This window comes from Bos indicus, chromosome 18 (assembly GCF_029378745.1).
Source record: "Bos indicus isolate NIAB-ARS_2022 breed Sahiwal x Tharparkar chromosome 18, NIAB-ARS_B.indTharparkar_mat_pri_1.0, whole genome shotgun sequence".
Classification (NCBI taxonomy): Eukaryota; Metazoa; Chordata; class Mammalia; order Artiodactyla; family Bovidae; genus Bos; species Bos indicus.
In genome coordinates this window covers 5109962-5398319 of record NC_091777.1, presented here as the reverse complement: position 1 = coordinate 5398319, position 288358 = coordinate 5109962, and the positions used below count along the sequence as shown (strand labels likewise).

General features: G+C 43.9%; 1 protein-coding gene across 1 annotated transcript; it reads left to right on the top strand.

The window, feature by feature from the left end:
* The first annotated feature begins 87477 nt into the window (after positions 1-87477).
* On the top strand, positions 87478-234589 carry ADAMTS18 (ADAM metallopeptidase with thrombospondin type 1 motif 18). The gene is made up of 24 exons (XM_070771921.1): positions 87478-87707; positions 87940-88576; positions 88685-88775; positions 91683-91999; positions 157959-158241; positions 160804-160997; positions 161256-161339; positions 162855-163014; positions 163862-163967; positions 166147-166284; positions 168372-168525; positions 175948-176043; positions 179020-179168; positions 186408-186580; positions 189515-189645; positions 190488-190611; positions 192658-192902; positions 212007-212148; positions 214590-214716; positions 218341-218545; positions 220006-220191; positions 224521-224733; positions 229284-229431; positions 232596-234589. The coding sequence occupies exons 1-24, from the start codon at positions 87478-87480 to the stop codon at positions 232709-232711; spliced, it is 4449 nt and encodes a 1482-aa protein (XP_070628022.1). The 3' UTR covers positions 232712-234589.
* Positions 234590-288358: the final 53769 nt, after the last annotated feature.

Genomic DNA, 288358 nt, shown 5'->3' with positions numbered 1-288358 from the left:
CATCATCACCACCATCTTCCTCTTAGTCCTGCTTGTTTGGTTGCTTTTCATTCTGACATATGGTTGGAAAGCTGAGAATTTTTTATCCCCAACTCAGATTTGTATTACATGTGAAATGTTTTGAATCTTTATTTTTTGTTTTGCTTTAGAAGACTGGTTGGAGAAGGCAATGGCACCCCACTCCAGTACTCTTGCCTGGAAAATCCCATGGATTGAGGAGCCTGGTAGGCTGCAGTCCATGGGGTCGCTAAGAGTCAGACATGACTGAGCAACTTCACTTTCACTTTTCACTTTCATGCATTGGAGGAGGAAATGGCAACCCACTCCAGTGTTCTTGCCTGGAGAATCCCAGGGACGGTGGGGCCTGGTGGGCTGCCATCTATGGGGTCGCACAGAGTCAGACACAACTGAAGCGACTTAGCAGCAACAGCAGAAGGCTGGTTATAATTAATCCTGCTGTGTTTGCAACAATGGAAAAACTGATAGACTCTTTAGAAGCTGCAAAAACCCAAACACAATCTAAAGTATTTTCTCAAAATAATGTACTTGTGACAATAATGTGTTGTATTTAACTTTGAGCATCACCTTCAGGGGCATAATTTTAGCTAACTAAAAAAGTACAGAAGGGTTTAGAAAAATGGGTGTGATCCTACAATCATGTGACTAATTTATGAACAGTGTGTGCATGTAACACCAAATTTGCTCTGGTGCTTTTGGGGTTGCACCAGAACCAGATTCTGAGAAAGGATTTGAGTGTAAGCATTCCATGTGGGACAGGATAGTTGAGACAGGAAATGTGAAAGTGAAAGTCACTCACTCATGTCCAGCTCTTTGGGACCCCATGGACTATACAGTTCATGGAATTCTTCAGGCCAGCATACTGGAGTAGGTAGCCTTTCCCTTCTCCAGGGGCTCTTCCCAACCCAGGGATTGAACCCAGGTCTCCCACATTGCAGGTGGATTCTTTACCAGCTGAGCCACCAGGGAAGCCAAAGAATACTGGAGTGGGTAACCTATTCTTTCTCCAGCAGATCCTCCTGACCCAGGAATCGAACTGGGGTCTCCTGCATTGCAGGCACATTCTTTACCAGCTGAGCTATCAGGGAAGCTGAGACAGGAAATGGAAGACAGCTAATAATACAATCGCTGTCAAGAAGTCTCGTGACCACTGGGTCTTAATCTCAGCAGAAGCCCGTGTGGAACAAATACCTCCACGTAGCCCTCCTGAGATGCAAGCACCTGGAGCACCTATTCTCTGATTTCCTGAAGTCATCGGTTAGTAGATGCTCCTGAGGGTAGCAGAAGCCAGGTCTAATGTGGCCAGGGTCAGGGCGTAGAGCTGGAAACCAATTGCTCCAAGACCGAACATAAATTTAAATTTGAGTCAGAAGTGACCTGATCAGATTGTCTTATTGCAAATGGCTGATAGCTTTTGAAGACAGACTTTCAGGGAGCAGCCATGGTTAGTGAGAAAGACCAGGATTGAAAGCCAAATGGACTTGTTTCCAGCTTTCTCGTGACGGCCACATTGCTTGACTTCGTGGGGCTCTGGCTCCCTTCTGTCTTCTGAGGTCATGGCCAGTGTCATGCACAGGTACCATACCTGGTGTGGGGTGAGACACTTCATAGGCACTCGAGAAGTTGTCATTTATTTTTTATTTTCTTCCCAGTAAAGAAAGGGTTTTTTTGCCATCAAGCACATGAAATGATGCCCCATATGGCTAATTATTAGAGAAATGCAAATCAAAACTGCAGTGAGGTATCACCTCACACTGGCCATCATCAAAAAGCCTATAAATACTAAATGCTGAAAACTTGTTTCAAACTCCATGTTCTCCTTTAGTTTTCTCTCAACCAATTCTGAAAGCTGCTGCCGGTGCTGCTGCTAAGTCGCTTCAGTTGTGTCCAACTCTGTGCAACCCCATAGATGGCAGCCCACCAGGCTCCCCCATCCCTGGGATTCTCCAGGCAAGAACACTGGAGTGGGTTGCCATTTCTTTCTCCAATAATTCTGAAAGCAGATGGGGCCAAATAAAATTTCTTTTCTTCTTTTATTTATTAAACTGTAGTTGATTTGCAATATTATGTTAGTTTCAGGTATCACCTTCAGATTCCTTTCCATTTAGGTTATTACAAGACAGTGAATAGAGTTCCATGTGCTACACAGGAAACCCTTGTTTATTTCACAGAAATGATGTATTATCTATTAATCCCATACTCCTAATTTCTTTCTTCCCTCCTTCCTTCCCTTTTAGTAGCCATAAGCTTGTTTTTTATGTCTGTGAGTCTGTTTCTGTCTGGTGAATAAGTTGATTGTATTGTTTTTCAGATTCCACATGTAAGTGATGTCATAACATTTGTTTTTCTCTCTGTGACTTACTTCACTTAGTAGCATAATTTCTAGTTGCATCCATGCTGCTACCAGTGAATTATTTCATCCTTTTTATGGTTGAGTAGTATTCCATTGTATATACGCACTGCGTCTTTAGTCATTCATCTGTCGATGGACATTTAGGTTCTTTCTGTGTCTTGGCTCAGAGAAGGCAATGGCAACCCACTCCGGTGTTCTTGCCTGGAGAATCCCAGGGACGGGGGAGCCTGGTGGGCTGCCGTCTCTGGGGTTGCACAGAGTCAGACACGACTGGAGCAACTCGGCAGCAGCAGCAGCGTGTCCTGGCTGTTGTGAATGGTGCTGCTATGAACATAGGGGTGCATGTATCTTTTTGAATTCTAGTTTTGTCCCATTGTATGCCCAGCAGTGGGATTGCTGGTTCATATGGTAGCTCTAATTTTAGTCTTTTGAGGAGCCTCCATACCGTTCTCTATAGCAGCCACACCAACATACCAACAGTGTAGGATGGTTCCCTTTGCTCCTCACCCTTTCCAGCATTTATTATTTGAACAGTTTTTAATGATGACCATTCTGATTGGTGTGAGGTAGTACCTCATTGCACTTTTGGTTTGGGGCTTCCCTGGTGGCTCAGATGGTAAAGAATCTACCTGCAATGAGGGAGACCTGGGTTCAATCTCTGGGTTGGGAAGATCCTCTGGAGAAGGGAATGGCAATCCACTCCAGTAATCTTGCCTGGAGAATTCCATGGAGAGAAGAACCTGGCAGGCTACAATTTGCATAAAATTTAAAAATTAATTTCTAGTCCTTATTTTATTTTAATCTGAAATGCAACCCATCTGTGTGTAATGGGGAAAAAAATCAGGTAATATTAAAGAAAGCATTTATTTTTTGCTTCCATTATTTAGATAAACAACTTATAGCTTGATTAAAAAATATATCATCTTCTTAGTTAAGATGTAATTATGTCCCAAGATCTTCTAGTTTAAAAAAAAAGTTACATCTTTTTATACAGAAAGCTGAGAAGATACACGAGCACCTTTAGAACAATAATGACCAAAAGGTTTAACAAAATGTTTCTTTTTAAAAAATAATTTAATTGGAGGATAATTACTTTACAATATTGTGATGGTTTTTGCCTCAAAATTGCGACCTTTCTCCCACATTTTGAGATCTGGGACAGTCCGGTTTTGAAAAGAAGTATATAAGCTTGACAACAGAGCGGAAGCATATAAAAACTACAAACCTATTGAAGTTTTTTTCCCCCATCAGAATCACTTTTACAGATGAAGTTTCACAGACAAAATTTTGTATGAGGTCCAGACAGTGTCCAGCATGATTTTTAGGGCTAACAAGCAAAACTGCTTGTGCATGTTTGCGGTTTGTCCCACTCTGCTTGTGTATGTTTCGTCAGGTCTTCCAGTGATCTCCTCTGTGGCATCCCTGTTGTTTTCTTAGCTTCCACTTCCAGCAAACGAAATAGCCAAGTGTCTCAGCTGCTTTGTGGTGCTGCTGGTTTCATTCACAACCTATGCTCACCCAGCTGCCTTCCTCCTGAGTTAGAACCCTACCCCTCTGTTGGGCTGTAAATCACAGATGGACTTGTTAAATGAGCACAAAATGTAACACACGACACTTCTCTCCCCCAGCTACCAATTTGTCTTGCTCTTTATTAGAAGGTACTGTGATGGGAAATCCTCTAAGATGTTGCCGAGGTCTGGGGGAGTGAGTTGCAGGAGGCTAAAAGGTCTGGCTGCCAAAAAGGGGCGAGAAAAATAAGTGCAATTTTATGACTTTGCTCTGCTGAGATTTTAAAGTGGGAGGACTTTCTGAAACTCCTGCACGTTTCAGCAGGTAAGAATTCGGCTTCCAGTTATGACTAGGATCAAGAGATGCTTGGGGTCTTAGCAACCTTTTTGCCAAGGCATGGCTTTCTTTTTTTTTTTTAATTTATTGCAGTATATTTTATTTACAATGATGTGTTAGTTTCTGCTGTACAGTAAAACGACTCTGTTACACATATACATGTATCCAATCTTTTTTAGATTCTGTTCCCATACAGGCCAGAAGTGTAGAGTTCCCTGTGCTATGAATGGGTCCTGATTAGTTATCTATTTGTATATAGTAGTGTGTGTATGTCAATCCCAGTCTCGCAATTTATCCCTCTCCCCCCTTACCCCCTGGTAACCATAAGTTTATTTTCTATAACTCTGTTTCTGCTTTGTAGACATATTCATCTGTACTCTTTGTTAAGATCTCACATACAATTGATGTGATACTTGTCCTTCTCTGTCAGGCTGACTTCACCTGGTATGACAGTCTCTGGGTCCATCCATGTTACTGCAGATGGAGTTATTCTGTTCTTTTTTTTATGGCTGAGTAATTCCCTGATAGCTCAGCTGGTAAAGAATCTGCCTGCAATGCGGGAGACCTGGGTCTGATCCCTGGGTTGGGAAGATCCCCTGGAGAAGGGAAAGGCTACACACTCCAGTATTCTTGGGTTTCCCTGGTGGCTCAGCTGGTAAAGAATCCGCCTGCAATGCGGGAGACCTGGGTCTGATCCCTGGGTTGGAAAGATCCCCTGGAGAAGGGAAAGGCTACCCACTCCAGTATTCTGGCCTGGAGAATTCCATGCACTGTATAGCCCATGGGGTTGCAAAGAGTTGGACACGACTGAGTGACTCTCACTTTCACTTCAATATTCCATTGTCTATATGTACCACATCTTCTTTATGGCTTTATTAAATTGTGGGTTTCCAGGTTCTGCTTAAATATGATCAATGGTGAGAGTTCATTCTTTCTCCCAACCTCTTGAATGAGGATCATGCTCTCTTGTCGTAACTGTTGTAATAAAAAGCATAATAGCTGACATTTATTGAGAGTATTTTTAATGTGTCAGACCCATCCTAAACTTTCTGTTTGTATTATTTATACACTGGGAAAGGTACTAATGCTATTTCTAGTTTACAGACAAGGTAACTGAAGCTCAAAGATGTCAAGTTATTCACCCAATGTCACACAAGTTCAGATTTCTTAAACCTAGTCTCCAAACTGGTCGCACGTATGGCCCAAATTCCTACTCATTTTTCCAAGTGAAGCCAAATTTCTCCTTTTCATCCTCTCCCATCCCTTCTGTGTCTGTTTTCTGGGCCTATGCGGAACAAGCACATAAACCTCTTCTCTTATTTACCTTCACCCTAAACCTATTTACAGGACACATCTATGGACCAGCGGCTTTACATACATCATCTGCTGCTGCAGGGCTGCTAAGTTGCTTCAGTCGTGTCCGACTCTGTGTGACCCCATAGACGTTAGCCCACCAGGCTCCCCCGTCCCTGGGATTCTCCAGGCAAGAACACTGGAGTGGATTGCCATTTCCTTCTCCAATGCAGAAAAGTGAGAAGTGAAAGTGAAGTCGCTCAGTCGTGTCCTACTCTTTGCAACCCCATGGACTGCAGCCCACCAGGCTCCTCCACCCATGGGATTTTCCAGGCAAGAGTACTGGAGTGGGGTGCCATCACCTTCTCCGACATACGTCATCTAGTTTAACCAATATGGCTAACCTATGAGAAAGTTGCTAATACTTTCATATTTCAGAAAAATAACTTTCAGTACTTTGTGTAAGTTACATCTTACGTCTCTGAACAGAACTGTGGTCCCAGTTCTGTTCAGAGATGACCAACAAACCCTTGGACTCAAGCCTGAGTTAATCAAAGGGAAGGACTATCCTTGGTCCACGAGAAAAGATTCATTCCCATCTCTTCATTTGTTAAATATTGAATTTATTGTCTGGACAGCCTATGATAAAACCTTGGCTAATCGCCTCGGAGTTGATTAATTTTTCGTGTACTTTGGGTGTTATTCACTTGGCACTTAATATACAGAGATATGCTTTTGCCAAGAACATATGTGGAAGATTCAGGCAACACCTGATTCCTTTCTCAGCTATGGTTTGGCAGATCCTAATGTGTGAAATTGTTGTATTTCAAGGAATACACACTAGTTTTCTAGAGGTGTCTTCAATTCAGTTCAGTTCAGTTCAGTTGCTCAGTTGGGAGATAAAAAATGCAACACCGAAATCTGTTTTCCCCTGTCCCCTCTTCATGGGTCCTAGAAGTTCATTTTGGACTTTGCTGCTGAATTATATTCTGCCAGTCCCTCTCTCTAGCAATGAACTATCTGTGCAAGTTTCAGGTCAGCGTGCAGAGGTAATAAGTCATTTTTCCTACTGCTTTTCTTGGATTCCCCCAGCAGGCTAAGCGACAGGAATTTCCCCTGAATGCATAATTTACAGTCTTCTCACTGATGATGGATTTACAGTTTCGTGGTGAAAATGAAGCCCTCATCCCAGCTACCAACTGCTTGGCAATTACACTTTTGGAAAAAGACATGTATTTAAAATTACATTAAGCTTATTTTTCAACCTAGCTTTGAGTTTCACAAATTACAAACTGTTTATGCTTACAGTTAAAATATTGGATTAACAAATTGTTAATACTTTAAATATTTTGATAACTCCTTGATAATGGTAAAGAGAAATTGTTCAAACAGGAAGAATCTACTGCAGATTCTCTTTTCATAGAATTTCATGATTTAAAAAAATTCCCAAGAAATGCACTTTGGTCTTAAAGTTTAAAAATCCAGTATAGACATCATTTTAAATGATTTTTCCCCTTTAATATTTCCTGTCATTAATTGACATGTTTATTTTTCTGTGTTCATCTTGAGATCAGCCCATATGTTCTTTAGTGTATCACGGATATACACACCATGGATACTTTATCATTCAGCACTCAAACAATATTGAGTAAATGCATTCTTGGGGGGAAAAGTGAGCTGCAAAGTAGATTTCTGTATGTTGAAGTTCATTTTCTTATTTATTCTCAGCTTAGAGCAGGGACTCTCTCCTAGGAAAATACTAAGAGATCCTTCTCCCCTACCTACCACCCAGTCCTTGAAGACAGAGCAGCTCATAAGACTGGAAATAGCTCACCCTACACAGTGCAGAATTATCTTGTATCAATGGGGAAAATATTTTCCTTTCCTTTATTCCTTCCTTTCTCATATCATCCTAAGGACAGTTCATCTAAGCCAGAATTTCTCGGCCTCAACACTGTTGACATTTGGGACCAAACACTTCTTTGCTGCAGGGTACTGTTCTGTGTGTTGTAAGATATTCAGTAGCCTCCCTGACCTCTCCCCACTGAACGCCAGTACCAACATCCTCTCCAGCTATGACAACAATATATCCCCCCGACACTGCCAAAATCACCTTTGGTCAGGGGCTTCTCTGGTGTTTCAGATGGTAAAGAATCTGCCTGCAATTGGGGAGACCCGGGTTCAATCCCTGGGTTGGGAAGATTCCCCTGGAGAAGGGTTGGCAACCCACTCCGAGATTCTTGCCTGAAGAATTCCATGGACAGAGGAGCCTGGCGGGCTATAGCCCATGGGGTCGCAACAAGCTGGATGTGACTGAGCAACTAACAGTGACTGACTCACCTTTGGTCAAGAACCACTGGTTTAAGCTCCTGTTTCCTTCAGCATTTGGAGTTAGTAAGGGCAGCATTAAGAACCCTGTGGGTTGGTGGTAAGCTGAACTTGTGTGGTAAGGGTCTGTGTGTCATTGATTCCTCTTGGGCAGTGGTTGATGGAGAAGACAGTATGGTATAGTGGAAATAATACTGTCCTTGGAATAGGTACCCCCTTCTTTTCTTTTAAATTAATTTTTATTGGAGTATAGTTTCTTTACGATGTTATGTGTTTCTACTGCATAGCAAAATGAGCCAGCCATATGTATACATATATCTCTCCCCCCTTTCAGATTCCCTTCCCATTTAGATCACCACGGTGCGTTAAGTAGAGTTCTCTGGGCTATATGGGATGTTCTCAATAGTTGTATATTTTACACCTAGTGTCCCTATCTTTTAATTGCAAAGTCTCTAACAGTTTTCCTAACCTTTCTGAGACCAAGTTTCCTTTTCTGTAGCCTGGAGATAAGCATCTCTGCATTGATACGCCTGACTCAAAGTCCACTGTAAATATGAAATAAAATGATGCATGTGAAAGGCCTTGGCAGACCCTGAGGGGTTGCATAAGTGGGTCACTTCTCCAGCAATATACTGGCAGGTAGTTAACGCAAAGAAGATCATGACAACGCATTCATTAAGTCCAACACTGTCTCTTCTGTTCTGGCAAAGACATGTAGAAATTACTCACATGCCCAAATTACAGTTGTGCTGAGCTTCAGAACAAATGTGCACATATGAGTGCACATAATTTGCTGATCGTATAACTTGGACAACTATTTAGAAAACTGGGGAAGAATGGTAAAGCCTCAACTTGACCATTTCTAGCAATGCTTAAGAAATCGCATACAGGGCGTTTATATGTCCAGACGTACAGAAATCGGGCTTGTTCTACATCAGAATGAACCCTAGTGCACTGCGGAAAACAGCATGGACGTTCCTCAGAGAACTAAAATAGAGTTACCATATGCCCCAGCAATCCCACTCCTGGGCAAAGATCCAGATAAAAGTCTAATTTGAAAAGATATGTGCACCCCAATATTCACAGCAGCCAAGACACGGAAGCAACCTAAATGTCCATCAGCAGATGGATGAATAAAGAAAATATGGTACGTATATAGGGTGGAATATTACTCAGCCATAAAGAATGAAATAATGCCATTTGCAGTAACACAGATTTTACCATACTAAGTGAAGTAAGTCTGACAAAGACAAATATCGTATGACATCACTTATATGTGGAATCTATTTTTTAAAAAAGGGTACAAATAAACTTGTTTACAAGAGGCATACAAAACAAATTTGTGGTTTCCAAAGGGAAAAGAGGAGAGGGAAGGATAAGTTAGGAATATGGGATTAATAGATATACACCACTATATATAAAATAAGCAGTAAGGATTTACTGTATAGCACATGGAACAATATTCAGTATCTTGTAATAACCTGTAATGGTAAAGAATCTGAAAAATTATATATATGTATACACACACACACACACACACACATACCTGAGGCTCTTTGTTATACACCTGAAACTAACACAGCATTGTATAATTTTTTTAAAAAAGATGTCTTTGGACTTCCCTGGTGGTCCAGTGGTTAAGACTCTGTGCTTCCACTGTAGGAGGCCCGGGTTCCATCCCTGGTTGGGGAACTAAACTCCCCCATGCCATGAGGGATTTTTCGTTTTAAAGACTTTTTACTCCAAATGTAGTCTCTACTGCTGTCTTCCAAATTAACTGAAGGGAAAATGGCCTGGATTTTGCCATGTCCCACCTATTTAAAGCTGAGGGAGAGCTTCTCGAGAACGAATGGTTACCACTGTGCATTCACAGTTTAAAAAAATCTGGGTTCAAATCCTGTTTCTCTGTTATTACCAGGAGGATGTCAACATCAACAAGTCACAGAAACTGTATAGCCGTCAGTTTCCTCATTCATTACACAGAGATAATAATGCGTATTTGGGGGAGCTGTTGGGAGGATGAGAGAAGAAAAGAGCATTAAAAAGCAGATGACAAATACAATGATAGGTACTCCTCAGGCCCTGGACTGTTTCTATGAGCGCATGGTTCTGAACTTGACACAATTGTAAAGCCAAATATGAGCGAGCATTTTATTCTTAACCCCAAACTTTTTTCATGTGACTGAGAGAGCAGAGAACAGTCCATTCTGGTTATTCGTCACTATTAACTGCACTTGTGTGGAAAAATAATCACAACCCACCCGCCTCTTGACAATCCATGTCCCATGTTGTACCGAGGATGAGAAGGAGCCTCTGCGATGGGAGGGCTTTGGAAAATCTGGAGGAAGAGACTTCCGGGGGTGGTGGGCGGTGAGGGGAGGCTGGGCCCTGAGTCAAACACTCCCCAGGCATCAGGTGCGTCGGGAAGCATTTCTGTGTGTTGTTTCTTGTTTTTAAGACAAAAATGAGTCATTGGGTGGTCAGCTACATTCAGCTCTTCATCTTCTGGTGGTGGTTGCATTTTCTTTGTAGAGCTCTTTGATGCAGAAAATGTAGGAAGTGCAGGAAAAATTCAGTACCTATCCTCACCTATAGAGAAGGCAATGGCACCCCACTCCAGTACTCCTGCCTGGAAAATCCCAAGGACAGAGGAGCCTGGTAGGCTGCAGTCCATGGGGTCACGAAGAGTTGGACACGACTGAGTGACTTCACTTTCGCTTTTCACTTTCATGCATTGGAGAAGGAAATGGCAACCCACTCCAGTGTTCTTGCCTGGAGAATCCCAGGGACGGGGGAGCCTGGTGGGCTGCCGTCTATGGGGTCACACAGAGTCGAACACGACTGAAGCGACTTAGCAGCAGCAGCAGCAGCATCCTCACCTATCCCAATAGAGTCCTTTGAGGACAAATATTTTCTGTGTGTGTGTGTATGTGTATGTGTGCGCACGCACTCACATCTAGTTGGAATAACACACAGACCCGGGAGTCAGATGGCCTGGGTTCGACTTTGCATCTTATCAACTCCATGTCTTGTTTTAGTCACTTCGTCCTCCTCACCCTCTATTTCCTCTTCTTTCTAAAGCTCTACTAATAGAACCTACATTATAGCACTTTGGGTGAAGATTCAATGAATCAAATATGCACAGTATATGGCACAGAGCCCTTAATAAGTGTTTGTTGTTGTGATTAGTTCACATGGCTTTGTTGTTCATGTTCCTGAAATGTCCTCTTTCCTCCCAGAAACCTACCAAATTCCTATCATTCTTCCAAACTGAGCTTGACTCTCACCTCCTTAGAGACGTCATTTCTGTCCACACGCCCCTCTCCTTTGGCTCCCAGCGCACCCAGGGCTCATTGCTCTTTACGGAGCCTCTGTTGGATCACGGATTTGAGGGTATGAAGCTCTCTAAAAGGTGATTGGCACAGAGCAGGCAGTCCATCAATAAAAGCATGGAAGAGTAAGTATGGAGGACGGTCCCAGTGAGTTCTGTTCAGTTGATTTCATCAAATGGCAGGAAATGGGTTGAAGCTAAGGAGCGGGCAGTTCCTCCAACTAACTGTGGAAGAGTTTAAGAAGTTGGCTTGGAAAAGGCACCTAATTTTTTACGTTCATATACCTTTAAGAGAGCTAGCCAGCTAAACCCAGAGCAACAAGGATGCTAATTAACTCTGATTAGAGAATTTATTCTCAGTACTTTGTAGAGGAATAGATAATTGTAATGTTTGTAGTGAACAAATCACTTATTATCTCTTTGAGGCATTCCCACTTGGCTAAGCGCTCTTTGATCATGGAGACACATACACACAGGCGATCATGTATTAGTTTTACATATGAAAGCCTTGGGTTCCTTTAATCCTTACGGGACAGAAAGATTTATCAGTGGAAAACAGATCTGAACCCTCCTGACCTCACCTCGACACAGAAATCCTTAATTCGGGTATAACGACAGGCTGGAAAGAGCAAATGCTTTTAACTAACGTCAACACACTCTGGCACTCTTTGTAATTAATCAGGGCAGAAAATTTGCAGACAAGAGAGTAACATAGGCCTCTGCAAGTCATATTCCTGTCTAATCAGCAATAGCACACACTTTTTCTTCACTCCACTTGGCGTTTCAAAAGGACCATCATTTGAAAATGACAACTGCTATTGTTAGGAATCACTGGAAACTTGGTCAGCCTTTGAAGACCTAGTGTTTATTGTTGCAGGCAAGGAATGGAAATGCACTTTGGTTTCAATTAGTTATCCCAAATAATTCCCCCCTAGAAACCACTAAATCCAGGCCTCTTACTGTGACAAAGCCTGTCTCCATTAAATCTATGTATTATTTTATAACAAGAGAGTGTAAAAGCATGAAAAAATGATGGCTGGGAATATAAATAAAAAACACAAATGTAAGAGTGGGACTGCAAAAGTGAATGATTTTATTCACGTGCTCAAAGAGGCTGGCTCCACATTCCCAGCACGTGTGACTACAGTCCCCACCGTAGTGAGAAGCCATCAGGCTCTCGCCAGGATAGAGTTTGAATGCTTTTGCAGTCTTGTAATGAGTTGGTAAATCCATTAAAGATGACATCTTAAAGTTAGCATTTTTTTTAGTGAATCAGAACACTTGAGAATGGTTCTCAAATTTTTAGTTAAGTCATTCTTATTTTATTTTGGCCACACCACATGGCATGCAGAATATTAGTTCCCTGCCCAGGGATTGAACCTGTACCCTTTGTACTGGAGGCACAGAATTTTAACCACTAGACTGCCAGAGAAGTCCCAAGAGGTTATTTTTAAATAGCTTCCATTACCTTAGATCAGCAAAGACAGTGAGACTTGGTAGAAAGACTCACCATGAAGAAGCCCAGATGTTAGCTTTAAGGATGTTATTTATATTTATGCTTTAAAAGGGTCTCAGGCACTTAAAGAATCAGAGCAAAAAGCCCACTCTGTAGCTTTCTTTGGGGATCAAATGGTATTGTACTCATAAAGGGTCAGAACACAGTAGACACTTACTAAGTGATAGTGGCTGTTATGTTTTGTTATAACCATGAGCAGCTCACGTGTATTCTAGGTAAAGGGTAGTGTCTGTAAGAATAGATAAGAATGCATGGGCCAGAGATGTCAAGGAAGTGGGTTATGTGAACTCAAGTGTCTTCTCTAGCTTTTCTGTAGAAAGTGCTGAGGGTAAACCATTTAACAACAGGATGGCAACCCACTCCAGTGTTTTTGCCTGGAGAATCCCAGGGATGGTGGGGCCTGGTGGGCTGCCGTCTATGGGGTCGCACAGAGTCGGACACGACTGAAGCGGCTTAGCAGCAGCAGCAACAGAACATGAGCACCACTCAGAGCGGATGCCACTCACATCTCTGGGGGATGGGAAACAGGGGCCATCCATGCCAGGCTTTAACCCTTCGGTTTCTGGATCACCTGGAGATGTTGTTTGGGGCACCAGGGGGCATCTAGGGGCTCTAGAGAGAAGGCAAAAGCCATAGAGGAAATGACTCTTCATCAAACCACTTGGTTTCTATTATAGAAGCATTTCAATCCTTAAGTAACCAGTACAGACTTATCAATGCCTATTGGCTGTGAAGAAGGCTGAGCGCCGAAGAATTGATGCTTTTGAACAGTGGTGTTGGAGAAGACTCTTGAGAGTCCCTTGGACTGCAAGGAGATCCAACCGGTCCATTCTGAAGGAGATCAGCCCTGGGGTTTCTTTGGAAGGAATGATGCTAAAGCTGAAACTCCAGTACTTTGTCCTCCTCATGTGAAGAGTTGACTTATTGGAAGACTCTGATGCTGGCAGGGATTGGGGGCAGGAGGAGAAGGGGATGACAGAGGATGAGATGGCTGGATGGCATCACTGACTCAAAGGATGTGAGTTTGAGTGGACTCCGGGAGGTGGTGATGGACAGGGAGGCCTGGCATGCTGTGATTCATGAGGTCACAAACAGTTGGACACGACTGAGCAACTGAACTGAACTGAACTGAGTGGATTGGCTATCAGCCTTGTCTGTAGAGGAACTAATCATGAAAATACTGCCACCCAGGTGCCGTCAGAGTCCTGTCACATGTGCTGTGTTACACGGTATGAGCTTAAGTCCACGCAAGGCTAGTGTGGGGGTAGGGGCGACTTGTGAAGGGCAGGGACCAGACTCCCAACTTCTGCTTATAATGGGACAAGCCTGGGACTCAGACCTGACTCTGCTGTGTTTTGCTTAAGTCAGACGGCTACTAAGTTCTGATTCCCTTGTCTGCGTGGGGCCCTTTGGAATCCAGAAGCTCCTGTGGTTCCATCCTGTGGCAGCACCACCTTCACGATCACAGTTCATCGTGCCCAGGTGTGACCGGCATCAACCTGAGGACGTTGTGTGCTCAGTTGCTAAGCTGTGTCCAATTCTTTGAGACCCCGTGGGCTGTAGCCCACCAGACTCCTCTGTCCGTGAGATTTCTCAGGCAAGAATACTGGAATGGGTTTTCATTTTCTTCACCAGGGGATCTTCCCAACCCAGGGATCAAACCTGGGTCTCCTGCATTGCAGGCGGATTTTTACCACTGAGCCCCTTGGGAAGCCATGAAGGACGCTGCTACTGCTAAGTCTCTTCAGTTGTGTCCGACTCTGTGCAACCCCATAGACGGCAGCCCACCAGGCTCCCCCGTCCCTGGGATTCTCCAGGCAAGAACACTGGAGTGGGTTGCCATTTCCTTCTCCAATTCATGAAAGGGAAAAGTGAAAGTGAAGTCGCTCAGTCGTGTCTGACTCTGGGCAACCCCACGGACTGCAGCCCACCAGGCTCCTCCATCCATGGGATTTTCCAGGCAAGAGTACTGGAGTGGGGTGTCATTGCCTTCTCTGGAAGGATGCTGAACACAACCCAAATGCACAGCTTACAATTACACTTACTGATCCTGCCTCCTCTTCCAGTCACGTTTCTTGTCCACCTTAGGATCCTTCTCTTAACTCCCCTGGTTGGAGGTCTATGTGTGTGTACATGAAGGAAGGCAAGTACTATAGGGAAAGTATGCTTTTCTAGCCCCAAAATGTTAAGCAGTTTCTTTTCTTTCTTTCAGCACTTTGTTGCTTACTTCAAATTTACCTCTGGTGAGCAAGAAAAAAGGGAAGAGGATACTGAGCTGATAATCAAAATATTTTCTTTGGCTAGTGGGTTGAAAAGGGAAGACTAGGAGTGTAAAATGGTGCAACCACTTTTGAGAGCTGTTAATTGAAAAGTTAAACAGTCACATACAGTACAACCCAACAATGCTACTCCTAGATACTCACCCAAGAGAAATACAAGCATACCTTCATGCAAAGACTTGTGCATAATGGTTCATAGAAACTTTACTAGTAAACACCCCCCTCCAATGGAAATAATTCATCAAGAGATGAGTGGATCAACAAAATGTGGAATGTCTATGTAATGGAATACTACTCAGAAAGAAAAGAAGAGTAAAACAGAGACATGCTGCAACATGAATGAAGGTCAACAGCAGTATTTTAAGTGAAAGTCGGATAAGAATGGCTACCTGCAGTATAATTTCATTTATGTGAAGTGTCCAGAAAAGCTAAACTCCTACAGAGATCAGTGATTGCCAGAACCTGGGGTTAGGAAAGCTAACTGTGAATGGAGAAGGAGGGAAGAAGTCTAATCAGACTGCTTTTTATGGCCTGTAAGGGACAGCTCATAAAGTTGATCTAGAATATTTGCACAAACAGTATTCAATGCACAAAAAATTTAATAGTATATTTTGTTCAGGGACGCTGTGTACACGTTACCCAGAAAGGACCTGGAAAATTACAGGTTCTCAGCTTGTCTTCCCTTTCCTTCACGGTCCCACCAGCCTCCCACCCTCCTCCTCCTCGGTGTTCTTCCTCCCTCTTCCCTTCTCCATCCACCCATCCACCCCACGCTATTTTCTGCTTGACAATTCACCAGTGCTAATCTTTGCTAAGGTGTGAATGGCCAACAGGGTGTCAGTGTGTGGCGGCTCTCGAGGGTCTCTTAATGAGGAACTCTTGAGATGGTCTCTCTGTGGCCTTTGTGAGGGATTGGTCCCTGGGGATAGAATTTTTTTCTATGTCGTAGACTTTGAAAGAGGGCTGTTATTAATTAGCCCAATGTATTCTTGGCTGGGGAAATGTAACCATTTATTTAGTAGAAAAACAAACATAAATCTCCAGATAGGCACTCTGTATTAATCAGACAAGTGGAATTTCAGGCTTTATTTCCCATGCTGGCTCTTTGTTGCTATAGGAGGGAGGGTAGCGTTTGTGGAAAGAACATCACCTTTTAAGTCAAGCAGACCTCAGTTTGAGTCATAACACTGCTTGTTAGCTAAGTGACAGGGAGCTCTGAACTTTGCATTCTTACCACAACTTGACATTTGGAAACCAAGCCTGAGAGAGAGATGTGAGCTCGGCTCAAGAAGTTCACTGTGAAATAAAGAAAAGTTTCAGTCTCCTGGGTGAAACTACAAACTCGTGATTGTGGTGCTAACTAGTCCGGGGACATTCAACTATTCTAAAGGAATAGTATCTGAATCTGTTGGTATTTTTATTATATTTTTTAAAATTTTATTTATTTAATTTTGGCTGTGCTGGGTCTTCATTGCTGTGTGGGCTCTTCTTTCATTGCAGCAAGCAGGATCCATTCTCTAGTTGTGATGCACAGGCTTCTAGGGCACGTGGGCTTCAGTGGCTGCAGCTCCTGGGTCCTAGAGGACAGGCTCAGTAGCTGTGGCTCACGGGCTCAGTTGCTCCGCGGTGTGTGGGATCTTCCCAGATCAGGGATTGAACCCTTGTCTCCTACCTTGGCAGGTGGATTTTTTTTTTTTTTTTTTTTACCACTGGGCCACCAGGGACTCCCCTCCTATTATATTCTTCATTAAGGTAATATAGACACAACCAAAAGTGAATTATAGTTAGGTTAGGTAATTGTCTGATTAGTTGTGTTGGGCTGGAACTAAAGATCCAGAATGTATGTCAACACTTCTCAAAACTGACAGTCATGAAGCACTACTTCATTCTTTCAAAAGTGTCTTGATGTATACTATTCTGATAATCACAAAGGCCCACTGAGGAAGGGGTCTAACGATACCACTCATCTCTATTGTAAAGGAAGTAACAGGAGCCTCGGGATGTTAAGCAGTTATTCAAAGTTCGTAACTGGTTCATGGAGAAGGCTGGCCCAGTTTCCTCATCTTCACTGAGCACTTTGTCATTGAATAATGCTCTCTGTCCCGCCAACCATGGATTTCCAGTGTCATCCCTTGCTGTGGTCTTTGTGGTCATCAGCCAGGGCCCTTTGGGCTGTGTTGGACATTACAGGTCTGAGTCACATGTTACACACTAGGACATCTTTGCATTCAGATGCAGAAGCGTCTTTGTGGTGCTCACACACCAGATCTTCCTGGTTTAGTGAAAAGTACTTGGGGCTTGGCTATAGCAGACAGACTCAGGTCGACCTCCCTGTCCTCATGTTCTCTATCTGGATTGTTGCTGTTCGGTTGCTCAGTCGTGTCTGACTCTTTGCAACCCCATGGACTGCAGGCTTCCCTGTTCATCACCAACTCTTGGAGCTTACTCAAAGTCATGTCCATTGAGTCAGTGATGCCACCCAACCATCTCAGCCTCTGTCGTCCCCTTCTCCTCCTGCCTTCAATCTTTCCCAGCATCAGGGTCTTATCAAATGAGTCAACTTCTCTATTTGGATAATTTTATGCAAATTTCTTATCACCACCGAATCTCCCTTTCCTCATCGTTCAAACAAATTCCATTGAGAAATGAAATAACATATGCACAACTCCTGGCCTGGAACAATCGCCGACAAATGATGAGTCATCTTTTCTTTCTCCCTTCCTACGCATTCCTGGCCAGGCTTCATCCTACAAGAAAAGTAATCGCCAAGAGAGAGAGGAACAGGGTCAAGAGGGAACCTGCTTCTGCCTCCTCCTCGGGCGCTTTGAGAGATCTTTGCAGTTTATTACGGTTATTTTCTGCCAATGCTGATAATTTTGAGGAGTTTTTTAAGACGCAAGAATAGCTTTTAATTCTCAAAGGAGAGGCTGAGGGGAAAAATGAGACAGCTGGTTTGTTTTCAGTTCTCCATTGAAACAGCACCTCTGCTCCTTCTTGCTTTGTCTGCAGAAGGATTTTGCTCTTCTGTTCACGTAAAGATCAAAATTTAACCACTGATTTCTCTCCAGGGAAGACTTATCAGAATTTCTGGAGGGTCTGGGTTGGAAGCATTCCTTCTCTCGTGAGCTGGAAGGAGTTTGAGAGATTAGAAGGCACAGTCCTTTTATTTCACAGATAAAGAAACTGCACTTGGAGAAGGGGAAATGTCTTGTCCGAGTTCACCCGGGGAGAAACTCATGCAACCTTTTGGTTCCCTTGAAACTTGAAGAAAAATAATGAAGAATAAAAATCCCGGAGGTGATTCTTTGACATCATCTAATAAGGCTTTTTAATCACTTTATCAAAATGGAAACATATCCAGAGGAAACAAAGCTATTTAGAAGAAATTTAGAGTCAAGACTTTTACTTACTTCTAAGAGTGATTGCTAAGCACAGTTAATTTACTTTGCAAACCTTTTCTTTCTAGAGGAAGGCCCATGGACGCACTTCTAGGGAACTGTAAACCTCTGTAGAACTTTCTGTGTTTTTCCTGATGAGAGGGTCAGGTAGATTGTAGAGCTCCCAGACTCAGCCAAACATAACCTTCCTTCAAAGTCTGTTCTACAGGATAACAAAGGGGCAATTTCTTGAATATCTTTGGTTTTTAATTAGAGAAACTTCTGGACTTTTTTTTGTTAGACAAGCTTAAAATCAATTCACTGTGTGTGGTCATCAGTGGGAACTGGGAAATGTGCAGTGGAACCTCCAGTAACTCATCTCCTCTCCTGAAATTTGACTGGGCAGAAAAGAAGAATCTAGTAGAACCTTGCCCCTCACCTCGGACCAAGGGGACATCCCAGGACACTTGTCCATGCTGCTGCTGCTGCTGCTGCTGCTGCTGCTAAGTCGCTTCAGTCGTGTCCGACTCTGTGCGACCCCATAGATGGAAGCCCACCAGGCTCCCCTGTCCCTGGGATTCTCCAGGCAAGAACACTGGAGTGGGTTGCCATTTCCTTCTCCAATGCATGAAAGTGAAAAGTGAATGGGAAGTCACGCAGTTGTGTCCGACTCCTAGCGACCCCATGGACTACAGCCTACCAGGCTCCTCCATCCATGGGATTTTCCAGACAAGAGTACTGGAGTGGGGTGCCATGGCCTTCTCCGGCCTTGTCCATGGTCGTCAGCAACACATCACTTCTGGCTACATGGCATTACTTCCCCTTTTACTCAGCCTTTTCTTTTCTTCCTCCTTTAGGAAGTTTTCCAAGGGCATTTTTATATCACAAATGATTTATTTACATGGTGATTTAAAAATTCTACACTTAAACAATATGTGACTTTAGTGTGTATGTTTGTGTGTTTACCTTACAGACCACTCCGATGTTCTTTCTTATTCCTGTCTTCTCCCCTAGGGCAGTCTTTATCCAACTTGCCCTGTTCTTTTCAACACAAGTACCAATGCCACCTGATATACTTCGGGAATGATTAATCCATGGATATTTTGGATACTGGGGGCTTCCCTGGTGGCTTAGCAGTAAAGAACCCACCTGCCAAAGCAGGAGACAGGGGTTCAATTCCTGGATCAGGAAGATTCCCTAGAGAAGAAAATGGCAACCTAGGCCAGTATTCTTGCTTAGAAAATCCCACAGACAGAGGAGCTACAGTCCATGGGGTCACAAAGAGTCAGACACAACTGAGTAACAGAACAACGACAATAATTCTGGACACCTCATATTTTTATTGGTAGTGACTGGAGCTGTGAAACTTCAAGATGGACCAGATATGTTTTTCGGCTGCCGTAAGGATTACAAGTTCACTTCCTGTCCCCCACCATTCACCAAGCACCCGGTATGCTCTAGGTGCTGGGGATATGAGAGAAAAACAAACTCCACTAGCCTGCCTTCAGCCCAGCCACCGTGTTCTGTGTATGTATGTTACAGAACAGGTGACTTGGATAGTTTAGCTTTCTCAAGCCTGAAATGTAATTGGCCTTTCTTATTTGAAAGGTTTAAAGTGCGAGGAGCAGGGTGGCCTGTCGGCTGGTCATGATGAAAATCCCTTATAAGCTGGAGGTCCTGCTGAGGAGCCTTCCTCTTCAAGGAGCCTTGGCCTCTGAGTGTCTGCCAAGATTGGCAAGATCGGATCTCATAAATCTGTGCTGAGTCACCCTCCCAGCATCACCCTGGCCCCCCAAATTGGCAGGTCCGTGTTCCTTCCCTACCATCAGCTTGCCGGGAACACCGCCTCTGTCTGCTGAGCTAGGCGTCTGTTTTCATGCAGGCTTCTGGGAAAAGGCTGGTGGTGTGTGGCTTGTCGCAGGTCCTGGAGAAAGCCCAGCAACCTTGTTCATTTTTCTCCATTAGGTCTTTTGGCCAAAGGACCTGGTAACTGAGATCAACTTTACCAGGAGAGCATTTCCACTTGCCAAAGTGTGGAAGGTCAACTTCACAGCCGCTGCCTTCACAAAGGAATGGAGTCCTGTATAGCCCATTAAGCTACTGAAGAGAGATTGGAGGGGTTTGATGTGAGAAATAGGATGTAGGAGAGAGTTGGCAAGAAGCTCCTTGCCTCAGAAGTAGAGCTCTAAACATGCCAGCCAGGCACATCCCTTGGTTGTCTAGCCGCTGCCTGCCTCCCATCTCACCCCTAACTTCTCCTCTCCTTGTTCTCCAAACTTCCATTGTGAACTAGGGTTGTAGCTTGGTATCCCTGGGGGATTTGTTCCAGGAGTCGCTCCCCCTCCACCCATGGATACAAAAATCCACAGACACTTAGGTCCCTTGTGTGAATGGTATAGTATTTTCATATAACTTATACACATCCTCTTGTATACTACAAATCATCTTTCGATTACCTATAATACCTAATACATGCACATCTATATAAGTACTTATAACTACAAGGCAGACAGTTGCTGGCACATGGAAAATTCGAGTTTTGTTTTTTGGATTGTCCTGGAATTTTTCTTAAAATATTTTCTGATCCACAGTCGGTTGGACCCCTTGTGCAGAAGGCAGATTGAGGGCCGACTGTGCGCCCGTCTTGTTCTCTCAGTGCTAGGACTTTGCGCGTGTACAGCTTCATCTGCACTGTTGTCTTCTTCCTGTTTGGCTAACTCGTGATTCTCCTTGTATGTTTTCTGCAGACCTTCTTGAACCCTTCAGATGAGATAAATATGCTTTTTCTGTGCTCTTGTAACCCTTTGTTTTTCCCCTGATAGAAAATGTCTTCATCCCACTTAAGGCAATTGCTTATTTTTCCTTGTAAACTCAGCAGTTTTTAGTGCAGAATTCAATAAGTGCCTCTTGGGTATGTATGGAAGTAAGATAAGATACTGGAAGATATCTTGTGATATAGAGTCAGTATTTGAACCCTGTTTTCTTGCTGTGTGAGCTTGGGTATATTACTTCATGTCTCTAAAACTGCTTCCCTGTTTTTAAAATGGTGATGGCACCGCCATCCTTGTAGGACTATTGTCAAGATTAAAGGAAAACTTTAAGATGCAATGGATATGTTAATGGCATAGATTGCAGTGATGGTTTTCTTGGGTGTATACTTATCTCCAAACTCATCAAATTGAACAAAAAATTCAATACGTACAGCTTTTTGTATGTCAATCATACCTCAATAAAGAGGTTTTAAAATAGTAAAAGGAGATAGCGGACATAATATAATGGATAGATCCATTTGTATGGAATGGGCAGCAACAATTTTAAAGACTGTACCTCATCTTCTACAGGGATAAAGGAAACAAGATCCTCAAAGGTAGGTATTATAAAAGTTAATCAGAAGTCTTCAAAATAAGTAATTATTTTTATATTTACTGAGCATCTTCTGAAGACCATATACAATGTGCTTCGAATGCATTTGTTGCTGTTGTTTAGCCCCTAAGTTGTATATGACTCTTTGGGGACCCCACAGACTGTAGCCTGCCAGGCTCCCATGAAGACAAAGGGAGAAGACAGCCATCAACAAGCCAAGGACAGAGGCCTCAAGAAAAATCAACCCTGTTGACACCTTGCTCTCAGATTTCCGCCATCCAAACTGTATTAAGCCCCTCAGTCTGTGGTTGTTTGTTAGGGTAGCCCATGTTTTTTAGTTGCGTCTGACTCTTTTGCAGCCCCATGGTCTGTAGCCCACCAGGCTCCTCTGTCCATGGGATTCTCCAGGCAAGAACACTGGAGTGGGTTGCCATTTCCTCCTCCAGGGGATCTTCCCGACCCAGGGATCGAACCTGTGTCTCCTGCATTGGCAGGTGGGTTCTTTACCGCTGAGCTACCAGGGAAGCCCCTCATATGCATTATCTTGGCACAATCACTTTGCAAGTTAGGAATTAATATCTCCATCCTATACACGAGAAAGTGTCTCAAGGAGAGTATGCAACTTTCCCAAAGCTATGAAAGTTGTAGACTTAAGCATCTGGACCCGTGTCTGTCTAGTTTACTGTTTCACAATCCAGTGGTTTTCAGCAGCCCCTCCTAAGGGAGCTGTGGCAATACCGGCAGGCACTTTTCTTTATCACAGACTGGGGGAGGGGGCGCCGCTGGGGATGCGGCTAAACATCCTGCGATGCGTGTGACAGCCCTCCCCCACCCACAGAATTGTCCAGCCCCAAGCTCCAGAAACCCCGGTCTGGTTTCACTGCGTTAAAGCTTCCCTTCTTGGCCCCCAGAGATAAAATGACATTTCATTAGCGTGACTCGGACCGCGTGCGGTCATGTAAGAGGGCAGCACCATTTCAGAAAGTCCTCTGCACCAATAAACTCAAATGACTCTTGTGCCCTCTATGACGGGATGGAATGAAAACTGGCCATGTAGACATTTACACACTGAACAACCCGATGAGAACTTTGGCCTGTTTCTGGTTGTAAAGCTCCCCACCCAGGAATCTTGGATATAGGAGGGCTGTGGAGTATTGGAAGAAGAAGGAATCCGGACAGAGGTTAGCTCCACCCCCTGCTCTACTTTAGTGGCTGATCGTCCTTGGGAATTCTCACTGATCTCACAGCATCCCTTTTCTGTATCTGCAAAGTGGGGGTGTTGATGCCCGACCCCAAGAGTGGACATGCAGATGGTGTGGCATAGGCGACAGAAGGGTTACCCCAGAACATGGCAGGCATGTCGTAGGGGTTCCGTGTCCCCCCAGTGAACACCCGCCTGCTTCACCCCCACGCTTCTTCTTCGTCAGACACCTATCCTCTCGGCCACGTAAGCAGCAGGAAGGCCCGTCTTTGCAGCCTGGCCTCAGTCCTGACTCCAGCATGAGCTTGAGGAGGTGGTTATATCTCTTGGCCCAGCAAAAGGCCTTCTCACTGCCTAAGATTGTTGGCCTCACCACTTCTTTCCCTCCAAAAGGGTAAAAAAAAGGAGGGGTGGTTATGCAGACTGCATCCTCTCTGTGGGGAGGTTTGGATTACCCTAACATGGACTTCAGATAATTAAGGAGAAAAAATAAAGTTTCATTTGCCCTGGTGTTCTTCTCTGCTTGAACAAGTGTTCCTCATTAACTAAGTAAGCTTTTTTCACCCTGAATGGCAACTGACTCTTCATACTAGCCCAGAGTTCCTCATCTAAAGAAGTGTTTTAAGAATTGAAAGGGAATATGTTTCAAGAATAATGGTGAATTCACTGTTAGCAGAAGAAGACAGTCATCCGGGATGCAGGCATGGGCTCTGGCAGATGTGGGCACCAGCTATGTGATCCGAATGAGTTAGTGTCCTTTCTGAGAGCCATAACTCCTAATTCATAGAGGCCTTTTCAAGACTCAGTGAAGTGATGTTCCTAAGTCTCTCAGAAGTGTCTGCCATCCTTAAGCACTTGGTCAAGTACCTCACTGTATTATAGATATATGGCAGTCTAGATTTCCCTTTTGGCTCAGCTGGTAAAGTATCCGCCTACAAGGCAGGAGACCTGGGTTCGATCCCTGGGTTGGGAAGATCCCCTGGAGAAGGGAAAGGCTACCCACTCCAGTATTCTGGCCTGGAGAATTCCATGGACTGTATAGTCCATGGGGTTGCAAAGAGTCGGACAGTCGGACACGACTGAGCGACTTTCACTCACCCAGGGAATTGAAGGTGTTGCCTCAGTAACTGGGACCTGGTGGGAATGGCTTATTAGCATTCGAGCACTCGAGATGTCTCCCAGGTTGCATTGCCTGAGGATGCATGAGGTACCAGAACACGTTCTGATGTACCACATGGGAACATCTCGACTTCGCTTTGGTGCCAGGAGACAAGAAGGAAGATGTTCATCTAGCCTCCTCTATTCAGTGTTGCGGGGGCTGAGATGTTACCCTACTTGCCAGTTAGTCTGTCAAGGTTTCATGGATGTTGGCAGCAAACGTGGTATTCCTGGGTCAGTGACCGAGGACTTCACGACTCCCGGCGTAGCAAGCTGTCTGAGCTCTGTGTTTGTGTCCACTTCCCTCACCCTGGCACTCACAGGGCAGTGCGAGAGGGCCAGGTGACACGTGCCCCAGTTGTAGGGCTTGTCACAGAAGCTGACCTTTTCTGCTGGATAGTAAGCAAGCTGCCCCTTGCTGCCACGGGAGGTATTATCTGTGTCTTCTGAATCTGTCTGCTGGACATCCTTTAGGAGATGCTGCATAACAAAGGCAGTCAGTGCCCTTGCTCACAAGATGTAAGACTCGTGGAAAACTGTCTCCTAACGGACTGCCTGCTCCTGTTCTGTGTTCAGGTTATAAAGCACTATGAAAGTGAAAGTGAAGTTGCTCAGTCGTGTCTGACTCTCTGTGACCCCATGGACTGTAGCCTACCAGGCTCCTCCATCCATGGGATTTTCCAGGCAAGCGTACTGGAGTGGGCTGCCATTTCCTTCTTAAGGGGACCTTCTGGACCCATGGATCGAACCCAGGTCTTCCGCATTGTAGGCAGACGCTTTACAGTCTGAGCCACCAGGGAAGCCATAAAGCACTACAGACGTAGTTTAGAGACCACCAAACTACTCTGCTCTCCTCCCTTTCGCCCAGCCCCTGTCCTGCTTTTAATTCAGAGACAAGATTATGGTGGGAAGAACACAGTCCTTGGAACTTAGTGCAGCTGAGATTGCTGGTGTTCACACTTTGATCTGCCTGTGATTCATGCTGCAAACTCGGGCGAGGGGCTTATGTTTTCATATTTATTTATTTTATTTGTTTATTCAGCCGGGTCTTAGTTGAGGCACACAGGATCTTCAGTGGTGGCATGAGGACTCTCATTTCTGGCATGTGGGATCTGGTTCCCTGTCCAGGATCAAACCTGGACCCCCTGCATTTGGAGCACAGACCGCCAGGCAATTCCCAAGAGCAGGTGGCTTATTATCCCCGAGACTCAATGTTTTCATCCGTGAAATGGGGCTAAGAGTGCCTACCTCACAGGGTATAGATGTCTGGCATCTAATAGGTGCTGAGAGAATCCTGCCTGTATTTATCACCTGCCTTGGCGTGTGATTGCACTCTGGCCCTGGGTCAGTCAAAAGAGGACCAGACGTTTTCTCGTGTGGCCCGCGTCTCTTCAGAGAGCATCAGGGTAAAGGCTGGCCTGAGAATGAGTGACATGTAATATGTTGAGCAAAGTTGCACAAACAGAAGCTGGCTTTCCCCAAGCTTCCCTCTGGGCTCCTTAAGGAAGAAAGCTCACATGTCATCTTGGTGGGAGGCTTGTAGCTGGCCAACCTCTCCTCTTCCCGAAGTCAAGTAATTTCTTTGATTTTTATGTGGAGCGCTTATTCTCTGACCTGGGTATTCCTTTCTCTTTTGCACTGGGCCTCGATTAATCTCATGCAGAACACCCTCCGCACTCCCAGCCTGCTCCTCCTCGCTTACTTTCCCCGTGTCTGCGCCTCCCTGGGGCCTGCCCCTCAGATGGCTCCCACTTGCTGCCAGCTTTACTGAGTCCGCAACTTATCAGTCACTGTCAGTGCCTCCCCTGCCTTCCTTCCCAGAGATGCCTTGTCTTTCTTCGCTCCGGATGGGCCGAGGCCAGCCTTTGGAGGGCTGGGCAGAGCGGGAGGCGGAGAAATCGGACATTCTGCTCCATGCCTGGCTCTCAGAATGGAGATTGCTGAACTCTACTCCACTGGCCTGTTTCTGCTTTGCCGATCCCTATTGTCTTTGATTTCTCAGGCAGGGCAAGAAGATTGAATCTTTGGCTCCTTTGAAGGGTCCAGAGTCAGGAAGACTTAGAGGGCTGCTGTTGACCAGGGCTCTGGCCCTACCCTCACCTTGATGAGAAGTGGACCTGCTCCATGAGTTTAGCATCTGTTTCCTCAGGTTCCATGTTACCATTCTGGCTGGGACTGCACAAGGAGAAAAATGACACAGCTTCTCAGCCTGAAATCTCCTTTTTAATGTTTAGCTGGTCAGTCGTGTCAGATCCCTTTTTCTGATAACTTATGAGTATTGGTAGTGATGGAAAGGGAAAGTGTTAGTTTATTCAACAAAACTGATCTCCAGTTTATCTATCTCTCCATCTCTCAATTTATATATCTCAATACCTATTTATCTACCTGCCCATCCATTCATTCATCATCTCTATCTATCCATCCATCTACATTTTATATATTTATCTACCTATTTGTCTATCAATCTATTTATCTGTCTGTCTCTGTATTCAGTTCAGTTCAGTCACTTAGTCATATCTGACTCTTTGTGACCCCATGGACTGCAGCACGCCAGGCCTCCCTGTCCATCACCAACTCCTGGAGCTTGCTTAAATTCATGTCCATCAAGTTGGTTATATCATCCAATCATCTCATCCTCTGTCATCACCTTCTCCTGCCTTCAATCTTTCCCAGCATCAGGGTCTTTTCCAATGAATCAGTTCTTCACATCAGGTACCAAAGTACTGGCATTTCAGCTTCAGCATCAGTCCTTCCAATGAATACTCAGGACTGATTTCTTTTAGGATGGACTGTTTGGATCTCCTTGCAGTCCAAGGGACTCTCAAGAGTCTTCTCCAACACCACAGTTCAAAAGCATCAATTCTTTGGCACTCAATCTTCTTTATGGTCCAACTCTCACATCCATACATGACTACTGAAAAACCATAGCTTTGACTAGATGGACCTTTGTTGGCAAAGTAATGTCTCTGCTTTTTAATGTGCTGTCTAGGTTGGTCATAGCTTTTCTTCCAGGGAGCAAGCATCTTTTAATTTCATGACCGCAATCACCATCTGCAGTGATTTGGAGCCCAAGAAAAGAAAGTCTGTCACTGTTTCCATTGTTTCCCCTTCTGTTTGCCTTGAAGTGATGGGACCGGATGCCATGATCTTAGTTTTCTGAATGTTGAGTTTTAAGCCAACATTTTTACTCTCCTCTTTCACTTTCATCAAGAGGCTCTTTAGTTCTTCTTCACTTTCTGCCATAAGGGTAGTGTTATCTGCATATCTGAGGTTATTGATATTTCTCCCGGCAATCTTAATTCCAGCTTGTGCTTTATCCAGGCTAGCATTTCTCATGATGTACTCTGCATATAAATTAAATAAGCAGGGTGACAATATACAGCCTTGACATACTCCTTTCCCAATTTGGAACCAGTCCATTGTTCCATGTCCGGTTCTAACTGTTGCTTCTTGACCTGCATAAAGATTTCTCAGGAGGCAGGTCAGGTGGTCTGGTATTCCCATCTCTTTAAGAATTTTCCACAATTTGTTGTGATCCCCAGTCAAAGGTTTTGGCGTAGTCAATAAAGCAGAAGTAGATGTTTTTCTGGAACTCTTGCTTTTTCGATGATCCAATGGATGTTGGCAATTTGACCTCTGGTTCCTCTGCCTTTCCTAAATCCAGCTTGAACATCTGGAAGTTCTTGGTTTATGTACTCTTGAAGCCTGGCTTGGAGAATTTTGAGTATTACTTTGCTAGCATGTGAGATGAGTGCAATTGTGCAGTAGTTTGAACATTCTTTGGGGCTGAAATGAAAGCTGACCTTTTCCAGTCCTGTGGCCACTGCTGAGTTTTCCAAATTTGCTGGCATATTGAGTGCAGCACTTTCACAGCATCATCTTCCAGGATTTGAAGTAGCTCAGCTGGAATTCCATCACCTCCACTAACTTTGTTCGTAGTGATGCTTCCTAAGGCCCACTTGACTTCAGACTCTGGGGTTTCTGGCTCTAGGTGAGTGATCACACCATTGTGTTTATCTGGGTCATGGAAATCTTTTTTGTATAGTTCTTCTATGTATTCTTGCCACCTTTTATTAATCTCTTCTGCTTCTGTTAGGTCCATATCATTTCTGTCTTTTGTGTGCCTTTATCGTATCTCTGTATTGGACATTCTATTTCAGATGACCTAAATATTACCGATTGAAACAATGGCATTGAGGATGAATGTTTGTATAGTCTGTTCTTTTATTTCTTGTGAGGAGATGTGTATGGTTCAAAGTTTTATAGACATTCATTAATTTCCAGCTTCTAGAAATTCCTGGCATTCATGGCATTTGCTATTTTGCCAAACATGGAATTCTGTGGGTTTCAGATCAACATTAACAAATAGTCATTGGCCATTCAGGGTTTTGGTATTAAAATCTTAGGAGAGTTTTGGTATTAGAATCTTAGGCGTCTCATTCAGAACCTTCTATTAACTGGAAGCTTTTCTTTTCCACTTCAAGAAGGAAGGTTCATTTTTGCTTATGGAGAAAGGTACAAAGTAGTTCTGGGGTCAGGGTATTTCTCCATTCTTTTGTCAGTGAAAGCAAGAGATGGGGTGAAGGATCTGGCATCACCGCAGTTCTCGTGAGAAGAGGCAGAATTAAGACATGCTAGGGGTGGGTAGCAACAAGTAGGAGAAGCCACTGCAGAGCAGAATAGGAAAAGCAAAGGGAATGACAGCTGTTGTGAAGGGGCCGTGCCTTTATCAGAGCAGTACTAGGGAGGAGTGCTGGGTCACGGGGCAGGACAGGGCAGAAGGCTCACTTTCTGAGCAGAGTCACATCTCAAGTGCTGAACTAAAGCTGCCTGAAATCCTGGTTTCAGTGGTTCTGGAGCAGCGCAAGAACCCAGGTAGCTCAAGTGACCCGGTCACACAAAGAGAAGGGGTATGAGGTTTACAGGTGTGAGGCCGAGGATCTGCCCTTGGGCACTGTAAAATTAAGAATTGTTTACATGGGTTCATTGTTGTTTTTTGAACAATATCAAGACAGATTTTAAGCCATGAGTGTAGAAACAGAATAGGTTACTGGTGACTTATTGAAACACTTCATTTCTGGGAAACATCCATATGAGATGTCCAGGGGTGGTTTTTTTTTTTTTTTTTTTTTTTTTACGTTAGGCGTTTTATCTAATGCTGTACAATGGACAGTCACAGCAGTACTTGCTGAAGGAATGCATAACAGGACCAGACTATAGGAGAAGTTCCCAGTTATTGATTTGCTTTCATCTTCAGTCTAATAAAGCTTAGTTGTCTGGGTCATTTTCTAATAGTGGATGAGGTGAAATATACACTGAAATACATTGGAGATTCCAAGATGATTCATTGTACTGTAAGTTTGTACTTTTAACGATTACAGAGAAACTTGGCAAGAAAGCAATTCTTTAAAGCACACTGATAATGGATCGAAACACCACTGGCCTGAGTGTTTAGCTTAGGGAAGTGTTAGCTTCCCTAAACATAGGGAAGCCATCCTAATCAGACAGAGAAGTTCACACTCTGGGAACCCACCTTCCGATTGCAAGGATGCCGTTTTTCTCTTTGCTTCGCATGTTGGAATTGAAGTTCTTTTGAAGACAGATGTATCCAATTCAGACTGGGATTCAAAGACTCTAACACATGAAACACTCTGAAGAGTCAAGGGTGTTCAGGTTTCTAATTTCTGGGTGAATATGTTGGAACTTCTCACCAACTATAGGATGGCTGGGTACTGCAAACATTCCTGCTAAGATTCAGGCAGCCGGAAGTTCAGTTGGCATTTACATGAGCTGAAAAGAAAGGTCAAGGTGAATCGGGAATAGCTTGAGCACTGGGGAAGGGCTTCTCTGCCCTTTCGTGTGCTTTTCCCGAGTGTTCACTGAGCACTGCTGGAGGGCCCTGTTGCCCTGTGCCCACAGAAGAGGAAAACGCAGCTAAGCACCAAAGGCTACAGAAGCACAGTGTACGTAGCTGCTTAAGTTTCTAAGGATTCAGAGAAGGCTCTTAAAAGGAAGAGTTGTTTTGGACTGAATGCCTGTGTTCCCCCACCAAACATATGTTGAAGCCCTACCTCCACTCCCAGTGCGATGATATTCGATGATAGGGACTTTGGGAGGTAATTAGGCTTAGATGAGGTCATGAGGGTGGAGTCCTCATGATGATATTAGTGTCCTTCTAAGAAGAGGAAGTGGAAAAGGAAATGGCAACCCACTCCAGTATTCTTGCCTGGAAAATCCCATGGACACAGGAGCCTGGCAGGCTACAGTCCACGGGGTTGTAACGAGTCGGACAGGACTTAGCAGCAAAACAGCAGCAGCGAGAAGAGGAATAGACACCAGAATTCCCTCTCTCTGCCAGAGGAAGTACAGCAAGAATACTGCTGTCTGCAGGCCAGGAAAAGGAGCCCTACCGCGATCAAATCCATTGCCACCTTGAGCTTGGGCTTCCCAGCCTCCGGAACCACGAGGAATGAATGTCTGTTGATTAGGCCACCCAGTCTACGGTACTGTGCTGTAGGCCCTCAGCAGGCCAAAGCAGGCTTAGCTTTTGATTTCAGTCTTTTAAAGATGCAGACAAGTTTAACAAGCAAGAAGGAATATGTTTAACAGAGAGGAAAACACATGTAAGGGAGTGGGGACAAGCACAGCATGGACATCACATCTAACTCTTTATCCTCTTTGTGACTGGATGATATGGTGAGAAAAAGAAAAGAGGGGTGAAATGGTACCAATTGTGGAGAGTTTCTGTGCCGACCCGAGGAATATGACTTTGACTTACGGGTAGATTAGTGGATTTCATCCAACCATGTCACACCCTAGTTTACTCTTCTGCACCTACTCCTACCTTTCTCATAGTAATTGCGACAGGGTGAGCTGAGGACAGCTTATTCATCTGTCTCTTCCACTGAATAGAGAGCTCTTGAGATCACGGATTCTATTTTTCTTTTCCTTGGGGTGTGGTGGGGTTCCAGGCAAAGCCTAACATCTAGTCCTGTTGTTCTGCGTGCATGTTCAGTTGTGTTCGACTCTTTGCGACCCCGTGGACTGTAGCCCACCAGGCTCCTCTGTCCATGGAATTTTTCTAGGCAAATATACTGGAATGGGTTGCCATGCCTCCTCCAGGGGATCTTCCCGACCCAGGGATCGATCTCACATCTCTATGTCTCCTACATTGGCAGGCAGATTCTCTGATACTAGTGCTGCCTGGTAGGAGTTCAATAAATAAGTATCCAATAGATATTCATGTCAGGACTTGGAGGAGAGGTGACATCTTGACAGGGTCCTGGATAGAGCTGAGAGGAGAGCTTTGGAGGCAGTGAGACAAGCAGGCATGATGGCCATCAAGCTTGTAGACATAATGTGTTTGAAGACAGAGAAGGCTTACAGAAGGGGAGTGGCCTATGGGAAGGCTGGAGATACGGGGCTTGAATGCCTTATATGGAAATGCATTGATCTCAAATTCTTCCTTTGCTTCAAATGCGTTCCTACAGCAAATAGTGACTGTGGCAGGTGGCCTTGTAGATGGCCCCCTGGGGTCCCCAGTTCCTGGTACTCACATCCTTGGATGATATTCTTCCACTGAGTGTGGGCAGGACTAGTGACTTTATTCCAACCAACAGAATATGGCAGAGGAGGTGGTAGGTCTCTACCAAGGTGACGTTACAAGTAGATTGTGATTGCTTTCTCACACTCTCTGACCTGCTGCCTTGCTTTTGTGAAGCAGCCTGCTCTATTGTGAGTTGCCCTCATGTGAGGCCTTATGGCAAGGTCCTGAGGATGACCTCTTGCCTACAGCCAGATAGGAACTAAAGGCCATCAATCCACCGTCCTCCAGAACTAAATTCTGTCAACAACCACGTGAGCTTGAAAGCCAGTCCTTCTCCAGTTGAGCTTTCAGATGAGATCCCAGCCCTGGTTGGTTCCTTGACTGCAGGCTTATAGGACAGAAGGCCCAGCTATGCTGTGCCTGGATTCTTGATCTATACAAACTGTTGTTTTAAGTCACTAAGTCTGTAGTCATTTGTTATGTAGCAATAGATGACTTTCACACAGTGATGTTTCAAGGTCCACTGAGACAGAAGGGAGTTTATGGGATGAGATACAAGCTTCAGGGTGGCCTAGCCATTCATCAGCTGCTTCCAGGAGCTCTGGGCCTGGCAAATTTCTGGGTGTGACCCTGTTGTGATGTTAGCATAGACCTACTGCAGACAGCGCTGGCTTTGTGGAACTTGGGAAAGAAGCTTCTAGAATGAGTCAACCACTCCAAATCTTTGCTCCAACTCTCATGATCTCTAATAAGGATGTCTTGTGGGATCTTTTAGCATCACACTGGATTGGAAGCACCTGCTTACATTTAGCCAACATGACAAAAGAGCAACTGCTGTCAACCCAGCCTAGAGGGTTGAAGCAAGAACTTGGCAAGACCGGACAGAAGAAGTTTAAGAAAAATATCATAGAACTCATACAGAAACTCAGTTTTCCAATGACTCTTTTCTTGGGTCTGAAAGAGTCTGAACATAAATGCAAATAGCAGAGGTCTTTTCCTCTTTCTCTTCTGTTCTGTCTCTAAAGTTCAGTGGAAGGGATCACTCAGGACTCAGCTTACTGTATAGTATGACCTGAACTTGAAAGAAAATAAAAAACCTGGTGGATGCCAAGTATTTCTTCCTGATTCGCCCTTAATGCACTTCTGAACTTGCCTAAAAGGCTGAGTTTCTCTATCCAAATCATGTCTAGTTGATACCTTAACATTTTAGTTGGAGTTTATTTAGAGTCATAGAGTTTGCATTTCGCTCCAAGTGAAGTATTTGGCTCTGAAGCTGTGTTTGGGAGCACGTGCTGGGGAGCTTTTCCCCAAATAGCATATACGTAATTGCTTTGATCACTTTTATATATTAGGGTCCCAGGTAAGATAACATTTGAAAAATGCAAAAAGACTTATAGTGAGACAAGAATAATAATAAAATTTAAAATGCTCCCCAAACCACTGATTTTGAGCATCTGCAAAAGGTGCGGGTCCTTTATACCATGATGGAGTATACTTAACTTAATATTTAAAGTATACTTATTAATGTAATTTATTGAGTGCTTACTGTATACTGTTAGTAGCTCAGTTGCATCTGACTCTTTGCAACCCCATGGACTGTAGCCCACCAGGCTCCTCTGTCCATGGAATTCTCCAGGCCAGAATACTAGAGTGAGTAGTTATTCCCTTCTCCAGGGGATCTTTGAGACCCAAGGATCAAACCTGGATCTCCTGCACTACAGGTGGATTCTTTACCATGTGAGCAAGTGGCTTTTAGTAAAATCAATCATGTTTTCTGCTTCCATTTAATGTAAACAAAAGTTGATCATCAGCATTTATATACTTTACATATTGATAGCTTAGGTTAAATTCTAAGGGGTCTTACCCTGCCACCTATTATTGACGATTTTCTAACTCTTGACCAATATGTAAAATTAGTCTTGGTTTACCTAGGTCAAGGGAAACTGCTATTTAGTTGGCTCACTTCTTCCAACTCGGACTGCTTCCCAGTTGCCGTGGACAGCATTCATCCTTTGAAAAGCATGAATATCTGCTTTCCTATATGGAGATCATGACTATCATGGATTTTTGGGGTGGGAATCTACCACCCACGCTGTACTTTCTTTTACTTTCTATTCCTCCAAGGAATAATTGTGAATCAGAGAATAACTATATGGAAATCAGAGCTGAAACAGCCTATAAATCACACTTGTCATCGTTTCCCCAAACTCTAGTTGATTTATGATACACCCTAATGCTTCATTGATATGGCCACACCATTCTCATGATATGAAATCACATCCGAACACCATCGGGGACCACTTAAACACTATACAGAGGGAGAACTAAAAACAAAACCCAGTCAAAGTTGGAGAGCTCTGAGACAAGTATGGGATGCAAAAACACAGGAGTGGAAAATCTGGGGGAGGCTGGAAATAAATATGCACGTTGCAGAGAGCAAGGAGGGCAATCCTTTGGTCAACACTGGGTTATCTAAGCTAATGGAGAACGAAGGGGTTCACACCAGTGCTGAGATAATCGAATGCTCATCTCTAGGTACAAAGATGTCCCCCATGACTTCGTCCTGGGGCACTCTGCGTTAGCCCTTTCTAAGCCAGGGAACAGTCAAGATTAGCTCCCAATCAGCACTGGGTGAAGGCTTCCCTTTGGCGGCAAAGCTTGTTGGGAGAAAGCTAAGAGGAAGGAAGTGGGCTAGAGGAAGTGAAGCTGACCAATAGTCTTCCTCCACCCTTTTCTAAGCTAGGCCTGGAGAGCTGAGGACGAACTGGGAGAATTGCCCCATATCCATGTCCACCCAGATTAAAATTGCAGAGCTGGGATTCAGCTTCCAGCATCCATCAGCATTGCCCCAAGAACCCATTTCCTCTGATGAGTCAGTCTTGAGGCTTGCTCTCCAGTGGAATGTACTTCATTAAAATAAAATCTCCAAGTCTCATCTATTCCAGAAATCTGTCTGGGGTAATTTTCTAAAATACTGCAACAAAGAGAAACAGTCAATGATGAAGTCATGAAGGGAGCTAATGGGAAACCTAACTGTCCTCCTTTTGGGTTGCCATGAATTTTCCCTCTCTCCAGGGCACGTCCGGCACCCACCAAAACCCATCACAGCAGCTCAGGAGATGGGCAGAGGCACAGAGAGGGAGGCATCTGGGTGCACTTGGCTTTGCCAGGGCAGCCCCGTCTCTTCCAGCAGCCTGTCGTTTCCAATTGTGAATGATTTCACTGGTGATGGTTATTGGGAGATGACTCCACACTTGTGGGTCTTCTCCCTTCACAAATTCTGCCTCTTAATTTGTTTCATTTTGCCTGGTTACTTGTCATCACTTCAGAAGCTGAGCAGAATGTCTTGGTCAGATGAGTTCAAGTCCTAGCTCTGTCTCTTGGGAGCTATGATCACGTTAGCTAATAATTCCGAGTCTCAATTCTCTCACCTGTAAAATGGAGATCATAATAGCTAGTTTGTGCAATGGCACCCCACTCCAGTACTTTTGCCTAGAAAATCCCATGGACGGAGGAGCCTGGTGGGCTGTAGTCCATGGGGTCGCTAAGAGTCAGACAGGACTGAGCGACTTCACTTTCACTTTTCACTTTCATGCATTGGAGAAGGATATGGCAACCCACTCCAGGGTTCTTGCCTGGAGAATACCAGGGACAGGGGAGCCTGATGGGCTGCCGTCTATGGGGTTGCACAGAGTCGGACACGACTGAAGCAACTTAGCAGCAGCAGCAATGTACTTATGAGAATTCAGCAGATACAAACAATCTGGTGTGTGGCCCAACATTCAGTAGGTATGTAGTATGACTCTGTGTGTGTGCGTGCGCACGTGTGTGTGTGCATCAGTCAGGGTTCTCCCGAAAAACAGAACCAATGGGATGTGAGTATCTTCCTTCTGTCAACTGGAAAAAAATGCACAACGTGAGAGCTGAGAGTTAAGTTTTATTTGGGGCAAAATGAGGACTGCAGCCCGTGAGATGATAGCACCTCAGGTATTGCTGAAAACTGTCCCAAAGAGGCAGGGGGGAAAGGTCAGCATACATGTGATTTTGGTGAAGCGGGAATACATACAATCAAGCATATATTTTTCCAGACAGTTTCTACTAGTCTTGTGAGGCTTTGCTAGTCAAGAGGAACAGTTGTTACCGTAAAGGATTTCAGTGCTTTTCTAGATACAGGGAGATACAAGAATTGGGCTCATAAAATCAGCTCCTGAAAATATCTATCTGAAGACCTGTCCTGCCAGTTTTTTCCACATCCACAGAGTGCCTCGTTTCTGCTTTCCACCCTGAACTCCTTTCAGGGGTAGTTGAAGGTCAACAGCTGCAGTAGCACATGATTTAATCTTTAATCCTTGCAGAGGTAGATGGCCAGTGCCAATTTGTAGTTGACATTTCTTTCTTTCTTTCTTTTCCTTTCATCATCTATCCAATCTGTCACCTAATTACCTAATCTATCCTCTGTCAGTCTAAACTATCATCTATCTATCAAGGTATTTTTTAAAGGAGATGGCTTATACAATTGTGGAGGCTTGGTAAATGAAAAGCCTGCATGGTAAGCTGGCAGGCTGAAAACCCAGGAAGAGCTGCACTTTGGGTCCAAACACAGACCTTCTGGCAGAGTTCCTTCTTACTTGGGGGAAGACAGCCTTTGTTCTATGAAGGCCTTCAACTGATGGGCCTTCAACACCCAATCACATCGTGGAAAGTCATCTGCTTTAAAGTCCATCACTTTAAATTGTTAATTTCGCCCAATAAACACCTTTGCAAAAACATCCTGAATAACGTTTGATCAAATATCTGGGCACCATAGCACAGCCACATTAACAAACAAAGTTAACCATCACAATGCACATGTATTTAAAATTAGGACATGTAGGGCTCCTTAAATGCATCAAATCAGATACTTATAGGCAGCTATTAGACTTCCTAATAGCTTTAGAGTAGTCACTGACTTTGTGTGGGAAAAAAAAAAAAAAATTGTTTTCAGTAACTCTGGCTGGTCATTTGACCCCACATTTTGGATCTTTCAAAATTTATTCCACTCTGGTTGTCTGGCTTGTCCATGCCAACTCTTGAGTTAAGCAAAATCTCCTCTCTCCTGCTGACCTGAAGCAAATTTTTTTGGAGAAAAAACAGAAAAATGAAGCATGTCTAGGCAGAGATAGATGCTGAAGAGAAAGTAAACCCAGCCACTCTTTCCTCAAAGAGACATGTGATCGTTCTGTAACTGTAAACTCCTCATTTTGGCTTTGTTGGCATCAGGCCATGGCTTTGATGGAGAGACCAAGTAGCTTGCTGGTTCCTTGAGGTCTATGGGACTTCTCAGAGTGGATAGTGAGCTGTCCACTCTGTTACCACCCTGACCATGTGGAGTGTGTTTTCCTATCATGGTGGTCTTTAGACCCCCTTGAAATGAGCCTTTTACATATATAACAATTGGCTCAGTCAAAAAGATTCTCACACCTTCTGATAGAGTCGCAAACACAGCCAAGCCATTGTGTATTGTGGGTCTTAATCTCTATAACGTGCCTCTTGGCTTTTGAGACGTTCATCTTGGCTTCCTCGCTTGTCTGTCTCAGATTATGGTGTCTCTTGGTGTCACTAAATTATATGTCTTTGACCACACCCTTGAGCTGCTTCCATAAAGAGATATGTTGAAGGAAATGCTCTTCTTCCCTGGCCCTCCCCCTTCTTAGGGATTTTCAGGCTCTTCTTGATGCCAACAACCATCTTGGAAGATGCGACTGATGTGGAATGAGACAGGGCAAGTTCAACAGACAGGTCTTTCGATAGTTTTGGTTGCTGTAAGACATTATTCCAGATTGACCACATTTCCATATATTCCGCTGTGTGGGAGGTCTCCCACAGATCCCACATCCCAAATGTTCTTCTGGTGTAGCCAGCGTTCCTACCTTTTCAGCTATTTCCATCTCTTTTCAGCACACATGTGAACCAGGGAAGATTTTCTCTCTCATCTGCACACGGCCTCTCACATGTCTGGGCCATTTTCCTAAATTGCCTCTGTCTTTCCTACAAGGCTGCCTAACAAACTCTTACTCATCCCACAAAGTGTAACTCCTGCCAGGATGCCTTCCCTAGAAATCCAGCCACTGTCTTCTCTGTGTTTCCATAGAATCTACATATGCCTCTATTATAGTTCTTTGCAGATGAGTGTAATTACCAGGTTTGTGTTTCTCTCCCTTCTATACTATAAACTCTGCAAAGAGGCGATGGGGAGTCTTCATCTTTGAATCGCCATCATCTAGCACAGACAACAGCAAGATCTTTCACAAAAGTTTGTTGAATGGACAGATGTCTGGAAGGAAGGAGCTGTGATGATCTCAGCCAGTCAAAGTTCTAAGGCTGACTTTACCACCAACTTGCTGTGTGACACTGAGCAATTTGCTTGCTTTCTCTGGTTTTTCTCATATGTCAAAATGAAGGTGACTTTTAGTTGATAGGCAAGTTCTTTCCAGTTCAAATAATCTGTACTTCCAGCATGCTACTAAATTTCTATGAGTCAGGTAGCTTCCAAACAAAGATTCCTTACTTTCGTATGGGCTTAGCATCCTTCAACAAGCACCCAAGAAAATACCTGGCTCTTTCAATGATGTATGTTTATTGCCTGATTCACTGGGATGAGAAAAAGAAGTATTAAACTCTCAGAAATCCTTCTCCTTAGAATTCACATATCTTGTGAAGGCAGCTCAGCAGTATGGTCAGCACCATATATACCTTGGTGATGCCAACAGACACCAAAATCTGAGAAACACAAGTGGGAAAGCCAAAATGAGTGGATCAAAAGCCAAGAGGCAAGGCATGGAAAGCAAGTCTTGAGACTCATATACATCCACTATTGGAAAAGACCTAAGGTTGATGGCTTCACCCTGGAATGGACATCTTTCCCCCACGGACACTGTGTACCTACTTGGCTCCCCTCTGCAATGTTCAGCTCATTACACGCTGAGGCAGTCCATGCAGTTGTTGAAACACTGGAAAGGAATGATGGTCAAATTTTACTCCAGTTCTCCCAAAACTGGAGCCCACATTGTTGGAGAGAGAAAACAACTGTGATCTTAGATACTCATATGCTCCAGCAGTTACAAGCGTGTGTTCTGCAGCTAATTGCCATGAGCACTAATGCTGAGTGAGCCACATGCAAAGTGGGGGTGATTTGTAGTACAGATATGAGGTTTAAAAGAGATGATACATACAAAGTGCATAGGCAATGATTAGCATAAACCAATGACACTCACTGAAGACATACTACTTCTGTAGCACATCAACTGCCATCCAGAGGCTCTTCATGTTTCTTTTTTCAGCCGATTAAGACAAACACCAAAATATATAGCCATCAAATGCATAAAGACTGTGAAATGGGGGTTGCATTTGGAATCAGAGTAATTGGTTCCAAGTCTCAGCTCTCCCAGTGTCTGGGTTGCCCTTCATCAGTCATTCTGGGTATCAGTCTACCTGTAAATGTAATTTTCTTGAAAATTTTTTAAACAGATGAACACATGTCTATGATAATTTTTGAATAATAACTTCCATTGGTTGTTTTCCACGATCATAATGGGTGAAACTTTCTAGGCTGGAAAAGAAAACTCAGAGCTTCTAGTTATTGAACTGAACTTGTTACTGGGTCAGTGTTATCCATTTTGTAACAGGCTTGAACAGCTTGAACCTTGAACTTTCCATATAGAATAAGTTCTTTGAACAACATTAAATCTAAGCAGTAAGATGATTTAAAAATCATTCCAAGTGTGTGTGTGCATTTCCTCTGAGAAAATCTGGTCTACATGTTCCCATTTTCCATCCTCCCCACAATACTCATGTACCGCAAGCTAAAGTCACTGTCCTGAGAGTCAGTGCCAGCGAGGAAGATGGACCTAGAGCCTGTTATACAGAGTGAAGCACGTCAGGAAGAGAAGAACAAAGCTTGTGTATTGATGCATACATGTGGAATCTAAAAAAATGGTACTGAGGAACCAATCTGCAGGGCAGGAATAAGGGTACTGAAACAGAGGACAGACTTGTGCACACAGAGAGGGAAGGAGAGACTGGGAGGAATTGCGAGAGCAGCACTGAAACGTGTACCTAACCGTATGGGAAGCAGATAGCGAGGGAGAGGTTGCTGTATGATACAGGGAGCTCAACCCAGCCCCTGTGACAACCCAAAGGGGTGGGAGGGAGGTTCAAAAGTATACGTACAGGGGCTGCATGTATACTTACGGCTGATTCATGTTGTTGTATGGCATGACTCAGCCAACATTGTAGAGCAATTATCAGTTCAGTCACTCAGTCATGTCCGAATCTTTCTGACCCCTACAGCACACCAGGCTTCCATGTCCTTGACCAACTCCCGGAGCTTTCTCAAACTCATGTCCATCGAGTCAGTGATGCCATCCAACCATCTCATCCTCTCTCGTCCCCTTCTCCTCCTACCTTCAATCTTTCCCAGCATCAGGGTCTTTTCCAATGAGTCAGCTATTCACATGAGATGGCCAAAGTACTGGAGTTTCAGCTTCAGCATCAGTCCTTCCAATGAACACCCAGGACTGATCTACTTTAGGATGGACTGGTTGGATCTCCCTGCAGTCCAAGGGACTCTCAAGAGTCTTCTCCAACACCACAGTTCAAAAGCATCAGTTCTTTGGCCCTCAGTTTTCTTTATAGTCCAACTCTCACATCCATACATGACTACTGGAAAAACCATAGCCTTGACTAGACAGACCTTTGTTGGCAAAGTAATACCTCTTATCCTCCAATTAAAAAAAAAAATCACTGTCCTAGAAGCTCTGAATTTTCTTTTCCAGGCTAGAAAGGTTCACCCCATTATGCTCATGAAAAACAACCAATGGAAGTTGTTATTCAAAAATTATTGTGGACATGTGTTCCTCTGTTTAAAAAAATTACAAGAAAATTACATTGGTGGGAACAGTGGTGCAAAATTTCATAAGCTGTTTTTGTAGTATATTTACAAATAAGTGAAAGTCAACTAACAGTGGAATAAAAGCATGGTGGGTCACGATCGATACTCATTATCTTACAGAGCCTGTGCACGCAACGTATTATGGTGTATTCATATCATCCACCCCACAAAGAATTGAAAAATCATTAGCCCACAAAAATTCCACTTGTCCGTAATGTCTGCACTCATTTTTCCTTCTTCTCCACACATTCATCAATGGCTGCATCTTTTCCTTCTTATCAGGATCTACTTTACACCACTGCCCATCTCAGACTGGATTTAAAAAAAAAAAAAGGAGGCTTGCAAATACCTGAACAATAGGCTTTGTGAGCTGGATGGCTTCTTACCTCCAGTCCCCTGAGTCCTCATCTTTGCCCCGAATTTCCTTGGCTTCCACCGCCCCGCCCCCCAAAGGCAGCAAAAGGAAACAATAGCTGTCAGCCCCACCACGCTGTGTGTTTCTGAGATGCAGCTGAATAATCAATTACTGGGTGAGTGTATCTGAGTTTTCCCTGGCTGCCTTCCCCGTGCCTTCCAAACTTCAAAGTCTCCAGGAGCAGGTCTGCGGGGCCCTCCTCCCAGACCTTCTCACCATCCTGTCTGTCACTCATCCCAAACCTCTGAGGCAGCTTCTGCCGTCACCAGCCACAGCTTCGCTTCACCCATCCTTTCCACAAGGTGTCTGGAAAGAAAGACCATTGTTCCCCCGGAAAAGGGAGGAGCTGGAAAGGAGGTGCGGTGCAGACACCAGCATTTGGCAGTTCTCTGGCTCAGGGAGAGAACCAGAAGCTACGAAATAGATACTTGAAAACAAGTTTTCTTTTCATTTTGGTATGTTAAGTGGCTATAGTACAACAATGCAAATAGGTCCGAACTGTGGAGACCTGTGAGGAAGCAGAACCTTGAACGCCCTCCCACTTGCATGTGCCCAGAGCCGGACACAGTTAGGAAGGGCAGGGCGTCTGTGCTTCTGGTTGTTTGCGGAGTTTACTGTAAGAAAAGTCGAAGAATATCAAGTGACTGAACAGAGGCAGCTTGCCAGCTGTGAGAGCAAGCTGGGAAACCGCTTAAGGAATAGAAAAATTCTTGTCTGTGACGATGTCCAGTTTTTCTGAGTGTTGGTGTGGATATTTATGTCACTTTGGGGAAATTGATGGCACAGATCGAAGCCCTGATAGGAAGGTGGTTGGCGGGTGCATCAGACAGCAGGTTGTAACGGTTCAACTGAAAAACAAACACTGTTTATGTAACAGGTCGTGCACCCAGGCCAAAAGAGCCTTGTTAGGACAATGTTTGCTAAGATGTACATTTTAACAGTTTTTGCATTCTTCGCTAGTATTCTTGGGCTTCCCTTGGGGCTCAGCTGGTAAAGAATCCACCTTCAATGCGGGAGACCTGGGTTTGATCCCTGGGTTGGGAAGATCCCCTGGAGAAGGGAAAGGCTACCCACTCCAGTATTCTGGCCTGGAAAATTCCATGGACTGTATAGCCCATGGGGTCGCAAAGAGTCAGATATGGCTGAGCGACTTTCACTTTCAAGCTGAGGATTCAGACAGACCTGTGTTGAGCAAGTTGGGTTAATGATTCTCAAAATCAGCCAGTTCTAGAGAAAAGCCAGACTCAAGTGTTTTCATCTGTCAAATGGGAGCTATCCTTTTTCCCTTCACAGAGGTGTGGGGTGGAGACAAAATGAGATAATTACCAGCTGCCCAATCAGATCAGATCAGATCAGTCGCTCATTCGTGTCTGACTCTTTGCGACCCCATGAATCGCAGCACGCCAGGCCTCCCTGTCCATCACCAACTACCGGAGTTCACTCAGACTCACGTCCATTGAGTCAGTGATGCCATCCAGCCATCTCATCCTCTGTCGTCCCCTTCTCCTCCTGCCCCCATCCCTCCCAGCATCAGAGTATTTTCCAATGAGTCAACTCTTCGCATGAGGTGGCCAAAGTACTGGAGTTTCAGCTTTAGCATCATTGCTTCCAAAGAACACCCAGGGCTGATCTCCTTGAGAATGGACTGGTTGGATCTCCTTGCAGTCCAAGGGACTCTCAAGAATCTTCTCTAACACCACAGTTCAAAAGCATCAATTCTTCGGCGCTCAGCCTTCTTCACAGTCCAACTCTCACATCCATACATGACCACAGGAAAAACCACTGGAATGCAAAAGTAGGAAGTCAAGAAACACCTGGAGTAACAGGCAAATTTGGCCTTGGAATATGGAATGAAGCAGGGCAAATACTAATAGAGTTTTGCCAAGAAAATGCACTGGTCATAACAAACACCCTCTTCCAACAACAAAAGAGAAGACTCTATACATGGACATCACCAGATGGTCAACACCAAAATCAGATTGATTGTATTCTTTGCAGCCAAAGATAGAGACACTCTATACAGTCAGCAAAAACAAGACCAGGAGCTGACTGTGGCTCAGACCATGAACTCCTTATTGACAAATTCAGATGGAAATTGAAGAAAGTAGGGAAAACCACAAGACCATTCAGGTATGACCTAAATCAAATCCCTTATGATTATACAGTGGAAGTGAGAAATAGATTTAAGGGCCTAGATCTGATAGATAGAGTGCCTGATGAACTATGGAATGAGGTTCGTGACATTGTACAGGAGACAGGGATCAAGACCATCCCCATGGGAAAGAAATGCAAAAAAGCAAAATGGCTGTCTGGGGAGGCCTCACAAATAGCTGCCCAATCGTGGGATTTAAGCCAGTCCAGGTTCGATGCACGATACTGGATGCTTGGGGCTGGTGCACTGGGACGACCCAGTGGAATGGTATGGGGAGGGAGGAGGGAGGAGGGTTCAGGATGGGGAACACATGTATACCTGTGGTGGATTCATTTTGATATTTGGCAAAACTAATACAATTATGTAAAGTTAAAAAAAAATGTATTGGAGCACAGTTGCTTTACAGTGTTGTATTAGTTTCTACTGTGCCACGAAATGAACCAGCCGTCCGTGCACATGTATCCCCTCCTTTTGGGGCTTCCTTCCCATCCAGGTCACCACGGAGCACTAAACAGAGTGGCTGTGCAGTATCTTCTATTTATACCCAGTACCAACAGTATATGCGTGTCAGCCCTGATCTCCCAATTCCTCTTACCCACCCCTGCTGCCCTTGGTTATCCATACGTTTTTTCTCTACATCTGTATCTCTATTTCTGCTTTGTTCATAAGATCATCTACACCATTTCTCTAGATTCCACATATATGTGCTCACATATGACATTTGTTTTTCTCTTTCTGACTTACTTCACTCCATCTGACAGTCTCTAGGCCCATCGATGTCTCTGCAAATGAACCAACTTCATTCCTTTTTGTGGCTGAGTAATATTCTATTGTATATTCATGTGCCGCATCTTTATCCATGTCTCTGTTGATGGACATTCAGGTTGCGTCCACGTTCTGGCTATTGTAAACAGTGCTGCTATGAACATTGGGTGCGTGCATGTTTTTGAATTATGGTTTTCTCTGAGTATATGCCTAGTAGTGGGGTTGCTGGCTCATATGGCAGTGGGATTTTGTTTGTTTATTCAGGGCTTCTAGAAAAAGTGATAAAGTCCACTAGGTAACATTATGTGTTTGAAAAAATCTTTGGAAGGAATCTTTTTTTTTATTATTTGGCCTTTTTTTTGCCTCCTTATTTTTTAATTGAAGAATAATTGCTTTACAGAATGCTGTGGTTTTCTGTCATACATCATCAAGAATCAGCCACAGGCACACCCGTGTCCCCTCCCTGCTGAACCTCCCTCCCATCCCCTCCCCATCCCACCCTTCTAGATTGCCACAGAGCCCCTGTTTGAGTTCCCTGAGTCATACAGCAAATTCCCATTGGCTATCTATTTTACATATGGTATCCTTAGAAGGTATAATAACAGCAAAAAGATTATAAGTATAAACCAAGTACATAGTTACTGAGTTTCCACTAGATATATACAAGGTCCTGGGGACTAAGATTTCTTGCTATTTCATGCATCATAAAGCATAAGAAGCAAATTACTTGTTTCCTAGGTTGAAACAGTGGAGGGGAAAATAGAGGGTGACTACTAATGGGTGGGAGGTTTCTTTGAGGGTAGCAAAAAAAGTCTAAAATTAGGTGATGGTATGGGTTGCATAATCCTCCAAATATAATTAAATACACTGAAATGTACACTTTGAGTGGGTGCACAGGATGGTATGTGGAGTATATCTCAATAATGATATTCAAAAGTAATGTAGAGAAAGAGGATAAAGCTAAAAGAAACAAGAACAAAACAACCAACCAAAAACAAGCATTGGGCAGGAATATACCAAATTGGCTTGGTTCCTATCCCTATGGAGAATCACGCCTTAAGGAGCAGCCACACATTTGCTAACTGGCCACATAAGGAGGGGGCTGGATAGAGAATAAATGAGTGTAAATCAACTATGCTTCAATAGAATAAATTTTTTAAAAAGAAAAAATGGGAATAGGGCCATGATTCTACTGTAGCTACTGGAAATCACCCCACAATAAACACGTACCTCTCCTTTGAGCAGTGGTCCTCCCTGAGGCTAGAGGCTTACAGGCTTTGTCATCAGCCGATTTTGGCCCTGGGACTCAGTTCTGGCCAATGATGTGTGAACAGAGGTCATGTGGACATGTTTTCACGCCATGCCCCTTAGAGCAGGCTCTGCTTCCTTTTCTACTCTCCCTGTGGATGGGAAAACAGCTCCAACCTTGTGAACTTTGTAGATGGCAGAACACCAAGATGGCAGCATGACCTACTTACCAGTCTGGGAAGCCTCCTTGTCTTGTATTATTTCTGATGAGAAATCTGCTTACATCCTTATCTTAGTTTTTCTGTCCATACAGAGTTCATTTCCTCTGTGGCTGCTTTTAAGAGTTTCTGTTTATCTCTGATATAAGCACACTTTGTTTATGATTTTGATGAGTTTAAGCAAGTTTTGATTGAGATGTGCCCTTGTATAATTCTCATCTCTCTTGTGCTAGGGCAACACTGAGTTTCTCAGATCTGTGGAACATAGTTTTCATTAAGTTGGGATAAAAACACAAGTGGCCTTGATCGCTTCAAATATCTTCTTCTCCCACCTATCCTGTTAATTTTACAGAATACAGTCACATATCAAATAGGCTGCTTGAAATTGTCCTTCAGTTCATTGATAATCTTTTCTTTTTCTCTTTTTTTTCCCTCTGAGTTTTATTTTGAAGAGTTTGTATTGCTAGAGTTCCATGATCACTAATCTTTTCTCCTGTTACGTCTAATTTCAGATTACTGAAGTCAATCTCATCCAGGGTTTATTTCTTCTTATATACTATAGATTGCATCTCTACAAGTTCACTGCGGGTCATTTATCTATGTATATAAAATGTCTTTGTCAGTCAGAGTCATCATCGATTAAAACCTAACTTCTGAACATCTGGAATATAGTTATAACTGCTATAGTGTCTGTGTCTGCCAGTGTTAAACATCTGTGTTGGTTCTTGATCCATTTCAGCATATTGATTAGTCTCAGTTCCGGCCCTATTTTCTGGTTTCATCGTGGGCCTGGGAATGTTTGGAAGCTAGCCATTGTGAATTTCACCTTCTTCGGTGATGGATATTTTTGTCCTTCTCTTAAGTGTTTTTGAAAGTTTTATAGGATGCTGTGAAGTTACTTGGGAACAACTCGATCACTTTGGAACTTGGCGTGGATGGTTTCCTAGGCAGGTCTGGAGCAGTGCTCAGTCTAGAGCTAATTATTTCCCCCTATTAAAGCAAGATCTTCCTCTCCCCCACGCCCCATGAAATACAAGTTCTCACTGGGGAAAAGGTCATTATTCCTGGCTCCGTGTAAGTACCCGGCAATGTTCCCTTTAGTTCTTTCAGTGGTTCTTTGTCTTGTTCTTTGCCAGTTTCCTTACAGGCTTGTACTGAGTTCTACTCTACGGAACACACAGGAGTGACTGTCTCTTTGGGGGTTCTCTCTAAGTGCAGCTTCCCCCTCCAAAACTCTTCCCTGCAGATACTAGTCCTGGTGGTCTGCATGCTCCAGCTGCCTTGGTCTCCCTGGACTCTCAGCTCAGTGGTCAACTAAAGAGTTGAAGGTTTCTCCAGGGTTCCCCCTCATCAGAAGCAAACTGGGGCAATAATAGCATGAGCTTCATCTATCTCCCACTTCTCAGGCATCACTCTCTTTGGTCACTTGGTGTATAATGCCTTGAAAATAGTTTTTCCGTGTATTTTGTCTTTTTGTTTGTCAGTTTTGTTTTTTTTTTTTTCAGGTGGGTGGGTAAATCTTGTTCATCCATCTTGTCTGGAAGTAAAAGATATGCTTCCCAAGATCTTATTTAATCTTATCAATGAGCCTTTGAAAGCGCTAACCCCACCCCCATTTACAGAAGAATACGAGGTTCAGACAGGAAGCATAACCTGTGTTATACCGTTTGTAAGCAATACGGCCCAGATTTCATCCCATTTGTCTCTCGGAAAGAGTTGTTTATACAAGTCCATGTGCTGTGTATTCCCATCACTTAAAATGCTCTGGGGTGAAAGGAGAGGAATTGGGCTTGAAAATAGGCTCCAGGGTACTCTTTGGAACCCCAGAGGCCAGTTCCCTGCTCCTTTAGGACCTGGACATTAAGTCAGGAGGGACATTTGAACACATGGTCCAGACACAGGGACCATACCACTGACTGTCATCTCTTCCTTTCTCAGTGAAGTCTTCTAGCTCAGTGGGTCTCAAAGTTGCAAACAAACAAATGAACTCTTGACTGGAGACAATATGCAAAATCTTGAGTTACAAAGAAAAGATTGAGAAAATAAAGAAAAGACTGAAAATTAAAATACTTGATTCTGGCATGTGCTTTCAATAAGAACCACCAGCATTTAGAAATTAATTCTTCAACGTGGAGAATTTCATACTCTGAGTGAAATTATCCAATGAATAGCTCAGCAGGTAAAGAATCTGCCTGCAATGCAGGAGACACAAGAGACGCAGGTTCGATTCCTGAGTCAGAAAGATCTCCTGGGGGAACAAATGGCAACCCACTCCAGTATTTTTGCCCGGACAGTCCCATGGACAGAGAAGTCTGGTGGACTACAGCCCAAAGGGTCACAAAGAGGCAGACATGACTGAGCGACTAAGCACACTTGAGTATGAGTGAAAGTGTACGGTTAATTTTACTTTCAACACTCTCTTTTCTTCCTTGGATGTGCTCCCCTCCCTCACTGTGGGTCAGCTGAGACACGATCAGGCATATCCTTCAGACCCAGCTGAGCATGAGAACCGCCTTCCTCCAACTGTGGCAACTGGCTTTTAGTTCCATGCCCCAAGCTGAGACATTCCAAGTTCTTCCCTAGGACTTTGTTCATCTAGGGCTGGAAGAAAAGGGTTTTATCTTTGGGGATACAGAATTAGAAGACATGAATCTGAGTTATCTAGGAGCCATCTCTTAAACCATGCAAAAAAAACTTGTGTGCAGTAGAGAGGATCTGACGACACTCAAGAGAAGCACAGCCAAGGTTTTGAGTACAGCGGGGTTGGGGGCAAGACATCAGAAAATGTAGGTCCTCAGAGTTTAACCATTCATCAGCTCCAGGTCCCACAGTGCCTGCAGCCAGTACTTGGACCTCCCAGTTGCATGATCTGATAAATCCTATTCTTTTTAAATTGGTTTGTGCTGCTGCTGCTGCTAAGTCACTTCAATCGTGTCCGATTCTGTGCAACCCCATAAACGGCAGCCCACCAGGCTCCCCTATCCCTAGGATTCACTTATAACCAAGAGAGTCTTTGTGCATACAAAGGAGAATTTACTCCATTCAAAGACTGTGAATTAGTAGGGGAGCTGGGACGAGAATGCTGCTGTTTCAAATACACTAGGCAAGAGAGAGACTTTAGGACCTGTTTTTTTTTTTTTATGACAGGGTGAGCAAAGGCTGTCCCATGCAAACAAACTGATGGTTTTTATTGTTGTTGGCATGTGTATGTCAGAACCATAACAGCTTAGTACCAGCTCATACTAAGGGCATGGAAGATTCCTTGCACAACCTGTGGGGAAGATCTTGTTATAGTCTCCCTTTGAAGATGAAGAAGCAGAGGCTTGAAGAGGTGAAGGGCCTCAAGTCCAGAGCCGGTCGGTATCAGAGCCAGGATTCTCGAGTGAGGGCAGCCTGACTTCCCAGCCCTGCTCTTGGGAGCTGCACTGTCTTGCCCCTGAGCCTGTGTATCTGCAGCCTTCTGCTGGAGTACCAGGTGATGTCAGGAAGTGATCTCTGGCCCGTCGCCAACAGTCTAGTAGGAATTTTCTTTCCATATCAGGCACTTTCATCCAGATTGCCTCCTTGAAGAATGAAAGAGGAAGTCTCACATCAGAGCAGAAGAGGAGAGAGACACAGGATTGCTCCCCTCTTTTCGTAGCTCTTCAGCCAAATGATTCCTCATTTCATGTTGGCTACATGTAAGAGAGTGCTGGTCAAGATGGCTGAGAGCGAGCTCTGGTACCCAAGGGAATATTCATAACATACCCTTCCAGAAAGATGCATTAGCCCATCTCAGGTGTCATTCTGGCAGACTTTACATGCGATTCCTGCTGATCTAACGAATTGGAAACAAATCAATGTGCTTTTTCTTCAATGACACCAAAGCACTTATTTTTACAAAATCCTCAGTTGCCCTGATTACCGTCTGAGAAAAGAAAAGCCCAAAGGGAAAACACTGAGGTCAGTGCAATCTTTGCAGTGTTCCGTATCTGAATACATACACAGCATCCATGAGTCAATCATATACATGTCACTCTCAGTGGAACGATGCCTGTTTGGACAAGTGAGACTGGGAAGCAATTTTCCTTAGGGTCATTTCTCATCTGAAAAAAAAAAAAAATTGGAGTTGGGGGGAGGTGAAAACGTAAGTGGACTTTTAACAGTCAGTAGGACCAAATCTAATAAACAAAAGGACACAGACCCCTCCGGCATTTGTTGCGATGGCTTTGGCTTTTATCAGCAGTAGGGTTCAGAAAAGTCTTGCTGGGCCAGCTGAGGAGAACTCAGTAGGGGCTGCGTGTTTAGACGGGGTGGGGCTGGGAACAGTCACAGAAGGCCCACCCTGGGTCTGGGCTGTGGGAACAGTAAACACAGTGGAGACTCCCGTGTCCTAGGGAGGAAGAGCCCATCACCAGGCACTTGGGAAGAACGGAACTGCAGGGTCTCCTGTGGCTTTGGGTGCCCCTCCTCCCTGAGTGCATCATCACACGTCTTTCTCACACACCAGATGGTCTCTGCCTCGGAGCTGGCAAGCTGGGGCTCCTCCTCTCCCAGTTGGCCAGTACCTACAGGCTAGAGTTCGCAGGAAGAGAGTGCACTTGGAACTGAGCAGAGTGGCAGAGTGCCCCAAACCTGCTTGGGCAGCTTTACTGGGCCGATGGTGAACAGGGAGCCATGAGTCCTTGTGTTGGCTCCACTGCTGATTATGTGAATCTGGGCAAATTTGATGACCTCTCTGAGCCCCAGGAATCTTATCTGAAAAATGAGCAAGTACCTCCTGAAGAAAAACCTTTGAGATCCTCTAATTAAAACAAGCCATGATTCTAAAAAAAAAAAAAAAGAAAGAAAGAAAGAAAGGAACTGCCAAGAGACCATTGTTCTATTGTGTGTAGAATGTTCTGAAGATTCAAAATTCCCCACATTTGTTCTCTGCCCTCGGGTTGGAAGTACAGGAGCAAAAAGTAGATGAGAGGGAAACAAGAGAGTCCCTCAGGATATGTCTAGAAGACCCTGTGTACTAATATTTACTTACTATTTGTCTTTAAACCACTTCACTTTTTTTTCCACAATAGAAGTACTTACAAAGTAATACTTACATCATTTGCTATAATAAAATTTTAAACATTGTATTATTTTCATTGTATTTTTTTTCCACCCCCCACCATTACCTTCTGATGAGACCTTGTTGCCTGCCAAAGGCTCTAGCCTCAGGCTTGTTCTTTCTTTAATGCTTGCTAATCTCTCTTTTTAATGGAGAGGTATTAAACTCTACTAGTTCTGAGCCAAAACACTTCCCGTTGATGTAACCAGCAAGAGAGAAAAGGAGTCCCTCTTCAGCTCTGTGCAGCCCCTGAGATTTCACTGTTACTTTGTTCATGTACTTCTGAAAATCATCTGATTCTGAAAATCACTGCCAGTGCTGCCTAGTAAGCATTCTCCACATTAGGGAATGGAGACTGCAGGTTCCCCCGTGCCTAACCAGAAGTCCAGTTCAACAGTTTAAGCCTTGCTGGGTGAAATCAGTCCTGGCCATTAGAAGGATTTCCTTGCAAAGGGCAGGATGCCATCTTATCACCATTTGCTTTGGTTTTTATACAGGTCTTCCATAGAAATTAGTTTATCTCAGACAATTCTGGTCTTGTTCAATGCTTCCTGGAGCGTGACAGAAGAGAAGCCCCGGTCGCTAGGACCAAGCTTTGGACAAGCCATCCCTCTGAGCCATTTTGGAAACTCATCAAGCTTCTTGGGAACTGGCAGAGCTGATATTCCTACATACCTGCTGAAGTCAGGCCCTTCCTAGTCACACAAAACATACGTGAGAAAGTCCACAAATTGTCAAAATACTATACGCAGCAGTGAAACTTAGAGGCAGAGAGGTTTGATAGAAAAATCCCTGTTATTCTTTCTAAATAGTACGCTTTAATATCAGAGTGTTGGTGGGCCCTTGAGGAGGATGATACTGTGAAATGTTTTGTTGATAACGGCAGGAAATACTGCTGATGGGTAATGAACTTCAAGTGAACAGGAATGCAAGGATGTGGGTCTTCAGGACTGTGGCTGCTATCTTTTCAATTCTTTTTGGAATCTCTGGATCTTTCTTTTTTTCCCCTAGTCTAATCAACATTTTTAGAGTATTTTACCCAATAACAGAAAAATACACATTCTTTTCAAGTGTCTATGGAACATATATGAAAATAGACCAAACCACAGACCATGAAACAAACGTATTTCAATTCCTGTAGGTATGTTGCTTCTTTAAATTTAATTTTTATTTTATATTAGAGTTGAGTTGGGGCTTCCCAGGTGGCACATTGGTAAAGAATCTGCCTACCAATGCAGGAGATGCAAGAGACGCTGGTTGGATCCCTGGGTCAAGAAGATCCTCTGGAGTGGCAAGCCACTCCAGTGTTCTCACTTGGAAAATTCCATGGACAGAGCAGCTTGGCAGGTTACATCCATGGGGTCACAAAGGGTCGAACACGACTGAGTGACTGAGAATAGTCGATTCATAATGTTGTTAGTTTCAAGTGTACAAAGTGATTCAGTTATTCTAAACACATATCCATCCTTTTTCATATTCTTTCCCCACATAGGCTATTACAGATTATTGAGTAGAGTTCCCTGTGCTGTGCAGTGGGTCTTTGTTGATTATTTTATATAGATATAGATAGATAGATAGTGTGTGTGTGTGTGTGTGAGAGAGAGAGAGAGAGAGAGTCCCAAAGCCATAATATATCCCTGAATATATTCCCTGGAACCTCTGAATCTTAATTCTATGTTCAGCTTTTTGGGGAAGCACCACTGTTCTTCACAGTAGCCTCAGTATTTTATGATCCCATAAATGATGTATGCAGGTTCTAATTTCTCCATACCCTCACCAACACTTCCTATTTTCCATTTTTTGATTATAGCCATTCTGGTAGACATGAAGTCATTCATGTCTTTGTTTCTGATGTGCATTTCCCTAGTGACTCTGTTGAACTTCTCTCCATGTGCTTATTAGCCATGTATATATCTTCTTTTGAGAAACTTCTACTCAGGTATTTCACCAACTGTTTAATTAGGCTGTTAGTCTTCTTGCCTTTCCCTGATGGCTCAGCAGGTAAAGAATCTGCCTGGAATGCAGGAGACACAGGAGACATGGGTTCAATCCCTGAGTCGGGAAGGGATCCCCTGAAGAAGGAAATGGCAACCCACCCCAGTATTCTTGCCTGGGAAAGAATACTTGTCTCTCCCACAGACAGAGGCCTGACAGGCTGTAGTCCATAGGACTGCAGAGTTGGACATGACTGACTAAGCACGACCTGGCCAGTCTTCTTGTTGCTGAGTTTTAGAAATTCTTTATGGTGAGTGCTAAATTGCTTCAGTCATGTCTGACTCTTTGCAACCCTATAGACTATAGCCCTCCGGGCTCCTCTGTCCATGGGATTCTCCAGGCAAGAATTCTGGAATGGGTTGCCATGCCCTCCTCCAGGAATTTTTATATATTTTATATATTTATTTTAATATATTTAATATATTTAATCCCCATTTTTTAGATTGTCCTCTCCATTTCTTAACAATATCCTTTGGCACCCAGAAGTTCTTAATTCTGAGCAAGTCCTATTTATCTATTTGTGGGTGTTGCCCATGCTTTGAGAGTCTGTATTAGTTCGCTAGGGCTGCTGCAACAAAGCACCTCTGGCTTTTTGTTTTGCCATAATGAAAACACATTTGGTTTTCTCTGAGATCTCTCTCTTTGGCTTGCAGATGGCTGCCCACTTGCCCCCTCTTTACCTGGCTTTTCTCTGCACACGCACATCCTGATGTCTCTGTGTGCCCAAATTTCTTCTCTTGGAGAGATGCTGGTCATATTGAATGAGGGCCCACGTGTACAACCTCATTTAGCCTCTATTACCACTTTACAGATTCTGTCTCTAAACAGAGTCAGATTTTGAGGTATCGGAAGTTAGAGCATCAGTGTTTAATTTGAGGTAGACACAAGCCATCCCATGACAGAGCCGTCACTAAGAATCCATTGCCAAATCCCATTCGTTGAATTTTACTTTCAACAGACATTGCTTAGCTTATGGGAGATAATGTGCCAGATACTAGATACACAGAAAGGCTCCTGCCCACATGAAGTTTACTTATCTGTTAAAGGAAACAGGAAATAAATACAAGTAGACAGCAACAAGTTGTATGATGAAAATAAAATAAACATACATTTAAAAAAAATAAATGCCAGAATATAAGAGGATGGAGAGTGACTGGAGAAGAGAGAAGCTAGTTAAACTGAATGATCAGGTGTCAACCCTGAGGAGTTGATAATGCCTCTGGCACCTGCGTGGCAACCCACTCCAGTATTCTGGCCTGGAGAATCCCATGGATGGAGGAGCCTGGCGGGCTACAGTCCATGGGGTCGCAAAAGAGTTGGACGTGACTGAAGTGACTTAGTGCACATGCACACACACACACAAACACACACACACACACACACACACACACACCTGAATGATTAGACAGGACCCGTGATTGCAAGCCCTAGGAGAAAGTTAATTCTTACTCCCTTGAAAACCACACTCATATCCATGCCACTTGCCCATAGTAGCAGAAGCAAGATTTGTACTCACATCTCCCGACTTCCTTGTATTATGCATTTCAAGATTAATCACTCAAGTTTGAACGATTGAGTAGTTTATCACTAGAGGGAGAAAAGGTAAAGGGTAAAAAGGGATGCGATTTCTATTTATTTATGGATCAAATTTAAGGAATCTTTGGCAGCCATGAGGGGGTAATCAAATGACATATTAACTTGAACAGTATTTTGACAAGCTGCCGTGGAATGTAGGTTCCCAGAATGACTTAAAATCAATAAACAACATTCCTTGCTGGGGAAGGTGGCAGGCACGCTGATCAGCTATCCTGGAAAGGAAAGCAATGCATACATTCCACGCTCCAGACCGAGGGCTGGCCACAGTGGGATTTCTGGGTGGCCGAGGAGAAACAAGAAGATGCGAACGCGTGGTCCTTGGTGAACTCGCCTGACGATCACCAAAAGGACAAGTGGATCCTCTAGTCCCCAGTGCCCGACACAAAACATGGCCGCAGCTCAGGGTAGAAACCGCACTGCACTCCTGCAGGACTGCGAGAACCCCAGCCCAGTTCTCAGCATCCTTCTGAGACCAGACCACACTCTCCTCCTTGGGAAAGCACCACCCAAAGCAGATCTGTGCAACATGCTGCCTGCTCCCCCAGCTCAACTCCCAAGTCACTGCGCTTCCCAGCACAGTCTCAGCACACTGCTGTGTACAAAACAGACAAGCAGCAAGGACCTACTGCAGAGCACAGGGAACTCTGCTCAGTACTCTCTGATAACCTATATGGGAAAAAAATCTGAAAATGAATACATTTATGTATGTATATAACTGAGTCACATTTCTGTCCACCTGAAACTAACACAAAACTAGATCAAGTATAAGCCAACATCAAATTTAAAAAGATTTAAAAAAAAACAGCAAATAACAAAGAGTAGGAGTAGGTCCTTCGAGAGAGAGAGAGAGGGAGGGAGAGAGAGTTTATTTTTGATTCCCTAGCAATCCATCTTATTTGTACCATTTTCTAACTTGAGCAGGAGAGACAATGTCTCTTTGGGATTTTTGCTAAATCTTGATCACCATGAACTCCACCACCTTGCCTTCCTGCCCCATGCAGAGTGTTTTAATCCCAAACTCATTCCTCCAGCTTTTGCACATAGCATTTTGTATACTCAGGATATTTTCCCATATTCTGCCTCCTTTTTCTGTGGGTTTTTTTCCCCCCTTGTCCTCCGCAATTACATGTCTCCGAACATAAGGGCCATGTCTTACTCATCTTTGCCTCTACCACTGCATCTATCATGCTAGGAACAAACGCATTCTCCATAATTTGTCTTTGGTTTGTTGTTGTTTTTTTTTAGTGGAAGACAAATTCAGTGAATTTTAAAGCTGTTTCACAGTTTGCATTTAAAAAATTGAGAGCTGCCTTTATGGGTTTCTGCATAACTCTCATAAACCAACTGTCTGATAAATGTATAAAGTGGATACTGTAGAAAAAATGATGTAAGGTTGCCACATCAGAAAATCTAATTGCCCTATATCAAAATGAGAAGAACAAAGCTAAGTGAAACAATTTTTTTAAATTTACCCACTGGGGAAATTGATGTAAGAAATGTCTTCTGTCTAGCCATCTGCAAGCCACAAATCTAAGGCTTGATGGGACAAATATTATACAAAGAGAAGGGTCTCTATTAGAATTAAGCATTTGAAAAATGAACAGTATGTTTAATGCAAGAGTAGTTTTCAACAATATATTTGCATGAGCACTGTACGTTATTTTAAATATAAATAGTAATACATCAGGGCTTCCCAGCTAGTGCTAGTGGTAAGAAACCTGCCTGCCAATGCAGGAGACACAGGAGACATGGGTTTGATTGGGTTGCGAGGATTCCCTGGAGAAGGGCATGGCAACCCACTCCAGTAATTCTTGCCTGGAGAATTCCATGGACGGAGGAGCCTGGAGTGCTATGGTCAATAGAGTCGCAGAATCAGACATGATTGAAGCGACTTAGCATGCATGCATGCAGTAATACATCAGTACCTTAAGAGGAATGAAGATACTCATGAATTAGACCCAATTCTCTGTCTCAAGGGAATTAAAATCAAGGAAATAATTAATTCAAGTAGATATAAGGTAATTCTTAACTAGTACAGATAAGACTTTTTCATAGTCATACAAAAATTGAATTTAAACATTATAATTGCTAGTCTTTCAGTGTTTTAAGATCTGCATTATGATCCAGGTAGCTGATGTAGCCAACTTTGCTTAATTCTACCACTAGGGCATGAAACAGCACAAACAGGGATATATTCTGATACTAGTTTAAAAATGCAAAATGTAAAAGTGTATCAGTGATTACAAAATATGCTGGTCTGAAATGAAGCTTCATGGATCTGTCTTCTCACAGCAAAGAAAAGATCAAACATATTTTTGAAAAGTGGAAACTTTCCTTGATAGGGAAGAAGATAATGATCACATAGAGAAAAGCAGGTATCTTCCTTCAGGGCTTGTGAAAACAATGCTGAGATCTGAAAATTCATTAGTGTACTTTTCTACAACCTTTGAATTTTCGTAGAAACTAGGAAAGATGCCACTAGACTAGAAATATCCATGTGTTCTAAAGGGGAGACTATCTATTGAAGTCATGTCCCAAAAGTGAAGAAGTGGCTCAATCTTTTTAAAGGGAAGTAATCTCTAAAGAACCAGGTGCCTCCCTTTAGACCGATGAGTATTTACAAATATATGTTGATTCTATAGCAGCCTGTTTTTGTACCAAAATAACTCTACATACATATCGGTGGTTTTCCTATGAGGCTGGTGGCTCAGGGGACAAATGCATCTTGGTGTCAGAGAAGGACTTGATAAAGTTGCCCTGGTGGTTGTGTGTGCAGGATTATGACATGGGAACTAGATGGTGGGACCTCTGAATAGAATCACCGATGACTGAGGAGGTTGATTAACGACTGCTTGTCAGCTTGGTAGGAGGTCTGCAGCAGGGCGACGCGGGATCACTCCCTTGGCTCCGTCTTGTTTGTCATTTTTTTATCAGTTACTTGGGTCCAAAGTATGCTTATCACATTTTCAGCTGCCACAAAACAGGGAGGGATTGCTAATAGCACAGATGACAGCAGCAAGGCATGGTGAAATCAACAGGCGGGAACGCTGTTCAAAAACGGAATGCAGATTGGGAGAAAAGGGCATCTTGCTTTGGGGGCCATTCGTCAAATCAGTAAGTTTACCATGGGAGACATGAGAGTTTAAATTGAAAATGGTCAGGGATGTTTATGTTGTGGGGTCTGATGGTTCTACCTCTGCGTCAGCATCATCCCTGGAGTTGTGTGTACAGATGGGCGCCTCTCATTTCAAGGGGTTCATTAAAGAAACTAGAGAGAAATCAGAGGAAGGTGAAAGGGAGCAGGAAGCCAACAGCACTAGCTTGCTATTCTGTAATATGCTGGAAACTTAATATATTTTCTTCCCCCAAAGCCCTACAATGTGTGTTCTGTGTTCATCAATTTACAGATGAGGAGACTGAGGGTCAATTTAAGGAAGTTATTTAGAGATTAAAGAGTAGCAAAAGGCCAAACTGAGATTCGAATCTAGGGCTAATAAGTTGCCTAACCATAAACTATTTTCTGCCCCAGAGAAGCCATCCAAATTCATTGAGGACACAAGCATTGTCTACTTACATTTTAAGCCTCAGCATATGGAAGAGGAAACAGACTGAACGATGTGGGTTTCCAGTTATAAGAACTAAGGTATTTGATGCATTTTGTGGAGCCACTAATTCCTGCATAATTTTTTTAAATATTTATTTATTTGGCTGTGCTGAGTCATAGTCACAGCACGTGGGATGTTTTGCTTGTGACATGTGGGATCTAATTCCCTGATCAGGGATCGAACCGAGGACCCTGCGTTGGGAGCTCAGAGTCTTAGCCACTGGATCAGCAGGGAAGTCCCTAATTTCTGCTGTCTTTAAGGAAGTACGACCAAGAGTTATCCCACCATGCAAAGACCCATCCGCATAAAACTTGAATTTCCTTTCACTGGAGCTCTTGAAGCAAAGAATAGAAGGTCATCTGTCATGGATATGTGGAAAAGATTCCTGACTCTCTTTCTGAGCTCAAAGTCTTGCACCATCCTTTCCAGCACGAAAAATTCAATGAGTGAATAAGCCAAGCCCACAAGAAATGCAGCTATACTCAGAAAGGACCAATTTGCCAACTTCTCTGCTTTAGTACTTTTGAGCTCCTGCTGTTTAATCCCATGTAACATTCCAGATTGCTGGCATTTTATTTCCAGCCCTACAACTCGCTAGCCCTGTGACTACAGATCAAGTTACCTAACCTTTTCAGGATCATTTTCCCCACATGCAGTTGGGGAGGAGCATACTGCCTTCTTCAAACAGTTGTGCAACCATCAGGAGAGACATTTATTTTTAAAAATTGCTAAGCCACCACCCCCAGATCCTAGCAAAATCTCAGTCAATGTTAATGATAGATAGTAACAGCTTGGTGACCGTAGCTGTGATCAACAGAGCTTACGTTTTCTTGTTCTTTTCTCTCTCTTTTCTCTCTTTTATTTCATCCAGCGAGGATATCAAACTGCTCAGGGAGGCAGTTTGAGGCTCAGATGGGCCAGAGTATCCGAGATTCTGCCTTTCCTTACTCCACTGCACAGTTCATCTTAGAATCGAGCCAGCCTCCAGCCAGCAGAGGGTCAACAGTTCTGGACATGGATCCAGACATTTAATTCCACTGTGTTTCAGAACAGAAGTCAAGAACCAGCATCTCCCTCCACAGGCACCTTGTATCTTCTTGCTATCTTTGCTCTTGTGTCTTTTTGATCACTGACATGTATGTGTGAAGCATGTTCATCTTAACATGCTCAGCTGGTTTGGAAGTGTGTAACATACAGAGTGGGAGCCCCCGTCCTCCGTGTACTGACCCACCCCATTCCCCAATGCCCACCTCCACACACATGCACATCCCCAGTAGGAGAGTTTGGTTGAGAATGTGATGTGTTATCCATCCAAATTTTTTTCCCTGTTCAACCACAAGGTTCCCCATTTCCTATTTCATTTATATGTTCAACAGTCATAAAGCGTTGCCCCTTTACATATGATGACTATAAAGACCAGAGCAGGCTATTCTCCCAAAGACAGTTAGTAGCCATTAGGGTTGGAACTCTGCTCTAAATTGGCTGATTCGTATCCCAACAAAGGCAGCCTTAAGGTTGTTGAGACAAGACTTCTGGCTTATACCATAAAGAATCATCAAAAAGATTGTTAGCAAAATTGAATTCATTAGTATTTGCTTTGAAACTTTTACATTGAAGAGACAACTAATTTATAGAGCTCCGTAAAGAAGTGTATAGCCAAAGGCTAGATCATCCAAGAATGTGTCATAACTATTTTCTTTAAAATGTAAGACAAAGAATAACACAAAGTTTTTAAAGGGGTGATTTAGATATTTGGATATGCTATGTTTGGAATAAAATGTGATGTGATAGATCCTCAATTTCTAGTAGTTCAGTCTTTTCCTACCACCAACTCATGGGAGGGGTTCAAAACACTGCAATTCAGGGGAAGAAAATATTTGTCTTTCTCCATAACACCTCCTTTTTTGGGAGTTGTTTATTTAATAATCAGAATCAGACTTTTTTTTGCGGGCTTGGCAAGTGGCTACCAAATTTAGATCCATTCTGATTTGATTAATTGGACCACAGAGAAGACACTGGAGCAGAACTGACTAGAAGTTTCCTTTTTTTTGAAACTAAACATTTGGCTTTGCTGCATTTTTTTTGCCTGTATACATGAGACCACAGTGTTACATGTTCCTAAATCCACTGTTGAATTGAGAGCACTGTGGGGTTTATTTGTGATACCTTCTCTTCCTGATGGATAACTTGTTGAATTTTAAATTCCGAGCTCACAGCACATGAAATGTTGACTTAGGATGACATGTCTGTGATGACATGTCTGTGATGGGTCCTTGGTGTGGCTGGCGGGCCCTTCCATATGTCACGGGATGCCATGTGATCAGGTTATGCAGACCAGGGTTTCCCAGGCAACCGAGTCAAGCCCCATGGGGATTCCTTGGGAAGCTGAAAAAAGAAGTTGGAGATGAGGGGTCTGGAGCCACCCCGTCTCGAAGCCATTGTTTGCTTCCTTTTGTCTTTCTCCCCGAACCCGCTGTCATTCTACCTGAGTGTATCGTGGGGAATGCACCCCATCACTCATGCTCCAGAAGGTTCTCAGGGACACACAGAATTATTTCTTAATTGTACAGCTTTGTGCTTTAAACTAGTAAGATATTCACACTAGATAAAATCACTTTAAAGTGGATCATTGTAATTAGCTCATTTTTCTTAGTCTTTAACAATGATGATAACTAACACTTTATTTTCCTTCAAATTCACAAAAAGTTTCATATCTATCAGTATCTATCTGTGTAATCGTATGATCGTGCTTGACTTTTTTTTTTTCCAACAAGGATGAAGAATTATTATTTGTTGACTGGAGGGAGAGAGAGAGAGACCTACAAAACTGACTCCTGGTTCATGTTTAAAGAAAAAAGCTTAGTCTGGAGTCTGATAAGCCTTTTTCTGAACCCCGGCCTCATCATTCACTAGTCAAGTGGCCTTGAGTAGTTCTTTGACCTTTCTGTGCCTCAATTTCTTTCTCTGTACAGATTTTTCTTTTCAAGTGATGAGCTTGTGCACAGAACTTGGCATAATCCCTTCTGACATACGAATTGCAGAGCAATACTTCCTTAAGAGAATAGTTTCATAGAAGATAGTCTAATCTCTCTTTAAAAAAATACTTGCTATGTTGAAATCAAGCCTTGGTTGTTGTTTTTTTTTTCCTCCCAATTTCTTCAAAGAGGATTAGAGGCTCAAAATGAATGCCCAAGGTTACTGATCGGAATGAAAAACTCAAACACACCCTCCCCCCCCCAATTCTATTACTGTAAAGTGGATATAAGCAAAATAATCCTTTGAGAAAAGGGATGGATTGACTCCTGTTAATAATTCCAAAAATAATATTAAGAGTCTTCTGTACATTGCTCAGGGCAAGGGTCACTATGGTTGCTGCTCATTGCTATGTATTAAACATTATATCAGTAATTCTCGCTATAGAGTGCTTGATTTTTGGGCTGCTTTCCCCAACGTTTTACAGATAGAGGAACTAAGGCTTGAAAGGAAACAGTAGCTGGCTCAGACGGCAGAACCCGAGCTTTATCAGCGGTGCAATCTGCCCTACCTGCATCCTTCCCCCATGTCCCCCTCCTCTTCTTCCTTCTTCATGTCGTCATACAAACCTTTGGAGTCCCTGCAGGATGGGTCCCGAGACCTACTGTCTTCTCACTGCAGACTCCGCGGCTTCCCACCGGGACACACACGTGTGAGTCACTTCACATTTTGATATTTCCAGCCCCGATCTTTCCTCTGAGACTCTACTCCAGGCGTGTACCTGTCAGTCTCAAGGACAGCCCAGACTCAACACGCGAAAAACCCCCTTCTTTGTGTCTCACCTCTCAGCTCACCTTGTCTGAAACGCGATGCTCCTCAGGGTCGTCACCTCATTGAATGACATCCCCGTTCCTCTAGCTGTGAGGCCAGAAACAGAACTCTTCCCCCCACCACCCATATCACTGATGGATTTTTTTAAACTTTACTTTTTTAAATCAATTTTTATTGAAGTAGAGTTATTTATTTATTTATTTATTTTATTTATTTTTTTTTTTAGCGTGGACCGCGCGGGCCGGGCGACCTCCCCCTGCGCGCGCAGCCCGGGCCTCTGCCCGCCCCACCCACGCACAAGCCCGCAATGTTGTGTTAGTTTCTGCTATAGGGCAAAGGGAGCCAGCCCCCTCTGTGTTGGATTTCCTTCCCATTTAGGTCACCGCAGAGCACGGAGCAGTTCGCTGTGTTACACAGTGGGCGCTCATCAGGTATCTATTTTATACACAGTACTGTGTATGTGTCCGTTCCAGTCTCCCAATTCATCCCACCTCCCCTCTTACCCCTGGTGTCCATAGTTTGTTCTCTTCGTCTATTTGCTTTGCAAATATCATCTGTATCATTTTGCTAGGTTCCACATATGTGCATTAATATACGATACTTGGTTTTCTCTTTCTGACTTACTTCACTCTGTGTGGCAGTCTTTAGGTCCATCCACATCTCTACAAAGGACCCAATTTCATTCCTTTCTATGACTGAGTAATATTCTATTTTAAATCTCCACCACGTCTTCTTTATCCATTCGCTTGTGGATGGGCATTCAAGTTGCTTCCATGTCCTGGCTGTTGTGAACAGTGCTGCAGGCAACACCGGGCTGCATGTGTCTTTTGGAATTACAGTTTCCTCTGGCTATATGCCTGGTAGTGGGATTGCTGGGACTCTTTGTAAACACCTTTATCTCCCGTCCCCCTGGGATCGGCTCTTGCCAATGCCTTTCAGCTCCTTCCCTGTCTCTAAATCTCCACTGTCACCCCCTGGCCCTCATCTGGGGCCTTGACAACTGCACTGCCATCCTAAGTGGACCCCCACCCCCAGGCCCTCCCCACCCATCCTCCGCGTCTCGATCACTGTCGATCTTCTCACGTTGCCCCGCCCGTCTTCCAACTTTTCGGTGGATGCCATGGATCTCCTAATAAAGAACAGCTTCTCAGCACAGCTTCAAGCCTCTTCTGTGCATCCCGTGTTCTCATCCTCTGCGCTTTGACCTCTGCATGTCAGTTGCCCTGATATTCTGTCAGTGCCTTAAATGACCCTCCTTCATCCCAATGCCTTCATGCTGCTTCCTTTGCCCATAAAGCCACCTGCATTAGAAGTTTACCAACCTAATATCTGTGTTTCCTTTTTATTTCTAAGCAGAGCTCCCTCCTGAAGCTTTTCTTCATCTCCCATGCCGAATCAGGTGTGTCAGTTTTATTTATAGGAAATTAAGTAACTGGTTCTTATATACTCACTTGTGTATTTGATTGACATCCACTCTCTTGCTTAGAATATGAACATGTGAGAACAAGACTGTGCGTCTTGAATTACCGTGACATCTTCCCATGCCAAGTCCAGAGCCTAGAACATAGTAGTAGCTCAGTAAATATTTGAACCAGCATGCTGTGATGAAGCAATTCTTACAGATGAAACTGTCGGGTGTTTTAGTTATTGGTGAAAACACACTCACTGTTTCCAGAGCAGGGATGCTCACTCTTGAGCGATGATCAGGACCACCTGCAAATCTTGATAAAACAGAGTGCCGGGGCCTATCCCCAGAGTTTCGGATTCAGTAGGTCGGGTGTGTCCAAACTTTGCATTTCTTTCTTTTTTATTTTTAAGATTTGTTTTATTTATTTATTTTTGGCTGTGCTGGGCCTTCATTGCTGCACATGGGCTTTCTTTAGCTGCGGCAAGCGGGGCTACTCTTCATTGAAGAGTGTGGGCTTCTCATTGCGGTAACTTCTCTTGTTGTGGAGCATGGGCTCCACGGCTCCCGTCTCCAGTGCCTGTGGCACATGGCTCAGTAGTTGGGTCTCACGGGCTCTAGATCAGGGGCTTTGGTAGTTACAGTATGTGGACTCAGTAGCTGTGTCTCATGGGCTCTAGATCAGGGGCTTTGGTAGTTATAGCATGTGGACTCAGTAGCTGTGTCTCACGGGCTCTAGATCAGGGGCTTCAGTACTTACAGCATGTGGACTCAGTAGCTGTGGCCCATGGGCTTAGTTGTCCCACAGCATGTAGGATCTTCCTGGACCAGTGATGGAAGCCGTGTCCCCTGCACTGGGAGGCAGATTCTTACCCACTGTATCACCAGGGAAGCCCCAGAACTTGCATTTCTAATGCATTTCCTGGTGATTCTGCTGCTGCTGCTGGTGGTCTGGGGACCATGCTTTGAGGCCACTGTGCTACCCCATATACATTTTTGGAAGACAGTTTTCACACGCATGTAGTCCAAACATTTTTGAGCAAACCCCCTTTCTTCATTTACTGCTCTATGCAGCACAGCCTGGGATGCTCTGGGGGATGCACAGGTTTGCTGTTTCCTAGACCTGGGAGAAGCTTCCCCAGTTTTCAGCAGCTGTGCCTGGTGTTGCTCAGGCCTTCAGCATCCAGCAGGGATTTGCTTATTAGCAGGACTCCTCACTCTCAACAGGGACAAGTGTCTGCAACTGACAATAAAATGGAGAGGGAGGTTGGGAAGGCTTAGGTTTCAAACATCTTTCACTGAGGAATTAGTTTTAAAGAGACACACAACAATAAAGCATGCTCTGAGTCCAGACACCATCGTTCACAGCAAGCTTATACCCTCTGCCTCTGGCTCCCTGCCAGCCTGGAGCCAGGTGCCTCTCCTGGATCTGAGTCAAGCGCCCTGCGGCCACCTACAGAGCACTCAGGGAGGATCCTGAAAGCCCCTAACCTCCATCTGCCCCACTTGACCCCCGTTTCAGATCCCACCAAAGGACTCTCAGCAGGCTGGCCAGGGTCCAGCAGCTCAGACACACCCCTCCCATCGTACCTGATGCCCCAGGATGGTGGGCATGGCCCGCAGGAGAGGAGTGACGACAGGACCACCTCCTTTGCTAGGAGCTCATCTGAGAGAGGTGTTGTTTACACATGATTATGGTGTTTATAGCTTCTTATCCTGGGCCTCGTGGCTTCATAAAGAAACAGAAGGGCCAGACAATCGAAGTGGAGATACAGATTTTAACAGGAAACAAAACCGCAGACGAGGCCATTCAGGGGCGAGGTGGGTGGAGTGAGAGGGTGTGTGCACGGAGAGGGGCAGGTGTCACGTGTCCTGCAAGCAGGTGAGCTCACTGGTTCTAAGACGGGAAGGTAAACAGAGGCTCCAATTCAGTTCCCAGGACAGGCAGGTGGCACACTGCTTGCCCGAAGGGCGTGTGTTTGAGGACACGCATGTCTAGTTGAATCGAAAGAGCATTTGTGGGTGTTTTAGGGGGAGAGGGAGGCTGTGCTGGAGTGTCTCTTGTTGTGGAGCACAGCTTGAGAGCACGTGGGCTCAGTGGTTGTGGGACTCGAGCTTATCTAGCCGTAGCCCGGGGGCTCAGCTGCCCCACAGAGTGTGGGGTCTCCACTCCCCATCCAGGGCTTGAACCTGCATTCCCTGCATTTGAAAGCAGATTGTTAACCACAGGACCATTAGGGATGTCCCATGGGTGTTCCGTGAGACATTTATTAGACATCAGTGTGGTGGCCGTGGGAATACCTCTCACAAACATTGCACAGCAGGGAAGAGAACCAGCTAACCGAGGGCTCAGCTGCCATGCCCTGAACCCCTTGCTGCCTTCCTGCCAAGGCCACACTCCCGGTGGGCGGCCGTTAGCCAGCAGTCAGTGCATGACACTAAAGCAGGCTCATCCCTAGGAAGCACAGGACACACCTCTGACGGCTGGCTTTGGCCCAAGTCCTCTTCCAGGGTCTTTTGGAGACTTCCTTAGAAGCTTTCTTAGACTGCACAGTGGGCTTCCCAAGTGGCTCAGATGGTAAGGAGTCTGCCTGCAGTGTGGGAGGCCCAGGTTTGATCCCTGGGTTGGGAAGATCTCCTAGAGAAGGAAATGGCAACCCACTCCAGTACTCTTGCCTGGAAAATTCCATGGATGGAGGAGCCTGATGGGCTACAGTCCATGGGGTTGCAGAGTCAGACACGACTGAGCGACTTCGCTTTCCTTTCTTTAGACTGCACAGAGGTCTAAGCTGCTCCCCTCTCCCCCGCCCCCACCGCCGCATCCTTCCCTCTGTCCTTCCCTGGGTGTCAGACCCACATCAGGGGCTGAGGGGTTTTCCAGACTTCCTGGCTCCTCCCCGTTTCTTTTTACAAAATGACCGTTAATATATTTGCACACTTCCTCCTTCTCAGAGGATCCCGGTGAAAGGAGAGGGTGCAGAGAACTCTTCACGCGTGTGGAGAGGGATAAACACTTACTGGAAAGGGGTGGATTGAGATTCTGAGAAATAGAGATGCTTCTTTTGTCGGTTGGTCCACACTCTCCTCATCAATAGTGTCTGTCGGAATTCTTTGTCTTCTGCCGTCCACTAAGTCTCCCCTCCCCAACACACACACACACACACACACACACACGCTCATTCTCCTAAAAAGGATCTTCAGCAGAGGTTTATCATCCCTGGGGAATCATCTGGTATTCAGGATTTCCTGTGATCACAGTCCCTTTTTAGACGCCCTGTCTTCTCTCTTCCCTCAGGTCTAGCTCCTCTCAAACCACCCACCATAGCAAAAGTCATTCTAAAGATTCTAGCCTTGAAAACCTGCGATATTTGTGGAGTCACTAAATAAAAAAGGTAACATAAATAATCTTTACAACACCCCTATGAAGTATATACTGTGATTCCTAATTGCTTTTTCTCTGGTAGCGATTGTATGTGATTGTTAGGAATCCTAAAACCTGAGCCAGATACTGTGCTGCCTTAGGAAAATTATATGGCCTAACCTCTATGGTCTTCTACTCTGTCATTTGAGATGATGACATTACAGAGTTATCGTGGAGATTGTAGGAGATAAGACTAGATATGTGAAGAGTTAACATGGGACCCTATATCCTTTAACGTTCGCTGGGTGTTGACTATTATTACACAAATAATTATGGTAAGAAAACAGGCACGGGTTTTCTCACCCTCAGGACAAGGTGTGATACGTAGACAGCGCTTAGTAAATATTTGCTGGATGAATAAACTTTGAGATCAAGGTTTCTCAACTTGGGCACAATTGACATTTTGGACTGGATGAGTCTTTGTTGTGGAGGTTCTGTTCTGTGCACTGTGGGACGTTTAGCAACACCTTGGCCTCTGAACAATAAATGCCAGTAGCAACCCCTAGCCCAGTGATGACAACCCCTGATGTCTCTAGACATTGCCAAATGTCCCCTGGGTAGAGGGAATGTCCTCAGTTGAAAACCACCATTTAAGATAGAATTAGCATAGCCCCTAGATCTCAGAGGCTTGAACTCCAGTAGGTTAACAGTCCCATTTTCTTTTAGCTTTTGGTTTAATTTTCCGTGCCATGACACAGTGAAATGCTGTAACCCAGCATGACCCCCTGGGGCCTTCCTTGGGGAGCCCCCTCTCCCAGGTCCTCCACTTTAGCTCCTCTCTGAAGCACTGAGAAAATAGTATCTGATGTCGCCTTCCTAAGTTGTTTTATAGATGCTAAAACCACCACCAAGTTGAAGGTTTAGGTACTTGATAATCATGAACACCCAGATCACGATCTGAGACTGATCAGATCAGTAGCCCCCAAACCTACTGGCACCTAAAGATTAACCCCAGGGACACTACCCTGTTTTCTCACTATCAACCAATCAGAGAATTGTGCACAAGCTGATCAGATACCTTGGGATACCCCTCCCTCACCTGGCCTTTAAAAACACTTTTGCTGAAATCCATCAGAGAGTTCAGGGTTTTAGGGCACAGGCTACCCATCCTCCTTGTTTGTTGTTGTTCAGTCACTAAGTCATGTCCAGCTCTTTGTGACCCCGTGGACCACAGCACGCCAGGCCTCCCTGTCCATCACCACTCCTGGAGTTTACGCAAACTCATGTCCATCGAGTTGGTGATGCCATCCAACCATCTCATCCTCTGTCGTCCCCTTCTCCTGCTTTCAGTCTTTCCCAGCATTAGGGTCTTTTCCAATGAGTCAGTTCTTTGCATCAGGTGGCCAAAGTATTGGAGCTTCAGCATCAGCCCTTCCAATGAATATTCAGGATTGACTTCCTTTAGGATTGACTGGTTTGATCTCCTTACTGTCCAAGGGACTGTCAAGAGTCTTCTCCAGCACCACAGTTTGAAAGCATCAATTCTTTGGTGCTCAGTTTTCTTTATGGTCCAACTCTCCTTGCAATAAACTCTGCACTTTCCTTCGCCACAATCCAATATCAGTAGATTGGCTTCATTGTGTATGGGCAAGTGAACCCAAGTTTGGTTTGATAAAAATCTTGAGTGTTTAAAGATCAAAGAGCAGGGTCATCAGTCCATTGTGGAGGGTGGGGAATAGCGTAGAAGGCTTCCCATTGAGAAATCAGAGCTCAGGCTCCTGTCAATCATGGTCTCTTGGGTCAACCTTTATAAATGGACCCTTTCGGTCAGTCTGAACTAAAAATGAGAAGATCTGGCTTGGTTTCACTCCTAGCTCCATGGTTGAGAGAATGGATTCCAGCTTTTATATTTTAAAAGTTTACAACAACAATAATTTTTTAATCTTAAGCTCAAACCGATGATTAATCTTTCTTCCTTCTGAGTGAGACGGCACCCTTCAGAGCCCCGAGGAAATCCACCTCTTTCCAGCTTCTTTTTGAGCAGAGAAGGCGTCTGAATCCTCAGCACTTTGGTTATTCTGTTCTGCTGAAGAGTGAAGCAGGGAATGAAGGACCTTCTGTTTCTGCAGGATCCATTCATGAGTTATTGATCTGCTGGGATAGGCCAGGCCTGCGGTGGAGGCTGAATTATTTCAAACAAGAGACAGGAGAAAAGGAGAGGCCAGGAGAGAAGTCTTTGGATTTAGGGAGATCTCACATCACTGGGTGGGTGACCTGGTGACTTGTAAAAAAACAATATCTGCTTTAAATCAGCTTAGGCCTCCATGATGTAAACCCCTCTGATGCTGGCGACGGCTGAACCACGTTGTGGACATCCTGCATGCCACTGAATTGCACAATTTCAAGTGGCTGAAATGCAAATTATATGTTGTGTGGACTCACGATGCTTAATTTTATGTGTCAGCTTGACTGGGCTAAGGATGCCCTGATAAGCCATAAGACATTATTTCTGGGTGTGTCTGTGACGCTGTTTCCAGAAGAGATTATCATCTGCCTGGGTAGCCTGGGTTCAGAGATCAGCTCCCACCAATACGTGTAGGCATTGTTGAAGCCACCAAGGGCCTAAAAAGAAGAAAAAGTCCCCCAAGTGGGAGGAAGGGTAAATTCCTTCTCTGTGCTTGAGCTGGGACACGCACCTTCCCCTGCACTTGGACATCAGCGCTCCTGGTTCTCAGGCCTTCGCACCAGGACTGAGACCCTGCCCGCCTACCCACCCCCGGCAGGTTCCTAGGCCTTCAGGCTTGAACTGTAACTGTGGCAACAGCTTTCCCGAGCCTCCAGCTTGCAGATGGCAGATGGTGGGGCTTCTCAGCCTCTATAACTGGGTGAGCCAATCCCTCGTACTAACTCTCCTTCTGCGTTTCTATTTGTGTCCTATTGCTTCTGTTTCTCTGGAGAACCCTGACCAAGACAGCATTTTTCCACAATCAAAAATAAAAAGCATTTGGGTCTCCAAATTTCAATGACAACTGCTGCACACACAAATGCCTTTCTTGAGCAGTTTTGGGCAAACAAGAGGTGCTGGGTTCCCTGTCTGGATTGATTCAGGACAGGGGAGAGGACAGTGGATGAGGGGAGAGTGTGTGGAGAGTTCAGGAGGAGTCAGAAGAAATGTGGAGGTGTGGGGGGTGTGGAGAGTTCAGGAGGAGTCAGAAGAAACGTGTGGAGCAGATGTCTAGAAGTCTCTCCAGTTCTGGCAAGACCACTCGACTTCCAATAGCATTCGATACAGAGGGTTCACGGGTCACATCACTGTGGTCACATTCTAGGGGACAGGGTAAGTCTAAACATCTGGCTTAACATAATGATGGAGTTAAAAAGATTTCCTGGTGGTCCAGTGGTTAAGACTCTGCATTCCAATGCAGGGGGCTCAGGTTCAATCCCTGGTCAGGGAACTAAGATCCCGCATGCTAGGCAGTGCAGCCAAAAAAAAAAAAAAAACAAAGATTCACACAGACTATAATCTATGTGCTAGCTTAGAGTTTATCAACTGCTATTTATATTACCATCCTCACAGAGCTGTTGTAAGGGTCAAAGTTAAAGAGCTATAAAAATCTAATACCTACTAATTTTAATATCTGAGGTTACCTTTTCATACAGTTTCCTCTCTTTGCACCTGTTCAGGTTTCCTTGTCTTTACATTATACTGCATCCATTCAATAGATATTGTCTTCAGGTCTGTGTTTTTGTCCTCAATTTCCTCCATCCTCTAGCAGGCCTCAAAGTTTCGCTTCTCTCAACGGCTTTCCCCGTTCATTTGAGCATAGCTACACTATCTTGCCTCAGGCCCATGACTTGCCTGGGTGAGTATTCTGGCACCCAGAGATAATCCGGGTGAATTATGAGTGTGTCTTACAATGTGCTGCTGAAAGTTCAAGATGAATTTGAAATGCTGTCCATTCCCAGCTGCGATCTTGTCTGGCTAAGCATTCAGGGATGGGTCTATAGACATCTACTGCTAGACCCCAGGAATATAGTTCTTTCCTCCACTAAGTCCCCCTGGAACCTGAAACTCCTACTGGCATGATGGGGATGGGGGGATATTGTACCACTGGTCCAAGGCTTCCTTTCTAGTCACTCAGTCACGCCTGACTCTTTTCGACCCCGTGGACTGTAGGATGCCAGACTCCCCTGTTCATGGAATTCACCAGGCAAGAACGCTGGGGTGGGTTGCCATTTCCTTCTCTAGGATCTTCCCAATCCAGGGATAAACCCAGGTCTTCTGCATTGCAGGCAGATTCTTTACCGTTTGGGCCCTGGGGAAGCCCTCCATGCTTCATGCTACCCAGTAAAAGATGCTGAGATGGACCTTACATGTGTTTCTGGAAAACAGACCCACTTTCAAATTCTGCCACTGCCACTCGCCCAGATTTTGTCAGTGCTGGGGGGGGCGGTTGTCTGACTCTCTTGAGACCCCACGGACTGTAGCCCGCCAGGCTCCTCTGGCCATGGGATTTCCCAGGCACGAGTACTGGATTGGGTTGCCGTTTTACCAGTAGGGGATTACTTATTTCTTTGTGCATTAGACATTCTCACTTTCATCTTCTAGATTAGGATACTATGCTACAGAACACTCTGATGTTTCTGTTCTTGAAATGGTGCTGCCCTACTGTAAGCAGCCCATTAGTGAGAGTAACTTTGATTACCATTGTCGTCTCTGCTATTTCTTTATCAACCAAACTCGAGTCTCTGTATATCGCAGTGGAACTTTCTGAGACACGCGTCTGCCTTTGTTCTTCTGTTTTCCTAGTTGTACATTATTAACAACATATGATACCTTTCATATGTAAAATTAAAATTTTCATTGGGAAAAGAGATGGCCTCGTGAACATTGTGTTTTGTGGGTTGAATCACTAGGCTTGTGAGCGAGATTCAAAGTAGGATGAAGGCTATCTGTGGGACATGTGTTCAGTGGGTGCTTATCTTTTGCATGGTACTCACAAGCAAGGAGTAGACGCCAAACTCATGCTCTTCTGAGGAGATACTGCTTTTCATCTGCCAGTGGACGAGGCGGGAGGACGAAGGGAGAACCTGATGCATTTACGTTGTCTTCCCAGCTGTCTCACTAGCTCAGGAACTTTGGCCAGTGACCTCACCTATCGATGAACACGTTTCCTTCTATGTCAGAGGAGATTGGAATAACCCCTTGAAGTGTTGTTGGAGGATTAAATGAGGAACCCTTCAGAACATTCCCTGGCATAATGTTTGGCCCAGTGTAACTCAGGAATATGAGTCCCTGCCTCCCTTCCCCATTCTGGGCGTGATGGTGTCAGTATCCCCACCACTGCTACGATTATTACAGCTCAGCTGCCCCACAGCAAGAGAGCTTCCAAAGTTTTGCTAAGTGTGCTATGTCACACTCCTCTGATGGATTTTGTCCCAGCTATTGACAGTGATGGTCCAGAGCATTTTAATACCTGCAGCGTATGCCACATATAACAGTAGTTACACAAAGCCGTTCACTATATCGGATGCAATCTCAGCTACGCAAAATGGGCTTTCAGAAGGAAGATACTATGTTATTTGTAGTCATCTTTGAGGGGCGGGTGATAAATTACTTTCATTCTCTCATCATACTTTCTTTTCCAAGGTTTTCAAAAAGAGTTCGTATTGGTTTTGTCACTATTCAAAAAAAACACTTATTACTGTTCTTAAATTAAATCAAGATTTGCAAACATTCTAAGTCTGCTTGTCAGCTCTATGGTGTATGTGGCAATTTATCTCCTTTTTTTTTTTTTTTTAAGAGGGGGTTTGTTTTTGTTTTGTTTTTGTGTGCATTCCCTTTCTGTGCTTTTTAGACCAGAGAACTGTTTGCTAATGAGAGCAGTGTGTTCAAAGCTGTATGTCTGTGAGAGATCTTTCATTTACTGTACAGCTAACTCATTGGGCAAAGCAATATTTAGGCAATTCTGAAGAAGGTTTTTTTTTTTTTTTAAGGCATTAGGGAGCATGGGGGTGGGGTGGAGGAGGCTCAACTGTAATGATTTTCCTCTGTGTCATTTAGCAGTTTTCCAGGGCTTTTCATTACGGCCGCACTGGGCCATTTGAGGTGCCTGCTTTCTAATCAGCCCTGGCCGCCTTCCAGTCAGCCTTGGCGGAAACTCACTAGGCACAGGGTTTAATTGGGGCCACCCACCATGGAGGAGCTTCCCTGCTTTGTCCAGGGAGATGGAGGCTCTTAATGTGATGCACATAAAAACGTCTAGGACTGCAGGCCAGGCACCAGGGCTCTGATGTCCCGAGGCTGTTATTATGTCCCAGTTCAATGTCAGCTTTTCAAAGAGACTCCATCCAATCATGGGGGAGGCCTGACCTCTCCCAAAGAGAGCACTAGAAAATACTGGGCTGCAGACTGGACACAACCCCGATGTTTGGAACCTCCCTAGATAGATCCCAGGCGGCTTTAAACATTCAAAATCTCCCCCTCCCCATCCTTTTTACAATGATCCCTCTGGAATCTTGGATTCCTTCAATTAATTCCTCGCAAAAGCCAGCGGAGTTCCAATTGCTGGTTTTAAATGATCTGCGTCTTGAAACAGTGCCTGGCAGCCTTGTGGACACGCCAGCCTCAGGCGTGGTGGGGCCCAGTCACCACACAGCTTCTGGAAACAGCACGCCTGTGTAATGGGGTACAGGCGTCACGGAGCGCTCTCGGCAGGTGGGTGAGTGTGTCATCGGGCAGCAGGGCCTCAAGAAGCCCAGGTTATGCTGGCTTTGGGTGATGCAGGTGAACCAAGGGAGCCGCGACCTCTTTGTGGGCTTCAGATGGGAAATGTTTAATTTGGATGTGATTACGTCATCTGTCAGCCTTCTGTCGGCTCTGCTTCCCAGCATAACAGAGAAGGATCCTAGAAATAAAGAGTGGACCTGCTTTGGCCTCCTCCAACCACGAAGCAGGAAAAGACATGGAGTGAGACAGGGAGAAATGAATGATAATGAGGCTGCCACTTATCAAGTGCTTCATCCAGCCCCTCCCCTGATGACCACAGTGACCCCTTTTACTCCTTCCTCCATCCCTGGGAGACAGCGCTATTTTTAGTGCCATCATGTAGATGGGGAAACGGAGGCAGGGGACTACCTAAGTTCACCCAGTAGGTGTCAGTGTCATATCCATTTGATTCTTCTGAAAAGTTCATGTGCGTACAGCCACCTGAGGACCTTGATCTCACGCAGGTTATCAACTGGTTCAGGATGAGATTCAGGTCCGAAGCTGGGTCTGAGATGCTGCTGGTCTGGGAACTGCACTCTGAGTATGCAGGGAACAGACAACAGTCTTAACTGGCTGCATTTTAGATTCACCTGGAGCCATGGACCTTTAAAAATACTCCCAATGTACATTCAGACCCAGAATCTCTTGCAGGGGTCGGGGGGCAGGGGGCAGCCAGGGTGCACCCAGGTTGAGCACAGTTAAAAAGATCAGGGTGAGCCTCAAGGCCTTTAGACTTACTCAAACAGCAACAAAAACGTCAGGTCTGATTAGGAAGGGAGGGAGATAAAAGAAAGACCATTGTGTGTTGGAGGGTGAGGAAAGGAATAAAAATGAGGCCAAACTGGGGAGTAAAGGAGGGGGTGAAATCAGTCAAAACAGCTGGCACTGGTTGGCAGGCAGGTATGGCACCTATTGGGTAGTGGATTTTGTTCCTCGCAGGAGGCAGGGTTGATAATGTTCCCTGGTCCAGGCTGGCCCAGAAGGTGGGATAGAGAGTCTGCCTCAGCAGGCCAGGTTGTTTTCCTTCCAGGAAAGGAGATTTCAATCCAACAATGTTATTGTGAGTTTGGGGCTTTCCTGGTAGCTTGGACAGTACAGATTCCACCTGCAGTGCAGGAGACCCGGGTTAGATCCCTGGGTTGGAAAGATCCCCTGGAGAAGCAAATGGTACCTCACTCCAGTATTCTTGCCTGGAGATTTCCTTGGACAGAGGAGCCTGGTGGGCTATAGTCCACAGGGTAACAAAGAGTTGGACACGACTGGTTGACTAACACACACACACACACACACCATGAGTTTACCCTGTTCTTGGTACTGGAAACAAAGATTACAGGAGTGTCATCTCTGCTCTAAGCAGCAGAAGAGGCGGTGGGGGTCGGGGTGGGGTCACAGCCTCCATGCTTGTCTCACTGACCAATCAGAGGCTGAGGGAACACAGGGAGGTGGGTCTCACCCAGCCCAGCCCAGCCCAGCCCAGCAGGGGTGATCAGGGGAGTGTGTCCTGGATGAGACACCTCCTTCTCCAAGTCTCGGGGTGACACGCTGAGGGCCTGAGTTAAGGCAGTCATGATGAGGATGAAGGACTGACTGAGAGGCATTTCTAAAGCAGGTTTGGTGACCAGTATGTCCCCATTCCCATCTGAAAAACCCAACAAATTTGTGGATATAACAAAACAGAAGCAGAATCACAGATACAGAGAACAAGCTAGTGGTCTCCAGTGGGGAGGAGGGCGGTATAGGGGTTGGAGAGAGGGAGGCACTGGGTGTGAGACAGGCTACAAGGGTGGATTGTACAACGTGGAGAACAGAGCCAACATTTCGTCATAACTATAAATGAAAAGCGGAGAAGGCAATGGCACCCCACTCCAGTACTCTTGCCTGGAAAATCCGATGGATGGAGGGGCCTGGCGGGCTACAGTCCATGGGGTCGCTAAGAGTCAGACAAGACTGAGCGACTTCACTTTCATTTTTCACTTTCATGCATTGGAAAAGGAAATGGCAACCCACTCCAGTGTTCTTGCCTGGAAAATCCCAGGGATGGGGAGCCTGGTGGGCTGCCATCTATGGGGTCGCACAGAGTCGGACACGACTGAAGCAACTTAGCATAAATGAAAAGTGAGCTTCTAAAACTGTATTTAAAAAGTTTAAAAAGTTGATCAGTGGGAAAAAAAATCTCCCCCTCCTCGGTTTGCCTCCCACATCTGAGGGAGGCACCCAAACTCCCCAACTTGGGATTCTGGGCAGATGGTCTCACACGGAGAGTGACTGATGGTTTATGCCTGGCACATTGCTGAGTTTAGGTGCCTCTGATACATACACTTTAAAATGTCCAGTAAGTGGCTGAGAGCATATGTTTAGAGATAGGAATAGAGATTTGGGCTGGAAAATGAGATCTGGGAGCCACCAGCACATCAGGTGGGATTTGTACATCCAGGAATGGAGGCAGTTCTCTTGAGAGAAAAGACAAGGGGAGGAATGAAAGCCTGTGGACACCAACATTGAAGAGAAAGTAAAAAAGTGAAAGTCGCTCAGTCATGTCAGACTCTTTGTGACCCCATGGACTGTAGCCCACCAGGCTACTCTGTCCATGGGGATTCTCCAGGCAAGAATAGTAAAGTGGGTTGCCATGCCCTCCTCCAGATCTTCCCAACCCAGAGATTGAACCCAGTTCTCCCACATTGCAGGCGGATTCTTTACCAACTGAGCCACCAGGGAAACCCAAGAATACTGGAGTGGGTAGCCTATCCCTTCTCCAGGGGATCTTCCTGACCCAGGAATTGAACCGGGGTCTCCTGCATTGCAGGCGGATTCTTCACCAACTGAGCTGTCAACACTGAAGGGCATTAAAAAGGGCAGGGGGATTATTTGATGGAAATTAAGTAAGAAAGGGAAAAACAGGACAAGGTAACAACCTCGAAGCTGAGCAGGTGAGAGATTTTTTTGAGAAGGAGATGGTGATCGTGAATTTCAGATGCTACAACAGTTTAAAGAAGACACACTGCCAAGGGTTTGGGTTCTCTTTCTCTTTGAGTGAAAGGAACGGGCCCACACGTTTCATGTCCCTGTATTCTTAAACAGCTTTTGTCATCTCATGATTTTGAGACGACCCCTTGGAGGCTGGCCTTGGTGGGGACAGTTTCAGGAGACTGGAGGCAGAAGCAGTGAAGGGTGGATGACCAAGGATGTCATACGAGTACCTTCACCTGCAGGCTCCAGCCTTTTGACAGAGCACCTTGAGAGATGGGAACACATGGGAAGGATGCTGAGGAAATGGATGGGGGGATGATGAAATCAGTCATTGAGAAATTGAAATGCAGTATACAGCAGTGGAATGAACGAATGAATCAATTTCTGTTCCCAGTCACTTTCCCAAGCCGAGAGAAGAGAAGACCTAGGAAAAGATTGCAACCTAGCCTGGCAGTGTGGATGGTCATGTCCTGTCTGGGCTTGAGTTGAAATGAAATCCAGTAGGTTATAGACTTCTTAATCCTGTCCCCAAAGGATTCAATAGCCCAGAGGGGTACTCTTGCCCTAATTTGCATAGCTTCCAATTTTTGGCTGCTTTGAATGCTGGTGCAGAAGGGTATATATGCAGAGAAAGACAGATCATATAATATCGCTTACATGGTAGAATCTGAAAAGATGATACAAATGAATTTACAAAACCGAGACAGACGCACAGACTTTGAAAACAAACCTATGGATGCATTCTTTTTGAATGCACACCCAGGCACTGTGTCTGGGAGCTGCAGTCCTGAAATTGAATGGAAGATATTGGGATCCAGCCTGGAGTTTGGATGAAAGAATATTCAGATGGCATCCATCTCTGAGCCACAGTTCACAGCCTCAGAAAGTGGCATGTGAGTGAGTGAAAGTTACTCAGTTGTGTCCGACTCTTTGCAACCCCATGAACTATATAGCCCATGGATTTCTCCAGGCCAGAATACTGGAGTGGGTAGCCTTTCCTTTCTCCAGGGGATCTTCCCAACCCAGGGATCGAACCCAGGTTTCCCGCATTGCAGGTGGATTCTTTACCAGCTGAGCCACAAGGGAAGCCCAGGAAGTGAAGTGGCTACAGCAATAAAGTTCAGAGAAGTTAAAAAAAAAAGGGGGTGGGGGAGAACAGCTATCATTTATCAAGTGCAGGAGGTTTGGGGTTCTGTCTCAGGCATTTTATACATTTTATTTTGACCATGATGAAGAAAAAAACATGTAAAATAAGGATAGTTCACCTTTTGTGAGAGAAGAGCATGTAAAGACTTTGCATTCAAGGTCACGTAACAAAAATACAGGACGACTTTGAAACCCAATACAGACCAACGTAAAGGGGAAAGAAGTTGGAAAGTGTTTTCTTGGCTGAAATGGTGGTGGTTTAATTCAGATGACCATTATATCTACTACTGTGGGCAAGAATCCCTTAGAAGAAATGGAGTAGCCCTCATAGTCAACAAGAGTACAAAATGCAGTACTTGGATGCAATCTCAAAAATGACAGAATGATCTCTGTTTGTTTCCAAGGCAAACCATTCAATACCTCGGTAATTCAAGTCTATGCCCCGACCAGTAATACTGAAGAAGCTGAAGTTGAACAGTTTTATGAAGACCTACAAGACCTTCTAGAACTAATACCCCAAAAAGATGTCCTTTTCATTATAGGGGCCTGGAATACAAAAGTAGGAAGACAAGAGATACCTGGAGTAACAAGCAAATTTGGCCTTGGAGTACAAAATGAAGCAGGGCAAATTCTAACAGAGTTTTGCTAAGAGAATGCACAATTATAGCAAATACCCTCTTCCAACAGCACAAGAGAAGACTCTACACATGGACATCACCAGATGGTCAACACCGAAATCAGATTGATTATATTCTTTGCAGCCAAAGATGGAGAAACTCTATACAGTCAGCAAAAACAAGAGCAGTAGCTAACTGTGGCTCAGATCATGAACTCCTTATTGCCAAATTCAGACTTAAATTGAATAAAGTAGGGAAAACCACTAGACCATTCAGGTATGACCTAAATCAAATCCCTTACAATTATAGAGCATGCATGACAAATAGATTCAAGGGATTAGAACTGATAGAGTGCCTGATGAACTATGGATGGACGTTCGTGACATTGTACAGGAGGCAGTGATCAAGACCATACCCAAAAACCTAGATGTCCACCAGTAGACAAACAGATAAAAAAGTTGTGCTATATATACACAATGGAATATTACTCAGCTATTAAAAAGAAAGGATTTGAATCAGTTCTAATGAATGAGGTGGATGAAACTGGAGCCTAGAAAGAAAAACACCAATACAGTATATGAACACATATATATAGAATTTAGAAAGATGATAACAATGACCCTATATGTGAGACAGCAAAAGAGACACAGATGTATAGAACAGACTTTTGGACTCTGTGGGAGAAGGTGAGGGTGAAACGATTTGAGAGAATAGCATTGAAACATGTATTTCACATATGGATGTGAAATAGATTCCCAGTCCAGGTTCGATGCATGAAACAGGGCACTCAAAGCCGGTGATCTGAGAAAACCCAGGGGGATGGGATGTGGAGGGAGGTGGGGGAGGGGGGTTCAGGATGGGGGCACATGTACACCTATGGCTGATTCATGTCAATGTATGGCAAAACCACCACAATATTGTAAAGTAAATAGCCTCCGATTAAAATAATTAATTGAAAAAAAGACCATCCCCAAGAAAAAGAAATGCAAAAAGGCAAAATGAAAAGGCCTTAAAAATAGCTGAGAAAAGAAGAGAAGTGAAAAGCAAAGGAGAAAAGGAAAGATATACCCATTTGAATGCAGAGTTCCAAAGAATAGCGAGGAGAGATAAGGAAGCCTTCCTTAGTGATCAGTGCAAAGAAATAGAGGAAAACAATAGAATGGGAAAGACTAGAGAGCTCTTCAAGAAAATTAGAGATACCAAGGGAACATTTCATGCAAAGATGGGCTCAATAAAGGACAGAAGTGGTACTGACCTAACAGAAGCAGAAGATATTAAGAAGAGGTGGCAAGAATACACAGAAGAACTGTACGAAAAGATCTTCATGTCCCAGATAATCACGATGGTGTGATCACTCACCTAGAGCCAGACATCCTGGAATGGAACGTCAAGTGGGCCTTAGGAAGCATCACTACGAACAAAGCTAGTAAAGGTGATGGGAATTCCAGGTGAGCTATTTCAAATCCTAAAAGATGATGCTGTGAAAGTGCTGCACTCAATATGCCAGCAATTGGAAAACTCAGCAGTGGCCACAGGACTGGAAAAGGTCAGTTTTCATTCCAATCCCAAAGAGAGGTAATACCAAAGAATGTTCAAACTACTGCACAATTGCATTCATCTCACACGCTAGCAAAGTAATGCTCAAAATTCTCCAAACCAGGCTTCAACAGTATGTGAACGGAGAACTCCATATGTTCAAACTGGATTTGGAAAAGGCAGAGGAACCAGAGATCAAATTGCCACATCCATTGGATCATCAAAAAAGCAAGAGAGTTCCAGAAAAACATCTATTTCTGCTTTCTTGACTACACCAAAGACTTTGATTGTATGGATCACAACAAACTGTGGAAAACCCTTCAAGAGATGGGAATACCAGACCACCTGACCTGCCTCCTAAGAAATCTGTATGCAGGTCAAGAAGCAACATTTAGAATTGGACATGGAACAACAGATTGGTTCCAAATCGGGAAAGGAATACATCAAAGCTGTATATTGTCACTCTGCTTATTTCACTTATATGCAGAGTACATCATGAGAAACGCTGGGCTGGATGAAGCACAAGCTGGAATCAAGATTGCCGGGAGAAATATCAATAACCTCAGATATGCAGATGACACCACCCTTATGGCAGAAAGTGAAGAAGAGCTAAAGAGCCTCTTGATGAAAGTTAGAGAGGAGAGTGAAAAAGTTGGCTTAAAACTCAACATTGAGAAAACTAAGATCATGGCATCTGGTCCCATCACTTCATGGCAAATAGATGGAGAAACAATGGAAACAGTGACAGACTTTATTTTTTTGGGCTCCAAAATCACTGCAGTTGGTGACTGCAGCCATGAAATTAAAAGATGCTTGCTGCTTGGAAAGAAAGTTATGACCAACCTAGACTGCATATTAAAAAGCAGAGACATCACCTTGCCAACAAAGGTTAGTCTAGTGAAAGCTGTGGTTTCTCCAGTGGTCATGTATGGATGTGAGAGTTGGACCATAAAGAAAGCTGAGCACTGAAGAATTGATGCTTTTGAACTGTGGTGTTGGAGAAGACTCTTGAGAGTCCTTTGGACAGCAAGGAGATTCAAGTCCATCCTAAAGGAGATCAGTCCTGAATGTTCATTGGAAGGACTGATGCTGAAGCTGAAACTCCAATACTTTGACCACCTAATGAGAAGAACTGACTCATTAGAAAAGACCCTGATGATGGGAAAGATTGAAGGCGGGAGTAAACGAGTATGACAGAGGATGAGATGGTTGGATGGCATCACCGACTCAATGGACATGAGTTTGAGCAAGCTCTGGGAGTTGGTGATGGACAGGGTGGCCTGGCGTGCTGCAGGCCATGGGGTTGCACAGAGTCAGACACAACTGAGTGACTGAAGTGAACTGAACTCAGGGATGAAAGGAGCAGGTACAAGAATCCTGATCTTAAACTGGAGCATGTTTATTTTCCTCTTCTTACTTGATGGATTTCATTTTTACAGCTCAGGAGGATGGCTGTTGACAAACCCAGGCTTAATCACATATTGTGACAACCCCAGCTGGAAGATGGGTTCATTCTCCCACACTGTGGGGATCAACAGCAGTGATAGCAGGTCACATGAGTCCAGACTCTACCTTTTTGGCCAATGATTTTTTTGCCTAAAAGAAAGTGTTACAGTGTTCAGGCCTGTCTAAATCATGGATCAGGGGCTTCCCTGGTCGTTCGGTGGTAAAGAACCTGGCGGCCAGTGTGAGAGACACGAGTTCAATCCCAGGGTCAGGAAGATCTCCTGGAGAAGGAAATGGCAACCCACCCCAGTCTTCTTGCCTGGAAAATATCATGGACAGAGAAGCCTGACAGGTGATAGTCCCTGGAGTCGCAAAAGTGTCAGGCATGACTCAGCCACTGAACAACAAATCATGGATTAAACCAGAAGAAAAGAGATAGAGATGTTTAGAAAGCAAAGCACTGTCTCCAAAATTCAAAAATCAAATCAAACAGCAAATCCTTCTGGCTCATCACTCCGTCAAGGATCCAATCTCAAGCCCGTCCTTGATTCTCTCTGTTATTCTTTACTTCCTCCGTGAATAAGAAATGAGTCACAGGCATTCCAGAAGCTTTCAGTGCTGTCGGCTAGGCAGCGGCACTGGCATTCACATGGAGGTGTAAGTACAGTGGGCCGCAGCTACGGGCTTGTAATCTATTTAGTTACATCAGAAACACCCAGGTGTTAGTTCAACGACAGACGTCTGGGCCCCGTCCCAGACCCGCGTAATTGGAATATGCATGGCGATGCCCGGGAATGTCAGTTCTAACAGCTGCCCAGATGATTCTGATTAGCAGGGGTCGTTTCCCGTCTTGGCCGTCCCAGGCTTCGGGCAGATGGGCTGGTGTTAAAGACGTGAGTTCGGGAGTCACGGGGGCAGGTGTCTAAGCCTGCGTGTGATGAGATCTGATGGCGGACAGGAGCGAATACTTCATGTTGACCAAAGTCATTTCCCTTTCTCATGCAGCCTGAGCTTTTCCAGAGCTTTTGCAAAGTACATGTTCCACCCTTCGCTGCGCAGAGAGTGCAGAACTTGGCCTCGAGTTCGCCTGTGGGAACAGGGAGTCTAGTTGAAACGATGCCTCTTCAGCCTGGGGCAGACAAGCTACTTTTAATTGTAGGGCTTGGGAAAAGGCTGAAAATAGAGCTGGGGAGCAACTGGTGTAGGCAGAGCAAGGGAAGCTGAGATGAATAGAAGAACCCTCATCAGAGGGACAGGCATACATGGCAAAGAGAAGAAATCAGTGCCCATGTCCCAGGAAAGCGCCATGGAAGACTGAACATAATTCGAGCTGAGGGAGCAGTTGGTAATTTCTAAATTGTGCTTGTGGATAATCTCCTGTTGCCAACAAAAATCAGCCTATGCATGTCATTTGTTCGAATTTCACTTTTTATTTCGTGCAGTAAAGGAAACACATTACCTATCTGGATGTGTGTGTTAGCTGCTCAGTCATGTCCAGCTGTTTGCAACCCCATAGACCGTAGCTCACCAGATTCTTCTGTCCATGGATTTCTCAGGCAAGCATACTGGAGTGGGGATTCCCTTCTCCAGGGGATCTTCCCAACCCAGGGATTGAACCCAGGTGGATTCTTTACTGTCTGAGCCCCCAGGGAAGCCCATCTTTCTGGGCTTCTCCCCATCTCCCCGCTCTGAGGGCAGTGTGGTTAACTGTACCTTGTTTTCCGAGACACTGGCCAGAAGGATGCCCCCTTGCCTCTCAGGGCTCAAGGCTTGAAATCCACATCCACCTCTTTATTTTTCTTTTTGGCTACTGTGTTGAAATAAGTCAAGTCCTGTCCTCTGTTTCTCGTTTTTCCTGCTCTACGTTGGACACATGGCTTTGGACATCTTACTTTCTACAGGAAACTGTCAGAAATCTGTTCAGTAAAACCTGACAGGCCATTCAGGGCAGCTGTAAAACTCCGGAGGAGAGACAGCGTTCCTCCTTGAAGTCAGTTGATGGGGGCCGGGGTGCTGGAGACTAAATGTTTCTTTCTTTCTGTGGGGGAGACCCTTGCCTCCTCCTACAGCAGAGACCAAGGGAAAAGTGAATCAACAACAGGGATCACTGTTTATTTCTTGCTCTGGCCAGAAGGAGGTACTTGACTTGAAGCATATTATCTTGGGGAAAAAAGGTTAAACTGATGTCCGTGTAAAAAGATGAGAAATCAATGCCTAGAAGTGTGCTGTTGATTTTAAAGGATGGAAGGCGGGGGGGATATTCTTAGGTGTGCCTCTTCATGTCCACTTCCCTGCCATGTCTTTCCCTCCTTCTTACAAATATTTACTGAATGCCGGCTATGTGCATGGCTCTGGGCTTAGTTTGACAGAATACACCAAGACAGCAATTACTTTCTCTTTTCCCCACTGGTTTCTGCAACGTTTGTGACCCTGCCCCACACTCACATAGTGAAATCTAATACCCAACGTGAAGGCACTGGAAAGTGAGAACTTTGGGAGCTGACTGGGTCTTGAGGGCTGAGCCCCCATGAAAGGGATTAGTGCCCTTAGAAAACAGACTGCAGAGAGCTCCCTGGCCCCTGCAACCACATGAGGACACAGCAAAACAATGGCAGTCTATGAAGCAGGATCTCACCAGACAGCAAACAAACCTGCTGGAACCTTAATCTTGAACTCCCTAAACTCCAGAACTGTAAGCAATACATTCTGTTGTTTCTAAGCCACTGCGGCCGTGGTATTCTGTTACAACAGCTCAGATGGACTGAGATGGATTAGTATGAACTTTAGACACTCTTTATGGTCTCTTACAGTTTTAAAGTCAATTCAGATAAATCTGAATATTTCAGAAGCTGATTGTTGTTTTTCAATCACTCGGTGGTGTCCGACTCCTTGTGACCCCATGGACTACAACACACCAGGCTTCCCTGTCCTTCAGTAGCTCCCAGACCTTGCTTAAACTCATGTCCAATGATGCCAATGATGCCATCCAACCATCTCATCCTCTGTCGACCCTTCTCCTCCTGCCCTCAATCTTTCCCCGCATCAGGGTCTTTTTCAATGAGTCGGCTCTTCGCATCAGGTGGCCAAAGTATTGGAGCTTCAGCATCAGTCCTTCCAAGGAATATTCAGGGTTGATTTCCTTTAGGATGGCCTGGTTAGATCTCCTTGCAGCCCAAGGGACTCTCAAGAGTCTTCTCCAGCACCAGAGTTCAAAAGCATCAATTCTTTGACACTCAGCCTTCTTTATGGTCCAACTCTCACATCCACACATCACTACTGGAAAAACCATAGCTTTGACTAGATTGACCTTTGTTGGCAAAGTGATGTCTTTCCTTTTTAATACGCTGTCTAGGTTGGTCATAGCTTTTCTTCTAAGAAGCAAGTGTCTTTTAATTTCATAGCTGCAATCATTGTCTAAGTGATTTTGGAGCCCAAGAAAATAAAGTCACTCACTGTTTCCATTTTTTCCCATCTATTTGCCATGAAGTTATGGGACTGGATGCCAGGATCTTAGTTTTTAGAATATTGGGTTCTAAGCCAGCTTTTTCACTCTTCTCTTTCACCTTCATCAAGAGGTTCTTTAGTTCCCCTTCACTTTCTGCCATAAGGGTGGAGTCATCTGCATATCTGAGGTTATTGATATTTCTCCCAGCAATCTTGATTGCAGCTTGAGCTTCATCCAGCCCAGCATTTCCCATGATGTACTCTGCATAGAAGTTAAATGCTCCTTTGCTATTCAGAACCTAAAGGACCATGCGCTTCTGACTCTCTGTCACCATCTAGAGGCAATTTATACATATTGCAGGGCTAGTTCCTAGAACATGGAAAATCATCCCAGAAGTGGTGGCTTTGCAGTCTGTGTATTGGCCCTGCAGAAGAAAGTGGACCCGGTCTTCTGCAAACGCACAGACACTTTGTCGTAAGTGCGGGAGTGCTACTGGTATCCAGTGAGTAGAGGCCACAGGTGCTGCTCAGTGTCCTACAATGTGTGGGACAGCCCCCACCCCAGATTATCCAGGTTCTACGGGTGAGAAGCACAGGTAAAAAGTGTTCTCTGAGACTCAAGCCCTGACCATGGAAAAGAACTTATATTCTTGGCTGCAAAGAAGCAAGACCAAAGGGGGTGTGTATGACTTCGCACAAAGATGTCTCACTGGAGAAATGCTGATGAGGGACACAGTTTTATTGGGCCGAGTGTGGACAAGCCACATACCCCTCCAACTTTTAGAAGCACTGAAGTCACCTCTGTCAGAATCACATGCACCTGCTGGCTGCAAATACATATGTGGGCCCAAGGCCAAGTCTACCCAATCAGAATGTCCATGGCCGGTGCCCCAGGCATCTCCATTTCCAGCCAACATCAGGGGTGATTTCATGCGTGTTCCAGTTTGACATAGGATGGATGAAGTAACAGGAATACAGAGTATCATCTATTTTGTTTTAACTGTTATTTTTATTTTTTTAGTTGTGCTGCACAGGCTGTAGGATGTTCGTTTCCTGAGCAGGGATCAAAGATGCACTCCCTGCAGTGAAAGCACAGAGTTTTTTTTTTTAACTTTCTATTTTGTATTGGGGTATAGTTGATTAACAAACAACGTTGTGCTAGGTGAAGAGCAAAGGGACTCAGCCACACATGTATCCATTCTCCCCCAAATTCCCCTCTCATCCAGGATGTCACATAACACTGAGCACAGTTCCGTGTGCGATACAGGAGGACCTTGTTGGTTATCCATTTTAAATATAACATTGTATACATGTCCATCCCAAGCTCCCTAACTATCCCTTCCTCCCGTCCTTCGCCCAGCAACCATAAGCTCATTCTTGAAGTCTGTTTCTGTTTGGTAGGTAAGTTCATTTATGTCATTTCTTTTTAGATTCCACACATAAGGGATGTCATACACTATTTCTCCTTCTCGGTCTGACTTAACTGCGCTCAGTATAACACTCTCTGGGTCCACCCATTTTGCTGCAAATGGTATTATTTCCTTCTTTTAAATGGCTGAGTAATATTCCATAGTATATGTGTCACATCCTCTTTATCCATTCCTCTGTCCATGGACATTTAGATTGGGTAGCGTGGAGTCTTAATCACTGGAAACGAAAGAAAGTGAAAGTGTAGTCATTCAGTCATGTTCGACACTTTGCGAGTTCATGGACTGTAGCTTGCCAAGCTCCTCTGTCCATGGAATTCTCCAGGCAAGACTAATGGAGTGGGTTGCCATAACCACTGAACAGCCAGGGAATTCCCTAATCATATTTTTAAAGCTCACTTAGAAAGGGCTCAGGAAAAAACATTCACTTAATCCTTGGCATTGGCCACCCAATGCAGCCACACTTTGGCCACCTGATGTGAAGATCTGACTCACTGGAAAAGACCCCTGATGCTGGGAAAGATTGAAGGCAGGAGGAGAAGGGGACGGCAGAGGATGAGATGGTTGGGTGGCATCACTGACTCGATGGACATGAGTCTGAGCAAGCTCCAGGAGTTGGTGATGGACAGGGAAGCCTGGCGTCCTGCAGTCCATGGGGTCGCAAAGAGTTGGATACGACTGAGCCACTGGACTGAACTGAACTGAATCCTTGGGAGACCCTTTGGCTGTATTAATGTTTACTCCTGTTTTGCAGATTATCAAATGTAGGCCACAAGATCTTTAACAGATTGTTGTGAAACACAAGTGATTTGTTTAACCTGGATTTGTCTCACTGTGCTCAGTCATGTTTGATTCTTTGCAACCCCATGGACTGTATGCCGCCAGGCTCCTCTGTCCATGGGATTTCCCAGGCAAGAATACTGGAATGGGTTGCCATTTCCTCCTCTGGGAGATCTTTCCAACCCAGGCATCGAACCTGTGTCTCCTGCATTGGCAGGTGGATTTTTTTTTTTTTTTTTTTTTTAACCACTGAGCAAGTCAGTGGTGGGAAGGTGGGAAGGCGGGAAAGTGAGAAAGGTGGGAAACCCTTTCCAAAGTGTCCCCACCCCACCCCCTGCAGAAGGTGTATCACTTTCTCCGCTTTTCTAGCCCCAGGTTGATTTTTACTGACGCATTTCAGGACTCCGAAAACACACACACAGAGATACACACACACTGCTCTTAAATCTAAGTTTCCTCTGTGCATCACCCCGCCACCCCCAGGCCAACAAGATTCTATTGATCTGACAGTCTACTGTTCCTGCATCTGGCCTGTAAGCCTCCCATCAAGGCAGGTGCTATGTGCTAAGTTGCTGCCGTGCTGAGTCTTTGCAACGCCATGGACTGTAGGACACCAGTCTCCTCTGTCCGTGGGGCTTCTCCAGGCAAGAATACTGGAATGGGTTGCCATTTCTGCCTCCAGGGGTTCTTCCGGACCCCGGGATGGAACCCTGGTCTCTTATGTCTCCAGCATTGGCAGGCGAGTTCTTTACCACTAGCGCCACCTGGCAAGCCATGGCAGGTACATTTCCTACTTGGGGACCTTCTCTTAAGCTGACACGCAAGACAGCACTCGTCTCTTTCTTTATAAAACTGATCTTTGTTCTTACTTGAAATGTCAGCTCCACACAGACATCTTACAGTCACATACACAGTTTGAGCTCTCTTCCATCCCCTAACTACATTAGATTCTGCTAGTCTTTCTAATTGAGGGGCCCATTCTTTTCCTGTAGGGTCTCTGTGGTCATTTTTGTTCTCTGATGGTTGAGTTACCCTTTGAGGGTCTTTTCCATTAGCCTGTGAGGAGGATATATTTTGTTATCCCTGCCAACAGTGGGGATCAAAAGATCAGATAAGTGTGGTGAGTACGCGACAGGCACAGCGCAGACGGGCTTCACGTCCATGGTGAAGGCGGCGGCTCACTTCGTAGGCTGTGGGGTCCGGGGCCAGGTTGAGGAGCTGGAAACGCGGTCACTGGTAGAGGCGAGGCCACCGCCGGCCAGCCTGGGTTTTCACACGCTCTTGCTTGCAGCCCCCCAGGCCGCCGGAGATGTGCGAGTTACCGGGACTACTCGTTGGGTGAGCGAGGCCATTGTGCACCTAGCCTGGCAGTTCCTCGTCCCCATCAAGGGGTTAGTAAGTCTCACCTGTGCAAGGAGAGGGCCCGCGGGAAGCGAGTTGAAGCAGGGGAGAGTCCCTGGCCCTTTGGAGGCTCTGAGAACGCTCCGTACCTAGGCTGTCTAGCCAGGAGACTTGCAAAAGTAACGTCTGCACAGGCAGCCGGAGGAGTGGCGCCCCTCACCTGAACGGCCCCCTCCCCGCGCTCGGCTCTTCAGTTCTCGCGCTCCGGTGACGCTTTCCCAGCTTGGCCCAGGGCGCTCCCCTCCCTCCCTGGGCGGCCGGTCCCTCCTTCCCCTCCCTCCCCCACAACCTCTCCTCCCCCTGCGCCCCCTCCCTCGGAGCTGGAGCGGGGAATCCCACGCCCTCGCACCAGCCCGGGGGCTCGGACGAGCCCGGGAGCCGCTGGTCGCCAATCACCGTGCGGTGGAGAGGCGGGCGCTCGGCTCCGGCGCGCCGGGGGAGCCAGCTGGCGCTGCTGGACCCGGGAGCCTCAGACGCTCACCCCGACACAGAGCGACGCGCGGACCGCAGGGCGGGCGCGGACACAGTGCCCCAGCCGTCTGCGCTCCGAGGCGCGCGCCCGCCCCGGCCCCGGGGCGTCCCGGGAGGAGCAGGCGGCTCGGCGCTAGCCGGCATCGGCGGGCGGGCGGGCGCCGGGAGCCGGAGCTGGGGAGTCCCGAGGCGCCCGGCCCGCGATGTGAGCGGCGACGGCAGCTCCCACCTGGCGCCGCACCTGGAGCGCCGCGCTCCAGGGCGGCGGGGAGAATGCGCGCCGCCCGCAGCCGCCGCGCCCGCCCCTGACCATGGAGTGCGCCCTCCTGCTCGCGTGCGCCCTCCCCGCCGCCCGCTCGGGCCCGCCGTGGGGGCCGGCGGCGCGCGGGCGCGTGGCTAAGGCAGGTGCTGGGCGAGGGGCGCGCCGCCGGCTGGGGGGGCCCGGGACGCCGGCCCCGCCGCGCCCTCACGCGCCGGGTCACCTTTTCCTTTGCAGGCGCTCCAGCTGTGCTGCCTCTGCTGCGCGTCGGTCGCCGCAGCCTTAGCCAGTGACAGCCGCGGCGGGGAAGGCAGCGGATTAAACCACGGTTCGTATTCGCCCCCTCCCCGCCCCGAGAAGAGCTTTTCCAGGCACTTTGTCCCTTCTTTCCTTACAAAGAAAGACAAGGTAGAACAACTCCCCACCTCTCCCCCACGTGGCAGGTGTGCGCGTGTCCTGGATACACGGGTCCTATTTGGAGAGGGGGAATGTGGCCAGGACTTTGAATTTATCATGGGAATCAGGGCCTCAAGCTGCAAGTCGCGTTAAGGAGAAAACAGTCCTTTCCCCCTTTCCCTCGTTCACAGACGGGTGGTTTAAAAAAAAAAAAAAAAATCTGTGCTGCGGTGAGAAATTAGAAAGTGAATGGACATTGACCAGGTGGCTGCTATCAAAAGGCACTTTCTCCATTTCCTTCTTCTTTCGAGAAAGAACATGTCCCCTTCTTCCTCCATTTTCAGCACCCCCCCAACTCCCCTCTCCCCCACCTTCCCTCCCTCACCTCTCCACTCCTGTTCCTTTTATCCTTTTCCCATCTTCTTACTCCCTTTTCTCTTCTCTTGTGTCATTGATTCCCAAAGATCACCAGAGGAAAGCAGGTAGCTTCTCTGGGGGGCGAGGGGTGGGGGAGGGGGGTGCCTCTTCTGAGGTTTCCTGGCTGCAAACATCCAGAACACGCTTTACTTCTGTTATTTATTAACTTCTCCCTGGCACCTGGAAGGAAAATCCTTGTTTCCATTGTTCCCATCAGCTGCTGGGGAACAGCTAATTCCTGACCCAAGGTTTCTACAGCAAGACCTTGATGTCCAGCTGGGGTTCTATCACTTTTTCAGCCTTCCGCGGCCTTATCTCCTCCTCTCGGGCAATCAGGGATCCTTATGGGGAGGAGAGGATGGCAGAGTCATGGAAAAGGCCGTGCCACCCAGGAGTGGATGAGTGAGGGGACCCAGGAGAGCCAGGAATTTGCCCTTGAGAAATTCACCATTTGTCCAACCAGAAAAGCTGGCTGCAGTTTCTAAAACAACCCCTCATTGTTTCATCAGGGCCAAATGGCTTGAGATCCCCTCCATTCCAGTCTCCACCTGTAAGCACCTCATGTTAGGCAGCCCCTGGGCTGATTAATCAGATCACTCACTGCAGGGGCTCTGAGTGCCCCTCTTCCCATGACGCACTGAATATTACCATCAGCCCACTGGTTCACCCTCCCTTTGCAAACAAACCAGCAGCAGGTGTCTCTGCTGGTAGGGGGCTTTGCAGGCTAATCCGAGGAAGGCTGGCTGGATAAGGCTCCTGCGTGTTCTCCCAGCTAAGAGCAGGCAGAGCTTCAGGTGGCTTTGCACAAGGAGGTAAGAATCAACGTAGCGTAGAGACTGTCAGGAGCATGTGTGATTTTGACAATTAGGTTTTAGCCTGGGGGAGGGAGGAGGTGTTTTCTTGCTGTGTTTCATCAAAAAGCCTTGTACACGGAAAACACCATAGTAGAAGTTTTGAAGGGAAATGGTATGTGTGCTGCTCAACTTTTTAAGGTTAAGAGAAAAACATGTTTTTCAATTGCTTTTTAATACGCATGTCAATTAGATAGTATTTCCAGTTAAAGAAGTGAAGAAAAAATGGGAAGGATGGCAAGAACATTGTAAGAATGAGTTTCTCAAGCAGTTTGTGTCTCCGATGATTCGTATACAGAAGAACACCATTGAAAATTGCTGTATTGGGATTTTTTTTTTTTTAATTCAAATGTAGGACCAAATAGAATATCACTCATTGATCCCTGCTAGCTACAGGGCTTCTGTTCATTCTTTAGCTTTCTTTCTTTCTTTTTCAGTTGTTGACTATTTTGGGAAAAGGGAAATTCCTCTTGCTTTTCCTCCTCCAGTAACCAAGGACCCAAGTGACTCAAACATGCCTCTTAGTTATTTGGAATCTTTCTAAACACTATCCAAATTAGTTTCCCATTCTGTGCCTAGAAAGTGGAAACCCAGAGTGTTTTTTAATGCACGGAGGGCATATTCCAAGTCACTTTGCGGACGATACTTTTCAGTTTCAATGTCCTGTGATAGAAACAGTGTGCTAGCCTCATTTTTTTTCAAGCAGCAAATTGTTGTTTAACTTCTGCTCTCCGGGACAAGCAGCAATTAGTGCTGCTCTAGGGAGCAATGGGGAAGGTATTTTTAAACACGTCTTTCCAGGTGTCCCCTGATCTGACACGCCCCCACCAACATGTCTGAGCAGTTTTCAACATCAGACTGTAGAAGGAAGTCCTGACAATTCGGAGGCATTTTTATGTATCCACTTTATTTTATGCTTACAATTAAATGGAATTGTCCCAGGGAAAGCTTGCTGTAAAACATTCGGTGATGCGAGTGCTGGAGTTTTTATTATCATGTATAATTAATATTGGAAGCATAAAACGGCAGTTACTTGTTAATTACTTGAGATTCATCTCAAGTTACTCAGCGCCATGAGTTATATTTGAAATTTAAGCTCTGTCCATCTTCCTCCCCTCCCCCTCTCCCCCCCACACACAAATGCTCCCAATGTAGTTTAAACAGAGGTATCATCTTGGGGGGAAAGTTCCTTTCTTTGACTTTATGGCTCCATGGTTATAATATTGTCTCCTCCAAGTCGACTTTGATGTGTGAATGACTCCATGACGGATATATAAAAAGTCCATCTCTCTGCCTACCATGAACGTCGTGGTATTTTCCACGAATATTCTTGACGTTCAGCAAGACGGTGCTTGACTTTTAGTTTCTGGAGGAATGACTATGGCAGAGCTAACTGTCAAGATCACAAAATTCTCCCTGTCATGAGCTGCTCTGAGTGATATATCATCTAGGTGCATGGCAGTGGAGACAAATATCTTTCAGCTGTGCATTGCTCACTGCCAGCCTGTGGGAAAGGGGCCCCCGGGGCGTCCTGGGCTCGGGTGCTGACAGCCAAACCTTTCCCATTGCAGATTACGTCTTTGTCACGCCAGTAGAAGTGGACTCGGGCGGGTCATATATTTCCCACGACATTTTGCACAACGGCAGGAAAAAGCGGTCGGCGCAGAGTGCCAGCAGCTCCCTGCATTACCGATTTTCAGCATTTGGACAGGAACTACACTTAGAACTTAAGCCCTCGGCGATCTTGAGCAGTCACTTTATTGTCCAGGTACTTGGGAAAGATGGTGCCTCAGAGACTCGGGAACCCGCAGTGCCGAGATGTTTCTATCAGGGATTTATCAGAAACGACAGCTCGTCCTCCGTCGCTGTGTCTACGTGCGCCGGCTTGGTAAGCACCCCGACTCCCTCTCGCCTGCGTTTTGTGTAACTGGAATGAACAGATGTCTATAATACCGAGTGCTCTCGCAGCCAGCTCTACATATTCACACTGTCAGCTCTGATACATAGAATCTTTTCAGCTGAATTAATCTAAGCTGCTCCCAGATAAAGAAAATCTAATAGAACTTCAGTTACCATTTAAGAACGTTCTTTTGATGTTTATTGGTCTGGGCCTCTTCATTCTCCATGTTTGAGACAATCCCTGAGGAAATTAATTTGATGGATGCCATTCGCTTTGGAAAGTCTTGAGAGACCAGGCTTTATATAAATCTAGCAAGCTGCGTGCCTCTACAGTGCTCTGACACCGGGTAAACTGTTATTTAATGCAGGAGTACATTCACAGCCCTGAGAAGCCCAACCTTCCCTGTGGAAGAGAGGCCTCTTGTTTTCTTTCCACTAATCCGTTAGTGTTGTCCTGCAAGCGAGACATCCTTTTAGAATGTGATGTGGTGTGTTTGGGGGCTGGTGGGGTGAAGTGTGACATCCAGGAAGGCAGGGCATTTAAAAGCATTCGGGACAAGCTTTATTGCCTCCTGTGTGATCCTCTCTGTTGAGCTCGAGACCTGTAATATTAGTATAAATGATACTTGTCTCAGGATTCAGGCATCTGTGCATCAGTAAATGGCGATCTGGGTTGATGCCATCTTGTGTTACAGTTGGGAAGTGTCTATAAACTGACAGAACAGTTTGTGTGTGTGTGTGTGTGTGTGTGTGTTGAGACACACAGTGGTCTCGCTCTGGTGTGGCTAGAAGAAGGAAAATGGGAGGAACACTCAATTCAGCATGTAGTTAATAATATACATGATACACTCTGACCGAGCAAGAGGGCAGATCTTAGGCGCTGGTTATGACGACTTCCCTATTCTTGGCTAGCTGAAACTTTATTACGTTAACTTCCCCCCCGCCCCCCATGTTGTGGCTTGACACATAACTAAAATGGTTCATCGAATCAGAGTTACAATGTTTTGGTATGGTCTTTATAGAGTGAAGCAAAGATTTAACAGTTCTCAACTAAGCTGCATCTGTTTAAATGAACAATATGGCTTACTGGTGACTACATATTCTAACCTGGTTACACACACACAGGCAGCACCCACACCTGTGAATATATCTTGTGTTGGTTGGTTGGGTGATGATGAGTCTCCTGACCTTTTGGAAGCATCCTCCTCTCTTCTGTTTCAGTATCCTGACATCTTCAGAAGGTTAGGCCCTCCATCACAGTGGCTTACACCACCCCATTCCACATAACCCAGCGGTTAGGAGCAGTCTGTCCAAGGTCATTTTCACACTAGCCCTTACTAGAAGGGCCTTGAGCAAGCTATGCACCTCCCTTAGCGTCTTCATCTCTGCAGTGGGAATAGCAAGAGGGTTTACACTGCAGGGCTGTGGGGGTGACGTGACTTCCTACATGCAAAGAGCTACAGCAGTTCTAGGAAGGCACTTAGGCGCCTCACGTGGGATGAGCTCAGGATTCCACTCTCTATGAGTGATAGGAAGTCTGACCCTGATCATCTGATCCCATATGCATAGATGTTGGGTTGTTTCTCCTAAGAAGGAAATTCACTTTAGAAGAGGGAACAAAGAGCTACTTCATATGTAGAATGAGGCGGGCTACACGGTTTCATCTTCGGGATGGAAGTGAAAGGAGTCATCGGCAACCACGTCTGCCTGTGTATAAGGCCAATATACATTTTTTTTTTTCATGCCAGTCTGATTTTGTTTTTATGTTTTCAATTTTATTTTTATTTTATGTTGGACAATAGTTTGATTTACCAATGTGTCAGTTTCAGGTATATAGCAAGGTGATTGAGTTTACACACACACACACACACACACACACACACACACACACACTCTTTTTCAGATTTTTTCCCATATAGGTTATCACAGAATATTGAGTAGAGCAAAGTGACTGAGTTTACACACACACACACACACACACACACACACTCTTTTTCAGTTTTTTCCCATATAGGTTATCACAGAATATTGAGTAGAGTTGCCTATGCTATACAGTAGGTCCTTTTCGATTATCTGTTTTATGCATAGAAGTGCATGTATGTTAATCACAAACTCCTAATCTTTACCACTGCACTATCTGGGAACCGCATACGTTTTTCCTTTGCACACCAATCTGATTTCTGTTTGTTTTTACTTTGTAATTCAATTCTTATATGTTCAGTTCAGTCACTAAGTCGTCTCCAACTCTTTGTGACCCCATGGACTGCAGCACGCCAGGCTTCCCTGTCCATCATCAACTCCCTGAGCTTACTCAGACTCATGTTCATCGAGTCAGTGATGCCGTCCAACCATCTCATCCTCTGTTGTCCCCTTGGACTATAATTTGATTTACGGTGTTGTATTTCAGGTGTACAGAAAAGTGATTGAGTTATATGTATATGTATAATCCATTCTTTTTCAGATTTCTTCCCATATAGGTTATCACAGAATATTGAGTAGAGTTGCCCGTGTTATACAGTAGGTCCTTGTGATTATCTCTTTTATACATAGTAGTATATACATGTTAATCCCAAACTCCTAATTTACCCCCGCCCCCCTCCACACCTTTCCACTGTGGTAATCATAAATTTGTTTTCCAAGTCTGTGAGTCTTGGAAATAAGCCTGTATCATTTTAGATTCCACATATAAGTGATATCACGTGATATTTGCCCTTTTCCTTCCGACTTACTTCACTTAATATGATCATCTCCAGGTCCATCCATGTGGCTACAAGTGGTATTTCATTCTTTTTTTATAATGCCAATGTAAGTTGAAACCACGGAATTCACATTGTTTCTTTCAACAAACCAGCCACATATACTTAATTAACTTTATTTCTCTAGACCTCAGTTTCCTCTCCTGAACCATGTGAAATGATTTCTAAGACTACTGCCATCTCTAGGCATCTGAGTCTAATTATCAGTTGGTTTACCCCATCAGGGCCCACTAGGTATGGGGTGGGGAAGGTATCAAGCTTATCTCTCTTGCATCATACACCTCCCCATGTCCTGCCAAGAACTGCAAAATATAAACCCATACAGCCATTCTTAATCAAACAAAAAGAAAAATAAAACAGGGAAGAGGATTAAACCCCAAATGAAAAAGCTGAGACACTGCTCTGTATTAATTTTTGTAACTTCTATTGAAGTATAGTGTATATACAGAAAGATATATATAGATATATATATTTGCACATATATATATGCAAAAATCATGGTGTACAGCCTAATGAATTTTCACAAAGTTCACATCCCTGTAACCAACAGCCAGATCAAATAGGACATTACCAGTGCCTGGAAAGACCACTCCCCATCCCTCATCCCCTTCCAGTCACTGCCCGCCAGAAGTAACCACTAACCTAATTTATAACATAGCTTGATTTCATCCATTTAAAACAATTTTACTTGAGGGAGGGTCATACAATATTCCTCTGTATGAATGATCTATATTGTTTCTCACTGTTAATGGCTGTTGAAATTGTTTCCAGTTTGGTGCTGTTGTGAGAAGTACTACCAAACACTCTTGTCTCTGCCTTTTGGTAAACTTACAGACACATTCTGTTGGAAACATACCGAAGACTGAAGTTTCCGGGTCATAGGGTACAATATACATGTTCTCCTTTGCTAGAGTCTGCCAAACAGCTTTTCAGAGTGGTTGAACCAGCTGACGCTGCCATCAGCAGTGTGTGAGAGTTCCAGTTGCTTCAGATCCTTATCAACACTTGCTATGATCTCTCTTTTCCATTTTAGACACTCCCATTGATGGATGTGAAGCAGTACCACATTATGGGTTTTGTTTGAATTGTTCTGGTGGTTAATGAAGTCAAATCCTTTCTTATGCCTACTGGCCACTTCTATACCCTCTTTTATGCTCTATTAATAGATCATATATGGACAAGCAATAGTATATAAGTTTTCTCTGTTATCGGAAAGTAGAGTCTTCTATGAAGCCTTCTGTGAGCCAAAATGACAAAAGCAAAGAAGCAGTTCCCTCAGGACACGTCTTGGCAGTGAGTGCACAGAATAAACTGGCCTGGAGCACAGCGGCCCACAGTCGCGGTTCAGAGCTGCAGTAGCTTGATGCACAGGTGCTGAGTGCGGTTCCTGGAGGGGGCTTGGTGGTGCCCCTTCCCTGCTGGGGGTGAGTGCTGCCTCTGTAAGGGCTTACTGGAAAACCAACAGATGAACACTCATCGCCATTTTTGCTTTGGGGTTTTTGTTTGTTAACGTCTTTTGTAAAAGCAAAGTGGTGTAATGGTGGCGCTTTTCCCTTTGTGAATAGAAGCAAGAATTCTGAGCAAAAACACCTTTGCCAACTTATCTTGGATAGCATGGCTATACACCTCACACAGTGCTGATCTGCATATGAAACACTGTTGAGGGGCAATAGCACTGGGAGATGACTTGAGGCTCCAACTGAGGAATCACTTCACTAAGGGGACAGAGAGATGACTCTTCTTCCCCCTGAAATGTCTACATCAGAGTTTCACCGAGAGTGGGGCTGGACAACTGGCAACAGAATGACTTTCAAGGTCCTGGCAACTTCCTAGTCTGCATCAGTGTGTGTTAAAAAGTAAGAAGTCACCTTTAGAGAACAGAATACCGACAGGAAAGCTAGCCATTCTCTTGATGGCTAGGGAATCCTGGGAGAGGCTTAGAAAGGGTGGAAGGGTTAAAGTGTGTGTGTGTGTGTATGCGTGCACGCACACGTGTGCACACACTCGCTCAGTCCTGTCCAACTCTTGTGCGACCCCATGGACTGTAGCCCACGAGGCTCCTCTGTCCATGGAATTTTCCCGGCAAGAATATTGGAGTGGATTGCAATTTCCTCCTTCAGGGGATCTTCCCAACCCAAGGATTGAGCCTGCATTGGCAGGCGGATTCTTTACTACTGAGCCACCAGGGAAGCCCAAGGGTTTTAACACTGAAATATGTATGAATATATATGCATGTACACCTATTCCAGTTATGATTTCTCAAGCAGGGAATTTAATAATTTACAATTAAGTTCTGTTCAAAATATTCTCTTAAAATGTACCTACCCCCCATGATAGTGAGTGAAGTTGCTCAGTCGTGTCAGACTCTTTGAGACCCCATGGGCTGTAGCCTACGAGGTTCCTCCATCCATGGAATTTTCCAGGCAAGGCTACTGGAATGGGTTGCCATTTCCCCCCATGATAGATCTCATTTTATTCATAAGTTAAATAGGTGGTTTGTTGTTGTTGCTCAGTTGCTGTCATGTCCAACTCTTTGTGACCTCATGAACTGCAGCACACCAGATCTCCCTGTCATTCACTATCTCCCAGAGTTTGCTCAAACTCATGTCCATTGAGTCCATGATGCCATATAAACATCTCATCCTCTGTTGCCCCCTTCCCCTCCCACTGTCAATCTTTCCCAGCATCAGGGTCTTTTCCAATGAGTTGGCTCTTTGCATCAAGTGGCCAAAGTATTGGAGCTTCAGCATCAGTCCTTCCAATGAATATTCAGGGTTGATTTCCTTTAGGATTGACTGATCTAATCTCCTTGCGGTCCAAGGGACTCTCAAGAGTCTTTTCCAGCACCACAATTCGAAAGTATCAATTCTTATTTACTTGGAATAACCCATCAAACAGGAGTTGCAAACTTTTATTTGTGAATCCTGCCTACCATTATTTCTGGAGGTGGTGGTTTTTTAAATTTTGAATTTCAGCAGGATCTAACTCTCTCCAGCCCAGCACCACCCCCTACACCTGGTGGCCCTACAGCCTGTGAACATTATCTGAGTTTGCAAAACTGTGTCCCAGAATCTCAGGGTTGCAGATGAACTGGATCTTATCACTCTCTGCCATGCGCATACTTTACACTATACCCAGCTTCCCCTGAGTACCACTTAGATGAAATGCTTATCACATCCAGGAAGCCCATGCGTTGTCAGGAGACCCTTCATCTTAATGCTGAACTACATACAACCTATCCTCTTATGCCTTTCATCTGTATTTCTCAGTTTTGTTTTCTGGGATGGTAGGAGAAACCTGTGTCTTTCTTCCTGCATATGAGGAGATCTAAGATATGCATCTGCCCCCAAGAGTGGAACTTTCGTGCTCTTTTATCAGGAAGACAATAATTTTCAGAGTGTGATCAGCCACATTGGCTTCACTTGCATGTGTGTGTGCTCAGTCGTGTCTGACTCTTTGCAACCCTGTGAACTGTAGCCCACCAGGTTCTTCTGTCCATGGAATTTCTCAGGCAGGAATACTGGAGTGAGTTGCCGTTTCCTCCTCTAGGGGATCTTCCCGACCCAGGACTCAAACCCATGTCTTCTGCCTCTCTTGCACTGCAGGCAGATTCTTTACCATTAAGCCATCAGGGAAGCCCCAGCTTCACTTCAGGTATTGAAATTTTCAATGTCTTTATGTACAACAGAAGGTCAATGAGACTGGGCCCAGGAATATGTGTTTTTTAATTTTCCAAATGATTCTAGTACATACTAACATGAGAGAACCATTGGATTAGGACATTGAACATGTAGGCAAATTTTTTTTTTTTTTTTTACATTTGCTGTTGGTCTTATAGAGTGAGCCTGTTTCTGAAACTTAATGGAAATGTCATATTTGGAGAATTGACTGGAAAGATTATATCATTCAATATTGATGAAGTTCTGTTATGTCAGGCACTGTTTGGAGCACAGGGTGGAGAAAGCTGCAAGCAAAGGGAATGCTGTAGGAACTTCCCTGATGGTCCAGTGGTTAAGACTCTATACTTCCCCTGCAGGGGTCATGGGTTTGATCCCTGGTCAGAGAACTAAGATCCTGCATGCCATGGGGGGAAAAAAGGTGGATGCTGTATTCTGCTTCATAGCATTTCTTTCCAAGGGAGAAATGGAGTGGAGATGTGAGACCCAGAAATTACTATTTGATTTTGAATTAAGCTATTATTCAACAGAGCCCTGGAACAAATGGTTCATGGAGGATGGTTTTAGATTAGCATGTTAACAAGTCAGAAACGCCCTATGTTATAGGTTTTGCCTAACTCTGTTTAAAAGTTTCCCTAACTAATTTGATCATGGAACCTGTTTTTTAGGGAACCTCTCTTCATAGTCTAGTAGACTTCTCTGGTAACTCAGATGGTAAAGAATGTGCCCGTAATGCAGGAGACACTGGGTCAGGTAGATCCCCTGGAGAAGGGAATGGCAACCCACTCCAGTATTCTTGCCTGGAGAAGTCCATGGATGGAGGAGCCTGGCTGGTTACAGTCCATGGGGTCACAAAAAGTCGGGCAGGACTAAACAACTAACACTCAGAGGCAAGAAAATCACCAAAGCAATGATTCCCAAAAGAGATACTGTAATATTATGTATTGATGTCTGACTCTTAAGAGGTGTTGAGGCATCAAAGGGTGGTTTCATGGTCATATATTCCCATAAGGTTTGGGAAACTTTAAGCAAATGTCCTTGCTCTCATACATTTCTCACCTTTTAATGCTCACATGCATGGTGCAGCTCCAAGAGGTTGAATTTTGACGAACTTGATGACTTCCCTGCCCACCTCCCTTTTAAGCCACACTTCCATCAACAACTTGCCAGGGTTCCAGGCTTCACCATGGAAGAGTAATCATTAGGTCTAAGATGATTTTCCGGAGAAGAAAATGGCACCTCACTCCAGTACTCTTGCCTGGAAAATCCCATGGATGGAGGAGCCTGGTAGGCTGTAGTCCATGGTGTCACTAAGAGTTGGACACGACTGAGCGACTTCACTTTCACTTTTCACTTTCCTGCATTGGAGAAGGAAATGGCAACCCACTCCAGTGTTCTTGCCTGGAGAATCCCAGGGACGGGGGAGCCTGGTGGGCTGCTGTCTCTGGGGTCGCACAGAGTCGGACACGACTGAAGCGACTTAGCAGCAGCAAGATGATTTTCACTTTAATAGTACCTGATGAATCAAGTTACTATGCCCACCAGTTGGGAAAATGTACCTCTTGACTGAGGAGTCTGGAGACTCAGCTCCATTCACAACATGAAGATCCAGGGAAGAGGCATACAAAGATGCTCCCTGTGTTGCATCTCCACCCAGATCTATTCTTTACCTCTGATTAGTCACCTCCACAGCGGATCTGGCTGGCAAGAATGGTAGAGAGCTGTGCTGTTCCTCTGGCGTCTTCTATCCAGTCTTGGATTAGGCTCTAGCCTCAGCATCACATCAGGGGCTCGGAGTGGAGTGGGTACCACAAGGTCCCTCCAGCCTTTGTTGCGATTTCGTCACTTGGTTTTCGTTTCTTGTTGCTTTGTCCCCAGCCATTAAACCATAAGTGGCGTTTCTCCTCCATGGCTGGCTGCCCTCTTGTCCCCATTGTCTCCTTCCTGGTGGTGGTCTTTTTGGACTATGACTGAAGGGACCATTCTTTGGAGAGCCTGGGTCCCTGCAAGGAGCTTTGGAAGCAGTTGGATTTCAGTAGGGATGCTTTGATCTCGCTCTTTTTCAGAAGTGTTTTATGACTCAGAAAGTTCCGCCATTGAGTTGCTGTTGCTGGCTGGCCGGTAGTCTTTAGAAAGCTGATTTCCATTCATCAAAGGGCTGAAGTTAAATGACCTTAGTCCAGACAGGCAGAAAGAAAGCAGAGGCTCTTCTGCTTTGGGAGGCCTCGTTAACTAGCAGAGGTTTGCTGCCTGACACACACCCCCTTGCAACTTTTCAGTCACTTGAGAGCATCACGTGAATTTAAGGATTAGACTGGATTCTATTTACAAGTTTTTGAACATAGGCTGACCCAAGTCAGAGATGTTTTCTTAGATTTTGACTTGTTTCATCAATGGCGAAAAGATTTTTTTTTTTTTTTTGCCTCTTTTCTATAGGCCCTCTTCAGACATGGTTTGTGAAGATGATAATTTGCTCAGAACAACACATTTTGCAAAATGCCAGCCAGTCTCCTTTTTTTTAACTGCTAAGCTTCTTGCCAGAGAGCAGGATCCCCAGGCTGATATGAAGGGTGCTCTCATGGGAAGGCAAAATGCTGATCCTTCCTCCCTGTGTGCTCAGCCTGTTAAAGCATGGCTGCTGAGATCAGTCTCCCAAGCACCAGAATTGTGAATCTTGGGTGCTGCACCTCAGTTTTCTCATCTGTAAAGTGGGCAGTGGTGACTGTCTCTTTCTCTCTCAGGATTGTGGTGATCTATGATGAATTCCTTCCTCAGTTACTCTTCTGTTAGTTGTAGCTTGCTTTTTTAATTGAATTGTAGTTGGTATACAGCGGGGCTTCCCTGTGGCTCAGATGGTGAAGAATATGCCTGCAATGTGAGAAATCTGGGTTCAATCCCTGGATCGGGAAGATCCCCTGGAGAAGGGAGAGGCAACCGACTCCAGTATTCTGGGCTTGAGAATCCCATGGACAGAGGAGCCTGGTGGGCTACAGTCCATGGGGCTGCAAGAGAGTCAGACACGACTTAGAGACTAAACAACACAGGCTATCATAACAAACAACCACAGGACTGAGGGGCTTAATAAAGTTTGGACGGCGGAAATCTGAGATCAAGGTGTCAACAGGTTGATTTTTCTTGAGGCCTCTGTCCTTGGCTTGTTGATGGCTGTCTTCTCCCTTTGTCTTCATGGGAGCCTTGGCAGGCTACAGTCCGTGGGATCGTGAAGAGTCAGACATAACGGAGCGACTGACACACACTGGTGAACAGTATTATGAAGTTACAGGTGTATAAGACAGTGACTCACAATTTTAAAAGGCTCTAGGCGCCATCCCCTATGTCGTGCAATATGTCCTTGCAGCTACTTTAAACATAAACGCTTGTACCTCTCACACCCCTTCCCCATTATTACCCCCCACCACTGATAACCACTAGCTTGTTCCCTATGTCTGGGAGCCTGCTGCTTTTTTGATATTCACTAGTTTCTTGTATTTTTCAGATTCCCTGTGTGATATCATATAGTATTTGTCTGTCTTTGTCTTACTTCACTAAGCATAAAACCCTCTTAAGTTCATCCATGTTGCTACAAGGAGCAGACTTCGTTCTTTTTGGAAAGCATTCCGTTGTGTGTTTATATGTATGTATATACACACACGTACATACACACGCATCTTCTTTATCCAGTCATCTGCCGACGGACACTTAGGTTGCTTCCACGTCTTTGTAAATACTGCTGCTGTAAACACTGGGCTGCATGTATCTTTTTGCACTAGTGTGCTTGTTTCTCTCGGATATAGACCCAGGAGTAGAATTGCTGGGTCACATGGTAGTTCCTTGAAGATTCTTGACTTTGGTCTAGGAGAGGATCTAGGAAGGAAATGGTCATTGAAACTCCTGGCCCGAGGCCTTTTCAGGCTCCTGAGAACAGGAAATGAGCCCTTGGATGTTGGCAGTCATACCGGTGAGAATCCTGGGGATGTTATGGGGGAAGGTAGCCACCACTTGATCAGTGATGAAGACATAAAATCAGAAAATGAGAGGGAGATAAAGAATCAAAGAGGAAGGAGCTAAGAAATCAATAAAGATTGGGATCAAGGCACATATGATAAATCAGGGCAGTGGGGAATGGCTTTGAGCTCAGACCTTGAAATCCCAGTGCTGGCCTTTTCTATGTGACCCAGGTCAAACTGTTTACCCTCTCTGGGCTTGATTTTTCACTGGCGAAATGAGGATAATGGTAGTTCCTTCCTCAGGGGGTTATGGATGCTTAATCAAAAGAAAAAATGCTCTGTGTACAATGCTAGAAACAGTGGCAGGCACATAGTAATAACATGGGCAGTGGCGATAACATATCAAGCAGTAATTGGTATTATTAGCAGCAGAATTGGCTAGTGCCAGTCCTCCTGACCACCCACAGGTAAGGAAGTTTTAGCCTAGGTAATAAAAAGTTTATATTGATTGAGCACATATCGAATTTTTAAAAACTGGAGTCGTGGAGTAGAAGATTCAGCTAAGACACAGACCGAGACCTTTATGATATTTAACTATCAGTTGGCATATTGCTATTCAAAGTCTGAAGTAGCAGTTTACTTCATGTACTTCAGAAAGACCTGGGCACTTCAGGAGGAAAAAAAAAAAAAAAAAGCCCTATATATATTTATGCTCCACCTCTGAAAATTTAGTAGGTCCTGGGTGGAGCCTGGGTGTCCACTTAAATAAAGGCAAGAAAACTTCACAGATTGTTCCGGGGGCACCGGAGACTGTGAATCCTTATCCTAAAGGAGTCTGCAAAGAAGCTTGCCTGCAGGAAATGGAAGACTAGTGGGACATCCTCTGGGAATTGTTTTTGCTCTTGGAACGTGTCACACCTTCCAAGTGTGGTCATCAGGGCTCTGTCTAGCTTGAGCCTGTGTGTGTGCTCTCGAGGGGGCAGGCGCGGGTCGCTGGGGTGAATCCAGATGTACAGAGGGTTCTTGTTTCTGTATCATAAAACTCTTCAGTGGCAAGTACAAAAACTCCATCTTGAACTCAGTTAGGCATAAGAAAATGTGTATTTTTGGCTGTGGAGCAGTCTTTCTCATTCCTCCTCCTGTCTGTCTCTCTGTTTCTCTGCCTCCCTGTTTCTCCCCGCTCACCCCTTCCGCCCACCGCCGACCCGCTTCCTCCGCCCACCTCTTCCCCTCCCCACCTGTACTTCCACCAAGGCTGGACCCAAGCTACCGAATCCCATCATCACGGTCCTCTTTCTGTCAGCCTTTCAGCTCTTTCTCCTCCTGCTTGTTGCACCTCCACGTGCAGGACCCCCAAATTCCAGACATGATTCAGATGCTGCCCTGGGTGTCTGGTGTCACACGTGACTTGCAGTGACTCTGCGGTTGAACTGACATCATATGTGGGAACAAGCACGTGGAGCTCTGGGCTTTATTTGCTCTCTCACCTGTCTGTAAGCCTCAGAGGGCCCCACTCAAACCCTCTGTGTCCAAGCAAGACTAAATCAGCTTTTGGATTGTATATTGGCATGTGAATTAGTGGATAGAAGGCGGTCTGGGATGCACAGCAAGCCAAGGGCTTCACAGTTACCTGTCAGTTTGAAGCTCTTTTTGAAACCGGAGTTGATTCTTTCTGTTGTGTGTGGCCTTAAAACACACACACATTGTGTTAGTCCATACTTCTTCTGAACTTGTTTTTTTTTTTTTGATGAAGAAGGAGTACCTAAAAATAATGTGTGTCTTGAAGTTCCTTGTTATTCTTTTAATTCCTGTATATTTAATCACACCCTTATAATTAATATGTTTGTTTCTAGTTTGTTTGCTGTTGCTGAAAAAGTATGCATGTGTATGGGTCTTCTTAGCTGTATCCAATTCTATATTTTATGAGAGAGACAGAAAGACCCACCTTGTGAGAAGCTGGGATGCCAAACACAGGCGGGATATTAGCTATGGCCAGAGATGGACTTACTGATATTGACATTATCCACCCAGTACCACGCTCACCTTGGTTGTATAGCATGCAGGGTTACTGAGAACTCATTTCATTTTGTCTTCCGTGAGCCTAAGACAGTCACTTAGTAAACCAGTTCTCTCCAGCAGAGCATGCGTGCTGGTAAAACTGCATGGTTTCCCACCGTCAACAGTAAACAATTTAAGAGAAAATGGTACTGATTAATTCCTGAAGTCCAAGTATAAACAGGACTAATGTTAACAGTGCACATGAAGGCTCTCAGGACCCAAAATATTTGCCTGGACTTCCTACACATCTCTGTCCACAAACCCGGGAGCTCCTCCTCGATTAGATCAAGTCGTTCCCGTGGAAGTCGGTTCCCACGGTTTTCCTATCCAATTATAGGGCCGCGTTCATTCAAATACCATAATGCAAGTCTGGAGAGCGTGTTCTGTCTGGACTACATGCTCACCTCTCCTGAAGGGATGCCTTTGATGTATGGGAGGATTTCAAGTTCAGCTGAATTCTTTTGATTGCTTATTCATACCACTGAGCTTTGGAATATCTTATCTGCCCTTATTACCACCGCAAGTCAAGGGGGCATGCTTTCCAGTATAAATTATAAAGTGCACATCACTAATTTACTGGAAGTCAGCTATGCGCACACCCTTCTTTAGAACCAGCACTTGAAAGGGATTGAGATAAGCTCGTCAAAGGAGATTATCTCTGATGATTTACCGAGTTCTCCCACAGTGCCCTGCTGTTGCAGTGTCTGTGGGTTCATTCTGCGACTTCACAGTTCAACCCCCTTTCGTATTTTACTCTGTCACTTGCAGGAGGCGAATGAAGAGTTATCCCAGATGAATTTCTCCGTGGATGAATAAGGCACAGTTTTTATTTCCCCCTCGATTGTCGAGTTTAGGTCTATTTTAGGCAGCACAGAGATGCGGCCAAAAGAAAATATTGCTGAAATGCATTCTCACTCTTTAAATACGCTAATGTATTTCCCTAAGGCTTAGTCTTATCTTGGGGTTTTACAGTCATTGTTTTCCAGTAAAAGGCATTGAAGTAAGATGAATGCCAATCCCTTTAAAAGATCCTTTACTCCTGTGTGAAGCAAATGCTAATTTCTGTTTAATGGTATATATTTAACACTGTCTTTTGTGTTAAAATAATATCAAGATCAATGAGTCTCAGCATATAGAGCTTTAAAAAATACAAATGCCTAGATCCAAGGGAAAGCAGAATGGCTGCGAATGGGGGCCAGATACCTATGTTTTTAAAATACTCCCCAGTTTTTCAAAGACTCCCCAGTTGATTCTAATGTGCAGTCAAGTTTGAGGACCCCTGCTCTAGATAAATGTCCCCAGAGGCTTTAGAGATGCTATCACCTTAGAAATGCTTTGTGCAGTTGTTTAAGAAGGCAGGATGGTATGTTAAAATGCATGGGATTTGAGAAGTTTCTCTCTTTCACTTAAGAGTTAACGTGATCTTGGTGAAATTATCCTTTGTGAATACACTTTATTTTGAAATAGTTTCAGATTCACAAGCAGTTGCAGAGATAATAGAGAGTTCCCATGTATCCTTCCCCCAGCTTTGGGACATCATCAAATTATCGGAGAATCTAGTTTCTTTGTCTGTAAAGCAGAGATGAAAAAAACAACAGCTTCAAAGTGAAACTGTACACCTCAGGTTCAGACTGGAACCCAGGGGTTGGGACTTGAACCCACTGTCTTTTCATTGAGGTCACACACCTGGCCTTAGGACTTGATGAAGCTTGAGTTCTTTCTCTCATCGCAGAAGGAATTCAGTGAGAGACAAAGTGATAGGTAAGAAGTGGATTGATTTAGAGAGATACCTCATAGACAAAACGTAGACCATCTCAAAAGGCGTGAGCGACCCTGGGGACACACACTGCACAGACAGCGTGTGGGCCATCGCAGAAGGCGAGAGGCCCCGAGATACAGAGCGGTTAGTATTTATGAGTTGGGTAAGTTCATAGGCTAATAGTGGGAGGATTGTTCCAACTGTCTGGAGAAAGGGACAGAGATTTCCCTTAAGCAGTTGGACCAGCGCCCATTTTTTGGTCTTTTACGGTGGCCTGTGAGCCGTCATGGCGCCGGTGGGTGTGTTGTTTAGCTCGTGCTAGTATATTACAATGAGCCCATGATGAGGCTCAGGCTCCACTGGAAGTCGAATCTTCTGCCATCTTGGCCCTCGCTGGTTCTAATCGGGTTACGTTGTATCCTCAAGGGCTGTGTCATTCTTGTAGAGATTGTTCCCTGCCCCCTTTACTCCCGTTTGAAAAGGGTTACTGTAAGAATTAAATGAGATAATGATAAAGTGTAAAACCTGTGGGAGATAGAGTTCTAAGTGAGCTCCCGAGCTTCCCAGCCCCTGCTGTGTGCACACCCTCCAGTGATTTGCTCACTGGTGCTAATTTAGGTGCTGCTGGAAAGGGATTTTGCAGATGTAATGAAGACATCAAATCACTTGACCTTACAATGGGGATATTGTCCAGGTACGTGTGAGCTATCCTATGATCACACAGAGTCAGGAAAGTCAGAGAGCATCATAACTAGAGGGATTTGACATGTGAAAAATTCTCCATGGCTGGTTTTGGAGGCGGAGGGGACCATGTGGCGTCTAGCTGATGACCAGCCAGGAAATGAGACCTCAGTTGTACAAATAGAAGGGACTGAATGCTGCCAACCACCTGAATGAACTTGAAAGTGAACTTTTTCCCAGAGAAAGGAACACAGCCTGGCTCAGGCAGGAGCCCTAGCCTAGAACCCAGTCACACTGTGCCCAGACTTCTGACTTGCAGAACTGTGAGCTAATAAATTGGGATTATTTTTAACCTGCTAAATATGTGGTAATTTCTTCTAGAGCAGTAAAAAAAGAAAGAAAGAAAGAAAAACAAAGGCAGAAAATGTCTAGAGGGCTTCCTCTGCAGCTGGTGTGAACACGTGATGAGTCCCTTCCCATTGCAGAATCTGGATGTCTGAGATTATCCATCAGCTCCTCATGGAGCAGGTGGGATAGTGCGGTTGAGGAGAAGAAGCAAGCGTCCTTCGATATTCACTGTTCACAGTTGTGCAGTAATTGTGATATTTAGCCCAAGGCTTCTCGGCGCACCATTGAGGGTGTGGATGGACTTCTGGGGCTCACTGCAGGGGTGGGGAGGGGGCAGTCCGGGGCATTGTAGGGTTCTCAGAAGCATCCCAGGCCTCTACCCATGAGATGTCGGTAGTACCCCCCTGGCTGTGTCCAAAACTGTTTCCAGACATGGCCAGGTATTCCCTGGGGACAACCAGGAAGAATCAGTGATACAAAACTATCACAAACTAGCCTCTTTAACAGAATGCATTTGTGTAAGCCTAATTTTTTTCAGGGTATACTTGTTGATCTCAATGCCATAAAGAATAACGATGTTAGGTACTTCACCTACTTTGGAGAAATTTAGCTAGGGAGACCAAGATGAGTGTTATATGGGGGCTGGAGAGTGAATTGACTGGAAGCAGAAAAACTGTCTGGAAATACATTTAAAAATATGTATTTGTTTTGAATTTCACAGAATGCCAGCCTACCCTGCTGAAAATAGCTGGATCTCTGTTGGCACAAAGATATCTTTATAAGAAGATTGACTCTTGCATCCTTATGCAGGAGGGAACCTAACCATGGAGGATGTAGGTTAGAAATGTGGATTCTGTTTCTGAATTTGCATCTGAGCTTAGACAGAAGTTAAATATCGTGCGTATTCTCTTCATCTATAAGGTTGGGGACAGTGGGCAATTCTGGGGATGAAGTGGGAATATTCTCTGTGTTTTGTGATTGTGTGTTCAACCCGTATGCTGAGAAAGATTGAGGGCACAAGAAGGGGGCGACAGAGGATGAGACGGTTGGATGGCATTACTGACTCAGTGGACCGGAGTTTGAGCAAGCTCCAGGAGATAGTGAAGGACAGGGAAGCCTGGCATGCTGCAGTTCAAAGAGCCAGACGTAAGTTTGTGACTGAGCAATAACATTCAACCTAGGAACCTTGTAAAGATATATTAGATCTCTCTATCACCTGCATGAAATTGGGTGATTTATTATGCATTAATTTCTTAGTACTTGGAGAGGCAAGGTACTCAGGGAATTTTGGAGCTCTGTTTGTTTTTAATTAATTTATTTTAATTGGGGGATAATAGCTTTACAATGTTGTGGTGATTTTTGCCATGTTGCCATATATTGAAAGAGACACAGACGTAAAGAACAGACTTTTGGACTATGTGGGAGAAGGTGAGGGTGGGATGATTTGAGAGAATAGCATTGAAACATCTATATCACCATATGTAAAATAGGTGGCCAGTGCAAGTTTGATGCATGAAGCAGGGCAGGCAAAGCCAGTGCTCTGGAACTCTGTTTTAATTGGAATGCTAGGTGAGGACCCTAAGTTTCTCATACGCTTAGATTTACCGGCTTACCTGATCGTTGAATCTATTCCTGTCATCCCTTCTTTGAATAGACCCTTCATCCAAGAGTGAATAGTACAATGGTCTTATATAATTTGCAACATTCTTTAAATTACTCAGTCTCTTTATAAATATACCAGGTAAGCAAAGCCAAGGTCACTTCAGGGCCTATATTCTTAGCTCTCAATAATGAATTGCTAGTATTTCTTCTCTCTCTCTCTTCCTTCCTCTTTTCCACCCATCAACCCATCCTTCTGACCCAAAACATTTATTCCAAATAAATGTTTTGTGTGCCTAAGTCCTATCCTAGATTTTAGAAATACAAAAACGATAATGTGGATCTTTAATCCTAGGATATTCTGTTGTCCTTGTGGGGAGGATTGGTGGCAGGGATATATAGACATATAAGGACAGGGTAACAAAGTTAATGTAATTGCTAAGGTGTGTTTAAAGAACCATGAGAGTGCAAATAAGGTAAGACATTTTTCTTTAAAATTTGAGTATAGTTGCTTTACAATGCTGTGTTTCAGCTGTACAGCAAAGTGAATGAGCCACACATATGCATATATTTCCTCTTCCTTGGATTTCCTTCCCATTTAGACCAGCACAGAACACTGAGTAGAGTTCCCTGTGCCATACACTAGGTTCTCATTGGTTATCTGTTTTACACACAGTAGCATAGTGTATCTCTTGACTTCCTCCTTTTGCATTCCAGAATTTCATTGCTATAATGAAAAGGACATCTTTTTTGGATGTTTGCTCTAGAAGGTCTTGTAGGTCTTCTTAGGAAGTCAAGAAATACCCGGAGTAACAGGCAAATTTGGCTTTGGAGTACAAAATGAAGCAGGGCAAATTCTAACAGAGTTTTGCCAAGAGAAAGTGCTGGCCATAGCAAACACCCTCTTCCAACACCACAAGAGAAAACTCCACACATGGACATCACCAGATGGTCAACACCGAAATCAGATTGATTATATTCTTTGCAGCCAAAGATGGAGAAGCTCTATAGAGTCAGCAAAAACAAGACAGGGAGCTGACTGTGGCTCAGATCATGAACTTCTTATTGCCAAATTCAGACTGAAATTGAAGAAAGTAGGGAAAACCACTAGACCATTCAGGTATGACCTAAATCAAATCCCTTATGATTGTACAGTGGAAGTGAGAAATAGATTCAAGGGATTAGATCTGATAGACAGAATACCTGATGAACTATGGATGGAGGTTCCTGACATTGTACAGGAGCAGGGATCAAGACTATCCCCAAGAAAAAGAAATGAAAAAAGGCAAAATGGTTGTCTGAGGAGGCCTTACAAATAGCTGAGAAAAGAAGAGAAACGAAAAGCAAAGGAGAAAAGGAAAGATCTACCCATTTGAATCAGAGTTCCAAAGAATAGCAAGGAGAGATAAGAAACCTTCCTCAGTGATCAGTGCAAAGAAACAGAGGAAAACAATAGAATGGGAAAGACTAGAGATCTCTTCAAGAAAATTAGAGATACCAAGGGAAGAGTTCATGCAAAGATGGGCACAATAAAGGACAGAAGTGGTATGGACCTAATAGAAGCAGAAGATACTAAGAAGAGGTGGCAAGAATACCCAGAACTGTACAAAAAAGATCTTCATGACCCAGATAACCACATGATGTGATCACTCACGTAGAGCCAGACAACCCAGAATGCAAAGTGGGCCTTAGGAAGCATCACTACGAACAAAGCTAGTAGATGTGATGGAATTCCAGTTGAGCTATTTCAAATCCTGAAAGATGATGCTGTGAAAATGCTGCACTCAATATGCCAGCAAATTTGGAAAACTCAGCAGTGGCCACAGGACTGGAAAAAGTCAATTTTTATTCCAATCCCAAAGAAAAGCAACGCCAAAGAATGCTCAAACTACTCCACAATTGCCCTCATCTCACACGCTAGCAAAGTAATGCTCAAAATTCTCCAAGCCAGGCTTCAACAGTATGTGAACCATAAATTTCCAGACATTCAAACTAAATTTAGAAAAGGCAGAGGAACCAGAGATGAAATTGCCACATCCACTGGATCTTTGAAAAAGCAAGAGAGTTCCAGAAAAACATCTGCTTTCTTGACTACACCAAAGCCTTTGCCTGTGTGGATGACTACAAACTGTGGAAAATTCTGAAAGAGATGGGAATACCAGACCACCTGACCTGCCTCCTGAGAAATCTGTATGCAGGTCAAGAAGCAACAGTTAGAACTGGACATGGAACAACAGACTGGTTCCAAATTGGGAAAGGAGTACATCAAGGCTGTATATTGTCACCCTGCTTATTTAACTTCTATGCAGAGTACATCATGAGAAACGCTGTATTGGATGAAGCACAAGCTGGAATCAAGATTGCCGGGAGAAATATCAATAACTTTGGATATGCAGATGACACCACCCTTATGGCAGAAAGCAAAGAAAATGTAAAGAGCCTCTTGATGAAAGTTAGAGAGGAGAGTGAAAAAGTTGGCTTAAAACTCAACATTCAGAAAACTAAGATCATGGCATCCGGTCCCATCACTTCATGGCAAATACATGGGGAAACAGTGGTTGACTTTATTTTTCTGGGCTCCAAAATCACTGCAGATGGTGATTGCAGCCATGAAATTAAAAGACACTTGCTCCTTGGAAAAAAAGTTATGACCAACCTAGACAGCATATTAAAAAGCAGAGACATGACTTTGCCAACAAAGTCTGTCTAGTCAAAGCTATTTTTCCAGTAGTCATGTTATGGATGTGAGAGTTGGAATATAAAGGAAGTGAAGTGAAGCCGCTCAGTCATGTCCGACCCTTTGCGACCCCTTGGACTATAGCCTACCAGGCTCCTCAGTCCATGGGATTTTCCAGGCAAGAGTACTGGAGTGGGTTGCCATTTCCTTCTCCAGAGGATCTTCCCGACCCAGGGATCGAACCCCAGTCTCCCATGTTGTAGGCAGACGCTTTACCATCTGAGCCACAAGGGAAGCCCTGTGGCTAAGTGCCAAAGAATTGATGCTTTGAACTGTGGTGTTGGAGAAGACTCTTGAGAGTCCCTTGGACTGCAAGGAGATCCAACCAGTCCATCCCCAAGGAAATCAGTCCTGATATATTCATTGGAAGGACTGATGTTGAAGCTGAAATTCCAATACTTTGGCCACCTGATGTGAAGAATTGACTCATTTGAAAAGACCCTGATGCTGGGAAAGATTGGAGGGGATGACAGAGGATGAGATGGTTGGATGGCATCACCGACTCAATGGACATGAGTTGGAGTAAAGTCCAGGAGTTGGTGATGGGCAGGGAGGCCTGGTGTGCTGCAGTCCATGGGGTCACAAAGAGTCAGGTGTGACTGAGCAACTGAACTGAACAGAACTGATGGTAGTGTATATATGTCAGTGCCAATCTCCCAATTCATCTCACCCCTTTCCCTCTCCCCGTTGGTAACCATACATTTGTTTTTTATGTCTGTATCTCTGTTTCCACTAAATAAGATCAGTTAAGTTCAGTCACTCAGGTGCGTCTGACTCTTTGCGACCCCACGGACTGCAGCACACCAGGCTTCCCCGTCCATCACCAACTCCTGGAGCTTGTTCATACTCATATCCCTCAAGTCGGTGATGCCATCCAGCCATGTCATCCTCTGTCTTCCCCTTCTCCTCCTGCCCTCAGTCTTTCCCAGCATCAGGGTCTTTCCCAAACAAGATAATCTATACCATTTTTCTAGATTCCACATATGTGTTAATAGACCATATTTTTCTCTTCCTGACTTACTTCATTCTGTATGACAGTCCCTAGGTCCATTCTTGTCTACCAAATTTTGTTCTGTTGTATGGCTGGGTAATATTTCATTGTATATATGTACCACATCTTTTTTATCCATTCTTCTGTTGATGGACATTTAGGTTGCTTCCATTTCTGGCCATTGTAAATAGTGCTGCAGTGAACATTAAGTGCAGGGGGGGGGGGGTATCTTTTTGAATTATGGTTTTCCCCAGGTGTATTCGCAGGAGTGGGATGAGACTCATTTTTAGTGTGATGGGCAGGCTCTTTAACAGTCCATGGGGTCACAAAGAGTCGGACACGACTGAGAGACTTCCACACACACTAGTTTGTGAGGATATGTAAACAACAGTGATCTTATACAAATGTCCATGTAAGTGTCATTGCCCACAGGTCAATTCAGTACCCAATTCCAGCCACTTATCACCTTCGCTGTCACCACTGTGACCTGGGCCACTGTCATCTGAATTCCTGCAGCAGCTTCCATCTGCTGATGCTCTTTTAACGCCTATTCCTAGAAGCTGTTTTTCTCAAGTAGCCAGGTGATTTCACCTTCCTTTTCCCCACCAGCAAGTGGCTTTCCACGACCCATGGGGTGTAATCCAAGTGTCTTACCATGGTCTGCAAGGCCCTGTGTAGTCTGGCAACCTTGGGCTGAGGTCCAGTCTCTCCTCCCATCGTCTGTTCCCCAGCCCTTCTGATGTCCAGGCCCTTTCAGCATTCCCAGAGGCCCCCTCTCCTGTGCCTGCACTTTGTATGTTCTTCACCCAGACAGTCACCCAGTTGCTTTTACCACTTCCTGGCACATCGGTTCTCTGTGCAGAGGCCATTATTGCAGAAAGCTCCTCCCTGACACTCCATCACGCGACATCCCCTGACCTTGCTTTATTTTCATTCCTCCTCTTTATCACTACCTGACTGACTTGTTTATTACTGTGCATTTCTGCCTTCCCCTCTTAAATCTGGGTTCCATAAGCCTGTAGCTTCATCTCTGCTGCTGCACAGCTGTGTCTCCAGTGGCTAGAATAGTCTCTGGCTAATAGTAGACACTTGATGACCACTCATTACATGAATGTGTGTACTTAATATCCTGGTGATTTAGAAATACATACATCATTTCCATGTTTGACATACATCATGAATTAGATATTACGCATGTGTGCATTCATTGATAACACTCATAACTTATATATCTTTTTATCCTTTATATATCAGATTAGAGATACAGATAACAGCACTGGCCACCTGTACTTTTTTATCTGCCCAGCATCCCTTTCCCCAGTCTTTTGGTAAGAACACTGAAGTTTTCCCTGGGGATGAACCTTCCTTACCTGCACCTTGGAACTGGATGGAGGTGACTCTGTTTTCCAATCAGAACATCAGCTGTCCTTGACTGCAATGATTGGCTCAGGGGCATCTAACAGCATCAGAGCCAATAAAATTAATTCTGGGACACCTGGGGAAAGCGAAGAGGATGCCCTCTAACTCTGGAGTGGCAGCCGTCTTGACACCTAGAATAAGGTCATCACAGCCTTGACGTCCAGTTATGCCTGAAATGAAAGTATCTTGGCCTTTCCATGAGCCATAACTCCCCACCCCCTTTTTTTTCTTTTTTTCAGTTAATCTAATTTAACTTCTCACTTTGAACTGAAAGTCTTAACTACGATAGGGATGAACAAATTCTGGACACTTTCTATGAAGAGCTCATAGACTCCCGGAGAAAACAAGTGTAAGGCAACCAGGCATTCAGCGTGCAGTAGCTGACAGGCCAGGGCACTGGGCAGCTTGCCCTACACCCTTCGTGGTCAGCGTTCATTGTGTGCAATGCCCGATGCACAGAGTCTGATTGTCTCTAGAGCTGCCAGTATGTGTTCTTTACAGTGCGTGTTGGGTGCATCATCTAGCTTGTTGATTCACTACTTTATCTTCAGCTGTCTTGTTGCTACACACCTTTCCGTGTCTGCCAACCGTGACTGCACATGGCTTTCAAGCAGCCAGTACAAGTGAGCGCATTAAATGCCTGTCAGTGAGCAGTGGGAGGGAGACAGAGCCTCCACAGCTGGCTTAGAGGATGACTTCACACTGTGAAACCACTTCTCAGTGATTTGTTGGGACGATGACATGTGGGACGATGTTGTAAACCAGGACTGCTTATTGATGGATTATATGGTTCCACATTCATATGCCGTTCATTTGTGTCTTTGAAGATATTTATTTTGATGAATCTAATTTTAGTCTGCAGTGGATTTTTTATTTTGAGTTGATGACAGCAGAAGTGGGTTTTTCTCCCCCATGAAATCTTCTATTTCTTTCTTTTTTTGATGCGTGGAATTCCATCTCTGCTCTGGCACAGTGCTGTTTGGTAGAATATAATGCAAGTCAACATGTGTCATTTCAAATTTTCTAGTACTCATGTTAAAAAGAAAGCAAAAGAAATGGGTGAGATTTGTGTTGGTAGTCTATTTTATTTAATCCAGTATATCAAAAATGTTATTGCAAAATATAACCAATACCAAAATGATTAATGAGATACTTTATTTTTATTTTACACACAGGTCTTCAAAATCAAGTTTGCATTTTACAGTTACTGCATGTTCAGTTCAGACCGGCTACTTTACAAGTGCCGGTAACAGCTATTGTATTGAACAAGACAGGTCTATTCGTCTCCTATCTTGAAGCTTCCTCACAATGAAAGCAAACCAAAAGGATTCCTTTTTTATTGATTGGTTGGCTAAAATTCCATATTCCCCACTTTAGATCTACTGAATTAGAACCTCTGAGACTGGAATCCTTGACATCGACAGTTTCAAAATTCTCGTGCTCACCACATTTGCAGAATCAGTGAAATGGAAAAAAAAAAAAAGCCTGGGATAGGATTGTACAGCATGGTTGACTGTAGTTAATAATATATATCATGTCTTTGAATGTTGCTAACAGAGTAAATCTTTTTTTAAAAACAAATCATTTATTTGGCTGTGCCAGGTCTTAGTTGCAGCATGTAGGATCATTTGGTTACAGCTGCAGGATCTTTACTTGCAGTGTTTGTATCTTAGTTGCTGTACGTGGGATCTAGTTCCCTGACCAGGGATCAAACCCAGGCCCCATGCATTGGGAGCGCAGTGTCTTAGCCACCGGACCACCAGGGAAATCCCAGAGTAAATCTTAAAAGATGTCATCACAAGAGAGAAAACGTAGCTGCATGTGGCGATGGACATTAACCAGATGTATGGTGCTGAGCATTTTGCAATATATACATATATCACATCATTATGTTGTATACCTGAAACTAACATAATGTTATATGTCAGTTATATATGCTAGTTTAGAAAAACATTGCCTGGCTCACCAATTTGAGAAAAAAAATTCTGGTTTCCTAGAGAAAATACCTTTTTCAGACTTCCGAGTTGTGATCAATTAGTGGGTCATGAATCAATTTAATTATTATAACAAACACTAGTGAGAAAGGAAATATTACAGAGTAGCATAAAACTAGCATAAAGAGACAATACCAGACTACTGATATCTAGGAAGTATGGTTCATAAAATTTTGCAGTGTGGATATGTATGTGTGCATACACTGAGGCAGGTTATAAAATGCATGGGTTGTGTATGCTAATTTTTTAAACATGGCTTTTAGTCAAAATGGTTTAAAAAACACTGTTACGGAACATTCATATTTAATGGCTATGATATAGTGTGTCATTGTCCCTCAAGAAAGCAGTATTGTGGGTGCCACTTAGATCCAACCCAGACAGACACTGAATTGTGCTCTGGTAACATTCACAGAGGTGCTGCCCAGGTGGCACGGTGGTAAAAGTCTGCCTGGCAAGCTATAGACACAAGAGATGCCGGTTCGATCCCTGGGTCGGGGAGATCCCTGGAGAAGGAAATGGCAGCCCACTCTAGTATTCTTGCCTGGGAAATCCCATAAATAGAGGAACTTGGCGGGCTACAGTCCATGGGGTTCTAAGAGAGTCAGACACGACTGAGCACCACCACAGTAGCAGCAGCTATGGGGTCACTGGGTAAATGTCTTTTCTAGCACTGATATGATAGGTCTGAAAAATTAAGTACATCTCTGTACATTTATGCCAATTTTTTTTCTTTACTCCCATGATGCAAGCAAGATTTCCATTAAGCAGCTGAACAGAAATAGAGCACTTGTCTTCTCCTGTTAGCAAAAGCTTGCCTTTCATAGCCCAGCTTTTAGCTGAACTCAGATTCAAGACGAGGCTTGTTTGACCAAGCAAGACCCGTCGGAGTGCCTTGCCGTAAATGCCATAAACGTGTTGATTTAAGAGTTTCAGTGTATACTGTAGGTCATCAAGCCCCAAACAGAGCACAGTTTTTGATCTGAGGATTCAGGTCTATTGTAAATCTGTCAGCCTCGGCTGTTGAGTCAGCTACTGAGGGCAGAGTGTCTGTGGGGCTGTTTATCCTGTCATATCAGCTTAGGTGAACAGTTTTGTGTTACTCTCTGCAGAGTTAAGCCAGCCCCCCGTTAAATGCTCCTTTTGACTCTAATGTGGTTCTTATCTCTGCTTTCTGCTGTTGTCTGTGTCAGTAGCAACAGGGCTTCAGGCCATGTAGCTTTTTACTAAAATTTTGCCATTCTGTTTACAAGGTGATTCTGAAATCCTGCATGCCTCTTCTCTCCTTGAGAGAATGTTTCCATTTTTTGCTTTATGAAAAAAAAAAAAAAGAGAGAGGGGTGGGGGGAAATAGCATAAATTAGAAAGATTAGTAGGAATCATGAATCTGTAGTTTAGTTAAATTTTGCAAAGTGGACACTCATGTAGCTGTCAGCTATTAAATAAATGGAATTTAGAGGGTCACCAGCACCCCTGAAGCCTTTATCTGTCCCCTCTGTACCTAATTGCCTCACTCCTCAAACACTATCCTTATCATGATTTCTATCACAGAAGATTCCTTTTGCCTGATTTTGAACCTTGTTTAAACACACTCCATGGAATGTTCTTCGTTGACTAGCTTCCTTTTGTTCAGCAGTCTGTTGTGATTGCCATCCATCTGGTTGTACACAGCTGTCAATTATTCACTTGCTTTGTTCCAATATGTGATGCCATTATATTAATTGCCACACTTTATTGTTGATGGACATTTGGCTTGTTTCTGATTTGGGGCTATACAAGGAATGCTGCTGTCAGAATTCTTTTGTAGGTCTTATGGTTTAAACATGTAGTCATTTCTGCTGGACATCTAGAAAAATGGAATTTCTGGGTCATAATATAGAGCAGGTGCAAATTCAGCATCATTAGGAACTGTCCGTTTTTGCAGTGAGCCTACCGATTGACGTTATTCCCGCGAGCTGTATATGTGTCCCCTTGATCCTCATCTTTGCCAGCACTTGGCGTTTGTTTTTGTTTTCCTGTCTTTTTTCATTTGAACAAATCTGGAGTGTGTGGAGTATATGGTACTGCAATTTTGCATTTCCCTTAGACCTTTAGATATCCTTTTATCAAATATCTCCATTGGGGTTGGTTTTTTTCTTTTTGCCATTTTTCTATTGGTTTATCTGGAGATGGGATCTCTTGGATAAATGTATTTCCTCCACCTTTCTGGGTCATCTTTTCATCCCATTAATGGTTTCTTTTGACAAATAACATTCTTAATGTTAATGTCTCCCAATTGATCGTTCTTTGGCATGCTGTATTAGGTAGACCCCTTTCCTATACCCAAGATCATCAAGATGTTTTCCAATGTAAAATTCTAGAAGCTTTACTTACCTTCACACTTAGTCTCTACTCTACTTGGAATTTATTTTTGTGAATGGTATGGGGAGTGGGACAAGATACCTTTTCTTCCCAGTTGGAGATATCAGCAAGCGCTGTTCCTTTCAAAGATGAATCTTCTAAGTGTACTGTGTGGAAGGGGGACCTTTCTTATGAATCATGTGACAGAGTACGTGCTGTTCTGTTCCTTCTCTATTTTATTCTATTTTTAAAAGTCTGTTTCTAATACCACACTTCATTAGTTATCACAGCTCCCTAACTTGTCTTGATATCTATCGATAGTAATGTAAGTCCTACATCTTTATCCTTCAGGACCAGCTTGGACTGTCTGCACCTTGCTATGCATTTTAGGATCAGTTTGCCAATTCCCATTAGAATGCCACTGGGATATTTACTTGGATTTTGTTGAGTTTATAGGTTAATCTTGACAATGCTCTTTTTCAATGCATAAATATGGTGTATCTCCTTTGTTTAACTCTAAGTTCTTTCAGTAATGGTTTGTAATTTTCATTATAGAGGTTGTTAGATTATTTTTCTTGACTGATGTTTTCGATGCTGCCTAAAATGGAATATTTGCACTTATTTCATTTTCTAAACTTTTGCTGTTGATAAGTAGAAGTGAAATTGATTTTTGCCTACAGAGTTTTGTCTGGAAATCCTTCACGTCTCAATTTTAGAAATTTACTTATACTTTTTTTACTTCTTTATATGAAATCGTCTTTGACAGTTTCTCCCTATCTTTTTGAATTTATTATTATTGTTATTATTTTATTATTATTTTGCCTCTTGCAACATCAAGGACCTTATAAATGATGTAGAATATAAGTGGTTCAGTCCTGATCTTGAATATTTCTACTTTTTCATTAGCATAATGTTAACTGTCGGCGTCTTTGTCCATATACTTCAGTAGATTGATAATGTCCCTTTTATTTGTAGTTTGCTAATTTTATTTTTTAAAAATGTTAGCATCTGTTGAGATCATATGAATCTTTTTTTAATTAAGCATACTGGTTTCTTCAAGTATTATTTCAACCTTGCTTTCCTGAAATAAACTTATACTTGGCCATGATGTACTATCACTTTTGACCATTGTTGACTATGATCTCGAAGTATTTAATTTTCTTATGGATGTTTGTGAGCAAAATTAGTCTGTAACTTTTCTTATTACATCCTTGGGTAATGAAGTGAGGCTGTTTTCATAAAACGAATTGAAAAAAAACTTTGCTACTACCGTCCTTGGGTTTAATTTGCTATTTTTTTTGTAACGGGGAATCTTAGGTCATTGCTTTGTAACTTTTTCCTTTTCTAATCTATGCTTTTACAACTAATCTAATCTATGCTTTTACAACTAAACATTTAACATAAATATTACTTTATCTATACATCACAAATTTTAATATATTAAATCTTTATTGTCATTTATTAAAAATATTTTATAATCCCCTTTGGATATCATTTTTAACTCAAGGATAATTTAGAAATGAATTGATTACTTGCAGACATTTCAAGGTATTCGAGTCCTTTTTGCTTTTGATTGCTAGTTTAGTTTCACAGCGATTTTTAGAACATCCATCCACTTGTCCACTCTTTGAAATTTATTGAATCTTGCTTTATGGTCTAGGATGTGGTCACTTTTTGGGTTCAAGATAACTGATGCCTTTGTATTTGGAATGAATGTGAATTCACTTTTTATGTGTACACTTATGTGTTCACTTATTATGTGTACACCAATTCTGTCGAGTATATTAACCATGGCTTCCCTCATAGCTCAGTTGGTAAAGAATTACCTGCAATGCAGGAGACCCTGGTTCGATTCTTGGGTCAGGAAGATCTGCTGGAGAAGGGATAGGCTACCCACTCTAGTATTCTTGGGCTTCCCTTGTAGTTCAACTGGTAAAGAATCTGCCTGCAGTATGGGAGACCTGGGTTCTATCCCTGGGTTGGGAAGATCCCCTGCAGGAGGGGAAGGGTACCCACTCCAGTATTCTGGCCTGAGAACTCCGTGGGCTGTCTAGACCGTGGGGCTGCAAAGGGTCGGATGCGGCTGAGCGGCTGTCACTTTCACTTTCATAGTAACCTGCTGGTCAGATCGTTTCTGTCATTGCTGATTTTCCTGGTTACTTGACCTGTCAGCTTTTGATAGATGGATATTAAAGTCTCTCATTGTCGTTGTGAAGCTATCTGTTTTTTGTTAGTTTCACAAAATTTGCTTTATTTTGAATTTCTGGGATGGGCTAATACAGATGTAAATTTTTTATCTTTTCCTGATAAGCTGTTTTAAAATATGAAATGTCTCTTTTTATCTATAAGTAATGCTTCTTGCCTTAGTCTATTTTTGTTTAGTACAGCAGCAGTTTTATTTTGTTTGATGTTTTTGTGGTATAACTTTGTTCCATCCTTTCACTTTCTACATATTTTTGTCCTTAGTTTTGAGGTGAGGTCTTAATTTATTAATTAATTTTTAATTGAAGTATAATTGGATTACAATATTACATTGCCTTCAGGTATATGACATAGTGACTTGATATTTTTATACTTTACAAAATGACCACTATGATAAATCTAGTTACCATGAGTCACCATACTGTTATTTAATATATTCTCTATGCGGTATATTTCATTGCACATGACATTTATTTTATAACTAGAAATGTGTATCTTTTATTCTAAGATGAATCATTTATAAACATTACATAGTAAAGTTTTTAAAATTCATTCTGATATTTTGTTACTAGTTATTTGTTTTCAGATTGTCCCACTCTTTCTGCTTTGGTTTTTCTTCTTTCTCACCTTATTTTGGATTAATCATTATTTTTATCTCTACTGTTCTATTTTCCCTTTTTCAGCTTATTAGTTGTGAATTATTTTTAATTCTCATAGTATTATCCTAGAGATTTCAACATATATCTTTGATTTGTTAGAGCCTAACATAAATGAACACCTTTAGCGCTTCTGTTATGTTGTAGTAAACTTAGAATGCTTGAAATCCATCTGCCCTCTGCTAGGTTATTATTATTTTAATTTTATATGTACTTTATACCCAATAAGGTATTATCATTATTGCTTGCAACATTAATATTCATTTAGATTTACCCATGTGTACCCGTTTCACTTCGTTATTCATTCTCTCTTATTTCCATTCTTCCATCTGGGAATAAATATGTGTGTGTGTGTGCGCATTTGTGTTGTAAGTGTGTGTATTCATTCCTCTGTAGTATGCTTGAAGAAATTGCATTAATATTTATTTTAGTATACATCTGATGGTGACAAATAATTCTCTCAGTGTTGATTTGTCTGGAAATGTGTTTGATTTGTCTGGAAATGTGTTTGATTTTTGTTTGTTTCCGGTGGATTTAGAACTCTAGGGTGGCCAGTATTTTCCTTCAGCTCGTTAAAGATGTTAATCCATTACCTCCTGACTTCTATTGTTCCTATCAACTACTGTCTTTCTTACTGTTACTTTTTTTAAGGTACTATGTCTTACTGTCTTAATTTTAGCTGTTTAAAATATTTTTTACACCTTCCGTGTGCAGCAGTATTACTGTGATGTGCCTGGATACTTTTTTTTTGTTTAAACTCTTGGGACTTATAATGCATCTTGATATGTGGTTTGAAGTCATGTTCAGCTTTGAAAAGTTTCTGATCATTATCTTTTCACATGTTTCATCTGACTTATTGTCTCACCTCCTCTTCTGAGGCTTCAGTTGCATATATATTACATATATATTTTCATTAAAATATACCAATAACGTGTATATTAAACATTTTCCATTTGCCTGTTTTCCAAAATGTTAATCCTCCTTTCAGCTGTGTCTGAATCTTTTTAAAACAATTTTAAACTTTAAACTTTAAAACAAAGTCCTTAATTTGAATCATAACTTCTCAAATTTGATTTTTAAAATAAATTTTTGTTTTCCAGTGAAATTTTCTCACTTGATGCATATTTTTTTGAACATGTTATCTATAGTTCTTTAAAGTCTGTGGCTAAAAACACCAATATTTACCACACTTGTGGATCTCTTTCTAAGTTTCTGGGGTTTTCCCCCTCTTTGGTCCTGCCTCTTATGCCTTATGATTTTAAGTAAATAGTGAATGGTATACATGAGCAATGATGCTAGATGAACCTTTAACTTCATGAAACAGTTAGGTGAGGGTATACTAATTTAATCCAATGAACTGTTTTGAGGCTGAACTGCGGTCTTTTAGAGTCAGCTGTGCTTCCAGTTTTCCTCCATACCTAGGAGGCAAACCTCCAGGTGCTCCACTGAAGACTGGAATTTTCACTAGTCTTCATCTTCTTCGGTGATTAATCAGCTCAGCCTTCTTTTTATCTCCCCATGAAACTACCAAGACCTTGGTTTAGTTCCTCCAAACTTTCAGTTGTTAACTTTCCCTTTGGTTTCTCTAAATCATCACCATTTATGACGTAGCGAATCCCTGAAAGAGATCAGCATTTCAGACCATTGCACTCTCTCCTTTGTGCTCTTCTTCTCTATGGGATTTGGCTCTTCAGGTCTTAGATATGTTTATAAGCTCCAAACACACGTTTTAGTCCTCCTACTTTCTTGAAGCAGCAGAAAACCGGGCTATGGTTTTTGTCTCTTACCAGTTGCTTTTGTGTTTTTAGCCTATTCATTGAATGTTTTGAGGGGAAAATAATGTAGGATGCTGAGGTCATTTAACAGCCTTTTCCTTCCTCTGGACTCTTTGCCCTTATGATTCTGAGTATCTTTATAGTTCTGTAATATCTTCAAATAGATTTTAAGGGGAGGTAGCCAGTTTCCCCCTCAGTCATTCTCTCCCATGAGGAAGCTTCTGTAAGCCTCTTATTCTTCTCCATCAGAGGGCAGACAGACTGAAAACCACAGTCACAGAAAACTAACCAATCTGCTCACATGGACCAAAGCCTTGTCTAACTCAATGAAACTGATCCATGCCATGTAGGGCCACCCAAGACAGACGGGTCATGGTGCAGAGGTCTGACAAAATGTGGTCCACTGGAGAAGGGAATGGCAAACCGCTTCAGTATTCTTGCTTTGAGAACCCCATGAACAGTATGGAAAGGCAAAAAGATAGGACACAGAAAGATGAACTCCCCAGGTCGGTAGGTGCCTGCTATGCTACTGGAGATCAGTGGGGAAATAACTCCAGGAAGAATGTAGAGACAGAGCCAGCACAAAAACAACAACCAGTTGTGGATATGACAGGTGATGGAAGTAAAGTCCGATGCTGTAAAGAGCAATATTGCATAGGAACCTGGAACATTAGGCCCATGAATCAAGGCAAATTGGAAGTGGTCAAACAGGAGATGTCAAGAGTGAACACTGACATTTTAAGAATCAGTGAACTAAAGTGGACTGGAATGGGTGAATTTAACTAAGATGACCATTATATCTACTACTGTGGGCAAGAATCCCTTAGAAGAAATGAAGTAGCCATCGTGGTCAACAAAGAATCTGAAATGCAGTATTTGGATGCAATCTCAAAAACAACAAAATGATCTCTGTTCATTTTCAAGGGAATATCATGGTAATCCAAGTATATACCCTGACCAGTAATGCTGAAGAAGCTGAAGTTGAACAGTTCTATGAAGACCTAAAAGACCTTCTAGAACTAACACCCCCAAAAGATGTCGAACTAACACCCCCAAAAGATGTCCTTTTCATTATAGTGGACTGGAATGCAAAAGTAGAAAGTCAAGAAACGCCTGAAGTAACAGGCAAATTTGGCCTTGGAGTACAGAATGAAGCAGGGCAAAGTCTAATAGATTTTTGCGAAGAGAATGCACTGGTCATAGCAAACACCCTCTTCCAACAACACAATAAAAGACTACACATGGACATTACCAGATGGTCAACACTGAAATCAGATTGATTATATTCTTTGCAGCCAAAGATGGAGAAGCTCTATACAGTTGGCAAGAATAAGACTGGGAGCTGACTGTGGCTCAGATCGTGAACTTATTGCCAAATTCAGACATACATTGAAGAAGGTAGGGAAAACCACTAGACTATTCAGGTATGACCTAAATCAAATCCCTTACGATTGTACAGTGGAAGTGACAAAGAGATTCAAGGAATTATATCTGATAGACAGAGTGCCTGATGAACTATGGATGGAGGTTCATGACATTGTTCAGGAGACAGGGATCAAGACCATCCCAAAGAAAAAGAAGTGCAAAAAGGCAAAATGATTGTCTGAGGAGGCCTTACAAATAGCTGAGAAAAAAAGAGAAGTGAAAGGCAAAGGAGAAAAGGAAGGATATACCCATTTGAATGCAGAGTTCCAAAGAATTGCAAGGAGAGATAAGAAAGCCTTCCTCTGTGATCAGTGCAAAGAAATAGAGGGAAACAATAGAATGGGAAAGACAAGAGATCTCTTCAAGAAAATTAGAGATACCAAGGAAACATTTCATGCAAAGATGGGCACAATAACGGACAGAAGTGGTATGGACCTAACAGAAGCAAAGATATTAAGAAGAGGTGTCAAGAATACACAGAAAAACTGTACAAAAAAATTCTTCATGACCCAGATAACCACGATGGTGTGATCACTCACCTAGAGCCATACATCCTGGAATGAGAAGTCAAATGGGCCTTAGGAAGCATCACTACAAACAAAGCTGGTGGAGGTGATGGAATTCCAGTTGAGCTCTTTCAAATCCTAAAAGATGATGCTGTGAAAGTGCTTGCACTCAACATGCTAGCAAATTTGGAAAACACGGGACTGGAAAAGGTCAGTTTTCATTCCAATCCCAAAGAAAGGCAATGCCAAGGAATGCTCAAACTACCACACAATTTCATTCATCTCATATGCTAGCAGAGTAATGCTCAAAATTCTGCAAGCCAGACTTCATGTTCAATAGTACATGAACCGTGAACTTCCAGATGTTCAAGCTGGATTTAGAAAAGGCAGAGGAACCAGAGATCAAATTGCCAACATCCATTGGATCATCAAAAAAGTGAAAGTTCCAGATAAACATCTACTTCTGCTTTATTGACTATGCCAAAGCCTTTGACTGTGTGGATCACAACAAACTGGAAAGTTCTGAAAGAGATGGGAATACCAGACCATCTGACTTGCCTCCTGAGAAATCTGTATGCAGGTCAAAAAGCAACAGTTAGAACTGGACATGGAACAACAGACTGGTTCTAAATCAGGAAATGAATACATCAAGGTTGTATATTGTCCCCCTGCTTATTTAACTTATATGCAGAGTACATTATGAGAAATTCTGGACTGGGTAAAGCACAAGCTGGAATCAAGATTGTTGGGAGAAGTATCAACAACCTCAGATATGCAGATGCCACCACACTTGTGGCAAAAAGCACAGAAGAACTAAAGAGCCTCTTGATGAAATTGAACAAGGAGAGTGAAAAAGTTGGCTTAAAGCTCAACATTTGGGAAACTAAGATCATGACATCTGGTCCCATCACTTAATGGCAAATAGATGGGAAAACAATGGAAACAATGGCAGACTTTATTTTCTTGGGCTCCAAAATTACTGCAGATGGTGACTGCAGCCATGAAATTAAGATGCATGCTCCTTGGAAGAAAAGTTATGACCAACCTGGACAGCATATTAAAAAGCAGAGACATCACCTTACCAACAAAGGTTGGTCTAGTTAAAGCTGTCGTTTTTTTCAGTGGTCATGTATGGATGTGAGAGTTGGACTATAAAGAAAGCTGAGTGCCGAAGAATTGATACTTTTGAACTGTGGTGTTGGAGAAGACTCTTGAGAGTCCCTTGGACTGCAAAGAGATCCAACCAGTCCATCCCAAAGGAAATCAGTCCTGGGTGTTCATTGGAAGGACTGATGCTAAAGCTGAAACCCCAATACTTTGGCCAGCTGATGTGAGGAACTGACTCATTTGAAAAGACCCTGATGCTGGGGAAGATTGAAGGTGGGAGGAGGAGGGTCAACAGAGAATGAGATGGTTGGATGACATCACTGACCCAATAGACATGAGTTTGAGTAAACTCCAGGAGTTGGTGATGGACAGGGAGGCCTGGAGTACTGCAGTCATGGGGTTGCAAAGAGTTGGACACAACTGAGCGACTGAACTGAAGACATCTTAAAATGCTTTTCTAGTTCTTAATGGAAAGGATGGTCTACTACAAGATTAACTCAATTTATGTCTTTATTACTTTTCTATTGAATTATTGAAGACACTGTAGAAAAGAAAGAGAAGTAGAATTTGGGTATGATGGGACTAGCCAACATAAATTTCTACCTAATACCTATTTTGTGGCTGGTTTTATGAGGAAATGAGAAACAAAGAAGCCACACAAGTACTGTAAAGAGGTATAATTATTTGGTATGTAATGCTGTTTTTTTTCCTAATGAAGAGTTATACTTAAGACAGTGGGACATTTCATTTCCTTATCCAAATTACTTCTATATATAGCTAGTAATTTAAAGAGTGTTTTTCTTGGTCCAAGTTTCTTACAGAAGAAGAACTGAAGCATTAGGCATTAGAAACTGAATGTTTGTGTCTCCCTGCATCCCAGGATCCATATGTTGGAGGTCTGTCCCTATAAACGATTATGTTTGGAGATAGGAAGTAATGAAAAGTGAATGAAGTCATAAAAGTGGGACCCTAATCTGATAGAAATGTTGCCTTTATAAGAGGAAGAGACATCAGAGCTCTTTCTCTACCATATGAGGACCAAGCAGAAAGTGGTTGTCTTCAAGCCAGTGGGAGAACTCTCACCAGGACCTGGACTGGCTGACATCTTGACTGGAAACTTCCAGCCTCCAAAATTGTGAAAAGATAAACTTCTGTTGTCGAAGCAACTCAGTTGGTTATTTTGTTATGGCAGCGTTAGTTGCCTAATGTAAGGACTTAACCACTTAAAGCCTCTCAACTATTGAGGCAGAGGAATAGCCATCCTAGGAATAATACTGGCTTCTTGTTAATAACACACTGGAAGAGTTCATTTCCTAAGCAGTATACGTCAATGTTAAATGAATTTGAAACCTGGTTATAGCCTGTCTGCTCATTGAGAGCACGGAAATAAATGAACCTGTTCTATTGATGATTGGAACTGGGGCTGCGTTGAATGATGGATTGGGCATTGCAAGATGTTCTCCCAAGTGGACTGGAGAGGTGCTCAAGATATTGAAAAGAATTCCATTATTTCAGTTTGATTTTCATTCAGGACTGAAAAATTTTGGATACGTTTTTCCAAGAGCTGCTTGTCTGGACATGAATTTCGGTCCACTTAGCTGTCAACACACCATTGGAATGCCCAGATTCTCTCTCCCAGTCTCAGCACGGGGGTGGCCAAATACTGCTTCAAGACAAAGTCTTATATTAAGTCTCTCTTTTGCATTCCCCATGTCTGGATTTCAACGTCCGTTTCAGTCAGATCTGCCCAAAATCAGCTGGAATTTTGTCCTCACGCATGGCTCAGGCAATTAACAGCTGTGTTTAAAACTGTTTTTCTGGAGGCTCTGGTGTTGTCTTTCATTAAGGTTTTGTTCAAACATCCTTTTCATCCCGAAATCTCTGATGCTCCTGTGCTGAGTTAAGGACTCAAGATTTGTGCTTTTAGGGCTTACCTTGGTCACCATGCTGCATGGCAATTACCTGTTTACTCCCTGATAGGTAACCCTTTGAGGAAAAAGGCCAGATTATAATCTTTGCATAGTATCAGTCACATTAGCTGCAAAGGATCACAGAATGAACTGGGTAAGAAATAAATAGAAAAGTAGGTGGACAGAATGACCTGAATTGAACTTTGAGGGTTTATAGCTTTTCATTACACAAACAGAACCAACAGGAAACTTCAGCATTCTTAACTGCCCCATCTACATGTATTTGAGAGTCAAAGCATGATTACTATTGTTTCCCAAATTGATTTTTAAACAATCATTAGCCTTGGAGTTTACTGTACATTTTCTGTGGCTTTGTTTCTTCTCTTCTTATAATTATGTTGCTGTTACTGGTTCTGTTATTAACTTAGAAGCCCTGGATCCATTTGATAATATAGTCAGGTGAAATTGAGGTTTGCGCTCAAAATCTGTTTTCTCTCAAACCTGATATTTTGTGACCCTGATGTTAATGGAGGTAATGTTAACCTCCGAATTTCTCTTCTTGTCCCTCAGAAGCACTTCCTTCTCCCTGGTCACAGGCATCCATTGTCTTACGGAGCTTTATGATGGCTTTTGCAGTGATGCAGAACTCAATTCAAGCTCTTGATTCATTCCTGCCTAGCTCTTTGATCCACTACTTCCTCCTCTTTTTCCCCACAAGGAGGCACAGTCTTTTTAGAGGCCAAGACTTTCAAGGCACAAGAACCAACATCTGAAGAATTGGCTGCAAACCTAACTCGAGTTCTCCTGCAGTCCTCCTCTTTTCCAGGACATACTCTTAGGAAAGCCTTCTTTCCAAACTAGATTTGTTCAAGTCCCATTGTTTTATACCTTCACACCTCCATGTCTCTTCCTTCCAAGATTCTGATCTCCATTTGTAATTAGGAGATTCTTCTTTGTGTGATCCTTTGGTTATTGTTTCTCTGTTCTACTTGACCTCATGAACTGTGAGGCAGGACTCTGTCTGGTTTGCTCATATTACCTGGCATATACAAGTACCCACACATATATTTTGAATGAAACAATGGCTGTGTCCTGTAATAGAAAATAAACTGGCTGAGACATGAAGACCATTTAGACATTGTTCAGAGGACCTGCTTGGAACACAGGCAAAAGGCTGTGTTCCAGGCAGTGGTATCCAGATGCCCAGAAGCAAAAGAAATGTTGACTTCTAACACCTGTGGGTCCCCAAGACCTCCAATCTATTTCCTCATATGTCATACGCAGTGTGATGTAGTGGGTTTAAAGCACCGACTCTGACTTTAGACAATCTTAAGTTCAAATCTTGTCTCTGCATATTAACAGAATTGTGACATTGGAAGAATGGCTTAAATCTTCAATTCCTCACAGCCCACCTCCAAATATGGATAACATATTCCTTCCATCTAGATATTATGTGGGTTAAACGAACTGAGTCAAAGAAAGCATACTCAATAAGTGCTTGCATTATTATCCCCAATAATGTCAAATTTTAGCCCCGGGATAAAATCTCTCTAGACTTGTATCTTGGAGAAGGAAATGGCAAGCCACTCCAGTGTTCTTGCCTGGAGAATCCCATGGACGGAGAAGCCTGGTGGGCTGCAGTCCATGGGGTCACACAGAGTCAGACATGACTGAAGCGACTTAGCAGCAGCAGCAGACTTCTATCTACCATTCTACCTCTTAATGGTATCAACACCTCTTAATGATAAATTCCTCTACTTTTCCTCTCTTTAGCACTGTGATTTTGTCCAAATCGCTTAGCTTCTTTATGCATCATTTGTCTTAACTATAAAGCTGATGATTATTATTATCTATCTCATAGTCATATTGAATGTGAGATGGAGTTAATGCTTGTAGAGAGTTTTAAACAGTGCTTGGCACGTAAGAAGCTGTTAAGGTATTAGATTTCTTTGTTATAATTTATAGTAATTATGATAAAAAATAATTACTAATAATATATCACCATGTGACTCCTGCCCAATGATTGTTTCATGTGCTTTGATAGAGACTATGTTTTTATGATATCCTGGGACATTTCCCAGGAGGAAGCCAGCTGCAGAGGTAAAGAATTCAGGGCATTCATCCATGGCTGGAGCCCTTGGTCTTGAGCCAGGCATCTCTTGAAACTACAGAGAGTTGGGATGATTTTGTAAGAATATGAACTGGAAAGCTCAAACTCTGTTTTGGCGGAGCCAAGAGTGCTAATCCAGCCTTCATTTCTTTGTTTCATAAAAATGTATCTTCTATGCAGTCTTTAGTTTAATTATCCATGTTGCTCAAATGCAGTTCGTATATCAAGAAGATAAGAAGGCATGTAAGCACTCTCCCACTCAAGGTTGCTTTTTAACATTGTTTACATTCTGCTTAAATCTGAAACTTAAAATTTACGCTCAGAATTTAAAGCCCCATTAGGAACCTCAGCCAGCACTCAAAAGTGGGCTGTGTTCTCTGCTCCCCATGCTTGAGTGCTTCAAGCTACACCCAGGGGTTTGCAGGACCTAGAAGAGCCTCCTTTCTGCTAGAATATGTCTTTAGAAAGGGGTTCTCTGGACTGTCGGGGTAATGAACCCTGCTGGTCCCTGTGGCTGCCTCCAGGAAAAGGACCAGTGTGATCAGACGAGGAGGGGCAGGCTCCTTCCCGTGCAATAGCCTTCTCTTTGGATGGGAAGCAAGTGTTGGGTCATACTTTGTGCTGTAACAGGAAACCTAAGAAACTGAACATCTCATTAAATAACTGAAGTCCTTTTCTACCTGTTTTTTTCTGACTGTTCTAGAAGGAGACAGAACTTGTGAATTCTAGAGTCTGAGGGGAACAGTGTAACACAGTTATTAAGGGTCTGGAGTCAAACCAGGTACAAACTCCAGTTCCACTACGTGCTGGCAAATGACCTAAATGCCGTGGGTCTCAGTGTCCATGTCTCTAAAGCAGAGTTAATATTATCACCTGCTTTGAAGGACTGGTCAATCGATTCAAGTACAGCCCTGCCATTGGCAGCTGAAACATGGTAAACACAGTGGCTCCGACTGTCTTGCATCGTTGTGCCTTTGCTGTTGTTCATCCCCGAGTCATGTCCAGCTCCTCATGACCCCACGCACTGCAGCACGCCAGGCTTCCCTGTCCTTCACCAACTCCCAGAGTTTGCTCAAACTCATGTCCATTGAGTTGGTGATGCCATCCAACCATCTCAGCGTCTGTCAGCCCTTCTCCTCCTACCTTCAATCTTTCCCAGCTTTTGAGTCTTTTCTGGTGAGTAGGCTCTTGGCATCAGGTGGCTAAAGTGTTGGAGCTTCAGCGTCAGTCCTTCCAGTGAATATTCAGGGCTGAAGTGAAAGTGAAAGTCGCTCAGTCGTGTCCATCTCTTTGCGACCCCATGGACCATACAGTCCATGGAATTCTCCAGGTCAGAGTACTGGATTGGGTAGCCTTTCCCTTCTCCAGGGGATCTTCCCAACCCAAGGATCAAATCCAGGTCTCCCACATTCAGGTGGATTCTTTACCAACTGAGCCACGAGGGAAGCCCAAGAATACCGAAGTGGGTAGCCTATCCCTTTTCCAGCGGATCTTCCCAACCCAGGAACCAAACCGGGGTCCCCTGCATTGCAGGCACATTCTCCACCAACTGAGCAATCAGGGAAGCCCATCCAGGGTTAGTAGTTAAGTCATGGTTGAATGCTGCATGGTACCTATCGGCATGTATTCTGTACTGAGCATTGGTATCACCCGGGGGACTGTGCATGGTGTCTGGCAGCGTTAACTTACTTACGGCCCAGGATAACTCTGTTAAAAAAAAGCTGCAGTGTCAGCTTTCCCATTTGATAACTGAAGCAACCGAAGGTCAGAGAAATGAACTAACTTTCCAGGGTTGTAACACCTTATTTAGAGTGAGAAGAAACAACAGATCCCACTTAGTTTGTTTGTGTGTTTTTTTTTAGAGAAAACAAAAAGTTGAAAATTTTAGAACTCTTAACTCTCCTGCAGCTTCCAAGAGCGAGAAGCTTGACTGCCCTGATTCGAGTGAACAAAGGAGCATCTGGTTTGGGGTTCTGCTGGATTCATGTGCTAGAGAATGTCATCAGGACTTGGTCTCTCTCCATCTCCTGGGTCCACTTCCTTCCTTCCACGTTGCCTTCTTGCTTGGACCCCCCTCAGTCTGGCCAGAACAGTCCTGGTCTCACTTCCTACCAGTTTAATGATCTCTGACTAGAGACAGCCCCTTTCCCACAAGATCCAGCTCCACACCCCGGGCTGACTGTCCACAGCCAGGATCAAGATGGGTTCATCTCAGGACCCAGGTAAAGTGGCAGCTCCCAAAGAGAGTGGTGGGGCCACCTAGCACCCGAATCACATGGAATGGCAGGGTTTGGAAGGCATTTGCCCCCCAGGAGGTGTGGCTTCTGGCCCACATGGAGGGACACCAGGCAGGTCAGAGCACTGATGGCTGGTGCTCAGGTTCCTGTCACTGCTGTCTTTGCATCTGTACATGAATAAGCAATCATTCTGTGCACCCCTTGTCTCCCTGTGGCTGTCACTCTATGCCTGCTTTTTCTTTATCAAATCCAAACTTCTAGATACATATTTTCAATCATCCTTCTCTTCAGGCTTGAATTTCTACTCCTTAACTCACTTTCATCTGTTTTCAACCATGGGCAAAACTGTCCCCCAGGAGACATTTGACAGTATCTAGAGACATTTGGGGCTTTCCTGGTGGCTCAGATGGTACAGAATCTGCCTGCAGATGCAGGAGACCCCAGTTTGATCCCTGAGTCAGGAACCTTCTCTGGAGAAGGAAATGGCCACCCACTCCAATATTCTTGCCTGGAGGATTTCATGGACAGAGGAGCCTGGCAGGCTACACTCTGTGGGGCTGCAAAGTCAGACACAACTGAGCAACTAACACACACACCCAGACATTCTGGCTTGTCCCATCTGGGGAAGGGGTTACCATTAGTATCTAGTGGGCTGAGGCTAGGTGGGGCTCAGCATCTTAGAGCACAGCACAGTCCCCAGCAAGTTTCACCTGGTCCAAAATATCAATAAGGCAGAGGCTGAGAACCTAAGATCTAGGCCAGTGCCTTAAAACTGTTGCGACACTGCTGTATATTAAATAGATAAACAACAAGGATCTACTGTATAGCACAGGGAACTATGTGCAGTATCCTGTAATAAACACAAGATGGGAAAGAATATGAAAAGGAATATGTGTATAATGATACATATATAATACGTACACATATAAGTGATTTCACTTCGCTGTACTCAGCATTGTAAATGAACTAAAATTAAATTTTTATAAAAACACCCAGGCAAAACTGTAATTTGAAGATCCATGCAGCACAGTGTTCATTGCAGCACTGTTTACAGTAGCCAAGACACGGAAACAACCTAAATGTGCATCGACAGATGGATGGGTAAAGAAGGCGTGGTGTGTGTAGACAATGGAATACTACTCAGTCGTGGAAAAGAGTGACATAATGCCAGCGACAGCAACAAGGACGGAACTAAGATGATCTTACTAAGTGAAGTAGATCAGAAAGAGAAAGACAAATACCAGATGTATCACTTCTATGTGGAATATAAAATAATGATACACATCAACATATCTACAAGACAAAGACAGACAGACTGACAGAGAACAGACCTGTGGTTGCCAAGCGGGTGAGGGGCAGGGAAGGGAAGGAGTGCGGGTTTGGGATTAGCAGAGGCAAACTATTACATATGAATGGAGAAACAGCAAAGTCCTGCTATAGGGAACTACGTTCAATATCCTGCCACAAACCATAATGGGAAAGATATGAAAACGAACATATACGTGTGTGTGTGTGTGTGTGTGTATATATATATGATACTATATATTTATCTAAAACTAAATACTTATCATTTATATATATATAGCTGAGTCACCTTGCTGTACAGAAGAAATTGACACAACATTGCAAATCAACTATATTAAAGTAAAATTAAAAAAAAAAACTTATGACCAAAGTGATCACATCCTCCCTGTTGCTAAAGCCGGCCCATTCCCTCTCAGCCCTGAGATTATCCAGCCTTTCCAAAATGTTTGGCAGTTCTGACCATGACCATCTGGAAACCCTCTATTGAGTATGTGACTGTCGACTCAACGTGTGCCAATATACGTTGCTTTTTAAGGTACTTTATTCCAAATCTAATACTATTATTTCCACCAGTAAAGAAGGGAAAAAAGAGTTTTCAACTCCGCTTGAGACGTGGGAAACATGTTTTAGACATGGCGGTTTTTCCGACATGGTTCTAAGGCGCTGATCGGAGCTCGGGCTCTCAGCCTCTGCTTGAGCTTAGTCCAGGCGAGATGTTGCCGTGGGGGTGGGGCCGCTGCTGTGGGACGTTAAGCTGCATCCCTGGCCTCCTCCCACTGAATGCTAGTAACACCCCTCCCCTGGGTTCCCTGCTCTTCTTTCGACCCTTTCTCCCCAGTTTCCCACCCTTATCATTCTGTAGATCAGGTGTGCCCCGTGCAAATCCTGACTCAGGCAGGAGGCACAAATAAAGCTAGCTCGGTGCACCAGTGCACGGAGGAGTCACTCGGGAGACTGAGGCACAGGGGGCCCGGGTCTCAGTTAAAGAGGCAGCTCCTTGTCATCTCTAGCTTCTCAGGAAGGTGGCCCAGTGTTGCTAGCTTCCTTGGGTTTCCCAGACAACCCATGCATCTGGATAGTGTGAAATCTTTCTGTGTTTAGTATGGGCGACTTATTCTCTATCATCAGTATGTAACTTCCTCTGCCTTCAATATCAGAATTTCCTGGTTTGTTTTTTTTTTTTTTTTTTAAACTCTGTTGGGACTTCCCTGGCAGTCTGCTAGTTAGGACTCTGGGCTTCCTCTGCAGGGCACATGGGTTCGATCCCTGTTCGAGGAACTGAGATCCTACCGTGTGGCCAAATAAATAAATGAGCTCTGTTTTCTTCTCGTATTCTGTGCAGTCACAAACTTACCGAGTTTCTTGGACTCAGTTATCATCGATAAACTAATGACTCCAAATTCTTCAAGGCCTGTATGTCTCATGACGATGATTTCATTCAGCTTGTCAAACAAAAGGGGGCTCTTTGGAATAGAGATACTTATGCATTTCTGTGAATGTAATCTGCTGGGTGATGGTGTTGATGAAAATGATGACAGAGAAGAAGAGACCCTATGATACAGTAATATTCTAGCTACAGCATTTGGGAACTCGGACGTGTTTTTATAATTGTACTTAGGTAGGGTAAGTTGGAAAAATGAGGATCCTGTCATCCTTCATATATCTTTATATCTCTTTCTCTTTATCTATCTATATATTTATATTTCACTTATGCACTAATAGGTCTTCCCTGGGGACTCGGCAGTAAAGGATCCTCCTGCCAATGCAGGAGAATTGTGTTCAATCCCTGGGTCGGGAAGATCCCCTGGGGAAGGAAATGGCAACCTACTCCAGTATTCTTGCCTGGGAAATCCCATGGACGGAGGAGCCTGGTGGGCTACAGTCCACAGGGTCACAAAGAGTCGGACAGGACTTGGCAATGAAGCAGCAACAGTGTGTCAGAATAGATAAGTGCACAGAGTTCCTCCTTTCCACACAGATAAGTTTTCTTCTTTCACAAGCCCCCAACAGATTTGAAAATGGCTTTCTCTTCTTTTCTCTGCTGATGGAAATAATAGTATTAGATTTGGCATAATGTGAGCATTTTAAAAGCAGTGCAGATCGGCACAGGCTTAGCGAGCAAAGCCGGGGTGTCCTTTAATATGAACTCTCTGAACACAATAATGGTTTTGGAATTCACCTGGTCTTTGACTTTGGTTTACAAAATAAACCAGTCCCCGCTTCTGACACGCTTTCTCGGAATCCAGCTTTCCCCTTTGCACTGGAATTTAGAACTTGCACTTTGCAGGCTTTCTCTCGACCTGCTGCCTTACCTTCAACATTTGTTTTCCCATTAAGACTTTTCCCTTTGAAGAGTTCCTGCGGTTTTAGTCGAAAATGATTTTTCAACCCTGCGGTTCTGATAACAACTTCCTTCAAAAATTACACTAATAATGTGAAACTGGTCCATAATCCATATGGCGTCTGGAAATAGTTATTTTTAAATGACTTTATGCTGAAGTGTAGTCATATTTTTGTAGAAAGGCGGTGATCTGTTTTTAATTTGCAGCAGTTTGAAGCCATATTGATACGGGGTTTTTTTTCTGCTGATATTTCAAATTTCTCTTTATGGCAAACACAGTATGTCAATTAACCTCTTGGCTTCTCTTGCTGTCAAGTGGCAGGAGCTTTATTTACCCGATGTAATAAAGGATGTCTAGAGATTAAAAACTCATTGATTCCATGTAAAACTTGGACGGAGTGTGGTGGAAAGTTCTAGATTATTGTGGTTTAGTGCTCAAGCTTGGGGGTCCAATGGCTAGTGAAAGCCTGCCTTACTCTACCAGCTGGGTGGCCCTGGGCAAGTGGCTCAACTTTTTCTGAGGCTCGGCTTTCTCATCTACAAAATATTAATGGTATTCTTCCCACCCAAGAGTGCTATTAGGAGAAGTAAATGAGATTAAGCAGCTTGGCACCCTGCCTAGGGCATTGTGATAAGTGCTTCATCCATATAAAAAGAACTTCTGCTGGCCTTGGTAGTTGTAGTAACAGTGGTAGGAATCATAATGCTGTCCATGACATTTCTCTAGAATGGTTCTAAAGATGCCTAAGGGCTTTCCCAGTGCTGATTTCTCCCCGCTGGAGCCTAAACTCTAGTGGGAGGAAATGGACCCTAAGTAAATGCACTGATAATCGAGCAGCAGGTCAAGTGTTAGGAAGGAAAGTAAAGGTGAGGGATGAGGTGGGGCAGGAAGTTCATTCATGGGGGTCAGGGAAGGTCTTGCTGACATTGAGGTGAGCAGGAAGGAAATGAGGGTGTACGCCAAGTTGGGAAGAGTGTTTTCGGCAGAATAAACAGGATTTACAAAGGCCCTAGACAGGAACATTATACTTTGTATATTTCAGGGTCAGCCATCAGGCCAGTATAGTGGCAGGTGGTCAGTTAGTGAAGGACAAGCATTAGGAAATGAAGTCAAAGAAGAATGGGTGAGTTCAGATCACGAAAATCATGAAATTAACATGACACCCCCACGGAGGCTGTGATGAGTACCCCGACCTTTGCTCTGAGCCGAACAGGAACCACCCAAGTGCTCGGAGTGGAAAATGTTTAAGTTTTGACCTTGATTGTCTCCTTTCTCCTTTCCAGTTATAACATTACCAGTTGTGCCTGGCGTTTGTTATGTGATCAGCAATTCGACTGAATGCTTCTCATTAGTTTTGTTTGATTTGCTGTTCCACAATGGGCTTCCCAGGTGCCGCTCGTGGTAAAGAGCCTGCCTGCCAGTGCAGGAGATGCAAGAGATGTGGGTTTGATCCCTGGGTCAGGAAGATTCCCTGGAGGATGGCATGCAACCCACTCCAGTATTCTTGCCTGGAGAATCCCATGGCAGGCTATGGTGCATAGGGTCACAAAAAGTCGGACACGACTGAAGTGACTTAGCGTGTGTGCACGCACTGTAGCGTGATTGAGTGTCCTTCATGTAGAAGGGACTGCTTTCCTGGTAGTAAAGTCTCCATGAACATAGGCAGTCAATGGAACTATTTTCTTAGTTAACAGCAGTGTGAATTTACATTTTTCAAAGTGAAGCCCCCTTTGTCCAGTTCCCCAAGCCACTTTCTCCAGCGATGTGGACTGATCTCTTCGTGAGGCTCTTTGGAAGCCCAAGAGGGTTGAGCTGTCAGCTGATCTGAAATGAAGTCCTGAATCCCTGTGGCTGTCCCTCTGCATGAGGAAAACAGTACCTTTACTTTCTGTTGAACTTGAAATCAAATACAGTTGTCGTCGTTTTTGTTACTGTTTTCAGATGCTGTAACTCGTGTTATTTCTAACCCCAGCAGGTTGTAGGTTGTCCATAAGCCTCTTTGCAGGTATTAAAAGGGATATTGACAGAATCTTCTTGCTGGATCCTGCTCTTCTCCCTTCCCTTGGCTGTTGGTACTTTATCAGGAACACCCAAAGAATGACTTGCTATTTGATGTTACAGGTCCCAGCTTGTTTGGGGCAAGCCTGTGCTAGTCTTCTCTGTGGGTTGGTGTCTAATCCTGCCACCATTCTCTTCCAAATGCACTTATGTGGTGGCATTTAATTTATGCAGGTAGGTAGATAGAGATTCTTGTCTTCAGAAGTAGCTTGACATCTTTTAGATTAAAAAGGAAAACAAAATATCAATGCGTGGGATTAAGGAAAATTTACTGGATAATGTTAATTTGAGGATGGTGGCGTGGTGTGTCCAACATCTTCCTGTGCTGTCCAAGACGGTAGCCGCTTCTGCGTGTGATCAGTGAGCACTTAGAGTGTGGCTGGTGGGACTGAGGAGCTGCGCTTATATTTCATGTTAATGAATTCAATTTAAGTAGCTCGGGCTTCCCTGGTGGGCCAGTGGTTAGGACTTCCCCTTCTAACACAGGGCATGCGGGTTCGATCCCTGGTTGGGGAGCTAGGATCCCACATGCCTTGAGGCCAAAAAACCAGAAACATAAAGCAGAAACAGTACTGTAACAAATTCAGTAAAGACTTTAAGGGTGGCCACCTTGTAAATAGCCACATGTGGCCCATGGTCCCCATATTGAACAGTATAGATTTGACAGGTTTTAGGGGTGGTCTGTAGGAAGTTAGCAGGGCTGAATGACTCTTAAAAACTCAAGACCAAAGGCTCCTTATACCGCTGATCTACCCAGTTGCCTGCAAAAGAGATACGAGTACTTTTCTTAACTACCCATTCCCAATTATTAAACCCTGGCAAGTCCACGTTCTTTTTTGTTCTTCTTGTTAACTTGTCTGTTCTATGCCATCTTTACCACCATGACTTCATTTCTGTTGCCATTTTCTCTTGCAGAACCCCAGACAGTACTCTCTGCTGGGTTTCTTTGTCTTCATTCCTATCTTCGTTCCATCCACCCTCCGCATCGGAGCCACATTAACTCCCCCCAGGATTAAGTCCCCGATTAATCTCCATTTTTTTTCCTCAGGATAAAGCTCACAGACCTTAGCTTTAATGAGCCGAATGACATTTTCCCTTTGAAAGCTGTAAAGTTCTGGCTTTTTCTGTGTCAGCTGAATGTAAGTTTTCTTGATCGTGTTATTTTTGTTTGGAATCACACGTGTGTATACACCAGCTTTTTCCTATTTGGGGACTTGACACAGTCTGCCCCTTTCCACTTCCAAAAGCATAGGCCTGCCGAAGCACAGGGCCGTTTTATGCATGACCTGTCAAATAGCTGCAGGCAAACGAATGTCTCTCTCCCCTCTCTCTCTCCACCTTTGCTCCCTCACCTGGATATCCACCCCACCCCCACCCCCACCTTGTTCATCTGGTCTCCGACAAGATTAAAGGCTGAGCTTAAGAAATCCCTTCTTAGAAGCCTCTCTTAAGAATCTGTTGGTGCCCCTCCAGTGGTTTCCAAGCTCCTTGGGGACAAAGCGGGTGAGGAGAAGGAGACTGTCTTGGGATGTCTTTTTAGCTGTTAGTCTCCCTGGTGAAGAGCACCCGAGTCAGAGGCCAGAACTGTTTCATTCCTTATCCCCAGGGCCTCGGTCAGCATCGCACCCATTGTAAAAACTCAGTATTTGTTGAATGACTTCATCTGACCGTCACATGCTGTCCTGTGGGGAGTTATCCAGACCCCACCCGGTGACCTCTCAACAAAAGTAGCACAGTAAAGCCCAGCTCCTCATACAGGCTATAATCTCATATACGTTTTGGGGAACGAGCTAATACAAAGTTTGGGATACGTTTGTTTTTATTTATCACCGAGTCACAGCCCTGGCTCCCCACCTAATGCCTGCTCAGCTGACTGCTGCCAGCTGCCTTAGTGGACGCCGCAGAAGCATCGTTTGGACGTTACTCATTCAGTCAACAAATACTTATAATCTGCCACGTGTCCAACGCTGCTCTTGGTTTATTGAAGCGTGGTTGCTGTACAGTATTCTATGTTATAGATATACAGTATAAAGGTTATATTTTGTTTAAGGTTATTATAAAATGTTGGCTATATTCCCTGTATTATACAATATATCCTTGTAGCTTATATTGTACTTCACAGTTTGTACCTCTAAATCCCTATATTTCCCCTCTCCTTTCTTCTCCTACCGAAAGTGAAAGTGCAAGTCGCTCAATTGTGTCCGACTCTTTGCAACCCCACGGACTATACAGTCCTTGGAATTCTCCAGGCCAGAATACTGGAGTGGGCAGCCATTCCCTTCAGGGGATCTTCCCAACCCAGGGATGGAACCCAGGTCCCCCACATTGCAGGCGGATTCTTTACTATCCGAGCCACTAGGGAAGCCCTCTCCCTATGGGTAAGCGCTAATTTGTTCTCGATATCTGTGAGTCTGCTCTTTTGTTACAGTCACGGGTTTGTTGAGTATCCGTGTGCACCACATTGTCTCAATCCATTCATCTGTTGGTGGACACCTAGCTTGCCTTTATACATCAGATACTCTCGGTGCTGGGAAGCCTAGGGAATGAAAACCAGCAAGAACATACAAGGCCCCTCGACTTTGCTACCCCCATGCTAGTGGGAAAGACAACCAACCAGCCACTGGGAAGCCCAGGACTTTGAGGCAGTGAAGCGGCATCTGAAATGAGCCAGCCAGCCCTCCCTGTGTCAGCCACTGTCCTAAATGGTTTCCCTATTTTGTCGTCTTTGATGCTCAGAGCGAGTCTGTGTCCTTCATTTGTCCGCGGGAAACTGAGACAAAGGAGCCTGGCGGGCTACAGTCCACAGGGTCACACAGAGTCAGACACAACTAAAGTGACTTAGCACGCACACGTGGTTGAATGACACTGTGTTCATTTCTGCCATGCAGTGAAGAGACTCAGTTAGGCATACATGTACATTGTTTTTCATGTTCTTTTCCACTGTGGTTTAATCACAGGATATTGAATATAGTTCCCTGTGCTATACAGTAGGATTGTATAGCATTGTTGTCCATTCTATACATAATAGTTTGCATCGGCTAACCTAGTTACCTGTTTTGATCAGGTGTCTGGAAGCCCGTACATACTTGGTTTATTGAAATACAGCTTATCTTAGTTCAAGGGTGGCCTGTGCCACCTGACAATTTGAATAACTTTGTAAACTGATCCTTGCCCCATGACAGACTAATCTGTGACTCCTGACAGTAGATGGAAGTGACCCAACCTTTGACAAGAAAACCCCTTCAGGTTTCCTGCCACTCTTGTGCTTGTAACTGGAAGAGAAGTTACATAATGGTTGGATGAGCCAAGGGGATCTGCAAGAGCGTGAGGAAAGCTTGGGAGTCACAGCACACACTCAGTTAATCCCCGGGCTATATTAATGAGCTAACGGCGTATGTGTTTGCCTTCCATTCTGTCTTGTTTATGTCTCTCTGAAGCTCAATCTGGATGGAGAGTATTCGTTTAATTGAAGGCAAACAGTCCTTTGCTATTTTTGCCCCAGGCTCCCTCCTCCATTCCCCAGCATGTGTTTAGAGTAGGAATTTGGATGCTATGGAAGGCAAGTTAGGTTCACAGAGCAGAAATGTTTACCCAGTTGCCGGCTTCTGTAGTTTGTTTCTGCATGAAGGCACCAAGTATTTGCAAACTCCCAGACCTCACGGGGTAAATAAACGAGGCTTCTATTCCAGTTTTCTAAGAAGGCTGTGTTTGCCTACCGGCCTCGTGTGAAGAGGGACCGTGCGTCGGTCTCTTCACGGATGTCTGTCACCATGCAGCGTGCTCTCCAGGCGTTTCCTAGGAGCACCCCACGTAATGCTGAAAAATACAATTCTGTGGTTCGCATTTTACAGATGAGGAGACTAAGACTAAGGTAAGTCATGCGAATGGTCCAAGGTCACAGATGAAATATCTGTAACCAGATAAGATTCAGAACTCTGTAACCAGCACAGACTCAGAATCCCAGATCTTTTTCTTTTCTCCTCGATATAGACTCTGTATTGGGTTTTCCTTGTGGCTCAGCTGGTAAAGAATCCGCCTGCAATGCAGGAGACCTGGGTTCCATCCCTGGGTTGGGAAGATCCCCTGGAGAAGGGAAAGGCTCCCCACTCCAGTATTCTGGCCTGGAGAATTCCATGGACTGTATAGACCATGGGGTCTCAAAGAGTCAGACACGACTGACCGACTTTTACTCACAGACTCTTTATAAGCAGGTGTTTTCCTTAATAGGCTTGTATGGGGAGTTAGCATTGTGCTAGGGGATTGGGCAGATATGAAAGAAGGAAAAAGAAGCGCCTTGGAAAACAAGGCACAACTCTTTACATAAGCTGCACGTCAAGTGTAAATTGAATTAGAGCAGAGGTCACAAAGCCGGATGCCCGCAGGAGCCAGACTGTTGGTATCATGAGAGACATGGGACAGTGGGGATGGTGGAGACTGTAATAAACTGGAAAAAGTGTTCTAGAAGATTGCTTTTCAAACTCTAGAAATTTAGACTCTAGAAGGGCCAAGTTGGGTACAGGTGTCTGCATCTTTAAGCTGAGTGTTCAGCCAGGTTGAAGATCAGATCTCAGGGCTGTGAATGGGCTCTGATATTAGGCAGCGCCATCAGTAAATGGGCTTCCCTTGTAGCTCAGTTGGTAAAGAATCTGCCTGCAGTGCAGGAGACCTGGGTTCACTTCCTGGGTCAGGAAGGTCCCCTGGAGAAGGAAATGGCAATCCACGCCAGTATTCTTGCCTGGAGAATCCCATGGACAGAGGAGCCTGGTGGGCTACTGTCCATGGGGTCACAAGAGTCGGACATGACTTAGTGACTCAACTATTACTACTATCAGTAAGCACGTTGATTGTCATGTGTGTGCCAGGCTCCCAAGCCAGCTTATGCGATCTTACGCAGAAATTGTTTTCAGCAAGACAGTAAGTTACCGCATGCCATTCATGTTGTTTAGTTGCTCAGTCATGTCTGACACTTTTGTGATCCTGTGGACAGTATCCTGCCGGGCTTCTCTGTCCATGGGATTTCCCAGGGAAGAGTACTGGAGTGGGTTGCCATTTCCTCCTCCAGGGGATCTTCCCGACTCAGGTTTCAAACACACATCTCCTTCATTGGCAGGCTCATCCTTTACTGCTGAGCCACCAGGGAAGCCCCCTGCATGTCATACCAACTGATCAAAAGAATAGACTTTCAGATGTGGAAGGGCCCTTAAGTCTCATCTCTTCGTGAAGGTGACGAGAAGCAGAACAACATGCTTCTCCTAAGTGGTGAGATTTGGGGTATTCCCTTTGTCCTCCCTTGATCTCATTTCCTTTCCCTGTAAATCCAGGGGGATGAAGTACATGATCGCTAACATCCCGTAATCCTGTGGTTATTTTCTTTGGTTTTACCTTAAGGTAGGGGGTGAGGAGGGAAAGGAGAAAATAAATAGTGGAGGAAAATTGGGACCAGGCGTTTCCAATATGGTGTCCATCCCTGGCTCTTACACCCCACCGCCAGGAGACCTTGGGAAGTCCTGTCAATCATCTGGCTCCTCTGTGCAGCTGTCCAATGGGATGCTGCCACGTGCAGACTTCATCACTGTCGCTAACAGCTGGTTACTGGCATGGCTTCCAGTTCCAGCTGTCTTTGTAACAAAAGGATGCTGTCAGAGGCAAGGAAAGGTGGGGCCGAGAGCTTGACAGTAATGATCACCACTACAGAAACAAGTAAAAATATGTGTCTTCCTGATGCTGTGCATCAATAGGCAGCAGCCTTGGGAATGGAGGAGCATCACTTATTCCAGAAATGATTGCTCTGCTGTCTTGCAATACAGTGGACATTATTTATACAGCTCCAGCTGAGTCATGAGACCCCTGTCAAGTGTTCCTTGTAGGAAAATCACTGTTTTACAGCAAACATGTATTAAGCACCAGCTACATAAATATACTGGGCTTCCCTCATAGCCCAGTTGGTAAAGAATCTGCCTGCCATGCAGGAGACCCAGGTTTGATTCCTGGGTCGGGATGATCCCCTGGGAAAGGAAATGGCAACCCACTCCAGTATTCTTGCCTGGAGAATCCCATGGACAGAGGAGCCTGGCAAGCTACAATCCATGGGGTTGCAAGAGTTGGCCATGACTTAGTGACTAAACCACCACCACCACCACATAAATGCATTACTCTACAAACTCAGAAACCAAATAAATTTGGATAGTAATAATTTAAGTAGCAAAAGATACCAATAATATATTTGTTATTTTCAAATAGTGAGGAATTAGATTTTTGATAGCCTGGGATACTAACCTTATATGAAAATATTCATCTTAATTCATCCTGAGAGTTTAGGTTTCAATACCGGAATACCTCTAGCTATAATATTTAGGCTCTTTAAAAAATGAAAAAGAAATCCAAAGCCAAAGATGGTTTATAACAAGAATTGACAAACTAGATAGATGTCAGCTAATGTAGGCTCATTATGTCATGTTCTTTTCTTGTCTAAATTTTTGGGATATTTCACAATAACGCCAGGCAGAATACAAAGGGTCAAGTCAGTTTATCCACTGTTACAGGAGGCCAAGAGTCCTGACATCTTGGGTCCAACCAGTTTTCTATTCCACAGATCAGTCCTAGAGCTTTTTCCTTCTGAATCTTCAACCATCCCTCACTGTCCAATACAAGAGTTGGAATATTATCCTCAGAGGTGGTGTCCCCAGACTTTCTATTCCCACAGAATTTTTTATGTTATCTCATTCATTGCAGAATGGTGAGGAGCCTACTTGAGAGGCAAGCCAGAAGGTAAATAAGGAAAAGGATACATCTAGTTAATTGGTGACATGTTTGTCTCCTGTTACAGCAGCATCCTGAAGTGCAGGCATCAGTGTCTTGCTTGGGTTTTTTTTTTTTTTTTTTTTGTCTCTCATAGTACCAAGCATGTTGCCTTGTTTCTAACTCATTACTTAATTCCACAATTCCATATTGTGTGTGTACTCAGTCTTGTCCCACTTTTTGCTGTCTCATGGACTGTAGCCCACCAGGCTCCTCTGTCAATGCAATTCTCCAGGCAAGAATAGAGGAGCAGGTTGCCATTTCCTCCTCCGGAGGATTTTCCTGACCGAGGAGTAGAAGCTGTGTCTTTTATGTCTCCTGCATTGGCAGGTTGGAGAAGGAAATGGCAACCCACTCCAGTGTTCTTGCCTGGAGAATCCCAGGGACGAGGGAGCCTGGTGGGCTGCCGTCTACGGGGTCCCACAGAGTCGGACACGACTGAAGCGACTTAGCAGCAGCAGCAGCAGCACTGGCAGGTGGGTTCTATACCACTAACACCACCATTGGCTTGTCCAAAAAGTTCATTCAGATTTTGGTAACATTGGACTGGAAAACCAGATGAACTTTTTGGCCAGTATTTACTGAGCACTGCTGGCTCAGATGGTAAAGAATCTGCCTGCAGTGTGGGAGACCAAGTTTGATCCCTGGGTCAGGAAGATCCGCTGAGGAAGGAAATGGCAACCCATTCCAGTATTCTTGCCTGGAGAATCCCACGGACAGAGGGGCCTGGTGGGCTACAGTTCATGGGGTCACAAAGAGTCAGACACGACTGAGTGACTAACACTTTCACTTTTACAATTGTGTGGTAAACACTGGTCACATGAAAATTAGCAAGAGAGACAAGACTTAGGCTTTAGGAAGCTAATAAGAATAACAGACAATAAACAGATACCCAAACAGCTACACGATAGACCATCAAGTAGGGATCAGAACTGTACAAAAAAATGAAACTAAATGAAGAATGACAAGGTCGGCTTTGTTTTTATAGAATAGTTTGAAGAGATCACCCTTAGGCAAAAAACACTAAATACAGTGAAGTAACTGAGAAGAGATCATTTGAAACAACCAGACAGCACTCACCACAGCCCTGGGAAGGGTTGGCTGTCTTGTTGATGGACTAGCATCGGAGCCATCGTACCTGCCGTTCAGTAGAAGAGGGTGGCCGATGAATAGACAGGCTACCGAGGGATGGCTTTAGAGTTCAGTTCAATTTAGTTGCTCACTCATGGACTGAGCTTCACAACCCCATAAACTGTAGCACTCCAGGCTTCCCTGTCCATCACCAACTCCCGGAGCTTACTCAAACTCATGTCCATTGAGTAGGTGATGCCATCCAACCATCTCATCCTTTGTCGTCCCCTTCTCCTCCCACCTTCAATCTTTCCCAGCATCAGAGTCTTTTCTAATGAGTCAGTTCTTCGCATCAGGTGGCCAAAGTATTGGAGTTTCAGCTTCAGCATCAGTCCTTCCAATGAATATTCAGGACTGATTTCCTTTAGGATGGACTGGTTGGATCTCCTTGCAGTCCAAGGGACTCTCAGACACCACAGTTGAAAAGCATTAATTCTTCAGTGCTCAGTTTTCTTTATGGTCCAACTCTCGCATCCATATGTGACTACTGGAAAAACCATAGCTTTGACTAGATGGACCTTTGTTGGCAAAGTAATGTCTCTGTTGTTTAATATTCTGTCTAGGTTGGTCATAACTTTTCTTCCAAGGAGCACACTCTTTTAATTTCATGTCTTCAGTCACCATCTGCAGTGATTTTGGAGCCCAAGAAAATAAAGTCTCTCACTGTTTCCATTGTTTCCCCATTTATTTGCCATGAAGTGATGGGACCAGATGCCATCATCTTAGTTTTCTGAATGTTGAGTTTTAAGCCAACTTTTTCACTCTCCTCTTTCACTTTTATCAAGAGGCTCTTTAGTTCTTCTTCGCTTTCTGCCGTAAGTGTGGTGTCTGAGGTTATTCATATTTCTCCCGGCAATCTTGAGTCCAGCTTGTGCTTCATCCAGCCCAGCATTGCTCATGATGTACTGTGCATATAAGTTAAATAAGCATGGTGACAATTTACAGCCTTCACGTACTCCTTTCCTGATTTGGAACCAGTCTGTTGTTCCATGTCCAGTTCTAACTGTTGCTTCTTGACCTGCATACAGATTTCTCAGGAGGCAAGTCAGGTGGTCTGGTATTCCCATCTCTTAAAGAATTTTCCACAGTTTTTTGTGATCCACACAGTCAAAGGCTTTGGCGTAGTCAGTAAAGCAGAAGTAGATGTTTTTCTGGAACTCTCGCTTTTTCGATGATCCAGTGGATGTTGGCAATTTCATCTCTGGTTCCTCTGCCTTTTCTAAATCCAGCTTCAACATCTGGAAGCTCTTGGTTCACATACTGTTGAAGCCTGGCTTGGAGAATTTTGAGCATTACCTTGCTAGTGTTTGAGATGAGTGCAATTGTTTGAACATTCTTTGGCATTGCCTTTCTTTGGGATTGGGATGAAAATGGACCTTTTCCAGTCCTGTGGCCACTGCTGAGTTTTCCAAATTTGTTGGCATCTTGAGTGCAGCACTTTCACAGCATCATCTTTTATTTGAAACAGCTTACCTGGAATTCCATCACCTCTACTAGCTTTGTTCATAAGACCCACTTGACCTCACATTCTAGGATGTCTGGCTCTACGTGAATGATCACACCATCGTGATTATCTGGGTCATGAAGATCTTTTTTGTACAGTTCTTCTGTGTATTCTTGCCACCTCTTCTTAATATCTTCTGCTTCTGTTAGGTCCATACCACTTCTGTCCTTTATTGTGCCCATCTTTGCATGAAATGTTCCCTTGGTATCTCTAATTTTCTTGAAGAGATCTCTAGTCTTTCCCATTCTATTGTTTTCCTCTATTTCTTTGCACTGATCACTGAGGAAGGCTTTCTTGTCTCTTCTTGCTATTCTTTGGAACTCTGCATTCAAATGGGTATATCTTTCCTTTCTTCTTTGCCTTTCACTTCTCTTCTTTTCTCAGCTATTTGTAAGGCCTCCTCAGACAGCCATTTTGCCTTTTTGCATTTCTTTTTCTTGGGGATGGTCTTGATCCCTGTCTCCTGTACAATGTCATGAATCTCCATCCATAGTTCTTCAGGCACTCTATCTGTCAGATCTAATCCCTTGAATCTATTTCTCACTTCCACTGTATAATTGTAAGGTGTTTGTTTGATTTAGGTCATACCTGAATGGTCTAGTGCTTTTCCCTTCTTTCTTTAAGTCTGAATTTGGCAATAAGGAATCCACGATTTGAGCCACAGTCAGCTCCCAGTCTTGTTTTTGCTGACTGTATAGAGCTTCTCCATCTTTGGCTGCAAAGAATATAATCAGTCTGATTTTGGTATTGACCATCTGGTAATGTCCATGTGTAGAGTCTTCTCTTGTGTTGTTGGAAGATGATGTTTGCTCTGACCAGTCCGTTCTGTTTGCGAAACTCTATTAGCCTTTGCTCTGCTTCGTTCCATATTCCAAGGCCAAATTTGCCTGTTACTCCAGGTATCTCTTGACTTCCCACTTTTGCATTCCAGGCCCCTATAGTGAAAAGGACATATATTTTGGGTGTTAGTTCTAGAAGGTCTTTAGGTCTTCATAGAACTGTTCAACTTCAGCTTCTTCAGCATTACTGGTCGGGGCATAGACTTGGATTACCATGATATTGAATGGTTTGCCTTGGAAACAAACAGAGATCATTCTGTCATTTTTGAGTTTGCATCCAAGTACTGCATTTCGAACTCTTTTGTTGACCATGATGGCTACTCCATTTCTTCTAAGTGATTCCTGCCCGCAGTAGTAGATATAATGGTCATCTGAGTCAAATTCACCCGTTCCAGTCCATTTTAGTTTGCTGATTCCTAAAATGTCGATGTTTACGCTTGCCATCTCCTGTTTGGCCACTTCCAATTTGCCTTGATTCATGGACCTAATATTCCAGGTTCTTATGCAATATTGCTCTTTACAGCATTGGACTTTACTTCCATCACCAGTCACATCCACAACTGGGTGTTGCTTTGCTTTAGCTCCATCCCTTCATTCTTTCTGGATTTATTTCTCCACTGATGTCCAGTAGCATATTGGGCACCTACCAACCTGGGGAGTTCATCTTTCAGTGTCCTATCTTTTGGCCTTTTCATACTGTTCATGGGGTTCTCCAGACAAGAATACTGAAATGGTTTGCCATTCCCTTCTCCAGTGGACCACGTTTTGTCAGAGCTTTCCACCATGACCCATCCATCTTTGGTCTTTAGAGTGGCCTAGACTAAAGTGGTGTGAATCCCACATTCCTTGTTCCAGCACTTATCTTGTGATAACAAACTTGAATGTGAACCTCTTCGAACTGATGCTTGAGAAAAGTGTTTTCAGAGCAGCAGAGGATAGGGATTGCCAACAGAGCGGTGAAATAGGAGACCACTCCTTTAACTCTCCACCTGGGGTGAAACAGGACTGAGCTGGAACTCTAAGGTCAATGTTGTGAAAATTGTGAATGCAACCGAAATGTGAATGCCAGTAGGGTGCTGTTTGAAGAAGATGGAGTATTGAGCTTGGGAACACAGATTTGGATTCTGAAATTGCCATTAAAAACACAACTTGGATGTTAGTTCTGAGCATCTCATCCCAGACATTTAGCCTACGCTCCTCCCTCGTCTTCCAGAGGATGCTGACGTGATGTGTGAAGGAGGAGGACTGTTACTAACAGACACTGCACCAAAGCCTCTGGTGATGTGGGGGAAGGGCTGGCTGCATGGTCCCACGTGAAGTTTGCTGCAAGTCTGGTTTCTGTGAAACCCAGACGTGCCAGCTCTCTCCACTTGGACCCTCACAATTACCCAACAGCCGTTACAGCAGTCACGTGCTTGCCAAATGGCATCTTTCCTTAAGCTTCCTTTGAAATGATCTGATTCTTGAGGGCGGGCCAGAACAGAGGATCCCATGATGCGAGGCTATCAGATGGCTCCTGCCTTGATCTTCATGATCGCACTGCTTGTAAGGGATATGCGGCTTCATCATCTGTCCTTCCTGTCGGTTGTCAACGTATAGGCTTGCCCGATGGCTCAGGGGTAGAGGATCTGCCTGCAGTGCAGGAGATGAAGGAGACGTGGGCTTGATTCCTGGGTCAGAAAGATCCTCTAGAGGAGGAAGTGGCAACCCAGTCCAGTATTCTTGCCTGAAAATCCCATCGATGGAGGAGCCTAGCAGGCTACAGTCCAAAGGGTCACAAAGAGTCAGACACGACTGAGCATAATTAGCTGTCTGAGGGCTGGGAAGATGTGGTTTCTCTTCCGTATTAATCTGTGTCTACCTCTCCCAAAGAGTTTAGCACTACATACCCTGACATCCACAGCTGTGACATAGTTGTTCCCCCCATTAGTTTATATGTCCGTCACTTTACCTGTTTACCTGTGTGTGTGTGTGTGTGTGTGTGTGTGAACATTTAAGTTGTACTCTCTTAGTACATTTCAATTCAGTGTTTCTGGAACTTTTCCTGACTCCTAATAGGATGTGTGTGCTTCCTTGGTGGCTCTGCGGTAAATAAAACCCCCTGCCAATGCAGGAGACATGGCTTCAACCCCTGGGTCCTAAAGATCCCCTGGAGGAGCACACGGCAACCCAGTCCAGTACTCTTGCTGGAAAACCCCATGGACAGAGCAGCCTGGCGGCCTACAGTCCATAGAGTTGCAAAGAGTCGGACACGATGGAAGCGACTAAAGAACAACAAATAGGAAGAGTGTTTAAGGCTGAGGAAAGGTTGAGTGCTCAGACGGCCCTGGAATACGAGAGGTAAAGCACCCATCAGACAGAACTGTTGTGAGAGTCCGATGAGATGTTGCAGGTAGAATGCTCTGCAGAGGGTCTGGTACGCAGGAAACAGTGAAACAGTCCTCCAGATGGGGCCAGAAAGGAAGACAGGTTGGCGGGGATCGTGGTTAAACCACTTGGATTAATTTATAAATGCTGAAACACAGATCGTGGCTACTTACTCAAACTGAGTGCGTTTTTGAGCATGTGTGCATTTAATCCTTTCATTGTTTTTATCAATAACGGAACACTGATACCACTTCCCAGGGTTGCAGGTCCCATTGAAGGGGACAGTTATAATACACACTTAGAAAAAGGCTCTCGTCCCTCATCTGATCAAATATAATCATTGTAACAGTAAACACACTTCGAGTGTTTTCTGTGCCAGGCACTGCTTTTAGCACTTTAAAAGTGTTAACTCACTTAATTCTCTAAAAACCTGCCAAGGGAGATGCTATTACTCTCCTTCTACAAATCTGGGACTCGGGAAATGAGAGGTTTGTTCTTGAGAGGTATGTAAACTTCCTCAGGAGATAAAAGCTGGAAAGGGCACTTCACCGGGTTGAAGATACTGTGTGTTGTGGCTCTTGTTAGCTTCATACCCCCGTCACCAGGCTGTGAGCAGTGTGAGCGTACTGATGGCATCTGATTAAATGCTGGTGGACTGGGCTTCACAGAGTTTTAAGAAAGATTGCTGTGTATATGAATCTGGAAAGCACAAATCCCCTTCCACATTGTTTTTGTATTGGAGTCCTGCTGATGTTCATATTAATATGAATGAATGGATGAGAAATGCTAGATTTTTGTTGACATAACTATTTTGGGTTTTTTTTGTCCCAAAGTATAGGAGACTTTTTTCCCCTTTGACAGTACTGTGGAATCCTGAACACACATTCTTTTTCCAAAATGTGTCCGCATGTGAGGGCCTGTCCCGGTTGTCTGTTAAACCAGCTCCGCGTGTGTAGATGCAGATGGCAGAAAATTCTATTTCAGTTTCTTAGCATGACACACTTTACAGAGAACTGAGGAAGTGATTAGGGGCCATATGCTCTCAGCATAGTGTCATCAGACTTTGACTCATCTCTGGCCATGAGACCAGAAATAGTTCCATGGCTTTTCACCTGGAGTCTGTCTCTCTATTCCTCATATATGCTCAAGTCTCTTAATTTTCTTTTTCAAAAGCCATGACTCTATTATTTTATGTTTACATTTACTGTGGGTGCATGCTTTCACTTCAGTCCTGTCTGACTCTGCGACCCAAGGACTGTAGTCCTCCAGGCTCCTCTGTCCACAGGATTCTCCAGGCAAAAGTACTGGAGTGGGTTGCCATGCCTCCTCCAAGGACTGAACACCCAGCCACTGTAGTATTCTTGCCTGGGAAATTCCATAGACAGAGGAGTCTGGCAGGCTACAGTCCATAGGGTCACAAAGTGCTGGACGTGACTGAGCAACTGAACACACACACATACATATGTGCATATATGTGTGTGTATGCATGTGTATATTACTGAATCACTTTGCTATGCACCCAAAGCATTGTAAATCAACTGTATTTCAATTTAAAAAATATTTAAAAACTTCCAAAATCAGTCTCTCTTCTCCTCTCACTCTTTGATCTTATCTCTCTCATAGAATCATGGGCTTCCCTTGTCACCCAGCTGGTAAAGAATCCACCTGCAATGCAGGAGACCCGAGCTCGATCCCTGGGTTGGGAAGATCCCCTGGAAAAGGGAAAGGCTCCCCACTCCAGTATTCTGGCCTGGAGAATTCCATGGACCGTATAGTCCACGGGGTTGCAAAGAGTCGGACACGACTGAGCGACCTTCACTTTCGCTCACAGAGTCCTGCTTTTTTCCCTCCACACTGGACACAACGGAACGTTTGCTCGTGATCTCACTTGTTTCAGCCCTGCTTTGCCCACTTAATTGGAAGCCTGTTGGGACCAGAGGTCTTGTCTTCCAGGCCACATTTTGTCTAAAACATCGCATGTGTTCAGTCACTCAAAATGCTTCACACATTCTGTAGTTAATAGCTGGCTCCTCTTAGAGGTGCTAGGTTTATGTTTTAAACCATAAAAAGTATTTTGGGTTAGACTCCATTATTTTCCATCAGACTGAACTCCCAAAAAGGAACATTCTTCTTCCTTAACATGCAGCTCTGTAAAATCCTCGTTTTGTTATAAAGAATCGTTCTGGAGTTTTGTCCTCGTCGCCCAAAACTGGATTAAATATGGAGGGCTGTTTGGGCCTCGTGCGTTGGTCCCAATATAAGAGGCCATTTTTTAAAAATTGCTTTCTTAGTGCAGAAGTCACTCTGCATTTCAGATGCCTACAGTTCTCAAGAAATAAGGAGTAAAGAGAAAGCTTCCAAACCGGTTCCTCCAGTTAAGGCAGTTGAGTGGCTTAAGCCTTTGATATGAGTTGAACCAAGTCAGGAAGTTAGTAAGGCTGGAGGGCCTTCATGGATAGTTCACTATTTTTTTTTTCCCCTTTAACTGTTCACTCTGTCCTCTGGGCTGTAAATGGGGTCTTTTGTCTTCACGCAGCTTGGAGAAGTGAGGGCACTGGGCCCCAGGGCTGAGGTGTGAGGGCCCTGCTCAGAAACAGGGAGGCCTGAATTCTACCTGGACTTCCAGCTGAGAGCCCCATAGGTGGCCCTGAGGTTTAAATAGGGGTTACAGGGGGGCTCCTGGCTTCACACTGTTCCCCCAAAACTGGGTTTGCCTCTTGGTGGATATCGAGCCAATAGTCCCAGCCACGCTGGGAGAAGATGGGGAGAAAGGATTTATTATTATTTGCAGCAAGTAAGCAGCACACTAGGGATCTTTCCCAAAGCATCAGGGATTTTTCTGCTGCTGCTGCTGCTAAGTCGCTTCAGTCATGTCTGACTCTGTGCGACCCCATGGACTGCAGCCTACCAGGCTCTTCTGTCCATGGGATTTTCCAGGCAAGAGTACTGGAGTGGAGTGCCATTGCCTTCTCTGCAGGGATCTTTCCCTGAACAGCAAAACTGGAGAATTTGAAGCTAATAGTACATGCATATTCATTAGGGAGCTTGGGCAGAGAAGAATTCAGTATAGAACTGAGGCCAAGGTCCATGCTTTAGTTGATTGAAGTCAAGAGGGTCAACGTCATCATTCCATCCTGCACCTGGGTGGGGGCCTTCAATCCCGTAGGCCTCAAAGATAAAAATTATACAACCCCTTGAGGAGGAACTGAGACCCTGCTTTGTCACTGCACTGTTGTTTGACCGCCTGCATTTCCTTATTCCTGTAAGATCACTGACTCCCAAGACCTGTTCAAGGGCAAGCACGGTGACTGGGCTTAGATCACAGAACGCCTTAGGCCAAAATGGCTTCTCTTATGCCAAGAAAGCCACGCCTGGTTCTCTTTCTCTGGGAAACCCGTAATCAGTCTGCTTACAACATCTGTAAGAGAGAAAGAGTTCATGATGTTTATGCATTTGAGCATGTCACTTCCTAGCTCTGGTTTCTCTGACTGGAAAGGGAGGAGGATGTTGGCATGCCCAGCTTCAGCATCCGCTCCATTCTGAGATTTTTCAGGTGACTTGTTTGCTTATTCCACACATGTCTGTGGGCTGATAGCCATCTATTTATTGACTGATGATGTGTGGCGTACGCCAGGGATGCCCATATACAGTGTGGATGTTCAAACTCTGTCAGAGGTGATAGGAAGGTTGCATCTTCTTTGTTTCCTTCATTGAAGATGGATGCACAGCACATAAACTGTAGCTGGAAGTGAGGAAGGGTAGTTTTCAATAGGGTGCTGACTCCTGTCTGTCTGGGAAGATGTTGTTTAATCTGAGACAAAAGCAAAAAGCACCAGAAGGCCACACCAGTGAGTCTCTGGGGGAAGAAGGTGGCCGGGCATAGGAAAAGGATGTGCAAAATTGATTAAGAGTGTGTAGACAACGAAAAGAATTTTCCCTTTACCCTCTAGGTTCTTTGTGACCAACAAACCCCTCCTCCCGGACCCCGTCCTCATTGTAATAAAGGACAGATTAACAGGAAAAAAGCAGATAGATGTTTAATAACATGTATATTATTATATACATGTTATTCCCTGGTAGCTCAGACAGTAAAGAATCTGCCTGCAATGCAGGAGACGCAGGTTCGATCCCTGGGTTGGGAAGATCCCCTGGAGAAGGGCATGGCAACCCACTCCAGTATTTGCCTGGAGAATCCCATGGACAGAGGTGTCTGGCAGGCTACAGTCCATGAGGTCGTAAAGCATCAGACACGACTGAGCGACCAACACTTCACATACCTCCTGTGTACATGAGAGACCCAGGAAAGCTGAATAATTCCCCCAGAAGACCGAAGCCACCCCCCTTAAACACCTAAAAACCAAAGAAAGAACCGAGTAGGTGGCAGTTACGTGAGCCTGTCAGGCAAAGCCCAGTAAGTAAGGGTACGGTAGTCACACACATTTAAAGTGGAACCTTCTCAGTAGATAAAAGTTTCTGGAGTCACACTCAACCTCTCCTTGCTGGTAGAACAGGGAGCCCCCACCCCTGGCCTGACACATGGAGATTTCCCTTTGAGGGGAAATGCTCTCAGAAAAGGCTCCCATCTGCTGGCTGCCCAGAGCTCCTCTGGTGCCTGCTGTTTAACCAGCTCAGGCTAATCCTCATGCCCAGGAGGTGCATTTGGGGTGGCAAATGCTGCTTTCACCCCTTCAGGTGAAGGATTTGTTGATTCAAGAAGCCACAGAAGTGCTGTTCAGAACGGTAGGAAGGAGAGGAGGGCAGACCCAACTGCCAGGCTCCAGCGGGGGCAGATGATGGAGGGGTCTGTGACCCAGGGAAAGGGAATCAGGTCTGAGAGGGATGTCAGCACGTGTGAGCTGATGCTCTTGGCCGAGGATGCTGGCCGGTGTCGGGGGATTGTAGTGGAGAAGACGAGGGGGATTTGGAAGACGTGGTAGAGTGCCCAAACGAGGGATGAGCATGGCTGCAGCTTGGCACTGGGCTGGGCAGAGAGGGCGAACTGCGCTGAGATCCAGCCTGAGTGAAGGTACAGCAGATGGGCAAGATTTCTGGGGTTGTGAGATTTTACCTCCTCAAATTTTTGTTGCCGATTACTTGTCCCATCATCTCCACGAGAGCATGAATGTGGACTGTCTCCTGACTTTCTGCTTCTCTTTGTGCCAAGGCCTGAATCTGGGCTATGAGTTAGATACTCAGTGTGTATCTGCTGAACAAAGGCAAGCGTCATGCTGGCACTACAGACCACAAGGCAGTCTTTCTTTGTTTGTTGGTGGGGCTTTTTGTTTTGTTTTGTTCGAGGATTTTTTTTCTTTTTTTGGCAGCACTGCATGGCAGGTGGGATCTTAGTCTCCGACTGGGGATCGAGCCTGTGCCCCCTGCAGTGGAAGTACAGACTCTTAGCCACTGGACCACCAGGGAAGTCCCCACGAGACAGTCTTTAGGAAGGCAGCAGACTCCTAAACCGAAAGGGAAATCAGGATCACACGTACATCCCGGGGCTCCTTTAGGAGGGAGAGGCTGAATCCTAACAGAGGGTTACAGTTAGGCCTAGGGACACCCCGGAAGGCAGCAGACTCCTAAACCGAAAGGGAAATCAGCATCACACATACATCCCGGGGCTCCTTTTAGGAGGGAGAAGCTGAATCCTAACAGAGGGTTACAGTTAGGCCTAGGGACACCCCTGGTGATGCCCCCACACATCTCTCTGTTCCCTTGGTAACCTGGCCTCACCCCCTTACATTCTTGACTATTCACGTCTGGCTCCCCAGTAGGCCGCATGCCCTGCGTGTGTGTGCATGTGTGTTTCCTGCCCAGGTGTGTGTTAGCCCTTACCCAAGAGCGTAGCACCTCGCTGGCGCTCAGTGAATGTGGGTTGATTCAATCACGCATCATCGTCAGTCATCTAAACTGGGACTGAAAGTGTGTAAAGGGTTTCTGCAGTGGTTACTTTATCTCTCCTTATTAGGTGTCTGGGGAGGAAAATTTCTCTCTGTTTTGCACCTGAGGAACGTAGGACCTAGGTCATAAACTCATTTGTACGTTGGGATAACCATTGAGGCAGTTGAAAAAATTCTGACGCATGAATCACAAGAGAGTCACTCTTGGATAGGATGGAATTCCGCCTGGGAGTGAGTGACCCTGTATGTGTGTGTGTGCACATATTTAAGATCTGCAGGCATTCCTACATTCAACAGAGTTTAAGAGCTCCTGGCCTGTGTTATGCGTGTGTGCATACGTGCTAAGTCGCTTCAGTCGTGTCTGACTCTTTGCGACCCCATGACTGCAGCCTGCCAGGCTCCTCTGTCCATGGTATTCTCCAGGCAAGAGTACTGGAGTGGGTTGCCATGCCCTCCTCCAGGGGATCTTCCTCACCCAGGGATCAAACCCACATCTCTTATGTCTCCTGCATCGGCAGGCGGGTTCTTTACAGCTAGTGCCACCTGGGAAGCCCTGCTGGCCTGTATCAGTGCTTCTCAAGTGTCAATGGGCAGACAAATCACCTAGGGATCTACATACATTCTGAGTCAGCAGGTCTGGGGAGAGACCTGCGAGTCCACATTTCTAACCAGCATGCTGGTGAGGCTGAGGCTGCTGGTCCATAGACCACACTTTTCGCAGGAGTGCCTGGGGATCAGGGAAATCCTGAACAAATGCAGAGAAGAGAGAGTACAATGCATGTGGGGGGAAGGCAGGGGTGTATTGTGTCTGAAATTTCAGGTACAAAAACATATTGTGCTGTGAACTTGAAAGTGACATTGTGATTGGATGGGCTTGTCCCGGTCTCCTCTTTCTTCCTGATTGAGCTCATCTGTCTGTTCATGTTGGTGTAACCCTTTGGATTCTCCAGACCCTCACTTGAAGATAACCAAGATTTACTCACTCCTCTCTCTCCCATCCTTGCTAGTTCTTTTATTGAGCACTTATGAAGTCAAGATGGAATGTCTTTGTTTTTACTGTCTATACCATAAGCTCTTGGAGGGTGGGGCTGTTTTTAAATACACCACCATGTCCAGTGTTGACTATGGTATCTGCCTTGTCCTAAGTATGGAGAATCCCAGAATGTCACATGACTCAGCCCTTCAGTCCCAAACATCGAGATTAGATGCCTAGAATAGAAGTTAACAGCACTGCCCCACTAAGTAGAGAATTCTAGGTACCAATACTAGCTTTCCTACTTACTGTCTTAGCCTCAGTTTTCACACCTGTGAAACGGGGGTAATAACAGTGGCAGCTGCTCATGGTGCAGATAAAATGATACTGCCCGTGCCCAGTACTTAGGGCGGTGCCTGCACATAGGAAGTTGCTGAAAATCTACACACGCAAAACAGGGATGCAAGGAATCCCTAATGTTTCCTTTGTGTTTGGCTTTTTAGTCAGGCCTCATAAGGACACAAAAAAATGAATTCCTCATCTCGCCATTACCTCAACTCCTGGCCCAGGAACACAACTACAGCTCCCCCGCAGGCCACCATCCTCACGTGCTGTACAAAAGGACTGCGGAGGAGAAGATCCGGCGTTGCCACGGCTACCTGAGTTCCGGCCGGAACCCCGCGGGTCACCCCCCAAGTCACACTCCCCACACCTCTTGGAGTCCAGAGAGAGAACAGCATCATGGAAGGTTGCAAAAGCAGCATTTTTGTGGACGACGCAAGAAATGTATGTAAGGAAACCTTTTCTTGTTCTCTTCCTCTCTGGGCCCTCGACGGGTTTTCCCAAGCATCACTGGGTGTGCTGACTTTGCAGGTTAAAACTGGGCTATGCTCAGCCCCCACTGAAGTTAATCTTGGAGATGAGCCAGAAATCACCCCTGTCAGACAAAAACTAGGGGATCCTGTTTTTTTTTTTTTTTTCAGTTAAACTGGAAAGATTTTTTTCCCTCTTTTAATATCTTTTTAATTGTATGTCCCAATATTATTTTAGTTTCTGTATCTTTTCTGTATGAGAAAAGGACCTAGTCTTCCAAATGATGAGAGAGATCAGAGGTGAATTCCCAGGTATGGTTAGGTATTCCTTTTGAAGATTTGAATCTTCCCTGGTGGGTCAGATGGTGAAGAATCTGCCTGCAATGCAAGACACACAGGTTCAATCCCTGGGTCGGGAAGATCCCCTGGAGAAGGGATTGGCAGCCCACTCCAGGATTCTTGCCTGGAGAATTCCTTGGACAGAGGAGCCTGGCGGGCTACAGTCCATGGGGTTGCAGAGAGTCAGGCATGACTGAGCAACTAATTCAACAGACTTCCCAGTTAATGAGGACACTGGCACCTGATTGGAGGTGGTGATGGAACATAAGAAGCCTTGGACTTGGCTTGTGACCTGGGCACACTGCATTTTCCATACCAGCAGTGTCCGACAGAAATATAACATCAGCCCCATATGTAATTTAAAATTTTCTAGTAGCCACATTAAAAAATGCTTAAATAGGTAAATTAGCATGAATGATATATTTTATTTAACCCAATATATACAAAATATCATCTCAGTATGTCATCAATATAACCAATGAAGTACCAATTTAAATGATGTATTTTATATTATTTTTTCATATTAAATTTTAGAAATCCATTTATTTTACACTTAGAGAACAATTCCAAATCAGACAGTAAATTCTCACCAGAAATGCTTAATCTGTATCTAGATTTTATAAAACTTAAAGGTGAGAAGTAGACTTACACAGTCAAATTGTTCCCTATATAAAGTTTTTTAAATAGCTGAATCAAATACTGTCTTTTAAATATAAAGTAAAATTAATAAAAATGAAACAAAATTAAAAATCCCATTCCTTCCGTGGCACCAGCCGCATTTCACAGTCTCCGGAGCTGTGAGCAGCGTGTGACTACGTAGTTGGGCAGGGCGGCTGGGTGGTACCCAGGAGCAGAGGAAGTGGGTGATCACTAGCAGTCGTGAAAGACAGTGTCTAGCACTTGAATTGGTTTCGGGGATTTGGTATTACTGAAATATCCTTTTTAAGGAACATCTATTTGGCGTGAATTTGTAATACTAGTGGTATTAAGGATAGTGATGATATTTGTAGTGGCCATGACACATACTTGATATGAAATATAAAAGCTAATCTTTAAAGCAGCTTTATGATTAGATATGATCCTCATTTCATGGATAAGGAAACTGAAACTCAGAGTCATTTATCAAAATGGCCAATTGAGGTTTTAAATTGAGCTCTAAATGATTTGATCATTTCATTTTTCTCTGTGGAGTGCTGACTTCACTATAATGACTGTACCAGTTGTTATAGTATTAAATGGATCTGTAGTACATACAGTCCTGAGCTTTCCAAATGTGTTTTTCCTTCCCAGCAACCCTTGAATCTGTCACTGTCCATTAACTAAAGGGATGGTGCCTAATCTAACAGGTACTTTGAGGTCTCTGCTCAGACACTGGCCAATATCCATGCCAGCAACTTATCTATTACAAAGCATTTAATAGAATTTTAAATATCACTTCTGACTATTTTGTTTCCACAGCAACTAAATTAATATTGGGTCAAAGAGTCCTATTGACCACTTATTTTGTACTATATTAAAGTTGGTGTTGATGAAACAGGAACGTGGGCAGCATTCTACAGGATACATATTTGTAAACTTTAGTTAAAAAATAATATACAACCTGTATATAGAAAAAAAGGAGAAGGGGGCAGCAGAGGATGAGATGGTTGGATAGCATCACCAACTCAATGGGCATGACATTGAGCAAATTCTGGGAGATAGTGAAGGACAGGGAAGCCTGGCCTGCTGTAACCTATGGAGTTGCCAAGAGTCAGACATGACTTAGCGACTGAACAAGAACAGCAGCAATGCAAAGTGTGATAATGAATTCAGAAGCAAAGGAAAATGTCTGTGTCTGCAGTTTCTAAGCAATAAAATAAAATGAGCATTTTATGTTTTTAAAGATTCTTCCCACAATACTGATTTTTCTTGACCCACTCTTCCAGCTAGGATTGTAGCTTCTTTCCTTTGACTCTTTGGAGAGCACTTTTGAGTTACTCAATCCATTTGTCTGTCCATCCATTGCACCTTCTACTGAGAGTCTCTCTTGACCACAGATTAGGTCCAAAGTCCCAGAACAGGTGCAGTGGCATCATCTGTCAGGAGATGAGTGAAGTGCTTGTTGCATGGTCTCCCTCCTCCCCTTGTTGAGATGTCTGTCTGTCTCCCCGCTGAGCTCTGCTGACGGCCCTTCCAAATGCTCTTCTGTTCCCTGTAGACGCCCCTAAGCCTCCCACAGAGGACACCTATCTCAGGTTTGATGAATATGGGAGCTCGGGACGGCCCAGAAGGTCAGCTGGCAAGTCACAGAAGGGCCTCAACGTGGAAACCCTTGTGGTAGCAGACAAGAAGATGGTGGAGAAGCATGGCAAGGCCAATGTCACCACGTACATTCTCACGGTCATGAACATGGTACGGAGACAGTCAGGACCCCAGCCCTCTGCCTCCCTGAGACAGCTCAGAGTCGTGGAGTTCCCGTGCGTGAGTTAAACAGCAGATGCAGCCACGTGATTGTATTGAAAGAAATTAAGTTGGAAGGAAATTGCCTTCCTACATAAATATATTTGGTCAAATCAATGCATACTTGCTCATATTCCCTTGCAGTTTTGGAAATTAAAAATTTTTTTTTTTTTTTTTTTGCTTTTCTCTGATTTCAATTTGTTTCAACAGGTTTCCAGCCTCTTTAAAGATGGGACCATTGGAAGTGATATAAACATTGTCGTGGTTAGCCTCATTCTTCTGGAACAAGAACCGGTAGGTGCCACACTGCGTTTCTTTTTTCTTCATTCATTCTGCCATTCAGGATACACTTAGCAAACACCTGCTGTGTTGCCACCCCATGGAACTGTCATTAAAAATTCAACTTTGAAAATTTCTAATTACCCTCAAGGAAAGTACAATCCAATAGGGTTGTCTATTTAAATACTAAAACCTCACAAAATGATAATTTATATCTAAACATACAATATATGTGTAGATATACAGTGATATAAAATATGATTAAAAGTGCATCTGTAACATGACTACAAAAATGTAAAATGAATACAAAAAGTAGAAGATAGATATTATAAAATATTATGCAGGCTTCACAAGGAAAGTACATTTGGTAGGAGATTTAAATGTTAGCTGGATTTGGCAAGTTGGAGATTCTGGGTAATTACAAAAGGCTATTTTGAAAATATACTGAAAATAAGTCATCCGAAAATTCTGGTAAAAAGCTTACTGTCTCCCAGCACCACCTTAGCTACAGAAAATAAACAAGGGATATTTAACTGGCCTTGGCTTAGTTACAGGGAGATGCAAGCAGAACATATCATCAAGGGTTAACTTGTACAGCACCTCCTGCTTTGTGGTGTTTTGATGTTACAACTGTATTTTCTGAGGTGGGCATTACCAATCTGACTATTTTTTAAGTCCCCTAAGGCTTTTCCTCTTCATCTGTAATGAATGGACAAAGCAGAGAGTCAGAGATGAGGCAAAAATGAATATAATTGCCAGGTCTCTAGTGCTCCTGAGGTTAACAAGGTATCAAATTATTCTTAGAATTTTAGAAAAGAAGAAAAGGTGTATGTTGTTTGGGAGGTACTTCTAATTTACCGCTTATACTGTCCCCAAGGACTCAAAGTCAGCAGCATCCTAATTCACTGATGATTAAGGGTTTTGTCTAAAAACTCTCAACTTGACCCAAGTTAATAGTTCTTAGGAAAAATTTGATTAAAAAATTATTTTAAAAGTAGATCCTTGCTTACCCTTTAGAATATTGTAATTGTTTGTTTCTTCATCCATTCAGCAAGCTTTAGTTTATTGATTGAGGGACTGTAGCTATGATGTGCTGAGCCCTTTCCTGGAAATTTGGACATAGGAGTAGGCAAGCCATGATCAGTTCTGTCCTCATGCTCAACTGAAGGATCCACTGAACTTTACCCCACTAAGTAATAATTATATTGTAAAAGTAGTAACAGTTCTATAAAGATGGTACCAGTGTGAGACGGACAAAGGTGTTTCTAACTGACGCCAGTGTATTTGTTATAGAAATACAACTGGCCACAAAGCACACTACCAGTGCTCTGTGGTTACTTCCGATATTGTGAACATTTACCTGCAACAGTTTTAAACACCAGTTATGTCCAACCTTAGCTCAAGTGTTTTCCCCTGTTGACCCTTCCCCCAGAAGCGTGAGGCTTCTGTGTTTGCCTGTACAAATGGAGTGACGCAACATTCTCACGTCTGTCACACATTCACACCTTGGTTTGTGCGGGTTTCCCGTAGGGAGGATTACTGATCAACCATCATGCGGACCAGTCTCTGAATAGTTTCTGTCAGTGGCAGTCTGCCCTCGTTGGAAAGAATGGCAAGAGGCATGACCATGCTATCTTACTCACGGGATTTGATATCTGTTCCTGGAAAAATGAACCATGTGACACTCTAGGTATGATATGAACACATGCTTCATGCACACCCATGTCAGCTAAAAACACAGGCTGGAAACTTTCTGTTGGGTGACTGGCTCTTGGGATTCTTATTAAGGAAACAATCTTTAAATTGTGGAGTAGCCTCATTGTACCCTCTCTGAATATTGTTCTGTTTAATTGAACTCAGTGTGGAATGGGGGCCCCTTTGCTTTATTCCTGTTGTGTTTTTCTTTATTAAACTTTGTGATGATCCTGCAGGCATGAGATCAATTATTGTTTAACTATGCAAGTTGTAGGTTATTCCCTAAGCATCTTGAGTGCAGAGCTGGATACCTGAAAAGAGCCTGCCTAGTCTCTGTGGCACTCAACTGTGCCCCTAAGTAAGCATGCTTTTTTAAAAAAGTTATTTGAACTTTGAATGACTCAGCTGAAAGTATCTTTAAAAAGAAAGTGTTAAGTTCTACTCTTATCTATTTAGAGGGGACAGAGAGACGTATACCTTTAGTGTTTTTCTGCAAAAAAAAAAAAAAAATACAATCATCTTTTTTTTTTTCCTCTTTTTTTTTATTTTATTTTATTTAACTTTACAATATTGTATTAGTTTTGCCATATATCAAAATGAATCTGCCACAGGTATACATGTGTTCCCCATCCTGAACCCTCCTCCCTCCTCCTTCCCCATACCATCCCTCTGGGTTGTCCCAGTGCACCAGCCCCAAGCATCCCGTATCGTGCATCGAACCTGCACTGGCGACCCGTTTCATATATGTACAATCATCTTTTAAACTAAAAGTGTGCACAGCATTTGGGCATCGGAAATGATCAGGAGTGTTTCCTTTGGGTTTGAAATTGCTGTCTCAACAGGGTTTGCCCCCATCAGTGGGATGTGCAGCAAGTACCGAAGCTGTACCATCAATGAGGACACAGGGCTTGGCCTGGCCTTCACCATCGCTCACGAGTCAGGCCACAAGTAAGTGACCCCTCGATGCACTGCTTTATATGAAAGCCAGCTGGGTGGTTCATTGGCTTTGCTCTAATGATTATTATCGATCTGGGTAGAATAAATATGACACATCAGTACTTGACTGTTTCATTTGTGGAAGTTGTTCAGTCGTGTCTGACTCTTTGAGACCCCTTGGACTGTAGCCCATCAGGCTCCTCTGTCCATGCAGTTCTCCAGGCCAGAATACTGGAGTGGGTAGCCATTCCCTTCTCCTTGGGATCTTCCAGACCCAGGTCTCCCACATTGCAGGTGGATTCTTTACCATCTGAGCCACCAGGGAAGCCCATGAATACTGGAGTGAGTAGCCTATCTCTTCTCCAGGGATCTTCCCAACCCAGGATTCAAACCAGGGTCTCCTGCAATGCAGGCAGATTCTTTATCTGCTGAGCTACCAGGGAAGATCACACTTGACTGAAAGAAGGGCCCAAACAGAGGCCAGTCATTGTCAAGGCTCTTGTGAACAACATGTGATAACTCCTTAGTATTCCATTGTGTGTGTAAGTGGACTTTGCTGTTGTTGTTCAGACTGTAAGTAACATGGCCTAATAGTTAAATTATGAAGGAGACAAGTCATAAGATTTTGATAAAACTTTTGACATGTACCAAAGAAAATGCATATTATCTTCTGATAGGCTGTCAAATCAAAGTTAGAAAATTAAAAAAATTTAAGTTCAAAATCCAGTTCAATTGGATTTCTTATATCCGGAAAACTACACTAAGGTGCTGGTTTAATGACCTTTTCCTCTTAGAGGAATGGCTTTGCTCTCTCCCCACCTTATTCCCATTTCTGTGACTCTTACTCTTTCCTTTGATGCTTTATACATAAATTTCCCTCTGCTTTGGACTTTCACAAATATATTTAGAAAGACTGTCTCCCAAACAAACCCCTTAGCTTCTTGGTTAGGTACAAAGAAGAACTGAACTGGGCAGAGTGGAGCTTGGGAAAATGCTTTCCCTGAGTGTATGTTGAGGTTGATAAATACCTATGTGTGGATCCATCACCTCTAATACCATGTATTCACACGTGTATGTTGAATCTAGAAAAGTAGCATAGATCTTATTTTTCACAAAGCCGAAATAGACATAGGTGATGTAGAGAACAAATGTATGGACACCAAGGGGGAAGAGGCAGTGGGATGAACTGGGAGACTGAATTGATGTTTACACACCACTGTGGATAAAACATAACTAGGGGACCTCTACTCCGTGCTCTATGGTGACCTAAAAGGGAAGGAAATCTGAAAAAGAGGGGACATGTGTATACATATAGCTGGTTCAGTTTGCTATACAGTAAATACTAACACAGTATTGTGAAGCAACCAGTAAAAATTAATTAAAAATTTTTTTTTAATCCCCGGGTCCCTCACTGATCAGCTCACAGTATACAGCCATCCTGCCATTACTAACCTGATAAATTGAGAGGAATAATGGGTAAGTGGCTGGTTTGTAGACGAGAGTCACAACAGAATCGTTGTTGTTGTTCAGTCATATCCAACTCTTTGCAACCCCATGGACTGCAGCACATCAGGCTTCCCTGTCCCTCACTAACCTCCTGGAGTCTACTCAAACCCATGTCTATTGAGTCGGTGATGCCATCCAACCATCTCATCCTCTGTCAGCTCCTTCTCCTCGCGCCTTCAATCTTTCCCAGCATCAGGGTCTTTTCCAAAGAGGAGGCTCTTTGCTTCAGGTAGCCAAAAGTATTGGAGCTTCAGCTTCAGCATCAGTCCTTCCAATGAATATTCAGGGTTGATTTCCTTTAGGATGGACTGGTTGGATCTCCTTGCAGTCCAAGGGACTCTCAAGAGTCTTCTCCAGCACCACAGTTTAAAAGCATCACTTCTTCAGCGCTCAGTCTTCTTTATGGTCCAGCTCTCTTTTCTTTGGAGAAGGAAATGGCAATCCACTCCAGTACTATTGCCTGGAAAATCCCATGGACAGAGGAGCCTGGTAGGCTACAGTCCATGGGGTTGCAAAGAGTCGGACACGACTGAGAAACTTCACTTCACTTCACTTCTCTTTTCTTACAATTCAGTAACTCTGTCCCTCCCTTGGGTTCCCTGATTCTCAGTACATCTTTTTCGTCCTCTGCTTATAGTTTGGAAAATGGGTTCACAGAAGCCTTTCTGTTTGCTTTCTGTTTTAGTTTCGGCATGGTTCATGATGGAGAAGGCAACCCCTGCAGGAAAACGGAAGGCAATATCATGTCACCCACGCTGACCGGAAACAATGGTGTGTTTTCATGGTCTTCATGCAGCCGGCAGTACCTCAAGAAATTCCTTAGGTAAGAAGACAAACCGGGGCCAAGGGCATTCCCAGGTTTGGAGGAGTGACTGTGAATGGTGCTCAGTAGACTGAAAACAAATACTTGGAGGGTTGATGATGATGATGATGATATTGTCATGACTGTGGCTGAAAAAAATACACGGAAGGCCTAATACCGTGTTACATGTTCTCCACGTAATGCCTCAGTCAGTCCTCACGTCAATCCTGTTATTATCCTCATTTTAGAGTTGAGGAAATTGAGTCTTCGGGTGGTTAATAGTGTTACTGAAGGTTCTACAGCTGGTCAGTTGAGGACAAAAGACACACACTTAGATCTGTTATGACTCCAAAAGCTGTGCTTAGAACTGTCTCCTCTAAGACATCCAGAGGTTGCTGGGTATATTATCTTTCTATTGTGACTGATTATTTTAATCTAGTCAATCAACTCGGTCATAAGAGTATTAAAAGTACTAAAATAGAGTGTTTGTTTGACAATGAATGGAGCATTGTGGCGATTGGCTATTTTGTTTGAAATGGCCAGGAGCTAACTTGGTGTCCAAAAGACATCCAAAGGGCATGATAGCTATGTAAAATTCCTTCAGTAACTCAGAACTCCTAGATTTATTACATTAGTAAAATGGGAGTTAGGAAGGTAGCACTGTTTGATTTGTATTAAATAATGAGCACCAGCTTGACACTATTTGAAGTTTCCTTTGATTTTATTAAATATAATACATATTTAACCATTTGGACATTATGCAACACTAGAGGCATTAGACATGTATGCATGTATCTCATTTTTTACATGTGTGCAGATGTATCTTGTTAATCTATGTTGACGCACAAGAACACTCAGGTTCTAAAGGCATCTCCTCTTGACCAGGTATTAGGGAAACTAACCAAGTTTCTTTGGGAATTAATTCTCTTAATACTTTTTCTTTAACTTGTACCATTGCATATTATTTGCAGATGTTTACAGAATTAGCCATACACACAGGCAAGGATGATTCAGTGGAAGGATGTCAAACCAAATGATGCCTCAAAGGACAGTGAAATATTAACAATGCTTTTGCTATGTGACTTTGTCACATAGGAGAAATTCTTACTAATTTTCAATTTACGGTCTGGGGCCTAAAGTTACCTTTCCTATCTCATGTGAGAATAAAATCAATAAATATGATAAATCAAGGTCAACTTAGTATAAATTGAATTTCTTACTATAAGTTGAATATGATATAGTTAAATTCTTTCGGCTGATGATGACAATAAGAACAAGAAAAGCTAACTTTGAATGCTTCCTGTGCTCTGTTGAGTGTGTTACTTTGTCTTGCTTGATCTGTGAACAGCTCTTACAGAAGTCAGATTCTGTTAGTAATCAGATACACAGGAGTTGGTTGTATTGGCTTGGTTGACTAGACCTCCATCTGTCTGACTCCAAAGTCATGTGTAACCACCATGCTGTTTTATCTCTCACTGATGCCCTAGTTTAATTAATTCAAGTAAGTGGAGATAAGGTGCATGAAAATCCACCCCATTTGGACTGTGCTTTTTTCCAACACATCCCAGTTCAGTATACTTCGGGGAGATTGTTCTGCTTTGTTCCCCTTGTATCCTTTCTCCTGATTTCTTTCAAAAACCTTATTCATTTGTTGCTCATAGAGATTACTGGAGGTAAAATACATCTTTGACCACACCCCATTATCTGTTTAAAACAAACATACACACAGCATGACTTTCAACTTTGTGGAGACAAGTAATTGTCTCTAGTTTATTTTATGAATTTAGTACTCACCACAGAGCAGGCACGCAGTAAAAATTTGTTGAATATTGTTGAATGAGACTGTTGGGGAAAGTTGACGTTCCCCATCTCCTCGCAGGCCAAGCTTAACCAGTCAGATAACTGTAACTTCCGGTCCCACATAAACACTTTGTGGTCCTATAAATTTCGTTTTCTTAGACAGGACAGGACTCACTCTTAATTTTAAGCACGTGCCTATTGCTTTGCCATGTTACATTTTCCTTTGCGTGAATGCATTCAGAGGTGTAGTGTTCTGTGTGGCGAGATCACAGATAAACATGGGAACTAATAAGGATGTGTTATTGCAGCACACCTCAGGCTGGGTGTCTGGTGGATGAGCCCAAGCAAACAGGACAGTATAAATACCCAGACAAACTGCCAGGACAGATGTACGACGCCGACACGCAGTGCAAGTGGCAGTTTGGGGCCAAAGCCAAGTTATGCGGCCTTGGTCTTGTGAAGGTATGTTTCTTGTGATTCCAAACCTACATTAAGAGTCTAACAGAAGTATAAACATTTGGTTTGCTAAGGCCAAGGGTTAGAGTCTGGGTTACCTCTAAAATGTCATTTGTTTGACGTGATAATTAAGTGGCAATTTTACTGTCGATGAATTATCCAGACTTATCCCCCGTAGACCGTGCCTGGTTTAAATACCAAATTCCTCCTCTGTAGACAACGATTTTATCACAAGTAGTAAATCTAGATACAATGGCTTTCACCTAATGCTCGTAACTGTTTTTGTTCATTTCATTGTGTTTCATACTCTTTTTTTTTTAATTAATTAATTTAATTGGAGGATAATTACTTTACAGTATTGTGATGGTTTTTACCATACATCATCATGAATCAGCCACAGGTATACATGTGTCCCCCCATCCTGAACCCCTCCTCCCACCTCCCTCCCTACCCTATCCCTCTGGGTTGTCCCAGAGGACCAGCTTTGGCTGCCTTACTTCACGCACAGAACTTGCTCTGGTCATGTATTTTATGTATGGTAATGTACATGTTTCAGTGTTATTCTCTTAAATCATCCTACCCTCACCTTCAATGTAATTCATATAAGACCATCACCCCTTCAAAATGCATACATATACCTTTTACAGTAATATGAACACAATCTTTGGCAGCTAACTTCTTTTGGTATGTAAAAATTCAAGGTCTCTCTTGAGTAATTTTAACAAGATTTTTGTGTGAAGTCTTTCTTTCAAGGAACACTTACCTGTTTTGTAAATAAGTTTGTATCATTTTTTTTAGATTCTGCATATAAGTGATATGATATGATATTTGTCTTTCTCTGACTTACTTCACTTAGTATGATAAACTTCCCAGGTGGTACAGTGTTAAAGAATCTGCCTACCAAATGCAGGAGACCCAAGAGACACGCATTCGATCCCTGGGTTGGAAAGATCCCCTGGCGTAGGAAATGGCAATCCACTCTAGTATTCTTGCCTGGAGAATCCCCACGGACAGAGGAGCCTGGTAGGCTACGGTCCATGGGACCACAAAGAGCCAGACACGACTTAGTGGCTAAGCACAGCACAGTACATGATCATCTCTAGGTCGGTCTGTGTTGTTGCAAATGGCACTGTTTCATTCTTTTTTATGGCTAAGTAATATTCCATTGTGTATCCATATACCACATCTTCTTTATCCATTCATCTTTGCTGCACACCTGAAACTAACACAACATTGTTAGTCAACTGCGAAAGTGAAAGTCGCTCGGTCATGTCCGACTCTGCGTCCCCATGGACGATACAGTCAATGGGATGCACCTCTGTCCATGCAGTTCTCCAGGCCAGAATACCGGAGTGGGTAGCCGTTCCCTTCTCCAGGGGATCTTCCCAACCCAGAGATCGAACCCAGGTCTCCTATGTTGCAGGTGGATTCTTTACCAGCTGAGCCACCAGGGAAGCCCAAGAATACTAGAGTGGGTCGTCTATCCCTTCTCCAGGGGCCCTTCCTGACCCAGGAATTGAATCAGGGTGTTAATCAACTATACACCAATATAAAATTTAAAATTAAAAAAAGGAAGACGTATCTTTTTATGAAAAAGATACATGGGAAAAAGCAAAAGTCCAGGAGGTAGAAATGGGAGAAACATCCTTCTAATTGGTCAACAACCATGCCACTGATCATCTCAACATCACTAAAAAGTAGAATCATTTTTAAGCTGGTTGCTTCCTGGTATCCAAAGAGAAATATGGGAATCCTGAGTGTCTGGAGACCTGGAAATTATGGAGATTGGCAGCCGCTCTTCCCATCTCTGTGTCTCTTCCCTCCCCTCCTCTCTCCTGTCTCTTCCTTTTCTCTACCACCATTCCCACCATTGCAGCACCACCACCGCCCATCACCCTGTAGTAACTGCTAAGCAAGCCTCTGCTCCACACACTGCGTTCTGCTTAGAGACATATTTCACTGTTTCTCAACCTTCACAAAAGCCTTTTGAAGGGAGAATCATCACCTGCTTTTTAACTGGGGCTCAGAGAATTCCATTTGCCCAAAGCCACCCAACTTCTAAATAGTAGAGGTTAAACAAATCTCCTCACCCATACTGATGAGCATGGGTGCTTCCTCCTTGTTAGGTAATACCAGTGTTTCCTAAACTTCAGCATTCACACTCAGTCCTTAAAAACTACTTTTATTGCTGCTACTGCTGCTCAGTCGCTTCAGTCGTGTCCGACTCTGTGCGACCCCAGAGATGGCGGCCCACCAGGCTTCCCCATCCCTGGGATTCTCTAGGCAAGAACACTGGAGTGGGTTGCCATTTCCTTCGCCAGTGCATGAAAGTGAAAAGTCAAAGTGAAGTCACTCAGTCGTGTCCGACTCTTCACGACCCCATGGACTGCAGCCTACCAGGCTCCTCCATCCATGGAATTTTCCAGGCAAGAGTACTGGAGTGGGGTGCCATTGCCTTCTCCAGGGGATCTTCTCAACCCAGGGATCAAATACCACGTCTCTTGTGTCTCCTGCAATGGCAGGCAGATTCCTTATCACTAGCTCTACCTGGGAATCCCATATGTCTGTTATTTTGTTGTTGTTCAGTCACTCAGTCCTGTCCGACTCTTTGTGACCTCGTGAACTGCGGCACGCCAGGCATCCCTGTCCTTCACCATCTCCTGGAGTTTGCTCAAACTCATGTCCATTGAGTTGGTGATGCCATCTAACCATCTCATCCTCTGTCGTCCCTTTTCCTCCTGCTTTCAGTCTTTCCTACCATCAGGGTCTTTCCTGGTGAGTTAGCTCTTCGCATCAGGTGGCCAAAGTACTGGAGCTTCAGCTTCAGCATCAGTCCTTCTAATGAATATTCAGGATTTACTTCCCTTAGGATTCACTGGGTTGATCTCCTTGCAGTCCAAGGGACTCTCAAGAGTCTTCTCCAACACCACAGTTCAAAAGCATCAATTCTTCAGCACTCAGCTTTCTTTATAGTCCAACTCTCACATCCATACATGACTACTGGAAAAACCATAGATTTGACTAGGCAGACCTTTGTTGGCAAAGTAATGTCTCTGCTTTTTAATATGCTGGTCTGGGTTTGTCATAGCTTTTCTTCCAAGGAGCAAGCATCTTTTAATTTCATGGCTGCAGTCACCATCTGCAGTGATTTGGGGACCCAAGAAAATAAAATTTGTCACTGTTTCCATTGTTTCCCCATCTACTTGCCATGAAGTGGTATATACCATGAAGTTATACCCCCAGTAAAAATTATTTTAAAAAGAATTTGACATTGGGAGGAATAAAGAGAAACTTTCTAGTATCTAAATCACAGCTACTTTATAATCTGCTAAATTTACTACATCACATTTCAATTTCTAGCAACTCTCGCAGGGACTTAGAGTCCAGCTGTGTTGATGAGCTTGTAAGTTTTTCAGGCATTTCCTGGTTCCGTGTCCACAGGTCTTTGTGTGCTTTCCATCCTGAAATGCTGCGTGGCCATGAGGACAAGTATTTCTCTTTTTTATTATTACTGTTGTTAAAGATTCAGCTCAAATATTACCTCCGTTTTCCCCCCAAGGAAACTTAAACTTCGCTTTCCCTGAGCTCTGTTTTCACCCTTTATGCCACCTTCACAGACTTGTGATACTAATATTTTAACTGTCTGTGTATGTCTCTTGCCTCAGTAGATAGAGTATCTGCAATGCCTGGCATATACCTGACGTATTAACAGATACTCAGTAACTGCTTATTGGATTTACAATGATAATCAAAGGCCACATATTTCTTGTGGCTGTTCCACATAGCATGTGGGATCTTCGTTCCCTGAACAGGGATCGAACCTGTGTCCTCTTTATTGGGAGCACGAAGTCTTAACCCCTGGGCCACCAAGGACATCTGATCAAAGCCCACATACTGTTAGCACTCCCGTTTTCAGAACATGGACAATTTTGCCTCTATCTCTTTCTCATCATTCCTCAAGGAAGCAGGAGTAGCTTCTCTTGAGGAGCCAAAGATGACTCTGGGGCTTGGGGCTTGTGCAGCTGATACGATGGGGGTGTCATAAGTGAGCTGTGGAACATGGAACAGATTTGGGGGGACAGCTGGGGAATTGTGTTTTGGTTGTATTAAATTTGAGATGCTTGATAAAGTTGGATTGGCAGAGACCTTTAACCTTTGTGCATCTCATACTTCCCTTAAAGGGGCATCCAATCATTAGAAACAGTAGGAGAAGGTGGGCACCCAGGGACCAGATGGAACAATGGACAGCGCTGAGACTCCTTAAAAATCACATCCAGGCAACACAAGGCCTTTGGGGTCTCCATGCTTATTTTCTTTTTCCCTTAAATTATGACTTAAGACTAAGGAATTATAGATAAGGAAAAGTTAGAAGAATAGGCTGAAAAAATAAAAAGAGGTAAGAACAAGAAAGAAAAAAGTGCAAACTCTGATTTCTGTTTCTTTTGAAAGAAAGCTTGCTCTGAAGGCTCTGGGGTCGTCAGAACACATCGTTGGCTATAATTACACTTGACTTCTGTGCTCCACCACAAAAGAAATAACATGTTTGCACAGCCAGTCGTATTTCACTCTGGAATCCCTGTGTTTCTGTGTTTTGCTTGATTTTCCTGGTCTCCTCCAGCTGCCCCTTTTCCTTGGCCCTGTGGCTTGGCGTTGGCCACGGATTGGGGCCTCCGTTGCTTTGGTCCACTCTGGGGCCATTTTGGTGGCTGCCACATTGGCTCTGGGTGTGTGTTATGGCTTGACCTGGGCTGTAAGAGAGAAAGCAGTTTAATTCTGAAAGCCTTTCTCGCTGCAGCTTTGTTTCCATGGTGACCTCCCATCCCTCTGTTTCGTTTTGATAGAGACGGGTTTTTTCCACCTTAACTGGTCCCTCTTGGATTCAGGGTGACCCAGATGGGAATGCACGGAGATGGTAAACTTCATTCGTCTAGTTGGAAGGCTGCCTCACGCTTTCTACTAATGTCAGTGACAGGTCCATTTCCATGGGAAACGTTTCCATGTAGTGTCTTATGAGCTGTGTTGAGATTTGGAAATACTTTGTGCAAGCGTGCTATATCACTTCAGTCGTGTCCGACTCTTTGTGACCCCACAGACTGTAGCCCGCCAGGCTCATCTGTCCATGGGATTCTTCAGGCAAGAGTACTGGAATGGTTTGCCATGCCCTCCTCCAGGAGATCTTCTCAACCCAGGGATCAAGAGGTCCTTCCCTTCTCTTTTTAAGAGACACACTATACAACCCACAAGACAAGACTCACTGCCTGCACCTCCTGTTTCCCTATGTTTTCTGTCTAATGGAACACTTTTGTTGTCAAAGATTTCTAAGTATGTTCTTGCCATGTGTTTCTAACCATGGAATCTCTGTTAACTGGAATGCTTGGAGAATTGGGTGCCTGGTTCATTGAATTTTCAGGGCTCCAACAAGTGACCATAAAAATCATGTTGTTTTCTCCCTCATTGTTAATTTTCCCCAAAATGGACCTTGGTCACTAGAATGTGGCAAATGAAACAGAATGACTGATGATTCGTGATTTTGACCTTCCATTTATGATGTCATTCTGAAAAGCAAGTTTACCTTTTGAACTGGAAGGAATCTGGTTCAGTCACTTTACTTTATAAATAGACAGTCAAGGGGTAGAGAAGTTGAGAGCTTTTTGATAACCGTTGGTAATGAAAGCAGATCCAGTGCTGTGGTCAAGGACCCAGACTCTGGAATCCGGCCCCTTTGGCACTTACCAGCTTGGTGACTTGACAGCTTGGGAGTGCCAGCATCTTGCTCAGTTCCCTCATCTAAATGAGGTGATATAAGGCAATGGCCCCCAGTCTTTCACGCCACCAGGGACTCGTTTCTTGGAAGACAATCTTTCCATGGAGCAGAGCAGTGGCAATGGCAACGGCAACGGAGTGGTTTCAGGATAATTCAAGCACATTGCACTTATTGTGCTCCTGTGAGAATCTAATGTCACCAATGACCTGACGGGAGGCAGAGATCAAGCCGTAATGAGCACGATGGGAGCAGCTGTAAACACAGATGAGGCTTCGCTCACTCACCTGCAGCTCACCTCCTGCTGTGCATCCCAGCTCCTAACAGGCCTGTACTGGTCCATGCCCTGGGGCTTGGGGATCCCAATGTAAAGGAATAGTGTCCACCACTAAATGATGTTAATGACAGTATTCATTACCTGTGGCTGCTGGAATCAGTTTCCATGAACTGACTGAGTTAAAACAGCTCAAATGTATTTTCTTGCAGTTCTGGAGGTAGACTTCTGAAATGCATCACACTGGTCTACAGTCAAGAGTTGGTGAGGTTGTGCTCCTTCTGGAAACTCTAGAAGAGCTGGCATTTTCTTGCCTTCTCCAGCCTCCCAAAGCTGCTTGTATCCCTTGATTCATGGCCGCCTCCTCCCTCTTCAAAAGCCAGCAACACCTCCCTGAGTCCTCCCCACAGTGCCATCTCTCTGGTTCTCTTCTGGCACCCTCTTCTCTGTTTAAGGACCCATGTGATTACCTGGGGTCCATCTGGAAAATCTAAGACCATCTCCATCTCAAAGGCAATGGATTAACACCATCAATTTTATTTGCAACTTTAATTCTCCTTTGCTGTTATCACCTAGGACAGTCACAGGTTCCTAGAGCTCGGATGTGGTTGTTTGCATGGGGAGAGGGCATCATTCTGCCGAGTACAATCCAGCTTGTTGTTATTTAGTCACTCAGTTGTGTCCGACTCTGCGACCGCATGAACTGTAGCCCGCCAGGCTCCTCGGTCCATGGGATTTCCCAGCCAAGAATACTGGAGTGGGTTGCCATGTCCTTCTCCCATCTTCTGCCATTTCCTTCTCAAGCAAATAAATTAGCTTGAGAGTTAATTTATTTCATCGGTCTGGTGTAAGAATGAAGTTGTCCAGATGCTTGAAAGTTATAAAGGTCAAGAAGGCAATGGTCATTACACTTTCATCCTTGGGAATAACCCTTCTGAGGCAAGTGCTGATTTTATCACTTATTCATAGATGAGGAAACTGCCATTTAAAGGGCTTCTATAGTTTGTCCATAGGTCATGCAACCTGGGAAATGCAGAACAAGGCTTTGAATCAGAGTTGCATTAATCCGGTCTTGATCTATTCTACTTTGATGATAATAGTGGTGGTGATGGTGCTATGCTGAATCTCTTAGTTAAAAGTGTCTAAGTTAACTATCGTTACCTCCTAGTCATTACTAAACACATACGAATATACAGATAATGTAGAAATTTCCTGCTTCTACGTTTGCTAGGACGTTTTACCAGTTACTTTGCCACCGCTAACTTCACTTGCCTCTCCTTTCCAGATAACATCCCATTTCAGCCACCTCAAAACAGAATGTGGTGTACAACAGCTTTGGATATTTTCATTTTTATTGTATCATCACACTTACCAGCTCCTTCTTTCCTTTCAGGACATTTGCAAATCCCTTTGGTGCCACCGAGTGGGCCACAGGTGTGAGACCAAGTTCATGCCTGCCGCGGAAGGGACCGTTTGTGGCTTAAGTATGGTAAACTGCATACTTGCTGGTTTTTAGTTCTAGAGACTTAATAATGCAGTGGACCCAAACTATGTGTACCGTGACCTCAGAACGGAATGCTTTGGCTGCATCTATTTTCTGACTTCGCTTTCAATTAACTAGCTATTCTTTAGCAGCTCTTCTAAAACTCATAGCTAATATAGCCGAGTTGGCTCCATTTTTTTTTAAGAAGGGTTTTTTCCTTCTGCCTTTGTTTTCCGTTTTTAGATGGAGGCTTGGGCTTAAGTGTTTCTCTTTCAGTGAGCTGGAGGGTTTCATTGTCTGTTTGCTGTTTTAACAATTTATATTTATTTGGCTATGTCAGCTCTTCGCTGTGGCCCACAGAACCACCTCTGGGCCGTGTGGGCTCTTCATCGCAGCACACGGACTCTCTAGTGGTGGTGCTCAGACTCTGCAGTTGCAACACATGGGCTTAGTTGCTCCACAGCATGTGGGATCTTAGTTCCCCAGTCAAGGATTGAACCCATGCCCCCCTGCATTGCAAGGCGGATTCTTAACCACTGGACCGCTGGGGGAGCCCCTTGACTGTTTGCTTTTTAAACTTGATTCAGTATAGACAAGTCTCAGGAAGCAGGTATTTCCTTCAGTAACAAAGAAAGGACTGCCCCTCCATACAGCACATCTGAGACTCCCCTCCCAGGGCCATCAATGAGCTTCTGACATGCCCAATAGAGGCATTCTGTCCCTTATAGTAAATTCTCTTAGATTAGAAATACCTAAATGTTCTAATAGTTGTTGTTCAGTTACTAAGTTGTGTTCAACTCTTTGTGACCACATGGACTGCAGCACACCAGGCCTCCCTGACCTTCACCATCTCCCAGAGCTTGGTCAAACTCATGTGCATTGAGTCGTTGATGCCATCCAACCATCTCATCCTCTGTCATCCCCTTCCCTTCCTGTCTTCAATCTTTCCCTGCATCAGGGTCTTTTCTATTGAGCTGGCTCTTTCCATCAAGTGACCAAAGTATTGGAGCTTCAGCATCAGTCCTTCCGGTGAATATTCAGAGTTTATTTCCTTTAGGATTGGCTGGTTTGAGCTCCTTGCTGTCCAAGGGACTCTTCGAGCACCACAATTCAAAAGCATCAATTCTTTGGCACTCAGCCTTCTTAATGGTCCAACTCTCACATCAGTACATGACTACTGGAAAAACCATAGCTTTCACTATATGGGCCTTTGTCAGCAGAGTGATGTCTCAGCTTTTTAATATGCTGTCTAGGTTTGTCATAACTCCTTCCAAGGAGCAAGTGGTCTTTTAACTTCATGGCTGTAGTCACTGTCTGCAGTGATTTTGGAGCCCAAGAAAATAAAATCTGTCACTGATTCCACTTTTTCCCCATGTATTTATTTGCCATGAAGTGATGGGACTGGATGCCATGATCTTAGTTTTTTGAATGTTGAGTTTTAAACCAGCTTTTTCACTTACTTCCTTCACACTCATCAAGAGGCTCTTTAGTTCCTCTTTACTTTCTGCCATTGGAGCTTAGGCCACTGAGTTTAATCCCAGTCTCTGCTAATTGTGTTGCTAGTTGGGTAGTTTGAGCAAGTTAGTATTTCTTTGCTAAATTTCTCTCACTCAGTTATTCACTGCTTCATGCTTTGTGAGAGTTGTATTAGTTACTGTATCAAGTTTCCCCCACCCTTCTGTGGCATCCTTGTGGACCTATAAGCAACTTCATAAACTGTAGCTGCTTCTGTTATTGTTGTTGGCTGTTGTTACTTTGTCACAACCACTGAGCTTAGCCCAGGAAAATCATATTCCTGGTGGGGAAGGTTCAGATTCATGCTTATGGTTGACAAAATCCTCAAATGACCCATCATCCCCCCTTCAAAGTTCTGAGGCATGCGGTATGATTTCGTGTAAACTCTGAAGTGGCAAGGAATCTGGGGAAAGAGAACTGGGGGAGCTCATAAGCACATGGCAAGGAATTGAGAGGAAGTCCTCTTTTGACCTCGTCCCAATACACTCGCAACCAAGCCTTGCAAATAGCAAACAGCCACGAAGCCAAGGGTGTCACAGGGGAAAAGTGGAGATTTGAAAGTGAAAACCCCCTCCCCTTAATTCTGTAACTGAACCCCCACTCCTCGGTAGAACCTGGCATGATCCAAACCCCAACTCTTTGGATCTCATTGCAGCGGCTTTTAGGCAAGTGTGCAGTCATGCTAAGTCATGCAGAACTTGCTCATAATAAAAGCACCACAGGGGGAAGAAAACCACTCCTTGGGGGCCCCAAGGGACAGAGGGAACCCGCATAACTGGACTGAAGGACAAAGGAGAATACAGATGGAAAGATCTGCACAGAAAACAGCTCTTGAACTTGAGCAGATCACCAGCCCAGGAGAGACCCAGAGCTAGTTTGGAAGGGACACTCTGCCCAAAGTCATCAGCCGGACCTTTCATGCAGACGGGGGCAAAGGGTTACCTAGAGGCACAGTTTGTGTGGCCTGAAAGCTACTCGGTGTCATCAGAAATGCTCTTATGGGGATGGTTTGAAATAAAAATGTATGCATAATTATACCTGTCTATCTCATGTGATAATCATCATGATAAATTCTGTGTTCCTGTCTGAAAAACAGATTCCCTTGGAAGGCATGAGCCTGGGGTTCTCTGCACCCCATTGTTTGCAAATGTCAAGGCAGGCTCCATGGGCACATCTGCGCTGCCTCCCTGGGCTCTTGGGTGGACCCTTATCTGCACATGTCACCCGGATGGCTCACAAAGCCTGCCCTACTCAGCCCGCTGGTGACAGATGCCTTTTCCCGTAGATGTCAGCCGTTCAGAATGCACGCGCTGAACACGGGGTACCGGCAGGTGTGGCTAGCAATGCCTTGAGAGCATCTGCAGCCTCCTGTTTGCTGCCAGACGGGTTTTTCCCGTTGTCCCGCAGGTGTCTAACTTCTGCCCACTTTCCCAGCTGGTCTCTGAATGTCACACATTGTTTTCACAGTGGTGTCGGCAAGGCCAGTGTGTCAAGCTGGGGGACCTGGGGCCCCGGCCCATCCACGGCCAGTGGTCCGCCTGGTCGAAGTGGTCAGAGTGTTCCCGAACGTGTGGCGGAGGTGTCAGGTATCAGGAGAGACATTGCAACAACCCCAAGTAAGGCTCCAACAGAAAGTCCGTGTTTGTAAGACGCGAACTTTCAGCCTGCTCCATCTTGCCTATTTGTTTATCTTGCTTATGCCTGTTTTTAAGGGTGGTTTTCTTCTGTCTGGTTAATAGCAATCAACGAGGGTTTTACTGTTTGTATATAAACACTGTGTGCACTTCCCTGGTGGCTCAGTGGTAAAGAACCCACCTGCCCCTGCAGGAGACTCAAGTTCAATCCCTGGGTTGGGGAGATCCCCTAGAGGAAGAAATGGCAACCCACTCCAGTATTCCTGCCTGGAGAATCTCATGGACAGAGGAGCCTGCTGGGCTACAGTCCCTGCTGCTTAGTCGCTCAGTTGTGTCCAACTCTTTGCAGCCCCATGGACTGCAGCCTGCCAGGCTTCCCTGTCCATGGGATTCTCCAGGCAAGAATACTGGAGTGGCTTGCCATTTCCTATTCCAGGGGATCGTCCCAACCCAGGGATCAAACCCATGGCTCTTGTGTCTCCTGCATTGTAGGCGAATTCTTTACCCACTGAGCCACCTGGGGGCTATAGTCCATGGGGTCGCAAAAGAGTCGGACACAGCTTATCGACTAAACAGCAACAAGTGGGCTGGGGGAGGTGAGCTGGGCAGAAACCTGAAAAGAGCAAAGGAGTTTATTCTCTGACTGCTGATCACAGATTCCAGTAATGGGGTGGATTACTTTCGGCATCTAAATTAGAGCTGCGTGCCTGGGATACTGTAGAACATAGAAGCTTGGCTGGTGGACGGTGTGTGAGTGCATGCGTGTGTGTGTGAGAAACTGATGACCTGGAGAAAGCATGTGGATTTTTGCCCTGCAGGAATGTACATCAGCACGTGTTGACAGATATGCCTGATTTTTAAAGAGAAACCAGAAATCTGAAAAAAATGTTGTGAAATTTCCTAATTTGTAAAATATCGACCACACATTCAATTTTCTTTAGAAAAATAAAAGGCTGGGAGGACTCATCAAATACCTCTGGGGTGAAACTGGCTCATGGGCACCCTCTGATCTGGTGGCCTTGAGATTCTGAGCTGTCTGTCTCTGTGCAGAGAAGGTGGTGTCATGTTACTTTCCTCCGCCCTAATTCCCCCATGCAGCGCGTGTGAGATATATGTTTCCTGATGGGTGGCGTGATGTCAAGAGAGCTCAGGACTTGGAAACAGAAAGATGTGACTCCAGATTCTGGGTCCGCCACGTATTAATGGCGTCGCTCTGGGAAGGTTGCTTGAATTTGGAGGTTGGGTTGACATATAAGATGGAGATGAGAACACCCACTTCAGATGGTTTGAGGAGATTGGAAATTGTGTCTGTAGAGTTTCTGGTACACTGGGGAGCATCCAGGGGACATTCAGCGAAAGTTCGGAGGTCCACGTGGTTTTTAATTATCTTCATCCTAAACCTGTGGGCTTCCCAGATGGCACTATGGTAAAGAACCTACCTGCCAATGCAGGAGATATAAGAAACCTGGGTTCGATCCCTGGGTTGGGAAGATCCCCTGGAGGAGGAAATGGCAACCCACTCCAGTATTCTTGCCTTGAGAATCCTATGGACAGAGAAACCTGGTGGGCTACAGTCCATGGGGTCACAAAGAGTTGGACATGATTAGGCACAAACACACACATGTCCTAAACTCACCAGGAATACGGGTAACAGAGGGTCAGCCCTCAGAAGCAGTGGGGAGAGGGCTTCCTGATGAAATCAGACATGAGAGAAGGCGATGGAGTGAGAAGAAAGTGATGGGACCTTGGAAAACAGTGGATTTAATTTTCCAGCATGACTTGGTATGGATGTTGAGAACAGAGGCTCTTAGGCCCAGTACCTGAGTTTGCCTCCTACTCCGCCCCTGCCTAGCTGGGTGGCCTTGGACAACTGACTCTCCCTGCCCTGCCCTACGTCCCTCGTTTGTAAAAAATGAGATAATGACAGGATCTACCTCATATGAGCTGGTGTTTATAAGTGCTGGTATTTATAAAGTGCCTGGCACATTGTAAGCACTGATGTTTAGTAGGTTGAGAATGTAAATAAATAATGAAACTACAGCAAAGGGAAATTTTTGAAAAGACAAATAGTCACCTGAGTCAGCATCTGAGCTGGATCAAGAGGCCAGTTTGTTCCCTAATATAAGGGAGGGTTTGGAGATTCTTTGACCAGCGTTTGTTAGGTGGCATTTGGAATATCTCAGAGGCTGATGTAGGATCTCTAAGCTTCGGCACTCTTAACGTTTAGGCTGAAAATTTTTCTGTTGTGAAGGTTTGTCCTATACATGGCAAGGTGTTTAGTAATAGTTCTGAGCTCTACCCACTCCATGCCAGTAAGACGACTCCCCCTCCCTACTCAACTTCCAAGTCATGGCAATGAAAATATCTCCAGACGTGGCCCAGCATCCTGAGGGGGCACAGTCATTCCCTTGTTAAGTCATTCTGCTCTAATCAGACCCAGTAACTCACTATAATGAAAGGAAGACTTGTGATGCATTTACAGTTTAGACCAGATCATTAAAACCACCCTCCACATACACTGAGTATAGCCCGTGTCTTGGATAGAATTTTTAGAATCATTCTATTACTTTTCATTTTTGCAGCGTATTTCGTGGATCTGGTTTTCATACATCGCAACATTTTACAATCTCGATATTTTCCCAAGAACGAAAGAGATTACCTAATTCAATAGCTCTGCTGGTGAAGTGCATGAATGACGCCCCTGAGATTTAAATTAAAGCCTCTCTCATATCTGTGGGATTGAGAGCTCTTATTATAACAAGACATTGTTCTTGGAAATAGCATACTGTAATTTTAGAAACACCTAATACAAGAATTAATCATTCGAGTGGTTCAGTTTGGTGCAATTTTATCATCTCAAACAAGATTGAGGCTAATCAGGATTTTGGTTAATTATGCACAAAGTCACAAATAAAGCAAGTAAATGATTGGCTGTTTGGAAACAATTGAATCAGTTCTCCATTCTTAGTTCATGTTGTCGTCCTAAGGCTGGTTTTTTCCTCTTTCAAGTTACTGATTTCTTTCTTGATTCAGTTGAAACATTTGGTCTGTTCAGATCACTCAGCTTGAGTACTTTCATTTCTTCATGTGAAAAGCAATGTGAGCTTTTTATTTCACATAATGATGGTTTTCCCAGAGCATATTTTGTTTCATAAAAAAATGAATTATTTCTGGTTGATTCATGGATTTATCAAACTTTTCAGCTTCAAAAGGACTGAAAGGTTATCTGGTCCTGGAATGGCCAGACCCAGCACATGTGGCCCTTCGTCTTTGCCCCATGTCTGTGACAGACCCATTCACCAAAGCCCCTGTGTTTTGCTGATCTCTACTCTGCCTCGGGAACTTTCTCAAAAGACTTTTCCAGGCATTTGCTGTCAATCAGGGTGGAACAGATGCATGAGCTGAAACCTGTTGTTTCATCTGATGATTTTGCAAATGGGTAGCCAGAGGAGACGGAGGCTCCCATTCAGAGTGGCAGCCCTTGTTCAGGTCACCAGGCTGGATGTGGGGGAGTCGAACCAAGATCCCACTGTCTTCATCCTTACTGGGAACATTTTTTTCTGGTTCCCTGGAAAAGAGCCTAGTGAAATTCCTATACACTCTGTTCAAGAAAATGAATAATGAAAATTCAAATGGAACAATTCAAATCCTGATAAGTAAACTTGCTAAAGCATTCTGTGTGTGCTTAGTCGCTCAGTTGTGTCTGACTGCACCCCATGGACTGTAGCCCCCCAGGCTCCTCTGTCCATGGGATTCTCCAGGCCAGAATACTGGAGTGGGCTTGCCATGCCCTCTTCCAGGGTATCTCTCCAACCCAGGGATCCAACCCAGGTATCCCACATTGCAGGTGTATTCTTTACCATCTGAGCCATCAGGGAAGCCCATGAATACTGAAATGAGTAGCCTATCTCTCCTCCAGGGGATCTTCCTGACCCAGGAATCAAACCTGGGTCTCCTCCATTGCAGGCAGATTCTTAACCAGCTGAGCTACCAGGGAAGGCATTCTAGAACTCTCTAGAACATTCTTGAACACTCCTAAACTATGAATCCATTTGAGAAAGACTAACAGAAGAATCATTGAATCATATCTCTGGCCCATTTTCCAACCAGTAAATTCCAGACTCAGCTGATTATCAGAATCACCAACTGTGCTTTTAAAAAACACTGATTTCTTCATATTCCTCATCGTGTATTTTTATTGAGAAAGCCTTTGAAGAAGTCCAGGAATATTTATATGTATGTGTGTGTGTATCTGTGTCTGTGTATATTTACACATGTGTGATTGATTGTATATAAATATACATATGCTGCTGCTGCTAAGTCGCTTCAGTCGTGTCCGACTCTGTGGGACCCCATAGACGGCAGCCCACCAGGCTTCCCTGTCCCTGGGATTCTCCAGGCAAGAACACTGGAGTGGGTTGCCATTTCCTTCTCCAGTGCATGAAAGTGAAAAGTGAAAGTGAAGTTGCTCAGTCCTGTCTGACTCTTAGCGACCCCATGGACTGCAGCCTACCAGGCTCCTCCGTCCATGGGATTTTCCAGGCAAAAGAGTACTGGAGTGGGGTGCCATTGCCTTCTCTGTATATGTGTATATATATACACATATGTAAATATATGTTATATAAATGTATATGTGTGTATGTGTATATATGGAGGGAGAGTTACATATATAAATACTTCTTAAAAACAGCTTCCCAACTGCTTGTAATGCTCAGCCATTGCAAAATATAATGATCAACCAACAATATAACCATTTGTAGTCAGGACTGACTAAATTATGCAGAAGCAAATATGGATATACTTCATAGTAGTCTCATATAAAGACAAAATCATGCACCTAGATATTTGGGGGTTTTTTGTTTTTAATCATACAGAACTCATTGTACCAAGGGACATCATGGTAGAATTTTCTGTTAATTTATCCTAATACTCATGTTCCAAGTTGCAGGGAAAAAACGTATTTGAAGATTTGATGGCAAATTCCAAATTCTTGCTAGTCATTAAAAGTAGAAAGCACTTTAAAATAGTTACAATTGATTGGTCCTCTGCCCAAAGCTCTACCGGCGGTCTCTCAGGTAATCATCACAGCCGTCCTCACTCGACACATCGGGAGGCTGGCTGAAATTGCCTGCGGAAAAGCTGGCAAGGAGCAGAGTGTGCTTCCCTTCAGATCTGCTCCGCTGCCCGCAGCCCGCCCCCGAAGCGCTGGGCGTCCCGTCTCCCTCTTTGTCTTCCTGTGCCCGGCCCCGCCTGCTGACCGCAGTTCCGTGCAGGCACAGCTGAGCAGGACCCGCATCCTGGGGAGCCCAAAGGCATGAGGTGGAGCTCTGCTCTGGCTCTTTCTAGCCATGTGACCTCCATTCAGCACATCTGAGAAGCGCTGTCGGCCATCTTTCACTTCATCTGTACACTGAGGGGATGGCTATGTGAGGTTTTTTGCTGGGTTTTTATTTGACTACCCTGGGCCTTAGTTGCAGCACGCGAGATCTTAGCTGTGGCACGCAGGCTCGGTAGTTGTGGTACATGGGCTTGGTTGCCCCACGCATGTGGGATCTTCGTTCCCTGACCAGGGATCCAACCCACACCCCTGCATTGGCAGGCAGATTCTTAACCCCTGGACCACCAGGGAAGTCCCTGTATGAGTTATGAGGTCTTTTCCACTTTCTGAATTGAAGAATTCACAGGTGGTCCTCTTTCACTTTGTTGAATTTGAATAGTCTAAATGAAGCTTATTTGTAAAATCTCAGACTAGAAAGGCTTACGCTGAGGCAATTTTAATTATGCACGACTTGTAAAGATGACCAGGAATAGAGGAAGGCTCTCATGTGGCACTTGAAGATTTTTCTAAATGCTTTTTTGGATAATGTTTAAGAATTCTTGGGGGATTCGATCTAGCACAATAACTGCTAAATGCTTTAGTAGCTGTTCCAGAGTGTTTTGAAATAGCTTAAAAATCTCATTCTGGCGATGTGACACTTCCCCGTTCTGTTGAATCCATTTTCGCATAGGAGGATTTGATCAAATGTGCTGAAGCAAATCCAGAGGTGTTTTATAGCATTTCTGTGCTTCCTAAAGAGACAAGGAATTTTAATCACATATATTTATTAACTTGGATCCTTCTTCTGTGTTACATGTTTGCATTGAGCTTTTGTAAGAGATGATCTATAGATGGTTTTTAATCCATTTCATGGAAATGAAAAGAGGTAATTTCTTTGTGCCTGGAGTATGCTGGAGAAGACATTATTGGTAACTTTTTTCAGTGGGGTTGACACTCCTTTTTTATTTTGCTTTCTGGTTTTTGCAGTCTACCTAGCAAGATCGGGATTCCTTACTCTGGAAACCCATTTCCCATTGTGCTTGGCAGGAAAGGAGCAGGCCACCTGCAATGTTAAAAAGGAATTACGCAGATACAAACAAGGGCATGTTCCCCCACCCCCGAGTTTAGAATCCTAGGAATAAAGCACTTATGAGTCTGACAACCCTAGACTGGAAGATATGGCAAGTCATACGCTCAGTGTCCTAATGGACCTTCTACATCCCAGGAGGTGCTCTGCAAACCGTAGGGAGAGGAGAGGGGTCAGAGATGGGAGCCAAGCTGGGAGGAGGCTGGATCTGCACTGGAAGGGCTTTGGTGACCTTCTACAAAGGAGCTCAGTGATCTCTACATCCCAGGAGGTGCTCTGCAAACTGTAGGGAGAGGAGAGGGGTCAGAGATGGGAGCGAAGCTGGGGAGGAGGCTGGATCTGCACTGGAAGAGCTTTGGTGCCAACAAATGGGGCACGTGTGTTTGCGTGTGTCACACACTGAACACGAACATTTAGGTGTGTTTGCAGATTTCCCTAACACACGAGGTAATAGGATGAGTGTCAAGAATATGCCTCCGTCAGTCTTTATGGAAGTCGCCAGAATGTACAGATTGGATTCAGAGGTGGCAAATACATTTCACCTAACATGGCAATTGATGAACACTGGTTGTATCTACCCTAGGGCCATGCAGAGAAAAGAAATCAGAGAAAAAGAAAAATCGTTGGTTGATTAGTTATGTCTGCCGTGGGTACAAGAAGGGTTGTGGGCTACATATTTCCACTGTTGTAAGAGACTGTTCCCACTGCCATCACTGTGACCATGACCATAATGATGGCCCCTCCCTATAATATTGCCTGTGACTAATAGTGAGCCCTTTGCTTGCTGGTATTTAAAGAGCTGTAATTTTCTTGTCAGGCCTCAGTATGGCGGCAAGTTCTGTCCTGGCTCTAGCCGTGTTTATCAGCTGTGCAATATTAACCCTTGTGATAAAAACAGCTTGGATTTCCGAGCCCAGCAGTGTGCAGAGTATAACAGCAAGCCTTTCCGTGGATGGTTCTACCAGTGGAAACCCTATATGAAAGTGGAAGGTAATTTGGTCTCTATGAACCTCAAACAAACATATCTCCATGTGAACAGTAATGTGAATGAACAGCACAGAAAAAATTGCTGCCTGTATAAAGAGTTTCAGTGTTTACCTTTCATTCCCCGGGCCCGTCCTGGCCCAGGTTTTCATTCAGTTCTGTGGGTTTGTTTATTTTTCCACATTTTTTTTTTTCACAAGACATCCCTTGCCTCCCACATGTACAAGTTGAAGAGGTCATGTGTTTGGAATGTACTTATGTTTCTAAACTTACTTTTGACATTTCAGCGATTAAGTCTCCCGGGGATGTTAATTGCAATTGGTATGAACTGTCCAGACCAAAAACTCATGAAACCATATCTGCCCCATGGAGACACCATTCTCAGTAACTGACATGATAGATGATAACAGACATGGGAAGACCTATTTTCAGAGTGTATGCACACTCACACACACGCACACATCATGAATAAGAAATATCTCTATATTAAATTCTTGGGACTATAGCAAAGTAATAGCTTGTATTTGAACTTTTACATTGATTTGTTTTGATTTTGGCTCAATATCAAAATTTAGTTACCATGTGTATAAGTACCAGATTTAATGTACTTTCTGTTACAGAAACAGAATAATTCTGTGCAAAATAAGCTGAGACCATTCTGTTTCCTATCAATTTTTTTCCATTCATTCGCTTTATCAAAACTCATCTACCCTCCCTTGGAAAAGGATAAATGTGAATCCCAGTCAGACATATGCAGAATGGGAAGAGACCAGATTTAATGATAATTCATTGGAAATAAGACAGAAGGCTGCTTCTGTACAAAAGCTCAAAATGAACCTATATTATCAATAACCAAAAAGAACTGATGTAATCAGACCTCATTATAATAAGTATTAAGTAGCTTGTACAAATCAGGTGATACTACAGCTTTGCTCAACATCAGCAAATGTTACAAAATATTTTCTGGTTTCAAATTTCTGTCACTAATATTATTGCAGCTTTACTAGGTAGGGAACTTGCCATTTCATTCATTCATTCAACAAATACTGACTGAGGACCTCCTCCTGGGAGACTCTCTGCTCCGTGCAGAGGCGAGGACATTGAATAAAACAGAGACCCCAGGCATAGGGTCTCATCCTACCGCAGGAGACACAAAAGTTAAGGCTTTCGCATCCTTTCCTCTTCTCTCTTTAATACTTACTTAAAATCGTAGAAGACAGACCATGATTTGAAGGTCTGTGACATTCATGCTGCTTGGGAAGAATCAGGGAAAGACTTTTCATAAATCTAGACAGTCCTTGTCTTACACTGATTAGCTTTTTCTTCTGTATTCCTTTTTTTAAATTGAAGTATAGTTGATTTGCAATGTCTGTTAGTTTTAAGTGTACAGGAAAATGATTCAGTTATATATAGTATATATTCTTTTTCAGATTGTTTCCGCTTATAGGTTATTGCAAGATATTGAGTATAGCTGTCTATGCTATACAGTAGGACCTTGCTGTTTATTTTATATGTATCAGTGCATATCTGTTAATCCCAAATTTAATTTATTAAATTAATTTATCTTAATTTATCCCCCACCCCAATTTCTGTGTTTCTAATAGACTAGTTCCTAAACTTTCTCAGGAACCTGTGTGGAAACACTGAACTTTCTATAACTTGTTAATTCTTGGCAATGATGGAGAAAAGAGAGGGTATCTATGTTTTCTAGCTCCCTAATCTCACATGCACTGAGGAGGACTCGTGAAATAAAAATGCTATTAGAAAAAATTCCTAGGTGAGAAAAAAAATGGAATCCATCCCTATGGCTGCACATTTGGGCCATAGTAACTTCCCTTCGCTCCTGTCTTTGACCCTGTCTTTTATGGAGTGGTTTGGGAAATGTGTCCAGTTGCGAACTGCTCACACGTTTGTTGTAAGACTGTTGTCAAGGATTTCACACAACATCGCCCACATCAAGTCTCATGTGAACAGCGTCATGTGGAATTCCTGGCCGGAAAGGGCTCTTTCTATGGGAGAAATTGGCACGAAAATGCCTTTCTGATAACAAGAGCTCTATAAAGATAATACTTTATTTTTGCGTGTGATACCAAAAACTTCTCAGAGACCTAACATTGCTTTAGTCTTAATGCTGAGTTTGTTTACTTCCTCTGCCTTTTCACGATTTGACTCTCTTCTATATGTTTTGTAAACATTATTGGCCATATGCCTTTTTTTCCAAAGTGCCTAAAACGTTCCCTCTTAAGAGACTGAATAAATATCTAAAATCATTGTGCCTGTCCTAAATCGCAATCAGAAAATTATGACCTATGGGTCAATTGTGACCCTTTTTTAAAGCTTTTTTTTTTTTTTTAAGTGGACCACTTTTGAAGTCTTTACTGAGTTTGTTACAATACTGTTTCTGCTTTATGACTTGATTTTTTTGGCTCCAAGGCACATGTGATCTTAGCTCCCCGACCAGGGAAGCAACCCATACCCCCTGCACTGGAAGGCAAAGTCTCAACCACTGGACCGCCAGGGAAGTCCCTGACCCGTCTTTTTAAATATTGTTTTATTGGGACACAGCAATGCTCTTTCATTTACATGCTATTAATAGCTGACCTCAGGGTCTGTGAAGTCTTAAATATTTACTATCCAAGGAGGGTAGGGACACAAGCCACCAATCACTTGTATTGTGGCTCTTAGGATTAGGAAAATAAAGTTCTCATGTATTAATGTTAAAGTATTATATGGATTACTAAAAGGAGTTCATGTTTTTAAAAGCCACACACATCTGCTCTCAGGCATCCATGCATGCACACACCGACATGGAAAACTGTAACACTTTCCACCTTGACCATAGTAGCTTTCTAAATAAATTTAACTCATCTTTTCAGTAATCACATCATTGTCCTAGGATTTCCTCTTGACCGTGACCTCGTTTGATGTCTTTGCTTCTAGAGGAAGACCGATGTAAACTGTACTGCAAGGCTGAGAACTTTGAATTCTTTTTCGCCATGTCCAGCAAGGTGAAAGACGGGACTCCTTGTTCCCCAAACAAGAACGACGTTTGCATTGACGGGATCTGTGAAGTAAGAGAACATTTCTGCTTTGGAACACGTGGTCATGCTTGTGCTGCCTCCTATTAAATGCATAGCAGGAGAAGTGTTGCGGGAGATTCTTATGTCTGGATAAGAGCAGCTGGTGAAGGGAAAAGGGTAACATTTTCAAGCTGGACGTGAGTTTTTATCTCCAAGTCCCTGCTCACTTTCTTGACCCCTTTCTTTCATGACCCCTGTCCTGTGATTTGAGTTTCTCTTTCACTCCCTTTCCACATACGGAGGTGCTGGTGTATCCTACTTTACATGAAAGTTGTAAAAATTAAATAAGAATGGAGATAACAGTAGCAGGAGACTTTTCTTGCGTGTTCACTAAGAACATGCAGTACATGCTTAGAACCTCGTAAATGTGCTTGGAAATAGCATTTCTGTTTATTGTGGGTTAGTTTTTCTTTTTCTTCCGGTATCTACTTTCTCTTTTCAATTTGATTGTGAGCTCCGTGATCTTTTAAGGGAGTGTGAGTGTCCTTGGGTTGGTGTCAGGGTTGGGGGGGTCCCAGCATTTTTATGTTTCACTGGTAGAACTGGCCTGAATAAATTCCCCTCCCATTAACAGCAGTAGTGGCTTTTCACAGTTTTACAGATGAAGGCTGTAAGCCTTAGAGAAGTTTTGTGACTTCCCTAATCATATGTCCAGTAATAGCAGAGGAAGGATTTAAATCCCTAGTCAAACTTGAGACTCTGCTTTTAATCCTAAAGCTGCACCACCTTCCTAATATTCAGTAAATACAGAAAACCATGTATACCTTTTGGTTATTCTAAGCCAGTGGCTTCTCAAATGTTTGATTTTCTCACTCTTTTTTTTTTGGTCACAGCCAGTGGGATGTGATCATGAACTTGGCTCTAAAGCAGTTTCAGATGCCTGTGGTGTTTGCAAAGGTGATAACTCAACTTGCAAGTTTTACAAAGGCCTGTACCTCAACCAGCACAAAGCAAATGGTAAGAAATGCTGCAGATTCGGTGCTGTGAGTGGTGGGACATGTCCTTTGCTGCCAAATGAATCTGAGACTTGCTAAATTCGATCCAGCTTTTCACTAGCTCATATGAGGCATGGAAGATGATGGCTTTTGATGCTTTGTTATTGCTCAGTCACTCAGACGTGTCCGACTCTTGACACCATGGACTGCAGCACGCTGATCTTCCCTGTCCTTCACCATCTCCTGGAGATTGCTCAAACTCATATCCATTGAGTAAATGATGCCATCCAACCATCTCATCCTCTGTTGTCCCCTTCTCCTCCGGCCTTCGATCTTTCCCAGCATCAGGGTCTTTTCTAATGAGTCAGTTCTTCACATCAGGTGGCCAAAGTATTGGAGCTTCAGCTTCAGCATCAGTTCTTCCAATGAACACCCAGGACTGATCTCCTTTAGGATGGACTGGCTGGATCTCCTTGCAGTCCAAGGGACTCTCAAGAGTCTTCTTCAACACCACAGTTTAAAAGAATCAATTCTTTAGCGCTCAGCTTTCTTTATAGTCCAACTCTCACATCCATACATGACCACTGGAAAAACTATAGCTTTGACTAGATGGACCTTTGTTGGCAATGTCTCTGCTTTTTAATATGCTGTCTAGGTTGGCCATAACTTTTCTTCCAAGAGGCAAGTGTCTTTTAATTTCATGTCTTCAGTCACCATCTGCAGTGATTTTGGAACCCAAGAAAATAAAGTCTGTCACTGTTTCCATTTTTTCCCATCTATTTGCCATGAAGTGATGGGACCGGATGCCATGATCTTTGTTTTTTGAATATTGAGTTTTAAGCCAGCTTTTTCACTCTCCTCTTTCACCTTCATTAAGAAGCTCTTTAGTTCCTCTTCACTTTCTGCCATAAGGGTGGTGTCATCTGCATATCTGAGGTTATTGGTATTTCTCCCGGCAGTCTTGATTCCAGCTTGTGCTTCATCCAGCCCAGCATTCCACATTATGTACTCTGCATATAAGTTAAATAAGCAGGGTAACAATATACAGCCTTGATGTACTCCTTTCCCAATTTTGAACCAGTCCATGGTTCCATGCCCAGTTGTAACTGTTGTTTCTTGACCTGCATACAGATTTCTCAGGAGGCAGGTCAGGTGGTCTGCTATTCCCATCTCTCTAAGAATTTTCCACAGTTTGTTGTGATCCACACAGTCAGAGGCTTTAGCATAGTCAATGAAGCAGATGTTTTTCTGGAATTCTCTTGCTTTCTCTATGATCCATTGGATATTGGCAATTTGATCTCTGGTTCCTCTGCCTTTTCTAAATCCGTCTTGAACATCTGGAAGTTGTTGGTTCACGTACTGTTACTTATGCAAGAGCAGAGGAGGATGAGTAGTTTTAGCAACACAAACATCCAGAGGTGTGTTCAACAAACGCCTTTCTGCTGAGCAATTTCAATATGCTGTGCCACCTGTATTTGTTAAAGAACGTATTGTGGAACTTTTTAAAAATATATGTATTTATTTATTTGGTTGTACCAGTCTCAGTTGTGGCATGTGAGATCTAGTTCCCTGACCAGGGATCAAACTTGGGCCCCCTGCGTTGGGAGTGCAGAGTGTTAGCCACTGGACCACAGGGAAGTCCCTGTATTATGGAACTTAGATGGTCCACACTTAAAACATAAGACGCGTACTTGAAGCAGTTATCTCACCGTCTTGAGTAGAATTGAGCTTTGAGCCCTGTCTTCTGCACACCACAGTTGAGACTAGGTGGCTCCAAGTTTTTTTCCAGATTGATTAAAAATAAAAAGCATCTTTGAGTTTCATGGCTTTTGGGAAAAGCCATGAAGGAAAAGAGAAGCGTGTTTTCTGTCCACATGCATGTACTTGGGGAAAGTACATCATTTTCTCTCTCGGGTGTTCCTACCACTTGAAAAATGGAATAACTGAGTGTTTTCACTGCGTAAGAGTAGAAATGAGCCCCGCTCTGTAAGGAGGGCCGCTGCGGCTCTCTGACGGGGTCCCCCGTGTCTGACATGGGTGACAAAAATGTTCTGCTCTCTCCACTTAGAGTATTACCCGGTGGTCACCATCCCGGCGGGCGCCCGCAGCGTCGAGGTCCAGGAGCTGCAGGTATCCTCCAGCTACCTCGCGGTCCGAAGCCTCGGTCACAAGTATTACCTCACAGGGGGCTGGAGCGTCGACTGGCCAGGGGAGTTTGCCTTTGCGGGGACCGTGTTTGAGTACCAGCGTGCCTTCAACCGCCCCGAATGCCTGTCTGCCCCGGGCCCCATCAATGAGACGCTGGTCTTTGAAGTAAGCCCCTTCTCTTTATTCAGCTCTCACTGCCTCTTGCTGCGTGTCTAGTGACGACCCCCATTTAAGCTAGCTTAAAGAGCCACTAGTTCATACCTGTGTCCTAACAGGCTAAAGCTCAAAGGGCAAAGACAGCCCCTTCATCTGGGGGAAAGAGGGATCCAGTGGGTCCCCGGGAGAATGTGCCAACTTTCACGTTTAGATGCCAGCCTTCCACCAGCCCACCTGGCTGTTCAGTTTGCTGAGGGATCCCAGGGATCATTTTTTACATGATTCCGGTTTGTCTGCCTCTGCCGTTTGGATAGTCTGTTCATAGTTATTCATTACAGGGATTTGCCAGCCTTGGAGGCAGAGCGACGTAGTGGAAAGAACACTTGCTTGATGGCTAGACAGTTTTGGAGAAGGAAATGGCAACCCACTCCGGTGTTCTTGCCTGGAGAACCCTGTGGACAGAGGAGCCTGGTGGGCTGCCATCTATGGGGTCACACACAGTTGGACACAACTGAAGCGACTTAGCAGCAGCAAGACAGTTTTATAGAGCAAGCCAACTCACTTTTTTGGCTGCCGTTTTCTTTAGAGGTGAGAAGAGAAAAAAATAAATGGTTAACGACGAGGAGAGTGAAAACAGCCACCATATCTGCGAATGACGCTGTAACAGAATTGTCACGGAGACTTTGTCTCTGGTCCGCGTCACATCTCAGGGTTTGCTTCCTCCAGTTTATAAAATGGGGCCAATCGTGTGCTTTCAGAGGCATGTGGTATGTCTCAGGTGTTAGAAGTCCCTGTGGCCACCGCGTACCGAGGACTTAGGTAACCAAGCACTCCCGTTAGTCACATTCAGCTTCAATCTCTCACTTGCAAAACTGGGACAGAAACCCTGCCTCACTGACTTGCCAGAAAAATAAGCAATGAAGTGTGATGAAGAAATGTTAAAAGATTTGCCTAGCTCACGTAGCTAGGAAAAAAGCAGAGTTGAATTGGAGTCCAAATCTTTTCCATCTATGAGTATGATATCTGCTCTCAGGCTAGTCATATTGCTCTGCTCTTTTCAAATCAAAGAAACAAGTCTAATTCAACTATTACTATTATTATTTAAGGTACTAATCAAACATTTACTAAGAAAGATGAATTTAAAAAAGAGTTTAAAAGTATGACTACATGTAACTCCCCCCCCCCCACCCCCCGGAAGGACCTATTTTATCTTATTTTTATTGCTTTTGCTATGTGATACATTTTTAATTTCTTTACTTTATATTGGAGTATAGTTGATTATCAATGTGTTAATTTGAGGTGTACAGCAAAGCGATTCAGTTATACATATACATGTATCTATCGTTGTTTTTTTTGGATTCTGTTCCCATTTAGGTTATTACAGAGTATTGAGTGGAGTTCCCTGTGCTATAATTTTCTTTACCAGCTGAGCCACAAGGGAAGCCCAAGAATACTGAAGTGGGTAGCCTATCCCTTCTCCAGGGGATCCTCCCGACCCAGGAATCAAACTGGGATCTCCTGCAATGCAGGCAGATTCTTTACCAGCTGAGCTATCAGGGAAGCCCCTGTGCTACACAGTAGGTCCTTATTGGTTATCTATGAATATTTTAAATATAGCAGTATGTACATGTTAATCCCAAACTCCCAAACATACAGACCAACCTTCCCCACCACATTCCCCCCTGATGACTGTAAGTTCATTCTCTAAATCTGTAAATCTGTTCCTGTTATGTAAATAAGTTCACTCACATCATTTTTTAAAGGTTCCACATAAAAGTGATATCATACGATATTTGCCTTTCTCAGCCTGACCTGCCTCACTTACATGATCATCTCTTGGTCAACCCATGTTGCTGTTGCTGCGAGTGGCATTATTTCATTTTTTTTATGACTAATATTCCATTGTTTATATGTACCATTCCTCTGTCAGTGGACATTGAGATTGTTTCGTGCCTTGCTATTGTAAGTAGTGCTGCAGAGAAGGCTGGGGTGCATGTGTCTTTTTGAAGTAATGGTTTTCTCCAGATAAATGCCCAGGAGTGGGACTGCTGCGTCAGATGGTAGCTCTGTTTGTAGTGTTTAAAGTGAAGTCCGTGCTGTTCTCCACAGTGGTTGTACCAATTTCCGTGCCCACCAACAGTGTAGGGGCAGTCTCATTTCTCCACACACTCTCCAGCATTTATTTTTTGTAGATTTTTTTGATGACGGCCTTTCTGACTGGCGTAATGTGATACCTCATTGTACTTTTGGTTTGCATTTCTCTGATGATTAAATGTTGAGCATTTTTTCTTGTGCTTTTGACGATCTGTATGTTTTCTATGGAGAAACATCGCTTTAGATCTCTCCATTTTTTGATAGGGTTTTTTGGTGTTTTTGACATAGAGCTTTCAGCTCTTTTATTTCAGAAGATGAAATTAGGAACCCCAAATCAAACTGATTTTATCTTAGGGTAGTTTGGAGCTCAACAATGAATCCAGCCCCTGAAATCAGCCTGTAATTACATGGAAGGCATAGGAATTGAACTTTCTGGTTAAAGAATTTGAGACTTGTTTTTCAGTCCTAATTTTTTAGATGGATATGTTTGTTTTCTTTTCTATCAAGCATCTGAGCAGCAAATGTCTTTTCTTTAGAAAAGGTATATTTTCTTTAAAGATATATTTAGCTTGCAGGGAATCAGTTTTCAAGAAACATGGCTTCCTCCTAAGTTTTACCATGAGGCCTTTGATCCATCTCTAAGCAAATGTACACAAACCAAGTTCTGTGGCTAGAAAATTACTGAATCAGAAGATGGGTACCTCTCACAGCTTCTGCCACCGGCGACCGGAACCGAGTCCAGATGATTCCTCATGAGAAACACGTGTTTTCCTGCTTAATGACAAGCAACCATTTTTTGTTGTTGTTTCTCTGTCCAATTTTCTTCATAATTACAAAGCCCTTCCGGTAGGTTTTCACAGTTCTGTCTGTAATTTAAGGTTTGCTGTTAAACATAAGTTATCTGCAGGAAAACCACAACAAAGAATGAGACAAGAAGTGATGGAAAGTGCAAAGCCGAATCACAGAGCTCCTTCTGACTTTCATCTTTAGAACCTGAATGTCCCCTGTCATTGTCTGTCTTGATCAAATTAAACAGATAATGGACACATTGTCACTGAACACTATGCCAGCCTCAAGCTGAGAATTTTTATTTGTGCTTTGCTTAATTTAAGCATCCCTTCTTATCTCATTTATCTATGTTATTTAATTCTGATTAAAACTAAATCTTTGGACTGTTCACCGGGTCTAAACATTTTCCTAATGATTACTGGCTATTTTTGAGAAATGAAAAGAATGGTCTTCATTGGTGATGGAGTTCTACAAAATCAGTCAGGTACATCATCTATCTCCTTGCAAATACATAGAATTCCAGGTCATCCAGGGGTTAGAATTCCATGTTCTCACTGCTGAGAGCCCACGTTCAATCCCTGGTTGGGGAACTGAGATCCTAGAAGCCTCAGGGCATGGCTAAAAAACAAACCAACAGAAACAGCTGGATTGTCCTCGCAAATACAGACAGATCCTTGGGTGTGGGCAGAAATCAAAATGTAAGGGGAAAAATTGGGTAGATCTAATACAATTATAAAAACATAAAGCTTTTCCCAGACTCAATTGGGTATGTATGGTTTTCTAAAATTTCATTACTATATAAATGCGATTAAAACTACAGATCTCTATTAACACAAAATTGTAGTTTCACCACAATGCAGTAAGGTCACATTTGCTTAGCTATTGTTTTTGCAACAGCTTTATGTACACATTCTGCTCATAGATTCAATGAAAGATCCAGTTGATGTCCTTGGAATGTGGCTTGTCTGAAAATAATCCACAGAGAAACTTGTATGATTAATTGGTCATGCTTTGCTTGTATTTTTTAAAGGAGGCATGGTTTCATTCAAAACTAGCAACTATTTTTAAAAATCCAACTCAGTAACCTAGTATTATATCTATTTTATCTTTTAAAAGAATTTGGGTTAATGACTTTAATATTTAAATTGTACATTATTGCTCTCAGAAGAATATGATCAAATTTCAGGTCAGTTTTTATCACATGCTCATGCCTTTCCAAAATTGATAGAACACAGTGATTCTAAAAACTGAAAAATCACAATAAGCAATAAATTACATTTTCTAAAAACTAGACTATGTATCAGTATCCAAGTCATCCATCCACGGCCATCTCCTTTAAAGAAAGGAAGTTAAAGTTCATATGCCTTTCCATGCAACTACGAATTGAATCAAAATGAATACTTCTGGAGCCAAAAATATGTTCACTCCAATATGAAATGTTGAATGTGTTTTACAATCCCATGGGATGCTGAAATCGAAGTGTGGGAACCTAACAAAATGGAAAATGCTGTTCTACCCACAGAAAGTACATGTCTGTGAAAGAAAGCGCTTTCTCTCTTGGCCTCTTAAAATGACTGCATGTTCACTAAGCTCTTAGTGTAAAATTCAGCAGAAGGGTGTGTTTGCCAAAAAACAAGATGACAGTGTAAGGATAAGGTCCCTCTTTATAGCTCATTCATTTATGTTAGTCAGATCCTCCAAATATCTTAGCTAACTCCTGTCTTCAACTACCTTGACATGTATTGATTTAGGTAGCTACCTTCAAAGCAATATTCCTCTGTTTATTTCCTCTCAATGTCTGACTTAAAAACAAAAAACAAAAAACTAAACTTTCTGTTGAGTGCCTACTTACTGCCCAGCCCTATATAGACATTGGAGATACATAAATGGTTAAGACATAAATCATGTCTAGTCAAAGCTATGGTTTTTCCAGTAGTCATGTGTGGATGTGAGAGTTGGACCATAAAGAAAGCTGAGTGCTGAAGAATTGATGCTTTTGAACTGTGGTGTTGACAAAGCCTCTTGAGAGTCCCTTGGACTGCAAGGAGATCCAACCAGTCCATCCTAAAGGAAATCAGTCCTGAATATTCATTGGAAGGACTGATGCTGTAGCTGAAACTCCAGTACTTTGGCCATATGATGCAAAGAGCTGAGTCATTGGAAAAGACCCTGATGCTGGGAAAGATTGAAGGCAGGAGGAGAAGGGGACGACAGAGGGTGAGATGGTTGGATGACATCACCGACTCAATGGACATGACTTTGAGTAAACTCTGGGAGTTGGTCATGGACAGGGAGGCCTGGCATGCTGCAGTCCATGGGGTCGCAGAGTTGGACACGACTGAGCGACTGAACTGAATGGAACATGTCACCAAATCATTATAGTTGCAGGTCTTTAAGGAATGTGGAGTGAGTTTTGGTATGTGGATCCCATTCTTTTTGAAGCAACATGAGTTTGAACAGGAAGCACCTCTTTAAACTGTTGGTGATACAGGTCTCTCTAACACTACTGTGACACTCTGCATGAGGCACTTAAACTGTCTGATGATAGTTTACGATAATTTGGGGAATAACTTCCCCAGGCTAAACTCATATCCTCTGCTGTGTCCTGTAGCATTATCCTGAAGCACTTCTAAGCGCCTGAAACCCTCTATTGCTGAGAGATCGTTGTAGCTTCCATAGTCAGCATAGTATCTAGAACATCATAGGCACTCAAAAAAAAAAAATAGTGAATGAATGACATCTGATGAGAAAATTCATTCATTCATTTAAAGAGTAGAATCTTCTTTCCAAGTTGAAAAACCATCCATGGAGACAACAAATAAATCAAGTGACAAGTGACTTTCTCTGACCCAAGTCAAGAGTGACAGGGCCAGCCTCTCTTCCCTATTTCTGTCCCAAACCACCATCATAATCTGAAGTTCTCTGAAATGCTTCTGCAATACACATTTTAAAACCACTGGATTTCCTCATCTTTTAGGACTAGTCTTAGAACTGTACCGTTAAAAGGTAAGTACAGTGAAAGGCATTCAAAGTATTGAAATTTGATCCCCTCAGTTGCATTTGAGGAATCAGTCTGCTTTCTAAAAGGCTTGCCTTTCCCAAAGTGAATAATTTACACATAAGAACTTGCTGACCAGTTAGCTCACAGTTGACTCACCTTGATCTGGGGGAACAGCAGCTTGTCCGTTCAGGGTAGGGGATTAACCAGATCTTTTCACTTATTTCTGGGTGTTACCTGGTACACAGCAGGATAATATAGTCCTGGGAAAGAGTGAACCCCAAGAAATAAGTGCATGGCCTGACATCAAATAGAAGTGTCCTCTGCTTCTGGTTATCTTTATATGTCAGAACTTTATGGAATGCTTTCATAGGGAAGCTCAGTTTAAATGGAAAACAGACTTTCACTTTTCTCATTGAATCACGTGCCTGCCCCGTTTTCAGATGGTCTCTTGGAAAGAATCTTCATTCTCCTTGGAACCTGGATCCCACAGGGTCCACAATTTGCAACAGGTGGATGTCAGTTTAGGCTGTGCTGGCCTTCTTGATTTCCTCGGTGGCCAAGAGGAGATTCCTAAGGGAAATTAAGGATTTATATGATTGAGTTCTTAAATATTTTAGGCATTATTTAAGTCCATCAATCAAATTTTTATTTCAAAGTACAAATATACATGTATTACATGTAAATGACTTGGAGAAACGGAGTTCATTTTCATGATCCTGTATCCTATTTCTGCCTCAGCCAGGGGAAGACAGCTCATACACATGCACACCCCAGATCAGAAAGAAATCAATATTGATTTGGCAACTGCACGCTTTCTGAGATCACTACAGACACAGCTATTATAAACTAGATAATTTCCACGTCTTTCTGTGTGTCGGCTTGTCCCCCACAGCATGAGTCTGGCAGAGAGTCTAAGGAATTTCTTATTGAACCAGTGCACTCATTAGTCATCTCAAAGATAGAAAACTCAGCTTATGTTTCAGTAGTTTTCAGTATATTATATATGGACCTACCATATTTTTTGACTGGGTTTGAGAACACAAGGAAAACTGGATCTTTGTTGCTTGTGCACCCCACACAGCTAAATTCTGTGTGTGTGTGTGTCTTGTATAAGGAATGAAATTTTGAAGTGGTTCAGTTCAGTTCAGTCGCTCAGTCATGTCCCACTTTTTGCGACCCCATGGACTGCAGCACACCAGGCCTCCCTGTCCTTCATAAACTCCCAGAGTTTACTCAAACTCATGTCCATTGAGTCGGTGACGCCATCCAACCATCTCATCCTCTGTTGTCCCCTTCTTCTCCCACCTTCAATCTTTTCCAGCATCAGGGTTTTTTACAGTGAGTCAGTTCTTCACATCAGGTGGCCAAAGTATTGGAGTTTCAGTTTCAGCATGAGTCCTTCCAATGAATATTCAGGACTGATTTCCTTTAGCATGGACTGGTTGGATCTCCTTGCAGTCCAAGGGACTCTCAAGAGTCTTCTCCAACACCACAGTTCAAAAGCATCAACTCTTCAGCACTCAGCTTTCTTTATAGTCCAACTCTCACATCCACATGACTACTGGGAAAACCATAGTTTGACTAGACGGACTTTTGTTGGCAAAGTAATGTTTCTGCTTTCTAATATGCTGTCTAGGTTGGTCATAACTTTTCTTCCAAGGAGCAAGTATCTTTTAATTTCATGGCTGCAGTCACCATCTACAGTGATTTTGGAGCCCCCAATAATAAAGTCTGTCACTGTTTCCACTGTTTCCCCATCTATTTACCATGAAGTGATAGGACCAGATGCCATGATCCTAGTTTTCTGAATGTTGAGTTTTAAGCCAACTTTTTCACTCTCCTATTTCACTTTCATGAAGAGGCTGTTTTGCCTTCTGCCATAAGGGTGGTGTCATTTGCATATCTGAGGTTATTGATATTTCTCCCGGCAATCTTGATTCCAGCTTGTGCTTCATCCAGCCCAGCATTTCTCATCATGTACTGTACATATAAGTTAAATGGTGACAATATGCAGCCTTGATGTACTCCTTTCTCAATTTGAAACCAGTGTGTTGTTCATGTCCAGTTCTAACTGTTGCTTCCTGACCTACATACAGATTTCTCAGGAGTAATCTGAGAAAGGAGTATTCTGAGCAGGCACGTCAGATGGTCTGCTATTCCCATCTCTTTAAGAATTTTCCACAATTTGTTGTGATCCACACAGTCTCTTGCTTTTTTGATGATCCAACAGATGTTGGCAAAAGTTCCTCTGCCTTTTCTAAATCCAGCTTGAACATCTGGAGTTCTCTGTTCACATACTGTTGAAGCCTGGCTTGGAGAATTTTGAGCATTACTTTGCTAGCATGTGAGATGAGTGCAATTGTGCGGTAGTTTGAGCATTCTTTGGCATTGCCTTTCTTTGGGATTAGACCTTTTCCAGTCCTGTGGCCACAGCTGAGTTTTCCAAATTTGCTGGCATATTGAGTGCAGCACTTTCACAGCATCATCTTTTAGGATTTGAGCTAGCTCAACTGGAATTCCATCACCTCCACTAGCTTTGTTCGTAGTGATGCTTCCTAAGGCCCACTTGACTTCACATTCCAGGATGTCTGGCTCTAGGTAGTGATCACACCATTGTGATTATCTGGGTCGTGAAGATATTTTTTGTATAGTTCTTCTGTGTATTCTTGCCACATCTTGTTAATATCTTCTGCTTCTATTAGGTCCTTACCATTTCTGACATGGTAGAAATGTGAAAACCGAAGGTCAGAGTTGAAATTTACTCCTCCCTTTGTTGAAAAATAATCATTTAATCTGAAGAGTGTGTGTGTGTGTGTGTGTATACATATATATGTGAAAAGTGAAAATGTTAGTTGCTCAGTCATGTCTGACTCTTTGCAACCCCTCAGACTGTAGCCCACCAGGGTCTTCTGTCCATGGGATTCTCTAGGCAAGAATAGTGGAGTGGATTGCCATTCCCTTCTCCAGGGGATATTCTTGACTCAGGGATTGAACCCAGATCTCCTGCATTGCAGGCAGATTCTTTACCATCTGAGCCACTAGGGAAGCCCATATATACATATGTACACAAATTATATATATTTTTATATATTTGTATGTATATGTGTGTGTATATGTATGTATGTATATATTATATATATATTGAAGAAGGCCATGGCACCCCACTCCAGTACTCTTGCCCAGAAAATCCCATGGATGGAGGAGCCTGGTAGGCTGCAATCCATGGGGTCACTAAGAGTCGGAGACGACTGAGCGACTTCACTTTCACTTTTCACTTTCATGCATTGGAGAAGGAAATGGCAACCCACTCCAGTGTTCTTGCCTGGAGAAACCCAGGGACGGGGGAGCCTGGTGGGCTGCCGTCTATGGGGTCGCACAGAGTCAGACACAACTGAAGCGACTTAGCAGCAGCAGCAGCATGTGTGTGTGTGTGTATATATATATCTGTGTATATGTATGTATGTTTATATTATATATATGTGTGTGTATATGTATATATTTTATGTATATATATGTGTGCTGGGCATTTGGAGTATGGCTGAAAACTTAATGTTTTTCCGCTTCGAGACTGAGATATAGGTAACATAAAGTCAGTAATTTTGTCCTTTGTTTAAGTACAATGCAAAAGGCCCATTTAGTATATAATTTTAAAGGGCCTTGGCAATGAGAATTAAAACATACATTCTCTTTGTTTTCATGATTAATGAAGCTGTCTACTTAGAGATGATAACGCTCTGTAGAAGCGACTGAACATCAGCTGTTTCGTTAGCTGTTGCGTGCTGGCTGTCTCCCCCAACCCTGCCCCTGCGTCTCCTCTGCCCCCTCTCTCCCCTCCCAGGTGCCTCTCCCTTCTCTTCTTCCTCTCCTTTATTCTGTTTCTCTGTCTCTGCTTCTCTCTCACACGCAGTCACACACAAGCACACACAACAACAAATGAGTCACATTCTCCATCAAACTGTCGTGAAGTTGGAGGGTAGGTGAGGAAATTCATCATGAGTGTTTCATTATAAAGTAACTTCATCCCCGTCTGATAAACAGTGATTTAGGCTGACATGATAACACAGGTTGCTAGTCTAAGACTGAAATATGATCATCTGTGTTTTTACAGCATTCCTTTTTTTTTGAGGAAAAAAAAGTCTTAAAAATAACAGCTCTCCTTCACGTTAAAGGTTTTTTATTCCCCTCTCTGTTAAGAGGCCAGAAGGGAGTGTTTAACTCTTTGAAAGCCCATTCCCAATTAATCATGTACCAAGGGAGAGTGCCGCTGACCCCTACAGCAGCGCTTGTAACGACAGCAAGTGAGAAATAGGTTAGCCACAGGCCAGATTCAAGGCAGAAAAAGACATCTCAAGAAAATTACTATCATAAACAACTTCCTCCACTCTTTGGCCAGAGGCGATGATGGGTGGGTTGGGGGGGAGACCAGGTGGACGGACTCATTGATCACCGAGTTGACGGTGTGGGGCATCATGGTCAGTCCCCTTCTCATAAAGCTCCTTCCTCATGACCCTGCTGTCTGCACCCCTTCCCCCACGGGGCAGGGGCCGAGATGAGCAAAGATGTGCCTCAGGATAGAATCAGTGTCGGGGAGAGAGATTAGCCAAGGAGCGGGGACAGAGTGAAGACACGGCTCACGAAAGAGGCCAAGAAGCAGTGGAGGACTAATTGAGACCAGATGACGGGGAACCCCAGGCTCTGGAGGACGAGTCAGACGTGCTCCCGAGATGCCGCATCACTTCTCCCCAGGTTGCCATTCGCTGTTTGAAGTGTGGGCCTCCAGTTAATTTGCGGCAAATACTTCTGTGACAGGTTGGAGCGCGCTCTTTCTCTCCCCTAAACTCCTAGGAATGTGGATGAGTTGAATTAGAATTGTAGTCTCGGTTCAATGTGTCAGCCCACACCTTTGAAGCCGCCTCGTAGATGGACTTCCAAGGCCCCAGTCGGGGTCTTTGTGGTGCTGCGTCCTGTCAAATCCGACTCACTCACACCTAATCCCAGAGATGATACCTGCTCATGTTCTTCGGGCTTTGAAGCAAACAAGAAGCTGGGGACAACTGGCTGATTTTTCACATCATGAGGCTTCCCAGAAAATCACAGGATCATACAGAATCATTGAACTCACAACACAAAAACGATTCCTCCTCTGACTTAGTCAACGTGTAACGTACTGTAAAATCCATCCTTTATCAGAAGGGGTCCATCTGTAAAGTGGGTTGAATTTCAGCTGTTAAAATGGTATTTAAAACAAACATTTCTGTAAATGAAGGGGGAAATGGATTGAGGATATTAAAAATCACAAATCCTTAAATCAAGAGGAGCCTGGTAGGCTGCAGTCCATGGGGTCGCTAAGAGTCAGACACGACAGAGCGACTTCACTTTCACTTTTCACTTTCATGCATTGGAGAAGGAAATGGCAACCCACTCCAATGTTCTTGCCTGGAGAATCCCAGGGACGGGGGAGCCTGATGGGCTGCCGTCATGGGGTCGTACAGAGTCAGACACGACTGAAGTGACTTAGCAGCAGCAGCAGCAGCATGTTCAAGAAGGGACATTTTCAGGTTGGAACCCGATAGCGAAATGTATATGTTAGAGCATGTTATTGGATCCCAGTGACAATATCTTTTCAGTGTTCCTTCAGTCTTGAGAATTTTAAATTAGAATCCTAGACATGACATTTCAGAGCTGGAGGTGCAGTGTCTTGAGAGTTAAGAGGTCAAGTTTGCGAGTCATGCAGTATCAGAAACTTGAGTTCCCCGTGTTGCTACTTGCTGCTGCTGCTGCTAAGTCGCTTCAGTCGCGTCCAACCTCTAGCGACCCCATGGACTGCAGCCTACCAGGCTCCTCCATCCATGGGATTTTCCAGGCAAGAGTACTGGAGTGGGTTGCCATTGCCTTTTCCACTTTCTACTTACTAGCTGTGTTCATCTACAAGACTAGGGTATTAATAGCACTGTGCCTTCCTCATGGTGTCATTATTAACTGTAAAAGAGATAATGCTGTACAATGCTTTACCTGGCATAAACACCATAGTATGGCTATTATTATTTTTTAAAGCTATCAGGTGCATTATTACATTATTGAAGATGAGAAATAAGCTTCCAAGCCTGCACTAAATAAAAAGCTGGTCTTTAGAACCTAATTATAACTCTTTAGTTTCCACGGGAGGGTTTGTTGTTCAGTCACTAAGTCATGTCCAACTCTTTGCGACCCCATAGACTGTAGCACAACAGGAGTTTCACTATCTCCTGGAGTTTTCTCAAACTCATGTCCATCAAGTTGGTGATGCCATCAAACCATCTCATCCTCTGTCATCCCCTTCTCCTCCTGCCCTCGATCTTTCCCAGCGTCGGGGTCTTTTCCAGTGAGTCAGCTCTTTCCATCAGCTGGCCAAAGTAATGGAGCTTCAGCTTCAGCATTAGTCCTTCCAATGAATATTCAGGACTGATCTCCTTTAGAATTGACTGGTTGGATCTCCTTGTAGTCCAAGGGACTCTCAAGAATCTTCTCCAGCACCATGGTTTGAAAGCATCAATTCTTTGGCACTCAGCCTTCTTTATGGTCCAACTCTCACATCCATACATGACTACTGGAAAAACCATAGCTTTGACTAGATGGACCTTTGTCAGCAAAGTGATGTCTCTGCTTTTTAATATGCTGTCTAGGTTTGTCACAGGTTTTCTTCCAAGGAGCAAGCATCTTTTAATTTCATGGGATTAGGACAACTTCTTTAAAAGAAAAACATAGGCCTTCAATGATGAAACAGAGATGAAGCTGGTTGACGGCATTTTATAGTTTGCATGTTAAAAATTAAAAGTGGGAGTGAAAGCAAGCCATTTACCCGAGATTACTCAGTGTGTCCTTTATTTTAACCTGTATGCACCCCAAACAGAACCTGCATGCCCTCCTTTGGAGGGGAACTGGTCGAGTCCAGCCCCGTCTGTGGTTTTCCAGCTTAAGCTGTAAATTTTATCACTCCGCACCCCGTGGTCAGAGCTGCCGGAGTGTTGTGTCTGAAGTCAGGTGGTTTGTGTGTTCAAGGTAGACATTAAACAGTTCTACTGTGGACCTGGAAGCATTTAAGGAGGTTGCTTGCCAGCTGTAAATTAAGAGACTCAATGCCAGTTGGCTGAAAAATTCTGTGGCCTGAGTCCAGTTAAGTAGACTGAATTGCTGGCGATCTTTCCGAATGTGTGCACTTCACAGCCGGGCCACACAGTTCTCTGGGCCACGTTGGGATGGTGTGCTGTGAGGCCGCCAGTGTGGGGGGCGGCGGTGCTGGGGAGTGGCGTCCACAGGACCTGGGGGGTCTCCGTGTTCTCCAGTACTGCTGAAGAAAGTTACTGACGGCGCTTGACAGGACTGCTGAAAATATTTTAAAATAGATGTCAGTGACGCGGATGAGCAATTCCAGATGACGTGTTGTTTCAGAGGCGCCTAGAATCTGGGCTGTGTGGTTATTGCACGTCGTCCTGAGGTCCCCTTGCTGCAGAGCTTTGGGTGGGACAGGCTGTCTGCGGTCAAGGCGATGGTCGTGGTCACTCAGGTGTAGACAGACCTGCCAAATTCATTCTCCATCTGAGAAGAGTGGTCAAAGCCGGCATTAGACCACGGGGCCATTTAGAACTTGGAACCTTTTTAATTGTGTCTTAAACTGATGCAGATGAGAAAACCTCGGCCTTAAGGTCGGGCTGAGGTGGCTTCGTGGATGTGGACTCCGCAGTCACTGGGACCTTGGGCTCAGAAGTGCCCTGTGATTGGTTTAATGCTCTGTTGTCACCAACTTGAAATCCTTAATCACTTTTTTAAACAAGGGGCCTTTCATTTCCATTTTGCCCTGGGCACACGCCCCCCACCATACACACACACAAATTATGTAGCCATTCCTGAGGGTGGAATTGACTTTTTAAAAACAAAGTCTAGTCTTTTTTTAGAATGGGGTGAAGGACAGACTCACAGAGATTGTTTTAGCCAGACAGTCTGTTTCTAAAGGATTGGCTAGTACAGGCATAAGACGGTAAAAGATAAGATGGCTGCTGTGTATTTCATTCTTTTTTTTTTTTTTTTTTTTTTAAACAATTGAATTTTATTTATTTTTTTTTTTTTTTTTTTTTTTCTTTTTTTTTTTTTTTTCTTTTTTTTTTCCTCTAATTTTATTTTATTTTTAAACTTTACATAATTGTATTAGTTTTGCCAAATATCAAAATGAATCCACCACAGGTATACATGTGTTCCCCATCCCGAACCCTCCTCCCTCCTCCCTCCCCATACCATCCCTCTGGGCCGTCCCAGTGCACCAGCCCCAAGCATCCAGCATCATGCATCGAATCTGGACTGGCAACTCGTTTCCTACATGATATTTTACATGTTTCATTGCCATTCTCCCAAATCTTCCCACCCTCTCCCTCTCCCACAGAGTCCATAAGACTGTTCTATACATCAGTGTCTCTTTTGCTGTCTCGTACACCGGGTTATTGTTACCATCTTTCTAAATTCCATATATATGCGTTAGTATACTGTATTTATGTTTTTCCTTCTGGCTTACTTCACTCTGTATAATAGGCTCCAGTTTCATCCACCTCATTAGAACTGATTCAAATGTATTCTTTTTAATGGCTGAGTAATACTCCATTGTGTATATGTACCACTGCTTTCTTATCCATTCATCTGCTGATGGACATCTAGGTTGCTTCCATGTCTTGGCTATTATAAACAGTGCTGCGATGAACATTGGGGTACACGTGTCTCTTTCCCTTCTGGTTTTCTCAGTGTGTATGCCCAGCAGTGGGATTGCTGGATCATAAGGCAGTTCTATTTCCAGTTTTTTAAGGAATCTCCACACTGTTCTCCATAGTGGCTGTACTAGTTTGCATTCCCACCAACAGTGTAAGAGGGTTCCCTTTTCTCCACACCCTCTCCAGCATTTCTTGGTTACTTTGATCCTCATACAGGATAAAGAAAAGGGCAGAGAATGCTTTAACTATCGTTGAGAAGCAAATAATGTGATTGGCAAATACTCATCTTTTATGTATTTAATCTTGGCATTTATTTGTTTAAATAATTACTTTCTTTAAGAAGCCTTTATGAGCTGATGTTAAAATAAATTCTACAGTCAGCTTTCTGCGGGTTTATACAAATATTGTCTTTTAGCCTACATGATTACACACACAGTTCTCCTGTGACCTTCCAGATTATTGTTTAGTCGCTCGGTCATGTCTGACTCTTTGCAACGCTATGGACTGTAGCCCACCAGGCTCTCCTGTCCATGGGATGGAGTGGATTGCCATTTCCTTTTCTAGGAGAGGATCTTCCCAAAGAAGAGATGGAACCTGAGTCTCCTGCTTGGCAGGCAGATTCTTCACCACTACGCCTGAGAAGCCCGACCTTCCAGATGCAGAGACATTATAATGATGCTGTGAGCCACTGGATTTGGGTTTTTTTGGCTGTCTCGGGTCTTGGCTGTGGCACCCGGGACCTTTCATGCGGCACATGGACTCTAGTTGTGATGTGTGGGCTTTAGTAGCTGTAGCGCCAGGACCAAGTTGCTCCAAGGCATGCGGGATTTTAGTTCCCCAACCAGGAATCGAACCTGTGTTCCTTGTATTGCAAGGCAGATTCTTAACCACTGGACCACCAGGGAAGTCCCTGATTTTTTTTTTAAAGTTGAGAGTCATATTCACTTGTGCATTCAATGAATGCATTAACACATCCCACCAACAAATATAAACTGTATGTCCTATAGGCCATTGGCTGTAAAACTGTAATAGTAATACATTTGTTATTTTTCATTTTCTTTGCATTTCTATTGGGGATCCTTTTCCCTATGGGAGTGGAAGCCAGGAACCAGTTTGAATGCAGCAGGGAATTGGTGGTCCTAGAAAGTGGAGATAAGTGAGCGGATTTCTTTACCCAGAGCACCTGGACTTGAAATGTCTGTCTGAGATGCGTGTGTGACGCAACTCCACTGTATTGGATTCTGGTGTTAGTAATAGGTGATTCTAAGTGGGGTATTTATTCTAAGGTTTTATGTGTGCTTCTTTTATGCCTAACACCTGCTGGCATCCTCCTAAGACCTTGATTCTGAGAAGGTTTTCCTTGGTGACTAATGAGAATTTGGCATTTGTCAATTTTAATGGTTCTGCCTGTTGTGTTTTGTTTGGTTTCTGCTTTGGATGGGGGTGAGGGAAACAAAGACCCGTCTGTTAACAGTTTGGTTTTTTTCTGGGAGGCACCAAGATTTTGTTTTGTTAGCTGACAAAGGATGACTACACCATGGAATCTTCAGAGTAAGCCATGATACTTCTGGAGACATTTAAGCTGATAGTAGAGTGGAAGCCATTTCATAGCAGCCCAAGGAGTGGTCTGGCACGATGGAGGTCCTTGAACTGTGGCCACCCACCCAGCTTTAATTGAGGTGGGGTCCCACCAGACAGAGATAGAGCCAGGGGTTCCTATTTTTAACTGGAAATCTGCTTTGCTTTGGGGGCATGAATGCCCAGCTCTGGTGGTAACAGATTTTCCGCAAGACTCATGGGATGGAGAGAACCAGCTATTTTTACCCATGCTTTGAATTTGAAGGAAAAAAGAGACATAGTTAGGAAAAGAGAGGATCAGCAAAGGAGGCCAATAACGTGTTTGCCCACACCAAAAAGAAAGTGATCTCCAGACACAGAGAACAAATTTATGGTTACCAAAGGGGAAAGGGGGGAGGGATAAGTTGGGAGTTTGGGATTAATACATAGACACTACTATATATAAAATAAACAACAAGGACCTACTTATGGCACCAGAAACTGCATTATCTTATAATAACCTATAATGGAAAAGAATCTGAAAAAGAATATATATATATATATATATATATATAGACAGAGAGAGTTATAGATATATATATGTGTGTGTGTATTGTATGTGTATGGCTAAATCACTTTTCTGTACATCTGAAATGAATACAACATTGTAACTCAACTATACTTCAATGAAAAGTAAATACAAAACAAGATGATATCTTGCATTCTTTAGGCACAGTTTGTTGGAGTGTCTAAGTTCTATTTTAAACTCATTTACCAGTCACCTGTGTGATCTTGCACAACTTCTTTCTTCTCAGGTTTTTTTTTTTTTTCTGTGAAAAATTAGCTACATTCTAGAGTTGGAGAAGGCAATGGCACCCCATTCTAGTACTCTTGCCTGGAAAATCCCATGGACAGAGGAGTCTATGGGGTCGCTAAGAGTCATGCACTGGAGAAGGAAATGGCAACCCTCTCCAGTGTTCTTGCCTGGAGAATCCCAGGGACGGGGGAGCCTGGTGGGCTGCCGTCTATGGGGTCACACAGAGTTGGACATGACTGAAGCGACTTAGCAGCAGCAGCAGAGTTGTTAGAGGACTCTTTTAAGATAATGCAGTGCAAAAGCCCAACAGAGTGTCTGACATCCGCAAAGTGCCTATAAATGATGGCTCTTTTAGTGGCCACACCTGTTAGGGTCAGATTTATCCAGGGTCCTTGCCCCTTTGAGGTCAAATCCATTCCAGTACCAACCCCTACTTCTGATCATGTTTCTTTTTGTCTTATCTGCTCATCCCAGTACAGTTAACAGACATAGACTCTTGGGCAAATTCTCTTTGGAAGTCCTATTGGCCATCTGCTTGGATTCTGGAGTTAGTGATAGGTGATTCTAAGTGGGGTGTTTATTCTTAGGTTTTATGTGTGCTTCTTTTGTGCCTAACACCTGCTGGCATCCTGGAGACAGGTTATAAGTTGTGGGCCAGAATCAATCCTAAAAACTTATATATGTAGATTGAGTTTCAACCCCTGGTGGCTCAGATGATAATCTAGCTGCAGTGCAGGAAACCCAGGTTTGATCCTTGGGCCGGGAAGATACCCTGGAGAAAGGGTTGGTTACACACTCTAGTATTCTTGCCTGGAAAACCCCATGGACAAAGGAGCCTGGTGGGCTTACAGTCCATGGGGTCGCAAAGAGTCAGACGTGACTGAATGAAAAACACTTTCATTATTTGTGGGGCACCAGTGTGTGTGAGAACCATGCTAGGCTTTCAAGTTTAATGTGAGGGTTAACACTTTATAGTTTGGCCTCCCTTCAACATAATGTAAAGATCTATTTTCTTGCTTTCTTAATTGGTTTTACCCAGAATTGAGGGTCATGGGCTTATAGCAAATGTCCTTGTCCCCTACTAGCTTTCCACATCACAGCTTTGACTGTCTGGAGCTACACATTTAAAGTGTCATGGGCAGACTTCCAGTCAACATAAAATGTACTTGGGAACAATGACATGAACCAGCTCTGGGATCAAAATGTCATTCAGTGCAGTCTCTCAGTCGTGTCCAACTCTGCGACCCCATGGACTGCAGCACTCCAGGCCTCCCTGTCCACCATCAACTCCCGGAGCTTACTCAAACTCATGTCCATCGAGGCGGTGATGCCATCCAACCATCTCATCCTCTGTCGTCCCCTTCTCCTCCCACCTTCAATCATTCCCAGCATCAGGGTCTTTTCCAGGGAGTCAGTTCTTTGCATCAGGTGGTCAAATCATCGGAGTTTCAGCTTCAGCATCAGTCCTTCCAATGACTATTCAGGACTGATTTCCCATAGGATGGACTGATTGGATCTCCTTACAGTCCAAGAGACTCTCAAGAGTCTTCTCCAACACCACAGTTCAAAACCATCAATTATTCGGCATTCAGCTTTCTTTATTGTCCAACTCTCACATCCATACATGACTACTGGAAAAACCATGGCTTTGACTAGACAGACCTTTGTTGGCAAAGTAATGTCTCTGCTTTTTAATATGCTGTCTAGGTTGGTCATAACTTTTCTTCCAAGGAGCAAGCATCTTTTCATTTCATGGCTGTTAGTCACCATCTGCAGTGATTTTGGAGCCCAAGAAAATAAAGTCTCTCACTGTTTCCATTGTTTCCCCATCTATTTGCCATGAAGTGATGGGACAAGATGTCATGATCTTGGTTTCCTGAATGTTGAGTTTTAAGCCAACTTTTTCACTCTCCTCTTTCACTTTCATGAAGAGGCTCTTTAGTTCTTCTTCACTTTCTGCCCTAAGGGTGGTGTCATCGGCATATCTGACATTATTGATATTTCTCCCAGCACTCTTGATTCCAAAATGTTGTATAAATAGCTTTAAAATGTTCAGTGAGGTTTCTGGAATTCCAGGATCTGACCTGCGTCTTGATCTCTGATTTGTATCTTATACTGTCCAGATTCTCATGCAAGGCAAAAACCCAGGAATAGCTTGGAAGTATGCACTTCCCAAGGTCACGAATGGAACTCTGCCAGCCTCAAAAAGACACAGCTACGCCTGGAGCACAGTGCAGACAGATTGCTCCGTCTCCTGTGGGGGAGGTAGGTTTCCCAATTCTGTCTTCCATGTCTTTTCTTAAAACAGGTTCTCCCACTCCAGACCTCTTTCAATTGTCTGGTTGAAATACGCAACAAAAGAACTATCTTTATGAGAACTGTCACTATTTAGAGGGAAAAAATCAAATATTATTTGTACTCTTTGGGGATTTTCCTATGTATTAATAGAAAGGAACCAGCTCAAGCAAATCTCAAGTCAACTACAACCAGGACTTGAAAGTGATGCATCTGAAACTTCCAGGGGGGAAAAATATAAACACGTGTCCCTTTATTATAAATATGAGGATTGATGGGTTGATATGTCTGCCGAGAGCTTTCTTTCTTTCTGTCCTGGCTTTTCTGTTGTTAACTTTCCAGGGGGAGTTAGAGAAGGTAAGCGATAGACAGTGAAAACACACGCCAGACGGGCTTAAGGCTGCGAGCTAACACGTGAAGGAGGGGTAGTCTATCCCCCCAGGGGTGATGTCAGCAGAATCTCTGCAGGCAAGTGGATTCAATCTGAGAAATAACCCTCGTAAGGAAGGAAGAGTCACAGCCATCCCCTCAGTGAGTAGAAGGGAGGCATTTTATTTAGACCTAAGAATATCACATATTTGTTGGTAAGTCAGTCTTTGTTGCACTTGCCCCTTTGGGAAGAAGGCTGAAAGTCCGTAAATACGTCCATGACATGAAACCAAAGCGTGAAGGTTGGTCTCTCACTTCCTCATGCTCAGAGTGCCTGGTGACAGCAGGGCTTCCTACTGTGTCCTTTCCACTGGGCGAAATGGGGCATCTTGGGACCAGAGACAGCAGAAATAGAGAAAATGAAGAAATTCTTATGTCTCTGAGGCCTGGGCTTTGGCTGCCCGTGCTAGTTAACAAAGTAGGAGGATTACTTCTTTTTTAAAAAAGATAGAATAATTTTAATATAAATATATATCTCATATGCATATTATATAAATATGTTTAATATAAATGATTAATATTTTAATTATTATATACTTTTATTAATACACATTTTAAAAGCAATATGCTATAAAGAAGAAAATAATCTCCCATAATCCTTTAATCAGCAGTAGCCAATGTTAATACTTTGGTCTGTATCATTCTATTCTTTTCCTCAAGCAAACATAAAAAATGCATGTGTTTTAACATACTCAGACACATGCCACACATATCATTTGATCTTTTTATAAGGAACAGAAACCATGCTATAGCCATATCTTTATGCTCTTTTTGATGTAGTGTTTGAGTGTAATCGGTTGTTCATACATTGAATGGTCTTTAAGATCATTTTCAGTAATTTTTTGGTATCCAGGGAATGCAGACTTTCTTGGAAAGGAGAGAGAGTCCATTTTCCACTTACAGGGAATAAAGACAATCAAAGGGATGACGTTGGGCAGATGCACTGTGGGGTTCTGCCTTGCCTTGAATTAGCATCCCCTTCCTGTGACTCACAGACCATGGTGGGTCTGAGGCATAAGAGGAGTCCAAATGAATACATTATCCAGAAGCAAACTCTTAACTGTAGAGAGTCCTGATGTTTTGATCAGTTCCTCCTGAACATAATGGAGAAGGAAATGGCAACCCACTCCAGTGCTCTTGCCTGGAAAATCCCTTGGACAGAGGAGCCTGGTAGGTTACAGTCCATAGCGTTGCAAAGAGTTGGACACGATGAGCGACTTCACTTTCCTTTCCCTGAATATAAACCCACTTCAACCTAATCATTCTAGCAGGGGTGACTTTTCATTGATGCTCAGATTCCATTTTAAGGAAAAGTCCATGTGAATAAAAACAATTAAAAGAGGAGGCAGGCTTCCTATACGGGGAGCTGTCAAATACAGTTATTCACAGAAAACTGTACATCTCCGATGAGAGGTCCAAAAATGAACATTGAAAGCCAGGCAGTAGGGTTAACAGACAGAAACAAAAAACAGAGTTGTGTGAACAGGTTTGAATACATGGTCGGTGAGTGCAAGTTTCCATTTATATATGCTCCACAGTCTTATGGAAATAAAAGTTGCCTCATGAAAACGCAGAATCTTAGAGTTTCCACAATTAATTCCCCCGTGACTGTTCTTTGAAGACCATTTTTTCATTAGATATGTGCAATGTAAATTAAAGCTTGTGAGACATTTCCCTTTACAGCGGCCCTGTTTTCAAAAGGTCGTTTTTATCACTGTATGATTCTAGAATCCATGGTGGTCTCGAATACCAAGAAGCTGCATGTTAAAAATATTAAACTATGGAAGCAGTTATCTCAGGGGAGGTGGAGATAGAAGTGGGATTCACATGTATTGTAGATGTTTTTAAAGTGTTTTCACACACTATTTGGATTCTGTCTTCAGTAAAATATCAGAACCCTGGTACATGGGAAGCTAAACTTGGAAACTAAATGGCATTGGTTATCTGTAGTTTTCACTTGGTAACTTTTGATGTCTTATTAGGTTACATAAGTGTCAAGGCCGTTTGCTTACGAGATCAGAACACTCAAGTCAATTCCTCGTTCTGCAATGCAAGAGCCAGGCCAGCAACTGAACCCAAAATGTGCAATGCCTTCTCCTGCCCTGCCTAGTAAGTCATCTGGGACTGTCTCTCTGGTTGCACTTGTACTTGGGTACTTTATTGTTGATATGAGATGATTGAAGCCACTGTCAATGCCTCTGATCAAAAGTGATTCAAAGATAGAAAGTATAACCCTCACCCTCTAAAAGTCAATAGAAGAAAGAGATGGTATTTGGCATTAAAATATGTAACTTGAAAAACACAAATTTACTTTAGATGTTCAGACCCTGTCTATGCCAGTGTAATCCTGGGGTTAAAAAAAAAAAGGCATAAAGGCATCTTTTTTTAACCTTTAGAGACCCCTCTTCTCTGAACTAAATCAAACAGATATTTAAATAACACAGAAACCTAAATTTCCCTGCGGTTGTGCACTCAACTTTTATAGAGTCATCCAAGAATTTAAAAATCGTATTACTGTGCAACCCGTGAAACCTCACATGCAAATTACACAGTAGCAAGACATAAAGTCAAAAGGCAGGACTGCAGCCCGAGTGGTAACCCCGTTTTTGATGAGGACACTCTGTGGGGATCTCAGTGGGTTTGCAGCGGGATTGATTTTAGCCACGCTATTGTTTGAACACTAATTTTAAGTAATGTTCCCAAGGCAAATGGAGTCTCTTCTGGTTTGAGTTACCTTCTGCCAAATGTATTTATATAGAGTTGACAGAGTTTCTTCAGAAGCAGAGCTGCACTCCCTGATCTCCCTGATCATCTTAATAAGCAGTGTTTGCTTTGTGGTGATGAAGTTATATTGTGTAATCTATTTTTCCTTGTCAAGAGTGTATGTCATAATTGTTTGGGGCTTCAGCTACCCACCGATCCCCTACACCCAACTGTCAACTTGGGTTTTCTCTTAGAATTTGGAACTAGCTCTATCCTGAACACAAAAAGAAGAAATTTGAGGGGCTTCTGTGGATTTATCTCTCTTGCCAAGAAATGTCTGGCTCTAAACATATCCAGTGGCCCTAATAACCAGTGTTATCGACCCTTGTGGAATAATCTGTCCTTTAGATGGGTTTGTATATGTTTATGTACATGTAGGGATTGTCAAAACACTTGAATGGCAAGCTGCTGTCTTCTTATTTAAAGCCTCCTTTCCACCATTGTTGACCAACCCCATGGACTACACAGTCCATGGAATTCTCCAGGCCAGGATACTGGAGTGGGTAGCTGTTCCCTTCTCCAGGGGATCTTCCCAACCCAGGGATCGAACCCAGGTCTCCCACATTGCAGGCAGATTCTTTATCAGCTGAGCCACAAGGGAAGCCCAAGGAAAGACAGGGACCCCGTTCATATGTACATCCATGAAGAGGGAGACAGCATCGGTAATGCTTACCTCCTAGAACTTTCCTGATGACCCCATGTATTAACAGAAACAGTATTCTGTGCAGTGACAAGGTTCTCTGGCTATTTGAAAGCAAAGCTTCCCCTGCAATGACTACAGAGCTGGAGTGGTGGAGTGGACGGGCTCTTTCGCTGTTTCCCTTTTTGACACCTCTTACTTATCACAGTATTTCCTGTCGAGTAATGGGATCTTTTAGGGACTGTTCTTCAGCAGGGATATACTAGGTATCAGGCCTTAGACCATTAGAATTCTAAGGACAGAGGCGTTCATCTGATCTAAGCCCATTATTTTCCCTGTAACAACCATGTGCTATGCCCTGAGAGCATGCCAGGTCCTCAGTTCAGGACTGGAAGATGAGTAATTAGTAGTTGCTGCCATCAGTGAACCCACCATCTAAGGGAAGAGGTGGATGTGCAAACAAATAACTGAGATGCCGTGAGACACGTGCTGTAAGAACGACACATGAGAAAAGCAGTAAGGGGGCTCCCCTGGTGGTCCAGCGGTCAGGACTCCATGCTTCCATGGCAGGAGGCATCACAGTTTGATCCCTGGTTGGGGAAACTAAGATCCTGAAATGGAGAGTGAGCCTGGGGCCCGCGTGTGGAGAACCAAGCGTGTCACAAAAAAAGTTTGTTATGCTCTTTCTAGTACTTTTCCAAATTTATCATATTTGCCATGTAAGAAAAGAAACTTGAATCTGGCAGACAAAAATGCCACCCGTATGGGCAAATGTTAAAACCCATACTTTCATGATCATAGATATCTTTTCTTTGCCTCTTACTGGAAGATAAAGTGTTGTACAAATATAAGGAACCATTTGCTATCATCTTTCTTTCACTGAATTAGATAACATGGATTATGCAATGTTTTAGAATACCTGTAATCCTAGAACTTGTATGGCAAGTTCTCTGCTGCTGCTGCTGCTAAGTCACTTCAGTTGTGTCCGACTCTGTGCGACCCCATAGATGGCAGCCCACCAGGCTCCCCTGTCCCTGGGATTCTCCAGACAAGAACACTGGAGTGGGTTGCCATTTCCTTCTCCAATGTGTGAAAGGAAAAGTGAAAGTGAAGTCGCTTAGTCATGTCTGACTCTTAGCGGCCCCATGGACTGCAGCCCACCAGGCTCCTCTGTCCATGGGATTTTCCAGGCGAGAGTACTGGAGTGGGGTGCCACTGCCTTCTCCAGGCAAGTTCTCTGCTGCTGCTGCTGCTAAGTCGCTTCAGTCGTGTCCTACTCTGTGCAACCCCATAGACGTCAGCCCACAAGGCTCTGCCATCCTTGGGATTTTCCAAGTTCTCTAGACCAACAGAAAGGTGTTTAACCTCACAACTCGGGCTTGGGGGTTGGGGAGCCAGAGCAAAAATCACAGGACTAGGCAAATGCAGTAACGCAGAGGTATATCAAAAACATATTTGGTCTTCATGATGTTTTATGTTTTCAAATAAAACTTGGAACATTTGTGAACAGTTTTTGGACTCTGCTGCTTTGAAATGTGTCACCATCTTATCTGGTAGATCTTTTTAATGCTAGGCCTTCGAATCAGACAATTTCAATTAATCCAAGGTGGTTGTTGAAAAGGATTCACGGTTTCAGATGATTACTCTTTAGTGTACACCAAGTCTCAGATACAACAGCTGTGAAAAAAGTGAGCTCAAAATCTTAAAATAAGGAACTTGAGGTTATTCCTCCAATGCAACTGTAGAGTTTAAGGCTAATCAGAAAAAGAGGTTGGGGGAACGGCCTATTTAGAAACATTCTTCGTGAGACCCTCTCTCAATGTGTCTCTCTTTTGCATGTGTGAACGCACACGCACACACCTCTCCCTTCTTCACTGATCTTGTGTCAACAGTCTCATTAATTTACTTTGTATTAACTTCTATTATAGAAATGATCAGAGAGTATTGCCTTGATGTGTTCACACAGCCACCACTTCCACAGGCAACTTCATGGGAAGAGCCTGGCTTCATTCATTTTTTCCAACCCTAAAGCCTGGGAGAGTCTCTGGCACAGGGTTTAAGATCCCAGGAAATTAGACTGAATCACTCAGAATTCCAAACAGCACACATTTCTTCACCTGTAGATGGCAGGAATGTATTTTTCCCCAGAACTATGGGGTAACAGACTGTGTAGGCTTGCAAATCTATAGAAGAAGAATCAGTTATTGGTTGTTGGTTCTGCAGTGGAGCAAAGGCCTCCAGCAGGTGGCTAATCTTTCACAGTAACTGCTTTGGCATTGATGATGCAGAGTCTTAGCTTCCCCGGAAGTAATCCCATCTCTCCCTGAAAGCTGGAAGCCGGGCGAGTGGAGCGCCTGCAGCAGGTCGTGTGCGGGAGGCCAGCAGAGCCGGAAGGTGCAGTGCGTCCAGAAGAAGCCCTTCCAGAAGGAGGAGGCGGTCCTGCACTCTCTCTGCCCGGTGAGCACACCCACTCAGGTTCAAGCCTGCAACAGCCATGCCTGCCCTCCGGAATGGAGCCCTGGGCCCTGGTCTCAGGTAAGTGGGAATTACTGGAGTCGTGAGTCCCGTTCCCCGGGAAAAAGGAGGGAGGCGAAAATACAGGTGGTGTCTCTGCTTCCCCTCAGAGGATCTCAGCTGTTTATACCTTCATGGGAATCACACAGTCATGTGAATGGGCATTTTAATTAGCATCTTTTGTGATTTTTAGCCTTTTTGGTGATGGTCATGCAGCCGGATAGGCAGCGCTAGTGGTAAAGGACCCACCTGCCATTAGAGACCATGGCCCTGGAAACCCATTTCAGAAGCAGATGAAAATTTTTACCATTCTGGAAAAAGAAAGTCACAAATATAAATAAGAATTCTATTGAATAAGAATTAACCACCTAGATGTCAGCACCATGAATGAATGATGTTCCGTGGTGCGGAGCCATGGTCTGACGTCAGACATATTTGCTCATCTCCGCAACTTGACAGGTGGCTGACTCATCACGTGACCCTCAGACGCTTCCCCTTTAAAAATGGGGTAATAGCAAGAGGACCACTGGGAAGTCTCATCCTTCGTATTTGTAAGGGAGATGGAGACAGGACACTGATATTATCAGACTTAGGCAACCACAAACAGTCATTTAATGCCTTCTGCGTGATGCTACACATAAGTATATACCAGAGCCTATATCACATGACCCTCTAACCACCCCATGAGATAATTTCTGTCCTGGCTTTCAGAGCTGTGGTTCAAAAGCTGTTGGGATCACTTAGAAGACTTTTGAACCACAAATCTGAAAACCAGGGAATAATTTGCTGCCTTCCTTATTTCACAGGTCTTATGAAGGTCAAGATGGTAGGAATAGAAGAGCATTAGCTGGCCATGCAAAGTTATTCCCAAACATTTGATGAGTGTTGACTTAATTTCCCCTGAGAGTTAGCACAGTGCCCAGCCTAGAGATAGCAGAGGACAAGACAGACAGACAAGACAGACAGAAGGGCAAGAGTTGGACACCCCCAACCCATTTTTATGAGTGCCATAGTCTGTGGCCATTGCTGTCAGACGTATTATACTTCTGTGATTCCCCTTCTCCAAATCACTGAAAATCCTCTTTAGCCAAATGCCCAAACTGACTCTGCTTTGTGCCAGAGAGGGACACAGTGACAGCAACAAACTGTGTTATAGGCCTTGCGCCGTTTTCCAGGTTGTTACGTGTGCTCTGCACAGAAACCCTCTCTTCTTCTCCATGAAGACTAAAACATGTGTTCAGACCTGGGACAACACAGCAGCCCCTGAGTGTTCAGATTGTTGAAGGAGATCTAACCTGGACTCAGAGTCTCTGGATTGAGGAAAGATTTCTCCTGCTGACTACAAGGAATTTTACTGGGCATTTGGTCCTGGTGCTTAAAAATAGCTTTGTAAACCCTGCATCAATGCTTTTCCAAGCATTCACCTGCAACACGGTCACTGGAGACTGGCATTTAATGGCTTTTTCCTTTTTAATCTCGAGTGTTCGAAGACCTGTGGGCGAGGAGTGCGGAAGCGTGAAGTCACGTGTAGACGCGCTGCCGTGGCAGAGGCCGTGCCCGAGAGCGCATGCGCCGGCGCCCCGAGACCGGACTCGCAGGAGGGCTGCGTGCTCGGACGCTGTCCCAAGAACAGCCGGCTCCAGTGGCTCATCTCTTCGTGGAGTGAGGTAGGAGGTCAGATGCACTCCTGGGGGTTTCTGAAATGCTCAGCTCATCCACCAGCATCTGGAGGCTTGCACATATACACCAGGTAGCTACTTACTGTTCATCCTTCCCCACTGATTTCTCCGTGAAATCCCGATTGTAAAACACCCATCTCAGTGATGAGGCGATGCATGGACGGTGGAGGTACCAAACTGCAGAAAGCCTGTGTATAAAAATACAGGTAAGGCGAGTGGAGTGCTGTGATGGGGTCTGTGATTGCCTCGGAGAGCTTAAGCTTGGCAGAAGAGATTTCCCAGGGATACTGAGCCTGAGGGATGAGCAGGAATCCGGCAAAGATGGAGTCGGGGCTGTTCAGACAGAGGGTGCGCCCTATATGGGCAGAGCTGAGGAGTATGACACAGGAGGAATGAATGGGGATGGGTAGAAGGTGGAAGCTTCATCAAGCACAGATCGTGATCGTGTGGGGTGGCAGACTAGAAATATATCCTGTTAACGTTGGGGGAGCTAATTAAAAGTTTAAATAAAGCAGTGGAACAATCAGGGTTTCATTTCAGAGAGAGAGGATCCCAAGCCCAGAGCCGGGAAAAGGCGCCCGCATGGATATTGCAGGGATGCAAACTAAAGATGAAATGTTTCAGGGATGGAGGAAAGGAGGGTCTGGAGAGTGCTTTCTTTCTCTCCTTCTTTGAAGGATAATTACAGTATTGTGATGGTTTTTGCCATACATCAATATGAATCTGCCATCGGTTACATGTGTCACTTCCATCCTGAAACCCCTTTCCGCCTCCCTGCCCACCCGACCCCTCCAGGTTGTCACGGCACCGGCTTTGGGTGCCCTGCGTCATCTGTCAAACTCGCACTGGTTATCTTTTACATATGGTAATATTCATGTTTCAGTGCTGTTCTCTCAAATCATCCACCCTCTCCTCCTCCCACCGAGTCCAGAAGTCTGTTCTTTACGTCTGTGTCTGCTTTGCTGCCCTGCACGTAGGATGGTCATTACCACCTTTCTATTCCGTATATATGCATTAATATACAGTGTTTGTCTTTTCTGAGAGTTCTTAAAGAGGCCTGCGGGCACCTTCAGGCATCTGTTGGGCAGGGAGAAGGAAGTCTTGAAGATGCCTCCTAGACTCCCAACTTGGGACACTCATTTGAGCTCTCAGGCAGAGGAAACCTGAGCAGAGATCAAACCGGAAGTACACATCAGTAACCCCTAAGGCGAGGTCTCTGCTCTTACGGAGTCCACAGCCTAGTGAGCAAGACAGTGGCCAAGGAAGGAAAAGATCACTGGTGGGGCCTAGGGGCGGGGGTCCAGGGAGGAGGGGCTGCTGTCCCGGCAGCTTTGGTTTCTCCCATCAGTGCCCTTCCCTTCTGTGTGGTTAAGGGCAGAGCAGGGCGCCTGTCTCTCCCCTCCTCTCTCAGTTTCGTTGAGACGTTATAACCAAATGGCTAAAGGCCTGGGCTTGAGTCAGAGGCAGCCCACTCACAGGCAGCCTTCAGTGATGACTACAGATCCGACCTCGAGTTAAATCTCCCTTTCCTCGTCTGCACAGTGGAGCACATGCTTGCAGCTCCCTCACAGCGCTGCTGCAAGTGCGAAGCTCAGTGTTATCCTTCTTTATTTATTCTTATTGAAGTATAGTTGGTTTACAGTGTTGTGCTAAGTTCTGCTGTACAGCAAAGTGACTCGGCTATAAACACGTACACACACTCTTTTCTGTGTTCTTCTCCATTATCCCAGGAATTTGGTCTAGTTTTCTGTGCTGTATACAGTAGGCCCTTGTTCATCCATTCTAAATGTAATAGGTTGCATCTGTGAACCCCAAACTCTCAATCCATCCCTCTTCCTCCCCCCCTTCCTTTTGCAACCACAGGTCTGTGTCTGTGAATCCGTTTCTGCTTTGTGGATATTCTTTTGTGCCACATTTTAGATTGCACACATGAATGATGTTGTATGGTGGTTGCTTCTGTCTTTCTGACTGACTGCACTTAGTAGGGTGATCTCTGTGTTCATCCATGTTGCCCCCAATGGCATGATTTCATTCTTGTTTATGGCTGGGTGGTATTCCATTATATAGATGGACCACATCTGCTTTATCCTTTCTTTGTTCCTTTCCTTTCCTTTCCTTCTGGTGGTTTAATGATTTCCTTTTAGTTTATGCTTGTGTTCTTTTTGGTTTCTGTGAATTATTCTATGGTTTTGATTTGTGGTTGCCCTGTTTTTCAAGTATGTTAACCCCTCCCTATATCTGCTTGCTTTAGACAGGTAGTCATATAGGCTCCAACACATTCCAAAAAAAAAAAAAAATCATCTTCTTCCTCTCCTTCCCCACATGTTATGATTTGGATGTCCCTTTGTTTCCATTTTCTTGTGTGTCCTTTGTTGCTCGTGCATGTGTCGCTGCTCTCACAGATAGTTTTTCCTTTTGATCTGCGTACTGGCTAATTTAGGCGGATTTATTTTCCGTTTGTGATTTCTTTCTTCCTGTATCTTCTTGCTGCTTTTCTGTTTGGAGTCGACCTTTCAGAATTTCCTTTATGAGAGGGTTAGTATTGCAGTATCCTTTTAGCTTTTTGCTTGTCTGAGAAATTCTTTATCTCCTTCCACTTGAAATGGTAGCCTTGCGGGATCCTAGGACTTTGGGGCCTGAGAACACAGGGGCGGAGGACTCTCCGACGGCAGCCCGCCCCCTTCCGCGCTTGCCCGCGGTGGTGCCTCGCCTCTCTGGTGTAAGGTGGCGGTGAGCCACACTTCTTCCATTCTCCCTTGGCTGCGGTCCCCTTACCGGCTGCCCATCACCAGCCCCCGTCCTCCCCCGGGTCTGCCCTCGGGAGCCGAGCCTCAGCCCCGTGGGGGAGCGTCTGAGGCCGGCAGCACCCGGAGGTCTCTCTACGCTCTGCCCTCTACACCCTGCTTGCTGGGCCCCCTTCAGAGCTCCCCTGGGTCCTGGTTGACCTCCCTGCCGGTGTGGGGCGAACCGGGGTACAGAAAGCTTTCCCCTTTCACAGCGCCCTCCCCAGGAGCAGGTCCTGGCCCAGTTCCTCTTTTTTCCCCCCCCTTTTGTCCCACCTGGTTTTGTGCAGATTTTCTTACCCTTTCGGAGGTCTGAGGTCTTTTGCCAGCGTTTGCTAGATGCTCCGTGAGACTCGTTCTCTACATAACTCTAGTTTTGACGTCTCGGGGGAGAAGGGGAGCACCACGTCCTGCCTCTCTGCCGTCCTGATCTGATCCCCAGCCTTCATGATTGATGATGGTTATGCTGATGTCATTTCTTACTGCTTTATGCAGTTCATCAAGGCCCTGTACAGTATTCCATTATACTGTTTAAAATACTTAAAAACAGGTTTTCTCTAATGCATTTGCAGCCACATGGATGAACCGAGAGACTGTAGTCCTGAGTAAGTCAGAGAAGAATATCCTGTGACATCCCTTCTATGTGGAATCTAAAGTCAAATGAACTTACGAAACAGACTCACAGACTTAGAGAAGGAGCTTATGGGTGCCTAGGGAGAAGTGATAGTTAGGGGGTTGGGGACCGACCTGTACACACTGCTGTATTGAGAACCGATGACCAACAAGAACGTACTGTAGAGCACAGGGAACTCTGCTCGGTGTTTCGTGGCAGCCTGGGTGGGAGGGGAGTTCGGGATACATGTATACATATGGATACATGTGTTTATATGGCTGAGTCCCTTTGCTATTCACCTGAAACTATCACAACGTTGCTTATCAGCTGTACCCCAATACAAAATTTAAAGTTTTTGAAAAAGAAAATTTGTATAGTGGGAGTAAGGAAATATTTAAATAAAATAGCAGTCAGTCACATTAAAAAAAAAACAGGTTTTCTCAGACTTATTTCATCAGCCTCCATCCTCTTTTTGTTTTTCTCCTGCCATAACACAGCCTCAGTGTATATCCCAGCTGAAGAGAGAGGCAGGTAAAGATGAAGGACAGTTGCTTGTTACCTGTGGTTCTTCCCCTGAACTGCCTGTAAGCCCAGTCCCTGCGCCCTGCCTCCTGCCCTGGACATCCGGCCACGACACAGTGACCCTGACCTCATCCTCTGCTGGTCTCGTCTTTCTCTCGGGCTCTGTCTCGCTCACCTTGTGTGCCGTGTCATGGCAGCGCCTGCCTTTATTTTGTGGTGCTGAGCCATGCTGTGCCCTTGGGAAAGTAACTCCAGTCCTCTGGCTTCTGTAGCCTGCGGGACTTGAGGCCCTGCCTTCAGGAGCCTGGTGGGCTGTGGCTGACCTGCCCTAGCCCCATCGCTCTGATTACACGTGGATGGTGGAGCCCGCACCCTGACGCCTCCTTTCTTGCCCCATAGTGTTCCGTGAGCTGTGGTCTGGGAGTGAGGAAGAGGGAGATGAAATGCAGCGAGAAGGCCTTCCAAGGCAAGCTGATAACTCTCCCCGAGCGACGGTGCCGCAATATTAAGAAACCAAACGTGGACTTGGAGGAAACCTGCAGCCAGGGGGCGTGTCCAGCCCATCCAGTGTACAGTCTGGCCGCTGGGTGGTATTCATCGCCATGGCAACAGGTGAGCACACAGAGACTGAGGGGGGTTAAAGTTAAGCAAGATTCCGTTTACAACTGCTGTTAGGGACCTGTCCGAACGACCTGAGTCCCTGGGCAGGTTCCAGCGTTGGTGAGCCTCCATTTTCACATCTATAAAACTGAGATGATAATATTGTGCAGAGTTAGGTTTTTTCTTTTCTGTTTTGTTTCAATGAATAAGTAATACAAAGCAGTTAGTCCCAAGGTATTGCTAATGTTCATAGTTGTTGCTGCTATTAAAACCACCACTAGAGTCTTCTGTGTTTTAGAAATGCTGCTCATGAGTCTTGGCTCACTTGGTTCTCGTGTTTCTGAGTAGTATCAATGATGGCTAGCATTTGTCCAGCCATTTCTATGCACTGTGTTACATCCTGTACACCTGTCTATCTCCTCCCTTCATCCTGGAGGTGATGTTGTGAGCTTAGTCTCTCAGTTGTGCTTTGTGACCCCATGAACTGTAGCCCACCAGGCTCCTCTGTTCAAGGGGTTTTTCGGGCAAGAATACTGGAGTGTGTTTGCCATTTCCTCCTCCAGGGGATCTTTTTGACCCAGGGATGGAACACACGTGTCTTGTATCTCATGCACTGCACGTGGATTCTTTACCAGCTGAGACATTGGGAAAGTGGTCTTATTTGTGGGTATTATTGTCCCTGTTTTGTGGATGAGGCTGGTAAAGCTCAGAGTTAGGCAGTTGATCAGCCAAGGACACACAACTTCTAAATTCAGATGTTACAGGTGTCCTTTTCCTCAGAAGACTTGGAAGAAACTTTAGATGCGTTGGTTTGATGCTTATGAGCTGGGACTGGTTTGTGATGCTGAGTCTGAGAGAACAACATGTCCTCAGGAATCCAAAGCTATGGTTTGGTTGGCCCTTGCATTGTTATAGCTAACAGGTGTTACATAGCTCTTCAGAAAAAACAACTCTGGCTTGAGAGGTGCTGCCAGCCTCACCATGAAATTGGATTTCTTTAAAAATTTTCTACCATTATTTTACTCATTTAACAGACTTGGAAATTGATTCGTGCAGAATTATTTAGATCAGATATAAGCAAATGATTACCAGTGGCAAATCTACCCCCCCCACCCCCCGCCTGCTGCCGCCCGTTTTTGTGGATAAACTTTCATTAGACAACAGCCGTCCTCATTTGTGTGTGTGGTCCATGGCTGCTTTGGTGCAGAGGTGAGTGACTACAACAAAGGTCGTATGGCCCATAAAGCATAAAATACTTAGCACTGTGAGATGAGAGTTGCCCACATGGCAGAGTAGGGGTTTGCGGGCATGCCGAAATAATGGCTATTTACAGAACAGCCATTGAGGACCAAGAGCAGAACCTACCCTGGTGGCTCAGATGGTAAAGAATCTGCCTGCCATGCAGGAGACACAAGTCCCCTGGGGGAGGGCATGGCAACCTACTCCAGTACTCTTGCCTGGAGAATCCCATGGACAGAGGAGCCTGGCGGGCTACAGTCTGTGGGGTTGCAAAGAGTCAGACATGACTGAGTAGTGACTTAACACATTCACCAGAAAAGAGTTTCTACAACTAAAGATATAAGAAGGAACCACGATGAGATGGGTGGGAGAGACAAAGCCGCAGGGCACATTTCAGAGAAAAATCACAGTTGCAGAGCAGGGGTCTGCACGAGGAAGATGAGCCCTCAGAAGGTTTGGGCTTGCAGGCCAGTGGAGCTCACGTTCAGGCGTCCCAGAGTGCTGTGGGAAACAGACACACCGCTCTTACAGGAGGTGTGTGCTTTGAGGTCTCGGGCAAAGCAACGCTGAGAAAGGTGCAGACCTACCGCCGATCCTGCAGTCTTCTGGAGGAGATGTCAGCTGGAACACACCCTGGGGCAGAGACAGTGGCATCAGACCCTCTGGGGGCCTGTCCTGCCACAAGCACCATTCTGTAATCCCCGCTCCAGCTTGTTAGCCTGGAGTCCCCAGGCCAAGCCCAGCCTCCCAGTGAGCGGCTGTAGCTGCAGACCCAGCCTCTCCCGCCAGCAGAGGGACCCCAGCCTTCCGCGGTGGGACACAGCCTGCCCACCAGCAGACGGACCCCAGCCTCAGGACAACCGTGGCCCGCACCAGCTTGGAGGCACCTTGGCTTCCTGCCGCCCAGGGATCCAGCCCTGCACAAGCTCCGAGACATGCTGGACCCCGCAGCGGCTGTGTCAGAAAACCGCTCCCTGGCCACCACCTCCAGGGCCGGCCACCTTCTTTGGGCTCTGCCGCCGGACCCCAGGACCCGGCCTTGCCTACCCCGGGCTGGCACTCACCCCAGGACCTGGCTGAGTGCTTCAGGAGGCGGCATCTCCCCAACCCTGACCCTACCGCAGTTAAACCCATGCACTTAGGGGTGATTAATCCACAACAGAGGAGGCCGTTGTAGACAGTGGAGAAAATAGTATCGGCAGTTAGTGGCACTGGGGAAACGACCACAGCCCGTAAAGGAAAGAAATGAGTGCATTTTCTCACACCATATACGGCGTAAACTCGAAACGGATTAAAGACTGAGCTGTCAGACCAGAAACTATAAAACTCCTAGAAGAAAACAGAACATCCGTGGATATAAAGTGGAGCAATATTTTCTTTGGATCTGCCTCCTCTGGCAAGAGAAACTAGAGCAAAACTAAATAAAGGGTGTCTAACTAAACTTAAAGGCTTGTTCACAGCAAAGAAATCTATGGACAAAATGAAATGACAACCTATTGACTGGGAGAACATATTTGCAAATGTTTGTGAAAAATAAGGGGATAATATCCAAAACATATAAACAACTCGGTGTCAAAAAACAAAACAACCCAGTCAAAAGGGAGGTGGGCAGAAGAATTGAATAAACATTTTTCCCAATGAGATGCAGATGGCCAAAAAGCACACAAAAAGATGCTCAGCCTTGCTAATCATCAGAGAAATCACACCCACAGGGAAACATCGCCGGACACTGCTCAGTGTGGTTATCGTCGCAAAGAACATGACACATGTTGGTGAGGATGTGGGGGAAAGCCAGCCTCTGTGTACTGCTGGTGAGAGTGTGAACTGGTACTCTGGGGAAAACTGTATGGACGTTCCTCACAAAACTAGAACTGCCTTATGACCCAGCGGTTCAACTCCTATGTCGTATGTATCCAGAGAAAACGGAAGCACTAATTAAAAAAGACACACGCACCCCAGCGTTCATAGTAGCATTGTTTACGATGACCAAGATATGGAAGCAGACTAAGTGCCCATCAGCAGATGAGTGGATGAAGAACTCAACCAGAAGAAAGAATGAAATTTTGTCATCTGCAACAACATCAATCGACCAGGAGGGTTTTTATGCCTAGTGAAATTAGTCAGAGAAAATCAAATACCGTTTATCACTTATGTGGAATAGAAAAAATGTAGCGAACAAACCAGTGATTACTGGAGGGGGAGTGGCATTAAGGGGTACACACTATTATATATGATATGTATATGTGTGTATCTGTGTATGTGTGTATATATAATCTACAAAGGCACAGGATTAACCAATATTTTATAATAACCATAGATGGAATATTATCTATACAAATTTTGAATCACTCTGTTGTATACCGGAGACTAACATAATATTGTACATCAACTATACCTCAGTTAACAAATTAAAATAGTTACTGTCTTGTTCTTCACAAAAATAGTTAGCCATCTTGACTGAGATGATTTGGTAACGGGGATACAGCTATCTTTGAATTTAGGGATATTTCCAAAACTCATACTCTTTTTACCACAACATATTTTTCCCTCTCAAAAGCCATTCAGCATAGTGATGCTTGTCCCAAGTGGACATCCTCACCTGTCCACAATAAAATAGGAAAAAATAATAAGGATAATGAACTGGTAGCGAACTTCTTTTAAAGCAAAATACATGTAAACATTAATTTAAAGGGCTGTCTTTTCTCTGATAATATTTTCTTATTTGTTCTTTTGTTAGGAAATATATTTGTGTGTGTGCCTGGAAAAAAAATTACTGGACAGTCCTTTTTAGTCTTTTTTTTTTTTTACCTTCAGTTGGACAGTGAGATAATTGAATTCAAAACACAATATCCACCACGCTATCTCAGAATTTGGCTGGGCGGGGAGGACATAATTCCTAAGCTGTCTCAGAGCGTTATATTTCTTTGGCTGTCCAAGTTCTGAACCATCCCCTCCACTATTGTATCTGCAGAGGTTGCCTGGAATTCTTTAAATACTGTGATGAACTGGCTGGAAGTGTCTGTATTCGCTTCTGCATTCCTGTGGCAGCTTCTGTATGCCTGGAACCTCTCTTCTGCCTGAGTTACTTGACTGGGAGACACAGAGTCTCGGGGGAAGCAGATGGCATTTGCTTCAGAGCCTTCTAATCAGATCAAACGGCTCCCAAAACGTGTTAGGAGAGTGGATTCATGTGCCCAGCTCTGGACAGTCCCTGTTTCATCGACAGGCGCCTTGGCAATGTCACGAGGCATGGAGGTTTCTTTCCCTGCTGTGAGTGGCATGGGGAAGGGCCCGTTCCTGACCGCTTCCTCCCTCTCCTGCAGTGCACCGTTAGCTGTGGCGGAGGGGTGCAGACACGCTCCGTCCACTGCGTCCAGCAGGGCCGGCCTTCCTCGAGCTGTCTGCTGCGGCAGAAGCCTCCAGTGCTGCGGGCCTGTAACACCAACTTCTGTCCAGCTCCTGCCAAGAGAGGTAAAGGACCCCGCTTCGCACAAGTCGGTTTTCCTCCTGTCTGGAGTATTTGTCCAACACCTGCTATATTCAGTTATGCAGCTCCTGCCCAAACTCTCGGGGGTGCCATTCACATCACAGTCGACATTAGAGGAGCCCTCCTGAGAGTTGTGCAAGGCACATACATCCAGGGCAGTCCCCAATGGTGGTGAGCTCTAGCTGGTGCCAGGGATGATGCGAGGGAGACTCGGGAAGGCTTTCCAAGAGAGGGCCTTGTCTCAGGCCTCCTGCCTGAGGCAGGTCTCCTTGTATCAAGAGGAGTAAAATGAGAAGACAGACACGCAGGACACAGCCCAGGCGTTTCTTCCTGGCCAAATACGGGGCCTCTAGTTTTCCTCAGGTGGGGATTCCTCCCAGTTCTCCCATCCCCATCGCACAGGAGGATCCCTGGAAGTTACACTGAGGAGGGGGCCTAGAACAGAACGAGGACTTGTCTCCTCTCTGCAGGAGGCAGGTCCCACGTCCAGTGAGGGGACGAGGTCCCACAAGGGTAATGGCGGTGGGAGTCGCTGGATGTGTTTGAGATCCAGCCAATGATACTTGCCAATTGTTTGCATGTAGGATGTAAAGCTCGCTCTGGGGTTGTCCTTAGTAGTGTAAACAAAATACCAGACTCATAACAGAGGTGCAAATAATCAGCTATTCAGTTCAGTTCAATCGCTCAGTTGTGTCCGACTCTTTGCGACCCCACGGACTGCAGCACACCAGCCTCTCTGTCCATCACCAACTCCCGGAGTTTACTCAGACTCATGTCCATTGAGTCGGTGATGCCATCCAACCACCTCATCCTCTATTACACTCAGTAATCAGCTATTAGTAATCATTATTACAACTATAACCCAATGCAATCCTTTGACAGCATCGTGAGACACCTCACGTCTGACTCCTGACTTGTATCTAGCTTCCAGCAGAAGCTAGATGTTGCAATTCCATGCTTATCTCAGGAGGGGCAAGTGGTGATAGTGCTTTTTGTCCTCCAGTATTTCCACTGCATCAACAGGGTCATCTCTCCAGTCTAAATAGAAGCTGATCCACATGTACATTCTGATTGATTAGGGTATATGCTGATGCACTGGGGTATAAGACACTGTATTAAAAAATAACTGAACTTGAAGATTATATACATATAGACACAGGCAAAGTCTTCCTCTCATGTCACGCTTGTATCTCTGTTGATATAGCCTAAACTAGTCTCCTGGGGCCTGCCTCCACCCCGCCCCCATCTCAGTAAACATGACCCCGTTCTTCTAGATGCCCAGGTCAAAATCCCGTAGTCATTCTTGATTCTCCTTTTTCTCTCACACTCTTTACCCACCTGTCAGCTAATCCTCTAGACTCCACCTTCAGAATATAACCAGGACTTACTAGTAGGAAAGAAAAGAACAACTCCATCTCATCCTGCTACCCAAGCGGAGAGTCAGTATGGCTTGAACTGGTTGTTTTGGCCGTCAGGTGGAGGGAATTTATTTTTTTCAACAAGTGCTTCTTGAGCAGCCGCGCTGTGGCAGGTGTTGGGAGCAGAGCAGTGAGAGAAAGTCAGATGTCTGCTCAAGGCTGCCGCGCTCTGGAGAGGAGGCGGCCATAGGTAAACACACGTGATGTGATAAATGCCAGTAAATCGGACGTAGGGAAACAAAGCTGGGAGAGGTGGTCCTTCCTGGGGGCCACGGGGCGTGCTGTTCTCATAGGGAGGTCAGAGAAGGCAGAACCAAGCGGGCACCTCTGAGCAGAGGCTTCAGGGAAACGAAAGGATGAGGTGGCTCTGCCGTCCTGGGGACCAGATCCTGTGAGTCACTGTAGAGACTGTACCTCTGACTCCAGGTGAACGGGATCCAGGGGGAGGGTTAGGGGCAGGGATGTGCCAGGGATGTGCACCCGTTTCAAAAGGATTACGAGGCTAATCCTTTTGGGGGTGGGAGGAGTGAAGTGTCTGCGTGAAAGGGAGCTTTAGGCAGAAGAACCAAGGCTTAAGGAAGGAGCTGTCAGCAGTTCATAGGAAGACCAGATACAAATTGAGGGCAACAGGCAAAGCAACAGAAAAAAAAAGAGCCTTGTGAGCCATGTCCCGGGGCTCAGAGGCGAATGGTGAGGGTGGATTCAGGAGGGATGTGACTGGATACCCGTGGGTGGTGTGCAGTTTGCGGGGACTTGAGGGTGACTTTAAGACTTGCATAGAGGAGGAAATTCCAGCTCTGAATGACAGCATTTACTCACGTATAGGGGTAGACCCTAAATAGTTCTAAAGTTAAAGAAAAATTCCTTGCAAATCCAGTCAAAGGACTGAGCCCTAACTCCTAAAACACACATTTATGCTTACAGAAGGAAAAATGGATGTACACTTCCACGTGTGTTCTGTAACTCCTGAGGGCCTTTGGGGTCAAAGCCTCTGATGCCCCTGTTCTGCTTCCAGTAGATAATCACACCTGTTATCCTACACAAGGAAGGAAGTTGAAAAAGACTGGTGCTGGCTTCAGTTCACATCTTCACAAATTGGCCATGAGATTTGATTTAAACCTGCACAGAATGTCACAGTTGGGCCTTCAATCTAGGTTTCGAACCCCCAGTATATGAGGTTCGTTGCTCCCCAAAGTAGTGAGCCTGGAGTAGTGGCAGAAACCCTAGGGTGTTTGTTAGAAATAAAAAAAAAACGTCTGGGTCCTCACCCCAGGCCTTCTGAAACAGAACCAGTGTTTTAACAACATCCTCGGGGATGTTGTTTTTAGGGGACATGCCTTGGAGGCACAACAGTAGTCTCCAGCTTATTTAGGGGGATCAGACATTAAGCTCAGGCTGGAGATGACTTTTTTTTTTAAAACATCCACTTGCAAGCCAGTAACACTAACCTGTTTATATTTTGTTAGTGGTTACAGAGCCTTAGGAGACCGGCAGGCTACAGTCCATGGGCTGGCAAAGAGTCAGATCCTGCTGAGCGAATAACACTTTCACTTTCAGAGTGCCTCTGGGTGCCTTCATCCTGCTTTTCCCCCAACAAAGTCCTCATGTCTCATGTAAGAACCCCGGGGGGCCATAGGCAAGTTGACCCCAAGTCTCTGTCCGTAAGCCCTCACCTTAAGGAAAAGGCTGAGAACCTGTCCTAATGTGCCGAACGTCTCTTCTCACCGTAGAGGATCCATCCTGTGTAGACTTTTTCGGCTGGTGTCGTCTTGTTCCTCAGCACGGCGTCTGCAACCACAAATTCTATGGCAAGCAGTGCTGCAGGTCATGCAGCAGAAAGAGCTGATCTCGACGCCCTCCCTCCTGGCAGGGCCAGGGTCTTACCTCGCAACCTCCGGAGAGACCTGCCCCCTTCCCATCGAAAGCTGAACACTGCAAACCCCGTGTGAGCCGACCGCCGTGTTGGAGGGGTTGCTCTCGAGAATAGCCTGCTTGTTCATTTCCCTAACACACATGGTACTCAGAAGCACTTGAAAATGGGAAGCAATGACAAATCGGACTCACAGAAGCATAGAACAAAAACAGACCGGCTTTGCTTTGCACTGTTACAGGAAGGAGGTGATGGCTTGCCATGAGAGAGAACAGGTTTGAATTTTGACCAAGGGAGATGCTTGTGAACTTTGGGGACAGACCCCACCCCAGGGAACCTCAGAAGGTGGGTTTTGGAAATGTCCTTTCGGACTTCAAGTCACGGGCTGAGACTTGGAGTAATCCGATGTGGGGAACACGCTGCCTAACTGTTGCTCAGAGCTCAGAGTTTGACCGGAACTGTGGACGCCCTGGACCAGGAGTTGTACAAACACCGAATGGTGCTCACGATGGTGCTTGCTGCTGGACTAGCAAGCTTCATGTCCTGTTTCTCTGGTGTGTGTGTGTGTGTGTGTGTGTGTGTGTGGTGGTGTTTCTTATTTCGTTTAAAGTATATTCTGCTTATATAGAGAGTCTCCAAGACTAAAATTCACAACTTGAAAAGTATTCTGAGGAATATTCTGAAAACAGGGCAACGTGGACAAGTTAAGATTTCCACTTAATTGGACTTCACACTCTGGAAAAAAAAAAAGAAAAGAAAAAAAAAATAACCACAAAACCTTGTTGCCCTACACACTCTGTCAACCTCGTCATTTTTGGTGCTAGCCGAACAAGTCCTTGGGAGCCTCAGGTCTGCTCTTGGGGAATCAGCACGTGTGTTTCTGGTAGAAACCTAAGAGGAGACAAAGAGCAAAACAGTCCCGTTTGGAAGGACAGGAAAACGCCACTCATGGTGCTCCCCACGTATTATCAGAGATGCTTGGAAGATTAGAGGCCACTTGTGGGTTTTTCCTTAGCAACTGACATATTTAAATTTGCCCTAGGATTTGGTTAACAAGGGGAAAGTCACGGTGGCAATTGAGAAATCCATCCATCTTCTCACTATGTGAATATTAATAAATTGTAATATGCCAGGACACTTCAACAAACGAGTGTTTCGTAATCTTTCAGATGATATTTTCAGTCTTCAGAAGCCAGCTGTTGGTAGGCACTAGTGAGCTTACAACTGTTCTCCATGGGAAAAACACCACATCATTTTGCCAAAACCAAAGTAACTTACAAGACGGTGTCCTTCTGTAGTTTTTTGAGATGTGGTTATAAAGGGCATATTTATATAATTCTACTCTGTTCCTCAATGTCTTTGATGAATGTAACCCAATTTTACTGCTTTTAAAAGTCCCAATTCAAACAGGGATTTGCCCGCTCAGCATAACCAACCAGACAGTGGTTTGTTAAATTTAGAGCGTCCTTTATTCCATTCTAATTAAAATCATACATTCTCAAATCTCAGAGAAATAATGATTAGAATATTCTGTCTCCTGGACTTGGCCTAGAATAGTGGCCATTTTATCATAAAAATAAATATAGGCCTCCATATCACTACCCTCTTACCCTCTGAAAAAAATTTCAACTTGTTTCTTTATATAATTATCATTTTTATTATTTTATGGAAAATTAATTTATTAATAGCCTATTCTTATGTGTTCTCACTTGCTTCTTTGAGGAAGTGAATTAATTCTGAGGAAAAGTGTTGAATAAATAAACATGGGTTATAGAGAAAAGTCAAAATATATGTGTAATATTTAATTATTTTATAAGTTTTATAATAAAGTGTTCTGTTTCTTTGCCTTTGAAACTCGTTAAGTTCTTGAATAAGTTAGCAAGAAGCTGGTCATTACCAAGGTGATTTAAGTGTATAAATGTTGATTAAGAATCTCAGTAATTTCTTGAAAAGCTGAGAAAAGGTTGGAGGGAAGACATTAATCATTTTTCTTGTTTGTTTGTGCTTGAGGAAATTAGAAACCATTAAATACTGGGATGAAACACATGACGTTTACCATCTCATGCAAATACTAAATTATTTTTTTTCTACTCTTACTAGTCATGTAATCATTTATTTATGGAAATCATCCAAGTTAGATAAACCATAAATGTAGTGGGTTTTCTATCTTTTTTTTTTCCCCCTACTTGAAAATCTTTGCAGAAAGAAAGGGGGAGGGAAAGGAGCAAGGAAAGGGAAAAAAAACCTAAGTAATAAATTAAAAAGCAAGTTATTCAAGTTTTCTAAATTTCACGTCTTCAGACCAGAGGGAAATAAAAAACTCTCTCAGCAAAGTAAGTCCAAATGACCTGAATAAACTATTTTTTTCTGCATATCTGAGATTTTATATATATATGTATAATGCATGCATATTTTAAAAATATATTTAAGAGGATTTTAAAGTGAATGGTCACTATTTTACAAACATAAAAATTATTGTTAATAATGAAAAGTAGAATAGATGGCAAAAAAGGTATACCTTCCTACCTTCTACCTTTTGGTCATATTATTAATAAAAGCAATCATGTTATCTCATTTAATGCCCACATCAGGAGTAGAAGGAGTCAGGAACAACCACAGGATGGTGTCCTTTTTAAAAAGACAGAGAAGGCCATTTGAGCCTTAGAATTCTATTATGGCCCCTGAGACACACGTGAAGAGGGTGTGACAAAAAATGATCCAGCAATTCTGAGCAGAAGAATTCTGGGCAGAGCGGGGATGACCCGAGGTGGGGAGTTGAGGATGGAGGCAACACGCTCCGTCTTAGCCTGCATTCTCAATAAAGGACACACAGAGATGACTGCTGTTCTCTAATAACCGTTTCTCTGTGGGATGGTAGTATCTCCTGGGCAACAGGACCTGAGTATGGGAGCCTGCAACGTGAAGTCCGTTAGAATGGAGAGAGAGAGGAACAGTGGTCTCAGCGTGGATTCTGTATGTCAGCCATGGGAAGGCTGATCTTACAGCAGCGTGTATCATGCAGGAGACAGTTTATAGAATTAACAGCACAGAACCCATGAATGGTAATGCGATGTAGGAGAGGCCACTTACTTATGTCCCACATGGGTTTATTTTAGAACCTATAAAAATCTGTATGCAGATTCCATGTTTCATCTGTTTCACCTTACCTTTCCCGACGATCTTAAGTCCTCAATTCCTGCGTGGTCACCACTGATGCTGAGGCTCGGAACATCTGAAGTGACGTCACCAGTACAACCTGGGTGGCTGTACCTTACCCCTCCAGAAGGGACCAAGAATAAATTGATTCATGAACTACTGTCATCCATTTACTATAATCCTGAATTTCCCTGGAAACCCAAAATACCTCTACTAAATTTTTTTATTTAACTGTATCTATTTAACTTAAAATGATGTGAACTAAAGAAAATACGGTTTAAAAAGTAACTTTTTATAATTCTTGTAAATGGAAAATCCATATTATTTCCCATAAATAGAAGGCAAATAAAAGCCCATTGAATAGTATTCACATTTAATTTTAATTAAAAATAAAATACAGTCACTATAACTGCTGCACAGAATTCATACCTAAGAAACATTTCTCAGTAAGTGAACTGCACCTAGTCCCTCTGGAATATTCAGTTTAGTATCAGTAGGCTTAAGATAAAATTCTGATGATTTTGGCCTTGAATACCAATTCATATTTGTACATAGAAAAGGCAAATTATACCCATTTGATTGTACCTATGGTGATAGTCAAGGCTATGGTTTTTCCAGTGATCATGTATGGATGTGAGAGTTGGACTGTGAAGAAAGCTGAGCGCCAAAGAATTGATGCTTTTGAACTGTGGTGTTGGAGAAGACTCTTTAGAGTCCCTTGGACTGCAAAGAAATCCAACCAGTCCATTCTAAAGGAGATCAGTCCTTGTTGTTCATTGGAAGGACTGATGCTAAAGCTGAAACTCCAATACTTTAGCCACCTCATGCAGAATTGACTCATTGGAAAAGACTCTGATGCTGGGAGGGATTGGGGGCAGGAGGAGAAGGGGACGACAGAGGATGAGATGGTTGGATGGCATCACCGACTCAATGGACATGAGTTTGAGTGAACTTCGGGGGTTGGTGATGAACAGGGAGGCCTGGCGTGCTGCGATTCATGGGGTTGCAAAGAGTCGGACATGACTAAGCGACTGAACTGAACTGAACTGACGGTGATAGTTAGACATTTAGAATTGTTCAACAAGTTTTTGTGCACAGAGAGACCATCAGGAGCAATATCCAGAATGCATTTTTCTAAATGTATCCAGTTATTTGTTAGTTTCTGCAAAGCAACAGTAAAGGCCTTCAGTTCAGTTCAGTTCAGTTCAGTTCAGTCGCATCCAACTCTTTGCGACCCCATGAATCACAGCATGCCAGGCCTCCCTGTCCCTCACCAACTCCCAGAGTTCACTCAGACTCACGTCCATCGAGTCAGTGATGCCATCCAGCCATCTCATCCTCTGTCATCCCCTTCTCCTCCTGCCCCCAATCCCTCCCAGCATCAGAGTCTTTTCCAATGAGGTGGCCAAAGTACTGGAGTTTCAGCTTTAGCATCATTCCCTCCAAAGAAATCCCAGGGCTCATATCCTTCAGAATGGACTGGTTAGATCTCCTTGCAGTCCAAGGGACTCTCAAGGGACTCTCCTTCTCCAACACCACAGTTCAAAAGCATCAATTCTTTGGCGCTCAGCTTTCTTCACAGTCCAACGCTCACATCCATACGTGACCACTGGAAAAACCATAGCCTTGACTAGACCTTTGTTGGCAAGGTGACGTCTGTGCTTTTGAATGTACTATCTAGGTTCGTCATAACTTTTCTTTCAAGGAGTAAGCGTCTTTTAATTTCATGTCTGCAGTCACCATCTGCAGTTGTGGAGAGGTCTGACAGAATGTGGTCCACTGGAGAAGGGAATGGCAAACCACTTCAGTATTATTGCCTTGAGAACCCCATGAACAGTATGAATAGGCAAAATGATAGGATACTGAAAGAGGAACTCCCAAGGTCAGTAGGTGCCCAATATGCTACTGGAGATCAGTGGAGAAATAACTCCAGAAAGAATGAAGGGATGGAGCTAAAGCAAAAACAATACCCAGTTGTGGATGTGACTGGTGATAGAAGCAAGGTCCGATGCTGTAAAGAGCAATATTGCATAGGAACCTGGAATGTCAGGTCCATGAATCAAGGCAAATTGGAAGTGGTCAAACAGGAGATGGCAAGAGGGAATGTTGACATTCTAGGAATCAGCGAACTAAAATGGACTGGAATGGGTGAATTAAGTTGAACGGGTCTATGAAGACCTACAAGACCTTTTAGAACTAACACCCAAAAAAAGATGTCCTTTTCATTATAGGGGACTGGAATGCAAAAATAGGAAGCCAAGAAACACCTGGAGTAACAGGCAAATTTGGCCTCAGAATACGGAATGAAGCAGGGCAAAGACTAATAGAGTTTTGCCAAGAGAACGCACTGGTCATAGTAAAGGCCTTACCCATGCACAAAACCAGCATCCTCTTTGAACATTATGATGAGATACTTGCAAACTATTTGTTTTCCTAATCTCTGTTTCATAAGGGACGGTTGAGTTCATAATTAGTAATTTATACAATTGTTGACTGGTGGAACAAATGAATGATGTTCAAGAATTGTTCCCAGCATGCTAACTGGGATGAGAAAGAGGCATCAAGGTCTAGGAAAAGGAAATCCTGTAGGTCATTTCTCCCCAGAAGCCCAGATTCTTTTTAGCTCTCTTTTCTTCTATCACCTTGGCCTCCCAATTTCGGCTCCCTATGCCCCAAACAGGTTAGGACATCAGCTGGCATTACCAAGTGTTAGCACCGCAGCGCCCAAACCCTGGCTCAGAATGGTCTAAATAAACACCCGGTGCTCTGACTCCTCCATCCTCTCGGCCAGCAGACTTGCTAAGTGTGGTATCCAGCACAAAGAGTGGCCTTTCTCTGTTACTGATCAGAGCCCTGGGGGAGATGGCCTTTGAAGATAAACCAGGGCCAGGAGCTGCTCCGGTGGAGACAAGGCCCAGACACGTTTCTGTCTCTGACCCCTCCTCTCCTTTCATGTGGCTGGAGCAGAGGAAGGATGGAGCAGCCCCCACCGCCAGCCCTTGGCAGAAGGTCTAGGAAGTCTCCCATTCTTGCAGACTTCCATTTCATATACCACGGGGCCTAGTGTCTCCTATTTCTTGGAAAGATGGTCCATTCTCCCCTACCCCACTTCCTTTGAAAGTCAAGTTGTGTCTAGAAATAAGTCTCAGGACAAGGATTTCTAAATAACTAGCTATGTTACCATCACCTAAGGATGTGTTTTATACAGAAACTTCCCAGGCCTCATTCCAGAAACTTAAGTAAGCTTGGGGTAAGACCTGGGCATTTATGTTTTTAAAGGCATTCATGTTTCTTCAAGAAAGAGCTAGTTTAAGTCTAGGGCAAATAAAGAGGTGCCCTGGGTCCGTCTGCCCTGTGCAGGCAAAGGAGGCCCCTGGGCACCACGCCCTCCAATGCAACTCTGCAGTGTGTGGCCCACAGTCAACTCAGAATGAAGGGCTCTGGTGTATTCTCAGAGTGTATGTTTCAACTGGGAAACTCTTGTGTTGGTAAGTGCTGGGTCAAGCAAAGATATCTTGGGGGACTTCCCTAATGGTGCAGTAGCTAAGACTCGGCACTCCCAATCCAGGGGCCATGGGTTCGATCCCTGGTCGGGGAACTAGATCTGACATGTGTTGTGTGTGTGTGTGTGTGCGTCACTCAGTCGTGTCCTACTCTGTGACCTCGTGGATTGTAGCCCACCAGGCTCTTCTGTCCATGCAATTCTCCAGGCCAGAATACTGGAGTGGGTAGCTGTTCCCTTCTGCAGGGGATCTTCCCAGGGATCGAACCCAGGTCTTCTGCATTGCAGGCAGAATCTTTACCATCGGAGCCACCAGGAAAGCCCACAACTCAGAGTTAGCATGCCACAAGTAAAAGTTCATATGCCTCGACTAAGACCCAGCACAGAGAGAAAAAGGAAGAAAGAAAGAAAAGGATTTATAGGAAGGGACAAGGTCCATGCTCACCTCCTCTCTCTTCCCGCTCCCGAGCATGTCAGTAGTCTACAGAGGGGTTCAGAGGGCAATAGAACCTCAGGATTGAGGGAAATCGGCCATTTCTCTCAGCCAAGCACCCTTATGCAAGAGCTAGGGTACTGCCATCTATTTTCTTAAAAATGGGTGGGAGGGTGCCTAAAAGACAGAAGCCATTGAATCCCCAACGGAAAGTGTCTTCTGGGAATCACTCCCCGGGCTTCTTGTGTGTGAGTGAAGAAACCCGCAGTGGAGACAGTGGTACTCCTGAGAGCCAGAGTCAAGGCAGAAGGAAGCCTTTCCTCCGGTTTCCTGCCCGGTCATTAGGTGCCAGAAGGTAAATCAATCATTTTTATGAATTAGGCCAACTGTCACTTCCTGACAGTTTGCCAGAAATCCACTGGCTGACTCGACTGAGTGAAAATAGGAGAAGCTTAAGCTTTGTCCAACAGAAGACAAAAGAAACATCTTTTGTAATATAGGGAAGACCCGCCAGAAGATGCTTTGGGGCTATGCTAGAGAATAAACAGGTTAATTCCATGGTTTGTGCTGTTCTGGGCCTCTGATTTCTCTGGTTCAATGTCTAATTTTATTAAATTAAGGGTTTTTAAGATTGGTTCCAGATATTTAAAATGAATGTCTATTTATATATCGGCATTTTTTAAAGCAGTAAAGGAATAATTGTATTCAGTAAATCCCTTTGTTATGATGCCCACACGGTGCAGAGTTTTTATTACAAGCAGAGAAGTCTGGTGAGGAGGCAAACTTTTCACACTGTCGTGGGAGTTAGCATTTGTGGTCTCACTAAGTTTCTAACATACAATCATATGGACCCTCTTATATAGTTCGCTCTGCCTAAACTAACATTATTTCCTGCATTTTTGCTATCTAAAATATATTCATTCTTCAACAAGCATTTATTGAGCATTTACTGCATTTCAAGGGCTGAGAATGGAAACAGATCCTGTTCTTTACCCCAAAGGGACTGATTCTTAAAAAATATGAGATGTTCATTCATGAAGCAATCTGGCGATAGTCCAAAGTCATCGAGTCCTAAGATTGTTTTAAAAACGTCTTCACTTTTACATTCACCCCACTCAACCTTTGAAAATGCTTGTTTTCCCTGTATTGTTGCCAATATCACATAATGCGAATCAGGATCATGTGAATGTGAAGGGGGGGTCCTAAAATAATAAAATCGCCCAATTTTAATTAAGCAGAGTACTCTGCTTTCAAATAAATGTATAAAAGTTATGACCTGGAAGAGAAGGTAGTTATCGTTTCATTCTCTCTCCCTTACAAATGTAGAAACTGAGACCCAAATAGTCCTGGGCCTTTCCTAAAATTACCCAGAGAGTTAATGGTAAGTCCAAGTGTACAGTCAGATATGGTCATTTTCTGGCAAGTATTCTCTTAACTGTATTATATTTGATTTTTCACTTGGTAAGCAAATGCTTTTATCAACAAGTACTCTGGAGACATCAGAGAATTTTAATGAGTACTGTGCTGTGCTCAGTCACTCAGTCATGTCTGACTCTTTGCGACCCTGTGGACTGTAGCCTGCCAGGCTCCTCTGTCCAGGGGATTCTCCAGGCAAGAATACTGGAGTGGGTTGCCATGCCCTCCTCAGGGGATCTTCCCAACCCAGGGATGGAACCCGCGTTTCTAATGTTGCCTGCATTGGCAGGTGGGTTCTTTACCACTAGCGCCACCTGGGAAGAAGTAATTCTAATGAGTAGTGTTTCAAATAGAAGCCTAATAAGAAACACTGCCAAGTTCATATGATATTAAGTTCCCCTTCCTCAAAAGAAATACTCTGGGACCATAAGCAGCATAAAAATGTTGTCATGCTTTCTGCACACAGGGCAAAGGCGACCTCATGAAAGAGCCAGTTCTTTAAAATATCTGACCGCTTTCCTTTCCAAAGGCTGCTATCTTCAGGGACTTTGCTTTGAGTCATAAATTAGGAAAGGTGTTGAATGTGACAAAACCTTGTATTATAAATACACTAAAATACCTTATATAGAACACTTTAAATGGGTGGGTGTTATGGCATGTAGATTATACCTCTTTGTTGAGATATAAAAATCTCTTTGAATAATGATATGCTTGAATTGAGGACTGTCTTTGATCACACCTGTGATCACCTAGGAACTTTGCTATGTAGCACTAACTATTCCTGTACTGTTCATGCCCCCATTTCCCTGGTTCAAGAGTGCCCCAAACAAATGTTGTGTACACAAGGGGCAACTTCATTCACGCGTCTGCTATTTCACTCAACCAGAGAACGGGAATCTTCAGCCACTGTCCTTGGTACTGAACTCACAATTAGAATGGAAGGTCCATGAGGGTAGGGGGTTTTTCTGTCTTGTTTAGTGTGGTATTGTCTTTACCTACCATTTCTTGAGTGGATGATATATGGGGGAACATGACAGACATAGTCTCTTGCCTCTTCACCCTTGTAGTCTAGGGTTTTTGTTTTTTTTTTAGGGATTCAGAAAATTCAATAGGACTTTTACTATAGGATTGAAATAATCTATGACTGAGAACTCTGTGGAGCCAGAAAAAGAGAACTAAATCAGATTGTTTCTAATTTTTTTGTGATTGTTTACCTTGATGACTGAGATGAAAAGGATAAGCTCAATGTTAATGTTTATTTTAAACATTTTCTAAATGGATTCCCTACGCTCTATCCAAAAGGAGAAACATTCACAGTATCAATATTTAGAACACAGATAGTAAGCATGTTTGCACCCAAGAAATATCATGAATCAATATGTTTAAAATGGACGTATATGCTGAAAGAGTGTTTGACCTGTTGATAAACAAAGAACTGAAGTAACCATAGTTAAACCCCCCTGTCCCTGCTTGGATTGTGTGAGGAAATTAAGCAGACTGGAAGTCAGCCCTTCATTTTGGTGGGATGTCACTCAAGGATAAGGGCCTATCAGGAGCTAGTCTGTTTCTGCTGGCCAAGAGTAGGGTGGGAAGCATTGCTGAAGTTCTGAAATCTGGGGCTCCCTGGTGGTCCCCTGGCTGAGACTCCATGCTCCCAATGCAGGGCCCGGTTTTCAACCCCTGGTCAGGGAACTAGATCCCACATGCAGCAGCTAAGACCTGGCACCACCAAATAAATACATATATTTTTTTTTAAGTTATGAAATCTAGTTGTAGAAACAGGGAGATGGAGGCTGCGCATGGCATTTTGCCTCACTCATTCAATCAACTCTCTAAGAGTCTGGCAGGCGTGGCTACATCTGACACTTCCAGCCATTCCCCCCGAAATTATGATAAGGCTGGAGTTGGAGAGAGTGGAAGGAAGAAAAAAAATGAATTTGATGTTACTCCCTTCTGTCCCACACATTAAAAGAGAAAAAGAGGTATACCCCAGGGAAGGTATTTTGGACATAGTATTCTTTCATATCATGTGCTTTCCATGAAACAGATCTTTTAAAATGTTTTAACATATTACTGACTGGAGGATTTTTGCAGAAGTTAATGCCTATAGCTGTAATACGTCTCTGGTCCATAATGTATTAAGAGTGATTGATGAAAAGTAAATGTTTTGCTTATTTTCATAAAATTTTCCTAGGACCTACTTGGAAAACCAAAAACAACAATGTAATAAGATGATCAAGTGGGAACAGCAGGGAGAGGCAATGATGAAGCGGCGATGATGATGATGGTAATGAACATTAACACACAGCTGCTACGTGCAAGGGGCGTGCTCGGTATTTTCCATATATTAATCTCAATTTCTGTAGTTATCTGAATCGTAAAACAACAATGTAAGATAATTATTATTAACTCTTCTAGGTTTTCTTAAGAGCCAAGGCTCACAGACATTTTGTACAGAGGCATTATATTCACAAGTACACCCTTATGTTGATTAAGAACAAAGAATTTGCATTCACACACACCTCAAATTCATATCTTAAATTCCCTCTGAGTACCCATCTGCTTACAGGCAGCATCACTTGATTTCTTTTGTGCTTTCATTTCCATATCTAGGAATAGGCATTGAATCATGTATTCAGTGAAAGTTGGTACCACATGCGCTGGATCCTGCAAGGTTGAAGAGAAACAGTGTTCTGCTCTCTTTGGGTTTATATTCATGGATAAGGACAGCTATTAACCAAGGCATCCCACAGACCAACCCAAAAAATTACAACCAGGATGAGTGCTCAGCAAAAGAGGCATAGAGCTGCAGCAGAGACGACATGCTGTTCTAGCCACGTGCTTGAAATCCTGAGTCGCTTCTTCCCACACCAGTCTGTGGTGGGATTTTGTTCCCAAAGCCAGCACCTGCATTCTTGCTTTTAAGGTCATGCTCTCACAGTGTGCACCCACCTTGCCTGCAAGTACAGAAAACCACTGGAAATTTCCTCCCCAATTCAACCCCGCACAGACTCTCAACCCACATGTCATTCATTTATTGGTGACTGACCTAATCAGGAGTAACTATAGCAACTAGAATTGTTTGAATGCTCAGTTAAGCATTGTGCCCTCAATACTCCCACAATACAAATGGGAGTGCCTGGACCCTAATACTCAACAAATTGGTACCTAAACAAATGACAATCAAGAAAAAGAAGACATGGTAACCCACACAGTATCCTTGCCAGATAGGCCAGAAGACCCCATGGACAGAGGAGCCACGCTGACTACACAGTCCGTGGGGTCACAAAGAATCGGACACGACTTAGCGGCTGAACAGCAACTGTATAGCACAGGGAACTATACTCAGTATTCTGTGATAAACCATTATGGAAAGGAACATTTAGAAAAAGAATATATATGTATATATCTGAATCCCTTTGCTGTACTGCAGAAATTAACACATTATAAATCAACTATATTTCAGTAAAACTTAAAAAAAGAAAAAGAAGACAGAATCAGTATAAAGAAGGCAACAGATGCTTCTTGCCAGAGCAAAGGAGATTTGAAGGGTAAAAGGCAGGTTTATGGTTTTTGAAGCTCTCCAGGAAACAACCTGAGAACCACGTTTATTCGTAACTGAGATTTCGTGAGGCCCAGGGTCGTTTGACCCTCAGCTGCCCGCCTCCTGGCACAAGTGCACAGCTGAGGCCCTCAAATGCTGAGAGCTGGCAGCCTGCGGATGGCCGGCTGCCCAACTCCTCCTTCTCCCAGAGTGGGAGGAAGTCAGTTCCTGTGTGATTATTAATTAAATCCTGACCGGGTGGGCACTGCTAACGTCTTTTCCAGCGGCAGCCTTGCTAACGAGATCTCGTCACTGAACTGCCAGCCTTAGCCAAGGAGCAGGAAACCACCTTTGGCTGAGGCCAAAGCACTTGTTCCCCATCCAAATCCACTCACCCAGGTAGAGAGCTGAGTTGGAGGTGAGCCTGCGATCCTCAATGGATCAATTGTTTCCACCCATCTCCCCTGTGCAAGGTCCGGAAGACATGAAATAGGATTTGGGGGCAGATTAATGTGTTCCTTTACTGTACTCTCTGTCTGGAAGGCACACTCCAGGTATTGTTTCCCAGCACAAAGCGTCTCTCAGAGTTACCCTGTGAAAACCTGCTTTTTGGAAGATGGTGTTCAGGAGTTAGGCGTCTCAGTTTCCCTGGTACCAAGTGGCAGGGAGATTTAGCAGTGATCAAGTTAATCTTATCAACTCAGATGTTGGTTTTACAGCCTTCAAATGCAGTAGCCAGATAATCATCACCAACCAGCTCAGTTCCCTTCCAAAGCCTTTACTGCTGCACAGAGAAAAGTGGGTTGATAATTACCAAGCCCCAACCATGTGCCAGATATTGTCCCAGGCTCTGTATCTGCATTCTCTCCTTTAATTCTCACAGCAAATCCCTTATTATCACTTCCTCCCTTTTAAGGATGAGGAAATTGAGGTTTGATAAAGGTAAATAATTCTCTTAAGGTCACAGAGCAAAACATGATATTACTTGGGTTTAGAATACAAGTCTGTCTCAGGTAATAAAAATCTTTCCACTTAGGAAAGAGAGGTGCATGTGTGCTAAATCGCTTCAGTCGTGTCTGACTCCTTGCAACCCTATGGACTGTAGCCCGCCAGGCTCCTCTGTCCCTGGGATTCTGCAGTCAAGGACACTGGAGTGGGTTGCCATGCCCTCCACCAGGGGGTCTTCCCAACCCAGGGATCGAACCTGCCTCTCATGTCTCGAGCACTGGCAGGTGGGTTCTTTACCACTGGTGCCACCTGGGAAGAAAAGAAAGGAGTGTTGTTTAAAAAAAAACAAACAAACAAGCCAATAATACTTGTTTTAAAATTGCCCTATGGTTTCCACTTATAAGATGATGATCTGTCTCCTCAAGACTAACTCTCAATCAGACAAATTTTGGATGAAATAGGAAAATCAGTTGCCTGACAATCTTGAGAGTAAACACACACAGGCAGTGTCATGGAGAGATAAGCACGAAGAAGCCAATAGCCAAGGCGTAAGTTTCTTTTCTCTTCCTTTCCTTTCCTTTCTGTGAAGAAATGCAGATATTCACTTTAGTAAGCAAAAGCTGTAAATTAGCTATTTCAAGTGTTTTTAAAAATCAAAGAAGATTATGCCGAAAGAACTAAAGAAAACCGTAAGACTGATGGTTAAGAGAACAATTTCCAAATAGAGACTGTCAATAAAGATATAGAAATTACCAAAAAAGAATCAAATTCTGGAATTTTAATAGTCCATTAACCAAAATGAAAAGCAATTTACTAGAGGGGCTAAGAAGCAAATCTGAGAAGGCAAAAGGAAGAAGCAACAAACTTGAACCAATTGAGATGACTGTAGTTTGTGATACACTTAAGTCAGAAACTGATGACTCCAGCTTTGTGCTTTTTTCCTCGATTGGTTTGACTCTTTGGGGGGTTTTGGTTCCATATGAATATTAAATTTTTTTTCTATTTCTGTAGGGGAAAACATGCCATTGGAGTTTGGATAGGGATTGCAATGAATCCATAGATTACTCTGTGTAGAATAAACATGTTTAACAATATTAATTCTTCTAATCCATGAACATGGGATATCTTTCTATTTGTATCTGCAATTTCTTTGATCAATGTCTTACAGTTTTCAATACATGGGTCTTTTACATCCTTGGTTTAATTTATTCCTAAGTATTTTATTCACCTCCACTAGCTTTGTTCGTAGTGATGCTTTCTAAGGCCCACTTGACTTCACATTCCAGGATGTCTGGCTCTAGGATGGTGATCACACCATCGTGATTATCTGGGCCATGAAGATCTTTTTTTGTATAGTTCTTCCATGTATTCTCGCTACCTCTTCTTAATATCTTCTGCTTCTGTTAGGTCCATACCATTTCTGTCCTTTACTGAGCCCATCTTTGCATGAAAAGTTCCCTTGGTATCTCTAATTTTCTTGAAGAGATCTCTAGTATTTCCCATTCTATTGTTTTCCTCTTTCTTTGCACTGATCGCTGAGGAAGCCTTTCTTATCTCTTCTTGCTAGTCTTTGGAACTCTGCCTTCAAATGGGTATATCTTTCCTTTTCTCCTTTGCCTGTCACTTCTCTTCTTTTCACAGCTATTTGTAAGACCTCCTCAGACAACCATTTTGCCTTTTTGCATTTCTTTTCCTTGTGGATGGTCTTGATCACTGTATGCAGGTCAAAAAGCAACAGTTAGAACTGGACACGAAACAACAGACTGGTTCCAAATTGTGAAAGAAATATGTCAAGGCTGTATATTGTCACCCTGCTTATTTAACTTATATGCAGAGTACATCATGAGAAATGCTGGACTGGATGAAGCACAAGCTGGAATCAAGATTGCCAGGAGAAATATCAATAATCTCAGATATGCAGATGACACCACCCTTATGGCAGAAAGTGAACTAAAGAGCCTCTTGATGAAGCTGAAAGAGGAGAGTGAAAAAGTTGGCTTAAAACTCAGCATTCAGAAAACTAAGATCATGGCATCTGGTCCCATCACTTCATAGCAAATAGATGGGGAAACAGTGGAAACGTGACAGACTTCATTTTAGGGGGCTCCAAAATCACTGCAGATGGTGACTGCAGCAATGAAATCAAAAGACCCTTGCTCCTTGGAAGAAAAGTTATGACCAACCTAGACAGCATATTAAAAAGCAGAGACATTGCTTTGCCAAAAAAGGTCTATCTAGTCAAAGCTATGGTTTTTCCAGTAGTCATGTATGGATGTGAGAGTTGGACTATAAAGAAAGCTGAACACAGAAGAATTAATTCTTTTGAACTGCAGTATTGGAGAAGACTCTTGAGAGTCCCTTGGACTGCAAGGAGATCCAACCAGTCCATCCTAAAGGAAATCAGTCCTGGGTGTTCATTGGAAGGACTGATATTGAAGCTGAAACTCCAATACTTTGGCCACCTGATGTAAAGAACTAACTCATTAGAAAAGACCCTGATGCTCAGAAAGATTGAAGGCAGGAGGCGAAGGGGACGACAGAGGATGAGATGGTTGGATGGCATCACCAACTCAATGCACATGAGTGTGGATAAGCTCCTGGAGTTGGTGATGGACAGGGAGGCCTGGCGTGCTGTAGTCCATGGGGTTGTAAAGAGTCAGACATGACTGAGTGATTGAACTGAACTGACTGAAGTATTTCATTGCTTTTGACAGTATTGTGAATAGAATTTTTTTTTAATTTCTTTTTCAGATAGTTTGTTGACAGTAGAGAGACACAACAAATTTGACCTGTGAAAAGAGATCAAGGTGGCAAAGTTGTTGGACACAGAGTCCACCTCCCCACACAAAAACATCAAAAGCACATCTACACATGCAGCAATTGTCACTGGAAAACCAGAGAATAGCAAGACCAACACTAGAAACTGGTTTACCCGACTTGCAGTCCAACATGCTTCCTAAGTGCTCTGCTGCCTCTGAAAAAATAATAAATTCAGCCCAATTCTCAACTATAAATAATGGAATCCAATATTCTAGTGACTGAGGATTCTGAAGCCCTGAGTTTCACTGCTTTAAGAAAGAGTTCTTAATATTTACTGTCTCAATGCCCTGAATTAAACAGACATTAATAAATGCATTAATTACTAAGTATATTACAATAGTGCATTGAAAGGAAGACCACATTGGAAGCCAGAGAATCTGGGGTTTAGGTTTTACTCTGCATTAATTCTCTCCATGAACTTATTTTCATACCCTCTGGAACCCAGGATATCATTAGCTCTTATGATTCCCAACCCTGGATGTACATTGCAGTAAGGTGGAGAGAATGTAAAAAAGGTGATGCCCATGCCTCACCTCCAGAGATTCTGATTCCACTGATTTGGGATAGAGCTGCAAGTTCCCCAGGTTATTTTTATATTTGGTGGGACTTGGAACCATTGATGCAATTCCGACAACACTGTAGATGGGTCATTTAAGGGCTCTTCCAAGCCCTTGAATCTTCCCTAATTTTACGATGGTTTCCATTCTCACTGAAAATCTAAGAATGACTTCAGCCTATTGTGTAAATGGCCTGAAAGTGCAACTGGTGAAGAAATTTATTTATCTGCCCCGGGTGGGTTCAGCAAGCAAAGATTGGAAACATCTGAGCTGAGTATTAGTCGCTGTGGTGACATGGGACACAGTGAGGATGGGAGAAAGAGGTCCTCAGGGAGCTTGCTGGAAAACAATGTCAAAGCCTATTCAGAGGTATGTCACTGTTGCTAGGAAGCCAGCAGCAAACACCCTGCCTGCACACCATTTGTACATTTGATATCACAGGGCACTAGAGTTTGCTGCTGCTGCTGCTGCTGCTGCTGCCAAGTCACTTCAGTCATGTCCAACTCTGTGCAACCCCATAGACGGCAGCCCACCAGGCTCCCCCGTCCCTGGGATTCTCCAGGCAAGAACACTGAAGTGGGTTGCCATTTCCTTCTCCAGTGCAGGAAAGTGAAAAGTGAAAGTGAAGTCACTCAGTCGTGTCTGACTCCTAGCGACCCCATGGACTGCAACCCACCAGGCTCCTCCATCCATGGAATTTGCCAGGCAAGAGTACTGGAGTTCGCTAGCTCCACAAACACCTACTTCCCTTCTCACTCAGGAACATCTGAAAACTCACATCGATATTGGCAAAACTCTTTTGACAATGAGAACTATTGAAACCACTCTTGGATAGTGAAAATCGCAGAGGAATGAGACAGGGACATAAATGAGGGGGGGAAATACAGCTTAAATTTAGGATTGAATTTGAAAAGTTAGTGTTCTCTCTCTGTCCTCTTTCCAATTCCCTTGATGCCCTACTTCAAAAAGTCAGTTTTACTGTTGAATATGGATCTTCAATACTTAGTTAGCAAGCCTCTGCCATTGCATTTATTTTTCTTTCTCCAGAGAAAAACCACCCCACTCTGGAAGTTAGGATTTTGCATTGAGAACAGAGAACACTGGGGCTCAAAGGAGAGGCAAATGAGGACAACTCCAAGCTTTTTTTCCTCTCTTTTTTTTTAAGAGCTTTTCTCTACCTAAGGTGAGTACCAAACCCTTGAGTCTTCTCTTAATGCTTTGGAGTTCATATCTGTTTTACCTGTCCCTTTTGACTCACTCAGTTTAATTCACTCTATGTTTCTCTTCTTTAAGTATAACTTATGGGGATGAAATTAGAGATTTTTGGATATGAAAAGAATGAAGGAATAAAAATCTACTCAAGTGATCTAATTCTCTTTTTATCGAGGTTAACCCTCTTCTCTAGTTCCTGCCATGAAAAATCTGGCCTCAACTTTTCCCATATGCAAAAGGACAAACTTGGACACTATAACTTAAAGGGCTTTTTCCTGCTGTAACAGTTAGTTTTCATTTTACCTCAACTTCTCCCTATAGAAAGTTGTTTCCTATTAAAACTACCCTTAGGTTTGGGCTTCCCTTGGGGCTCAGCTGGTAAAGAATCTGCCTGCAATGTGGGAGACCTGGGTTCAATCCCTGGGTTGGGAAGATCCCCTGGAGAAGGGAAGGGCTACCCACTCCAGCATTCTGGTTTGGAGAATTCCAAGGACTATGTAGTCCATGGGGTCGCAGAGTTGGACACGACGGAGCGACTCTCACTTTCACTTAGGTTTAGGGTTTACATTTTAAAAATTATACTTGGTGCCTTTTACTGTGTATTAGGTGCTATTTTGTACTTTCCTTCATTAGTATTAATTTGGTCCCCCAAAAGTAAGTTAGAGATGATAAGATGAAGGAAACACTACTAATTCATTGACATATTACATAAATATCCATTACTTGCCAAAATGTAACTCAATATTAGAAACACTAGATAGGAAATGGTCCTTTCTTTTACATACCTTTTGGTTCTGTCTTTAATATATCTCTTGGTGGAGAGAGAAAACAATACTTTACAGTAAATTGCATCTTTTTATAAGAGGTAACACAGCAGTTAAGGGAAAACAGAAAAGAAAAACTGGGGGTTTTGTTTAATGAATTCAGAAGAGAGTCCACGAAGGTGATGAGAGCTGAGATCTTTCCAGAAGGATGGCTGGAAGAGAAATAGGTGGAGAAGAGGCAAAGGAAGTAAGCTGAGAAGACCAGCGAATCAGTGCTGTGGGCGAGGTGGCCGCCTCCAGGAAAGCCCCCAGTGCCCTGCTTTTCTATAGTTCCCGCTCCATCGAGAAAACGCAACCTGTGTAGCCTATAAGTTATTGCCAAAATGATGCGTGTTTCCAAGGCTTGTTGTTATTGTTGTTTAATGGCTAAGTCACATCCAACTCTTTTGCAACCCCATGGACTGTAAATTGCCAGATTCCTCTGTCCATGGGGTTCTCCAGGCAAGAATACTGGAGTGGGTTGCCATTTCTTTCTCCAGGGGATCTTCCCGACCCCGGGTTCAAACCTCCATCTCCTGAAGCAGCAGGCAGGTTCTTTGCTGCTGAGCCACCAGGGAAGCCCTATTTCCAAGACCATGTGAACTATGGTCTCGTCTGTCTTGGTCCCTCCTGGAGATCCCACTCTGAGGGAAGTCTGTACCCATGTTGTAAGGATGCTCAAGCAGCCTGTAGAGAAGACCCCATGAAGATATGAAGAGCCTGAGGCTTCCTGTTAATAACCCAAACCATGTGAGTGAGCCATCTGGGAGGCTGATTCCCCAGCCCAGCCTTCAGATTACTGAGACGGCCTGACCTCTTTCCCACAACCTCATGAGAGATCTCAAACCAGAACCGCACTGCTGACCACTTCTGAATTCCTATGAGATAATACGTGTTTATTGCTGAGAGTCGCTTTATTTGGGTGTAATTTGCTTCACTGTAATAGATAGTTCATTTAGGTGGCATCCAAGTTTATGTCACACTCTAAGATAAGACGGAAAATGGTGAGGGATGGAGTCCAAACGTGAAGGGATGATCTGATTGGAAAGATTTTATAGTCGGGGTGGAGCACAGGGAAATTTAAGAGGGGACTGTTGTTGATTTTAGCAATGAAGTGATGCAACTGGATTTGTGAGTTAGAAAGTAAATGCCTAGGGACTTCCCTGGTGGCCCAGTGGTTAAGAGTCACCCTTGCAAGGCAAGGGACACCAGTTCGACCCCTGCTCTGGGAAGATCTCACATGTCTCGGGCAACTAAGCCTGTGTTCCACAGCATGAGAGCCACCGCAATGAGAAGCCCGTGCACCGCAACTGGAGGAAAGTTTGTGTAGCAATGAAGACCCAGCACAGCCATAAGTAAATAAATAAGTGTCTACTGTATAGCAGAGAGAACTCTACTCCATACTCTGTAATGGGAAAAGAATCTTAAGAAGAGTGGATATATGTGTGTGCATAACGGAATCACTTTTCTGTACACCTGAAACCATTCTGTTTGCTTGCTCAGTCGTGTCCGACTCTTTACGACCCCATGGACTGCAGCCCGCCAGACTCCTCTGTCCATGGGGTTCTCCGGGCAAGAATACTGGAGTGGGTTGCCATGCCCTGCTCCAGGGGATCTTCCCAACCCAGGGATTGAACCCAGGTCTCCCACATTGCAGGCGGATTCTTCACCAACTGGGCCACCAGGAAAACTATTACAACACTGTAAATCAACTACACCCCAATAAAGTTTTTTAAAAAAAGACTGCATTTCTAATGCAGGGCACGTGGGTTCCATCCCTGGTTAAGGAACTAAGATCTCACACGCTGTGCAGTGTAGCCAAAGATGATAAAAAGAAAAGAAAACAAATGAATGCTTAGGCACCCGAGCATGAACTGAAGAAATGTGATAGCACATATGATATTAGTCTTGAATTATTGCGATGATTTTTTCCTACTGGATTGTCTGTGTCTACCTTTATGAGAGTTCGATTTCCAGAGGAGTTGCAAGCAAACTTACAGATTCCCACCTCCTTCCCTCTTCACAACTCTTATCTATAGCCTACTTTGTTGATAACCTCTTGTATCTGTTTTATTACCTCCAGTGATGGGAAGCTCACCACCAGTTGGGTCAGCTGCCAACATGTTTTGAAGAGCTCTGACCGCCTACTTGAAGAGTCCAGTTCTAGTGGACTACTGGGCTGGGATTTAGGCTTGTCTCTCCCACTGAACAGCTGGTGACCTGGGGACTAGAACTCTTAAGATCAATGTAGACTTGGATGGTGTTCAAGACTCTAGGACCTGCCATCAGCCTGCTCCTTCTCTTGCGTGTGTGCATGCTAAGTCGCTTCAGCCATGTCTGACTCTTTGCGACTGTAGCCTGCCAGGCTCCACTGTCCCTGGGGATTCTCCAGGCAAGAATTCTGGAGTGGGTGCCATGCTCTCTTCCAGGGGATCTTCCTGACCCAGGGATAGAACCCACATCTCTTATGTCTCCTGCATTGGCAGGCAGGTTCTTTACCACTAAGGCCACCTGTGAAGCTTGAGATGAGCTGAAACAGATGAGTAATAAAAATAATGGCCTCCGACCCCAGAGGGACTCAGTAACTCTAGGTTGGGGTCTGAGAAGCAGAGTGATGGAGACTTTGCCATGCCTACCCTTTCTGGACCTGACTTCCCCAGACTGAGCCATAGAACCCTCTGAGGGAAAGCAGAACCCATTTCACTCTAAGTCCACATCTCACTGCAGTTGTTTTGAAGCACTGGATTGAAAGATGAGGCTTTGAATCGATGTGTGGTTTTCTGAGTGCTCCCGAGAGCTCACGCTGTAACAGTTCGCGTGCCTCTCACTCTGATGGCCCCTGTGGGCCTGCAAAGAGGCGGCGGGAAGGCCGCAGTCCTGGGATGCCTGTGATGAAGATGAGGTCATGGATAATCAGGACTTGAAGCATCCCAGCTCTTGTTCAGTCCCCTGCTTCCCCGCCCAGGGTTACAACACTTGGCCACCAAGAGAGGCCTGCTAAGTGCTTTGGATGTCCATACAGTTGCTTAATCAGTAAGTTCAGTCATCTGGAGTTTTAATAACTTTTAACCATTCAGTGTATTATATGATCCCTGTAGGTCCTGCCAAGACACAGTTTCAAGACAGAAGAAACAAAGCAGTGGGAGCAAGATTGTGAGCAAGCAGGTCACCCTGCTCTTTTACATGGGTGCTTAAACTCGAGTGTCGTGTTTGTTGCTGGTATTTTGCGGATGTTGGTCAACCAATAGATTTTTGAAACTTTGTTTCAGAATATTTAAGAGGCCCCTTAAATTTCAGAAGTATAGTGTAGTAAAAAAAAAAAAAATGGACTTTAAAGTCAGAATGACCCAGTTTCAAATTGTGGCTTTGTTCGGACATCTGGGTTCAACATGGTGGGAGCACAGATGGGAGAGAACGTTCAGTGGGATGACCCTCATTCCTCACATCAGCCTCTGAGCACAGCAGGGAGGCGGGGGGAGGACCGTGTCTGCTCAACGGGGGACATCCCTAACGGGCAATCGTTGCTGTGAATCGGTTGCTGGTGAATCGGGCCATGCTTTGTCAAAGCCTCTGCACCACCCCCCAGACCATACACATAAACAAACACACACACAAAAGCACTTGCACTGCTAATTCCCTCTCAGTGTCTCCTTCCCAAAGGATCCAACTGACAGCATCAGTTAAGCTCTCTGCGACTCCATTTTCCCCTCTTTCAGATTACACAGTTGGGAGGTCAGGTTTGACCTGTCGGCACCAGCATGTGTGAAATGGATCGCTGGCGGAGCCTGCAGTGCAGCACGGGGGGCCGAGCTCGGTGCTCGTCGGAGGGCTGCTGGGGAAGGGATGTGTGTGCACATGTCGCTGGCTCACTTGCTGTACAGCAGAACCTAACACAAGATTGTAAAGCAACTATACTCCAACAATAATAAAACCAAAAGATCACATCGTTACCATAGACATCATCAGAATGAAGAGGTGAAATGAAGTAGAATATGTAAATTATCCTGGCTCATGAGAGACCAAGACTTTTTCCTTCTCTCACTAGAAAGAACTTCTCTACCACTGGTGTATAAAAACAAGACGTATTCTTATTTTACAGCTGAGTCCCTTCACTGTTCCCCTGCAGCTCTCACAACATTGTTCATCAGCTCTACCCCAATACAAAATGTTTTTGGTGTTAAATATAATCAAATTTAAAAAACAAGATGCATTCTTCACCCTGTCCATTCACCAACTATAATATGCATGTGTGAGAGTTCAGTCGTGCCCAGCTCTTTGCGACCCCATGGATTGTAGCCAGCCAGGCTCCCCTGTCCATGGAATTTTCCAGGCAAGCATCCTGGAGTGGGTTGCCATGTCATAGACTAACATTAACCATCCTAAGGAGAATGAATCCTGGAAATGACTGTAGAAAAATCACAGGTCTATGGGCATCTTGGGGGTGGAAACTTGGGGTTTCCTAAGTGCTATGAGAGATGTAAATCCGGGGTGTCCAAGGGGGACACAGAGGAGGGAAATCTAGCCTGGAACATCAAGAAAAACTACTAGGGTGAAAATACCTGATTTGAGCCTGGAAGAAAGAGTACATTTCAGGAAGCAAGAGAGGAAGGATGTTGTCAGAAGAGAGGGAGGCTCTTGCCACGTCTCCAAGATGCCAGAGAGCAAGGCGGAGTGAGACAGAGTCACAAGGCTCTGCAGATATTATAGAGCAGGTGAGGGGAGGAGGAGGCCCCAGCAGAGCTGTCCCACCCGTGGGGGCTCTCGGCAGGGGTTCTGTACCCGCTGCCCAGGAAAGGATGGTGAGCAGGGCCAGGAGGGGTTAAGTGTCTGGTCCACGGTCCCTGGGTGGTGAAGTCACCAACCACCCAGAGGCAGCCCAGATCTTTGATGCTCCTCCACCGGCAAATGCATGAAGACCCCACCACCACCGGAAGTTACTGCGGTGATCCAGACAAGCCCCAACCAGGGCTTAGTTAGCTGATTGCCAGTGGAGCGGGGAGAGGGACACAGTTGTTGCTGTCATCCAGTGGCTCAGTCGTGTCTGACTCCTTGCAACCCCATGGACTGCAGCACGCCAGGCTCCCCCATCTGCCACCATCTCCCGAGGTTTGCTCAGATTCATGTCCATGGAGTTGGTGATGCCATCCAGCCATCTCACTGTCTGTTGCCCCTTCTCCTCCTGCCTTCTGTCTTTCCCAGCATTGGGGTCTTTTCCAGTGTGTCGACCAATCAACCTCAGAATCAACACTTCAGGCCTTTTCTGGGGAGAGGAGCTCTGTGCTGTAGTGCAGGGAATTTGAGCCCACTGTTTGAAATCACAGTTTAGGGGAAACAGAAGCCAGCATGCACATTCATAGGATTCAGTTCCCCACGTGTCCTCTATGCCTAAGTGATGTCAAGAGCCTGCCCAAGCCACAAAAGAGAGAGCAATCTTTAACCTCAGAACTGAAGCTGATCCCCCTGCCTTAACCTAAGCCTTTGTGTCTGGCCCTCCTTGCAGGCCCCGGTCTGGTTCTCATTGCTTTTGTGGATTAAACAAAATCCTTCCCATAACTTAAATTAGGGTTTGCATTAGGATTTCTTTTGTTACAATATAAAAAGGCAGAAGAACCACCCAAAGCCCTACTACCATCTGGGCCATTGATCTAGTGGACACAGGCTGTCCTAATAGAAAGGACATTTTCCCCAAGAATGAAGATGACATCATGCTGGCATCGACACAAGTGGGTGAAGTGAAGCCCCTTTTCAAAGAGCTGGAGGAATGACCTACATTGGCGAAAAAATCTTTTAAAAAGTGGATATATATATCTGTATGGGCATCCGTGGTGGCTCAGCAGTAAAGAATCTGCCTGCAGTGCAGGAGACACAGGAGACGCGGGTTCCATCCCTGGGTTGGGAATATCCCCTGGAGAAGGGCGTGACAACCCACTCCAGTATTCTTGCCAGAAAAATCCCATGGACAGAGGAGCCTGACGGGCTACAGTCCACAGGATCACAAAGAGTCAGACATGACTGAAGTGACAGAGCACACAGCAGGTATCTTTTAACTGATTCACCTTGCTGTACGCCTGAAACTAACACAACATTGTGGATCAACTATTCTTCAATAAAAACTCTAAAATAAAAAATAAATAACAGGGCCAGAGGGACTTGAGCCACTCCTATTCCCTGCTATTCCTTATTGGTGCAGGGAGGTTATTGCAACCCACACAGGATCAGATGGGACAAACTGGACCCAAAAGTTGCCTTCAGATGACATTTCTCTAGAAGAAACCCCATCTCATGCAAGAACACATGGACCAGTCAAGCTCAGCTCCCTCCGTCTTGTAAACAGAGAGCTGCCAGCTTTGACTGGACAGGTGACTTGCTCCAAAGCAAGGTCCAGTTCATGGGATGGTAGAATTGGAATCTGAGCCTTCCAGTTTCCAGACCATCACTGGTCTGGTCTCAGCTATTCAGAAAGCAGTGAAAGACTCCCAGGTCCAAGCTTTTCCTTCCATGTGGGTGAGAAAACTAGACACAATTCAAAAGAAAAGGCTGCCCCAGGAACAGTGCAAAGAATTTTTTAAAATAAAAACCAAACAGTGCTGGCAGCAATAGAATGCTGTGAAACACATTTTTAGGTTCCTCGTATTTTCATCATCTTTGTACACGCACTGATGGGTGCGTGCTTTACCTGTGTAGCTCTGTGTGAATATAGACCTGTCAGTCATCCATGCCACACGGTCTGGGATTGACAGATGAGACCTCTAGCAACAAGGAGAGCATCTCCCTTGTCCCTGATGCTGAAACTCAAGAAAGAAACACCAGATGTAAGTGATGCTGGTAGAGGGAAAAGATGGTCAAAGTTGATAAGGCTCTTAGGAGACTACCCAGTTCAGTAGGTCCCAAAATAATCCACAGGAAAGTGATCTGCTTTTATATAGAGGGGTCCTGTGATCACGTGGCTCGGGGGAACCTTAGTTTGCTTCCAGTCCGACAGGATTCTTTATTACAGGACTCCTTCGCTGCAAGGGCTTTACTCTGGCAGTGTATACTGATGGTTTCATTTGGGGTACAGACTCCCCCAAATGCTCGAGGAGAGATACATGTATATGAATGGCTGAGTCCCTGCACCGTTCACCTGAAACTATCAAAACAGTGTTAATCAGCTACATCCCAATACAAAACAAAAAGTTTTAGAATAAACCTCCTCAATCTTATATGTCCACCAAACCCCTGTTCATTCTAAGGACAATCTCATGAGACTAATGTTTCTTAGAAAATAACCTTTCAATGTTGACCTTTTCCAATATCGTAATTTTACAGATGAGAAAAAAAAAACAGAAAAGAAAAGTGACTTGGAACAGGTCACACTAGTCAGAATCACAAGCTGGGATCAAGATTGCCGAGAGAAGTATCAATAACCTCAGAGAGGCGGATGATACAGCTCTAATGGCAGAAAGCAAAGAGGAACTAAAGAGCCTCTTGATGAAGGTAAAAGAAGAGAGTGAAAAAGCTGGCTTAAAACTCAACATTCAAAAAACTAAGATCGTGGCATCTTGTCCCATCACTTCATAGCAAATAGATGGGGAAAGATGGAAATAGTGACAGACTTTATTTCTTGGGCTTCAAAATCGATGAGGACAGTAACTGCAGCCATGAAATTAAAAGGCGCTTGCTCCTTGGAAGAAAAGCTATGACAAACCTCGACAGTGTATTAAAAAGCAGAGACATCACTTTGCTGACAAAGGTCCACCTAGTCAAAACTATGGTTTTTCCAGTAGTCATGTACGGATGTGAGAGTTGGACCGTAAAGAAGGCTGAGCACTGATGCTTTCAAACTGTGGTGCCAGAGAAGACTCTTGAGAGTCTCTTGGACTGCAAGGAGATCCAACCAGTCAATCCTGAAGGAAATCAGTCCTGAATATTCATTGGAAGGACTCATGCTGAAGCTGAAACTCTAATACTTTGGCCACCTGATGCCAAGAGCCAGCTCATTGGAAAGGACCCTGATGCTGAGAAAGATTGAGGGCGGGAGGTGAACGGGACAACAGAGGATGAGATGGTGGGATGGCATCACCGACTCAGTGGACATGAATTTGAGTAAACTCTGGGAGACAGTGAAGGACAGGGAGGCCTGGTGTGCCGCAGTCCTTGGCCACAAAGAGTCAGACACAACTTAGCGACTGAACAGCAGCAACAATAGTCAGGACTCAAACCTGAACCTTCAGACGATAACCAGAGACCAAATCTGTTCTTGCTGCTGTATCCGTAATGCATTTTAACAGGGTTTTCACTGAGTAGTAAGCTGGAACTTCCCTGGTGGTCTAGTGGCTAAGACTTTACCTTCCAAAGCAGGAGGTGCAGGCCCCTGGTTGAGGAGCTAAGCTCCCACATGCCTTGTGGCCAAAAAACCAAAACACAAAACAGAAGCAATTTTGTAGCCAATTCAATGAAGACTTTTAAAATGATCCACACCAAAAAATATATATTTTTTTAAAAAAATTAGTAGAAAGTCAATGACTAATCAATAAGAGCTAAATGTTTTATCTACATTATCTTATATGGATGGTCTTGAACACGGTCTTAAAGTACTCTTAATACAAATTTTACAGGTAACGACATTGAAACCTACTCTATTGGCCATTTGACTTCAGGCAGAGGGCTCCCTGGTGGCTCAAACAGCAAAGAATCTGCTTCCAATGCAAGCGACTGGAGTTCAGTCCCTGGGTTGGGAAGATCCCCTGGAGAAGGAAATGGCAACCCACGACAGCATCTTTACCGGGAGAATTCCATGGACAGAGGAGCCTGGCAGGCTACAGTCCACAAGGTCGCAAAGAGGCAGACACGACTGAGCGAGTAACACATGAAGTAGCACAGAGAGTGAGTGACTGAGTGATACAGGTAAGACGCTTTCTCACCACAGCTATAAATGACCACCCCCAGATACTTTTCCGCAAAAGGAAGTCATAGGGACAAAGGGAGGAAAAATAAAGCAAAGACCGTTTCCCTCTGACCGTAGCAGAGACCCCTCTCCCAACCTTGAGCTGAAGATCACATCCCAGATCTAAGAGCTCCACAACTCAGCCCATGACCAATAACACAGTTTGTGCACAGACTACAGAGGTGGCATAGGTCTTGCAGGATGACCTCATTTCTGAGCCTCCCTAATCAAAGCCCAAGAGGTCCCGTTCTGCCCATAAGGAAGGCATTAGCCCAGCCCTCCCACACTTCCATTGTCTCTTGAAAGTTGCTCAAGTCTTTTCTACCACCACAGAAACCTCATCCTGTGGGATTTCAAATTGTTTCCCTTCTTTGCCCTTAATTCTGTGCTCCTGTCTCTCATTAGCAAAACCTTACAGCTAAAGCTAGAATTCCTGCGATTGGACCCAGGCTCTGGACCTTACACGCTGTGTGACCCTGGACAGATCATCCGAACCATGATCGCTACTATCATCTGCATCAGCTAAGTGCTGATTCCAGGCTCTCCCTACCATTAAGGGCTTTAGGTGTCAACAGCAAACCACTGGGACAGCTGTTAGAGTCGCCCACATTTTCCAGATAGAAAAACATAGCACAGAAAGGTTAAACCAGTTCTTCAATTTATGACCTTTGGTAGACAGCAGATCTAGAGTTTGAACACAAAGAATTTGATCCCAGGATCCACTGCTTATCAACCATTTGGCAGAGGAAACACCTTTGAGTTGCACGTGTTGTGTCTGAGTGTGTAAGGTGAATGATGTTTTGCTGGCACAAGCCTGGGAGGTCAGTATTATTGTCTCCATTATATTATAAAGATGAGGAGACTGAGGATCAGAGAGATTTTAAACTCTGTTCAATGTCAAGCTTGCAGCAAATGACTGGTGGAAACAGAACTGGGGCTCGGAGCTGTATGGCTGGCAAGACCCAAGCTCTTTTTATTTATTTATTTCTAACTGGAGGATAATTGCTTTACAATGTTGTATTGGTTTCTGCCACACATCAGCATGAATCAGTCATAAGGATGCACGTGTCCCCTCCCTCCTGAGCCTCCCCCCCACCCTCTCCCAGCCCTCTAGGTAGTCACAGAGCACCAGGCTGAGCGCTCTGCATCATACAGTAATCCCCGCTGGCCGTCTGTTTCACGTATGGTAATGCGTATGGGAGATGGCGATGGACAGGGAGGCCTGGCATGCTGCGATTCATGGGGTCGCAAAGAGTCAGACACGACTGAACTGAACTGAACTGAATGCGTATGTTTCCAAGCTTCTCTCAGTTTCCCGCCCTCTCCTCCCCCCATGTGTCCACCGGTCTGTTATTTACGTCTGAGTCTCTATTGCTGCCAAGACCCAAGCCCTTTTGCATCCGTGATTCTGTTGCCCACAGTTTCCTGGCTTACACACGAGGGTAACGTGCAAGCCCCCCTGCATGACTGCAGCGCAGATACGGGGACGTGGAAGTTCATGTGAGCAGTATGCCCAGCGATGACTGCCCCCTTCTCACCCCCGTCTACACAAACCAACACCGAGGAGTCTCGCTGGCAGGCTGCCACGTGCTGACTCGGGGTTCATGTGTTGGCTGGATGTTAGATTCACTCACCTAATTTTTTTAGGGCCTTTTAAAACATATGAGGCAATTTGTCTTTGTTGGTTAAAAAAGAAAGGAAAAAAAAAAAAGATTTAGGATGAATTCACCCTGCAGCATAATTAACCCCAGGCCTGTCTGTCCCTGAGGGAATCCTTCCTATCTTAGCAAAACATAGGCAACCCGAGGCTCAGGGCACGTCACTTTATAGAGTCTAGCTAATCCAACACAAAATGCCTTGAATCATCAAGTTTTTATTCCTGCCACCTCTAAGAGCCTCTGTTTCTCCCCAAAGCAAAACAAAGGAAAAGTTTTTTGCCAGCCTGCAGGTTGACCGAACAACATAAATTCCAACTGATAACTGTTAAGAAAGTCTGGAGTCCTGGTTTAGGCTGGAGTCTTGGTTTCTGTTTCAAAAGATGCACCTTTCGGGTTGGAAAGAACAAAGGCAGATGTGTAGGAACCGGAAGACATTTGTTGTGCCTGCCATTGCTTCTAGAACTTGTCTCTGCTTGATTTTCACAAGGCTTTCTGAGCATAAAGGCTAGCTGACTGCCAGCGCACCTCCAAATGACAGAAGGATTCACTCAAAACAAAGAGCTTGCGCTTTAATTTTAAACCATGCTTTCGTTCCTGCTCACAGCGCAACCAAAAATGTGAGGGAATTGTTTGCAATCCACCCCCAGTGGTTTAGATCATCTGGCTATCATATGACCTTCGGTGATCTGAGTCACCTCTCTCGGCTTTGCTAAAAAAGTTGATTGCTGTTCCGTTCTCCCTGTCTCACTGCCGGTTCAGCAATGCTTTCTCCCCACCGATTAAAGAAAAATGGTGAGGGGTGGGGCAGATCCTGTGGAGAAACAACTGCAAGTAGGTATATGTTGCTGTAGATGGCTTCTCTCTTCATGTGCTAAAGTCCCTGTGCTCTCGCAATGGCCCTCGGAGTCAGTGTCCACGAGAAAGCCAAATGGAGCTTTTACAGCCAGCTAAGAAAACAGCATCTGTCCTCTACTTCAGGCGAGATAACATGACCAAGACAAGGAAACAGAAGTCAAAGACACAGTTGAACTAGGAGACACAGCTAGTACCAGTAATTACAGTTCTGACCAAATGGATAGGAATGAAATGATTCTGAGGCTGCTTCACACTTAGTCGCTCAGCTGTGTCCAACACTTTGCATCCGACCCCGTAGACTGTAGCCCGCCAGGTTCCTCTGTCCATGGGGATTCTCCAGGCAAGAATACTGGAGTGGGTTGCCATGCCCTCCTCCAGGGGATCTTCCCAACCCAGGGATCGAACCCAGGTCTCCCACATGGCAGGCAGATCCTTTACCTTCTGAACCACCAGGGAAGCCCATGAATACTGGAGTGGGTATCCTATCCCTTCTCCAGGAGATGTTCCCGACCCAGAAAATTGAACTGGGGTCTCCTGCATGGCAGGCAGATTCTTTACCAACTGAGTCACTAGCGAAGCCCAAACAAGACTTCTGGTCTAAGTCTCCTGGTGAAAATGTTACCTTGCTGAGCTCCTACCTGAATCATGCAAGGTCCTTCACGGTCTGATGCTTCTCCAAATAGGATGGATATCGATGGATCACTCCACAGGCGTCCCAGTGCATTGTGGGGCATTGCTGAGACCTGAGGATGCTCCCCTCCTGAGGTGCCTTCCCCACAGTGGCCCCCCTGACTCTGGCACCCCATCCTGTGAATTCCTCCAGACAGTCCAGGCATGTGCTCCAGCCTCTCCCTGCCATGCACTGCTCACCTCTGCTCTGCTTAATAAAATCTTATCCTTAAAGACTGAGCTCAAACTTCACCTTTCTGGACTCACTTTTAACTCACTCTACTTTGGGTCTGCCCAGCATGTTAGCGGTGAGTGGGAAAGCATGGCCACAGTATCTTGCAATGCTTCGCATCAAAAGTAGGATTCTAGTTCCTCATGCTTTAGCCTCAAATTTGCTTTGTACAATAGGATGTGGTGGAAGTGACGCTATGTGAATTCTGCCACCCAGTTCTCAAGATGCCTTGAAATGTCCTCTCTTGGTCTCTGGAAATACTGGCCTGAGCTCACCATAGCAAAAAAAAAAAAAAAATCAGTCTTTCCTACTGGAGGTTGTAAATCGATGTTGAGGAGATCCAAAGTATGCCCAGAGAATGCTAACATCAACTGCCATCTGGCCCCCCCACCCCACCTGAACCAAGCGACAGAAGCCCCATGAGGCACCCCAGGGAAGACGAGAGAAGAACCACCCAGCTGAACCCAGCCTAGGCTGCAGAAACACGAGCGAGTAAACACTCAAGGCTTCCCACTTGAAAACTGGGCAGAAGACATACCAGTGACCAGCAGGCACGTGAAAAGATGTTAGACACTGCTAATTATTAGGGAAGTGCAAATCAAAATGACAGTGAGATATCACCTCACGTAAGGCTATCACCAAAAAATCCATGAACAACAAGTGCTGGAAAGGGTGTAGAGAGAAGGGAACCCTCCTGCACTGTTGGTGGGAATGCAGATTGGTACAGCCACTACGGAGAACGGGATGGAGGTTCCTTTAAAAACTAGAAATAGAGCTACCATGTGACCCTGTAAGCCCACTCCTGGACATATAGCCAGAGAAAAACACAGTCCCAACAGATGCATTTTTTTATTCGTTGCAGCACTGTTTACAATAGCCAGGACATAGAAGAAATCTAAGTGTCCCTCGACAGAGAAGTGGATGAAGAAGATATGGTGCCTACATACAATGGAACATTACTTAGACATTAGAAAGAGTGAAATAATGTCATTTGCAGCAACACGATGGACCTCGAGAGTGCCATACTGAAGGAAGGAAGTCAGACAGAGAAGGAGAGACATCGTATGACATGCCTTATATGTGGAATCTGAAAAGAAATGATACCAATGAACTTACAAAACAGAAAGAGACTTTGAGAACCAGCTTATGGTTGCTGGTGGGAAGAATGGGGGAAGGGATAGTTAGGGAGTTTGGGATGGGCATGTACACAGTGCTATATTTAAAACGGGGAACCAACAAGGGCCTACTGTGTAGCCCAGGGGACTCTGCTCAGTTATGTGGCAGCCTGGATGGGAGGGGGCTTTGGGGGAGAATGAACACACGTGTACATATGGCCGAGACCCTTTGCTGTTCACCCAAAACTATCACAACATTGTTTGCTAATCAACAAAAACCCAAAACAAAATTAAAAGGTTAAGAAAAAAAAAATAGTCATGGTTTCAAGACACAACATTTTACAGTAGTTTATTAGGCAGCAGTAGATAACAGATAAAATATTTTTTCTAGGTGTTTCGGAAAGGTTCACATACCTACAGGAAGTCATAGGCAACTTTGTTTTGGGGAAGGTGGGTTATTTCCATAGGAAGTTTCTCTCTCTCCCACTCTCTTTATCCAACTAACTCCTATTCACTATTCAGGTCTCAAATTAGACAACACTTCTGTGGGGATTCTTTCCAGCTCCCTTGAGATGGGGCCAGGTGCTTCTCTGCTGGGCTCCTTGGCATCCTGCTGAGTACCTTTCACACCCTAAGGTGGCAGTGCCTGTTTGCCCACCCAGCTAAAGGCTCAACGAGGCAAGTGCAGAGCCTGTCTCAGCCACTACTGCACCACCAGCTTCGGTTTAGCGCGTGCCAAGCGTGGGATTTTCTGCTTGTGTGTCTCGTCAGCTCACCAGTGTTTACCGAGGCCCTCACCCGGCCACACGTTCCACTCAGGACAGCGGTCTGTGTGATAAGGTTTTTCTTTAAATGGGACACGCTCTGCCTCTATGCCTGTCTTCTGTTTACAGGCTTACCTGTGATCACTGAGAGCTCGAGCCCTCAACATCCCCTGCTGCTGCTGCTGCTAAGTCGCTTCAGTCGTGTCCGACTCTGGGCGACCCCATGGACTGCGGCCCACCAGGGTCCTCCATCCATGGGATTTTCCAGGCAAGAGTACTGGAGTGGGGTGCCATTGCCTTCTCCTGCATGTGTGCATATTTGAATATGAGTTCTCTGCTCTCTTTAACCATCTTTTCTCCAGCCCACAGACTAAGAAACAGCTGAGAGCCCTGCAAAGGTCTCGGCCAGGGTAGCACCTGACCACTCCATCTCTCCTCCCTTGACATTTTCCCTCTTGCCAAAATATTGCAACAAGAACTTAGCACCACCAGGAGTGGTCTGACCAAGGCAGAATAGAAGAGAATTACCACATCTATTATTTAGAACCTTATGCCACTCAAAGGCATGCAGGATGTTAATTCCCCCACCAAGGATCCAACCTGTGCCCCCTGCAGTGGAGGTGCGGTGTCGTAATCACTGGACCACCAGGGAAGTCCCTCAGACCCTTATTCTGTTGTTAATGCCAGGTTAGGCCCCTACTGACTTACTGGGTGGATGCACTGTGGAGATCATGGCAGCTCTGCCACGTTCAGCAGCCTGTGTGAAAAAGACGGTTGGAGGAGGTTTCATTCACATCTCACCTTGACTTGAGAGCAAACAGTTGATTTCACTGATTAACATTTGACACAAGTAGAGCAATTTTCATTTAGCCCCGTTTTAACATTTGTTTGGTAACTGGGTTTTTCAGATGCTACTGTGATCACATAAAATTGCATATTATGCAACGTTCCTGTGAATTCAAACGAAGCAGAATCCTATATTACATTCCATTGAACGAGAACACGCCTCTGGTAGAAAAGTTTCTATTTAGCACTTGGCAGAAGGCTTTGTTTAATTCACCTGCATTCTATTTGGAAAAGGGAAAACAAATGAAGTGATACTAAATTCCTTTCAGGGAACTGAATATTTCTTGCCGTCCCTGTGTTGCAGGGGGAAACTGTAGAAAGAGGCTGCAGAAAGAACGGAGTGTTTGCCGGCAGATAAATGTGGGGTTTAATCCCTTTTCCACCACTAGGGAGCTTATGACAATGCAGAAGTGACTAAGAAACAACTGAGGACTAAGAGGTAACTGAGAACCAGCTGCCCAGGGTTTAAAGTGGGGATAGAGTTACCTCTCTCACAGAATTAAACTGTAGGTATTAAATGACGCTTTAGATGTATATACCTTCACAACACGGAAGCACCTGTGAGTCGAGCTCCTTATTTGCTGTTATTTCCTACTGGGGTGCAAGTTCTGCCCATCTGGTGCCCTGATTGACCTTGGACTCTAATAAATCCTATCACTGAAACAGGTATTTAATGTAGAACTTCCTGTGATTGCCAGAATGTAAAAGAAGATAAGCCAGCTTCCTCTGAACGATCAGATTTGGTGGCTCACTGGTCCTATTGGGACTTCCCTGGTGGCTCAGACGGTAAAGCTTACAATGCGGGAGACCCAGGTTTGATCCCTGGGTCAGGAAGATCCCCTGGAGAAGGCAATGGCACCCCACCACAGTACTCTTGCCCGGAAAATCCCATGGACGGAGGAGCGTGCTAGGCTACAGTCCATGGAGTAGCAGAGTCGGACACGACTGAGTGACTTCACATTCTTTCTTTCTTTTCTTTTCTGGTCCTGTTGGAAATTGTGAGTGTGTGTGTGTGTGTGTGTGTGTGTGTGTGTGTGTGTGTGTGTGTGTGTGTAATAATCACTCCTGAGCAGACAGCCACAGAGCCCTCTTTGTGAACAGGTGTAAGTGGGGGAAAGGACAGGAAGGTAGAGACTTGGGTATAGACTGTTCCCTACAGGAGATGCTCTGAACCAGCCCAGTCTCTGACCAGAGGTGGGGGCGCAGCGCCCTCTAGTGTTCCGTAAACGCCTTGCATGGTGTAGTGAGGCGGGCCCCGCGGGATGGTGCATCTCTAGGCAGATGCTGCCATCTGCTGGTTAAAATCACAATTTGCAACTCTCAAATGTTTCAAGTCAGGCTGGAGGCCATCAGGACAAGGGCTGGGCCTGTTTCATCTCAAGCCTCTAAGTCGGCTTTTGGAAGGCGTGAAAACACAAAGGAAAAGCAAGCTGGCTGTTGAGAGGGCCCAGGACTACCTCCAAATATACTCCGGGCCCATCTCAGTTCAGTTCCGTCACTCAGTCGTGTCCGACTCTTTGCGACCCCATGAATCGCAGCTCGCCAGGCCTCCCTGTCCATCACCAACTCCCAGAGTTCACCCAAACTCATGTCCATTGAGTTGGTGATGCCATCCAACCGTCTCATCCTCTGTCGTCCCCTTCTCCTCCTGCCCTCAATCTTTCCCTGCATCAGGGTCTTTTCAAATGAGTCAGTTCTTCACGTCAGGTGGCCAAAGTATTGCCATTTCAGCTTCAGCATTAGTCCTTCCAGTGAATATTCAGGACTGATCTCTTTTACGATGGACAGGTTGGCTCTCCTTGCAGTCCAAGGGACTCTCAAGAGTCTTCTCCGACACCACAGTTCAAAAGCATCAATTCTTTGGCACTCAGCTTTCTTTATAGTCCAACTCTCATATCCATACATGACCACTGGAAAAACCATAGCCTTGACTAGATGGATCTTTGTTGACCTACCCCTTCCCAAACCTCTGCCCTTTCACTTTGCAAACTGGCTGGGGCTCCTAGCTTTTCTACTGATCTTTGAAGACCCAGTATAAGAGGCATGATTCTGAAGCTTTGATATTACATGAATATTTTGTTGTTGCTGTTGGGGGTGGGAATTAAGGGGTTCTACATGTGTAAAAGTAAATTTGAAACCTTCTTCATACACTAAAACAGATGATCCAAAATACTGGTTGGTAACTTGTAACATAGCTGTTCTTTTTCACTTAAAAACTCCCTTTCTAGCCCCCACCCTCAACACAACATATCCCAAACAGGCATTTTACCTTAACATCCCCCAACTGCACACATCTGTGACTGCAAACTCATCAGCTGCTGCCTAACCTGTTTCATTACCTCTGCGATGGAGCTCTCACACCCAAGGTGTATGTTGATTCTTCTGCTGGACATTGGTGTGGTGGTGCTAAGTCACTTCAGTTGTGTCCGACTCTGTGCAACCCTATGGATTGTAGGCTGCCAGGCTCCTCTGTCCATGGGGATTCTCCAGGCAAGAATACCAGGATACTCCAGGGTGGTTTGTCATGCCCTCCTCCAGGGGATCTTCCCAACCCAGGGATCAAAGCCGCATCTCTTATAGCTCCTGCATTGACAAGTGGGTTCTTTATCACCGTTGGACATGATTTGTTATCAAGTCCTCATTTGCCTAGCTGGCTCCTTTTTCATGTATCACGTGTTGAGAAGTATAAAGAGGATTTCCATTTCCATGTTCTTCAGAGTAAATTTTCTTAAGATCTCCAGTCTCAACCCTCATGATATAGATTTCAAATCTTTATCATACTTCTCCTTATTTGGATGTGCTTAATTTTGTTATTTGTTAATAACATCTCCGGCTGAGTTTATCAGAATTTTAGAAACTGCCCTGAGCAGGGCTAAACCTGCATAAGCACGATCTCCTTTTTCTGTACACCAGAGTTGTATCAATGTATTTCAAGAAGCAAAAGTGTGGCTTGAAAGGGTTAATAAACATTATTATGCAATCTAGATCTCTTTCATAGGAACTTCTACTAAATTTTCTATATTCTGATCCTGGTCTTTCAGCCAGAATATAAATTATTCACAATTATGCCACAATGGGGTTGATTCTGGCTTCTGTTTTCAGAGTTCCCATCTACTCATCTTCTTCTGTGATTGTAAGTTAAAGGCTGTGGTTTCCGTTTCTCATCCCTGAAGTATGGAAAATATCGACTTTCAGGCATGGCTTCATTGGTCATAACTCATAAAAATGAGTGTAGAACCCACTCAAATTATTCTAAATATTTTTAATTCATTTTTTTAACTTAAATATACCTTGATATATACATCTTAAATATACTTCAAAATATAATTTGAAGCCCAAATGTTCTTTAAAAGAACCTCTTTTTTAATACTATCATGAATGAAAACCTAGCACTATTGGTTTTTAGAAACAAAGTACAAAAATAAATAGAGGGGAAACTAAACAAATACTAAGTTCTAGAAAAATGTATAGTTGCTTTCAAAGGCTTGATTGAAGAAGAAGGGAGCATTAGACATTTTAGAGATGTATTTTAGGCATTTTAAACCAAAGTAAGAGGTGTTTTTTGTTTTTTTTTTTAATGTATTTAACTCTTCTGAACACTTCTAAGCAAGGAATAACATCCCCACCCTGTGACTCAATGCTATTAAATGGGGCACCTGGGCCATACAGATCACAGGTAATATAAGTCCCACGTGTCGATGAAGCACGACCTCAGCCATGAATAAAGAGTATTATACTCTGACCTATAAGGGAAGACAACTTGAAATATATATAAATATAACTGAAAATATATATATATATATATATATATATATATTCAGGTGCTGTACACCTGAAACTTACACAATATTGTATATCAACTATACTTCAATTAAAAATCAAAAATAAAAGAGCTATCCAAAACATAAAAAATAAATGTATTACATTCTAACCAATGTGTTTAGCATTCACAGCTGCAATGCAGAAATGCTTATCATTCCCATTAATACACAGACTACGTATCTACCTGCATGAAATAGTGATCCGCTTCATAAGGAAGGGAGGTTAACTGACACTACTTCATCCTTGCAAGAACTTTATTCAAACCACTATCTCAATTTATAGGTGAGGCCATCAGAAATTAGGAAAATACTTTTTCCTGGGTCACATTTTTAGTTTTGAGGATTCCAGGTTGGGACTTGAAATGTTCTGCCTTCAAAGGCTGCCATCATTATTAATATCACTATCATTATTATCATGATTAATTCTACCACAAAACATACATGAACAACAAGGATTCAGAAGTTCTTTCTGTGGTAATACACTAGTTCTCAAACTTGGTGGGCAAGTGGTTTATAGAGGCTGATATGTATCCCTCCCTTTTTCCTACATGGGAGGAAAAAGTGGACAAAAATGAAGTGATTGATGAAAGGTTGTAAGGGAAAATATGCATTAAAAACCAGAGGCTCTAACAGAGGAGATGGGTATTTGCTCGTCACCCAGATAGCTAAGCCCGTGGTGGCCCACAGCGCAGATAGAAGGAGACCCGGCAGCTCCACACCTGGGAGCCTGAAGCTGGGTGTGTCGCTCAAGCCAACAGCCAATCACGTGTCTGCCAATGGAGGGCTCGGTTAAAGGAAAGTCAGACCTACAGGGAAGTAACTGCAAATCTAGCTCGATGCCTCATTGTCCACTTTCATCCAGATGTTCCCTGTCAGGAGGCACTGTCAGTAATGTATGAAGCTCGAAGGCGGAGAACAGATGCGGTTATTATTCCCTCTAGGCCTTTCCTGCCTTGGAGAAGACATATGACACAGGAAGGACGACAATTTTAAAAAATTTAAGTTGATACCGTCAGCATATGAGTAAATGCATAGCTCCAACCATTTCAGAGCAAACGTATTTGCAGAATTCCAGTCATCGTCGTAGTTCAGTTTGGACTGTAAATTTTCACGGTAAACGCTTCAGACAATAACACACAAGGGCTTCTCGAAGAGAACATGGCCTTCCTGCGGTGTTGGAACAAGCCACTTTCTCTGGGCTGCACCAGCCTCCAGAAGCCTATTTTTAATATTTGCTTTTATTTCTTAATCCTTCTAGACAATAAACATGAAAGTCATTATAAAAAAATAAATAAGAGGCTCAGTTCTTCCTGTTGAGAATAAAAGAGACTTCACTTGCCTCTTCCTTCAGCATCTACTTTAGAAAACTTGTCCATTCTAACTCTGTTTCTTTGCAATGCATATATATCTGACTGAAAACTAAATTAGACTCTTACCACCTTTATGACCCAGGAATGTCTTTCTCAAGAACCTAGGAACCATCTCTTTGAAATGTCACCATTAAGGAAGAGAGCACCTCTAGCTCCCGTTTTCTGTGAGAAGGTTAAAGCCTGACTTCAGCAGGTGCCTTGTTCCAAAACAACCTATGGTCACTTGATTTCCCTTTGGATAAATCCTGTTAGCTAACACAGAGGGTCACTCCAACCACCAAATGAATTTAGGTCGACCTACATGTGACCTGCCTCTTGAGAAACCTATATGCAGGTCGGGAAGCAACAGTTAGAACTGGACATGGAACAACAGACTGGTTCCAAATAGGAAAAGGAGTACATCAAGGCTGTATATTGTCACCCTGCTTATTTAACTTCTATGCAGAGTACATCATGAGAAACGCTGGACTGGGAGAAACACAAGCTGGAATCAAGATTGCCAGGAGAAATATCAATAACCTCAGATATGCAGATGACACCACCCTTATGGCACAAAGTGAAGAGGAACTAAAAAGCCTCTTGATGAAAGTGAAAGTGGAGAATGAAAAAGTTGGCTTAAAGCTCAACATTCAGAAAACGAAGATCATTGCATCTGGTCCCATCACTTCATGGCAAATAGATGGGGAAACAGTGGAAACAGTGTCAGGCTTTATTTTGGGGGGCTCCAAAATCACTGCAGATGGTGACTGCAGCCATGAAATTAAAAGACGCTTGCTCCTTGGAAGGAAAGTTATGACCAACCTAGATAGCATATTCAAAAGCAGAGACATTACTTTGCCAACAAAGGTTTGTCTAGTCAGGGCTATGGTTTTTCCTGTGGTCATGTATGGATGTGAGAGTTGGACTGTGAAGAAGGCTGAGCACTGAAGAATTGATGGTTTTGAACTGTGGTGTTGGAGAAGACTCTTGAGTCCCTTGGACTGCAAGGAGATCCAACCAGTCCATTCTGAAGGAGATCAGCCCTGGGATTTCTTTGGAAGGACTGATGCTAAAGCTGAAACTCCAGTACTTTGGCCACCTCATGCAAAGAGTTGACCCATTGGAAAAGACTCTGATGGTGGGAGGGATTGGGGGTGGGAGGAGAAGGAGACAACAGAGGATGAGATGGCTGGATGGCATCACTGACTCGATGGACGTGAGTCTGGGTAAACTCCGGGAGTTGGTGATGGACAGGGAGGCCTGGCGTGCTGCGATTCATGGGGCCGCAAAGAGTCGGACACGACTGAGCGACTGAACCGATCTGAACGTGGGACAAATGATGCTGCCAAGCCTGCCATTTGAGGACGAGTTACTGTTTATCTGCTTTCTGTCTGCTCCTCATTCCAGAGAAAGTCACAGTTTGATAACCTCAAGAACCACAGAAGCTCATCGGAAACCACTTGAGGCCAGATTAAAGGAGTACAGGCCCTGCACACACCCTGGTGTTTATCAGCAACCCCACCCTTGAACCATTACTATAAAACTCCTCACCAAATCGCCCCCGGCAGGTTGGGACACACAGTTTTTGAGGGCACAAGCCCGCTGTGTTGCCCTTTGCTTGGCAAAGCAATAAAGCTATTATTTTCTACTTTCACCCAAAACTCTAAGATTTGATTCAGCACCCAGAGACCCAGCTTCATCATCAATAGGAGATGCTCTGAAAACTGAGTAGATCTTATCCTTTCATAAGAGACAAAATCTTTGTCTCCTTCCTTTGTCTTTAGTTGGAGATGCTATGGTGGTGATGGGCCATTTACAGGAGTTACTCAGTTTATCTCCCATGTATACAGGAGGCATACGTGTTATTAAACTTCTTCTTTCTCTCCTGTTGATCTTTTTTTCAAGGGGTGTCTCAGCCAAGAACCTAGAAGGGAAGAGGAAAAATAATCCTTTCTGCCCCACAGGGGTTTGCTACTGTTGACTGTATAAGTCTTTGCTCCCTCCAGTGAGTCTGTAAGTTCCTTGAGAGCAGAACTTGTGACTAATACATGTTCTGTTGTTTTCCCAATGACTCACAATGGGCCAGGGATGTGGCAGAGACTCAACAAGTACAAGCTGAACCACTGAACTTGGAAGAATTAAGTCAACTGGATTGTGATCTTTACTCACAAGATTGTGACAACAAGACGAGCTCAAACACAGCTGTTTGTGCTAAGCCCCACAGCACCAAACTGAGACTTAACTACAGTTTTGGCTCTCCCAGAATTGGACTCCTAAAGCAGTCTGTTAGGGGCCACCCTGATAGATAGGCACTAGTTAGGTAACCAAAGGAAAGTGACCCTCCGATAACCAGCATTTTTGTCTTGTGGAACTTTCTTGTTCCCACTCCCTTCTGCCCATGAAAGTCTTTCATTTTTTATAGCTCCTTGAAGTTCCTTTCTGTCTGCTAGATCAGATGCTACCTGACTCAAGAATCATTGAATAAAGCTAATCTTCAAATGTAATCGGCTGATTTTTTTTTTTTTTTTTAACAGTTCAGTGGCAGTGATGGGATCTGGACACTTGCGATAGCTTTGAGGACAACAAGAAATGCAGGCACTGGTATCAGTGGGCCTTCTGAGCTTCCTGTATTTTTGCTGTCTCTAAGGGCTGAGGGTAAATTCCTCTTAGAGCTGAGCTCACCTGTCTGTGTATTGAGCTCCTGGCTGGCCTGGCTTTCCAGTCCAGGGTTAACCGGTCAGTCTAGACTGACAGGCGGCTCCAATCCAGCACCAGTCTTTAGTGCTGAGTTAGGTCACCATCCTAGTCCAGGGCTCAGTGGGGCAGCTTGAGCTAGCAGACTGTTCCGCCCAGAACCTGAGTCCCCCACCTTTGGCTGGTCCACAGCTCCCATTTGTTGGGTTCTGCTGGTTCAGTCCATAGTCCCACTTTGGGAACTATTGGTGGTGAGCACGTAAGGGCTTCTCTTGACCAGTCCACAGTGCCATCTCCTCAGCTACTTCTGGGGTCCACAGTTCCATTTCCTTGGTTACTCTTGATTTCTGTTCATGGGCACAAGAGGTGCATAAATAACACATTGATTGTTAGTAGAAGTCTCAGAAGCCAAAGCCACAACATTGGTGGGCGTGGATTGAACAGGTAAAAGCTGTTGTAGCACCTGCCACCAGACTCTTACTCCCATGCTAGAGTCAGTCAGTCATGGGATAGGTTGGGTTGACACTTGGTTACTGCCTCATGAAAACATCCATGCCATGAGCTACAGTGTAAAACACCAAAACAATCCCCAGCTCAGTGGCACATCCCTCTTGGGTAACAGTTTGTCTTAGGAGAGACTTAAAACTTACCTACAGAAACAGAATCCTCAAGTTTCAAAGAATTGAGCAGGGCCTCATCTGGCACAATTGCTTCTTTTATGTCTAAGAACTGTGGCCCTAGAAGCTTAGATATCTATAACAATGACAAAATCTTACTGAAACAACCTAGAACTACAGTGAGTTATCAGTAAATAAAGGACGTCAGAGTCATCAGACTGCAGCCACCACAGATGGTGAGCTGGTGAGCCCTGGGGGAACTCAGGGAGGAAAGAGTTCCTGTCCTCTAGCAGCCACCAGACTGCAGCCACTCCTACAGTGAGTCCTGAGGGAACTCAGGGAGGAAAGAGTTCCTGCTGTCTAGCAGCCACCAAATTGCAGCCACTCCCTATGATGAGCCCTGAGGGAACTCAGGATGTGAAAACACAGGATGCTGGTGAGGTGCCTATCAAAGGGATGACTTCAGTGAGCCCAGACTCTTGCATCTTTCCATATAGAGAAAAGTGCTAAATTCCATAACTTGAGATATCTGGTTTCCATTAATTAGCAATAATCTTTTGATGTTCAGACTACCTGCCCTTTGTTGTAAACTTCTATATAACCTGTCTCCCCTCCACTACACCTCCTCAGAGCAATTCTCTCAGGGTTACTCCTGCTACTTTCAGGCTAAAAATCCTAAAAAGTCCTAAAAATCCTAAAAAGTTCTAAAAATCCCCACCATATAAAACATAACTCTCAACCTTTCAGTTCAGTTCAGTTCAGTCACTCAGTCACATCTGACTCTTTGTGATTCCAAGGACTGCAGCTCGCCAGGCCTCCCTGTCCATCACCAACTTCTGGAGTCCACCTAAATTCATGTCCATTGAATCTGTGATGCCATCCAACTATCTCATCCTCTGTAGTCCCCTTCTCCTCCTGCCTTCAATCTTTCCCAGTGTCAGGGTCTTTTCAAGTGAGTCAGCTCTTCATATCAGGTGGCCAAAGTATTGGAGTTTCAGCTTCAACATCAGTCCTTCCAGTGAATATTCAGGACTGATTTCCTTTAGGATGGACTGGTTGGATCTCCTTGCTGTCCAAGGGACTCTCAAGAGTCTTCTCCAACACCAGAGTTCAAAAGCATCAATTCTTCAGCTCTCAGCTTTCTTTATAGTCCAACTCTCACATCCATACATGACCACTGGAAAAACCATAGCCCTGACTAGACGGACCTTTGTTGACAAAGTAATATCTCTGCTTTTCAATATGCTGTCTAGGTTGGTCATAACTTTCTTTTAGGTTGTGAATATTTTTAAGTTGACAATTTTAAAAGTGCTCTTGAAAGGTAAGGGCTCCCAAATCAAACAAATAGCATGAGATACCTATTTTAATTGGCAGGCAAAAGCCTTCAATATTCCAAAGTAGCTTCATTGAAAGATTCATTGCAAATGCTAATAAAAAACTGAAGACAGAAGAGGTATTTAAAAGACTCAGATTTACAGGACTCCTATTATACTCCTCTAGTCTCCTTTACCTGAATATTCAGAGTCTATGAATCCTCTCCCTGAATTGCTTTTACACTTTGAAGAAACTACAAGACCATTAAAAAAGATCCACCAAGCTAGTGGCCTTACAGACAAGCCCCTATCTACCCTTATGGGAGAGCGCCAAAGCGCTGCTCAGAGATGATGGAACACCAAGGGATCCTCTGGTAAACTGCTGGCAGAGGGGAAACTAAAATTAAAATTAACGGAAAACCTTGCCAAATTCTAGAAGATATCAGAGCTATCTTCTACTTTAAACTCTACTCACTCTGGAGCCTGCAGACATGATCCTGGGGGAATCGGCAGGAGAGCCTGATAGGAAATTTTTTTAAGTTTTCTCTCCTAAGCTAACTGTATGAAGGGGGAGGGAAAGCATTTCAAAGACAAAACTTTAAATCTAGAACATGGCAATCTTTTGATTTCCATTTTAGTTGAAGATCTTCTGCTTGATATAAAGAAGCAACTTGAAGTAGTTAGAATGGGAAGGAGAGGGAGCTTTTGAAGTCCTCCATGTTCTTTGAGGAATTAAAAACAACTGTCCTTGTCTTAAAGACTGAGTCTTTAAAGTAAAAGAAATGCAGCCCTGAAAGCAATTCAATGCCCATCTATCCAGTTGTCTGTGCGTGTGTGCTAAGTTGCTTCAGCCATGAACAACTCTTAGTGACCCCATGGACTGTAGCCCTTCAGACTCCTCTGTCCATGGGATTCTCCAACCAAGAATACTGGAGTGGGTTGCCATGCCCTTCTCTGGGGGATCTTCCTGACTCAGGGATCAAACCAGCGTCTCTTATGTCTCCTGCCTTGGCAGGAGGGTTCTTTAACACTAGCGCTACAATCTGCCAATCTCCCCTATTCATCTCAAAGGCTTGTTCAGTCCCTAAATCATGCCCAACTCTTTGTGAACCCATGGACAGCAGCACCCCAGGCTCCTCTGTCCTCCCTAAAGTCTTGTAGATATTGTAAAAATTCTGGCCTTAGGGAGGAAAAGTCCTTCTTTGAAGAATTGTATTACTACTCCATGCCCCTTAGAGTTGGAAATGTTCTACCAATTGTCTCCAAGCACTCTGATCTAGGCCATCTCTGAAATGCAAACTTCAGGAAGGTAATTCTAAGTAGAAAGAGGAAAAAGTGGGAGGAGGCTATTTGGAAATTAAGAAAGTGAAAAATAAAGTTTCTGTCCCACACATACTAGTAAAAAGATTTAGCCACCTGAGCAGATAACCTTAACTCATTCTCTTTGCCAGAACCCATTTAGAATCAACTTTTAAAAAAATAAACAAGTGGATTTTGCATTACTGTACCTGTCTCATGGCTAAAATTTTAAGACAAAATCTATAAAATATCTGTTTTCATCTGTTGGTTTCTATATGTATGTTATAAAATGTGTGATTTTTTTTTGTACCTCTGGATGGTATTACTAAAATTAATTTGTAAGTAGCTCAATTTAATTGCCTGAAAGACAAAAAAGTATTTGTGTAAGTCAAGTATATGCTCAGAAATATAAAACTAACCCAAATGTTTCAGAAGTTCACATGATCCAGGATGATATTCAGTAAATAAAAGCTAGTTTAAGTTTGTTGATTTAATTAAAACATGCATGTCTTTAGAATTATCAGCATTAAATATGATGCTTTCATTCTACCAAGGTTTACTAAAAGTTAAATAAAGGGAACTGAAATGGAGCCAGGCCCTGTGGGGCCCTCCCTGGTACAAATCCTTTCTATGTCCCCTGGTTCTAATTTGCAGATAAAGGATTCGGCCTCCTTGACCTTCCCTGAGTTCCAAAGGTCAGATTCAAACAGTTGCTAATCAAGGAAGAGAGGAAATACAGAAACAAAGGAGGAGAGTCAAGAAACAAGAGTGCAGCCTTGGGCGGGGTACTGGCTACCCCTCAAGGGACATCACAGTATCTTTGAGCTGTTTTGCAGATATTAAAACCCGCACCAGGTGGGAGAAGTTAACCATATGCTGCCCCCAGCAGACCAGTTGGAACCAGAAGTTTGATGATGCTGACTCCCAGTGCCTCACCACCAACCACTCAGAAGAATGTCCATGAGCTGATCACACGCTCCTCCTTCAGACATTATTATCAAACTCCTCACTAGCCTCTCTAGGGCAGGACACACCGTTGTGAGGACGTTACCCCAATAAGAAAGTAGGGAAAAACACTAGACCATTCAGGTATGACCTAAATCAAATCCCTTACAGTGGAAGTGACAAATAGATTCAAGGGTTTAGATCTGATACTCAGAGTGCCTGAAGAACTATGGACGGAGGTTTGTGACATTGTACAGGAGGCAGTGATCAAGACCGTCCCCAAGAAAAAGAAATGCAAAAAGGCAAGATGGCTGTCTGAGGAGGCCTTACAAATACCTGTGAAAAAAGGAGAAGAAAAAGGCAAAAGAGAAAAGGAAAGATATACCCATTTGAAAGCAAAGTTCCAAAGAATAGCAAGGAGAGATAAGAAAGCCTTCCTCAGTGATCAATGCAAAGAAACAGAGGAAAACAAAAGAAGGGGAAAGACTAGAGATCTCTTCAAGAAAATTGGAGATACCAAGGGAACATTTCATGTGAAGATGGGCTCGATAAAGGACAGAAATGGTATGGACCTAACAGAAGCAAAAGATATTAAGAAGAGGTGGCAAGAATACACAGAAGAACTATAGAAAAAAGATCATGACCCAGGTAACCACGATCGTGTGATCACTCACCTAGAGCCAGACATCCTGGAATGTGAAATCAAGTGGGCCTTAAGAAGCATCACTACAGACAAAGCTAGTGGAGGTGATGGAATTCCAGTTAAGCTATTTCAAATCCTAAAAGATGATGCTGTGAAAGTGCTTCACTCAATATGCCAGCAAATTTGGAAAACTCAGCAGTGGCCACAGGACTGGAAAAGGTCAGTTTTCATTCCAATCCCAAAGAAAGTCCAATGCCAAAGAGTGTTCAAGCTACTGCACAATTGCACTCATCTCACATCCTAACAAAGCAATGCTCAAAATCCTCCAAGCCAGGCTTCAACAGTATGTGATTGGTGAACTTCCAGATGCTCAAGCTGGTTTTAGGAAAGGCAGAGGAACCAGAGATCAAATTGCCAACATCTGCTGGATGATCAAAAAAGCAAGAGAGTTCCACAAAAACATCTACTTCTGCTTTGTTGACTATGCCAAAGCCTTTGACTGTGTGGACCACAACAAACTGTGGAAAATTCTTAAAGAGACGGGAATACCAGACCATCTGACCTGTTTCCTGAGAAATCTGTATGCAGGTCAAGAAGAAACAGTTAGAACCAGACATGGAACAACAGACTGGTTCCAAATTGGGAAAGGAGTACTTCAAGGGTGTATATTGTCACCCTGCTTATTTAATTTATATGCAGAGTACATCATGAGAAATGCCAGGCTGAATGAAGCATAAGCTGGAATCAAGATTGCTGGGAAAAATATCAATAACTTCAGATATGCAGATGACACCACCCTTATGGCAGAAAGTGAAGAAGAACTAAAGAGCCTCTTGACGAAAGTGAAAGAGAAGAGTGAAAAAGTTGGCTTAAAGCTCAACATTTATAAAACTAAGATCATGGCATCTGGTGCCATCACTTCATGGCAAATAGATGGGGAAACAATGGAAATAGTGACAGATTTTATTTTCTTGGGCTCCAAAATCACTGCAGATGGTGACTGCAGCCATGAAATTAAAAGATGCTTGCTCCTTGGAAGAAAAGCTATGACCAACCTAGACAGTATGTTAAAAAGCAGAGACATTACTTTACCAACAAAGGTCTATCTAGTCAAAGCTATGGTTTTTCCAGTAGTCATGTATGGATGTGAGAGTTGGACTATAAAGAAAGCTGAGAGCTGAAGAATTGATGCTTTTGAACTATGGTGTTGGAGAAGACTCTTGAGAATCCCTTGGACTGCAAGGAGATCCAACCAGTCAAAGGAAATCAGTCCTGTTTCCTAAAGGAAATTAGTCCTGAATATCATTGGAAGGACTGATGTTGAAGCTGAAACTCCAATACTTTGGCCACCTGATGCGAAGAGCTGACTCATTTGAAAAGACCCTGACGCTGGGAAAGATTGAGGGCAGGAGGAGAAGGGGATGATAGAGGATGAGCTGGTTGTATGGCATCACCAACTCGATGGACATGAGTTTGAGCAAGCTCCAGGAACTGGTGATGGACAGGCAGCCTGGCAAGCTGCAGTCTAATGGGATCAGACACGACTGAGCGACTGAACTGACTGACTGACCCCAATATGGCCCCTTGTGTCAGGCAAAGAAGCAATGCTCTTCTTTTCTACTTCACCAAAAACCGTCTCCAAGATTCAGTTTGGTACAGAGGCTAGATCTCAGTTATAGGAAGGGGCCCAAAGTGATGTATGTTTATTGGATCTTTACCTGAATGACAACAGAGTACTAAACACACATGTAAGCATTTTTTAATGGTCGGTGAAATTTGTAATCCAGAAGTATTTCAGATGCTAAGTAGATCATGTTGTCACATAATGCTCGATATTTCCAATGAAGAAATAGCTGCCAGATAGGAAGAAAATACTCTCTTAAGTGTGTATACACATGCATACATAATAACATACACACACACATATAGTGTGTAACCCCCAAATTTTGAAAATGTACTGATTACTTACAGTTAAGATGTAGTAATTTCACATTTTACATTTCTTTATAAAACCCTACATTTTAAAGAAATGTGTCTAGATAAAGGATGCACGTGTCATAGGAAGCCAAAGATAGGAGACTTCTCACTGAAAAAGGAAATTTCAGAGATCATTTTCATCTGTTTAGTGTCTGTAAGGTATTTTAAAACATTTTAAAATTCATGGGAATAATCAACATTCAGAAGAATTACATCTTTGGCAATGCGAACTATGTTGGGAGGATTTAGAGCCTTTGCAAACTGCCACTTGAGCACATTACTTATGAACTCTTTGCTCTTTAAAATTGAGAACAAAGCAATTAAATACAAATTTCACACATTCAGAAAGAGCAAGAACATGCCTGCCGTCTATTGTAAATTCCAGAGTGTATTCTATCACTTAAATTTATAGTTCCTTTGTGTGGCGATTTTCCATTTATTCAAAAGACTGTTCAAAAATGAATCTTCTATTTTGTTCATTGAAAAGGAGCAATGCATACCAATTTTGTTCTTAAGAAAATAAGTTTAAATAGGTGCCTTTGTAAAAATAACTGTGAGCCTAATATTTAAGAATGTGATATACATGGGCAGACCCTATCAAGCGGGACACACACCCCTTGGTTTGTTTACAAAATGCGATGATCCATTTAGGAATCATGTGCCTTGAGAAATTTGCACACTAGTGAGTGAGCATTAATACTTCCTGTGGGTCAGATACTGTGCATCATGGAAATCCCTTAATCCCCACAGAGGCCACACTGCACTCAACAGTCCTGCTAACATCCAAATCAGTGGGGAGCAGGGAGGGTCAGCAATGAACTCGCAGGTACAGGTGGGAAGGCAAGGATCTGAGCCCAGGTGGTCCGAGCAGAACTTCAGCATGTCCCTCTGTGTGTGCCACCCTCTCCCTAAGATGGGCAGGGATCAGGTGATGGGAAAGCTCCACCAGGCCAATGGCAGGACACCAACAGCCAACTCAACATGGCTTCCATCCAGAGAGAGTAATAGGACATTACTTTGGGAAGTCACCAAGCAAAGAACACAACAACCGAGATCTCCTTGTGGTCCAGTGGTTAAGAATCTGCTTTGCAATGCAGGGGACGTGGGTATGACCCCTGGCCAGGGAACTAAGATCCCACATGCCTAGGAGCAACTCAGTACAACTAGTGAGCCTGTGCCACAACTAGAGAGTCTGTGCACAACGAAGGATCCCCCGTGCCACAACTAAGACCGGACACAGCCAGATAAATTAATCCATCACAGGAACGGAAGGACTGGGTTTTCACACTTCAGAGCATTAAGGAATTAGAATTGAACTTCTGCCCCTTGTTCTTTAGATCTCAGTATCAATGACAGAGACAGACAAAAGGGACAAAGCAGATGATTAAATAGCTAATCCCACTAGGAAACTGTAAGTAGAAAAAATGTGGGAAACCCCTCTACGTTAATGATTAGTCAAGAGAGCAGGTTGGCTTAATCACAAAACCAAGCAAGCTTGCTTAGCAACAAAACCATGCCACAGAGGCGCAAGACATGTCCCCAGACAATGGTGGCATGAGACCCACATCCTGCCCAGTGAGCTCAGTAAGTTCCTTATCCCTAGGACACACTCACTGCACACATTAAAAAAAAACAATAATCTGTGGACCTCGCTGGACTATGTCAGGACAAGAAAACTCCCCTGCTTAACCTGTAGGAGGAGCTCATGATGGAAGCTTGACATCTACTCAAGAAAGACAAAGATGTTCTCCCCCGACTCTCTACTTTTCCTTTGATTATAAAAGTGTAGCCCCAGTAAGATCTCAGGGTGTGGCATTTCTTACCGGCTTGCTCGTAAGCCTCTCAAGTGTCCTATTCTAATGAGTCACTTCTTATCTACCACTTTGCCTCTCACTGAGCTCTTTCTGCACTGAGGCATAAAGGACTATGGCCCAGGAGCTCTTCAGAGCCCCTGAAAAAACACCTTAATGTTTCATTGACATCTCTTTCTTGCTATTCCTGCTGCCTGGGTTAGGCCTCTGATTCCTCCTGAACTATTAGATTAGATTCCAATACATTTTTCCTCCTTCAATCTCCTATTGAGCTATTCAGCTGAATTTTTCAAAGAGTGGTTCCACTCATGACCACAGCACTGCTCAAGAGCACTTCCAGCGGCTGCTCGAGACAAAGCGATAAAAGACACACAACCAGGACTCCTGTGCTGTGCTTCCCAATCGTGCTCCAAATGCCCATCCTGCTCCCTCTAAGAACAAGCCACCAATTCAGCCATTTCCACCTAAATCCCCTCCCACAACCTCAGCCCCAGGACTCTTAACATGACTTACTAAGATTTTGCTGTGCTAAGTGGTCTGTGCTGAGCACTTTGATAAGTGCAAATATAAACCCTTCCTGGATATTTAGCAGCCAGATGAACCATATAGCTCACTAAAATACAATGTCCTGGAAGGATGAGAAGAACTTTACAGATTTGGTCTCACTCAGTTAGGAAGTGTGTACTTAACCTCAGCTATTTAGTTGTCTCTACAATTAAAGCAAATGAACCTGCTTGGTGTGACAGAGGTTTCAGGAGACTAGAGTCATGTTGTTGACTTTCAAGAGGAGAGAGAGGCGGGCACAGGGAGTGCCTCCTCTGTTCTGCCTTCACCGCTGCATTTATTTTAATGTTTCACATTTCTGAAATATGCCCCAATATATGTTCTCATTTTCCCACTCTTGGTCATCCAGTTTTCCTGTCTAGAAGAATTTTTTTCTCACTCTCCTCCTAGTCAAAAACATATGATATTATTATACTAGCCTGGGCTTCTCTGGTGGCTCAGATGGTGAAGAATCTGCCTGCAATGCAGGAGATCCAGGTTCAATCCCTGGGTTGGGAAGATCCCCTGGAGAAGAAATGGCAACCCACTCCAGTATCCTGGCCTGGAAAATCCCATGAACAGAGGATCCTGGTGGGCTACAGTCCATGGGGTTGCAAAGAGACACGACAGAGTGGCTAACACATTATACTAACCTATCAAAGCTCAACATGTGACCTTGTCACTGTTAAAGGCTGTTCTTTCTATGAGTCCAGCCGTTTGCACTGTTGCCCACAGTCCACAATTCTGTCATTACGGGGTATGTGGGGAAGCAATGTGCTTCTTTAATCAACACATCATGCTTTGTAATCTCGTCAGAGCATAAGTCAGGGACCTAAACATGTTTTGTTCATTGATTATTTTCACCTCAAAATTCTCCTGTCATCGTATTTCTGTCTTTACTCTTCCTCTTAAAAAACAATTTCTATTTCATTTTCTTTTTGTTTATCTGTTTTCAAAAATATTTTCCAGGACTTTCCTGCTGGTCTGGTGGCTAAGACTCCACACTCCAATATATGGGGCTTGGGTTCAACCTCTGGTAAGGGAACTAGATCCCACATGTTGCAACTAAAGACCCTGCATGCCACAACTGAGGCTTGGCACAACCAAATAAGGAAATAAATAGATGCCAACATAAACAGGCACAGCAAATACTCATATCCGATGAAATAGACTTAAAAAACTGTTATTAAGAGATAAGGATGGACACTATATAATGATCAAGGGATCAGTCCAAGAAGAAGATGTAACAATTATAAATATTTATGCACCTGATGCATAAGGTAATCACTACCCATGAAAGGGGAAATCAACAGTAACGCAATAATAGGGAATTTAACGCCCCACTTCTACCAATGGACAAACCATCTGGAAAGAAAATAAAGAAGAGAACACAAGCTTTAAATGACACAATAGGCCAGTTAGGTTTAATTGGTGTTTAGAGGACATGCCACCTGGAAGCAGCACAATATACTTTCTTCAAGTGCACACAGAACATTCTCCAGGATAGATCACATCTTGGGTCACAAATCGAGCCTTGGAAAATTCAAGACAATTCAAATCGTATCAAGCATCTTTGCCAACCACAATGCTATGAGATTAGAAAATTGAAAAGGAAAAAACTGTAAACACACACACACACACAAAGACCCTGCACACCGCAACTAAAGACCCTGCATGCCACAACTGAAGACCAAAGACTTCGTGTGCCAAACTAAGACCCAGTGCAGCCAGGTAAATAATTTAAAACAGATTTTTTAAAATCTAACCTCACACCTAAAGCTACTAAATAAAGGAACAAACAAAGTTAGTTGAAGGGAAGAAATCATAAAAATCAGAGCAGAAATCATTGGAACTGAAATGAAGCAAATAGCAAAGATCAATAAAAGTGGGTTCTTTGAGAAGATAAAATTGATAAACCTTTAGACAGAATAATCAAGAAAAAAAGGGAGATGACTGAAATAAGTAAAATTAGAAATGAAAAAGGAGAATTTACAGCTGACAATGCAGAAATACAAAGGATCACAAGAGACTACTCCAAACAAATATATGACAATAGACAGCCTGAAAGAAACAGCCAAATTCTCAGAAAGATACTTTTCAAGACTGAATCAGGAAGAATTAGAAAATATAAACAAGCCAATCACAATTAATCAAATTGAAGCTGTAATTAAAAGTCTTCCAACAAACAAAGATCCAAGAACAGATGGCTTCACATGAGAATTCTATCAAACATTTAAAGAAGAGCTAACACCCATCCTTCTCAAACTCTTCCAAAAAAATTGCATAGGGAGAAACACCCCACACTCATTCTATGAGGCCACCATCATCCTGATACCAAAACCAGACAAAGATATAAAAAAAAAAAATTACAGGCTAATATCACTGATAAACATAGACACAAAAATTCTCAGCAAAATACTAGCAACTAGAATCCAACAACACATTAAAAGGATTATACCATAATCAAGAGGGATTTATCCCAGGGATACCAGGATTCTTCAATATCTACAAAGTCAATATCACGTATCATTTTAGCTAATTAAAGAATAAAAACCATAGCATCTCAATAATGCAAAAAAAGCTCTTGACAAAATTCAACATCCATTTACAATTTCAAAAAAGAACTCTCCAGAAAGTGGGCATAGAGGAACCTACTTGAATATAATAAAGCCCATACATGAAAAACCCAGAGCAAACATCACTCTCAATGGCAAAAAAACTGAAAGCATTTTCTCTAATATAAGGAGCAAGATAAGGATATTCACTCTCATCACTATTAATCAACAAAGTTTTTGGAAGTCCTAGCCATGGCAATCAGGGAAGAAAAAGAAATAAAAGGAATACTAATTGGAAAAGAAGTGAAACTGTCACTATTTGCAGATGACATGATACTATACACAGAAAATCCTAAAGATGTCACCAGGAAACTATTAGAATCTTATTAGTTTCATCAGAAAGTAATCAGAATTTGGTAAATTTGCAGGATACAAAGTCAATACACAGAATCTCTTACATTCCTATACACGAAAAACAAAAGATCACAAAGAGAAATTAAGGAAAAAAGACCATTTACCGTTGCAAAAAAAAAAAAAAAAAATACTACAAATAAACCTATCTAAGGAGGCAAAAAACTAAACTCAGAAAACTATAAAATATTAACAAAAGAAATCAAAGATGATACAAACAGATGAAGATATACCATGTTCTTGGATGGGAGGAATCAGTATCCTAAAAATGACTTATACAACCCAAAGCAATCTACAGATTCAATGCTGCTGCTGCTGCTAAGTCGCTTCAGTCGTGTCTGACTCTGTGTGACCCCATAGATGGCAGCCCACCAGGCTCTCCCGTCCCTGGGATTCTCCAGGCAAGAACACTGGAGTGGGTTGCCATTTCCTCCTCCAATGCATGAAAGTGAAAAGTGAAAGTGAAGTCGCTCAGTCGTGTCCGACTCTTAGTGACCCCATGGACTGCAGCCCACCAGGCTTCTCCGTCCATGGGATTTTCCAGGCAAGAGTACTGGAGTGGGGTGCCACTGCCTTCTCCCACAGATTCAATGCAATCCGTATCAATTTACCAATGGCATTTTTCACAGGATTAGAACAAAAAATTTTACAATTCATATAGAAATACAAAAGATCTCAAATAGCCAAAGCAATCTTGGGAAAGAAAAATGGAAATGGGGAATCAGGCTCACCAACTTCAGGCTATACTACAAAGCTACATAAACAAGACAGTATAATATTGGCACAAAAGCAGAAATATAGATCAATGGAACAGGGTGAAAAACCCAGACAGAAACCAATGCACCTATGAAATTACAACACACTCTCTAACACCATACATGAAAATAAACTCAAAATGGATTAAAGCCCTAAATGTAAGATGAAAGACACTGTAAAATTCTTAAGAGGAAAACACAGGAAAAACATTCTTTGACATAAATCAAAAAAACATTCTTTGACAGCAAGATCATTTTTAACACACCTCCTAGAGTAATGAAAATAAATACAAAAATAAATGGGACCTAATTAAACTTGAAAGCTTTTGCATAGCAAAGGAAACCATAAACAAGATGAAAAGACAACCCTCAGAATGGAAGAAAATATTTGCAAACAAAGCAGTGGACAAAGAATTAATCTCCAAACTATACAAAGAGCTCAAGCAGCTCAATAAAAAAAAAAAAAAAAAAAACCACTAAAAAGACAGTCAAAAACTGGGAAGACCTAGGCGTTTCTCCAGAGAAGACATACAGATGGCCAAGAAGCACGTGAAAAGATGCTCAACATCACCAAATATTAGAGAAATGCAAATCAAAACTACAGTGAGATACCACTTCACACCAGTCAGAATGTCAACATCAAAAAGTCTACTAACAAAAAAAAAAGGAAAAGATAACAACAAAAAAAAATTACTAACAATAAATGAGGGAGAGGATGCGGAGAAAAGGGAACCCTCCTATACTGTTGGTGGGAATATAAATTGGTAAAACCACTGTGGACAGTATGGAGCCTCCTTCAAAAAGCACAGAACTACCAAATGATCCATTAATCCCACTCCTGGGCATTTATCTGGAGAAAACCATACTTCAAAAAGATACAGGCACTCCAGTGTTCATTGCAGCACTATTTACAGTAGCCAAGACGTGGAAGCAACCTAAATATCCACCTACAGAGGGATGGATAAAGAAGATGTGGTAGATATATACAATAGAATATTACTCAGCCATATAAGAGTGAAAGAATGCCATTTGCAGCAACATGGACAAACCTCAAGACTGGCATACTGAGTGAAGTAAGTCATACAGAGAAAGACATATATGACACCACTTATATATGGAATCTAAAAAAACCTGATACAAATGAACTTATTTATAAAAACAGAAATAGACTCACAGACTTAGAAACCAAACTAGGTTACCAAAGGGGAAAGGAGGGACAAATTAGGAGCTTGGAATTTACATATATACATTATTATATATAAAGTAAATAACCAACAAGGACCTACTGTATAGCATAGAGAATTCTACTCAGTATTCAATAATAACCTATGTGGGAAAAAAGAAACTGAAAGAATGGATATATGCATATGCATAACTAAGTTACCTTGCTGTACACCTAAAATTAATACAGTATTGTAAACCATCTATATTCCA

Bases quoted from the DNA above. Each gene is read 5' to 3' on its own strand.
- ADAMTS18 (XM_070771921.1), top strand. From the start codon at position 87,478: ATGGTGAAGGCGGCGGCTCACTTCGTAGGCTGTGGGGTCCGGGGCCAG. The intron at 158,242-160,803 runs GTATGTAAGGAA...TGTTCCCTGTAG, and splicing joins TTGTGGACGACGCAAGAAAT to ACGCCCCTAAGCCTCCCACA. The intron at 212,149-214,589 runs GTAGGTTTCCCA...ATGTCTTATTAG, and splicing joins CTCCGTCTCCTGTGGGGGAG to GTTACATAAGTGTCAAGGCC.